This window comes from Pelophylax lessonae (assembly GCF_965119305.1).
Source record: "Pelophylax lessonae genome assembly, chromosome: 5".
Lineage (NCBI taxonomy): Eukaryota > Metazoa > Chordata > Amphibia > Anura > Ranidae > Pelophylax > Pelophylax lessonae.
In genome coordinates this window covers 346037908-346326265 of record NC_138772.1, presented here as the reverse complement: position 1 = coordinate 346326265, position 288358 = coordinate 346037908, and the positions used below count along the sequence as shown (strand labels likewise).

The 288358-nt window shown below is 43.3% G+C and overlaps 1 protein-coding gene across 2 annotated transcripts; it reads left to right on the top strand.

Moving 5' to 3' along the window:
- The first annotated feature begins 52904 nt into the window (after positions 1 to 52904).
- On the top strand, positions 52905 to 170427 carry MBOAT1 (membrane bound glycerophospholipid O-acyltransferase 1). Of its 2 annotated transcripts, XM_082259317.1 has the most exons (13): positions 52905 to 53105; positions 104264 to 104409; positions 111853 to 111930; positions 115105 to 115200; positions 115428 to 115483; positions 123687 to 123741; positions 132610 to 132787; positions 144918 to 145110; positions 150694 to 150797; positions 152724 to 152788; positions 160913 to 161045; positions 163246 to 163397; positions 169595 to 170427. In XM_082259317.1, the coding sequence occupies exons 1-13, from the start codon at positions 53022 to 53024 to the stop codon at positions 169761 to 169763; spliced, it is 1509 nt and encodes a 502-aa protein (XP_082115443.1). In that variant the 5' UTR covers positions 52905 to 53021; the 3' UTR covers positions 169764 to 170427. The 2 variants fall into 2 exon arrangements, with proteins under 2 accessions (XP_082115443.1, XP_082115444.1); XM_082259318.1 differs by lacking the exon at positions 104264 to 104409 and having other exon boundaries at positions 52906 to 53105.
- Positions 170428 to 288358: the final 117931 nt, after the last annotated feature.

Sequence of the window (288358 nt, the reverse complement as noted above, 5' to 3'; positions counted from 1 at the left end):
TGATCCGGTGTCTCTTACTCAGCCCGCTGATCCCGTGCCAGCTGATCCCGTGCCCGCTGTTCTGGTGACCACTACTGTGCCTGCTGATCCTGTGCCTGCTGATCCTGTGCCTGCTGATCCTGTGCCTGCTGATCTTGTGCCTGCTGTTCCAGTGCCCGCTGACCCAGTGCTTGCTGTTCCAGTGCCCGCTGACCCAGTGCTTGCTGTTCCGGTGCCTGCTGACCCAGTGTTTGCTGATCCAGTGCCTGCTGAGCCACGGTCTGCCGCCCTGTTTGATGTGCCACTGTCTGTTGCCCAGCCTGGTTTGCCACTGCCGGATATCCTGCATGCAGCTGGCGCTCCCCTGCTTGATGTCCAGCTTGCCTTCAGTCCCAGTGTTGGGACATGTGTTGCAATGAGGGCAGGTGTATCCCTAATGTTACGCCTCTTCAGGAACTTGACCTGTGGGGTGCCAAGACGGCTTCCAGACCCTGGTGGTGGGGCACATGATCAATTGCTGGACTCTGGTGGCACGCCTTCCGGCAAGTTAAAGGACTTTGGCCTAGAGAGTGCTAGAAGACCCGCAGACATGGAGGGGAGACCTTTTTGGACTTTCGGGGTAGAAGCACAATGGAGCGTCCGGAGGCCGCTCCTTAAAGGGGGGGAACTGTCAGGATCTGTGTCATTACGTGGGTCACCTGCTGGTGGCACTGTTGTTCCTGGAACTGAGGGGCGCAGTTCCAGGGCCCACCAGCGGGTGTCTCCCAGCAGCTGGACTGTTCTTTTAATTAAGCTGCACCTGAGGAGGACTGCTGAGGGAATATAAGCCCGCCCTTCACTGAGGCTCAGTGCTTCAGTATTTTCTCTGCTAGCCGTGTCCCTGTATCCTGAAACCTGTATCCTGAAACCTGTATCCTGATCCTGAGTCCTGTTCCCTGCATCCTGCTTCCTTTACCTGGCTCCCTGCTTTCCTTGTCTCCTGTCCCTGTCCTGTCCTGCTATTGTTTGCTCCATCCCTTTGTATATAGTTTGTTAGGTTCTATTGGGGTTTTGTACTGTTATCATTTATATTTTGTTTACTTGTTTATGGTCACTGGTGTTGGTATTGGAGTGTGTCATTTTGCTTAATAAACTTATTTACATCTTTATCCATCTGGGTCCTGATTCCTTGGTGCAGCCAACTGATCTGATCACTCTTGCTGGATGCCTGCATGTGGTATCCCTGACACCATCCCAGCCATGCCTGCAAATGTCTCAGTAGCTGTGATTGGCCGTCTGAAGCATGTGACCAAGTCTTTATAAGTTCGAGGCAGCCGCAGCGGCGTCATTATGCTGCTTAGATCAGGGACAGAGCACACATCAACGTGCTGGCTGCTGATTAGGGAAAGATAGGCAGGAAAAAACCATTTGTGTCCGGATAGAATTGAGGGACAGGTCGGAGTGTTTAGGCAGGGCGAGTTGTAGGCATTTTAGGGATAGAGTCTGCTGAATTATAGGGTCAGTGTGTTCTACAAACTACAATCGATATTGCTGTGTGGGGTGGGGTCTGCACTTAGTTCTCCTGATCTACGATCTCTTCTCAATCCTGTTAGGGACAGAGTCTGCTGAATTTTAGGGAAAGTGTGTTCTACAAACTACAATCGATATTGCTGTGTGGTGTGGGATAGGAGATAGGCAGGTGTCAGTGATCCACATCCATTTTTCTGTGTGTGGGCTGCAGTGAACACAATCTTTTTGGGGTGCAGTGAACACAATCCTTTTGGAGTGCAGTGAACACAATCTTTGTGGGGTGCAGTGAAGACAATCCTTGTGGGGTGCAGTGAAGACAATCCTTGTGGGGTGCAGTGAACAAAATCTTTGGGGGGTACAGTGAACACAATCTTTGTGGGGTGCAGAGAAGACAATCCTTGTGGGGTGCAGTGAACAAAATCTTTGGGGGGGTACAGTGAACACAATCTTTGTGGGGTGCAGTGAACAAAACCTTTGTGGGGTGCAGTGAACACAATCTTTGTGGGGTGCAGTGAAGACAATCCTTGTGGGGTGCAGTGAAGACAATCCTTGTGGGGTGCAGTGAACAAAATCTTTGGGGGGTACAGTGAACACAATCTTTGTGGGGTGCAGTGAACAAAACCTTTGTGGGGTACAGTGAACACAATCTTTGTGGGGTGCAGTGAACAAAACCTTTGTGGGGTACAGTGAACACAATCTTTGTGGGGTGCAGTGAAGACAATCCTTTTGGAGTGCAGTGAACACAATCTTTGTGGGGTACAGTGAACACAATCTTTGTGGGGTGCAGTGAACAAAACCTTTGTGGGGTACAGTGAACACAATCTTTGTGGGGTGCAGTGAACACAATCTTTGTGGGGTGCAGTGAACAAAACCTTTTTGGGGTGCAGTGAACACAACCTTTGTGGGGTACAGTGAACACAATCTTTGTGGGGTGCAGTGAACAAAACCTTTGTGGGGTACAGTGAACACAATCTTTGTGGGGTACAGTGAACACAATCTTTGTGGGGTGCAGTGAACAAAACCTTTGTGGGGTACAGTGAACACAATCTTTGTGGGGTGCAGTGAACAAAACCTTTGTGGGGTACAGTGAACACAATCTTTGTGGGGTGCAGTGAAGACAATCCTTTTGGAGTGCAGTGAACAAAATCTTTGTGGGGTACAGTGAACACAATCTTTGTGGGGTGCAGGGAACAAAATCTTTGTGGGGTACAGTGAACACAATCTTTGTGGGGTGCAGTGAAGACAATCCTTGTGGGGTGCAGTGAAGACAATCCTTGTGGGGTGCAGTGAACAAAATCTTTGGGGGGTACAGTGAACACAATCTTTGTGAGGTGCAGTGAACACAATCTTTGTGGGGTGCAGTGAACACAATCTTTGTGGGGTGCAGTGAACACAATCTTTGTGGGGTGCAGTGAAGACAATCCTTTTGGAGTGCAGTGAACACAATCTTTGTGGGGTACAGTGAACACAATCTTTGTGGGGTGCAGTGAACAAAACCTTTGTGGGGTACAGTGAACACAATCTTTGTGGGGTGCAGTGAACAAAACCTTTGTGGGGTACAGTGAACACAATCTTTGTGGGGTGCAGTGAAGACAATCCTTTTGGAGTGCAGTGAACACAATCTTTGTGGGGTACAGTGAACAAAACCTTTGTGGGGTACAGTGAACACAATCGTTGTGGGGTGCAGAGAAGACAATCCTTTTGGGGTGCAGTGAACACAATCTTTGTGGGGTACAGTGAACACAATCTTTGTGGGGTGCAGTGAACAAAACCTTTGTGGGGTACAGTGAACACAATCTTTGTGGGGTGCAGTGAACAAAACCTTTGTGGGGTACAGTGAACACAATCTTTGTGGGGTACAGTGAACACAATCTTTGTGGGGTACAGTGAACACAATCTCATACTTCTGAAGCTTTGAGGGTGCTGCCTGTTCTATACTCCTCCTCCTCCTCCTCATCCATCCTTTTAGGTGTACAAACAATAGTAATTGGGGCCTAGTGTGCTTCTGTACGTGTGAAAAACATACACTTTTTTTGATCATATTTCCTATTCCGTTATTCAATAAAAACCTTTGGGGCTCAATTAAATTGCGGAATAGTCTGTGTCGGTACGTGTGAGATCCACCTTTCCAAGTTTTTGGGGTTCATCTCATACTTCTGAAGCTTTGAGGGTGCTGCCTGTTCTATACTCCTCCTCCTCCTCTTCCTCATCCATCCTTTTAGGTGAACAAACAATAGTAATTGGGGCCTAGTGTGCTTCTGTACGTGTGAAAAACATACACTTTTTTTTGATCATATTTCCTATTCCGCTATTCAATAAAAACCTTTGGGGCTCAATTAAATTGCGGAATAGTCTGTGTCGGTACATGTGAGATCCACCTTTCCAAGTTTTTGGGGTTCATCTCATACTTCTGAAGCTTTGAGGGTGCTGCCTGTTCTATACTCCTCCTCCTCCTCTTCCTCATCCATCCTTTTAGGTGAACAAACAATAGTAATTGGGGCCTAGTGTGCTTCTGTACGTGTGAAAAACATACACTTTTTTTTGATCATATTTCCTATTCCGCTATTCAATAAAAACCTTTGGGGCTCAATTAAATTGCGGAATAGTCTGTGTCGGTACGTGTGAGATCCACCTTTCCAAGTTTTTGGGGTTCATCTCATACTTCTGAAGATTTGAGGGTGCTGCCTGTTCCATACTCCTCTTCCTCATCCTCCCTTTAGGGTAGGAAAAAATTTAATCGGGCCTAGTCTGTGTTTGTACGTGTGAGATACACAGTTTTTTATCCTATTCCGCTATTCAATACACACCCTTTTGGTGTAAAAAACATTAAATTGCGGCATAGTTTGCATATTTGACTGTGAGATACACCCGTGCGATACTGTTGTTCTTTTGTTCCGCTATTCAATAAAGACCTTTCTAGGGCAAGATCTTAAATTTCAGAAATATGAGGAGAGCGTCAAATAGGGGCCGTGGCCTGGGTCGTGGTGGTGCTGCTGCTAGAGCTCCTGTTGCAAGGAGAGGACGTGGTCGATCTGTGCCAGCTACACGCACAAGTGAAACACCTTCCTCAAGTGTGAGTAGGCGACAGAACCTGCATCAGTATTTGGTAGGGCATCATACGCCCCTAGAAGTGATGAGGCCAGAACAAGTGGAGGCGATAGTAGATTGGTTTGCTGCTGACAGTGCCTCCAGTTCCTTCACATTGTCTCCCACCCAGTCTACTGCAGAAAGGTCACAGTTGGCACCTGCAGCCGATGTTCAACCGTCTTTCACCTCACCCCCTTGCAAATCAGGCAAGCAGTCTGAGCCCCAAGCCATACAGCAGTCTCTTCTTCTTTTTGATGACTCTGTCAGCAGGGTTTCCCAGGGCCATCCACCTAGCCCTGCCCCAGAAGTGGAAGAGATTGAGTGCAGCGATGCCCAACCACTTATTTCTCAAGATGAGTACATGCAAGGATCATCGCAGCACGTCTCCGATGATGACGAAACGCAGGTGCCAACTGCTGCGGCGTTCAGCATTGTGGAGACCGACAAGGAGGGCAGGGGTGAAGACTGGGTGGAAGATGATGTGGAGGACGATGAGGTGCTCGACCCCACATGGAATGAACGTCATGCAGGTGACCTGAGTAGTTTGGAGGAAGAGGCGGTGGTCGCACAGAGCCACCAGCACAGCAGAAGAGGGAGCAGGGTGCAGAAGCGGAGCGGCCGTGCCCTAGACACTACGCCCGCTACTGCCCAACGCAGCAAGGGAACGAGCGCACCAAAGTCAGCTCAAAGGAGTTCTCTAGCGTGGAAGTTCTTTAGAAAATGTGCTGATGACAGGACGCGAGTGGTTTGCACCCTGTGCAATCAGAGCTTGAAGCGAGGCATAAACCTTCTCAACCTGAGCACAACCTGCATGATCAGGCATCTAAGTGCAAAGCACGAGCTGCAGTGGAGTACACACCTTCAAAACCAAGAAACGTCTCTGGCTCATCCTGCTTCCTCTTCTGCTGCAGTCTCGGCCGCTCCAGCCACATCTGTAGTGATACCAGCACCTGCCACCCCGCAAACAGACGATCTGTCAGCAACACCACCACCTGGGTCACCAACAACCATCTCCACAATGTCCCATGGAAGTGTTCAGCTTTCCATCTCCCAAACACTTGAGAGAAAGAGGAAGTACCCCCCTACCCACCCGCGATCCCTGGCCCTGAATGCCAGCATTTCACAATTATTGGCTTTTGAAATGCTGTCATTCCGTCTGGTGGAGACGCACAGTTTTAAAAACCTTATGTCGGTGGCTGTCCCACAGTACGTCGTGCCCAGCCGCCACTACTTTTCCAGGCAAGCCATCCCTTCCCTGCACAACCAAGTGGGGGAAAAAATCAGGTGTGCACTGCGCAACGCCATCTGTGCCAAGGTCCACCTAACTACCGATACGTGGACCAGTAAGCACGGTCAGGGGCGTTATATCTCCCTAACGGCACACTGGGTAAATGCAGTGGCGGATGGGCCTGAGGCGGATAGCAATTTGGCGCATGTCCTTCCACCACCGAGGATTGCAGGGCGCTTCAGTTTGCCTCCTGTTCCTAACTCCTCCTACTCTGCTTCCTCATCCTCTACCGCCTCCTCATCCGGACAGCGTAACACCTTCACCACCAACTTCAGCACGGCCAGGGGTAAACGACAGCAGGCAGTTTTACAACTTGCCTGTTTGGGGGACAAACCACACACCGCGCAGGAGTTGTGGAGAAGCATGGAACAGCAGACAAATGAGTGGTTGCTGCCAGCGAGCCTCAAGCCCGGCCTGGTGGTGTGCGATAACGGGAGAAATCTCATAGCAGCTCTGGGCCTAGCCGGTTTGACGCACATCCCTTGCCTGGCGCATGTGCTGAATTTGGTGGTGCAGAGGTTCCTTAAAAACTACCCCGATATGTCAGAGCTGCTGCAGAAAGTGCGGGCCGTTTGTGCGCACTTTCGGCGTTCTCACCCTGCTGCTGCTCGCCTGGCAGCGCTGCAGCGTAACTTCGGCCTTCCCGCTCACCGCCTCATATGTGACGTGCCCACAAGGTGGAACTCCACCTTGCACATGCTGGAAAGACTGTGCGAGCAGCAGCAGGCCATAGTGGAGTTTCAGCTGCAGCACGCACGCGTGAGTCGCTCTGCGGAACAGCACCACTTCACCACCAATAACTGGGCCTCCATGCGAGACCTGTGTGCCTTGTTGCGCTGTTTTGAGTACTCCACCAACATGGCCAGTGGCAATGACGCCGTTCTCAGCTTAACTATCCCACTTCTATGCCTCCTTGAAAAAACAATTCGGGCGATGATGGAAGAGGATGTGGCACAGGATGAGGAGGAGGATGAAGAGGTAACATTTCCAAGGCTTTCAGGGCAGTCATTCGCAAGGGGCTCCGAGGGTGGGTTCCTGCACACACAAACGCCAGGGACACAATTGTCCAGCAGGGGCACAGTTCTGGAGGATGAGGAGGATGAGTAGGAGGAGGAGCTGGAGGAGGAGATGGAACCATGTTCACAGCAGGGTGGCACCCAGGCCAGCTCATGGCCATCACTGGTGCGTGGCTGGGGGGATACAGAGGACACGGACGATACACCTCCCACAGAGGACAGCCTTTCGTCGCCTCTGGGCAGCCTGGCACACATGAGCGATTACATGCTGCAGTGTCTCCACAACGACCGCCGAGTTGCCCACATTCTAACTTGTGCTGATTACTGGGTGGCCACGCTGCTGGATCCCCGTTACAAGGACAACATACCGTCCTTAATTCACTCACTGGAGCGCGATCGCAAGATGCGCGAGTACAAGCGCACGCTGGTAGACGCGATGCTGCTGGCATTCCCATCTGACAGCGGGGCCACAGTGGAAGCACAAGGCAGAGGAGGAGGAGGAGGAGGTCGCCAACTCAACCAGGGCACCGCCAGCACCTCAGAAGGCAGGGTTAGCATGGCCGAAATGTGGAAAAGCTTTGTCAGCACGCCACAACAAACAGCAGCACCAGCAGCTCAGATGGAACGTCTTAGCAGGAGGCAGCATTTTACCAACATGGTGGAGCAGTATGTGTGCACACGCCTACATGTAGTGAATGAGGGGTCTGCCCCCTTCAACTTCTGGGTCTCCAAATTGGGCACATGGCCTGAGCTTGCCCTTTACGCCTTGGAGGTGCTGGCGTGCCCTGCAGCCAGTGTATTATCTGAACGGGTATTTAGCACGGCTGGGGGTGTTATAACAGACAAGCGCAGCCGCCTGTCCAGAGACAATGTGGACAAGCTCACGTTCATTAAAATGAACCAGGCATGGATCCCACGGGACTTTTCCATACCTTGTGCAGAATAGCAATGGATACCGACCTTACCCAGCCATTGTTCCATTTTTGCTCTTTCTCACTCTTTTGGGGTGTACCCTCATTTAAAATTTGTGAAAAGAAGCAATGTTGGCTACCTCGTCCTCCTCCTCAGGGCCAGATTAACGTAGGGGCTATTGGAGCTGCAGCTCCATGCAGGCCCCTACCTTTTATATAGGCCCCCGGGTTGGCCATATTCACTGTGACCGCTCTTCTGTCACTTGTAAACACAGAAGTCTGGCTTCTATGCTCGCTTCCCCAGGCAGCACCCTCAGAACTTCCCCACACAGCGCGAAGGCCGGACAAGGAGGGACAGTTGCCGATGCATGGATGTGTTTATGGGCTTCAGAGACAGCATCCCATGTTGAATTAGGCATGCATGGCTGCACCCTTCCTCCTCTGGGTGCATGCCAAGGCACGGCCCTTAAGGCCCTTCAAAATCCTCAGCACCAAGACCATTATGCTCTTAATCCGGCCCTGGTCCTCCTCCACCGCCGCTTCCACCTACACCGCCCATAGGTGTGCGCAGCCTATTGCATTAGGGTGTGCACCCCAAAGTTGAAATACACATGCATGTGTTTGCCTACATGTACATGGCCCCGATACATTACTCTCCCTGCTGGCAAAGAGAAATAGAGCAGAGCAGGTGCGAGGGAGATCTTTCCCATCTCCTCACTGGCAAACAGAGCGATAATGCTATGTGCCCTAGGTGATTAGGGTGTGCCCAGGTACACCAGGCACACCCTGTGCGCACGCCTATGACACCGCCACATCCACCACCACCTCAACCTCCCTCCTACTCCATATGGGCCTCGTCCTTCAGAGATGAAGAACATTGTTTTATTTTTCTGTTTTTTTTTGTTGTTTTAAGTTATTTCCCTATCCACATTTGTTTGCAGAGCACTTGCCATGCTCTTAACTACGTTTTGCTGCCATTTGCAGCACTCTAGCCCTTTCCATTGGTGTTTTAGAGCCATTTTAGTGCCTTAAAGTTCGTGTCCCCATTGACTTCAATGGGGTTCGGTGTCCGGGAAAAGTTCGGTAAAAGTCCGGGACACGGACCCGGACTTTTTTTTAAAGTTCGGCCGAACCCGTCGAACACGGACATCTAGGTGTCCGCTCAACCCTACTTATAACGCAGCTCTAGCATTAACTCAACACACACACACACAGTGTGTGTGTGTGTTGAGTTGATGCTGAGGCTGCGTATAAGCTTTTGAGTTGTCACGAGTCACGAAACACACACACTGTGTTTAGTTGACTGGCAATGGCAGGGGCAAACACAATCGCAGTGAACCTGGAACATTTTATATTTTTTACAGCTTTTCTGGCACTGGAGAGATGGAGAATGGCTTGTTTTCAAAATTGGTCCATTCACATAAGTGAATTGATATTTAAGCTTAAGCTTAAATTTGTATAACTCCCCTCTAGCAGCCATCAACTCACTTCACTTGAGTTGACTGGCAGTTGGAGGGGGAAACAAACATCACGGTGAACATGGAAGTTATGCAGCAGTGCACTATTGCCAGGTTCCCCTTTGATATTTGCTACTAGTCAGGAAGTGCTCTGTTTTGTAGAGGACAGGTTATGGCACACACCTGGAATTTATTGCAACGCATGTCTGTCTGCTGGTGTCTGTTGTACTCTGTAGCAAGTGTAAGGGGTTCCCTCAACCAAACAAATACTAAAGGTAAAAGTGTATCTAGACAACTGAAGGCAAGCCAGCCACGGTACAGGAAAGGACATCCTTGAAAGATTAAATCAATCATACATTGAAGCGTAAAACCTTGATTAAATCTTTACTGGATCACAAATACACACAAACCTGACCTAACCTATGCCTTGAGTTGTACCAGTGTGCCAATGCCAAACCTTTCTTCAGTTCTCATGATTCTGATGCAGACTGTTGTGTGTTTTTTTGTGATCCCATGAAGATTTACTCAAGGTTTAAGCTTCAGTTGATGATTTACTCTGTCAAGGGTTTTCCTTCCTCTAATGGTGGCTTGGCTTGGCTTCAGTTGGGTTTAATCGTGTTAGAGAGAGAGACTGTCTGCAGGACAGGTAACGTTTTCTGTAAAGTAAGTGACATAAAAGTGACATAAGTGAATTGATAAGCTTAAAGCTTATATTTGTAACTCCCCTCTAGCAGCCATCAACTCACTTGAGTTGACTGCCAGTTGCAGAGGGAAACAAACATCATGGTGAACATGGAAGTTATGCAGCAGTGCACTATTGCCAGGTTCACCCTTGATGCTTGCTACTAGTCAGGAAGTGCTCTGTTTTGTAGAGGACAGGTTATGGCACACCTGGAATTTATTGCAATGCATATATTCACATAAAAGGATTTATATATAATGTTTTGTGGGAATTTATGATGACCATTTTCACAAGAATATTAGCTTGGCTGGCTGGCTTCTTCTATCTTGGCTTGCCTTTAAAGTACAACTATAGGCAAAACTTTATCCAAAATCAAAAAAGTTTTGCCTTTAGTTGTACTTTAAATGGTGGTAGACCTGGCTTATATTAATATTTTCTTTTATGAAGCAGTAAACTGCACTACTACAGTTTTTTACTAATTTTACTGTTACTTCTAGTAAAATACTAGTGTTGTTGTCTGTCTCTGCTATGCTATTTGCATTTTCAGACCTTCCTATATGTTTGCAGTGCAAGTGCACTAAAGTATTCAGGGCTTGCAGGCCATGACAGGGTCCAGGAAAGTGTCCTTTTAAGCAAATGAAAATAAAAAGGATTCTTTTATTTGTGACTGCTTGATTGTTTGTTTTTTTTTTGATAAAGTTTTGAAAACCATTGGGCAGTGGGCTGGGCATGGGCATTGGGCAGTAATCGTGATGCATCGTGATGCATCGCGGAATCGAATCGTATCGAATCGTGAGGTAAGTGAAGATGCGCAGCCCTAGTCCATAGTCACATTGCAGGAGGCGAGCAACCAGGCTTCTCCAATGCCCAGTGGCGAGATTGGTCTCGTCACATTTCTCCCCTTTTCCAAACAGACTAACAGGGTATCTGACCTTCTGCCGGTCAGTGCCCTTGTTAGTCCAGCAGCCCACCCACAAAACAGAAACAGCAGTACAGCCCACCCAAAATAACTGGTTACTACACCTGGGTAGAAGAGAAATTTGTCCATGTCCAGGTGCCTCACCTTGGCTGTGTGGGGGACTGGTAGACTGCCTTGGTGGGTTGCTGAGTGGGCAGAGACCAGCGGTACTCTGCCCTGTTGCAAGCGCTACCACCGAAGTTGCCTGGTTGGAGCCTGGTTGTTGGAGGGGGAGACTGACTGTCTCCCCTTTAGATACACCACCATACTGCGGTAGGGAGAGACCGACTGTCTCCCCTTTAGATAACCCACCATGCTGCTGTGGGGGAAGACCGACTGTCTCCCCTTTGGCTAAAAAGCCCTGTTGCTGTGGGATGGAGACTGGGCTCCCATTCCCAATGAAATATTCTGCCGCTGTGGAATGGAGACTGGGCTCCCAATTCCCAATGAATCCATCTGCTGCTGGGGGACAGGACCAACTGTGTCTGCCCCCTGTAACTCAGCCTGCCGCTGGGGAATGGAGACTGGGCTCCCAATTCCCTGCACTTCACTCGGCTGCTGTGGGATGGAGACTGGGCTCCCAATTCCCAACAAATCAAACTGTCCATGGGGAGAGGGGGTAACAAGCTCCTCTCCCAAATATACTTCCAGCCCCTGGGGAGGGAGACCGACTGTCTCTGCCCTCAATACAGTGTCCTGTTGCTGGGGAAAGGAGACTAGGCTCTCTGTTTCCTGCAGGACACTCTGCTGCTGTGGGATGGAGACTGGGCTCCCAATTCCCAACAAATCAATCTGCTGCTGGGCGACAGGACCGACTGTCTTTGCCCCCTGTAACTCAGCCTGCCGCTGGAGAATGGAGACTGGGCTCCCAATTCCCAATAAATCAGGCTTCCGCTGGGGAATGGAGACTGGGTTCTCCTCTTCCCTCAACTGTACCTGCCGCTGGAGTTCCTCCCAATGTGCTAGCTGGCCCTCTCTCTCTCTGCCCTGTCTAGCAGAGACATAAACACTAAGTTCCTCACGAACCGCTTGGATCTCTCCAGTGGATTGGGTCCGAAGAAGCTCAGCCGTAACCACACCATACGGTCATATTCTTTCAGAGAATATCTGTACTCCACTGCTGGTTCCATCCTGTTGCTTTAAGGGTTGCTGTACTGAGACATGCGTTACCCCCAACTTGTAAATCCACAGAATGGTGTCTCCTGTAGCTGTCCTTCTGGCTGTGGGAACGATCCCGCCGCTTGCCACCAATTGTAACGAACCTCAGCGTAAAAAGGAATGAAACCGCCGTTTAGTGGATGTACCACCTTTGCAGCATGTACGAATTACCCCTGTAGCACACCAGCATACGAATAATCATCCAAAGAGAGCCCCAAACAATCGAACGGCTTTCTGTATAATAAATCCCCCTCCAAAAACGAGACAAAGCTCCGAGTTGAGGGTAAAACAGGAACAACATTTATTGGAAGAACACAGCACACTTTTATACAGAATCTGGAACATCCTTCCCCCAACAACCGCTTTCCCATTGGTCAATTGCACAGTACCTGCAGTTCCCCATAAGGTCCTCTCCAGCCATGCAAATGAGGGCTTGAAAATGAGTCAGCAGTGATTGGTCAGATAGCTTGACCAGAAGGACTGCCATGTGCAAGGAGACAGAAGCCCCCAGGGGGCAATCAATGTACACAATAGCCAGAAACAGAACAATGGTTCCCTAATGAGCCCTCAATACACATTACTCTGAGTGTCAATACATCTCTTAGCAGACAGCAGGCAAGTTCATTAGCACACCCGACAATAGGTGAATGGAGAGCCACCTCAGACAGTCCGTCTCCTCATTGGACTTCCTGGAATGACCATATTAGGAGTACACTTACTGTGCCTTACAGTTTACAGGAATAAGGTTTAGCTTCCAGGATAGAGGCAAGACTCCATTAGCCACATGGTTAAAGAAACACAAAAAGACACAAAAATGCATAACTCCCAGTCTACTGAACAGAACCCCCACATTCAACCCATCCCCAGATAGCCTGGATCTGAGCGCTCAACATATCCAAACAGCGCTCAGATGCCACAAACACAGTCCAATCGCCATGGGGTTTACGTTTAGCATGGGCTGATGAGAGGGTCCATAGTCACATTGCAGGAGGCGAGCAACCAGGCTTCTCCAATGCCCAGTGGCGAGATTGGTCTCGTCACAATGGTCTTTAGGATGTCATTTTCTATACACATGAGTGAAAGCCAGTTCAAATGGTGCTGCCCCATTGTGCTGCGAAGCTCATTTTTTTTTTACACAGCCCCCCCACCTCCATGGACCCCTTTACATTACACAGCCCCACCATGGACCCCTTTACATTACACAGCCCCACCATGGACCCCTTTACATTACACTGCTCCCCACCCCACACCTCCTGGACCCCTTTAAATTACACAGCCTCTCCCATGGACTCCTTTACATTACACAGCTCCTCCCAGCTCTCCCCCTTCCTACCTTATTTGGGCATGCTGCATGGAGAGCTGGAGACACAGGAGAGCAGGGCAGGGAGCAGGAGGCACTAAGGCAGAACCAACCTGCAGCCCCGATTAGACAGCGCGAGCTGCCGGAGTTAACTTTCCAAATTAACAGCAGATGATTGGTTGCTAGGGGGTACTAGCAACCAATCACCTGCTTGTTAACTTAGAAAGTTAAGTCCGGCAGCTCCTGCTGTCTATTAAGCGCTGCTGTTTCTCTCTCTCCGGTTCTGCCTCAGTGCCTCCTGCTCCGCTCTCCTGTGTTAGTGAGCGGCAGAGGCAGTCTTGCGGCCGGCCCTGGGTGTCACCCCTTCAGACGGGACATGGCTATTGGGACTAATGCTTGGCTGGGGCTGGGTCGCTGGGCAAGTGGGGCCCCTCAAGCAAGTGGGGCCCCCAGGCAACTGCCCAGCATGCCCAATGCGGTGAGACGGCCCTGCTGTTAATGAGGGGATAATGGGTGCTGCTGAATCTGGGGGCAGCCAATTCAGGTTTGCAAGTACCTCCGGAAGGCTATTTTGGGCTCTACGGGCCTGTGCCCTAATTCTTGGTGGCTGCGGGATGCTACTAGTGCTAGCCACCTCTCCAGCTTGTACTGCACTTATGGTGCTCGCCATTTCACCCTGAAATACTGAAGTGCTGGTGTATAAAAGGCCAGGATGTACTAGGCCGCTGGTGCTTGCCAGATCACCAAAAGGTAGTGCAATGCTAGTACTGGCATTTTGCTGCATATGAGCATAACTATGCGTTTCTAGCACCTCAGGAACGCGGGGTCCTGTACACCTGACTTTAGCAGGGACCTGTTCTCCATTGTCTGTGCTAGCTATCAGGGTGCCGCTGCTTTCTACAGGTTCGTATTCTGAGCCAGATTCTGACAGTGAGGACTACCTCATTACTCATCTGTAATGTTCAGAATCCTGTAGGTCTCTTCACTAGAGCAATTTTTTTGGGACATTTTGGGCGCTAAATTTACAAGTACCTAGTGCAACTATGGGAAAAAGAGCTCCTGGCTGTCAGGGACTGCTTGCGTGCTAGAAATAAAATTAACTGCTAGTGCTAGGGGAGATCAAGACTGTTGCTAACACAGCGGTTTTGTGTACAATGTATCAGAGGTGGCAGTAATAAGAAAAATTATACTGACACTGCCCTTGTTTTGGGGGGCAGGGGCTTAATGCTAGTGCTGGCATGTATCAGTGCTGATCTTGCTAACGCTTTGTTTTTGGGTTTGCTACCAATGGGGACACAGGTATAGTTCAGACCGTGATGAAAATACTGATTTGTTCAGAAACAATGCTAGCAATTGCAGTAATTAGTGACTTACAGTATAGTGTGCAGGCAATTTAGCGCTAACTGACCCTAGTTGGGAGGGACGCTAATGGACTCTGTCCCTATCTGATGCCACAAGTGACACTAATTCAGTGATAAATGCTGTACGCTGACACTGTACAAATAACACTGGCTGAGTGACAGGGATGATCCAAGGGTTAATGAAGGGTGATCAGGGGGTTTAAATGTGCCTACAAAGTGTGTGTGGGTGCAAATGTTCTGCTTTTACTTGCTTTTGGAATGGAGAAGGGCTCAGGAAGAGAAGAACCCAGAACATCCTGTGTCTATGTTTAAAATTACACAGGAACAGCAAGCTCTTGTGTTGTAGCCACGGGCCAGCCAGGGGCGCACACATGCATGCCTGAAAACCCAGGAGTCCCAGCCCATGTACTGGTATATGATTTGGTGAAGCAGTGCCGCTCACCCGCAGTATAACTACTGTGGGTGGGCGGCAAGTGGTAAAAATAAAAACTTTGCAAGTCTCTTCTGTCAAAAATCAACTTTACGTGTTCGCTAGCAATTTTTTAAATTGTTCAGTACCTGCAGCACACACAGTGTATACTCTATAAGATGCTGAGAGTTCAGAAAAGTACTTGAATAATATAATTCCAGCACCAAAGGTGCAGATTCAGAAAAAAACATCTAAGAAAATTGCAGACACAGAGAGTGTGGGCCTTCTCATATTTGGAGGACCAAAATATCCATGTAATAAAAAGGACTTTGAATATATATCTAATGGTTTTACAAACAAAGAATATGTAGAGTCTGTGGAGAGCATTAGGTGTGGGTCAGCGCGTTTCACACCTAATGGTCTCCGGGGACTCTACAACTAAAGTGTTACTAAACCCAGGACCCTGCATTCATTATATCTGGTCTACCACAGTACACAGAACATGGAATTGCAATTATTTTAGTACATATCAACTGCTACCTCTGACTGTCCTATAAGGCTGCATGACCTCTGACCCTTTGTCTGGACAGTGCTGATTGGCCCTATGCTGCTCACATGCACCCTCCCAAACAAAAAAAAAATATTTCTAGCAATACACACCAAACTGAGTATGTGCAGAGTGCCCCCAAAGCTATGTACTGTCAGGAGATGGATTGTGAAAGAAGGGGAGGATCAGGGAAGACAGGATCAAACAGCCTTTTTACACAATGCAGAGGTTTAACCTCCTGGGTTCCACAGAGAGTATAACAAGCATGCTTTACTGCATATACAGACTGATTTTACTGTTGTGGGTTTAGTAACACTTTAAGCTTCCATGTACACTGGCTTAAAAATCGCTGCTTCTACAGGAGTTTTGTGTTTTACCCTTAGAAGCTTAGAAGCAGCTCAGTGCTATCCTATGTGTCCATGCACATTAGGAAGATTGTAGGCATATTTTGAGCTCAGCGTTTAGAGGCAGACAAAAACCCTTCTGGTTTGGATTTCTGATTGGAGCTTTCTGGCAGAAAAATGCTAAACTCTCCTAAACTCGCCTAAACTGTGTCCAAAAACGCTCTATATGAACGTTTTTTTCTGCCAAGAGAACTGGCGTTTTTTTTTAAGCCCATTGTGTATGGAGGCTTAAATCCCTACACTACATACAATCTAACTGGTGTCAAATTCACATTTTTTAAGATTTGATATATTTTTAATATGTATGAATAAAGATGTATAATTACTTTTAATGATGTTTAATCGTTGTTTGTAAAACCATTGGAGATATATTTAAAGTCGCTTTTTTTTCGGTCTTGCAATTTATTAGGGACGATATTCTCCAATGGGTTTACGCATTATATTGCACCTGAGCCGAGCCAACAGCCAGCAAGTCCGCCGGCTTTGAAGAAAAACATTTTGAAGAAAAAAAGGGGGTTTACCTGCGCTTAGGAATATAATGCGTATAATGTATAGTGAAGTCCGCCGGTGTTCCGTAAGAATAACCTAGAGAAATGCCTACCCTAGTCACTTCCTGTGAGGAACAGCTGAGCAGCGTAGCAGTGCGCATGCTCACAGCCCCGGATACGTAATGGAACAGCTGAGGAGCTGACTAGTGCGCATGCACGGAGGGTATGAAATGATCACGGCAGTGTGTGTAACGCGGCGGTTACATTAAAACAGCTGTGCTGCAATATGAGTCATCTCCGCTCCTGTCCCTGTCACTACCCTGATCTTGGCTAGTAAATATAAAAGCGGCTCTCGGCTCCGTGATTTATCTTTTCATACACCCGCCGCCGCTTTTATATTTACTAGCCCAGATCAGGGAAGTGACAGGGATAGGAGTGGAGATGACTCATATTTCAGCCGAGCTGTTCTAATGTAACTGCCGCGTTACACACACTGCCGTGCACCGGAAGTGACGAGGGTAGGCATTTCTCACGGGTAGGTTTTTTTCACGGAACACCGGCTGGCCGAAAACCCAAACAAAGTCGAATTCAGCTCTGATTGGATCTCCGATGTAAAACCCCAGAAGCAATGTCATGTCTTGGCGTTTTGAATGCTTTTAAGTGCCAGACCTTTTAGACCCCAGATACCTCCATAAAGAGCACCTGTCCTGCCTATTATTGTCACAAGGGATTTTTACATTCCTTGTGACAGCAATAAAAGTGATTTTTTTTTAAATAAATAGTGTAAAAAATAAAAAAATAAATAAAATAATTAAGAAAAAAACATTAACATTTTTTAAAGCGTTGCCTATGGAGATTTTTAAGTACGGAAGTCTGTGGCTATTCCATAAGTGTGAGCAATTTTAAAGCATGACATATTAGGTATCTATTTACCCAGCGTAACATCATCTTTCACATTATACAAAAAAAAAATGGGCTAACTATACAGTTTATTTTATATCTCATGAAAGTGTATTTCTTCCCACAAAATTGCATTTGAAAGACTGCTGCGCAAATACCGTGTGACATAAAACATTGCAACAGTCGCCATTTTATTCTCTTGAGTCTCTGCTAAAAATAAATATATATATATATATATATATATATATATATATATATATATATATATATATATAATATTTTGTTTTGGGGTTCTAAGTAATTTTCTAGCAAAAAATACTGATTTTAACTTGTAAGGAACATATGTCAGAAAAAGGCTTAGGCTCCAAGGGGTTAAGGTACTCAGAATAGAAAAAAATGCCATTCAACATCTGTATGGTATGCAAATAATCACAACAGACATTTACTAAACACACTTATTTAGAGAAATCAACTGGATGCTGATGCTTTGTATGACTGTTTATCAGTGTTGCATGGGTCTGTTAGTTTAACACAAAAGTAATCCTTTTGGAAAAAGAGCATGAGTAGAAAGATTTAGACAGAGTTTTCAAATATAAACACAATAAATAATCAGCACAATATTTATTAAACCTAGCATGAGAAATCTATGTATAAACTACTACTTATTATATCAAAATCAGTATGTGGTCAACACAATAAAATAATTATGCACAAACAATATAAACCACTCATTAGATAAACAAAATTGCAAATTGTGATTGCTGCCAACACTTATCAAAGTGTGTCCTACTGTGACTTTAAATCAACAACAATATAACAAATCCAGTGTAGCACAATCAATTATATTAGTCCCATTTCCTATATAAAAAAATTATACCGTTGTGCGATTCTAAATAAAAAATAAATCATATAATCCAGTGACTTCAGTGACCACCACCTCTAGCTGGCATGTCTGCACACCTCCAAGCAATGACCCAGTCACAATAGACTGTTAATATGTCTCTATGGATACCACTGGGATGCTCCTCCACAAGATGCTCCTGGACCAGACTTTACTCTTCTAGGAATCTCAATCATTCATGTATGGCCAAAAAACATTAAGGAAAAAGCATAGTGCTTTCTGCTTAGAATGATTTATTATAACTATACACAGGGATAAAAATACAATGTGATACACAAGCATATCATCAGCTCTCCCAGCTGATACATCCATGAAAAAACATCCTGAATAGCAGCTCCTTCCACCTGAAGGCGTTACGCTCCTTAGTGAGCTTCTTCAGCAAGTCTTATGATATGCTTGTGTATCACATTGTTATGTGAGTATTTTTATCCCTCTGTAAAGTTTTAATAAATCATTCTAAGCAGAGAGCACTATGGTTTCTCTTTAATATTTTTTGGCCATATATGAATGATTGAGATTCCTAGAAGAGTCCAGTCTGGTCCAGGAACATCATAGGAGCATCCCAGTGGTATCCAGAAAGACATATTAACAGGCGATTGTGACTCTGTTGTGGGGTTATTGCTTGGAGGTGAGCAGACATGCCAGCTAGAGGTGGTGGTCACTGAAGTCACTGGATTATATGATTTTTTGAACACTATTTAGAATCAAACAACAGTGGAATTGTTTTATATAGAAATTGGGACTTATAATATTGATTGCGCTACACTGGATTTGTTACAGTTTTCAAATAAGTTATAAAACTAGTGGGAAGTTTTTTAGGCAACAGTGAATGTTGGTGTAAATATATTACATAAGATGAATGACTGCTGAAATGGGGAGAGTTAAATATTAATAAAATTATTAAGCAGATTTCACACTAATTGATTAAATCATTAATTAATTATTTAATTCAAAGAACTGGAGAAAAAAGGAAGATGCCAAAAAAAAAGCTGAGTTATGCCCATATTGGCTATCGTGTCGTTTTATGGTAGATAAAATGCCACTTTGCCAATATAAGACAAAGTGACAGTGACTTAGTAAAGGATCTACAGTCCCACATTGCCAGCATTATTTCTCCATTTCTACCTGTGACACATCCAAACAGGACAGGGGCTTTTAAAGGAGACTACAGGGTAGGCTCTTGCTTACTGACTATGGGCCCTGACATTTGAGGAAGCTACAAGCATTCGGGAAGATGCCCTGCTACATAATGCAAGATAAAAGGTTATTACCACATTTTACAGTCAAGGAACCTATGATAGTCTTTGCCAACTTGAAACTCAGTGAGAAGAAGGATGTGAAAAAGACAGCTGAAAAAGGAAATCTGTTGTCGGACTGTCAGGGGTGTGTACTCCCTGACTAATCGAGGCTTGTCTTGGGGCCTAGCTGTTGATTAGATTACTGTTAATTGGATCACTGTTTAAGTAGATTAATGATAGCTGCTAGCTGTTCATTAGATGTACCATTAGATGACATTACTGTTTAAAGTGTTCATTGTTTAGGATAATGTGATCAAGCTCTTATCTGGGTTTTGTGTGGTATACATACTGTGGGTATTTACAATAAATGTACACAAGGAAATGATTCTGGATGGCTGCACTTCCAAAAATCCTTTTATTAAAGCTTCATAAGACAAGTAGTTGACAGATGGAGCAGGGGACAAATAGGTAGATGCATTTTGCGCAAATGTTAGCGTTCAGTCATTACCACATCACCTGGTAATGATTAAGCGCTAACATTTGTGTTAAACGTGTCTACCCATTTGTCCCCTGCTGTATCTGTCAACCACTTGTCATATGAAGCTTTAATAAAAGTATTTTTGGAAGTGCAGCCGTCCGGAATAATTTCCTTATGTTACACAGCATGCGAGCTGCGCTAGCACCTGACTAGTGTGTGTGGAGATTAACTGGAGACTCATTTACCCGGAACATCTTTTTTTGTTTCATTACAATAAAGTTAGTTCCAATTTGCATCTAAGCTAGTGTCGTCTAGTTCTTGTTCCTGGCTCCGGAGTGGAGGAAGCTGTATCTTGGCGGAAGCACCCAGACAAGGTGCCAGGCGGTCCATCACACTACCTATGCTGCAGCCTACACCGAGCTTCAAGGGTTTTTATTGGTGTCAGAAAGTAAGGGAAGCAGTGACATCACTCACTTGGTCATGGTCATGTGGTTTAGCGACTGGCTGCTAGACACGAGCTCTGTCACAAAGGAGAAGATCACATTGTCACATTGTCCACCATACAGCACGGGTTACTGTCATCAGACACCAAATGGGAGCAGTGAGAAAGCACTAGTAAGGTGAGCATTGTAACATTGCACTGAATTCTAGTTGGTTGCTTTCAGCAACGATTCAGATTTTGAATTCATTTTCTTTTCTCCAGTATTATTAATCAACACCATGTAAAAAAATATATTGTGTTTTTTTTTAGCAGTTGTGTGTTTTGTTCCTTATTTTATTAATGTAGCCCACCCCCAAGGACCTGCTGGCGAATCTATTTTTTTTCCCAGTTAAAGTGCACACAGCCAGGCAAACAGCATTTTCTCTGCTTTACCTCTGGCTTGAAGGAACAGTCTATGGGTGTCTTTTAAGGGTTTTATTATAATGGTGAACTTGAATGGAGTGAAGGGAATATGGGATACCCCTAAACTAGTGGACTGAACTCTTAGAGGACTCCTCCCTATCTTGCTGAATAACACAAAATGTCCCGCAGGACCTCTAATGCCAATGGGTGACTATGACGTCTCCCAGAAGCTGCTTAAAGTCACTAACTTTCAGCACTGCGGTCTTTACTGACAAGGCCACCAATTCAATCAATGCCTCCTTCCGATATGACACTGTTCAGTGAAGGAGACAGACTCACACCACTTTAGGACAGCTGGACAATTTGCCTCCAAGCTCCTTTTAGCAGTCTCCAGTTAGCTTCTCCAGACCCAATCCGATTCCAGGACTAATCTCTACAAATAGCCCCCCCCCCCCCCCAGCTAAAGCTTTAGCTGGGACCTTAATGTCTCGTAGATGGCACCTCCAATAATCCTGCCCCAGGGGCAGAACCCCTGCACAGGTTTTTTCTCCAGCAGGGCAGGACCCAGCAACTTCTCACCCTGCCCCAGACCCCATACTATTTATGGACTTCCCAGTCACCTACTGGGCTTACCTCCCCAGGAATTGGCTGAATGCCCTACAATAATTATCAGGCTAACCAATCTGTTTTTCTTCCCTTTATGATTCTAGAATCTCCTAGAATTTAGGGAAAAGTAATCAGAGCAGCAACCTGTGAAACACTGAACAGTCTAGAACAATCAACCCCAGCTCCACCGATTACAGGGAAGGCAGTACTTAATAAACCTGCACTGACTAGGAGGATGCAACAATTTGAATGCATAGTGCAAAGAAAATGTGTTAATTTGTGAATGCGTTGAATGCGTATGTTGAATGACTTGAATGGCAATTTTTTTTAGGTATATTCATGATGTCATGATTAGGACACATGATTGATGAATTGTTCATGGATGCTCTTTATCCCGTGGGTACCTTCAGAAGAAACTTGGAAAACATTCTCCTCAGCCCTACCTAGTTTTACATTGGATAATCACGGTTTAAGTGTGAGATGGTTTAATCTGTTATGAAATGTTGTGGTTTCCTGTTGCTACAGAAGTTCAGTTTTATGACAGGGTGTTTCTTTTTCGGTGTATGACACTAATACCTAAATGATTGTTAAGCCAAAATCTGCAGACAAAAGGGTAAAATATAGACAGCTTTTTACTGTACTGTGCTACAGATGTGTAGCACTAAGAAGAGCTGATGGGTGGGTATTCGAACAGGAGTTACTGTAAATACCCACCAGTCATAGGTGTGTACAATGTTCATTTGATAATTATACAACTGACGCAATACTTATTAGCTCCAAAAAAAAAATAAAAAAAATCTTGCTTTAGCTTTGTGATGATATCATTTCTATAATAACTTTAAAGATTCTTATTGCAGTACAATATAACTATCTTTATTGATTCCTGGACATCCAATCCACAAGTGGGGACATGAACATGAACTTTTGCTAAATGTACCTACATAATTCCGAAAAGAGAAAGGGAGGGGGAACAAAAGATATCTGAAGTTATATTCTGTTATCTTCCAGGCAATAACTGTGATTGGAACAGGTTTTGTAATCTGCCCCATCCCCGCCAATCAGAAAAAAACACTTGTATTCATGAAAAATGCAGCAGAGAAGTTACTTGTACCAGTGCAGGAAGACAACAGCACTTACTGTATGTAGCACAAGTTACTACAGTCTGTGACAGCATCCCCAGCAGCCAAGCAAATAATTAGTTTGAGCAAAACTGGCTAAAACTATTTAAAGCGGAGTTCCACCCAAATGGGGAACTTCCGCTAGTTTGCTTCCTCCTCCCCTCCGGTGCCAAATTTGGCACCTTTCAGGGGGGAGGGGGGAACGGGTACCTTTTTTTTGACAGGTACCCTTCCCCGCTTCCTGGAAACGGCGCAGTGGCGAAGTTTGGTCTCCTCCTCCTACCCCCCGCCGCCGAGCCAATCCTAATGCGCATTGCGATTCGCGCATGCGCAGTAGGGACCCGCTCGTGAAGCCACAAGGCTTCACTCCAGGGTTCCCTCACCGCCGATGGCGGCGGCAGCACCTGACAGCCAATGGAAACATCGGCTGCGGTGCCGACATCGCTGGACTCCAGGACAGGCAAGTGTCCTAATATTAAAAGTCAGCAGCTACAGTATGTGTAGCTGCTGACTTTTAATTTTTGGAGGGGGGGGGGGACTCTGCTTTAAGGTAAAAGGAAACCTGGAGTTCTGGTGTGAAGTCACTGGGATGAGTGGGTCTCCATCCCATCTTTTCATTTCGACAAACAAAAACTTGATAAATCCTGACTATATATAGAGACAGAGTGGGAGAAAGAAACCAGCTTTATATGCATTTTGGGACTTTTAGGCTCCATTCACATTTAGGCGTTTTTGGGCGATTTTCTGCTCTAAGCTTCAGCTCTAATAACGCCCAACAAGACAAATGCCATTCATTTCATTGGCCCCTGTTCACATCTAAGCATTCTGTCGTCTTAAGCAAAATGCCTGTCCCTCAAAAAATTACATGAGATTCTTTTTTTGGCAGATTACAGCCATTTTATTTATTTTTCATTGGTTCATTGCAAAAATGCCTGTAAAACGCCTGTAAAAATAGCAGCGCCTAGATGTGAATGTAGCCTTAGTTTTTGCCAAATCTGGGTAACCCAGTATACAGACTTTAAGGGGCACTTGCCGCGCTTGCATGCGGTGCAAATTCACATCAAATTACCTGCGGATATGGCACCGCATCTAAATCGCAACCCATCCATGTGAACTGATTGGGGAGTTTATGTTAAGTTAATGATACCCCGCAGTCTGTATATAAAAAAACTGTGCGATTTGCAGAATCGGGTCGTATGGGTGTGAACATGTGTTCCGATTCCAGTGCAGAAAAAAAAGGGCCCTGCACCAGCTTTTTGTGAATATGGTGCGATTGAGCCATACAAATCCATGGCTCAAATCACACCCCCGAGACACTGCATGTAAATTGCTCAGGAATGTGCTGCAATTCCTGTGCACTTGAATACTTTGCATCACTGACCTGGAGCAAATACTTAAATAATGACAATTCCCTGACTTTTCTGATTGTATACTAGTTCCTAGTGGCTCAGACAGTATTGGACTCAGTGAGTCAGCAAGACTGCCAGGCAGCAAACATTTTTAGTAGTTTGTCAGCAATGGCAGCCACCATATTTTTGACACTACTTATTTTAGAGGTATATTATTATTATTATACATGTAGCGCCCTACAAGGTAGGTGCTAGGTAAAAGCATAATGGGCTTTGGCTGCCTAACAGCAGGGCCATGATTTTCAGCTGGACTGTAATGTCTCCCAGGTGTGGCTGCTGAGAGGGGAGTCTCCCCACTGGCTCATTGGGTAACCCAATCAGTGGCCCATTCAGGCCTGTATCTACCCCAGAAGGCAGATTCTGCCACAGAGGATTCTGGGAGTGGGTATAAGTTTGAGGGGAACGTATGACGCAGCATTTTTGGCGGGAAGCAGAGTCCCAGGAGGTGGAGTACAGCTGTCTCCCCTCCTGTCAGAAGGATCGGGCGTCTCGGGTGGCTGCCTGAGAATCCAGAAGGGAGAGCTAAGCGGAGCTGCAGAGAGGATCAGTGTGACGAGGACCAGTGGAGGAAGAGGTGTTCAGTTCCAGGAAAGCCTCCCAAGGTCGTGAGTACTGTGAACTGCCCCAGGGGGTCTGCCTAGTGTAGAGGGGACCACTACCGGTAAAGGTCCCAGGGATCCTGGAGCCTGCAAGTGTCAAGGGGGTTGCCTAGTGAAAGGACCCTGAAGTTTTAAGGGGGTTGCCTAGTGAAAGGACTCTGAAGTGTTAAGGGGGTTGCCTAGTGAGAAGACCCTGGAAGTGTAGAGAGGGTGCCAGTGGTTGGTCCCTGAAGAGTCAAGTGTGCAGTGTTAGGAGTTGCAGCAGCACAAGCAGTTATGAAAAGCTACCTCAGTCAGTGAAGGGCTGGAGGGAGTCATACGCAGGAATTTTGAGCCAGACAGAGTGTCAAGAGTCAAGGATTATTACAGTCCTGGATCTTCAGAGTTAACCAAGGAGCTAAAGTCGAAGTTTCAGCACTTTCAGCAGAACAGTATTTCAAGCGCCAGGAAGCGTTGGTCGGCATTCAGCTGGCGTCAGGACAGCGCTAACAGGCATCTTTTCTACAAAGTATCCCAGTTACACCTAGTTGAGCCAGAAGAGTATCCCACTCATTCCCTTCTCCCATTCCCATTATAAAATAAAAAAAAAAAAACAAAGATGCCGGAATGGTCATTGTCTCAGCTCTCACACTTGGGTTTTCAACTTCAAGGTATTGGAAGTGTTTCCGGTAACAATGGCAGCCCAATGCCTGTAAATATTGCTACATACAGGATTTATATAGTGCTGACAGTTTGCGCAGCGCTTTAGGTATATAGGTATATACCATTTTCAAAGAGTCTTCATCTTCTGTTACTATATAAGGTACATACAGACTCTTGAGTTGTTATACAGACTATTGATTGTTGAGTCATGCAACTTCCTGTTTTATACAACATGCCCTACAATGCCTAGGCAAATGTTCACAAAATACATGGAAAAATCTTGCTAAGCTCTTGTCAGCGCTCAGCCATGCTCAGGTTAAAGGACCACTATCTTGGAACAATATATTATAATAACTTTATGCTGTAGTGTAAAGCATGTGTCAGGAGTTGGCTCACCTGATGGTGGCACTGTGGCTCCCAGACCTATAGGCTTTAGTTCCGGTGTCCACCAGTGGGTGTCTCTCAGCAGCCAGAAGCTCATAATAGATAGTCATCACCTGATGCTCGTTGCCGAAAGAGTATTTAGTCTTTACTGTGCTACTTCCCCTTCCTTGGTGTTCTGCCCATGTGCCCCTGATCTACATATGTGTACCCAGACCCTGTTCCTAGTCCTCTGCCTGCCTCCCTGCTCCTGTTCTCATGTACCCTCTTCTTGTTTGTTCATTCACTATTTAGATTATCTGGCTTTGGTTTATGTGGTTCTGGTATATTGGAGGTGCGTTTATATTTTTATTACCTTTATTGTCAATAAATTACATTATTTTATATCATATTTTTACCTGGTGTTTTCCGTGCAAGTCCACACATTTCTGGTTACGCCTGTTTCACAGAATACCAGCACTCAGTAATCCTGACATAACACCAAGGCCAGAAAGGACCAGAAATAGCTACACAGGGAATCCATCTTGGCTCTGCTGTTGTTTGCTGCAAGATGCATCCTGAGGAGGTTAAAACTATGCTTTGCAAGTGACAGAGGAAAGAGAATATTGCCGCCAAATACTGAAGCAGTGGGCAAGAGATCAGCTGTTTCCCTAGTTGAACAAGGTAGGTTGCTGTTGCCCTTGATTCAAATTTGTGCAGAGTTAGCTTTGTCTAGTATTCATAAGGGTAGTGATGACTAGAGCCAGGCTGGGCATTTGATGGCCACTTCAGGTAGTCAGAGATCCCGTTGCTTGTCAGATTAGAAACTAGTAGGTAGGGACCAAAGAGCAGAGTAGACACACCGACTCTGTGTTCCAGTGCTACTCCCCAGTTTCTGCGTGTGAAAAGCTGCGTTTCAGGCTGTTTGGACAATGGCTATGTAAATGGGTAAATACGCTGTACACGCATGGGTGGGCAAATGCTATTCAGAAACGATTATCATTTACATGGCTACCACCACATACAGCCATTCACTTGTAATGGCGGCTGCATGCTGCACCTGTGGTGTTAGGACTTTAGTGCTGAAAAATCTTGGTGTGCATGGGGCCTTATAATTTGTCCCAAATCATATAATTTCTACTTTTGTTGGACAGCTTTGTCTGCATAAAAATGAAGTCACTCAGGCAAGAACCTTTGCCAGAACTGGATTTCAAAGAGAAGGAGTTTCTTTTGCCTCAAAAAGGTAAGTTATTCATTTTCTTATTCACCTTTCCCTATAAGTGTTACTAAACAAAAAACGAAAAAATGACTAAATTGCTGCTTACCAATTCTTAGATGTGGGGGCTATAGTGTTTGTTTTTTTTAGGCTTTTTTCTTTATTTTCCCCTGGTGATGTGGCCAGTAAGTCTGTTACTTTTCATCTTACTTTAACAGACCAATCTGTCCAGATAAAGTAGCAGTTATAATCTCTGGGCAAGTGCTATACCACTGATTACATTTTAAATCACCCGATTTACTAACGTTGCTGCTCACACATCAAACCATATACATATATCAAATAGTGCCATAAATAAAAAAACATTAAGGATAAACAAATATGAAATATTAGCATGATACTAATAACCAGAGGCTTCATTGTGTAATAAATCAAGCCAAAATAGTAATAAATATAATAATAAGTTATGCAAAAAAAAAAAAAACAACAAAAGTCCATAAATGAAAACAGTTTAAAATGCTGTTATATCATATGCAAAATAAATGTATAATGGCAAGCAAGTGCGCCTACCAATTGCCCTACCCCAATCGGGGTCATAGGTGGTGAACCTCCACAATCATATACCCATACCGGGTGAACCCCCAAAATCATGTCCTGTACCTACTTGTGACCATACATCCTCACATAGGTACATGTTCAGACCCTGGTAGCATCACCCACTTATTGCCATACACCTCACACTCATAACCCCATTGCTAGGATATGCACTGTCCCAGGTGCACCTTGGCACATTACCCTTATAAGTTCAAGTATTTTCTTTTTTTCTTTTTTCCTCTCTTGTAATATGATATTCTGTGTTTCCCCACCGTTGTATTCATGTATATGCTTTTTATATGGACTTATCATGGCTCTTGTCATGCCTCCAGGGAATTTCCCTGTTAAACCTAATGCAGAGTTTATGTTTGAAGCCACACTAGCACCTCGGCCCGCCTCTTTTGGGACCCACCCTCTCCAGACTTATGCTCCAATGAGCTACTTATCAACAGGGTTTATATTCCCTGTCCCTAATAAGCCATCCCCCACTGCCTAATTAAGGCGCACGGATGCTCCGAAAGCTAGCAACGCCCATCTTTCCCTCCGCCTCACAGGAAGTGATGTCAGGCTGACAGGAAGTAGGAAGTGGAGCCCCACTGAGAGTCCTCCACCAAAACAGCACCATCAGACAGGCTGCCAGACAACAGCCTCCACGCACCACCGACACCCCGCACCCCTCCTTTCTGCAACGGTATCCAGGACAAGAAGATGGATGATCCCATTCACCTATCGTACCGGCCTTTACTTACCTAAGAGTAAGTCACTATGTGTTTTTTGTATTAATAAACCTTATGCTTCACTAAGCTGGCGCTGCTTTCTTTTTGTTCAAAGTAAGAGAGTCACTTAACCTCCTCCTCCCCAGTAGGATTGCCACCTTTTTTTTTTAAATATTGCCAATTCTATGGCCTCTTTCCTATTAATAACATTATCATAATGCCCCATTTTTATCAGTCATGTAACTAGTTGGCCACCCTACTCCCTACACCACAGCGAGGTGGCAACCCCAGTAGCACATACTCATCTTTCCACACTCCATTCTTGACCACAAAAAGAAGCCCTATATAAACTCCAAACCAACTTATCAGAGCTTAAAAGAGAAGTATGGGGTTTCCTTTTTTTCCCTCGTTTATACTTACCTAGGTGGATGCAGCATTGATCCGATGCTGCATCTGTCCCCCGGCGCCTCTGCACTGAGAACTGAGCGATTGAACACAGCTGATCACTCGATTCTGACAGCTCTCTGCTCTGCCCTCTCCTCGCTAATTGAAGAACTGAGCTGTGGAGGGGCAGGGAGCTGAAAGGCTGAGCCGGATGTCGTTCCAGGCACCTAGAGGATCCTGACTCCGTGTTCGTGATGATGCGGTGCCTGGACATACATCTGTGTCTTCAGCAGAGAGCCGACTTCAGACCGCTCTCTGCTGAAAACGGGTCACAGGAGTGCAGAACGGACTGCCCTCCTGTGATCCATAGGAGATGTACAGCCAAACGAGCTTTGGCTGTACATCTCCTTTAAACACAGCTATGCTCTCAGGATTTAGGCTTTTTATCATCCCCATCTAGATAAATTACGAGCATTAGCACTTTCACCTAGGACAGGGGAAGTGATTCAAATGGACATCTACCTGGAATTGCTTTTGTTCCAACTGCTGTACAGAATGGTGGGGGAGTAAAGGAAGATTAGTATAGTGCTGGGAAGGGGTAGCAAAACAAGTCTTTTTGCCCTGCCTTGGAAAATGAAAACATCTCTTTAATCGCGGCTTGCAAACGACTTCTCTAATAGAAGTCAATGCAAGTCGCTCCGCCCCAAAGTAGTGCAGGAACCTTTTTCTAAGTTGAAGCGACTTGAGTCGCTCTGATTAGAGCGGTTCCATTGCACAGAATGGAGCGCTACTTGTCAGGCGACGAAGTCGCCTGACAAGTCGTGGCAGTGTGAACCGTCTCTAACTAAGCACAATATCTGACTGTATTAGAATTTAATTTGATTAGTGAAAGCGTTTGTAACCCCAACACTTCATATTCCTGCTATGTACCTGCTGCACCATGTACTTGTAAGAAAAAGTATCCTGTTCTCTTTGATTTTCTTTCTTTATGTGAAATCCCTGAGGTTTTTGTTAGTCTCTTTGCTTTTCTATTAAAAACTGACCACACCAAGCAGGAGAGCACATCATGGTCAGTTCTCTAAGTATGTTGGGAACTTAGCCTGCTCTCCTCCAATGACCAGACTTTTCCTGATACATCTCTGCTGCACAGCCATTCACTGGCAAGCTTGGTGTGCTGCTGCTTCTCCTCCCCCCAAACCTTATGCTGCTGATAACAGATAAAGAAAGGTCTAATGCTTACAGCAGTGCCATCTAGGAAAGGCTCTACATTCTAGAGCACCTTCGGAGTTTCCCGGGAGCAGAATGAACATGTGCAGCAGAACTATACAGAGTTCCCCTGTGAGATGTTCTGTCTGATGACATTACACACTTGTAACTGATGTATGTGAAGGTGCTCTAGGATGTAGAGTCGGGGGCTGCCTTCATGTTTGATTCTTCACAGGACAGAAGCCTCTGTCTGATCCCTGGCATTAGTGAGCATTCCTTCGGGCAAGGTTTCACCCTACATGCAATAGACCCTGCCCACATCTGCACACCACAACCTGTACTCTGTATAGCACCCTTGCATGCCCAATCTCAACATTCATATAAATGCAAAGTATATATGTATGCGTGTACTGTATATATAGATTTCTTTGTACAAGCAGTATTTATTAGTCAAGCATGTTGGGCAGTATACTTTTTGCTGCTGTCTCATCTAACTGTGCACGCAGTTGTTGGCAGATGCAGTTAGCTTGCCTGCCACTAAATGGCTCTATTCCCATTATAGCATTATAAAGGGAAAGTTGTAGTTAGGCGTACATTACCCTTTTAGAAAAGCCTCTCCTTAGTGATGTCATGGGTGAAGTTGGTGCCCGTATAAATGCTTTTGTGGGAGGGGCTCAGGTTAGATGGGAAATGGGGGTGAGATACCCCAGAGCTGCTAAGATGTAGACTCCGAGTCCTACAGAGCTGATCTAAAAAGCCCTTTGCAGTGCTGAATTCCCAAGTGAGGTGGTACAGAACATGGGAGGAATAGCTGTAGTCATCCTGTCTCTCTTCACCTTCTTCTGCAGGTCCTGCAGCGATGTGCCATCTGCCATGCTGTGAACTTAGTATACACGGGGAAGTGGCACCAACTCTGTGGTGCTCCCAGGGAGAAGGATGGGGGTGTAAAGGGAAAATAGTCTACAAGAGGTGCACTAGCGCTCTGTGCTGAAATTACTGCTAAAGAATGTCTAACCTTGCATGTGGCATTTGATGCCGAAGATTTTGTTAGTATGTCAATGTAAATGTCACAGAAAATTTACAGTAAATTGCAAGACATGCATTTATGTGTGGAAATTCCAATGTTCACAAATATTAAGGCCTCAGGCCAAGGACAACGTGAGCCTCACCCCAGTATTATGACACAAGGCGGTTTAGTTTTCTACAACAGGTGGGTGGCAGTCTTATTCATGAAGAAGCAGGGCAGAGACTTTTACAGTTTGGCACCGGTGGCAATGTGCAATCCTGGGTAAAAAATTATCTCCATATTTGGAGGCAGAGTAGATTTTTCCCCCCTTTGAGACATAATTGGCCAGAACTGTGTCCAGAGTTTTCTTCTCCTTCGTGTGGACCCACAGAGCAGGGAATAATGAGTACCCAACGCAACCTCACATACTATAGAAATAGTCTAAATGATTAGACTTATTGTGACTCCCCAAAGGTTAAAGTAGGAGTTTGGAGGCAGAGTAGATTTTTCCCCCTTTGAGACATAATTGGCCAGAACTGTGTCCAGAGTTTTCTTCTCCTTTCTGTGGACCCACAGAGCAGGGAATAATAAGGAGTACCCAAAGCAACCTCACATACTATAGAAATAGTCTAAATGATTAGACTTATTGTGACTCCCCAAAGGTTTAAGTGGGAGTTTTGTTAATTATTACAATTGTTTTATAAATTGATTTAAAGTGTAACTCCAGCCAAAACTGTGCAGTTTAGCAAGAGCTGACAATTTATGTAGGGAGATCTAGTTGCTATACTGTACAATATGCTGCTATAATGAGCAACCTTACTGTGCATTTTATTGTTGTTAGCTACATATTCTTGTCTATTCACAGTTCAGGGACCCAACAGTCCTTTTTACAACTAAAGTAGAAACCAGCATATGTAAATTTTAAAAGACTCTTGGACATACATCTCCAAGACCAAAACATTCAGGGGTATGGGAAAGGAATCCGTCCACACACACCTACACAGGTTGAACTGGACGGACTATTGTCTTTATTCAACCTCAACTACTATGTAACTATGTAAATATAGGGTATTCGAGGGTATAACCAATCAGTATAAACAGAAATTTTATGTATAAAATACTAATTTATTATATCATCATAAAAATATCTCATTCATAAATAGTTACACATAATCCAAAATGTATAAAATTTACATTGCAGACCCAATGGTTTACACCACTTGATGAGTCTATGTGTTTCGTGGTCACACTGCTTCAGGACTGAATTTCAAGTGTAATAGATATTACACATGTGAATATTTCAATCTATAAATCAGAAAAATCAACAATGAATAACACAGGTACATATAACTATAGCATGAGAAGTCTATCCAGGGAGGAGAAAGGGAGAAAAGATGAGAGAGGGGAAAAAAATAAAAATAAAAAGAGGGGGTAAAAAAAACAAAAACAAAAACAAAAAACAAATCACACATTGAAAACCAACACCCATACAGAGTGAATACTAATACTAAAATAAAAAAAAATTAAAAAAAATAAATAAATAGTTGCATCCATCCAGGCTGCGGGGAGGCAAAAGGACAACCAAAATGGGTACTAAAATGGGGGACTTAAAGAGTCCTGAAGATCAGACCACACTATCTTTTAACTTCCAAAGTTAACCAAAGTTTCCCACTGTCTGAAACAAAAAAGAAAGAACACCTAATTATTTGAATAGAAATAAAGTATATCTCAAAAAATGCACTGTCCTTTTGCTTACTTGGAAGACCAAAACTCAGTCACATGTTATTATGTCCATATAATAGGGAAGAGCAACCTCAAAAGGAAAAAATAAAACGAACAGGAAATGTTTATCACAGGTACAGTATCTGCCCCACCGACGGTTAACGAGTTTCAGTTGGGGCTCTCCCACTACAAAAGGACAGCAACCAGTTTCAGTCCATTCAGAGAATGTCCACAAAGAGAAAAAATACCTATTCCAGCTGACAGAGTCCTTAAGTGTCATTCCTGTCAATACAGCATGAAAGCTAAAAGATCATCATTCTAGCAAAACTCAATGCAAAACTTCCTAAAATAGTCCCTCTCCCTCCTAGGGACACTCCCCCAAAAGTCCACATAGATACACCTACAGGTAAATCCAATAGAATGATATAGAACCAGCAGGAGCGGAGAGGGTCCCCTGCCCTTCTGCAAGTAACAAACAAGGCTGCCCACTAGCTGGAAAGACCTCCACGGCTTCCACCATATAAGGGAAACACCATGGAGGTTGCCTGGAAGATGGAATAAGGGAGAAGGATGGCACAACCTTTTTAGAACTACATTTTATGTCTTATTGGGAGTTTTATATTTTATTTTATTTCACCTCTATCCATGTTTTTATGCTAGATTAAAGGCATGCTTAATGATTTTAAGGTTTATATTTTGGGGGAAGGTATATTTCATTTTATTTTCTATTGCTGGAGCCTTTTTTAAATTTATCTGAGGATAAGGATACACCATGTCAAGCAAGAAAGAGGGTTATAGGTCCATGCTGATGGGGGTAAAGTGAAAGCTGGAGACTCTACGGCTTTCTCTCACACCACACCACCATCTCCAGCAGCATCCTTCCCAATGCAGGTGTCTCTTCTGCAGCAGAAGAGAAGAAATGTCCCTAAAACACCTTCATGCCCATCATCTTCATGCAAACTTGGCAAAACTGCTGGCTTGGCAGGTGCTCCCATTGCGGTTTGTGGAATTATCCCCCTTCCGTAAGTTTATGGCCAGTGCTACACAACTGTGGCAGATACCCAGCTGCCTTTATTTTGCTCAGAAGGCCATTCCTGCCCTCCACCAGCATGTGGAACATAATGTGTCTGTATTGATGGACCCTGCTGTCAGCAGCAGGGTACATATGACCATGGAGATGTGGTCCAGTAGTAAATATGGTCAGGGATGCTATATATCTTTTACCCATGACCAAAGGTAAAGGGATAGCCCCTGTCCTCCTGTGCTGGGCTGGGGCCAGCAGTGGGGCCCAGGCAGCAAGGGAATCAGATGTGGGCAGGAGCGGGGGTGATCAGTGTGGATGTGGAGGTGGGGTGGCAATTGCAGGAACCGATCTCCATGTGACTCTTCCTGCAACAGCAGAAAGCCGACATCTCCTCCTCTCCATCCCGCCAGCTTTCAGCTGCTGCAGGGAGAAACAAACAGGGGTTTGCTTCCTGTATTTGCCCCCCCCCCCCCACCACACTGATCACCCTCCCTGTGCTTTATCCTTTTCCCCCTGCTGCCTGGGCCCCCCTGTGTTACCCCCCCCCCCTCCACAGCGCTGCTGACTTCCCTCCTCTCCCACCAGCTGCACACAGGGGACCTATTTTAAGAGTGCGGGGGGGGGGGGATGGGGTTGGTAAATCTGTTTGTTATATTTACTGGTGCCAGGGGTGTAACTACAGGGGTTGCAGGGGTTGTAATTGCAACCGGGCCCCATGCTCCAGGGGGCCTGTGCGGCTCCCATGTACACCTGAATATGAGGGGGACGGGGCAGCATATAGAGAAATCACTGTCCTCCTTTTTCCTCCTATAGCTGCAGGAGGAAAATGGAGAAGATTGGTTCCTCTGTATGCTGTCCCCACCACTCCTCCTATCCAGTTCACTTGTGTTCTGCTGTCTCTGGGCCCTTGCATTCTCCCCTGGTCCCCCCTCCTACTGTGTTGCCCCCCCCCCCCACTGTGCCCCCCCCTCCTGCCGGCTGCTGCAGGGGATGTGTCACAATAGAGAACCAGGAAGGGGTCGGTAAATATGTAATTTATCAGCTCCTTCCTTTTCTGAATGGACAGAGTCATAGTCAGTCACATTGTAAAAAAATAAAATAAAATGATAAAAAATAATACAATTAAAATACCAAAAAATAAAAACTACTGACACCAGTGGGGGAACTTCCAGGATGGCAAAGGTCACACTTGCGATGGGGCCCTGGCATTTTACCACCGTGGGGAGGCCCCAAGATGGCAGGAAGGGGGCCCACTGCAGAACTTGTGAAAGGGTCCCGCTGCGGGACCGTAATAAAGGGCCCAGCAATGAGAGTAAAGGACCCCAGGATCAGTGGGAAGAGCCTCAGGCTTAAAGGGAAGGGGTCCGGGGGGCCCATGATGGTTTCTTGCACCGGGCCCCTGAAGGTTCTAGTTACGCCTCTGACTGGTGCCTTTCTTTCCTGAATGAACACAATGAGTGATCAGTACTGATCACTCACTGTGTTCATTCATAAATGAAGCTTAGTAAACTGTATTTGCTATGCTTTAGTTTGTGAATGAACAGGAGCCTCTGTGCAGAGTTCTTTGTCTCATGTTTGTTCTATGTTTATACCCCTGTTATTTCACCAAAGCCCCCCTCCCCCTTCCCATCAACAACATTGTGAAAAAAATAAATAAATGAAAAATATTATAGAAGTTGTAAAAAATATTTTAAAAATTGTAAAAAAAAAATTAAACATGTAAAAAATAATTAAAAAGGGGCTCATTCACATGTGTTCTCTGGCTCATACAGTGCGAATGATCAGTTTGTTTGTGCAGCTGTTACGCCTGTTACTCTATAACGATGCAGCGACTGTGTGAACACAGCTGCAGGTCATAATTTGACAGGTGTACAAGTGTGGGTGAGTGGCTCTGAATACAATGTCTGTGATCAGAGCCGTAGACCTGTATCCACATGCCTGTTGATGTGTTTGTACAACCACTGAGTCCATAGCGTAACTTAGCCTGCTTACATACAGCTCCAGCCAGATAAAAAAAACAAAGGCCCCTTTCACACGAATGATCTGATCAGATCCGCCTGTCAGTTTTTTAGGAGGATCAGATCCTCCATGCATCCCTATGGGGCATCAGATGTCAGTGGTGACATGTCCGCTGACACCCGCTGCCATCAGCATCCGATCCTGAAATCCGGACGGATGGAAACCCTGACAGTCCCTCACGGCCATTTTGGAAATTGGCATATCTGCCATTCTTGATCAAGTTCTTCCCTGACACTCTGCCACATCAGCTAATAGTGTGCAACAGCTGATTCTGAGTCACAGGAGTGCAAAAGTAAGTGTACTCCTGTGACACACAGGAGACATATGGCCAAAAAAGGTTTGGTCATACTTTTCTTGAAAATAAAAAAGACTTGCATACCCTTTTATTTATGAAATAAAGTGTGTGGGGTTGCTCAAAAGGGGACAAAATAGGATGGAGTGTTTAACTTGGGCTTTAAAGTAAACCTATTGGTTTTCCCTACATGGGGATATTATTAGGTTATTAACCACTTGCCGACCGCTCGCTGAGCTGGTACTGCGGCAAAGTGGCTCGATTCCGTCCAGCGACGTAGACCTACGTCACTGGACTCCTTCCCTTGTGGGCGCCGCGCGAGCCCCGCCGGAGGCTTGCTCAGGCTGTATTCAGTCACAGCGGGAGTCGGGCCAGGGGAGAAGCGGTGGTGATCACCGCCGCTCTTCCCCGATCGTCGGGGATCGAGTGTGGAGATCCGCCCGCTTGTGTAAACAAAGCGGGCGGATCTCCTAAGTGACAGGCAGGGACAGATTGCAGGATTCAACATAGCTGAACCTGCGATCTGTGCCTGTGTCACACAGTCCCCTCCCCCCACACACGTCAGTAAGCACCAGGCATACATTAACCCCTTGATCACCAATAAAAGTTAACCCCTTCCCTGCCAGTGTCATTTTTGCAGTAACAGTGCATATTTATAGCGCTGATTATTGTAGTAATGTCACTGGTACCCCCAAAAGTATCAAAAATGTCAGTCAAGGGTCCGATCTGTCCGCCGCAATGTCGCAGTCCCACAAAAAAATCGCAGATCGCCACCAGATTGCCGCCATTACTAGTTAAAAAAAAACCAATAAAAATGACATCAATTTCCCGTAGTTAGTAGTTGCGATAACTTTTGCGCAAACCAATCAAAATACGCTTATTGCGATTTTTTTTTACCAAAAATATGTAGCAGAAAACAAATTGGCATAGAATTTTAAAAAATTTTGATTTTTACATTTTTTGGGGGAATTTCATATAAAAAAATGTGAAAAATATTGTTATTTTTTCAAAATTGTCGCTCTTTTTTTGTATATAGCGCAAAAAGTAAAAATCGCACAGGTGCTCAAATACCACCAAAAGAAAGCTCTATTTGTAGGGAAAAAAAGAATAATTTAATTTGGGTACAGCATTGCATGACCGCGCAACTGTCCTTTAAAGTAACGCAGTGCCGAATCGCAAAATATGGCCTGGTCAGGAATGGGGTAAAATCTTCCGGTCTTAAAGCGGTTAAAGTAAATGCAAACCCCATTCATGAAATTTGACTTGGGCACATCTATCTGTAGAGTTTACTTATCTCTCTTCAAAGCCCTGAGTCCCGTTATTTTCTTCTGCTCCGTTCATCTGTTGTCAGCATAACTTCTGACAAGCTCTCCGTCAACTGAGAAAAAAACAGGCTCAATTTTGTGTTGGGGTGTATGCTATAAATAGATTACCAGAGAGCTGGTCTATTTACAGCACAGCTCTTCATGTTTCTGCCTATGTGGAAAATGGAAAATTGATTTCAAATACTTACCGTAATTTTCCTTTCCTGATGGACTCTATGGCAGCATACGTTTGGGTAGGTCCCGCCTCCTCTCCTACCCTATAGGACCCCACTCCCATAAATCTTTGCTCCCTTTCAGCATCCATGTTCTGTAACTAGCCTACTCATGAATTGGGAGGGAACTCCTGCTGACATGGAATCCATCAGCAAAGGAAAATTACGGTAAGTATTTGAAAACAATTTTCCATTTTCCTGACAGACTCCATGGCAGCATACGTTTGGGAAATAACTCGCAATACACTCCCGGGTGGGAAGATGCTTTAATTGGTACCATCAAGCGATAGCACTTGAATACCAAAATTAACAGATAAGGCAGCTGGTTCAACACAACTCCAAAGACATGTTGGTAGGTTAATTGGATCCTGTATAAAAACAAAAAATTGGCCCTACTATGTATGTATGAATGTGAGTTAGGGACCTTAGATTGTAAGCTCCTTGAGGGCAGGGACTGATGTGAATGGTCAACGTATATGTAAAGCGCTGCGTAAATTGTCAGTGCTATATAAGAACCTGAAAAAAATAAAATAAAATAAATAATAGTGAGTCATAAAAGTGTTGATAGAAGACCAGGACGCTGCCCTGCAAACTACTTCGGGAGCGACATGTCTGGAGGCTGCCCAAGACGTCGAAACACTTCGGGTTGAGTGTGCTGTTACCACTTCTGGAGGATCCAAGCCCCTAGATTTGTATGCCCACTGGATGGCCTGAACGATCCATGCAGCAATAGGTCTAGAAGAAGCCTGCATTCCTTTTTTCTTCCCATGAAGAAGGACAAAGAGAAAGTCCGTTTGACGAAAAGCAGCTGTAGTTGATAAATATTGCTGTAGGGTATTACCTACATCAAGAGGATGAAGTCGAGAGTCTTCGTCTGTCCTAAAGGTGGGAAGGACAATTTCCTGTATTTCGTGAAACACTGAAGTTACCTTAGGGGTTGATCCTAGCATAGGTATCAGGACCACTCTGTCCGGAAAAAAGGTTAGAAATGGTTCTTTGACCCCAAGACTTTGGATCTCGGAGACACGTCTAACTGAAGTAATTGCCACCAGGAACACGGTTTTAAGAGTAAGTTCCCTAATTGATAGAGGTCTACTTGAAGATGATTCAAGCGATTAAAAGAAATCCAAAACTAAGGAAAGATCCCATTTTGGAAATCTCGGCTTCCTCTGGGGCTTAAGTCTCATAGCACCCTTGAAGAATTGACAAATCAGTGCATGTCTTGCCCAAGAAACTCATGTGAAGGCTGAGATGGCTGAAACCTGAACCTGTAATGAACTGACAGATAAAGACAGATCCAGGCCTGACTGTAGGAAACCTAGAACATCCTGTATTGTAGGAGTCACATCAGGATCGCCTCTAGGAGATAAATAAATAGAGAATTTTGCCCAGATTCTTTCGTAAACCCTCTTGGTGCTACTTCGTCTAGCACTCAGAAGGGTAGGAATAGCCTCTGCTGGACATCCTAGGGCCTACGGTCTCCCCCTCTCAAGAACCAAACCTTGAGGTGCAGACGTGCTGGGGGGGATGAAGAGTAGGGCCTTGAGACAGAAGATCCGGTCTGAGAGGTAGAGAGACAGGAGCCCGGTAACTGAGCAGTGTCAACAGGGGAAACCATGGCCTGTTGGGCCAGTATGGGATCACTGCTAAGATTTCCACCACCTCCATCCTGAGTCTCCGTAGGAACTGGAGAATAATCAGAACCGGGGAAAGGTGTAGGCTCTGTGAAACTTCCAGCAGTCCGTGAGATCGTCTACCCCAACGGATCAGGGGTCTCTGAATCTTGTGTAGTATTTTGCAAGCTTCTTGTTGCCTGGAGCTGCAAACGGATTGACCTCCAGAAGAAAGTCTAGGGACTGAATCCACCTGAAGACTCCTACGTTGAGAGACCACTCGTTGTTGTCGAGTGTGACCCGGGAAAGAAAGTCCGCCTGCAGGTTCTGTATCCCCGGATCATATGTCGCTGACAGGTTGGACAGATTCTTCTGGGCCCAGAGCATAATCGACTTTACCTCCCGAAGCAAGGACCAGCTGCGTGTTCCGCCCTGCCTCTTCACATAGGCTACTGCTGTAGTGTTGTCTAACCTGAGGATTACAGATGACCCCTGAATCAGATGGCGGAAAGCCTGAAGTGCCTTGAAGGCCGCCCTGAGTTCCAGAATATTGGAGACTATTCCGAGGGTAGAGAAGCCCCACCTGCCTTTTGCTGTCTTGGACAGACAGTGAGCTCCCCAACCTGCGCTGCTGGCATCTGATGTCACCGTAACCCAGGAGATGGAAGCTATGGAGTGAAAATTCAAAAGGTTTTCCCATAACCACCACTAAGAAGACACATTTTCATGGCTGCCGTCAGTGAAATGCGTTGAGCCAGATCGTCTGACTCCCATTGCTGGAGAAAGCCTCTCTGGAACGGCCGTAGCTTCCAAAGAGCCCATTTCACCATGGGGACTGTCGTTACTAGAGACCCAACTATCTTCAGGCACTGACGAGCAGTGAGATGAGAGGAGGAGAGGGCCAGAGAAACCCTGTCCCTGATTGCTGGGATCTTTTCCACTGGAAGAGAAATGGTGCCCTCTGCTGTGTTGAACAGGGCTCCTAGGAAGACGCGATCTCTGTGTCTGAGGAGCTGCGACTTGTCTTGGGACAGGAGAAGTAGGTCGTCCAAATAATGGCGTAACCTGATACCCTCTACTCTGATCAACGCCACCACTGCCAACAAGACTTTTGAGAATGCGCGAGGTGACGTGGAGAGTCCAAAGGGAAGACAGACAAACTGGAATTGACTGCCTCCTATAGCGAAGCGAAGGAACTGCTGAAGATTTTCTGCGACAGGAACGTGAAAGTAGGCGTCTTTCAGGTCTACAGATATTAGCCAGTCTCCTGGCTGAACTGAGTGTTGAATCGTCTGGAGAGACTCCATCTTGAATCTTTCTTTGAGAATAAAACAATTTAAGTGTGTTAGATCTCCAGGAACCGTTCTTCTTTCCAACCATAAAAAGGGGAGAGTAAATACTCTGACCTTTTTCGATGTCTGTAACAGGAACCACTGCGCCCTGAAGTAGCAGGGAGTCTATATAGGTGAGAAGGACCCATCTTTTCTCTTCTGATCCGGTAATGGAAGTCGGGACAAATCTGAGTCTTGGGGTGCGGTCGAAGGTCCAGGAGTGACCGTCCGAGACCGCATTGACAATCCAGGTGTCTCGGATTGAGGCCGCCCAGACATGTCGAAAGTGGAAAAGACGAGCCCCCACCTGACATGTCTGAGCAGGCCCAACCTCAAAATGACTTAGTGGCCTCTCGATCCTCGAACGAATCTCCTTTGGATAATTTTTGAAAGGACGACTGCCTGGACTTCCAGCCCCTACCATAGTTCTTGCCTGGCTTGTAGCTGTGTGCTTCTCTGGATTGACCAGCGTTTTGCTTCCTAGGGGGAATTCTTTTGAAGCCAGCTGGGCGTCTATCCTGAGGGAGGAACCCTGACCTACCGCTAGTGGTCTTAGAGATGGCACTCTCCAATTTGTTCCCAAAGAGGGAAGAACCCTCAAATGGGATCCGACACCACACTTGTTTGGAAGCGGAGTCAGCTACCCAAGGCCAAAGCCAAAGCCCCTGTTTGGCGGTCACAGAAGAAAGCATCACTCGGGCCAAAAGACGGAGGATGTCAATAGAGGCCTCCCCCCAGGAAAGCAGGTGCCATTTTCAGCTCCTGAATTGGGGAGCTCCTGGCAACTTCTTCAGAGACACCTTTAAGAGTCTCCTCAATATCTTCAGACAAAATTTCCATTGCCTTGGATGTTGCGGCCAAGGCCGACTTGCAGGCCATACCCGCTGTAAGATAGACTCGTTTTAAATCAGAGTCAATTCTTCTCTTCAATGGATCCTTAAAGGAGGCTGTATCCTCCAGAGGGAGAGTCACATGTTTGACGAGCCTCATTACTGCTTCGTCAACCAGTGGAGGGGATTCAAGATGTTTAACTTCCTTCTGCTTAAAAGTTTTGCCATTTTAGAGAGCATGGAATTTTTTCTCTCTTCCTTATTCCACTCTTCGGTGATAATTTCCCCTAGTTCGCCTAGGAATGGAAAGTTGAGACGTTCTTTGCTCAGTTGTTTAAAAAAATGTTTCTGCTGAGGAGGAGAGACCGTTGGCTCCTCCCACTCTAGGGCCTCCCTTACTGCCTTCACCAAAGGGGGAACAAGCCCAAAATCAAAGCCCACACAAGGATTGCCTGTCTCCGAATTACTCTCTGATTAGAGGAGGGAAGGACGACTTGGCTGAGAAGAATCTAAGCAGTCTTGACCCTGCGATTCTATTTCCGGGGAGAGAGGCTGTATATAAGTCGCTCTTTGGTGAGAGACCCCTAGATCTGCCAGAGAGTCCTTCAGGACATGTTTCACTACAGACTCTAGATGCTGGTCTGAGTTTTGTCTTTCCCCTGCGGCTTGAGCATAGCAACAGTCGCAGAGAGATTTTACTTCTGGGACCTGCAGGCCACACCCCCAGCATTTATTCTCGGGGGTTTGACCCGAGCGACCGTGGACCCTAGGAGGAGAGGACCGGTCTTCACCACGGTGCCTAGTGCTGGAAGAGGATTCACGCCTTGATTTAGAAGAGGAATGCCGGTGCTGCGACTTTGAGTAGCGATCCTCTTTGCGGGCAATATGCTGCGGATCAGACCTTGAAAAGCTATAAGACATAAAGGATAGAGAGAGATAGCACGGGAAATACAGGAACTGTCACCTCCCACCAATCACTGCCCCCAAATACCTGCAATGAGAGGGCTGACCACCTAGGGGCGGAGATGACTCCATGCTGGCTGAAGCGATTCGCTAAAGACAGAGGAGACAGAAAATAAGTATTGTGCTAAAAAGCTGCCAGGAAGGGGCGGGGTGTGGGAGAGTCCACACCAGTGTCACTAACCTGTTGTATAGGAATCTGGAACCTGGGGAAGCCTGCTGCAGACCAAAATGACATTCCCATTTTTGCAATGGCAACTTCCCTTTTTAAATTTGGCGCCAGGAGACGTCAGCGCCAGCCACGGCAACTGCGAATGCGCAATATGGCTGCCAAACGCGGAACTGCGCATGTGCTAACCAAGCCTCGCTTTTGGACCCGGTCGTGCATGCGCAGAAGACCAGAATACCCTGACCGAGACACAGAAAGACTGGCAACCGGAGAGAGAAGACACCCGCCCCCCACCGCAGCACAAAATGAGAGCGCAGAAATACCAGGGAGGACAGAGACACGAGTAAGCATAAAACAACACTAGAATCCAGGAAAATGAATATAAATATAGCATTGATATCAAGAAGGTACTTGCGGTTTTAGCTCAGACACGGTCAACGCAGTACACCGGGCTTCGGGCAACACAGGGCCATCCGCAGCAGCTGGGCTTTTTGGCCACTAGATGAGTCTTCAGTTGCCCCCTCCATATCTGGCTAATAGCAAGGTTTTATCGGAGGAAGGACCATGCTGAACCAAATCCACATCCTCTAACGTCCATTCGAAGGTAGGAACGCACCGATATGTGCAACCTGAGGAGGACAAAAAAGGAACATGGATGCTGAAAGGGAGCAAAGATTTATGGGAGTGGGGTCCTATAGGGTAGGAGAGGAGGCGGGACCTACCCAAAGGTATGCTGCCATGGAGTCTGTCAGCAAAGGGGGTTTATGCCTTTCCTCCAATTAGCTGTCCCACAGTGTATGGCAAGAATCCACACCCACAGGTGAATCAGGAAGAGAAAATACTAACTGGACGTGCACTTTCTAAACAGTAGAGAAAGCTGAAAAAAGCAGATATAAATGTAAAACTTATGTAGGGAGATTTATTTCATCTCTGTGTATCATCTGAGGCTGTTAACTTCACTGGATATATGTGAGGGTTTACATCTACTTTAACCACTTTAATACAAAGCACTTTCACCCCCTTCCTGCCCAGATCAATTTTCAGCTTTCAGTGCTGTCACGCTTTAAATGATAATTACCCAGTCATGCAACACTGTACCCAATCAAATTTTTTATGTTTTTTTTTTTTTACACAAATAGAGCTTTCTTTTGGTGGTATTTAATCACCACTGAGTTTTTATTTTTTGTGATATAAGTGAAAAAAGAGCGAACATTTTGGGAAAAAAACATTTTGTTTTAGTTTCTATTATAAAATTTTGCAAGTAGGCATTTTTTTTTTATGAACTCGGGCGAAAATTTATACTACTACATATCTTTGGTTAAAATAACCCAAATTAGTCGATATTATTTAGTCTGTGCGAAAGTTATAGAGTCTACCAGCTATGGTGCCAATCATTAAAAATGTATCACATCTGATGTACCAACAGCCTATCTCATTTCTTGAGGCCCTGAAATGCCAGGACAGTGCAAATACCCCCCAAATGACCCATTTTTTTAAAAGTAGACATTCCAGTGTATTTAGTAAGAGGCATGGTGAGTTTTTTGAAGTTGTTATTTTTTCCCACAGTTCTTGAGAAAATGAAGAAATCCATTTTTTTTTAATACAAAATTGACATAACAAGTTATTTCTCACAGACAGCATATGCATACCTGCAATTACACCCCAAAATACATTCTGCTACTACTCCTGAGTATGGCGATACCACATGTGTGAGACTTTTACACAGCCTGGCCACACACAGAGGCCCAACATGCAAGGAGCGCCGTCAGGTGTTCTACGAGCATAAATTACACATATAATTTTCTAACCTATCACACAATTTTCTAACCTATCAGTTATTTCTCACACACAGCATATGCATACCTGCAATTACACCCCAAAATACATTCTGCTACTACTCCTGAGTATGGCGATACCACATGTGTGAGACTTTTACACAGCCTGGCCACACACAGAGGCCCAACATGCAAGGAGCGCCGTCAGGTGTTCTACGAGCATAAATTACACATATAATTTTCTAACCTATCACACTTTTGAAGGCCCTGGAGCACCAGGACAAAAGAATTAATCACAAAATGACCCCATTTTGGAAAGCAAACGCCCCAACGTATATTCTATGAGGCATAATGAGTCTTTTGAACATGTCATTTTTTTCCACAAATTTTTGGAAAATGTGGAAAGAAAATAAAAAACTTTTTTTTTTTACACAAAGTTGTCAATTTATAGGATATTTCTAACACATAGCATGTACATAGCAAAAATGACACCCCAAAAGACATTCTGCTACTCCTCCTGAGTATGGCGATACCACATGTGTAAGACTTTTGCACAGCCTGGCCACATACAGAGGCCCAATATCCAAGTAGCACCTTCAGGCGTTCTAGGAGCATAAATTACACATCTAATTTCATTACAACCTGTCATGCTTTTAAAGGCCCTGGAGCACCAGGACAATTGAAAGGCCCCCAAAATGACACCATTTTGGAAAGCAAACACCCCAATGTACAAACCCGATTCCAAAAAAGTTGGGACACTGTACAAATTGTGAATAAAAACAGAATGCAATGACGTGGAAGTTTCAAAGTTCAATATTTTATTCAAAATACAACAACATTGATGACATATCAAATGTTTAAACTGAGAAAATGTATAAGTTTAAGGGAAAAATAAATTGATTTTAAATTTCATGGCATCAACACATCTCAAAAAAGTTGGGACAAGGCCATGTTTACCACTGTGTGGCATCCCCTCTTCTTTTTATAAAAGTCTGCAAACGTCTGGGGACTGAGGATACAAGTTGCTCAATTTTAGGAAAATGAATGTTGTCCAATTCTTGTCTAATACAGGCTTCTAGGTGCTCAACTGTCTTAGGTCTTCTTTGTCGCATCTTCCTCTATATGATGCGCCAAATGTTTTCTATAGGTGAACGATCTGGACTGCAGGCTGGCCATTTCAGTACCCGGATCCTTCTTCTATGCAGCCATGATGTTGTAATTGATGCAGTATATGGTCTGGCATTGTCATGTTGGAAAATGCAAGGTCTTCCCTGAAAGAGACGACGTCTGGATGGGAGCATATGTTGTTCTAGAACTTGGATATACCTTTCAGCATTGATGGTGCCTTTCCAGATGTGTAAGCTGCCCATGCCACACGCACTCATGCAACCCCATACCATCAGAGATGCAGGCTTCTGAACTGAGTGCTGATAACAACTTGGGTTGTCCTTGTCCTCTTTAGTCCGGATGACATGGCGTCCCAGTTTTCCAAAAAGAACTTCAAACTTTGATTCGTCTGACCACAGAACAGTTTTCCACTTTGCCACAGTCTATTTTAAATGAGCCTTGGCCCAGAGAAAACACCTGCACTTCTGGATCATGTTTAGATATGGCTTCTTTTTTGGCCTATAGAGTTTTAGCTGGGATTGTGTTCACCGACAATGTTTTCTAGAAGTATCCCTGTGTTGTGATTTCAATTACAGTAGCATTCCTGTATGTGATGCAGTGCCGTCTAAGGGCCCGAAGATCACGGGCATCCAGTATGGTTTTCCGGGCCTTGACCCTTATGCACAGAGATTGTTCCAGATCCTCTGAATCTTTGGATGATCGTATGCACTGTAGATGATGATAACTTCAAACTCTTTGCAATTTTTCTCTCTCCTTTCTGATATTGCTACACTATTTTTTGCCACAGTATTGGGGGAATTGGTGATCCTCTGCCCATCTTGACTTCTGAGAGACACTGCCACTCTGAGAGGCTCCTTTTATACCCAATCATATTGCCAATTGATCCAATAAGTTGCAAATTGGTCCTCCAGCTGTTCCTTATATGTACATTTAACTTTTCCGGCCTCTTATTGCTACGTGTCCCAACTTTTTTGGAACGTGTAGCTCTCTGAAATCCAAAATGAGCCAATATTTGGCATGACATTTCAAAATGTCTCACTTTCAACATTTGATTTGTTATATATATATTATATTGAGAATAAAATATAAGTTTATGAGATTTGTAAATCAGTCCATTCCTTTTTTACTCACAATTTGCACAGTGTCCCAACTTTTTTGGAATTGAGTTTGTATAATCTATGAGGCATGGGCTGCAGATATGTACTCAGGTACTCTGATGAGCTGCAGATAGGTACTCAGGTACTCTGATGGGCTGCAGACAGGTACTTGGGTACACTGACCGGCTTCAGAAAGGTACTCAGGTACTCTCTCTGATAGACTGCAGAGAGGTACTTGGGTACTCTGATGTGCTAGAGACAGGTACTCGGGTAATCTGATGGGCTGCATATAGGTACTGGGGCACTCTGGGCTGGAGACAGGTACTCGAGTACTCTGGGCTGGAGACAGGTACTCGGGTACTCTGCTGGTCTGCAGATAGCTACTCGGGTACTCTGGGCTGCAGATAGGTACTCTGGTACTCTGATGAGCTACAGGGGAGATAGGTACTCTGATGGGCACCAGATAGGTATTCAGGTACTCTGATGGGCTGGATACAGGTACTCGTGTACTTTGATGGGCTGGAGACAGGTACTCGGGTACTTTATTGGGCTGCAGATATGTACTCAGGTACCCTGATGGGCTGGAGACAGGTACTCAGGTACTCTGATGGGCTGAAGATAGGTACTCAAGTAGTCTGAAGGGCTGGAGACAGGTACTCAGATGACAGGTACTTGGGTACTCTGATGTGCTAGAGACAGGTCCTCGGGTAATCTGATGGGCTGCATATAGGTACTGGGGCACTCTGGGCTGGAGACAGGTACTCGAGTACTCTGGGCTGGAGACAGGTACTCGGGTACTCTGCTGGTCTGCAGATAGCTACTCGGGTACTCTGGGCTGCAGATAGGTACTCTGGTACTCTGATGGGCTGCAGGGTGATAGGTACTCTGATGGGCACCAGATAGGTATTCAGGTACTCTGATGGGCTGGAGACAGGTACTCGTGTACTTTTATGGGCTGGAGACAGGTACTCGGGTACTTTATTGGGCTGCAGATATGTACTCAGGTACCCTGATGGGCTGGAGACAGGTACTCAGGTACTCTGATGGGCTGAAGATAGGTACTCAGGTACTCTGAAGGGCTGGAGACAGGTACTCAGGTGACAGGTACTCGGGTACTCTGATGGGCTGGTGACCTGTGTTCCTAAAAAAGAGGAACACAGGATCCCTGTGTTCATAACTGACAGAATAGTGGTCTGCCATGTTTACAACAGCAGACTGCAAATACACACTGATTGCCCACCAATAAAGAGGACCTGTCACCAGCCCATCAAAGTACCTGTCACCATCCCGCCCATCAAAGTACCTGTCACCAGCCCATCAAAGTACCTGTCACCAGCCCGCCCATCAAAGTACCTGTCATGTCACCAGCCCATCAAAATACCAGTAACCAGCCCGCCCATCAAAGTACCTGTCACCAGCCCATCAAAGTACCTGTGACCAGCCCACCCATCAAAGTACCTGTCACCAGCCCGCCCATCAAAGTACCTGTCACCAGCCCATCAAAGTATATGTAGGGCGGTTCGCGGGAGTGATTCTAGGAGCGCGCCCCTATTCGCCAGCAGGGAAACTGATTCATGGGGCCGGTGGCACGATTGCGGCCGGGCACCTGCGATTACTCCCGTGGAGAGAGAACGGGGGTCTGCTGTTGTAAAAACAGCAGACCGGTGTTCTTTCAGGAATCAATACAGGGCTCCTGTGTTCCTCTTATTTAGGAACACAGGTTTCTGTGTTGATTCCACAAGCCCATCCCCCTCACAGTTAGAAACCCCCCCCCAGCCATACATTTAATCCTTGGTTCGCCCTTGGGCTCACATTTAACCCTTTGATCACCCCTAGGTTAAACCCTTCCCTGCCAGTGTCATTAACACAGTAACAGTGCATATTTTTAGTGTCACTGGTCCCCCAGTCAGTTAGGGGTCCGATCTGTCTGCCTCAATGTCGCAGGCCCGCTAAAAATCACTGATCGCGGCCATTACTATTAAAATAAATTTTAAAAAATGACATAAATCTTTCCCCTAATTTGTAGACACGAAAACTTTTGCATAAACCAATCAAAGTACGCTTATTATTTTACCAAAAATATGTAGCAGAATACAAATTGGCCTAAAATTATGAAAAAATTTGATTTTTAAATTTTGTTTTTATTGGGAATGTTATATAGCAGAAAGTGAAAAAGTTTTTTTTTCAGTGTTGTCACTCTTTTTTTGTTTATAGCACAAAAAAAAAAAATTGCAGAGGTGATCAAATACCACCAAAAGAAAATCTCTCTTTGTGGGAAAAAAGGATATCAATTTTATTTGGGTACATCATCGCACAACCGCGCAATTGTCAGGTAAAGTAACGAAGGCCCGAATCACAAAAAATGGCCTGGTCATTAAGAGGGTAAAACCTTCCGGGCTAGAAGTGGGTAAACAAAAATTGTTATGGTATCGTACGGGAAAAATGTTCCCTTTGCCTCTCGTGTGAGCTCTCGAAAAGAGCAGTATACTAACGATCAGATTATTGGACGATTGCTCCGAAAGCGGTAGTTTTCCGTCCCATCTTCTGATCGTGTGTATTAGGCTGGCCATAAATGTTCAATATTCTTATACAATTTTCCTTTGGATTTACCAAAAGCCATATAATAGCAGGTCAAAACTAAACAACTTTCAATTGTATCAAATTAGGCAGGCCCTTGCACTACATAGTTTTATGCCTGGTACACACGATCAGATAATCGGACTTATCCTTCGCATTTTGTTGCATGACACTACTATCGAATTCAACAATGTGTACTAAACATATGATTTTTTTCGTATGATTCTGGAAAAGCTTCCTGGTTGCGTAGCTACTCATCAGATAGTGCAAACAAAAACAATGGCAGCCAGGCTTTTTCCAGGTTATTTTTGTGTTTCTGATCATGCGCGGTCTTTGTCTATCTATTTTTAGTGGACGCATACTGTACTGATTAATCGGATCCGGACCGCCCACCGCCGATTTACTGCGGCAGGGCGGCCCTCCTACGCGAAACGATGTAGGTCTACGTCAGTCATGCGCGCGCCTGCAGCGGGGACTCCAATGCACAGGGCAGGCAGCTCCGATTGCCTCCTGACACCCGTGATCGCTCCCCGCTGAGAGAGAAGAACGGTCAGCTGTTGTAAACACTGCTGACCGTTCTTCTCTCTGAAATGATCACAGAGCTCCTGTGATCCTTCTATATAGGATCACAGGTCTCTGTGATCATTTCACAAACCCAACCCCCATACAGTTAGAAACACGCCCCTAGGTACACATTTAACCCCTTAATCACCCACAGTTAACCCCTTACCTGCCAGTGTCATTATTATAGTAACAGTGTATATTTTTAGCACTGATTACTGTAGCAATGTCACTGGTCCCCCAAAAAGTGTCAAAAATGTCAGTTAGGGGTCCGATCTGTCCGCCACAATGTCACAGTCCCGCTAAAAATCGCGGATCGCCGCCATTACTAGAAAAAAATAAAATAATAAAAATGACATAAATTTTTCCCGTAGTTAGTAGACGCGATAACCTTTGCGCGAACCAATCAAAATACGCTTATTGCGATTTTTTTTTTACCAAAAATTTGTAGCAGAAAACAAATTGGCCTAAAATGCTAAATAATTTAGATTTTTTTATTTTTATTTTGGAAATGTTATATAGCAGAAAGTGAAAAGGACGCAATTTCCGGTTTACGGTCATCGGCACGTCACTTCCATTACGGTGGAACGCACACCGGGACCAAGCGGCCATCCCGAGCGCACACCATGGCCAGGAAGACCACAGACTTGCCATATTGTGTATCTGCCTGATTTTATACATCTAAATGTGAGTTTAAATCTTTTACCTATACTTATTAAAAGTTATATCGGAGTTACACTATTGTGAGCTTCTTTTCTCCACCTATGTACATCGGGTCATTGAGAGTTACTGAAAGCCACAGTTACCTTATCCTTAAGGATTTCTACATCAGGTTCCTTACTGGGACACAAGCTTTGGTGACCCTTTTAGCTATACAGCTTAGGGGTCATCTTAGTCCGGTAAGTTGAACATACAAAGGGGGAGGACCGGCACTACTCACAGCACTGGATTGATTACATGATTTTGCACTTTCCGATTGGCACTCAAGCACTTTTGGGACTTCTTTGGACTTTTTTGTAATTTTTATTTATTGGACTATCACTACATAAGTTTGCATATATTAGACTGGCACTATTTATCTTTCACGTAATCATTTATGCAACCCCGTAGTGGGGGATACCACAGAATATTATTTGTACACGAATTGCACGTTGCACTTTAATATTATTTATCAATTAGTGGTATTTATTATTTATTATTGATTACCTCTTTGCGCTGGAATTTGGCACTGTAGAAAGTGAAAAATATTGTTTTTTTCCAGAATTGTTGCTCTTTTTTGTTTATAGCGCAAAAAATAAAAATCTCAGAGGTGATCAAATACCACCAAAAGAAAGCTCTATTTGTGGGGAAAAAAATACATAAATTTTTGTTTGGGTACAGCGTTGCACGACCTTGCAATTGTCTGTTAAAATAACGCAGTGCCGAATTACAAAATATGGCCTGGTCATTAAAAGTGGAACGCCGCTGATCTGCTCCCCCTCCCCATTTGGCACCTTTCAGGGGGAGGGGGGAACGGGTACCTGTTTTTGACAAGTACCCTTCCCCACTTCCTGGGAGACAGTGCTGCAGCGCTGTCCCTCGGAAGTTCGGCCCCCACCTTTTTCCTCCGCCGCTGGGCCAATTACAAAGCGCAGCGCGCGCTTTGCGCATGCGCAGTAGGGAACCAGCAGTGAAGCCGAAAAGGCTTCACTGCCGGGTTCCCTTACCCTGGATAGCGGCGGCGGCACCCGGGAGCCGATACATAAATTGGCTTCGGGTGCCGACATCGCGGGCTCCCTGGACAGGTAAGTTCTAATATTTAAAAGTCAGCAGCTACAGTATTTGTACCTGCTGACTTTTAATTTTTTAAGGGGGGTGGAACTCCGCTTTAAGGGGGAAAATATTCCGGTCCAGAAGTGGTTAAACGATTGTCGTTCGCTAGGCTATCGTACAACTAAAGTTTTCGTGTTTGTCCCTTCGGATTTTATTGGACGAAATGTCATGATCGTCTGTTGAAAGCTGTGTACTAACGATCAGATTATCATGCGATTAATTCGAAAGCTACTTTTTTCGCGCGATTATCTGATCGTGTGTATGAGGCATACGGTGAATCTAAAGGAAAATTGTACATGTATGGCCACCCTTAACCACTTGCCGACTGCCTAACGACTATTTACGTTGGCAGTCAGCCCCTCACATGCAAAGCGACGTAGGTATACGTTGCTAGCCTGTGAGGCTCTAGAGAGCGAGCGCGCGCCGCCGGAGGCGCTCTCCCGCTCGCTCACAGCCCCCCCCGCGCGTGTGAGCGGCGGACTTGCGATCGTTGGTTACACCGGGAGAAAGGCAGGCGGCTAGTGTAAACAAAGCCGCCTGTCATTCTCCCCTGTGTAACAGCAGAGATCATACGGTCCTGCTATGTAGGACCGTAGATCTCTGCTGTTACATGAAAAGCCACATCCAATCACAGTAAGAAGCACGCCTCTAGGGACACACTTAACCCCTCCTTCTCAAATAAAGTTAACCCCTTCCCTGCCAGTGTCATTTTTACAGTAACAGTGCATATGTATAGCACTGATTACTGTAGTAATGTCACTGGTAACCCCAAAAGTGTCAAAAATGTCAGTCAAGGGTCTGATCTGTCCGCCGCAATGTCGCAGTCCGGCAAAAAAATCGCAGATCGGCGCCATTACTCGTTAAAAAAAAAAACCAATAAAAATTACAAAAATCTTTCCCTTAGATAGTAAACGCGATAACTTTTGCGCAAACCAATCAAAATACGCTTTTTGCGATTTTTTTTTTTTACCAAACATATGTAGCAGAAAACAAATTGGCCTAAAATGTTAAAAAAATTTAGATTTTTACATTTTTTTGGGGGGAATTGCATATAAAAAAATGTGAAAAATATTGTTATTTTTGCAAACTTGTCGCTCTTTTTTTGTTTATAGCGCATGATCAAAAAATCGCACAGGTGATCAAATACCACCAAAAGAAAGCTCTGTTTGTGGGGAAAAAAGGACGTCAAATTCGTTTAGGTACAGCGTCGCACGACCGCGCAATTGTCCGTTAAAATCACGCAGTGCCGAATCGCAAACTAGGCCCTGGTCAGGAAGGGGGTAAAATCTTCCGGGGCTTAGTGGATACACACTATACAATTTTCTTTACATTTTTTCCTTTAGATTTACCAAAACCATATAATATGAGGTCAAACCCAAACACTTTCAATGTGTATAGTGTGTATCCAGCTTTAGGCATCAGTCCTGCTTTATTTTATTCAGCATGCACACAGGGTAAATCAGCCCCATATGTTCTATGCATTATGGGAAATACTTTGGTTCCTTCTTCTATAGTATGTGGCTATTTTTATGTTCCATCATTACACTGAAAAACCAGCTCATCCAGCTCCCCCACTCACAGACCTCTCACCCTGCTCTGCCATCACCCTGACACCGCCCAGCGGACACACCCAAACCACTTTAGCTAGTTGTGATTGGTGAGCCGTAGTGAGTGGGCGGGGCGGTGTGCTGCCAGAGATACGATGTGTTTGGTTTCCTGGGTGTGTGGCTGTGTACACATGTACCGGCTCTAGTCCGGCCGTTCCCTGTGTTATCTGTCACAGGGATGCTGCATGGGTGACCGATGGCGGCTACCATGTTCCCCCGACCTACAGGGTCCACCCTACTACTGCCTGTCAGCGATCGGCTCCACATGCCTCTGGAACAGGTGAGTGCACTGATGATGGACACACTACTTCCTCACTCTCCTCTACTGTTACTGTACATGGGATCGGTGCCTGCTCACTGCACTTCCCATTTACTGTGCTTTACATTGCATCTGTCTGTAGCCAATGAATGACAAGGCATGGGCGCCTTCATCAAAATTACTTAACGATCGTTTAGCCCTGCGTTCGCTTTGAAATCGTGCGGTTTCACGTGAAATCGCACAATTTCAAAGCTGCATCTCAGTGCGACTTTGAAGACATCTGCGCGGCTTCATGCACAGCAGCACAGCTGTCTATTGGAGTCGCACCCAAAATAGCCAAAAGTAGCGATTTTACTACTTTTTTTTAAATCGACGCAGCAACGTGAAGTCGGCGTCGTATCAGTTTGAACACTGCCGTTGCTGGCAATAGAATGCGACTTGTCATGCGACAATTGTTATGGATGATATGTTTCTTTAAATGCAACTCTATGGTGCATCTCTGTTGTACTACTTCCTGTGTTGTGTTTCCTTTTCCTGTTGGTTTACTTCAGTAAAGCATGGCTTCTGTACAGTAATGGCTTGTGCTGTCTCCTTCCATATATCACATCAAACATGGTGTCAGAAGATTTCTGGATCCATACTCCTTCTACACATTTGATGCTGAGAGCCTGCTAGCCTTGATGTGAGTGTTCTTAGACCTGATTGTGCTTTCTAACACTTGCAGTCCTGTCCTGGATACTGAGTATTTGCAGCAAGGAGAACAGCATCATGGCAGCTAACAGCATTCCACTGCCTGAGACAATGAGGGTGAGTGGAGATGTCAGCAGTAACTGGGACAATTTCAGGGCTGAATTTGAGGACTACTCCCTAGCCACAGGGATGAATGAGAAGCCTGCAGCAGTGCAAGCAGCCACACTGAGGAGGGTGATGGGCAGTGAATGCCTCCATGTGTACAAGCATAATCTGAACCTCACAGAGGAGGAAAAGAGTGACACCAAAACCATTCTGAATGCATTGGAAGCTTTCTTCAGACCCTCTAGAAATGTAATTTATGAAAGATATATATTTGGCTGCTGTGAGCAAGAAGACTGTGAATCAATAGACAGGTTTGTCACACGGCTAAGAGAAAAAGCTGCAAGCTGTGAGTATGGCTCTCTGAGAGATGAACTTATTCGTGATAAAATAGTTTTGGGTATCACCAGTGAAAGCACACGTCGCCACCTGCTGAGGAAACATGATTTAGATCTACATACAGCAATTGAGATATGTCGCACTGCAGAAATTACTGACAAACATATGAAAGCTATGGAGCAGGATAAACTGGTTGACAATATCCATGCAGCCTCTAAACAACAGCAAAACTTCAGAAACCACCAGCATAAGTTTCAGCACAAGGGTCACCTACACAACTCACCTGGGAGGAAGCCTGCATCATGCAAGTATTGCGGCAATGTGCATGTACAAAAGAAAGAAAAGTGTCCTGCATATGGGAAAATTTGTACTGCATGTGGTAAACCAAATCACTTTGCAAGGGTGTGTCTCTCCAGTAAAATGGAAGCAAGGAAGCTGCACATAATTGAGCAAATATCCGATCCGGAGGACGCACACCTGCTTAGCACTGATATGGTTTACTCCTCAGAATGCATTGGTGCTGTAAACACAAAGGGCAAAAAATGGTTTGTAAACCTCAGATTAAACAATATAATCCAACCATGCCAGCTGGACTCGGGTGCAACGTGTGATGTCATGAGTATAAAGGACAAAATGAAACTGGCACCCAGAACACCCCTTCAGCCTAGTAGCACCAAACTAAAATTGTATTCAGGGGAACTAATGGAATCATTGGGGCTATTCCAAACAGAATGCAGCATACGTGATTGTATACACAAACTGAACTTTGAGATTGTAGACGCGGATCAGCAACCTCTATTATCGGGTTCAACATGTGAGCGCCTTGGACTGATGCTGTTCACCATTCCTGCTGAGCTACATAATGTGGATAAGCAGCCTGCAAAATCTCTGACTAGGCCACTGACAAAACAGCAAATTCTTCACGCCTACAGTGATGTGTTTGAGGGCCCGATAGTCTCTGTTCCAGGAGAGGTTCGTTTTGAACTGGATCCTACCATTCAACCTGTACAATGTGCCCCTCGCAATGTGCCTATCGCCATTAAGCCACAGGTTAAAGCTCAACTAGATAAATATGAAGCTGAAGGACATCTAACTTCAGTATCAGAGCCTACAGATTGGATCAGTAACATGGTCGTTATCAGAAAGCCTGAGAAGATCAGAATATGCATTGATCCCAAGTTTCTGAATATGGCCCTGAAACGGTCACACTACTTAATGCCAACGCTCGATGATATTTTGCACAAACTTCCTAAAGCGCGTGTCTTCACACTTGTTGATGCTAGAGATGCCTTTTTGCAGTGCAAACTGGATGAAAGGAGTAGCTACATGACCACGTTCTGGACTCCTTGGGGCAGAAAGAGATGGCTCAAACTACCATTTGGAGTCTCTGTAGCACCTGAGGTATACCAGCGAAAGCAGCATGAACTATTAGGTGGTCTTCATGGAATTGAGCCAATAGCTGATGACATTCTTATAGTTGGCTGCGGTAATACTGATAAGGAGGCTGAGCATGACCATGATGAAAAGTTAATAGCGCTACTGGATCGTTGTCGGCAGGTGATGCTGAGGCTTAGTGTAAAGAAATTGCAGTTCAAGGTGGGAGAAGTTCGTTTCCATGGACATATCCTGTCTTCACAAGGCTTAAAAGCTGACCCGGATAAGATTAAAGCCATTGTGGACATGCCACTGCCTGCTGATGCCAAAGCGGTACAGAGATTTATTGGCTTTGTTACATACCTGGCAAAATTCCTCCCACACTTATCTGAGGTGTGTGAGCCATTACGACGACTTCTGGACAAAGATGCAGTTTGGCACTGGCTTCCCAAGCATGACCAGGCAGTAGAGGACATAAAACGCTTGGTCACCTCTGCCCCAGTGTTAAAATACTATGATGTCACAAAGCCTGTTACGATACAAAGTGACTCCAGTAAAAATGGTCTAGGTTGTTGCCTTTTGCAGAAAGGTCAACCAGTTGCATATGCATCCAGAGCTCTTTCATCAGCTGAGCAAAATTATGCTCAAATTGAGAAGGAATGTTTAAGCATTGTATTTGCTTGCCAGCGTTTCCATCATTATCTTTATGGAAGGGATTCAATTACAGCTGAAACTGATCACAAACCTCTGATAACCATATTCAAAAAGCCCCTTTTGTGTGCTCCCAAGCGTTTGCAGAGCATGATGCTTACATTGCAGCATTACAACCTCAATGTTGTCTACAAGCCAGGATGTGATATGTATATCAGCGATACCCTGAGCAGAGCTACGTCAGATGATGTGGCACCTGGAGGTGAGCATGAGCATCGTACAATTTGTCTGCTGCAACGGGAACAAAATTTCTTTGCTGATATCAATCAAGCGGACTATCTTAATGTCACAGATCAGCGATTACATCAACTCATACAGCACACTGACAGTGATGCAACTTTACAAGCTTTGAAGTCTATTGTTTTGAGTGGGTGGCCGGATGTAAAAGAGGCAGTACCTGGAATTGTAAGGGAATATTGGTCCTTTAGAGATGAGATCAGCATACAAAATGGTATCTTGTACAAAGGTCCAAGAGTCATCGTGCCAAAGTCACTGAGAGCAGAAATGTTATTGCGCATACACTCCAGCCATATTGGTGGTGAAGCATGCTATCGACAAGCTCGTGATACCCTTTACTGGCCCAACATGCATGGTGAGATCAAAGACTTTGTCAGTAATTGTCCCACCTGCAATGAATATGCCCACTTACAACAAAAAGAAACCATGATGTCACATGAGATACCTACACGTCCGTGGCAGATTATCAGTATGGACTTATTCAACTACGCAGGCAAGGAATACCTGCTATTAGTTGATCATTATTCAGACTTCTGGGAAATAGACCTTCTTCCCGACTTATCCACGGAATCTACAATTAAGAGGTGCAAGGCACAGTTTGCACGTCATGGCCAACCAGATACAGTGATCTCCGACAATGGCCCTCAATTTGCAAGCCTACAATTCAGAAAATTTGCTACTGAATGGGAGTTTGAGCATGTTACCTCCTCACCCCGTCATCCACAGGCTAATGGCAAAGCAGAATCAGCTGTAAAGATTGTTAAAAATTTATGCAAGAAAGCACAAAGTGATGGTAAAGACCCATGGAAAGCCATTTTACATTGGAGAAACACTCCAACTGAAGGCATGGATAGTAGTCCGGCACAAAGACTTATGTCAAGGAGATTGAAGACCTCCTTACCAGTAGCAAATAGGCTGCTTGAACCCGCTGTCATACAAGGTGTCCCAGAAAAATTAAGGATTAAGAGACAAGTGTCTAAGGCACGATATGACACGTCGGCCAGAGATTTGCCAGAATTGAATCTGGGGGAACGAATCCGTATGAAGCCATTGCCTGGCGATCGTACAGGCCGTTGGAGAATAGGTACTTGTCTGCAAAAGGTGGCACCACGCTCCTATCTTGTGGACGTTGACGGTACTCGTTATCGCCGCAATCGAGTGGATTTGAGAGTGGCAGAGCAGCCTGAATCTCAGTATCCCGTTGGTAGTTCAGACTCACCCATTGACAGTGAGGAGTGTACAGAGGCACAGCCTCATACCAGCGGCAATGACAGTTCTGGGCAAGCAAGTATGCCTGACGACCGTCAAGCGCAGAGCATACCAGTACCTGATGAGAGAAGCCCAGTAAATTCAGAGAGGGCTAAAGGAATCCTTGCACAAGGGCCAGTCTTCACCCGTAGTGGTAGATGTTCAAAACCACCTATGAGACTTAACCTATAGAATGTGTTATTACTGTGTCTCTATCGAATTTCACATGTTCATTTATTAATACTAAAAGGGGGAGATGTTATGGATGATATGTTTCTTTAAATGCAACTCTATGGTGCATCTCTGTTGTACTACTTCCTGTGTTGTGTTTCCTTTTCCTGTTGGTTTACTTCAGTAAAGCATGGCTTCTGTACAGTAATGGCTTGTGCTGTCTCCTTCCATATATCACATCAAACAACAATGTGAACGGGAGCTTATGCTAAATACAGCAATCGGCTGCACCCAATCAATTACCTGGCAATTTGACAAAAGTGACAGGTGATTGGTCACCATACTACGATTGATTTAAGTGATCTTAGCAATTTTAGCTTGAAAGTTTAGTTTTATTCAGGACTTTTTTTGCAGGGGAGTGCAGTTCCAGCAATGAATATGCCGGGGGGGTGTCTATCTATTGATGCTGGGGAAGGGTATTACTGCTGGTGGGGGGTCTATTGTTTCTGGGGGGTCCAGTTTTGATGGGAGAGATCTACTGTTCAGGGAGGGGCTAGCGTTGCTAGCTGCTGAAGAGAGACTGTAGATGCTGGAGACTGAGAGATCTATTGTTGCTGGGGGTATTTTCTTGTGGGGTGATCAGTTGTTGCTGGGGGCATTTTCTTGTGGGGTGATCAGTTGTTGCTGGGGGATTTATAGTTGCTGTGAGGGATCAGTTGTTGCTGGGGGATCTATAGTTGCTGTGAGGGATCTAGAGTTGCTGGGGAGATCTGTTGTTGCTAATGGGAATCTATAGTTGCTGAGGAGATCTATACTGTAGTTGATGTGAGGGATCCAGGGCTTTTTTTCAGGTGGAACTCAGTTCCACCACCTTTGACTCAGGCCCTCTGTACTCTGGGTGTAGCGCATCTGTACTCTGCGCTCGGTGTGTAGCGCATCTGTACTCTGCGCTCGGTGTGTAGCGCATCTGAACTCTGCGCTCGGTGTGTAGCGCATCTGAACTCTGCGCTCGGTGTGTAGCGCATCTGAACTCTGCGCTCGGTGTGTAGCGCATCTGAACTCTGCGCTCGGTGTGTAGCGCATCTGAACTCTGCGCTCTGTGTGTAGCGCATCTGAACTCTGCGCTCTGTGTGTAGCGCATCTGAACTCTGCGCTCTGTGTGTAGCGCATCTGTACTCTGCGCTCTGTGTGTAGCGCATCTGAACTCTGCGCTCGGTGTGTAGCGCATCTGAACTCTGCGCTCGGTGTGTAGCGCATCTGTACTCTGCGCTCGGTGTGTAGCGCATCTGAACTCTGCGCTCGGTGTGTAGCGCATCTGAACTCTGCGCTCTGTGTGTAGCGCATCTGAACTCTGCGCTCGGTGTGTAGCGCATCTGTACTCTGCGCTCTGTGTGTAGCGCATCTGAACTCTGCGCTCTGTGTGTAGCGCATCTGAACTCTGCGCTCGGTGTGTAGCGCATCTGTACTCTGCGCTCGGTGTGTAGCGCATCTGAACTCTGCGCTCGGTGTGTAGCGCATCTGAACTCTGCGCTCGGTATGCAGCACGCCCCCAAACTCTGTGTGTAACCTCCCCCAAACTCTGCAATCTGTACATAATGCACTCCTGGTATTAAATGCTCCTTTGAGACCATTCCTCTGTTAGTGAAATTTGGCCACACCCACTGTTTGATAGTTTGGAGGGTGCGTGTGTGTGTGTGGGGGGGAGGATTTTGTGGGGTCGTGGTTGAGTTCCTGTACCAATTTTCACAGGAAAAAAATCCCTGGAGGATCTATAGTTGCTGTGGTGGATCTATAGTTGCTGTGATGGATCTATAGTTGCTGGGGAGGTTTATTGTTGCTGGAGGGATCAATTGTTTCTAAAGGGAATCTATAGCTGATGTGAGGGATCTATTGTTGCGGATGGGGGTCTATTGTTGCTGGCTGCAGGGGACCTATTTTACTGCCTTTCATTAGCAAATTCCATACAGACTACTTACAACCAAAAAACAATACTTTTCTGTAGTCTCTAGGTAAAGTGTAGAACCAAGCAACGGTGCTTAGAGGTGGCTAGGGGGCAGAGACTCAGAAAGGGGAAGTACTTGCCCCTTTTCTCTGGTTTTAATTATTACAGATACTTGTATAGCGCCAACAATCTTACACAGCATTTTACACATATACAGTCACTGGCCCCTTTATTAAGTACACCTTGCCAGTACTGGGTTGGACCCATTTCGCCTTCAGAAATGCCTTAAAGGGGTTGTTAGGGCAGTGCTCCCAATCACTGCCAGCCTCTCTGCTACCATGTAGTATACACTGTATGCCATTTTGTAAAATTCATCTTCTAAATACCTTATTTCTTCTTCTCGATCAGCAGTCACATGACTGCCCACCGGTCTCTTTCTCCGATGTATGTACTTGGGAGGGAGGGGCCGGGATCTCCCTCTGACATTTGCCCGGTGGTCACGTGACCTCCCTCTGTAGTTGTACATCAGAGGAAGAGACCGGCGGGCGATCACATGACCTCCCTCTGTAGCCGTACATTGGAGGAAGAGAGCGGCGGGCGGTCACGTGACCTCCCTCTGTAGTCGTACTTCGGAGGAAGAGACCAGCGGACGGTCATGTGACTGCTGAACGGGGAGAAGAAATAATGTACAGTAAAACCTTGGATTGCGAGCATAATTCGTTCCGGAAACATGCTTGTAATCCAAAGCACTCTTATATCAAAGCGAATTTCATCATAAGAAATAATGGAAACTCAGATGATTCGTTCCACAACCATTTATTCATAAATCCTTCAATTTATAGTCCATATAAAAAGATTATAGCATTGCGATAGGTTGTGTAACCATAAAATGTCCATCCACAAATAGCCGCTTCCATAAGGGGATTAGAAGCAAAATCCAGCAGGAGCTACAGGGTATCAAAGAGAAGAGAGGCGCCTCTAAGTGTAGCAATATGGTTCCATTTAATGAAGGTACAACATTTAGCAACTCACATGGTTGATGAATAAAACAGTCACATCTAAGTATGCAGGCATCCGGGGTAAAGCTGTCCACATAGACTATTTTCTGCACCGCCGGCTGCCAGTCTGTAATCCTGACCGGGAAGACCACCCTGCAGTAAAGCGATCTGAAAGCGAGGGGCATCATGGAAGGGATGACATAGATGTCGGTGCGGAAGATGGTCTATGTGGACAGCTTTACCCCGGATGCCTGCATACTTAGATGTGCCTGTTCCAATCATCAACCATGTGAGTTGCTAAATGTTGTACCTTCATTAAATTTAACCATATTGCTACACTTAGAGGCGCCTCTCTTCTCTTTTATACTCAGCTGTGACTTGAGGCTACTTGCATATCAAGACATCGCAAGTCAAAATTTATTAGAAAATTTTGCAAAGCGCTCTTAAACCAAGTTACTCTCAAACCAAGGTTTTACTGTATTTAGAAGATGAATTTTACAAAACGGCACACAGTGTATACTACATGGGATCCTAGCAGAGGGGCTGGTAGTGATTGGAAACCGTAATGTTTGCACTGCTCGGAACAGTGCTAGAAGGGGAGGGGGCGTCTCACACACAGAGCATACAGGCAGGGAGGGGAGAGGAGGACAGAGCAGGGCTACAGCTGACGGGGGCATGTTCACTGACCACGGTGTCAGGGCTCGTCACCCATGATAAACCGTGGTCAGTGAACAGAGTGGAGGGGGCGTCTCAGACACAGGGCGTACAGGCAGGGAGGGGAGAGGACAGAGCAGGGCTATGGCTGACGGGGGCACGTACACTGACCATCATCAGACCAGGTAACGTTTTTCCAATCTTCTATTGTACAATTTTGGTGAGCCTGTGCGAATTGTAGCCTCAGTTTCCCGATCTTAGCTGACAGGAGTGCCATCCAATGTCGTCTTCTGCTGCTGTAGCCCACCTGCTTTAAGGTTCGATGAATTGTGCATGTAGAGATGGTATTCTGCATACCTTGGTTGTAACAAGTGGTGTTTTAAGTTACTGTTGCCTTTCTATTATCTCAAATCAGTCTGCCCATTCTCCTCTGACATCAACAAGGCACTTTCCCCTAGTGATGGTTGTGTGTGAAAATCCCTGTAGATCAGCAGTTTTTGAAATACTCAGACCAGCCTGTTTGCCACCAACAACCATGCCATGCTCAAAGTCGCTTAAATCCCCTTTCTTCCCCATTCTGATGCTCGGTTTGAACTTCAGCAAGTTGTCTTCACCACATCTAGATGCCTAAATGCACTGAGTTGCTGCCATGTGATTGGCTGATTAGCAATTTGTGTTACCAAGCAATTAAACAAGTGTACCTATTAATAAAGTGGCCGGTAAGTGTATATTATACATTCACATCAGTCCCTGTCCTCAAGGAACTTGCAATCTAAGGTCCTTATCTCACATTCATACATACACTTATTAGGGCCAAATTAGACAGGAGCCAATTATCCTACCAGCATGTCTTTGGAGCACCCAGAGGAAACCCAGGAGCAAAAACTCCTAAGGGTCGTGTGAAAGGTCCGCTGCGGGACTTTTTTTTTTTTTTTCCATGGAGCGGATGACATGTGCCTGCATATCATCCCATCCGTTTGCGGATAATGTAAGTCTATGGCACTGCTGATGTCAGCGGATGACACCGCTGACATCCGATTTTTCTTCCTTTCCGTTTTTTACACGGAAGGAAAAATAGGGTTCTGTTCCATTCGTAAAAACGGAACAGAACTGAAAGGAGGAAAATCGGATGTCAGCGGATGGTATTCCGCTGACACCCGCAGTGCCATTCACGTACATTATGTCCGTAAATCATCCGCAAACGGATTGGATGATTTGCGGACACACGGAGCGGCCGTGTGAAAGGACCCTTAGGCTTCATTTACACAGCCATAAAAATATATTACACATGTGCTTTTTAGGAGAAAAGTTCCTGTGCAATGATCGGTAAAATACGTGCATAAAGATGAAATTGCAGATGTGTATGCAGACATAATGATTAGAGGTAAACCAAATGGAAATTTTGGTCCAAAAATGCAGAATGCACTTGGCCGAAAACCGAAAATGACAGTTTTTAAAAAATATTTCTATATTATTTTTGGTTTAATTGTATTATATTCAACTTTTTTATAATTAATCAATTTAAATGAATATAATTTTTTTATCGTCAGCCCTTATTGGCACATTTAGCGCAAGAAATGCTCAAGAGAAATGTATCCCTTTTAAATTCTATATAACGGTATGTTTTCACACTGATCTGCTGCGCTTCCATTGTGGGTTTAAAAATCCCACTTGCCGCATTTTTGGTCAGTTAAAAAAAAAAAACCACACCTCCCTGTTGAGTTGCATTAAAAAAGTCGTGGCAAAATCACTGTGAATTTGAGGTAAAATCGTGGCACAATCGCCGCAAAATCACGTGCGTTTTCAGTGCCATTACCGGCACCTTTTTCTCATCGGCCAAATGTCGATAACACCATTTTCGGCCAGTATGTTTCGGTGGCTGAAATTTCGGTGCATCTCTAATAAAAATACTTTATTTTCCCCCCTTAGACTTATTTCAACACTAAGAGTCGGTTCACACTGGGGCGACTTGACTCTGCACGACTTTGGGAGGCGACTTGTCAGTCCCGTGCATTACGACTTCGGAGCGACTTCACATAATGGAAGTCTATGCAAGTCGCTCCGAGGTCGCCCAGAAGTAGTACAGGACCCTTTTTCTAAGTCGGAGCGACTTGTGTCGCTCCTATTAGAACGGGTCCTGTAGCGGTCAATGGACCGCGAGGGAGCGCGACTTGTCAGACTGACAAGTCGCGCTAATGTGAACCGAGTCTTACAAACGCGTATACATATGTTTATATGTGTAAGCAAGTAAAGCGCATGTTCTTATATGCAGATTTTTGGAGTCTGTGTGTTGGATCAGAATGCAGTGCATGTTTACGCACCTGTGTGAATAGCTGCATTATTTTCAAGTTCAGATCTATCATTAAAAATCATTTGTATATGCGTTTTTTTTTTTTTTTCTAATGTGTGAATGAAGTCTTATGCCGGCCATACACATGTTGCATTCTGAATGATTTTTCGCTTGAAAATCGCACCTTTTGAATAGATGTTCAATTTTGGACCATTAGTGGGGGCCACAGCAATGTGCAATTTTTGTGCAACTTTAGAATTTGTGTCACCGGGCATGTTGGACATTGTTTGAAAAATGAACTAATTTCTAATGGATGGGAAAATCGTGTGAAAGATTTGTAATCAAACAAGAAATGCGCATAAGGTGTGACCTGGAAAGCAATGATTCCCAGCCATGTTTTTTATTTTCCGTAACAACATGAGTGAAATTGAAAGCTTGGTTGGTCGAATTTCGAAATCAGTGGTGGCATCATCGGATTACAAAACGCAGGAATTTTTGTTTTTCGATCGACAAATGGTTTGGAATTCAACCCATGTATGGCCTGTCTTAATGGGGACTGAAGAGCGGTGCGACCATATGATGACAGTTTTTCACAAAATCAATTAAATTTATTGGATAGATTGGATAGAGGATTAAAAATCTGTTACCTGTTTTGCTGACAATCAAACTTTGAAACATATGTACTGTACATTTTTCTAAGGCTCCATTCACTCTTGTGTGACTTGTCATGTGACTTTGGACATCAAAGTCGCATGACAGGTCGCACCCCTTTTTTTCCAATCGGTACCATTCATATTTGCAGTATGTGACTTAATGCACTATTTGGGTCCAACTTTCATGCGACTAGAGGGCCAGAGACTTCAATGTAAATGAATGTAGTGAAAGTAGGTGTGGCGCTGTTTATTTAGTTTTTAAAACGCCTAAACATTAAGTAACTAAATATAACGTGGGGATTTCTGTGATATAATGTGAACTCACAAACTTACAAAAAATAATACAACCAAGTATATGCTTACTCCATTCATAAAAACTGTGCAATAAGTCCAAAAAAATAAAAATAAATAGAGAGTGTGTGTGTGTGTGTGTGTGTGTGTGTGTATGTATGTATGTATGTATGTATGTATGTATGTATGTATGTGTGTGTATGTATGTATGTGTATATAACATACATACATACATACATACATACATACATACATACATACATACATACATACATACATACATACTCACAGCGCTATTGTGGCTGTACACATGCTCCAGATCCAGGGTTATCCTCCCCTTTGCTCGTCTGCCCCTCCAGATCTCTCACATGCGGAGATAACAACAACAACAACAACAACAGGCATGCCCCATAGTTTGAGATATCGTTTTAAGTCTTTTATTCAAATCGCATATATTGTGGAGAAAAAACACTCCGCATTTAAAATTCGGAAGTCTGGGACCGTGTCTGCGCTCCACGGCTTCACACCGGACATGACGCAATGACGCTGGAAGCTCCACCCTACGTGTTTCGTCACACTGCCGTCATCACATAGACTTCAATGTTAACCCTCAAAAGTCACATGAAAGTTGCACCTGAATGTTTATATGCAACAGTTGTCCATTATCATTGGTCAAAAGATCAGACTGTTTCTACCATGCAGTCCCAATATCCGATCAGTCAAATTACGATTGGATTCAGAAACAAAGCATCTCAGTGCTGCTGATCAATAGAAAATGATCAGTAATTTCCTACCCTGGCTGATTGACTCAGTTTGGTCAAATCTGATCTAAATTGATCATAAGGGAAGTTATGGTCATTTTGATTATTTGCCAATTTGAGTGATTTGTACACTGACAATAAGGCTCCTTTCGCACACTCCGTCTGTTGAACGGAGTCCGCTTTTCTCAGCGGGGGATCGAGCCGCCGATCCCCCGCTGCGCAGCAGGAGGACAGCTGTGTCTCCGTGCTGTTTGCGGAGACACAGCTGTCAGTTCCCCATGCATCTCTATGGGGGAAATCGGATGGGAACGGACCCATATATGAAATAGGGTTTCCATCCGTCCAGATTTGACAGATCGGATCGGGTCGGATGTCAGCAGACATGTCTCCGCTGACATCCGATGCCCCATAGGAATGCATGGGGGGACTATTCAGATCCGCCAAAAAAAACGGACAGGCGGATCTGAACGGTCCGCCTGTGTGAAAGGGGCCTTAGGCTCCATTCACACCTGAGCGTATCGTTTTCAGGTGTTTTTTTAGGCTTTTTTCCAGGAGTTTTTTTGTAGGTGTTTGGAGGAAGGCATTGACGTCTAACAAAAACGCTTGTAATCAGCAAAAAAAGAAGCTCATGTACTTTTTTGAGCTTCATGGGTTTTTCTCCTGGAGACCAAACGCTCAGATGTGAACAGGGGCCGTTGAAATGAATGGGATTTTGCTTGTTGGGCGTTTTGAGACTTCAGAGTTGAGCGTTTTAGGAGCTGAAATACGCTCAGGTGTGAACAGGGCCTAACATGTGGCATGTATCTGCACCATAAGGGCTTGTTCACACCATATTTATTGATCTGTGTTCAGCAATGCGGCTTAACGCAAGGACACATCGAAAACCATGGTTTTCTATGTGCCGGTTTCACACCATACAGGTGCGATGCATAAAAATGCTACATTTCTGCAATTTTATTTAAGACCATGCACAAAAACGCACGTCAATGCAACATATCTGTCATAATACAAAAATGATTAAGGCCCCTTTCACACTTGTGCAAATTGTAATGCGATTTGGGACTGCAAAATTGCATGACAAGTCGTTCTCCATTATTTCCAATGAGTACCATTCATATCTGTGCGACTTGAAGTCGCACCGACTTCAAAGTAGTCCCTGCACTACTTTGGCACGATTAAGATGCATTTTGAGGTCCAAAGATGTTCAAGCCCAGTCAAACTCCCATTAAAATCGCGGCAACAAAGTCATGGCAAAATCACTGTAAAATTGTGCGACTTTGAAGTCGCACAAGTGTGAAAGGGGCCTAAAGGTTTGACCTGGATGTGGCAAGTACAGAAAAACAAAACTTGTGTAAAAATGGAGTTAAACAATGCGCAGTAAAACGCAATGTGTTACAAAAGCGCAAGTAGATGTGTGTTAACATTTTCTGTGCATCACGCTGTAAAGTGCTGAACAAATGGCACTATATAAATACTGTATAATAATAATAATAATAATGTTGTGGCGTGAGTGAACCCCAATTTGTGATTGCTCTCTTACAAATTTTGCATGCCTGGCCTGCATTATAGTGTTCATATTATCTACTACATCTATGTATTTACAGTGGGTACGGAAAGTATTCAGACCCCCTTAAATGTTTCACTCTTTGTTATATTGCAGCCATTTGCTAAAATCATTTAAGTTCATTCTTCTTCCTCATGAATGTACACATAGCACCCCATACTGCCAGAAAAACACAGAATTGTTGACATTGTTGCAGATTTATTAAAAAAGAAAAACTGAAATATCACATGGTCCTAAGTATTCAGACCCTCTGCTGTGACACTCATATATTTAACTCAGGTGCTTTCCATTTCTTCTGATCATCCTTGAGATGGTTCTACACCTTCATTTGAGTCCAGCTGTGTTTGATTATACTGATTGGACTTGATTAGGAAAGCCACACACCTGTCTATATAAGACCTTCCAGATCACAATGCATGTCAGAGCAAATGAGAATCATGAGGTCAAAGGAACTGCCTGAAAAGCTCAGAGACAGAATTGTGGCAAGGCACAGATCTGGCCAAGGTTACAAAAAGATTTCTGCTGCACTTAAGGTTCCTAAGAGCACAGTGGCCTCCATAATCCTCAAATGGAAGACGTTTGGGACGACCAGAACCCTTCCTAGAGCTGGCCGTCCGGCCAAACTGAGCTATCGGGGGAGAAGAGCCTTGGTGAGAGAGTTAAAGAAGAACCCAAAGATCACTGTGGCTGAGCTCCAGAGATGCAGTCAGGAGATGGGAGAAAGTTGTAGAAAGTCAACCATCACTGCAGCCCTCCACCAGTCGGGGCTTTATGGCAGAGTGGCCCGACGGAAGCCTTTCCTCAGTGTAAGACACATGAAAGCCCACATGGAGTTTGCTAAAAAAACACCTGAAGGACTCCAAGATGGTGAGAAATAAGATTCTCTGGTCTGATGAGACCAAAATAGAACTTTTTGGCCTTAATTCTAAGCGGTATGTGTGGAGAAAACCAGGCACTGCTCATCACCTGTCCAATACAGTCCCAACAGTGAAGCATGGTGGTGGCAGCATCATGCTGTGGGGGTGTTTTTCAGCTGCAGGGACAGGACGACTGGTTGCAATTGAGGGAAAGATGAATGCGGCCAAGTACAGGGATATCCTGGACAAAAACCTTCTCCAGAGTGCTCTGGACCTCAGACTGGGCCGAAGGTTTACCTTCCAACAAGACAATGACCCTAAGCACACAGCTAAAATAACGAAGGAGTGGCTTCACAACAACTCCTTGACTGTTCTTGAATGGCCCAGCCAGACCCCTGACTTAAACCCAATTGAGCGTCTCTGGAGAGACCTAAAAATGGCTGTCCACCAACGTTTACCATCCAACCTGACAGAACTGGAGAGGATCTGCAAGGAGGAATGGCAGAGGATCCCCAAATCCAGGTGTGAAAGACTTGTTGCATCTTTCCCAAAAAGACTCCTGGCTGTATTAGATCAAAAGGGGGCTTCTACTAAATACTGAGCAAAGGGTCTGAATACTTAGGACCATGTGATATTTCAGTTTTTCTTTTTTAATAAATCTGTAACAATGTCAACAATTCTGTGTTTTTCTGTCAGTATGGGGTGCTATGTGTACATTCATGAGGAAGAAGAATGAACCTAAATGATTTTAGCAAATGGCTGCAATATAACAAAGAGTGAAAAATTTAAGGGGGTCTGAATACTTTCCGTACCCACTGTATCTGTCTAAGCCTAGGTTCACCCTGCGAACCGCATATGAATCGCACAGGAATCGCAAAACATTCCTGGGCAAATCACATGTGATTCTGTGCGGTGCCATTTGAGCCCATTCATTTTTGATAAAAGGCAAAAAAACTCGCCCAAGCTCTTTTGCTGTATGTAAAGAGTATGTGAGCAGAGTGCCAGTGTCTGGCTGTAGTGTTCACTGTAGATCCATAATAGACATGAGCCAGCAACTCGATAACTTCTTCATTTAAAAGGCTGTTGCACAACAGCATTTGCAGGATACATAAAAATGCTAACGCGTTTCAGCCGAAGCTTTCCTCATAATATCTACCCAGTTGCCAGCTCATGTCTACTATTGATCTACATATTAATTTTTGCCGCACTGGAATCAGATCTCATAGGTGCTTATACCCACGCAATCGTACTGCCTTTACGACCTGCTTTTGGGGTGTCGTTAACTTATATTTGACACCTGCAGCAGATCGCAGAACACAGTGCAATTGCGGGGTGGGAAACGCGCAGGAATCACTGCGTTTTCCTTACTGCATCAGTGTGAACTGGGGCTTAGTGAATAGTAGAAGGAATCCTTTATTCTTCTTTCTATAATGAGGTGGCAGCATGTCAAGCACTGTTCACTCGCGTGCTCTCTCCAGATGTTGCTGGTCTGTGGTTTTCATGGGACCTCCAGCGTGCTCACATGCTAACCATAGACAAGTAGAGGTTTATGATAACCGATCTTCTGTTTTGCTTAGTATGAAGCCAGCTTGAGCAGTTTTTAACCTCCAGGTGTTTTTTTCCTTGTACAGTGATTTTTATTTAGTTATTTTATTATTTATAACATTTTTAGAGCTCATTCACACTGATCCAACTTGGACAGCGACTTGCCAGCCTGACAAGTCGCGGTCCGTCGCGCTCCCATTGTTCGGTACAGAAACCGTTCTAATAGGAGCGACACAAGTCACTCCGACTTAGAAAAAGGGTCCTGTACAACTTCGTGGGCGACCTGGATCTACTTGCATAGACATTAATTTTATGAAGTCCGTGCAAGTCGCACTGAAGTCGCGTTGCACGTGACTTCACAGGTCGCCCCCGAAGTCTTGCCGCTGCAGTGTGAACCGGCACTTAAACAAATGTTTGTATAAACATTTGTATGAAAATTCTGAGTACATTTGATAACTTAATGACTTTGTCATTCGAAAGTATTCCAAAAAAAAAATTTCTGCTTCTAAAGGATAAGTTCATTGTCAGACTGTACTGTACATAGTATGGCCAGACAGTTTCACACTGACAGGGGGACTTGCCAGAGTGCTCAAAAACGCCACTGTAGTTCATTGAAAACTACAAGTTGACAGCCGCAAAAGATGTTGGGACTTGTAATTAATTATACACAGAACTCTGTGAATAAATGACGCGGCCGTGTGGGTGGAGCCCTATGCGGCTGCGCTAATTTCAAAGAGTGACAGCGGGTACGGGGAGCTTCTCCCCCCTACTGCTGTCATGGGGAGGTCGCAGTGAGGAGCGGCTGCAGCACTGGGGACATGTTACGTGTTCCACCCTAAAAACAGGGGCAACATGTAACATGTTCCCAAAGGTTTACTCATCCTTTAACATTTAATGTGGAATGAATGAACTTTCCCAAACGAACACTATATACTCTTAGAATTTTCCCTATCCTGCTCCTTCAAATTTTCTCATTATTGCAGATGGAAAAAAAATATACCTATTTGACCCCACTAACAATTGAATGAAAATTTAATGAATGAATGTTCCTAAAAGGAAAAAAACTACTAGTGTATGGCCAGGCTTGAAGTTTGGTTTGGCTGCTTGGCTGACCCCGAGGTCATTGACAGTTTTGGAGGCCTCAGACTGAGTACAGTAATGGTATAGATTGAGTAATGGTATACATCCTCATTGTTAAAAGATGTTGATAGACATAGGAGAGTGTAGATGACCCAACTGCCGTGCAGCGAGATCTGAGTATATCACAAACAGGAACAATCTTCTTGGCTGCAGTTCCTGGTCATGTCAATGGAAAGGGGAAGAAGTGAGAGGCACAAGCAGGCACTGTTAGCACCCATTATCATATGGAGGAGGATTCATGATCTGGACTGACCGTGAAGGGGGTCACACTGGCGATTTAGGCTGCTGCGATTTGTATCGGCATTGGCTCTGAGTGGCTAGGTGAGGCTACCAGCTCTATTCACTAGAACGACAGGTTACTGGCAGCTGCAGCTATTCGCAGCTGTCTTCACAGCCAGCTATTACTAGCGGTGATCACTGCTGGATGCAGTGCGTTTAGGTGCGATCACTGCAGGTAGGTCTTATCTTAGGCTTACCTGTAGTTAAAAATCACAAAGCTGGCCTTACTACTGCTTTTAAGGTAAAAAAACGTTCTGTGCGGCAGGAGCCCCCCCCCCTTTAATACTTACCTGAGTCCGATCTGATCCAGCGATGTGCACCAGAGCAGCGGCTCCCGCCGCTGTCTCCTTCTTCATTGGGCAGATTGATAGCCTGTGGTGAGGGGGCGGGCCAAGACGCCCGGTCTGTGTCAATAAACGCAGATTGGGCGGCTCAGGAGTGAGAAAATGTCTTTCCCTGGGGGCTCTCGTCAAAGAGGAGGGGCCTGGGGACCCCAGAAAAGGAGGCTGCTCTGTGTAACCAGCAGGTAAGTATAATATGTTTGTTATTTTAGTTAAACCCCCCGAAGGTTTACTATCACTTTAACCCTTATCTGCATATTCTGCTTCAAGTTATAGTCACAAACTGACAAATAGCCAGTAGCATACTTAACTGCAGCTGTAAATCTCTTTTAAGTTTCCTATTCAGGCATCTAATGCCAGAGGCAAGCTTAAGCAAGCACTCCACCCAAAAGGTAACAATAGTTATTAGGCAGAGCTTACAAAGCTATTACTATTTAAATCACGGTAGATAATTTTAGTCCTTTTTAAGAAGAAGCAATCTAGAGCGTCTTTACACATTGCGGCTTTTCACCACGTATTAAGCTCTCAGAAGAGAAAATGTATGACAGAGAAGAGATGTGAATGGAATATGTGGTGAATGGTAGCAATCGGTAGTGTATATGAGATCATAGGCTCAAATGATACACAGTGAAAATCATAAAAAATAAATAAATGCAAGAAAATTACAGCATAAAAGACCTAAGGAGATGCAGCATTCATTAATAATTGTATCACATATTTGTATTTCTGAGTGTATTTATGGCCATACAAGTAACAAAAATATCGATATAAATGAAAACACAATTATTCATGAATGGTCCCCCTCCTGTTGGTCTTTATTTAACCTGTATTACTCTTATAATGGCGCTTTTCCACTGCATAGAACCGAACGGTTCGGCTCGCTTTTGTGCTTTTCCACTGCTGGTACCGCATGGTATAGTGTAGGAACGGTTCGGTTCGGTACGGTATGGCGGCGCTTTTCCACTGCATGGAACCGAACGGTATGGCTCTCAAAAACAGTACCTACTCGATTGTGGTTCCAAGAGGTACCATAACCGGTACCATATCCCACAATCCTTTGCATGCAGTCACTACTAGCCACTGATTGGTCAGAGAATCCCACCCACCCCCTTGTTATCCCACCCACTTAACTTTAGTACTACTTTAGTGGAAAAGCAAACCATACCGTACCGTACCGAACCGTTCCAACACCGTACCATGCGGTACCAGCAGTGGAAAAGCAAGCAGGGCCGAGTAGAGCCGAGGCGGTACTTGCAGTGGAAAAAGTGCCATAATTAATGCCTTCATTTATAAGGCCTCTTTCACACGGGCGTTCCGTATGTCCATATATCACCCCATCCGTTTGCGGGTGATATACGGACATGTCAATGGGATTGCGGATATCAGCGGATGACCATCCGCTGATATCCGATTTGCGTCCTTTCAGTTCTGTTCCCTTTTTTGGAACGGAACAGAACCCTATTTTTTCTTCCGTTTAAAAAACGGAAAGGACGCAAAATCAGATGTCAGCGGTGTCATCTGCTGACATCCGCAATCCCATAGACATACATTATGTCCGTATATCATCCGCAAACGGATGGGATGATATGCGGACATACAGACCGGATGACACAAGTGTCATCCGTGTCCATGAAAAAAAAAAAGTGCCGGAGCGGATCGCAACATGATCCCTCGGCGTCTCTTCCGGGTTCGGCGGCTCAGGCGCTCTGAGTGGCGATGACGTCACTCCCGCGCATGCGTGCGGAAGTCATTTTCCGGCAAGCTCCCGGCAAGGAAAGCTGAAGGTCCGCCGGACCTTCAGAGCGCATGTGCCGCTCGCGTGAGCGGCTGCATGCAGTGCAAATATCTCCTAAACCGTGCCGGTTTAGGAGATATTAATTGTACCTACAGGTAAGTCTTATTATAGGCTTACCTGTAGTTAAAAGTGGAAAAAAGCGGTATACTACCGCTTTAACACCAAAGCAGCTGAAACGGATTAACAACCCCCTCCACTACTTAACTGGCCAGATCAATATCCCAGGAGTTTAATTGACTTGATGCTTTACTCTGATTAAAAAGTATTCCTTAAATTTTTTTGCGAAGTGTATATATCCTGCTCTAACTTTTACTTGGGCTATTAATATACAGTATATGGAATTCTGCATTTTTTTTTTTTTTCCTCTGATAATTTTTTAAATTGAGTGTAGGTATATTCTCCTCCTCCTCTTCTTAGTTTGTCCCCTATAGCAAGCCATTTGTGTCCGCTCGCTCCTGAGCTGTATGTGTGTCTATGGAGCGCATTGATGACTTAGTCCCCCACCCCCCCCCCCCACTTCCTCCTCATTGCCTTTTGAGCCACCTTCACACAGGGGAGGGGGAGGACTGAGGAATAGAAAATGTTTTTTACCTTAATGCAAGGAATGCATAAGCAATTTTAGCTTTAGTATCACTTTAAGTGTTAAAGAAATACTATAATTTTGTATTCTTTATTTTAGCCTCACCCCCCCCCCCTTCTCCCCCCTCAGGCAGGGTGCTTAAAGAGGTTGTAAACTCGTTTTAAAAAATTTTTTTTTTTTTACAACCTGCAAGAGAAAGACATAATGAGCTAGTATGCATCGCATACTAGCTCATTATGAAATACTTACCTTAGAACGAGCCCCCGCCGTGCCGCTCTCTTACCTGTATGACGGGCGACATGACATGTCGCCCGTCTTCCGGGATCGCGGCATCCGGCCATCTGATTGGCCGGAGCCGCGGTGACGTCGTGCGCGGGAGCCGACGGTCACGGCATGGGGCTCTGAAGGAACGGCACGATCAGCCGTTCCTTCAGAGCGCATGCGCCAGTGACGTCACTGGCTCCATTAAAGGTAAATATCTCCTAAACGGTGCAAGTTTAGGAGATATTTACAGTACCTATAGGTAAGCCTTAATATAGGCTTACCTATAGGTACAACTTCCTGAGGAGGGTTTACTTCCTCTTTAATAAAATTGATGGGCCCAGGACCTGTGTGAATCTCCCTTTGTACAGAGTGGTGTGGTAAGGGCTATGTAATGCAGGGGTGGACAAATGAATATGGAATTCTGGAGCCACTCTGTCTAATTTGGAGGATCAATTCAGCAGGCTTTTCGACTTTGACCACAACTATTGATAACCTGAAAAGTTAGGTGCCAGCTGTAATTTTTAAGCGCATTGGCTGCCATTGTTTCTGGGATTTGGCCCAGCCTTTAGTGGTCAGTGTGGGGGGGGGGGGGGGGGTGGCTGATATATGCAGTACCTAGCTGAAACTGGAAGAATACCCAGCATCTGTGTGGAACAATCGCCCTTCTTCTCTAATGCCTCGTACACACGCAACGATTGTTGGCCGACCGATCGGCCGTCTTTTGTCCAGTGTTGTTGTGTTGGTTGAAATGTGCTCTAGACTGCACACAAATTTTCTTGGCCAACAACAACCAACTTCAGAAGTGATGTCATGTGCTGGTTTACTTTCCGTGTGTTTTTTCTTCTCTGAGCATGCCCAGTCTTGCTCATCAGATTTTTGCCTGCCGAAATCTGTACTGACTGATGGAAAATCGGCCGTTCTGTTGACGGCCAGCAAAAATTTTATAGCATGCACACCAGATTTTGTTCGGCCGAAAAGTCGCAGTCGTTTGTCGAAAGCATCATACTAACAAGCCGAAAATCGGCCGATCGGACGTTGGCCGAAAATTCACGGCCAACTATCGTTGGGTGTGTACGAGGCATAAGCAATAGTGTTCAAACAGAAGGAATCCCCTTATGCCACCTGGTCACTAGTTTTGAACCCCCCCCCCCCCGTCCTTTCCCCAGCATTAGTAGTCACTGTTGTATGGTTATATTACCCCCCCCCCATTTACCCAGCATTGGTGGCCATTGGTTTTTAAAAAAAAAAAGAAAAAAAATTTCCCAGCATTTCCAACACCTTCCCCTTCTTTTTTCAGCATTGATGGTTAGTTTGCAAGAGCTTTGTGTAAGCAGACCAGAGCTGGGTGCCTAAATGAATGTTCCAGTACCTTTATATTGGAACACTGAGCAGATCCCTGGGACTGGTGCAATGGTAGGACTCACCAGGCTTAGGAGACAGGATCGGAGACGTTGGCTTAGGGCAGCGATGGTGAACCTTGGCACTCCAGATATTTTGGAACTACCGTTTCCATGTTGCTCAACTACACTGCAGAGTGCATGAGCATCATTGCAAAAATAGTTCCAAATCATCTGGGGTGCCAAGGTTCGCCATCACTGGCCTAGGGTGATGGTGGGGAGCCTGGAGTGATGGGTCAGCAGCTCTCTGTTTTGCCTGTAATATTAGGGTGGTCCTGCCCCCCAACACTCCGTAAATGTCTTATACTTACCTCACCATGCTTTTGCTAGAAACACATCGTGTGATCTGAAAGATGCAAGAACAGGTTGATGGCGCTGCCAGTATATACCTGCTAATACGTTCGCTTTCTAATGATGCTAAAATAAATGTTAGGTATAGAATTGATAAAGTGTCTTGTGCTTCATAAATAAATATTGAATATGAAATAAAGTGTCAGGTGCTTCATACTAATGAAAAAAATCTGGGGTTAAGTGCAAGAAATAGGTGATCCAATTCTGTGAAAAATGTACAATCGTACTGGTGCAAGTTCCAAATATAAATAAATAAATTGGTTCCTAAGTGAGTGAACCTTAAAAATGAGTAAGCCAACCTAAAAAGGATTGATAAAAATATATTGAATCAACCTAAAATCATATATTATTACATACGTGAACTGTGAAATCTTTAAAAAGTGAAAACCCTGGAGGGGCGTGACCGGATGTAGAGCGGACCAGACGTGCCTGCCTGGAGCTCCGGGGACCCTGACTAATCCTTCGTTTCACACATCCTTCACCCCGCTTCTGCCTGCCGTTACCGGACCTGTGGAGGGTCGGGACACCCGTGGGCTACGTCCGACATGCCCGGGAAGGGCAAATCCGCGGCCGCCGCTGCGAAACAGGAGCCGGCCTCCCCGCCGGCGGTGCCTCCGGACGCCATCTTGGAAGGCCTGCGTGCTCTACTTACCAACATGGAGCTCCCGGCGGAATCTGTTGCTGCTCCATCTGCATCCATCCCGGTCCAGGCAAGTGACACTGTCATGATTTTATCTGCCATTGAGCAGAGTAAGACTTCCTTATTGGCCAGGATCGATTATTTGGCGGAGGAGTGCAATCTTATCCGGGCTGACTTGGACAAGATTAGGGGGAGGCTTACGGACACTGAACAGCGTATCTCCTCGGCTGAGGACCTCACTACCCAGCATTCTGCCTCCCTTTCCTCCCTTCAGCACACAGTTCAGATGCTATTAGCCAAGGCAGATGATGCCGAAAACCGCCAGCGGTGGAATAATGTGCGGGTGCTGGGACTGCCTGAAGGGGCTGAGGGGGATAGGCCTGCTGATTTTGCCGAACGTTTTTTCAAGGACCTCCTGCACCTTACTGACCTGGCTCCCACCTACGTCGTTGAGAGGGCACATAGAGTCCCTACGGGCCGTGTGATCCCTGGGGCCCCCCCTCGCCCCTTCTTGGTCCGCTTCCTGAACTATCGTGACAGGGACCGTATACTGAGTGAGGCCCGCAAGCATGACACTTTGCCTTACGAAAACGCTGCAGTTCATCTCTACCCTGATTTCTCTGCAGAGCTTCAGAAAAAGAGGAAGACCTTTAATGATGTGCGGCGGAGGCTCCGTGAAAAAGAAATCAAGTATTCCATGCTCTATCCCAGCCGACTCCGTGTGCAACATGCTGGCTCTGTCAAGTTTTTTGATTCTCCTGATGACGCGGACGCTTGGTTGCTCAGCTTGCGGTGAGCTTCCTTGTCCCTACTCTGTTGGCCTTGCTGGCTGGACTCCCTGTTCCCCCCTCCGTCCCCCCTTTTTGAGTTGTCTTGTTGGACTGTAACTGGAGGGGACCCCCTCTCCCCGGATGATCTCTGACTCTCCACATCAATGCCCCTGAGTAGTTTTATTTTTTGCCCTTATTTTTTGCTATTTTCCCCCTTTTCTACATATGTGTCCCTGGAGCTGGGGCTGGTGACGGCCTCTATTGGACTTTTCCCACAGGATTGCTGTTCCTGGTCCTTGGGACTGTTGGGACCGTCGGCCGGCCTTGCCTCTGGTTAGCCCTCCGGCTACTCCCCTCCTGGCCTAGCGCCAGATGACTATTGGCTGGGCATTTTCCTAGTCGATAGTGTGTTGTTTTTTCTTCTAGGTTTTTGGGATGAAGTTGGCCTGTAGCACTGTTGCTCTCTGGCTGACAGGGGTTTATATGTGTTTTTGTTTATTGTCTTTTCTTTTTTTTCTTTTTTGGTTTTTGGCTGCATACCCGTACTGTGTTTTACTATTCATTGTGCAATGTGCTATTTCACTGTGTGTCGCTGACTCCTTGTGGGTCGCAGTCCGAGCTGCTTGCTTCCCTGCACTAGATACTGAGGGGTGGCGTGGTTGGTCTCTCATCTGGCCCCTGGCTCCCCCGCCGCTGTTCCTATTTCTCCTGCCCCATTTTCTCTCCCAATGCTATGGCTGACCGCATTAAGGTGCTATCTTGGAACGTGCGGGGCCTTAATAGCAAGTTCAAGCGTGCTTTGCTATTCAAATATCTCCAATCCTCTAAACCACATGTGGTCTTCCTCCAGGAGACTCACCTGACGGGGAGTGCTGTATTGGCACTACGCAGGCGCTGGGTGAGTCATACCTTCCACGCCACCTACTCCACTTACGCCAGGGGGACCTCCGTTTTGGTGCATAGGGCCCTGCCCTGTCGTGTTGAGAGGGTTATAACGGATCCCAAGGGTCAATATGTTATCCTAGCTCTTGAGATTGCGGGTAAACTGTTTATTTTTGTCAACGTGTATGTCCCCCCACCTTTTTCTAGTGCTGTGTTGTACCACATTTATGATCGCTTGGCCGAATTCTCGACCCAGCGCATCTTTGTGGCTGGGGATTTTAACAACATCCTGGATGGTGACTTGGACACCTCGAATGCGAATCGCCAATCCTGCTCTGAGCTGTGCACCTGGGCCTCGACCTTGCAGCTCACAGAACTGTGGAGGTGGAAACACCCGCAAGATCGGTTCTATTCTCACGTGTCCTCGTCACACCACTCCGGCTCCCGTATAGATCTTCCATTCTGCTCTCCCTCAGTCCTGCCATTTGTGCTGTCGGCCGGCTACCTGCCCGCCGGTCTCTCGGATCACTCCCCGCTTGAGATTCAGCTGCGGCTGGGTGATCCGGGGGAGCGGGGCGGCTGGAGGCTGGGCTGTGGGTGGCTTCAGAATCAACGGGTGGTGGAGGGGGTGTCTGGTAAAATTGCCCAGTACTGGGAGGTTAATGACCTCACCACATCCGCCTTGGTGTGTTGGGATGCTTTCAAGGCCACTATTCGTGGCGACTATATCTCCGCTATTAAGGCTGCGCGGGTGGGGTGCGCCTCGGCGAGGACGGATTTGGAGGCAGTGGTTAAGGAGTCCGAGGCTGCGTTTGCCTTGGATCCCTCCCCTGAGGCGTACTCCTCCCTGGCCCAGGCTCGGAGGGCGTTGCACCTACATGTGTCATCGGCCGCTGAGGCGGAGGTGGGGTCGCTGCGGGCCAGGATATTCGAGTCCGGGGACAAGAATGGCAGGCTTTTGGCTAACTTGTCCGCGGACTCTAGGTTCCAGACGGTGGTTCCAGTCATACAATCTACAGATGGCAGTGTCCTTCAGGATCCTGCTGATATTCTCCTGGAATTTTCGTAATTTCTATGAACGTGTGTACCGGGCGGACCCCCCCCCGCCGGGGGGGTCGGGACTTGGGGTCTCTCGGGGAGTTGGCGCTGCCCACTCTGGCCCCGGAGGACGTGGCTCTCCTGGAGGCGGACTTTACATTGGAGGAGGTCGAGCTGGCTATTCGCTCCCTCCCCCCTGGGAAGACCCCTGGTCCTGATGGCCTGCCGGGGGATTGGTACAAGATGTATATCTCTGAACTAGCTCCTAGGCTCTTGAAGACCTATGCATCTTGCCTTGACTTGGGAGCTCTCCCGGAGTCCTTTGGCGCACATAGTCTTAAATCATAAACCGGGGAAGGATCCTACTCTGTGCTCGGCCTACAGGCCCATTTCTCTTTTGAATTATGACCTGAAGATACTTACCAAACTGCTTGCTACCAGATTGATGAAGGTCCTTCCCTACTTGGTCAACATGGACCAGACTGGCTTCATGCCAGGCAAATCCACTGATATTAACATACGCAGAGTGTTCACTCATTTGCAGGTCCCAGCGGAGGCTCAGAGTACACGTGTGATGGTGGCGCTTGATTTAGAAAAGGCATTTGATTCGGTGGACTGGTCCTATATGATGTTAGTTCTGGAAAGGTTTGGTTTTGGCCCTGTTTTTTGTAAGTGGGTTGCCATGCTTTATGCTCACCCCAGTGCTCAGATTAAGTTGGGGGGGAGGCTATCTTGTCCCTTTTCGATCGCGCGGGGCACTCGCCAGGGGTGCCCTCTCTCGCCTGCCTTGTTTTCCTTGGCTGTTGAGCCTCTGGCGGCGGCTGTTCGTGGTTCCGGGGCGGTCGGGGGGATCCGGGTGGGGTCCTTGGAGGAAAAGTTGGCGCTTTATGCTGACGATATTATCCTTTTCCTCCGGGACCCCGGCCGGTCGCTCCGTTCGGCCCTGGATCTGTTGGCAGTCTTCACCACCTTGTCTGGTCTGCGAGTGAACTGGGACAAGTCGCTTATCCTTCCGGTGGACGCGGGGGCCCGTGCCCACGCGGACCCGTCCTTGCCCCTGTGTTGGACTGACAGGCTCAAATATCTGGGCATAGTGATATCCCCTGACATTCGAGACTTTTGTGACCTTAATTTATCTCCCTTGCTGTTGAAATTCGGGACCAAGCTGCGCTCCTGGGCTAATCTCCCCTTGACCCTGATTGGCCGCATTAACCTGGTCAAAATGAAGCTGTTGCCCCCTCTCCTATATGTGCTTCGTCACTCCCCAGTCTGGATACCGAAGGCCGTTTTTCGTCGGCTCCACTCTCGCATCCTTACTTTTATCTGGAGTTCTCGCCCTCCTAGGCTTCGACTGACGATCCTACAGCGACCCTGGACTCGGGGGGGACTGGCGTGTCCGGATTTTTTCCGTTACTTCGTGGCGGGACTTTTGACGCATGCACACAACTGGCTGATCTCGGATGCCTCCAATGCTGCGGTGGCCCTGGAGGCGGGCCTGCTGGGCTCCTATGAGGCTTTACGTAACTTGTTGCTGCGTGGACCGAGGGCCCCGTACCCTGTCACTGTCTCGATGCTGGCAGTGATTAGGGCATGGAAGTTGCAATCGCCCTACGTTCGGTTGGGACCTGGTCGGCGTTCCCCGAATTCCCCCCTATGGATGAATCCGGAGTTACCGGAGTTTTTCTCCATCCCGGATCCCTCCGTGTGGGCCTCCAAGGGCATTCTGTCTCTCTCTCACATCTGTCGGGGGGAGGAGCTTGCGTCGTTCGACCAACTGAAGGCCGATTTTTCCCTACCCAATTCCCACTTTTTCAGGTACCTACAGCTCCGCCATGCCTTCCACAAACAGTTCGGTAATTTTTCTTGCGACTTCACGCTAGCTGACTTAGAGGCCATTCTCCGAAACGAGACTTTAAAAAAACCGCTCTCCACTATCTATAGTACCCTGCTCCCCAGTGTGCACTCGGGGCTGGAGGTTCTGCAGGCCTTCTGGGTGGCAGAGGCTCCCGGCCTTGATGCGGAGGACTGGGAGGACGTCTGGGATTACCCATTCCGTCACCTGGTGGCCGCCAGGGACCGCCTTGTGCAGTTTAAAATCCTTCATCGGTTTCATCTAACCCCGACTCGACTGCACAGGGCCTTCCCTGATACGCCTGCGGTCTGCTGGCGCTGCGGAGCGCCGGACGCTGCGTATACACACATGGTTTGGCATTGCCCACCCCTGGTGGAGTACTGGACCCGGATTCTGGACTTTGTTGCTCGAGTGACCACCATCCGCGTGCCTCTAAAGCTGGAGTATTGTATTCTGGGGCTTGTGAATGATCTGGCCCACTCTGTAGCGTCTCGCACTCTTTTAGGACTTCTGTTGTTCTACGCTAGGAAAATGGTGGTTCTCCACTGGCGGAAGCCTGCTGCACCCACCGTTTCCTTGTGGAAATCTCTTGTGAACTCAGTAATCCCACTTTACAAAGCAACCTATGCTAACAGGGGTTGCCCGCAAAAATTCTCAAGGGTGTGGGACATTTGGTTAGAGTCTGATGATACTACCAATGATGCGGGGGGCCCTGCTGTGTCGACTTAGGACCCCTAATTGTAATTGCTATTGCTAATTATTTCCCCTACATGCAGTGGACTCTGTTCAGATTTTCTTCTCCATTGGACTGTTGGATCTTCACGCAGTGAACGGATTGCTCCTGTCACCGGGATCCTTGTGCGTTGAACACCCTTATGAAGTAGCAGTTGGGTGCAGCCTTGTCTGGGGTTGTTTTTGCCTTTTGTTGCTGTGTATTTTATTTTATTTTATTTTGTTCTTTTTTGTTTTGTTGTTGAGCCAGGGAATGCCCAATGGCTATGTTTTTGTATGTTGTTCTTTTTGAAACAAATAAAAAGAATTTTCAAAAAAAAAAAAAAAAGTGAAAACCCTAAAAAGTGCAAGCTCTACAATAAGAAGCATCAAATATTAAAACGCAGGTATATAAATAAGACGCTAAAAATGTAACATCAAAACTACAGGTACTGGTAAGTCCGTAATGGCTAAAAGTCCTAGAAGAGAGGTGAGTCCCACTATGGTGAAACACTCCCTAGATTAGGGGTGCACAAAGTGACTGGTGCAGGTGCTCTGGCAGAAATTATGGTGATGCTCGAGTGCCGGTGACCATTCAGTGCTCCCCGCACCCCTTGGACCGCACTCACCAGATTTGATCACCCCTGCAGGGGTATCAAGCCTTGGATAAATAATCCTGGGGGTCCCCTTATTACTGTATCGCTAGTATGGTCCAATGTCCTGCCCGAGTCCTCCGTATCGGGGTCCTTACAGTTAGGGTCCACGGGTATATATGTGGGGGAAGAAGGCTTCACATAGAGTAGTACCGTTTTTGTCAAAAGGCTTTATTACATCAAAAAATGGGTACTTACAAAGGTGATGGGTAAATAGGCAGGTAAAAACAATAGTCGTTGCGGACTTCCGGGACGCCGTTCTATAGGGTGCGAAAGAGCTGCTTCTGAAAACTCACCAACCTGGTCCCTTGCTTCTTCTGCTCATGTACAAAGTTCTGCTCATTCCTACAGAAAGGCCATCTGTCATGATGTCTGGACATATTGCAGTTGATTTACTAAATTTGGGGAGAAATGTGGTGCAACTGTGCATGGTAGTTAATCAGCTTCTAACATCAGCTTGGTTAGTTAAAGCAGAGTTCCACCCAAAAGTGGAACTTCCCCTTTAAGTACTCTTGATCCCCTGACATGCCACATTTGGCATGTCATTTTTTTTTTGGGGGGGGGGGGGGGGGGGTGCGGGTACCTAGTTTTTAAAGGTACCTGCTCCCACTACCGCTCGGAGCGCAACGGCTCCCCGAGTGGAAGTTCTCCTCTCCCCCTCCCTCCCTGCAATCTTCTGGGACATGTCAGAGGTCCCAGAAGATTGCCCTGCAAATCAGAATGCGCAGCGCGACTTGCGTTTGCGCAATGCGCACCTGGCTGTAAAGCTGTCACAGCTGGGTGCTCACACTAGTGATGCCGGCGCCGCCGAGAGGAGAGGGAAAGGATTTAGACCCCGTTCGCCGTAGGTCGCCTGCCATAGAGAAGCTGTGGACCCGTTCTAATAGGAGCGACACAAGTCGCTCCGACTTAGAAAAAGGGTCCGGAGCTTCTTTGGGGTGACCTGCATTGACTTCAATGATATGAAGTCCGTGCCGGCCGCTCCGAGGTCGCGGTGCGAGCTGCGCACTGCGACCTGTGAGGTCGCCCCGGCAAGTAGCGTCGCCCCAGTGTAAACGGGGTCTGAGGCTTCGGTTGACCACAATGCTGGGACAGGTGAGTGTGTGTTTTTATTAAAAGTCAGCAGCTACACTTTTTTTGTAGCTGCTGACTTATTATAAACACAAAAGAGGCTGGAACTCCGCTTTTAGGCTTTGACAAAAAAAAAAAATCTGGAAGCTGATTGGCTACCATGCACAGCTGCACTAGATTTTGCCTTCTAGCTTAAAGATCGTACGCACTATAAGAAAATTGGGGTAAGAATCGTATAGTGTGTACACAACTTTCGACAGCCGATTCCGACTTTTCATATGAAAATTCCTGAAGGAACAAATTTTTCTTGTATGGAAACGGAACAAACTATTTTTTTTTAATGTGTACAGTTTTCGTACGCTTTTCGTACAAGAAAAATAAGAAAAGAAAGACTGCACATGATCAGAAACAATAAAAAACAAAAAGCCTTCGTTGTACGAGAATTTTCGTACAAATTTTTGTTCATCGGTTTCGATTTGCGGTGAAACAAGAAAAATCGGACGATCATTCGCCCGATTTTTCTTATAGTGTGTACCCCACTAAAAGAGGTTGTAAACCTCCAAAAAATAAAAACCTGAAAGACAAAGGCATATTGAGCTAGTATTCCTCCGCAGCGCCGCCTGCTCACTGCTGACACGGCCAATATGTTCACATGTCTTCCTTCTGGGTTCGCGTTCTTTGGCCATCTGATTGGCCAGAGCCATGATGACGTCATGGCACAGGGCTCTGAAGGAACGGCACGGGCAGCCGTTCCTTCAGAGCGCATGCGCCAGTGATGTTACCTCCTAAACGGTGCATGTTTAGGAGATATTTACAGTACCTATAGGTAAGCCTTATCATAGGCTTACCTATAGGTACAAGTTACAGAGGAAGCTTTGCTTCCTCTTTAAGGCTCAGTTCACACTGTCGCGACCTGAGATCCGGCTTGTGAGACCAAATGTCGCGTGATATGTGAAATCCCATGTTAGTCAATGAGAGCTGTCTTAATCCGCACTACTGAAGTCGCTCCAACTTTAGAAAAAGTTCCTGTACTACTTTAAGGTGACTTTGATCCGACTTGTGCCCATAGACTTTAATGGAAGTTGCCTCTAATTCGGATCCCTATCTTAATTGATGTGATTTGGACCCAACCATTACAGGAAAATTACCTAGGCATTTCCTGAAGATGCTTCAAGTCGCATCGTAAGTCACGCATCTATAAGGTCGTGGCATTGTGAGCGGAGCCTTATGGCACTTTTCCACTGCAAGTACCGGCTCGGCCCTGCTTGGCCCGGTTTGCTTTTCCACTGCTGGTACCTCATGGTACGGTGTTGGAACGGTTCGGTTCGGTTCGGTAGGGTACGGTATGGTTTGCTTTTCCACTAAAGTAGTACTAAAGTTAAGAGGGTGGGATAACAACGGGGTGGGTGGGATTCTCTGACCAATCAGTGGCTAGTAGTGACTGCATGCTTTTCCACTGCTGGTACCGCATGGTACGGTGTTGGAACGGTTTGGTACGGTACGGTATGGTTTGCTTTTCCACTAAAGTAGTACTAAAGTTAAGAGGGTGGGATAACAACGGGGTGGGTGGGATTCTCTGACCAATCAGTGGCTAGTAGTGACTGCATGCAAAGGATTGTGGGATATGGTACCGGGTATGGTACCTGTTGGAACCACAATCGAGTAGGTACTGTTTTTGAGAGCCGTACCGTTCGGTTCCATGCAGTGGAAAAGCGCCGCCGTACCGTACCGAACCGTTCCTACACTATACCATCCGGTAACAGCAGTGAAAAAGCACAAAATCCAGCCGAACCGTTCGGTTCCATGCAGTGGAAAAGCTCCATTAGTATGTCAACCCCTATTAATCCTATTTGCATCCACATAGACTTCACATTTCAGGTGCCTCACTTTTGGGTGTATTTACTGCTTAACATTGACTTTCAAAATCTAAAAGCACATAAGTACTACCGTAATAATTCTTTAGGCAGTATAATATTTTCTTTCCACCCAATAATGTAATGGTGTCACCATGTACCTGTAGCATGCTCGTACTGCCTGGCACTGGGAATAAAGTAGGCTTATAAGAAGCAGTTGGTTACCTCTGCACCTGGCCAGCACTGACTTAAACCTCTTGGAATGTAGAGGAAAGGCCTCCTGTATATAATCTGAAGTTACTGTTTGGTTTAAGAAAAGACTACAGTGTATATCTAAATAAACCTTATTAGTCATACTCTGGGCTGCATTTGCACTTTCCATGTTTTTTAGCACTCTTTCATTGCTGAATAACTCGGGAAACATTTCTGCTGTGGTATTTCTTTCATTTGTATTAGTGTAACTGTAATTTATATAATTATTTCCAGCCAGAACTAAAGATTTTGGGCAAACAGCTAAGCACACAGTTTGGATAATTGTATTTTTGCTGTAAACATCTTGAATGTATATTTTCCCGTGTTTTATCTCTTTAATCTTTTGGTATGGGCTCCCGCTGGCCCTCTAAGGCAGGGGTCTTCAAATTATGGCCCTCCAGTTGTTCAGGAACTACAATTCCCATCATGCCTAGTCCTGTCTGTGAATGTCAGAGTTTTACAATGCCTCATGGGATGTGTAGTGGTGTTCCGTGAAAAAACCATACCCATAAAAATTCCATATCCTCGTCACTTCTGGTGCACCTACGTCAGTGAACAGCTGAGGAGCTTACTAGTGCGCATGCTCGTAGGGTATGGAATGTTCACGGTAGTATGTTATAACGTTACACCGCATCAGCTGTTGCGGCAGTTACATTAAAACCTCTCCGCTGCAACATGAATCATCTCCGCTCCTACCCCTGTCACTTCCCTGATCTTGGCTACTAAATGTAAAAGCGGATCACGGAGCCGAGTTCTCTGTCATTTAGATTTCATACACCCGCCGCCACTTTTACATTTATTAGCCAAGATCAGGGAAGTGACAGGAGTAGGATCGGAGATGATTCATGTTGCAGCCGAGCTGTTTTAATGTAACAGCTGAGGCGGTGTAACGTTACACACACTACTGTGAAAATTCCATACCCTCCGAGCATGCGCACTGCTACGCTGCTCAGCTGTTCCATTAGGTTTCTGACAGGAAGTGACGTGGGTATGGAATTTTCACGAGGTATGGTTTTCTCACGTTACACACACTACTGTGAAAATTCCATACCCTCCGAGCATGCGCACTAGTGAGCTCCTCAGCTGTTCCATTAAGTTTCTGACAGGAAGTGACGTGGGTATGGAATTTTCACGAGGTATGGTTTTCTCACGTTACAACGTTACACACACTACTGTGAAAATTCCATACCCTCCGAGCATGCGCACTAGTGAGCTCCTCAGCTGTTCCATTACGTTTCTGACAGGAAGTGACGTGGGTATGGAATTTTCACGAGGTATGGTTTTCTCACGTTACAACGTTACACACACTACTGTGAAAATTCCATACCCTCCGAGCATGCGCACTAGTGAGCTCCTCAGCTGTTCCATTACGTTTCTGACAGGAAGTGACGTGGGTATGGAATTTTCACGAGGTATGGTTTTCTCACGTTACAACGTTACACACACTACTGTGAAAATTCCATACCCTCCGAGCATGCGCACTAGTGAGCTCCTCAGCTGTTCCATTACGTTTCTGACAGGAAGTGACGTGGGTATGGAATTTTCACGAGGTATGGTTTTCTCACGTTACAACGTTACACACACTACTGTGAAAATTCCATACCCTCCGAGCATGCGCACTAGTGAGCTCCTCAGCTGTTCCATTACGTTTCTGACAGGAAGTGACGTGGGTATGGAATTTTCACGAGGTATGGTTTTCTCACGTTACACCGCAACAGCTGGAGATCCGTAGTTTGAGGTTCCCTGCTCTAAGGGTTTTGAAAGATGGTAGACGGCGGGGGAGTTCAAGCTCTATTTTACTGGGTTTGTTATCTTAAGGTGTTATTGTTGGTGTAAATGAACTGTTTCCTGGGCAGGCAGCTTCAACACCCCAGAGGATCTCCACAGTCTCCTTGGCTTGTCGTGTAATGTAAGAAGGGTTGAAATTTAGGCGCCACGCCACTGCTAGGAGGTCCACATACAACTTTATTCCATTAAGGTGTATATTTATTAAACTGAAAATTTTTCTCTCAGTTCACTTCTCGGCAGTTCTCAGAGGAAAATTATCTCCTCTGGCACCCGGTTTATGAAGCCGAGAACTTCCTTTCTCACAGGGAGAACAGAGGAGCAGTTTTTCCTCTGAAAACAGCCGATATCCATGTAAAATTGGGTGGACTGCCTACATCTCACAAGATATTATGAGATTACAGTGTCGTCCAGTTTTAAAAGTGAAACCAAAGTTTAATAGAACATGTAATGATGCACGTGATAACTAACTAAATATATCTATCTCTCTATCTCTCTATCTCTATATCTTATCTCTTATCTCTTTTTATATTACATTTTAACCCACTGGTGCTGATATATAGGAAGAAAGAAGTTTTCTTCCTCTAATCGCACCAGTTTCTCTCCCTGATTCTCCACCTCTGAGCTGGAGAATCTGGAATGGAGATATTTCAGAGTAACAGCTGTGAGATCTTCAGATCTCGCTTTCAAAAACTGTCCGTTTGTGACAGAACAGTCATGTACTGTGATGAGAAGTGAAGAACATGTTCTCTGCTCTTCATCTCAGCTACATAAACCGGTATTCACCAGAGATCAGTCGTGAGCCTGAGGATCACGGCTTTTCTCTGTTTCATAAATGGACACCTGAAGGTCTGGAGATCAGATCAAGAAATAGCCAACACGTTTCGGGTGTCTACGTTTCTCCTTTATCAGGGCTAGAAAGAACATAAGAAGATTCTAATCGGGTGAAATAACCCCCCTTCCCAAAACCCAGCGCTCTTGTAGCAAGGAAAAAAAATGTTCAATAGTATTCCAATGATGATGGTTCTTGTCCACCTCTAGCTGCTGCTATATTATTACAATTTACAATTGAAACAAAATAATGTTTCAAATCATACAAAATAATCAAAACACTTAGGCCCCGTTCACACTGGGGCGATCCGACTTCCCGGGGCGACCTCCGAGGTCGCGGTGCGAGCAGCGCGCCGCGACCTCGGAGCGGCCGGCACGGACTTCATAACATTGAAGTCTATGACGGTCGCTCCGGGTCGCCCCAAAGAAGCTCCGGACCCTTTTTCTAAGTCGGAGCGACTTGTGTCGCTCCTATTAGAACGGGTCCGCAGCTTCTCTATGAAAGGCGACCTGTGAGGCGACCAGGACGCCTCTCAGGTCGCCCCAGTGTGAACGGGGACTTAGCAGTGCTCCTTTGATATGATAGAAAAACACCACGTGTCTTCCTATAAGTGAATGTAGAAGATCTCACAAAAGTGAGTACACCCCTCACATTTTTTGTAAATATTTTATATCTTTTCATGTGACAACACTAAATAAATGACACTTTGCTACAATATAAAGTAGTGAGTGTTCAGCTTGTACAACAGTGTAAATTTGCTGTCCCCTCAAAAAAACTCAACACACAGCCATTAACCACTTGCCGACCGCTCACATGGAGCGTACTGCGGCAAAGTGGTTTGTTATCGTCCAGCGACGTAGGTCTGGACTCCTCCCCTTGTGGGCGGCGCGCTCCCGCTGTATTCAGTCACAGCGGGAGTCGGGCCATCGGAGGAGCGGCGGTAATTTCCGACGCTCTTCCCCGTTCGTCGGGGATCGAGTGAGGAGATCCGCCCGCTTGTGGATCTCCTAAGTGACAGGCAGCGACAGATTACAGGATTCGGCATAGCTGAACCTGCGATCTGTGCCTGTGTCACACAGTCCCCTCCCCCCACACACGTCAGTAAGCACCAGGCATACATTAACCCCTTGATCACCAATAAAAGTTAACCCCTTCCCTGCCAGTGTCATTTTTACAGTAACAGTGCATATTTATAGCACTGATTACTGTAGTAATGTCACTGGTACCCCCAAAAGTGTCAAATGTCAGTCAAGGGTCCGATCTGTCCGCCGCAATGTTGCAGTCCCGCAAAAAAAAATCGCAGAGCGCCGCCATTACTAGTTAAAAATAGAAATGACATAAATTTCCCGTAGTTAGTAGCTGTGATAACTTTTGTGCAAACCAATCAAAATACGCTTATTGTGTTTTTTTTTTTTTTTTTTTTTTTTACCAAAAATATGTAGCAGAAAACAAATTGGCCTAAAATGTTAAAACATTTTGATTTTTACTTTTTTTTTTTTTTGGGGAATTTCATATAAAAAATTTGAAAAATATTATTTTTTCAAAATTGTCGCTCTTTTTTTGTTTACAGCGCAAAAAGTAAAAATCACACAGGTGATCAAATACCACCAAAAGAAAGCTCTATTCGTGGGGAAAAAAGCGACATACATTTAATTTGGGACCAGCATCGCACTACCGCGCAATTGTCCGTTAAAATAACGCAGTGCCGAAACGCAAAATATGGCCTGGTCAGGAATGGGGTAAAATCTTCCAGTCTTAAAGTGGTTAAAAATACGCTCATTGAGAATTTTTTTGTCAAAGACATGTAGCTAAATACATTTTGGCTTAAATATATGACAAAAATTGAATATATTGGATATTTTTTAACTGTCAAATTAGAAAAATATTGTTAATTTTTCAAAATTGTCGCCATTTTTTTTATTAATATCGCAAAAAATGAAAAGCGCAGAGGTGAGCAAATGCCACCAAAAGAAAGCTCTGTTTGTGGGAAAAAAAGGACGTAAATTTTTGGGTACGGCGTTGCATGACCGCGCAATTGTCAGTTAAAGTCGCACAGTGCCGAATCGCAAAAAGTGGCCTGGACGTAAAGCAGGAAAATCCTCTGGTCCTAAAGTGGTTAATGTCTAAACTGCTGGCAACAAAAGTGAGTACACCCCTAAGTGATATGTCCAAATTGAGCCCATGTTCCCTCCCCGGTGTCATGTGACATGTTAGTGTTACAAGATCTCAGGTGTGAATAGGGAGCAGGTGTGGTACAATATTTGAGAGAAATCGGCCTTTTGTGTACATAGAAAAAGTCTTTGAGATCTTTGAGTTCAGCTCATGAAAAAATGGGGGCAAAAACAAAAGTGTTCCGTTTTTTATAATTTTGTTCAGTGTAGATCTCTAAACCTGCTTTTATTACTAGCGCCCTAAACCTGCTTTGCAGGGATGAGAACCTGCCAGATCGCTCCCTCGCTACAGAGCTCTATATTGTTTACCAACACAGAGCTCTGGGCAGAGAGTGCACATAGCCGATCAACAGGTCCTGGCCATGAATCATTGGCTGGGATTTACTGACAGGCTCCCTCTAAGCACTTTTACAGCGGGTGCTGGGCGGGGAGCGTGCATGCGCATGCCCTAAACCTGGAAGTAGGTAGGGACTTACGGGTACTTCCCTTTGCCTACAGCAGCCACTCAGTGTACTGTAGGAGGTCGGCAAGTGGTCCAAACTGTGTGTTTTTGCTGAATTATAAATTATTAGATCTAGAAAACACATTTATTGGTATAAATATGGCTAAAGCCATAAGAACAGTTAAACTGGCACATAAAAATAACAGTGCTACACAAAAGGAAAGGCTTGTAATAGGAAACTTTCTGGGTAAAATCTAAAGAAATATACAACCAATATTTACCATTGGCCTTCTCCTGCCTGTCTCAATTGGTTATTGTGGCTATCAATCACAGGGATCAGCCAATAGCAAGCTGCAGGAGGTCAGAGTGTGCAGGCCTGTACTTCACTTTACAGAAAGAAAACTCACAATAAAAAGGTGCTTAGGGCTGCTGGGATGGGTAAAATTGTAGGCTGCTCTAGGTACCCATATTTTATTCTTGGAACCAGTTATACCAGTTTGTAAGACAAGTGTATCTTACAATTTACCGAAAGCCAAACCTTTTCTCTTTCTACTTTGGCTAGAATGTGGAAATGTTGAAACTCCTGTTTTTATTGTTGTCTGCCTGCTGGGGAGATTTACCCTCTCTTACATAACCTGATAACCATTGTCACCGGGACAGAAAGTGACTGGAAACACATGCTACAGTTGTCACCAGAACAAGAATAGATGGGAAATGTTGCAACGAGTACTGCTTGGTGACAGTTGTCTATGAAAGGATTTCCTCTCACGTGTCTTCAGATCAGGAAGCGTAGAGAAATATCCCTAATGGGTCAAAAATAAAAAATTAATACAGAGTTTAACCATTAAAACTAGAACAAAAAGTGTGGGCTTTAAATAAACTTAAGAGATGTATGTGTTTCTTTTTTTAAATCCTACTTACCTAGGTGGATGCAGCATCATTCGAAAGCTGAATCTGTCCCCTGGCGCCTCTACACTGAGAACCGAGCGATCAAACGTCGCCGATCGCCCGGTTCCCACAGCTCCCCGAGCAGTCAGCAGCTCTCTGCCCCCCCCCCCCCCTACGCTCACTGGAGCGCTGGGCTGTGGAGGGGGCGGGATCGGCCGGCTCAAGCTGAGCCGGGTGCCTTTCCAGGCATGTGGGCGGATCCCGCCTCCGTGGTCGTGAGGACACCCGAGCCTGGACCAACTCTGTAACGTCAGCATAGAGCAGACTTTAGACCGCTCCCTGCTGAAAACGGGTCACAGGAGTGCAAAACAAACTGTACTCCTCTGATCCACAGGAGGGGTACAGCCAAACAAGCTTTACTGCCAGCATTGCTGCAGAGGTTGAAGGGGTGAGGGGTCAGCTTGTCAGTGCTCAGACCGTTCGCCGCACACTGCATCAAATTGGTCTGCATGGCTGTCGTGCCAAAGGGAAGCCTCTTCTAAAGATGATGCAAAAGAAAGTTCGCAAACAGTTTACTGAAGACAAGCAGACTAAGGGCATGGATTACTGGAACCATGTCCTGTGGTCTGATGAGACCAAGATAAACTTAATCGGTTCAGATGGTATCAATCGTGTGTGGCGGCAACCAGGTGAGGAGTACAAAGACAAGTGTGGATTGCCTAAAGTCAAGCATGGTGGTGGTAGAGTCATGGTCTGGGGCTGCATGAGTGCTGCCGGCACTGGGGAGCTACAGTTCATTGGGGGAACCATGAATGCCATCATGTACTGTGACATACTGAAGCAGAGCATGATCCCCTCCCTTCAGAGACTGGGCAGTATTTCAACATGATAACCCCAAACACACCTCCAAGATGACCACTGCCTTGCTAAAGAAGATGAGGGTAAAGGTGATGGACTGGCCAAGCTTGTCTCCAGACCTAAACCCTATTGAGCATCTGTGGGGCATCCTCAAAAGGAAGGTGGAGAGCACAAGGTCTCTAACATCCCACCAGCTCCGTAATGTCGTCATGGAGGAGTGGAAGAGGACTCCAGTGGCAACCTGTGAAGCTCTGGTGAACTCCATGCCCAAGAGGGTTAAGACAGTGCTGAGAAAAATAATGGTGGCCAGACAAAACATTGACACTTTGGGCTCAATTAGGACATTTCCACTTAGGGGTGTACTTACTTTTGTTGCCAGCGATTTAGATATTATAGGCTGTGTGTTGAGTTATTTTGAGGGGACAGAAAATGTACATGGTTATACAAGCTGTACACTCACTACTTTACATTGTAGCAAAGTGTCATTTCTTCAGTGTTGTCACATGAAAACATATAATAAAATATTTACAAAAATGTGAGAGTTGTACAGTTCCACATTGAATAGTAAGCTCATAACCTGCTCGTCCTGCACAATTTCAGTCACCTATCCCACATGGGTTGAGAGCGGTGATTCCCGTGTGTCACGTCTACGTGACACCCAACACTACCAGCTGTTCATCTCTACCCGGGGATCACCATTCCATTTGGGATAGGTGACTGAGATTGTGCAGGACGAGCAGGTTCTGAGCTTACTATTTAATGTAGAACAATGTGGATGAGGTGTGGTGACGGAACACTCATATTGATTGTTCAAGGACTATAAGGACTGGCTGTCTGGATCAACACCATGTCCAGATAGGACTTTGCATTTACATTCACTTATAGGAAGACACGTGGTGTTTTTCTGTCGTATCGAAGGAGCATTGCTAAGTGTTTTGATTGTACGATCTGAAACATTATTTTTTTTTTAACATAAGAAGATTATTAGAAGATTAAAGGAGATGTACAGCCAAAGCTCCTCTGACTCTATGTCACCTATGGATCACAGGAGTGTGATTTGTTCCGTTCTCCTGTGACCCGTTTTCAGCAGAGAGCGGGCTAAAGTCCACTTTCTACTGACGTCACAGAAGTCGGTCCTGTGAAGTCGCGGTGCACAGCGTCGCGCTAGTCTGAATGGGGTCTTAAAGTTGTCTCTCCTGGAGTTGTCAAATATTATAGCAAGTTCAAAGACACATTACAAGTGAGTAAACAAATTATATAGGGAAAGAAAAAAAATTGCAAGTTTGCATTTAGTTAACTTGATTTTTTTTAAGTGGATCACCCTTTCAAATAAGTTTGCTGCTCTAGATCCCACTTTTCCTCCGCTATACAAATAAGTCTTTTTTTTTTTTGGTTACTTTATTATATTCCTTTAGTTATATTTAAAAAAAAGGTTTTGGATAGAGTGGAGATGGATTAGAACACCTATTTGGTTTTTCTAATAGTCTTTTCTTCGAAACCCATCACTCTATCCAGCTTGGTTCTCCCTGGCTTCATTTTCAGTTTGGTCAAGAGATGGCCTGATCCGGCCCATCAATTCTTTGCAGCCACTTCATTCAATACCTTCTCGACACTGTGAGACCTCAAATGGTTACTTTATTATATTCCATTAGTTATATTTAAAAAAAAAAAAAAAAAGTTTTGGATAGAGTGGAGATGGATTAGAACACCTATTTGGTTTTTCTAATAGTCTTTTCTTCGAAACACATCACTCTATCCAGCTTGGTTCTCCCTGGCTTCATTTTCATTTGGTTAAGAGATGGCCTGATCCGGCCCATCAATTCTTTGCAGCCACTTCCTTCAATTCCTTCTCGACACTATGAGACCTCAAATCTTCCCTCCTCTGAACTCTTCGGATACCTGCAAATTAAACATTTTCTTACTTCATGTAGCCAGGCTTTACACTCCTTTGAATGGGTGTGAAAATCGGCCATTCATAGATGAGGGCTAATCTCTGAGCTTTATACCCATCTTCTAACCCCCAGAAACTGCAAAACCCCCAGGTTATGTTAGCAAATGGGAAAGAGATTTTACCTTACTCTCGACAATGCTGATTGGTCATTTTATCTGGCAGGCGACTAAATCTTCCTCTGCAAACATTGCTGCCTTAGAAAAAAAACTACAAGGTGCTCATCAGGTGGTACCTGGTCCCATCCAGGATTAATAAATTCCTTCCGCAATACCAGCCACACTGCTTCCGTGGATGTAGCGGGGCATACATTTCGTGGGATTGCCCCATAGTGCAAACTTTTTTGTCAGAGATTTTTGTAATCTTATCTAAACTTTTTGCCACACCCCTATTACCAGACCCAACTGTAGCTCTCCTGAACAACAAACCCATGTCTTTGTCCCACTGCCAATTCTCCTCCATGTCACTACTGCTGCCAAGCAGACCATAGCTAAAGCCTGGAAATCCACTTCCTTGTGTGTACTCGTGACAAAACACAGAAATACCCAAGCAATGATTCACGCTAAACTGGAAGCTGTGCTATTAGATAAAGTTCATAAATTCGAGAAGCTCTCGAACCCCTGGGTGATCCATTTCCTATCCCCTGATTTTGATAAAACCCTATTGCTCCCATGTCTTTAGCCAACTTTATTTATCCTGCCCTTGAGTCTGCCACCACTTCCCTATTCTTCCCTAGGTGGGTTCCTTAGCCTACCATCCCCTTTCCCCTTCCCCTACCCCCCTTCCCTTTGTTTTACTCTCTCCTGCTCCCTTTACTCACTCATCCCCTGTCCTTCCCTCTTCCTTTCAGCCTCTATCCCTTTTTAGTGTATTCCAGCAGCCTTCCTACCCCTAGTTTGGGTTTCTATCCAGGCCTACCCCCAAGCATGCCCTTCTCACCCATTCTGGCCTATGCTGGCCATACACAATACAGAAAATTGGCCAAAATTCGGTCATTTGGACAGTTTTTTTTTTTTTTTTTTCGTCTTTCGGCCAGTTAATGGGCACAAATCGGTGATCGGTTGTGACGTTTTTGAGCCAAAAATTGGACAAGTTTGGAAATTTTCTGCTGATCGAACGATAAATTGAAAGGTTAATGTGTTTCTCATCCAAACTGTTTGCACTAGGTAAATGTGGAAAAAAAAAAAACTAATTTATGTACGTTGAACGATTTATTAAGCATTACATGATGGCAGGATCGTTTGCTCTCACGACCGAATGTTCGTTTTTCGAAAAGGAGTTTGAACGATTTTTCGTATAGTGTATGGCCAGAATTAGTCTCCCAGTACACTTGTGATCAATATTACCTGAACCTTTGTACTTCCTTTTTGTTTCTTTCAATAAAATGTTTGAACACAAACACCTATTTGGTTTTTATTGCTGTCTGTGCCCCAGTTATGGAGATTCACCCTCTCTATTTGTCCTGCATACCATTATCATTGAAAGTACAAAGAAAATTACACATTTTGGGTTGTCCCTAGAAATTTAATAGAGGGGAAATCCTTTTTTATTGGGGACAATAGCTCTGGTGACCTGGGGGACCCCAAGGAGTTCCCTTAATTTGATTTTCTCTCACTGCCTGCTTTGGCTATGGGACAGGAAGTGAAGGTAAATCTCTCCAATGGGATACAGATGGCGAAAAAAATGACAGGGGCTATAACCCTCCTTTACTCTATCCATAATTAAAAAAAAAAAAAAAAATTTGCCTATAGTTCTACTTTAGGGAAAAGGTTTCGGCCCGCTCTCCCTCCTCCATCATTCGCCTAGGTGAACAACGTCCGTTTCCCCAGTGCATTCTGGGATATGCATGTCACTCTCTGCAGGACAATGCTGGATCCACTAGGCTATGCATGTAACTCTCAGCAGGAAAATGCTGGATCCACTGGGTGGATGAGTATCTGAACCGTGCACATTCCAGCACTTGCTGTTTCCCAATCTTTAGGAATGGCCTAACCAGCAGGAACTGACCAAACTTCAATCCATATATTGTCGTCCCTGATCAACAGAAGTTGATTGTTGGGTTGACTTCTTTTGAACAGGAATGTTGAAAAACCCTTTAGATCAGCACTGCAGCCCACTTTCAGAATACAATGTCTCAGTGGGAAGGATTCCTCTATCCAGTAGACTTGTAGAATCTATTTTTTTTTTTCTTTGTCATTTTAACTCTATGGCCACTTTAATAGTGCAATGCAAACAGCCCTTCTGTTCTTGGGGGGGGGGGGGGGGGGAATAGTTGGCTGAGTTTGATGTTGTTAGCTGAATGGCTTTTTTTAAAATGATGTTCACCTCCATAGTGTCTGCTTACTGTATAAGCATGCACCCACATAAATATGAAATGATTGTTTTGTTTAGAGCAGGGGTCTCCAAACTGCAGCCTGGGGGCTGGATGCGGCCCGTAGCTTTCCCTTTGGGCACTATTCCTTTCCCTTACACCAAAGACTGGGTTCTATTCCTCCAGCTGACATTAATGATGGGGCATTATTCCTCCCACTGAAACAAACAATCGGGTACTATTCCTCCCAATGACACAAATGACGGAGCATTATTCTTCCCACTGATACCAACAATGGGGTACTACTCCTCCCACTGACACCAGAGATGGGGAACTATTTCATCCACTGACACCAATGATGGGGGGACTATTCCTCTTACTGATAAAAAAATTAAATTTTTAAAATTTTTAAGACCTCCAAGCCTATGTGATTGTTTACTCCTACTGATGCCAGGGAAGTTTCTACTCCCACTGGCCCCAGTCCGGCCCCCCTAATATTTAATGGGCAGTACGTTTTGAGACCCCCGGTTTAGAGGGCAAGGAATAAGCAGATATACTTAACCACTTTACCTCCGCTCACATGGAGGCTACTGCGGCAAAGTGCCGCGATCCCGTCCAGCGACGTAGACCTACGTCGCTGGACTTCGCCCGTTGTGGGCGGCGCTCGCGCGCCGCCGGAGGCTCGCTCCCACTGTGTTCATTCACAGCGGGAGTCGGGCCAGGGGAGGAGCAGCGGCGATTGCCGCTGCTCTGCCCCGATCGTCGGGGATCGAGTCTGGAGATCCACCCGCTGTGTGTAAACACAGCGGGCGGATCTCCATAGTGGCAGGGACTGACAGATCGGAGTGTTCAGCATAGCTGGACATCCGATCTGTCCTTCTGTCACTCAGTCACCTCCCCCCCCCCACACGTCAAATGCACATCACTGTGCATGCAAAAGTGTCACTGAACGCGCAGTTTTTGGTGTGAATGGTCCCAAATGGTTTAATAGTAGGTGTTAGTCCAGAACACACTTACAGTCTTGTTATAGTCTCTGTGAGCAGGTTAGAGGGATAGAAGAAATGCATGGCAAAAATAATACTACAGGTGGTCCCTGGGTTACAAACATCCGACTTACTACTTACCGACTCCTACTTACGAACAGAGAGAGACCACAGGAAGTGAGAAGAAATCTGTACAGATAACTGTATACATCTCCATATGGTCCAAGTCAAATATTACTGGCCTTTAAAATAAGGTTTCAAATCGCCAATCGGGTGCAAAACATATAGGCTTTTATAATCCATTAATATGTGCAGAGGGAAACTAGGCACATGTTGGTGTAATTTCTCCTTATATTTTGCACATTTTTTTGCATTGCTCTTTAAAACATTGCAAGCCAACTACAGGCAACATTTCATAGAGAATTATTCTGAGGAACAACGATGAAAAGCAGTTGTTCACCAATTTGTATAAATAGATCTTTGTCTTCTAGAAAAATATGTACTGTGTGGAATGCAGTTCTTGTAGAGCCCCCTTAAAGATCATTCCTCTATACTGCTGTACTATATCAAGCATGTGAATAGCTTGTTGGGATAGATACAGCAAAACTGTATATGTAAAATGTGACGCACTACCTGTCATCTAGTGATCATGTATTTATTGTGAAGTATAGTACAGTCAAATTTTTGAAATGACAATTTTTTACTTTTGTAGATATGCATTAGTATATATCAAAGTGGACCTGAACTGAAGTGGAAAGAAATGGCCCTCGGCAAACAGGATACAGCACTAAAACTGTAGTTAAAAGTTGGCAGTGCCTTCACCCAGGACAGGGCCTTTGTAAACTGAGGGGATTCCCTTCCTGGGAAATTAACGAGTAATCCTGTGAAACTAATTAGAAGCAAATGAGCTATTGCAACCAACGTATAACTTTAACCATAATTAAATAATTACGCACTAGTTTAGGAATGATACAAGCTATAATAAAAGATTAATGCTAGTACATACATCCAAGGTACAAACCGGTATTCTCATTGAGGGCCTGATAGGAGTCCTGTGATGAGGAACTTCTCTAACCCTTGTCCTACCAGCCTTGAACGGAGCTTCTCACTAGTCAAAACCACAGTATGATACTAGAACTTAGAGTACCCCTATCTACACTGTATATTGGACCCTAGCAGTCTCTAATTTGCCATGCAACTTGACCGATAACTATCAAGTGGCTGTTGGATAATTAACCTAGTTCTAGTCGGTGCCAGTTATTGAGCCCTTAGCTAAAACTAGTTATTGAATTCCAGACCAGAAGGGACAGGGTTTACTGGAATAACAGGAGTTGAATGTAAACTCTATTACAATAAACAGGTTTACGTACTAACATACAGCAAAGTAAACACTACACATGCACACTTTGTTACTGACCAAACTACCGGTAATTGGTATAGTGCATGCGAGATGACAACCAGTCACCAGCCTATAAATACGGTATATACAAAAGCTATGGGCAGCAATAGCAAACTATTAGACCCCGTTCACACTGGGGCGACGCTACTTGCCGGTGCGACCTCACAGGTCGCGGTGCGCAGCTCGCACCGCGACCTCGGAGCGGCCGGCACGTACTTCATATCATTGAAGTCAATGCAGGTCGCTCCGGGTCACCCCAAAGAAGCTCCGGACCCTTTTTCTAAGTCGGAGCGACTTGTGTCGCTCCTATTAGAACGGGTCCACAGCTTCTCTATGGCAGGCGACCTGTCAGGCGACCAGGTCGCCTGACAGGTCGCCCCAGTGTGAACAGGGTCTTAAAGGAGAAGTTCACCTTTTTGTAACATGTTACATTTTATGACAAACAAACACAAGGGCGCACTGGCCTAGTGCATTATCCTTTAAAAGATTTATTGAGAATAAAAGGTATAAAAATACTCACAAACGAGTTCTTGATAAAAGCATATCAAACAAGGTACATAGTCCTCAGCATCGAGATCTAAGGAAACACAGTCCCCTGAAGCTGTAAAGGCTTACGTGTTTCGAAGGCTTAGCCTCTTCCTCAGAGCCTAACAAAATTATTTAAGTAATTTTTTTAGCAAAAAAAGCTAATGGTGTGTGTGGAAAAAAAAAATGCCCCAGAAAGCAAGTGGTAAAATAACACCAAAAGAAAGCTCTTTTTCAAAAACGGTGTAGTAATTGTCAGTCAAACTATCCGAGCACTGAAAATTGAAAAAAGGCTTGATAATGAAAGGGTACGCAGGTGGTTTATAAATCTCCACTATGCTACGACTTCCCTCCCTTCTGTATTTGTGACTTTTTTGCTGCTTAAAATAAATGAAACCGCACACCTTCTTCCCTGTTGGATCTTTTTATTTTTCATTTCATATAAAGAAAAACAGATTGAACATTTTTTGTTACCGATTTCCAGAAACCACAAGCAGACTACCACGAGGAAATGGCATAACTGCTTTCCCCATCCTGTTAAACGGGACCTTTATGTGGCTTCACATCTGCCATTTGTTCGGTTGAGCAATGAACAGCATGATTAGTTGCTAGGGAGTGGGCTGTGTAGAATCCTACTGTAATTCTTGGAGAGAAGGAGTGCAGGCATCTGCCAAGCATGCTGGAGTTTAACCCGCAGCATGTGAAAAAAGAAAAGGTGATCTCTCTCTTTCACTATAATTATAGCTGCTGACTGCTGTGTCTACCAATTTTCCAAGGAAACTAAAATTGTATAGCTGATGTCTTTGTTTTTTTTTTTTTTTTTTCTCTAAATACAAATCCAAAACGTAATTGCAAAAACCTAGTGATTTTGTTCATTATCACAAACAAGAAAATTAAACTTCATGTAATATTTAAATTTTAGCTTATTTATTTTACCCCTTCAATACCGGGCACTTTTACCTCCTTCCTGCCAAGGCCTATTTTTAGCTTTCAGCGCTGTCACAGTTTGAATGACAATTGCGCGGTTATGCAACACTTTACCCACAAGAAATGTTTTCTCTTTTTTTCACACAAATATATTTTTCTTCTGGTGGTATTTAATCACCACTGGCTTTTTTATTTTTTGCTGAATAAACGAAAAAAGGCTGACAATTTTGAAAGAAAAAAAATAAATAAAAAACGTGTCCACAAACCATTCTTGAGGCCTGAAAATTCCAGGACAGTACACCTGATAACCCCTTTTTTTGGAACGAAGACAGTCCGAGGTATTTAGTAAGTGACGTCATTTTTTTTTTCTTTTAAAGAGGAAGTAAACCCTCTGCAAGTTGTACCTATAGGTGCGCCTATAATAAGGCTTTCCTATAGGTACTGTAAATATCTCCTAAACATGTACCGTTTAGGAGATATTTACCTTAAATGCAGCCAGTGACCTCACTGGCGCATGCGCTCTGAAGGAACGGCTGCTGGTGCCGTTCCTTCAGAGCCCTGTGCCGTGACCGTCGGCTCCCGCGCTCATGCGCGGGAGTGACGTAATCGTGGGTCCAGCCAATCACATGGCCGGATGCCGCGAACCCGGAAGAAGAGTGACAGAACACGTCACCCATGGGAGAGGTGAGCGGTCGGCGCTTCGGGGCTTCATTCTAAGGTAAGTATATCATTAATGAGCTAGTATGCGATGAATACTACCTTATTATGTGTTTGTCTTTCAGGTGTAATTTAAAAAAAATAATAATTCTGAGGTTTACAACCTTTTTAACATTCTGTGATTAGAGCAATACTGTGTTAGCATAATAACACTGTACTACTCTGGGGAAATAATCAGGTTTTTTTTTTTTACACATTATAATTGCTTATAGCAGTGAGTTTCATTGGTATACGCAACCATTTTTACTGAATGAAACTGATTCATTCATTGTCTTTGTTGTGATTAGCTGGGATTGGCCAAAGCTAATCACATGGTACAGATGGTCTGTGATCTGCCCTGTCTGTACCATGTGATCACTGTGACCAATCACAGCTATTAACACAATTGTATACAATGGATGGCATGAAAGAAGCCATTTATTGTTTACAATTGGCATTTGATCGGCTGTGATTGGTCACAGCAATCCTAGGATACCGGCAGCTTGCCAGTATAGTGATCATATGTACAATGTTTTGCTGCGCTTAATTAAAAAATATTAATACTGATTAAAATAGCAGCCAGCACAAAAAGCTGTTGAATTACAACTAATAGACAAAATGATACATAGTGTGCAACGCTAAATGATATATAAATAAATATAAACTAAAATGACAGAGTCCCAAAACTACTAATAAAGTGCATATGGATGCAATCCCATGCAGTAATGAGGTTCCCCAGGGGCATAAATAAGAGACAGTCACCAAGGTGGATCCCCTGAGTAATCAATCCAATAAATGGATGGATGGATGATAACAGATAAACCGGTAAGTGACACTGCATAAAAGAGCCTCCACCAGTCACCCAAATGTGCAGCAGCTCACCAAAAGGTGTAGATCCCCATAACAGAGATCCACACTAACTCCAATGACCCCAGGCGTGGTTCCCCACAACGTAAATGGTCTCCATTCCTATTAGGCATAATCACCATCCAGATTAGAGAACCATGAAAAAGTGTATCTCTTGTAAAGCTCGATAGTAGAAGCAATCACCGCCAACCAATAGTAGATCCTCCGGCTCCAAGGGTTTCCTCCTATAGAAGGATTAGTCAAGATATTCCTAAGCTGCTCAGCCTCTCTGGCTTTCTGTTGGCCATCTTGGTTTTAAGAAATTATAGTTGCATTTACAAGGCTGACCAGTGGATGGCAGAGTATGGGATGGCGTCCTCCTACTGATGAAGCACGTTTTTACTGACCACAAGGTACATGCAGTGTGTATGTCTTCAGAAGAGATTGCTTCATGACTAATTATGGATGACCTGGATCCTATCCAAATCCGTATTCAAAAGCCATAGAAGAACAAACAGATTTTACTTCAGTTCTTGGTCTTCATTGAACAGAAAGCGGTGACTGTTAGCTCTCTGCTCTGCCCCTCCTCCAGTGGTCACTGGGGTGTCGGGCTAGGTAGGGGGAGGGAGCGACTGGCTCCGGCTCTCAGTGGCACACTAAGAGGCTGAGCTGGCTGCCGGCCATGCATCTGGGTGGATCCTCCGACATTATTGTCAGAATCCCGGCAATGCCTAGACCAGCTCTGCAGCGTCAGCCAACAATGGGATTTAGCCCACTTTCGGGGTCACAGGAGAACAGAAAAGTGCACTCCTGTGACCCACGAGAAGTATGTCCAAAAAAGCTTTGGCCATACTTCTCCTTTAAATGTTACTGCATAATCCTGATTTGCCTATACCTTCAGTTGTCTATACCTCTGGTCTACAGATGATTTTGATAATCTTGTAGTCAGGCAGCAGAGTGAATCCCAACAATATTGTAGGGATCCTTCCCAAGCCTAGCACAGCTCTGCCCTGTCAGCAGCATGCAATAGCCTGCCCACTCTGGGTTACAGGAGTACAAAAGTAAATGGACTCCTGAGACCCAAATAAATATAGCCAAAAAGTTTTGCCTATACTTAACTTTTAATTTGCTACCTTTCATACAGTATTTATCTAAAAAATGTTTTTTTAATGTATTTTGTTATGACCATATTAACCACTTGCAAATTGCTCGCCTGCATTGTACGGTGTATGTCACTGCCTGCTTGTGGGTTTTGCATGTGAATGCTAAGATTCATGGTTGTGTTGCGCGCGTGTCCAATGATTCACGGCCGGGACCTGCTGATCAACTGTGCACGATCACAGCCCAGGGCTCTGTGTTGATTGTAAGAGGGAACGATTCCTCTGATGGGAAACATAGAGATTTATTAGTAAAAGCAACACACATTACACATAGTTAGCCACAAATTTAACCCCTTGATTGCCAATATGTTAACTCCTTCCCAGCCAGTGTTAGTACAATGACAGTTTATAATATCACTGTAGTGTCACTGGTGATGTCAGTGCCAGTTAGTTTGTTCCCCCCCAGCGACAGTTAGTGTCAGATTTCTTGCCACACTATCACAGTCCCATTATAAGACACTAATCACCGTCATTAGTAGTATAAAAAAAAATTTCAGTATATATAACATAGTTTCTTAAAGACCTGCAGCAGAATACATTTTGACCAAAATTTATGAAGAATTTAGTCGTTTGATTTATTTATTTATTTTTATTGGATATTTTATTTATTTACTTTTTTTATTTATTGGATATGTTTTGTAGCAGAAAGTAAAAAATATTGGTGATTTTTTTTTTTTTTTTTTCCAAAAATGTCGGTCGCCAAAAAAAAAAAAAAATCCAGTGGTGATCAAATGCCACCAAAAGAAAGCTCTATTTGTGGATTTGTAGGGGGGGGAAAATTATACGAATTTCATTTGGGGAAAATTCTTGCATGACCGTGCAATTACCGGTTAAAATAGTACAGTGCTAAATAGCAAAAAATGGCCTGGTCATGTAGGTGGTAAAATCTTCCGGAGGTAAAGTGGTTAAATGATGTAAACATTCACTATAAAAGTCCTTCCTGAAATGTAAGTCAATTACTTTACCCAACATGGGTAAAGTGCAAGCTCACGTTAACTTTACAGCAGCTACTTCAAGTTCACCACCAAATGTTCTATGTGGTTAGTTAATAAAGTTAATAAGTCTATAAGCTTCCTGAAGAAAAAATGAATGTGCTTTTTGTGCTTTTGCAGGTCAACTTTGTGGCATGTCAGTTGTTTGCTCTTGGCGTCGCCGTTTGGTTCCGTACCTACCTGAGCGCAAGCCATGCACACGCTACTGTGCGCCATGCTTTTGCCACCATCATTGGTGCTTACCTTGCAGTGTTTTGCTTTGGATGGTAAGTAATATAGAACTTGTTATGATGTACTATTCTGTCGGCATGCACCTATAGGGCTCATGCACACTGCAGCTCAAAAAAAAAAAAAAAAGCTGCTTTTATAGGTATTTGAGCTTTTATTTCTCTACCAAAGGGCTCATGCACACTGCAGCTCAAACAGGCGGCTTTTTTTTTTTTTTCTGCCTGTAAACTCCCCTCTGTTAGACAACGTGTCCATGCACACTATGGCTTTTTCCGGGGGTTCTCAGGCTCCTACAGGCAGAAAAAAAAAATCCACCAAACTCGTGTTTTTGAGAGGAGATAGTGCCCCAAAGCGGTCAAAGCAGCTTGAAAATGTGCGAAAAAGTTTATTCCAGCTTTTAGCTTTATTTATACAGTGGTTAAGAAAATACTATAAAGGAGGGTTTTTGAAAAAAAAAAAAAACGCTTATGCTCAAAGGAGCTTGAAGAAGCTAAAAAAAAAAAAAAAAACATGGACAAGCTGCTTCAAGCTGAAATAGAAGCTCAAATATCTGTAAAAGCAGCCTTTTTTTTATTGAGCTACAGTGTGCATGAGATTGAAGAATCTTGTGTTTTTTTATGCTCTTTTGCACGCTTTTATTTAGCTTCTTTGAGCTCTTTTGAGTTTTTTTTGAGCATAAGCAGTTTTTTTTTTTTTTTCACAAACCCTCCCCTCAGCTCCCTTTTTTTTCTTTTTGTGTGCTTTTCTATAAGCTTTTTTGTGCATTTTAGGGCACTTAGGCATCTCTTCTGCTCGAAAACTCCTCTCAAAAACGTGAGTTTGGTGGGGTTTTTTTCTGCCTGTAAGAGCATGTGCCTGGTAAAGTCCTGAAAAAGCCATAGTGTGCATGGACACATTGGCTAACATGGAGGAGAGTTTCCAGGCAGAAAAAAAGGAGAGCTCAAACTCAAACGAGGCCTCATGCACACTGGCTGTTATCAAAACGCCAGTAGAAAGCTGTAGCTGTAGAAGGAGTTTTAAAGCTTTTTGACAGTAGCGTTTTTTAGCTTTTTTTCAGCTGTAGCGTTTTTTTTTTTTTTTTTTTTTTAAGCAAAACTATACTCCACAAAAGCTTACGGTTTAAAAATGTTGATAAACCCCCAAATGCTGGGTGTTTTTGTGTTTTTTTTTTTTTTTTCGTTTTTTGTCGTTTTCCAGTGTTTTTACGCTTTTATCAGAGTTAGAGCGTTTTTATACAGCTGAAAATCTCCTCTCAAAACCCACTAGTTTTGGGGGTTTTTTTCCAGCCAGAAAATACCCCTGCCAAAAAATGCTAATAACAGCCTATCTGTGCATGGACACATAGGATAACATGCTGGGGAGTTTACTGGCTGTAAAAAAAAATAAAAAACGTCTGACACTGAAAACAGCAGCTGTAAAAACGTCCAGTGTGCAAGAGGCTTATTAGTGACACGTGAAGTGTGAATGGGATCAAAGTTTGCCAAGATTAAGAAAATTTTTTTGCAGAAAAGTGCATCAGTTTCGGAAATGTGCTTCTTTTCATTGAGTCAAATGTAACAGAAAACAATGAGTGGCATTCAGTTTGGAATTCATGACCGATTCCCTTTCTGCTGCTGGTAGCCCACCTACATAATTTCCTGTCAGATTGTTTGTGCTGGTCTGTATCAGCTTCATCTGATAACCCTAAAACTTTTTGTTATGATCTCTTTGTCATTGGGCAGACACATAGGTGAGATTTACTAAAACTAGAGAGTGAAAAATCTGGTGCAGCTGTGCATAGAAAACCAATCCGCTTCCAGGTTTTGTTTTTTTGTCAAAGCTTAATTAAACACGCTGGAGTTAGAAGTTGATTGGCTACCATGCAGAGGTGCAGATTCTGTGAGTGCTCTAGTTTTTAGTAAATCTCCCCCATCATGTTCTGTATAAATAATAATTTTTACCATGAATGATGAGGGTTAACTCTTTATGTTGTTCATTTGTACCTGGTTAAACCGTTTTATGCATATAAAAGAAGAAAAAAAAAAATTCAAAGGATAAGTTCACCTTTTGTACAAAAAATTATAAATGCACATTGTTTTTGCTGTACATTAATATTTTTTTTGCAGGAGCCTTGAAAGCATTGCACCAGGGATCAGGAGATCTCTGATGACATGCAGGTGTCCTGTAAATTGTCAGTGTATGGGCTTTACTGTACGGGTAAGCTGATACTCGCTGACAGGAAGACTCAATGAACTATCATGGCGCTCCACAGCGCCATGGCAGTTCCTTGAGAACTATAGAATAGAGGGGACATGATAGCAATTTATAAATACCTCAATGGTGATCTCAGCATAGAAAAAAAGCTATTCAGTCGAAAGGATTGCATGAGGACTCGAGGGCATACAATGCAATTAGAGGAGAAGCGTTTTAACCTCAGGCAATGCAGGGGGTTCTTTACTGTTAAGGCTACACGATTGTGGAATTCTCTACCACAAGAGGTGGTTTCTGCGGGAAGTATGGTTACTTTCAAAAGATTTTTGGACGTACATCTCAAGGATCAGAACATTCAGGGGTATTAGAGGTGATTAGAGTCACACACCCCTACACAGGTTAAACTGGATGGACTATTGTCTTTATTCAACCTCAACAACAACTATGTAACAAGCCTACAGCCACTAAGGATGTCAGGGCTTGTGGTTCATTCATACACAGAGAGTCTAGAGGACACTTATCTAAACAGGGCAGGGTGTTAATAGGCCAACATCCCCAATTGTGAAAAACAAAAGAGAACCCCCCTAAGGGAATGGGACTTTAAAGGCCAAAAGTAACACCACAAATATAAAAATTATAAATTTTAATATGACACATTAAAAGTCACAGTGATACATAGAAAATATTATATTAAGGTATCCTAATAATAGTAAAGATGATGAAGCATTGGTTTCCAGTAGACACATTACACGTTACGGGAAGTACCCTTTTGTCAGGTGTGTGAATATGGGAACTCATATGGATGAATCGTTTGTCATAGGTAGATTAGCTGACCATGTCAGGGTGGGGTATGGATCCAAAAGGTTAAAACGTGAAAGAACAGACCAGGATGGAACATCAAATGTAAGTGTGGAGAGGTGGTCCAAAAGTGTCTCCAACACAGGTCCCTGTATGAGATGCCCGCCTGTATTTCTTGAATAGATGACAATCACAGGCAAGTGTCTAAATATGGTCCTTAGGGTAACCAGCATAAACAAAGCACTGGTAGATCATGACTTGCACTGAATAATAGTGGCAATCCAAGCCTGTAGACCAGGAGCCCTGATGACTTGTGGATGCAAATAAGCAAAAAAACCGTCTGGGTTCTATATGTATCTCTGTGACTTTTAATGTGTCATATTTAAAATTTATAATTTTTATATTTGTGGTGTTACTTTTGGCCTTTAAAGTCCCTATCCCTTAGGGGGGTTCTCTTTTGTTATTCATACACAGAGCTCTGTGCATGAATGACGTGGCTGTGCTTCTTTCAAAAACTGGCAGCTAGTAATCGGAACTTCTCCCCGTACTGCTGTCACAGGTAGGGAGGCAGCAGGCGGTGGCTGCAACACTGCGATCATGTTCCATGTTCCACCCCAAAATCTAGTGAAACATGTAACCTGTTCCCAAAAGAGAACTTCTCCTTAAAAAAAAAAATAAATTAAAGTTTGTTTGTTTATTTATTTTTTTAAGGTGTCACTACTGCAAACTGTAGCGATGAGACCCCGTTCACACTGGGGCGACGCTACTTGCCGGGGCGACCTCACAGGGCGCGGTGCGCAGCTCGTACCGCGACCTCAGAGCGGCCGGCACGGACTTCATATCATTGAAGTCAATGCAGGTCGCCCCAAAGAACCTCCGGACCCTTTTTCTAAGTCGGAGCGACTTGTGTCGCTCCTATTAGAACGTGTCCACAGCTTCTCTATGGCAGGCGACCTACGGCGACCTGTCAGGCGACCAGGTCGCCTGACAGGTCGCCCCAGTGTGAACGGGCTCTGACAGTCAAGGTTCTTGTGATTGCCAGATCTAGCATTGTTTTTAGATTCATCATGCTTCAGATAGAATTATGAATAAAAGTGGGTAGGCCCCTTTCACACAGGCTTTCTGATCCAATCCGCCTGTCAGTTTTTTAGGCGGACCGGATCGGATGCTCCTTGCAGCCCTATGGAGCGGCGGATGTCCGCGTAGACCTCTCCGCTGTCACCCGCTGCTATACGATCCTGTCCGTGAAATACGGACGGATGGAAACCCTATTTTCCATCCCTCTGGAGGATTGGATCAGATGAGAAAAGACAGGCGGGGTTCATTCCCATCCGATATCCCCATAGAGGACAGCAGAGATCTGACAGCTCAGTCTCTGCACACAGAGCGGAGACGGAGCTGTCATCCACCTGCTCAGCGGGGATTGGGGGATCGATCCCCCGCTGAGCAGAACGGACTCCGTCGGGCGCACAGCCTGCGTGAAAGGAGCCTCAATCAAGTTTTTCAGGCCACAGTAAATATGGAACTGTTCTCTTCTTCAATGCATTGTTATGTATTTGTTGCAGTATCTGTGCAGAAAATAAATATAAGGCTAACCATACACACTTAGATTTCTCCATCAATGCTAAACTGCGTGGTTGGACGAATATCTCCTTTGGGCTATTGTATTCTGACAGCCGCTGCTCCTGTGACTGGCAGAATACCCCAACAGGGACTGCGTTTGTTTGGCAGCCATCAGTGATCCGCTAAATATTTACCACCCGGCTCCTTTTGATTTTTAGATCAAAATTTTGTCACACCATGTGGTGCTAACTGTGCCACCCACGTCTCAGAATTAAAGCCATATATAACTAGCATAGATGTAGTCATGTATGGCTAGCATTAGGCTGATGGTAAACTAACAGAAATCTCCCTAAAAACATGAGCAGTTATCTACCATAGTGAAATAAACGTGAGGTGGTTTTATATCTCCTCTATTTATTATAAACATGTATTCTCTTGTCTATTCCTATGATGGTCTATCAAAGCTCTAATAAGGTAATGGAGGGTACAATAACAATGCTAGCTATAAAAATAAACACACTGCTTTAATAAGCAAGGATCTAATTTATTAGAAAGTAGAAATGCTAACATAAAACACTAAAAGGTCACTACAGAGCATATAAGACAAAACAAGCACAGATAATACTTTACATATGGGCATCCTCGGAATTCGGTATCTTTCAGCTGTGCTCAAGAGGCAAAAGAGACAGAATTCTATCTGGCGATTGCTTTTAAATTCCACTCAGACACCACCCACATAAAAACCCACTGTCTGCTTGTCCAATGACAATTCATAAGAGGCCGTCCTTCCTAATCAACAGGACGTATCTCATCTTTCCAGGAAGCATGTTATATCACTGTTTTTTAAACCGGGGCATCTTTCAGTAACAGCTAGCCTCTGATGTTGGTATAACCTCACCAGGAGGTCTTATCTGAGGCTCCTCTACCCCCATACCTCACAACAGACCTATGCGAGAACATCCTGTGAGGATATGAATTCCCATTTATGACTCCTTGTCGCAAACCCCCTGCTGGGTAAACTTGCTCCGCTTGCATTCAAGGCCAGGTGTAACCAGGTTTCAACCATCCAGAAACATCTGATATTAGAACAGGAAAAACACATGCTGCCTCCAACACATAGGTTTCACTAGTTGTAAGGGAGAAAGAACATGTCATGAGCTTTCAGCCTTTCCCTCTTGCAGTTCAGCAACAGCCTGATAATCCCAAGTAATGCCTGAAACTGGGAGTATTGTTTGCCGTCATCAGTCACCAATAATCCAAGATGTAAAGATAGATTTGTGAAAGTCCTGAAACACAAAATTCGTAAGCCCAGAAATGCAAGTTCTCATTTTTTTTAAATGTTGGACTATAGTCTGTAGAAGTTTGTTTTCCCCAGCACCAATGGCATTACATGCTGTGATCTTACTAAGGCCAATTAACCCACTGCTGTGGTACATCCATTAGACATTTAAGCATTGTTCTTGTAAAATAATACTTCTAAAGAGGGGTCTGGAAGATCAGAAGTGGAAGGAAATTACCTTATGGACAATAGTGGTCTCCAAACTGCGGCCCGAGGCCCCGATGTAGCCCTTTGCTAGTCTTAATCCAGCCCTTGGCTTAATCCAGTCATTCCTCCTGCTGACACTAACAACGGGGCCCTGTTTCTTCCACTGACACCAAGAGTGGGGCATCATTTCTGCCACAGACACTGATAGGGCAATATTTCTCCCACTAATATCAAGGATGGAACACTATTCCTCCCACAGACACAAACCATGGGGTACTGTTCCTTCCACTGACACCAACCATAAGGCACTGTTCCTTCCACTGACACCACCCATGGGTCACCGTTCCTCCCCCTGACCTCAACCATGGGTCACCGTTCCTCCCCCTGACCCCAACCATGGGTCACCGTTCCTCCCCCTGACACCAACCATGGGTCACCGTTCCTCCCCCTGACACCAACCATGGGTCACCGTTCCTCCCCCTGACACCAACCATGGGTCACCGTTCCTCCCCCTGACACCAACCATGGGGCACCGTTCCTCCCCCTGACACCAACCATGGGGCACCGTTCCTCCCCCTGACACCAACCATGGGGCACCGTTCCTCCTCCTCCCCCTGACACCAACCATGGGGCACCGTTCCTCCTCCTCCCCCTGACACCAACCATGGGGCACCCTTCCTCCTCCTCCCCCTGACACCAACCACGGGCACCCTTCCTCCTCCTCCCCCTGACACTAACCACGGGGCACCGTTCCTCCTCCTCCCACTGACACCAACCATAAGGCACTGTTCCTCCCACTGACACCAACCATAAGGCACTGTTCCTCCCACTGACACCAACCGTGGGGCACTGTTCGCCCCACTGACACCAACCATGGGGCACTGTTCGCCCCACTGACACCAACCATGGGATCCTGTTTCATAAATGGATACTAATACTGATACTATTCGATACAGTAGATGCTGGTACTATTCCTTCCACTAATACCAATGACGGGGTACAACTTGCCATGTTTATTCTCACTGATAATGGGCTTGGGACATTTTCTACCCCCACTGAAGACAATCCGGCCCCCCTAAAGTCTGATGAACAGTGACCTGACCCTTTGTTTGAAAACTTTGGAGGCCCCTGATCTACAATTTATGCTGATGGGCCTTCAATCTTAGAAACTGCACCAGATCACAGGAAGTATGGCTGTCCCCTACAACCTTAGTCACTGTGGTCACTATCCGTTTACACCAGATACTGTGGGTTCAGCAGTAGTACTTTCTTACCATTTATGGTTTCTGCTAATGATATGCTGTTCTTCATGTATGCCTTGATATATAGTCTTCAGTTATATTACCTAGACTTAGTATAAATCTCTGTAATGCCAGACTTACTGCTATCAAAAAGCTTTTATGGAAATGAAATAGTAAATGTATGTTGTGTTTTTAAATGCCAGGTACTCTTTGCACATATTTGCCTTGGTGCTTGTATGCTACTTAATCATGATGAATGCAAGTCAAGAAAGAGTTCACAGGTAAGGTCTATGGATTTTGTATTCTTCACATAACCTATTGTACGTTCTACATATCATAAGAATGAATATATGAAGGGAAAGGGTAGATACTGCTTGCTAAAGGGATAAGCACATGCACTGCTATGCTTGGTGTCGGTGCTTTTTATGGCTACTACTTTGAAAATACTACTTTTTCCTAGTTAGTATAAACAGAATTTCCTAGTGGCTGTGTTCAAAAATGGACAGAAGTTTTTAAAGCGGAACTTTACCCATAACAATTTGATAAAAAAAATATGTTCTTTAGCAAGAAACATAAATTTCACAATAATATTCATGCTACCAAAATTAGTGTGTGCTGTAAATTGCCTCTAGTATTGGTCCTGTTTTTTGTTGCTGGAGGCTGCCATTTTGTTGAAGCTAAAAATTTTGAGCAGGATTAAATCTTTAGGCTGTCAGCAGATAGGCCTCTACAAATTTGGCACAGTGTCTAAAAATGGAGAGCAACTGAGCATATGCAGAGCAGGGTGATCCATTGTATTTCTGGATTTTAACCATTTACGGACCGCCCGTCGCAGTTTTACGTTGTTACTTTGACATTAAATACCTGGGTTATGGCAGCAGATAGCTGCCATAACCCAGGTATATTTTTAAACGGTGGGCGGTGCCCCCTCCTCACCGCTTCCTGGTAGTTTTCCCACTTACCGAAGCCGTTGGTAGCGGGGTAAACGGTCCGGTCCGATGGAGTCCTAGGCAGGAAGTCAAGTGAGGACAAGATGGCCCCCACTCGACTCCATGGCCTTGGAGGACCGGAGCGACAGCATACGTTGCTTCCTCCCAATGGCCTTAAAGGGCCCATTTTTTTTTTTCCTGCAAAAAAAAAAAAAAAAATACTTTTTTTTTTTAAGTTATAGATGTGAGATCTGAGGTCTTTTTGACCCCAGATCTCACATTAAAGAGGACCTGTTCTGCTTATTTCTATTACAAGAGATGTTTACATTCTTTGTAATAAGAATAAAAGTGATACAAAATTATTTTTTTTTGTGTAAAAAATTAAAAAGTAAAATAAGAAAAAAAAAAAAAAGATTTAAAGCGCCCGTCCCTCTGAGCTCGCGCACAGAAGCGAATGCATTCGCAAGTACTTCCCACATATGTAAACGGTGTTCAGGTGTTCAAACCACATGTGAGGTATCACCGCGATCAATGGCGCCAGAACAATAATTCTAGCCCTAGACATTCTCTGTAACTCTAAACTGGTAACCTGTAGAAATTTTTAAAGCGTTGCCTATGGAGATTTTGAATTACCAAAGTTTGTCGCCATTCCACGAGCCTGTGCAATTTTGAAGCATGACATGTTAGGTATCAATTTACTCAGTGTAATATTCTCTTTCACATTATAGAAAAAAATTGGGCTAACGTTGCTGTTGTCTTTTTTATTCAAAATGTGTATTTTCTTCCAAACAAATTGCGTTTGTAAGACCACTGCGTAAATACAGTTTGACATAAAGTATTGCAACGATCTCCATTTTATTGTCTAGGGTCTCTGCTAAAAAAAAAAAAATATATAAAATGTTTGGGGGTTCTTGTAAATTTTCTAGCAAAAATACTGATTTCAACTTGTAAACAGCAAGTGTCAGAAAAAGGCCTGGTCCATAAGTGATTAAACAGTATAGACACTTGGTTTTAATATTTTGCATAGATATATCTAAAAAAGTGGCCACCCTTAAGTGATCTAGCAGGACTTAGTTTTATGACTAAAGTTCCACAGGAGAAGTACAGCCAAAGCTCGATTTTGTGACCCGTTTTCAGCATAGAGCTGTTTTGAAGTCTGCTCTCTGCTGACGTCACAGAGCTGGTCCAGGCTCGTGTGTCCTCACGACCACAGAGTCGGGATCCACCCACATGCCCAGACCGACACACGGCTCAGCCTTTTAGTGAGCCGTTAAGAGCCTGAGCTGCCCGCTCCCGCCCCCCTCCACAGCTCAGCGCTCCATTGAGCGTGGGGGGCTAGAGCAGAGAGCTGCTGACTGACAGCAGCTCTCTGCTCGGGGAGCTGTGGGAAACAAGTGATCGGCGGTGTTTGATCGCTCGGTTCTCAGTGTAGAGGCGCCAGGGGACAGATGCAGCTTCGGAATGATGCTGCATCCACCTAGGTAGGTATGATTCTAATATAGAAAAAAAAAACATACATCTCTTTTAGTTTATCTAAAGCTCACACTTTTTGTTCTAGTTTTTGATAGTGGAGAATGGTTAAATTTCCTATTCATTTTTTTATTTTTGACCTATTGGGGATCTTTCTCTACGCTTCCTGATCTGAAGACACGTGAGAGGAAATCCTTTCATAGACAACTGTCACCAAGCAGTACACGTTGGAAGATTTCCCATCTATTCTTGTTCTGGGGACAACTGTAACATGTGTTTCCAGTCACTTTCTGTCTCGGTGACAATGGTTATCAGGTTATGTAGGAGAGGGTAAATCTCCCCAAGCAGACAGACAACAACAATAAAAACAGGAGTTTCAACATTTCCCCATTCTAGCCAAAGTAGAAAGAGAAAAGTTTTGGCTTTCGGTAAATTGTAAGATACTTGTCTTACAAACTGGTATAACTGGTTCCATGAATAAAATTTGGGTACCTAGAGCAGCCTACAATTTTACCCATCCCAGCAGCCCTAAGCACATTTCTATTGTGACTTTTCTTTCTGTAAATTGAAGTACAGGCCTGCACACTCTGACCTCCTGCAGCTTGCTATTATTGGCTGATCCCTGTGATTGATAGCCACAATAACCAATTGAGACAGGCAGGAGAAGGCTAATAATGGTAAATATTGGTTGTATATTTCTACAACTTTTACCCAGAAGGTTTCCTATTACTGTACAAGCCTTTCCTTTTGTGTAGCACTGTTATTTTTATGTGCCAGCTTAACTGTTCTATGTTTTGTAGCAGAAAGAAAAAAATATTTTGTGTTTTGATGATATAAATTTAGTTTGGGTACAGAGTTGCATGACCACGTAATTACGTTAAAGTAGTGCAGTGTTGAATAGAAAAATAGGTAAAATCTACCTCAAGTGGTTAAGATAGTGATTTAGCTGTTTATATTCATCCTGAATAATGTTGGAATGAATTTATCTTTGGATGCAGCTAAGCGAGACAAAATGTGTATTTTACATTTACTTGTTTATTTTTTTTTTTTTTACAGGTACTCTTTTGTAACCGCCATGAGTTATCTAACATTGTGCCAGATTAACAGAGTGTACATATTTAACTATGGCATCCTGACTACGGACTTCTCTGGGTAGGTGCACACAGTAAGCACCTAACAGGAAATAACCTGAGAAATGTGTGTAAACTAACTGTTACGCACAACTGTCAGTTACACAGAATAGAAAATGTTGTTGCTAAGCACTATTTGTTAAAGTGGCTTGTCTTAACAAGTAGGCAGTATATATTGCACTATTAGGTGCATGTATATACTTGTAATGTTTAGTGATATTGTGATGGTATATTTTTTTTCTCTTCTAGACCATTGATGATTGTCACTCAGAAAATCACAACACTGGCCTTCCAGTTACATGATGGTATGTATGGACATTTAGGCAGACCAGTCATTTAAAAAAAAAAAATCACCTCCCTTCCTGTCCTTGTGACAGAAGTACACGCTGTAAATAAAACCAGATGACAAAAACAGTAATAATAACCTGACAAAGGTACTAACCTTTTTTATTCTTACACTGAACAAAATTATAAACGCAACACTTTTTTGTTTTTGCCCCCATTTTTCATGAGCTGAACTCAAAGATCTAAGACTTGTACACAAAAGGCATATTTCTCTTAAATATTGTTCACAAATCTGTGTAAATCTGTGTTAGTGAGCACTTCTCCTTTGCTGAGATAATCCAACCACCTCACAGGTGTAGCATATGAAGATGCTGATTAGACAGCATGATTATTGCACACAGCTGTGCCTTAGGCTGGCCACAATAAAAGGTCACTCTAAAATGTGCAGTTTTACTGTATTGGGGGGGTCCTAAAACCAGTCAGTATCTGGTGTGACCACCATTTGCCTCACGCAGTGCAACATAGTTGATCAGGTTGTTGACTGTGGCCTGGGGAATGTTGGTCCACTCCTCTTCAATGGCTGTGCGAAGTTGCTGAATATTGGCAGGACCTGGAACACGCTGTCATATATGCTGATCCAGAGCATCCCAAACATGCTCAATGGGTGACATTTCTGGTGAGTATGCTGGTCATGCAAGAACTGGGATGTTTTCAGCTTCCAGGAATTGTGTACAGATCCTTGCAACATGGGGCTGTGCATTATCATGCTTCAACATGAGGTGATGGTCCTGGATGAATGGCACAACAATGGGCCTCAAGATCTCGTCACAGTATCTCTGCGCATTCAAAATGCCCTTAATAAAATGCACCTGTGTTGGTTGTTCATAACATACGCCTGCCCATACCATAACCCCACTGCCACCATGGGCCACTCGATCCACAACGTTGACATCAGCAAACCGCTTACCCACACGACGCCACACACGCTGTCTGCCCTGTACAGTGAAAACTGGGATTCATCCATGAAGAGAACACCTTTCCAAAGTGCCGGTAGCCATCGAATGTGAGCATTTGCCAACTCAAGTTGGTTACGATGACGAACTGCAGTCAGGTCGAGACTCCAATGAGGACGACAAGCATGCAGATGAGCTTCCCTGAGATGGTTTCTGACAGTTTGTGCAGAAATTCTTTGGTTATGCAAACCGATTGTTGCAGCAGCTGTCCAGGTGGCTGGTCTCAGACGATCTTGGAGGTGAAGATGCTGGATGTGGAGGTCCTGAGCTGGTGTGGTTACATGTGGTCTGCGGTTGTGAGGCTGGTTGGATGTACTGCCAAATTCTCTGAAACACCTTTTGGAGACGGCATATGGTAGAGAAATGAACATTCAATTCACGGGCAACAGCTCTGGTGGACTTTCCTGCAGTCAGCATGCTGATTGCACGCTCCCTCAAAACTTGTAGCATTGCGCTGTGTGATAAAACTGCACATTTTAGAGTGGCCTTTTATTGTGACCAGCCTAAGGCACACCTGTGCAATAATCATGCTGTCTAATCAGCATCTTGATATGTCACACCTGTGAGGTGGATGGAATATCTCAGCAAAGGAGAAGTGCTCACTAACACAGATTTGCGAACAATATTTGAGAAAAATAGGCCTTTTGTGTACGTAGAAAAACATTTTGGCTGTCGATGGCGCTAGTTTTTGACATACCAGGTGATTCTGTAGCAAATTCAGCTGCAAGAAAATATTGCAGACTAGTTGCGAAGTGGATAGTCTCTTTTTAGATTCTCTTCACATGGTTGTCACATCAAACTTCACATGCCTGTTCCTAATGGTATGTTAGCATGTTTTCAATGGATCATTAAAAAGTTTTCCTTATTGCATGATTTCCCCTACAGTGAGGGGAAAAAAGTATTCGATTCCCTGCTGATTTTGTATGTTTGCCCATTGACAATTCTCATTATATAATTTTAATGGTAGGTTTATTTTAACAGTGAGAGACAGAACAACAAAAATATCCAGAAAAACCCATTTAAAAAAGTTATAAATTGATTTGCATTTCGAGTGAAATAAGTATTTGATCATCTATCAATCAGCAGGATTTCTGGCTTCCAGTTATCTTCTATACAGGTAATGAGCTGAGATTAGGAGCACTCTGTCCACAGAAGCAGTCAATCAATAAGATTACAATCTCTCCACCATGGCCAAAACCAAAGAGCTGTCCAAGGATGTCAGGGACAAGATTGTATACCTACACAAGGCTGGAATGGACTATGAAACCATCGCCAAGCAACTTGGTGAGAGAGTGACATCAGTTGGTGCGATAATTCGCAAAAAGAAGAAACCCAAAATAACATTCAATCTTCCTTGGTCTGGGCTCCATGCAAGATCTCACCTTGTGGAGTTTCAATGATCATGAGAATGGTGAGGAATCAGCCCAGAACTACACGGGAGAATCTTGTACATGATCTCAAGGCAGCTGGGACCATGGTCACTAGGAAAAAAATTGGTAAGACGCTATGCTGCCAAGGACTGAAATCCTGCAGCATCCACAAGATCCACCTGCTCAAGAAAGCACATGTACAGGCCCGTCTGAAGTTTGCTAATGAACATCTGTATAGTTCAGAGGAGAACTGGGTGAAAGTGTTGTGGTCAGATGAGACCAAAGTTGAGCTCTTTGGCATCAACTCAACTCACCGTGTTTGGAGGAGGAGGAATACTGACTATGACAACAAGAACATCCTCACCATCAAACATAGAGGAGGAAACATTATGCTTTGGTGTTTTTTTTTCTGCTGAGGGGACAGGGCAACTTCAAAGGGATAATGGACGGGGCCATGTACAGTCAAATCTTGGCTGAGAACTTCCTTCCCTCAGCCAGGGCATTGGAAATGGATCGTGGATGAATATTCCAATGTGACAGTGACTCAAAGTACGGAGCCAAGGCAACAAAGGAGTGGCTCAAGAACAAGCACATTAAGGCCCTGGAGTGGCCTAGCCAGTCTCCAGACCTTAAAGAGGAAGTAAAGTCATTTAAAAAAAATGAGAAAAAAAAGTCCTGTAAAGAGAAAGGCATAATGAGCTAGTATGCATCGCATACTAGCTAATTATGAAGTACTTACCTCAAAATGAAGCCCCCGCCATGCCGCCCCCTCAGCGACAGGACTGCCGACATGTCCAGCCATCCTGGTTCGCGTCCTCCTGCCATTTGATTGGCCGGAGGCGCGATTACATCACTCCCGTGCGTGCGCGCGCGCGGGAGCCGCCGTTTACGGCACTGGGCTCTGAAGGATCGGCACGGGTGGCCGTTAATTCAGAGCGCATGCGCCGATGACGTCATCAGCAGCATGCACTGTAAATATCTCCTTAACGCTGCAAGTTTAGGAGATATTTTTTAGCACCTATAGGTAAACCTTAATATAGGCTTACCTATAGGTCAAAGTTTGTGAAGTGGGTTTACAACCTCTTTAATCACATAGAAAATATGTGGAGGAAGCTGAATGTTCGAGTTACCAATCGGTAGCCTTGAAGCCTTAATGACTTGGAGAGGATCTGCAAAGGGGCATGGGACAAAATCCCTCCTGAGATGTTTGCAAACCTGGTGGCCCACTACAAGAAATGTCTGACCTCTGTGATTGCCAACACGAGTTTTACCACCAAGTACGAAGTTATGTTTTGCAAAGGGGTCAAATTCTTATTTCGCTTATTAAAATGCAAACCAATTTAAAAGTTTTTTGGAATGCATTTTTTCTGGATTTTTTTGTTGTTCTTCTGTCTCTTACTGTTAACCACTTGCCGACTGCCTAACGCCGATCTACGTCGGCAGTCAGCCCCTCACAGGCAAAGTGACGTAGGGCTACGTCACTAGCTTGTGAGGGTCTAGGGAGCGAGCGCGCGCCCCCGGAGGCGCGCTCCCGCTCCCGTGTGGTCACGGACCCCCCCGCGCGTGTGACCAGCGGACCCGATGTCCGCCGGTCACTCGGCGATCGGCGGGGGAGAGGGAGAATGTCAGGCAGCTTGTGTAAACAAGCTGCCTGTCATTCTCCTCGCTGTAAAGACACTGATAAAACGGATCTAGTATGTAGATCCGTTGATCAGTGTCCTTACAGCTCAAGCCACAGCCAATCACAGTAGAAAGCACGCCCCTAGGGATACACACAGCCCCTTTCTTCCAAATAAAGTTAACCCCTTCACAACCAGTGTATTTTTACAGTAACAGTGCATATGTATAGCACTGATTACTGTAGAAATGTCACTGGTAACCCCAAAAGTGTCACAAATGTCAGTCAAGGGTCCGATCTGTCCACCCCAATGTCGCAGTACCGCAAAAAAAATCGCAGATCGCCGCCATTACGCGTTAAAAAAAAAAACAACAAAAATGACAAAAATCTTTCCCTTTGTTAGTAAACGCGATAACTTTTGCGCAAACCAATCAAAATACGCTTTTTGCGATTTTTTTTTTTACCAAACATATGTAGCATAAAACAAATTGGCCGAAAATTTTAAAAAATTTTGATTTTTACTTTTTTTTGGGGGGGAATTTCATATAAAAAAAATGTGAAAAATATTGTTCTTTTTGCAAAATTGTCGCTCTTTTTTTGTTTATAGCGCGTGATCAAAAAATCGCACAGGTGATCAAATACCACCAAAAGAAAGCTCTGTTTGTGGGAAAAAAAGGACGTCAAATTCGTTTAGGTACAGCGTCGCACGACCGCGCAATTGTCCGTTAAAGTCACGCAGTGCCGAATCGCAAAATACCCCCTGGTCAGGAAGGGGGTAAAATCTTCCGGGGCTTAAGTGGTTAAAATAAACCCACCATTAAAATTATAGACTGATAATTTCTTTGTCAGTGGGCAAACGTACCAAATCAGCAGGGGATAAAATACTTTTTTCCCCTCACTGTATATTCCTGTTCACTCCTGTCCTGAACATGCAAGTAATGAGTTTTTCTGCCTGTAAATTTCTGTGTGCAACGACACAAAGGCTAACATAGAGGGGCATTTAGAGGCAGAAAAAAAAAAAAAAAGTCAAACGCCCCCAACAGCCTTGTTTTTTACACCTCGTGTGAATGAGGCCTTTGAGTTAAGAATACATACTTAAATAGATTTTATTTTTAAACCAGAGTTTATTGTCCCTTCAAATCAGAAGGCTCCATAAAGGGAGTGACAGCAATCTCATTCTGGCATACAGCATTCTGGCAGCCACCTACTGCTACTGCTGTTGGCTTTATAGGCGTCTTTTACCCAGATAGTCACTTTAATCTTAGTTTGCAGAAAGTGCATATAGATAATAGTCGTTAATAAAGAAATGGTCAGTAGGTTTTCTTTGTGTTTAATACTGTATATACACTATATTGTCAACCGTATTTGGATGCCTCCCTTTACACGCACATGAAATTTTTTTTTTTTTTTTTAACTTTTTATTGAAGGAGATAAGACATTTGGTACAGTAAACAAAGCGCTCAAAATGAGCGCATAAAATAGTAAGGTACAATACATTACAAAATAAATTTCAAAGCAGCAATATGTGCATTCCACATCATTACAGAGCTATTATATATGCAAAGCAACAGATTCATAGTCATGAATGCCAAAGTGTAACAAAGCCATCAGACCTATAGTCTGCCAAGCTCGAAACCCTTCTTAGTAAGATATCTAGTGCGCTCAGTGATTTCTTCAGGCACTGGATACGGTGAGGGCAGAGGAGCACCAGACGTCCCAGACCTTATTGTACTTAGCCAGGCACCCTCTATGTTCAAATACAAGTTTTTCATTAGGTAACAGTTGATTTGCTAATTGCAACCACATGCACACAGAGGGAGGGTTAGGCTGGATCCACCTAAGCGCTATAGCCCTTCGGGCCAGGCATAGTGTCTCCATTAACATAGTTCTAGAATGTCTCTGCCACTGTACTTCATTCAAAACCCCCAAGAAACAAATCAATGGGGGCGCATGGAACCGGGACAGATGGGACCGCAGACAATATACCGGTCACCCATTGCCAGTACCTTGCTGTGACCGGGCACAGCCAGATGACATGGGCAAAGTCTGCGCGTGGACAGGTACATCTAGAGCATGTAGGGGCTGCCAATTGGTGCATTGCTTGCAGTCTAACCGGGGTCAAATAGGATTGATGTCACATGAACTTTAATGGGATTCCAGTCTTAGTCCATAGGGTTCAATATTGAGTTGGCCCATTGTTTGCAGCTATAATAGCTTCAGCTCTTCTGGGAAGGCTGTCCACAAAGTTTCAGAGTGTGTCTATGGGAATTTTTGACCATTCCTCCAGAAGCGTGTTTGTGAGGTGCGGCACTGATGTGGATGAGAAGGCCTGGCTCACAGTCTCCGTTCTAATTCATCCCAAAGGCGTTCTATGGGGTTGAGGTCAGGCCAGTCGAACTCCTCCACCCCAAACTCGCTCATACATGTCTTTATGGACCTTGCTTTGTACACTGGTGCGCAGTCATGTTGGAACAGGAAGAGCCATCCCCAAACTGTTCCCAGAAAGTTGGCAGCATGAAATTGTCCAAAATGCCTTGGTATGCTGACGCCTTAAGAGTTCCCTTCACTGGAACTAAGGGGTCAATCCCAACCCCTGAAAAACAACCCCAAACCATAATTCCCCTTCAACCAAATGATTTGGACCAATGCACAACGCAAGGTCTATAAAGACATGGATGAGCGAGTTTGGGAAGGGGGAACTTGACTGGCCTGCACAGAGTCCTGACCTCAACACAACAGAACACCTTTGAGATGAATTAGAGCAGAGACTGCGAGCCTTCTTGTCCACATCAGCGCCTGACCTCACAGGTCAAACATTCCCATAGACACACTCCTAAACCTTGTGGACAGCCTTCCCAGAAGAGCTGAAGCTATTATAACTGCAAAGGGTGGGCCAACCCAATATTAACCACTTCCCGTCCGCCCTATAGCAGATTGACGGCGGGAATGTGGTTGTATTATCCTGACCTGACGTCATATGACGGCGGCAGGATACTACAGCTCTGCGCGCCCCCCCGGGGATGCGCAGAGCGGCGATCGGTGATGCGAGGTGTCAGCCTGACACCCTGCATCTCCAATCTCGGTAAAGAGCCTCTGACGTAGGCTCTTTACCATGTGACCAGCCATGTCCAATCACGGCTGGTCACATAGTAAACAGGAACAGCTGTTGATCGGCTTTCCTTAGTTCGTGCCTGACAGGCACGAGTAAAGGAGCGCCGATCGGCGGCTCCCCTGACAGGGGGGGGGGGGGGGTCGGCACTGGTAATCAGATCATTGATTACCGGTGCAGACCCTTGGGGGGGGGGGGGGTGCCACTAGAACCACCAGGGATGCCCACCCATGACCCCAGGGATGCCCACTATGGCCACCAGGGATGGCAATCAGAGCTCAGGGAGCCCCCCATTGCCCTCCCCACTAGTGCTGCCCGCCAGTGCCCTCCCTATCAGTGCTGCCCACCAGTGCCCATCATTGCCATCTTTCAGTGTCGCCCACCAGTGCCCATTATTGCCCACCAGTGCTGCCTATCAGTGCCCGCCAGTGCCCATTAGTGCCCGTCAGTGCCACCTATCATTGCCCATCAGTGCCACCTATCAGTGCCCATCAATGCCGCCTATCAGTGCCCAGCAGTGACGCCTATCAGTGCCCACCAATGCTGCATATCTGTGCTACCTATCAGTGCTGCCTATCAGTGCAACCCCATCAGTGCCACTCCATCAGTGCCTCCTCATCAGTGCCTGTCAGTGCAGTCTCATCAGTGCTCATCAGTGAAGGAAAAAACATATTTATTTACAAAATTGTATAACATAAACAAAAAAACTTTTTTTTTTTTTTTCAAACTTTTCGGTCTTTTTTTTATTTGTTTAGCAAAAAGGAAAAAACCCAGAGGTGATCAAATACCACCAAAAGAAAGCTCTATTTGTGGGGGGAAAATGACATAAATTTGGTGTAGGTACAGTGTTGCATGACTGTGCAATTGTCATTCAAAATGCAACAGCGCTAAAAGGGGAAAATTGGCCTGGGCAGGAAGGGGGTGAAAGTGCCCTGTATTGAAGTGGTTAAACCCTACGGACTAAGACTGGGTTGCCATTTAAGTTCATGTGCATGTAAAGGCAGGCGTCCCAATAGTTTTGAGAATATAGTGTATGTCCATATTAGCTGAAATTTTCCTTTTACCCTTTTAATCCTCAGCCGTTATTTTTATGTTTTACTTCTCCTTTTAAAGGGATGAGTCACAATGCTGAATCACTCACAAAGCAGCAACTCCAAAACTGCGTTAAGTAAGAGATTTCATATGAATGTTTTTTATTGATGAATGTGTTTGAAATAAGAACATAGGGGTGATGGTAAAATGCATGTACCAATTCTAGAGATCCGTGCATAGATCTCTAGAATTGGCACATCAAATAAGAAATATATGTGAGCTTTAACCCCATCTTGGCTGTGTGTTCTCTTGTTAAAACAAAGTGGACATATCATAATTCTGTTTACAAGGCACTCTGCAGATCAGTGAGAATGCCTGCTAAAATAGATGTTACTTTGCATGACTGCTACATGGTCCATACAATCGAGAAGCAGAGTTTTCTAAAGCCCTTCCTTAGTCAAAACTTTTTTTCACTTTGGATAGAGTGGGGAAAGGTTATATTCCCTGTCAGGATTTCAGTGATGTGTGTGTCCCCATTCAGGAGAGTTCCCCTACTTCTTCTGTTTGATATCAGTCACTTGGACAGGAAGTGAGGGAAATTTTTACTAGGTGCAAACACATAAAAATGACAGAGATTCCAATTTTTTTTTTTTTAGAAAAAAACATTTTGGAGCTTTTCCCCTTGCATCCTAATCTGTCTCACACCAATCAGATACACAGGACGTTTGGCAATATTGGCCAAATAGTTCCTAAAAGTAGAAGGTACTGTGGGTACAGTATTTTTAAAAGATTTTTGTCATTACTGTATGATTTTTCATATGTAGCACATACAGTTTAGAGACAGCCATCCAGTTCATGTTCTAATCATAAGCTTTGTCTAAAGTTCCTACAGCAAAAAGGGAAAGTTTTAGGGCTCATTCACACCAGTGCGATGTGGTAACGCACATTAACTTCTTGCCGCCTGCGCTATAGCCGAAAGACTGTTACAGCGCGGGCTCTAATTTTCGGGAGGCCGTCTTTATACGGCCTCCCAGAAACAGGCTCCCCGCGCGCTCCCGCGAGCGCGCATCGGGGAAAATCTGTGTCGGCCGTGTCCCTTGGACACAGCCAATCACAGATCGTGGTAAATGGCCAATCACAGCGGCCATTTACCACGTGATCGGACCATGCAATGAGAGATGATCTCATATGTAATCATATGAGATCATCTCTCATCGCCAGCTCTCCTTCCTCACACAGAGACTGCGTGTGAGGAAGAGGTGAGCTGCTCAGCGACACAGAGAAATGTAATCAGGGAACTGATCACCAGTGCCCTGATTACACAAGAGGAAATAAATGCCATAACTGCCCACCATCAGTGCCCACAGTGCCCGCCATCAGTACCCACAATCGGTGCCCATAGTGCTGCCAGTCAGTGCCCATCAGTGCCTGCTCATATGGGCACTGACTAGCAGCACTATGGGTACTGAGTGTGGGCACTGATGGTGCTGCCCATCAGTGCTCATCAGTGCCGCCCATCAGTGCTCATCAGTGCCACCCGTCGGTGTCCTTCAGTGCCACCCATCAGTGTTCAGCAGTGCCGCCTCTCAGTGCCCATCAGTGCTGCCCGTCAGTGCCGCCTCTCAGTGCTCATCAGTGCCGCATATCAGCGCTCATCTGTGCCGCCTATCAGTGCTCATCAGTGCGGCATATTAGTACCTCCTCATCAGTGCCACCTCATCAGTGCCCATAAGTGCCACCTCATCAGTGCCCATAAGTGCCACCTCATCAGTGGCCATCAGTGCAGCCTATCAGTGCCGCCTCATCAGCGCACATCAGTGAAAGAGAAAAATGTATTTATTTTCAAAATTTACTCGCAGAAAATAAGAAAAACATTTTTTTTCAAAATTTTCTGTCTTCTTTCTTTTTTTTGTAAGAAAGAAAAAACCCAGAGATGATTAAATACCACCAAAAGAAAGCTCTATTTGTGTGAAAAAAATGATAAAAATTTCATATGGGTATAATGTAGCATGACCGCGCAATTGTCATTCAAAGCGTGAGAGCACTGAAAGCTGAAAATTGGCCTGGGCAGGAAGGAGGTGAAAGTGCCCGGTAGGCAAGTGGTTAATGCATTGTGGTGCCACTCATTCAACGCACCTCCTGACACACCTGCTTTGCAATGCACTATAACACGCAGTATTGCACTACCGCACTGTACTGCGCTAGGGAAAGTTACGTAGGACTGATATTCGGTCCACTGTGGAGCACTAGGCAGGCAGCCCATTTAAATAAACACCATGCTACTGTATTGTATCTATGAAGGAATACAGTTGTAACCTATGGCAGGATGTGTGTTAGGACTGCAGAACACCTCTCTTTCCTTATCTCCGTGACATAGGGGAAGGAGTTCTGTAATTCACAAAGAAAATTTAGGGAGATTTTAGTGCAGCCTTGTTGGATCACTACAAGAACCCGACTTAAAGTGTAACTACAGGCAAAACTATTTTTCTGTTTTGTTCATTGACGGACACAGCTCCATATCTTCCTTGATCCTTGGGTTATGCTGCTCTCCTTAGGAGTAGGGCATTAAGTGGAAAATAATTGACTACGCCTATAGGGCAGTCCCAGGGGGTATACTCCCACTTCCTGCTATAGTACTTCAGTTTTTTTCTGCCTAGTCAGTAGACTCCTGTTGGCCACGAATTCCTTGATTCACAAATTTGTGCAGGGGTTCGCCATTTGGCTCCTCCAGTAAGGTCCCCGGTGCCTCCGTGGGATCTTAATCTGGTACTGTCGGTTCTTCAAAAACCGCCTTTAGAAAATATTTGTTAACTTCCTCTGCTTACTCTGTCACAGAAGGTGGCTTTCTTGGTAGCTATTACTTCTGCAGGCAGGGTCTCAGAACTGGCTGTGTTGTCCTGTTAGTCACCTTACCTGGTGGTTCACAGGGACAAAGTGGTACTACGTCCTGGTCAGTCGTTCCTTCCTAAGGTCTTCTCGGGGTTCCACTTAAATGAAGACATTGTGTTGCCTTCTGTCCTAAGCCGAAATATCCAAAAGAATGTAGGTAAAAACAAGACCTGTGCGCTAAAACGGGGTAAACGACACCCTAAATCACAAAGACAATCGTGGAACACCACAGAGAAAGCTGCTGATTTGGCAGTGTCACCACATATCCAAGTATTATTCAAAAAGTAGAAATCAGCGCTCTCCTCTTAAAGTGAGCCACTCTAATTATTTAAATGACGGTAATACAACTGAAGATTCTCAAAAAAACTGCTGATGCATAAACAACGTAAATGAATCTAAAATCAATATCCTTGAAACCCAGCTCACTAATGGAGACAATAGAGATAAAATAATTCTTCTATTCTAATAAGTCACAAAGCACGGAGGTGTTGCAGATACAATGGGACGAAATTCCCAATAAAATTATTATTTGAAAACAAATGTGAAACTAAGTGAGTGAAGTGAATGAGAAAAAGTTGATGTCAAAAAGTGCGTAAAGGTAGTTGACTGATATTAAATAAAATAAAAAAATTGATCAATGACCCTGTGGAACATAAATAAGTAGGCAAATCAGAATATAAATATTCAAAAAAAATCAATACAGTTTAACCAATTAATATTAAGATGAATTCAAAGTGCAATGGTGCTAAATAAGGTGCATAATGTCCATCATTCCTTCTAAGAAAAAAGTTTTTGTGATGAAAAGTGCAAAGTGCTCAGGAAATTCAAAACAAGAAGAAGAAATCCAAGTGAATAATCAAGGTGCATTCAGACTTCAAATTATAGTAGGTAAATGTGCATTCAGACTTCCAATTCAGGCCAGGTAAATGTGCACAGGTGAGCATGCAATCCGACACCGAATGCAATGGCCGCTCACCTCAAACACACTCGGAGCGAGCGTTTATACGATGTATTACTTAGACTCCTCTCCAGCCTCTTAATCTTCAGTATATAATTCGGTATATCTCCACTATTACAAATTCAGTATTGTAAACGGCAATAAAATGATCCCGGCTTGCCAATCACTCCATGCATCTGTCAGGTGCTCAAGGAATGGAAACTCTCATAGTGTAGCATTTCAGGGTATAAATTTATTGGTAAATAAGTACTAAACACTTACTAGACAGTAGATGATATGTCAGCGAGAAGCAAACAAAGTACAGCAGCCGTCGATGCGGCGAGTTCCGATGCTTCCGGTCTCGGCCGAAGACCGGAAGTGACGTAGGCACGGCTTGTCCCTGACGCGTTGCGCTACAACAGCCCGTAGCTTTTTCAAAGCTTTTTCACTTCACTCACTTAGTTTCACATTTGTTTTCAAATAATAATTTTATTGGGAATTTCGTCCCATTGTATCTGCAACACCTCCGTGCTTTGTGACTTATTAGAATAGAAGAATTATTTCATCTCTATTGTCTCCATTAGTGAGCTGGGTTTCAAGGATATTGATTTTAGATTCATTTACGTTGTTTATGCATCAGCAGTTTTTTTGAGAATCTTCAGTTGTATTACCGTCATTTAAATAATTAGAGTGGCTCACTTTAAGAGGAGAGCGCTGATTTCTACTTTTTGAATAATCCAAAAGAATGTGCCTTGCATTCCTTGGATGTGCTTCGGGCCATCATGGTGTACTTGGCGGCGACTGAGTCGATTCGCAAATCAGATTCCTTGTTTGTTCTTACAGATGGTTCTTGTAAGGGGCAGGCTGCATCTGCTGCGATCATTTTCAGATGGATCAGGCAGACTGTGGTGCAGGCCTATTCTATCAAAGGTCAGGTTCCTCCTTTCCTTGTTAAGGCGCATTCTACAAGGGCGCTTAGTGCCTCCTGGGCCTTCCATCATCAAGCGTCAGTGGTACAGGTTTGCAAGGCGGCCACATAGTCGTCTACACACATTCACAAAAATTTGCAATGTGGATGTTCTAGCATCTACGGAGGCTGCGTTCGGCTGCAAAGTTTCGCAGGCTGCTGTTGCAGTGGCTCCTGCCTCTTGAAGGTGTATTTTTCTTAGTAGGTGAGCTCCAGTTGTTCCTAATTGAGCTCCTGGTTTACCTGGTTGGCTACATTTGGCCCTTTTGGGAAATATATTTATTGCTGTGTTTTTCCCACTCCTTATGTTGACACTGCTTTGGGACGTCCCAAGGGTCAAAGAAGATATGGAGCTGTGTCCGTCCATGAATGAAAGAGAAAACTGGATTTTTGTCTTACCGTAACATCCTTTTCTCTGATGTTCATTGACCAACACAGCACCCATCCCTCTGTTGAGCTAGGTTATGTATTCTGACACTGCTTGTTACAAAACTGAAGTCCTATAGCAGGAATTAGGAGTATACTCCCTGGGACTGCCCTATAGGTGTAGTCAATTATTTTCCGCCTAGTGTCCTACTCCTAAGGAGAGCAGCATAATCCAAGGGTCAAAAAAGATATGGAGCTGTGTCTGTCAATGAAAAGAATTTTACGGTAAGACAAAAATCCCTTTCTTTTTTTTAGATAGAATTGGGGGGGTTATAACCCCTGACAGTTGTTTTTGCCACCTGTGTCCTGTTGGGGAGATTTCCCTTCAAGTCCTGTCCAGTTGCCAAAACAGGAAGTGAGAGGAAATCCCTCCAAAATGGGTGAATCCCAGTGTGTCACTAGAACTGTTGTCCCTATTGGACAATTACCCCTCTTTTAGTGTTCTGATGTCAACCAAAATGTAGGATTTCCTTTTACTTTCACTTTCAATGATAATGTTAAACAGGACAAATAGAGAGGGTAAATCTCGGGGGCACCGACTGCAATAAAAACTGACAAGTGTTCTAATCCTGCTCCACTCTTCCAGAAAACATAAAAAGTTTTGCCTTTTAGTTAAAAAACAAAACAGTGAATTGCATTTAAAGCTGACCAATACATGTAGGATTGTGTTGGGTTACTGTTGGTTGTACTTTCACTTACGCTTGCTTATTGTATTAGGAGAAAGATTGTTTTGCATTAAAGGATAAGGATAAATGCATACGGAATTCTTTACAGGGCTAGATAGGTTAGTGTTAGATTGTGGAGATCTATAGATGCAGGGATTTCAGTTTCAGTTTTAGGGTGGACTTATCCTTTAAGGGCCGGTTCACACCACAATTTCTGCATTCCGGATGCATTTCTCCATGCATGTTTTTGATATGTTCTGGTGTGTTTTTCCCCTCCTTTTTTTTTTTTTTGTCTTCTTCTCAATTGAGTACATGCATTCTGGTACATTTCTGATGTTATGCCGAATTCCAAACAGAAAAAATGCAGCATGTTCTACTTTTGTTGACTGCACTGGAATGCACTGCACTAGTGTTAGCTAGGGCCATTGAAATCCATGCTAAACACTGTCTGTGTTCTTGATCCAGAATAAAAATACACTGCATTTGGTGTTATCCACCCCTTAGTACATGTACACTATAATACCAAAAGTATTGGTACTGGGACGCCTGGCTATACACACACATGAATTTTAATGGCATCCCATTCTTAGTTCGTAGGGTTCAATACTGAGTTGGCCCACCCTGTTGAGCTATAACAGCTTCAACTTTTCTAGGAAGGATGTCCACAAGGTTTAGGAGTGTGTCTATGGGAATGTTTGACCATTCTTTCAGACGCGCACTTGTGAGGTCAGGCACTAATGTTGGACAAGAAGGCATGGCTCCCAGTTTCCGCTCTAATTTATCCCAAAGTGCAGGAAAGTCAAGTTCCTCCACACTCGCTCATCCATGTCTTTATGGACCTTGCTTTTTTACACTGGTCCAAATCATTTGGTGGAGAGGGATTATGGTGTGGGGTTATTTTTCAGGGTTTGGGCTTGGCCCCTTAGTTCCAGTGAAAAGAACTCTTAAGGCATCAGCATACCAAGATGTCTTGGACAATTTCATGCCCCCAACTTTGTGGGAACAGTTTGGGGTCGGCCCCTACCTGTTCCAACATGACTGCGCACCAGTGCACAAAGCAAGGTCTATAAAGATATTAGTGAGCGAGTTTGGGGTGGGGGAACTTGACTGGCCTGTACAGAGTCCTGACCTCAACCTGATATAACACCTTTGGGATGAATTGGAGCGGAGACTGTGAGCCAGGCCTTCTTGTCCAACAACCGTGCTGGACCTCACAAATGCGCTTCTGGAAGAATGGTCAAACATTCCCATACACACTCCTAATCCTTGTGGACAGCCTTCCCACAAGAGTTGAAGCTGTTACAGTGTCCTGAAAAAGAATTCACACCCCTTAAAATTTCCCACATATTGTTATGTTACAACCAAAAAGGTAAATGTATTTTATTGGGATTGTTTGTGACAGACCAACACAAAGTGGCACATAATTGTGAAGTGGAAGGAAAATGTTGAATGGTTTTTCACATTTTTTACAAATAAATGTCTGAAAAGTGTGGTGTGTATTTGTATTCAGCCCCCTTTTATTCTGATACCCCTAACTAAAATCCAGTGGAACCAATTGCCTTCAGAAGTCACCTAATTAGTAAATAGAGTCCACCTGTGTGTCATTTAATCTCAGTATAAATACAGCTGTTCTGTGAAGCTATCTGTGAAGGTTTGTTAGAGAACTTTAGTGAACAAAGAGCATCAAGAAGGCCAAGGAACACACCAGACAGATCAGGGATAAAGTTGTGGAGAATGTGAAAGCAGGGTTGGGTGATAAAAAATATCCCAAGCTTTGAACATCTCACAGAGCACTGTTCAATCCATTACCTGGAAATGGAAAGAGTATGGCACAACTGCACACCTACCAAGACATGGCCGTCCACCTAAACTGACAGGCCAGGCAAGGAGATCATTATTCAGAGAAGCAGCAAAGAGGCCCATGGTAACTCTGGAGGAGCTGCAGAGATCCACAGCTCAGGTGACAGAATCTGTCCACAGGACAACTATAAGTCATGCACTCCACAAATCTGGCCTTTATGGAGTGGTGGCAAGAAGAAAGCCGTTGTTGAAATAAAGCCATAAGAAGTCATCTTTGCAGTCTGCGAGAAGCCATGTGGAAGAAGGTGCTCTGGTCAGATGAGATTAAATTTGAACTTTTTTCCCCTAAAAGCAAAATGCTATGTGTGGTGAAAAACTAACACTGCACATCACCCTGAACACACCATACCCATTGTAAAACATGGTGGTGGCAGCATTATTTTGTGGGGATGCTTTTCATTAGCAGGTGAAGGAAAGCTGGTCAGAGATGATGGGGAGATGGTTGGAGCTAAATACAGGGCAATTTCAGAAGAATACCTGCTAGTCTGGAAAAGACTTGAGACTGGGGCAGAGATTCACCTTCTAGCAAAACAACCACCCTAAACATACAGCCAGAATAATGGATGGTTTCGATCAAAGCATATTCTCGTGTTAGAATGGCCCAGCCAAAGTCCAGACCTAAATCCTATTGAGAATCTGTGGCAAGACTTGTAAATTTCTGTTCAGTCATTCTCCATCCAACCTGACAGCTATTTTGCAAAGAATGAACAAAATTTTCACACTCTGGTAGAGCTGGTAGAGACATAACCAAAAAGACTTGCAGCTGTAATTGCAGCACAAGGTGGTTCTACAAAGTATTGGCTCAGGAGGGGCTGAATACAAATGCACGCCACACTTTCCACATATTTATTTGTAAAAAATGTGGAAAACCATTTATCATTTTCCTTGACCATTATTTCCCTACAATGATGTGCCACTTTGTGTTGGTCTATCACCTAAAATCCCAATAAAATACATTTACAATTTTGGTTGTAACATGACAAAATGTGGAAAATTTCAAGGGGTATGAATACTTGTTCAAGGCACTGTATAGCTGCAAAGGGTGAGCCAACTCAATATTGAACTCTACATACTAAGACTGGGATGGGATGCCATTAAAGTTCACGTGTGTGTAAAGGCAGGCGTCCCAATACTTTTGGTAATATAGTGGTATGTGTTTTTTCTTTTTAAACTGAACAGTACCCAGAAATAGACAGATAAGGTACAATAATTTAGATCACACATATATATACAAAGAATTGAAATTTATATTATCTGCAGGAAAAGACCAACTCTTTTGGAGTACCTTAGCTACCACCTGAATTTTATGAGTGTCCTTGCTGGGCCCTGCAGCAATTTCCAGGACTACATTGCTTTCATTGAAGGAAGTCACATACGATCAAAGTTAAAGGAAGTCAGCTTGAAAGAAAAACGACATGTGTCAGATCCTTCCCCAAATGTGAGTACTAAAGGTATTCAGCTTCCTTTTCTCACCTTTTTTATAGCCAGCTTTTGCTCTTTATCTTGGGTCTTGGCTAAATAGAAATGGTCAGAATGAAAAGTTTACTGTATTTTTTACCTTCGTGCCCATAGATGATAGCTGCACTTGGCATTTTCTCTCGTTTTTACCATCTATTGCCCATGATTAAAGCTGAGCTCCAGAAAAAAAAAAAAAAAAAAAAAAAAGAAAGGCACAAATGAGCATAATACACATGCAGCTATATTTTCTTTGATTTCAATAAAACATTCATTACATTTATTTTCAATTGCAACATGTGCAAGTAGTTCTCCAATTTGACTTGGTATCAGCCTCTTCAATTCTTTGTATAGCAGCACTAAGGCTATGTTCACATGTGGGCGTAGCGGATCACGGGCAGAATCACCGCGATTCTGCCCGCGATCCGGAATCATTGCAAATCGCGGGACGCCTGTGCGATACCAGTGATTTGCAATGGCACTCCAAACGCTGTGCGATGTTGCCGCGATTTCTGCCTGCCGAATCGCGGTAACATCGCGCAAACAGAATCACGGGACGCATGACACACAAAAGAAGCTCCTGTACCTTTTTGAGCGTCATGCGTCCCGTGATTCTGTTTGCGCGATGTCACCGCAATTCGGCAGGCGGAAATCATGGTAACATCGCACAGCATTTGGGGTGTCATTGCAAATCACGGGCATTGCACAGGTGTCCCCGCGATTTGCAATGATTCCGGATCGCGGGCAGAATCGCGGTGATTCTGCCCGCGGTCCGCTACGCCCACATGCGAAGGTAGCCTAAAGTTGGCTATACATGGTTAGTGTATAACTGATTTCTCCATCCACAGAAACAAGGTGGGTGGAAGAATCCACTCCTGCCAGGACTTTGTAATCTCACAATGGGACCAGCAGCTGCCAGAATACACTGATCATCTGCTAATAGAGGAAACCTTTTCCAACATGTTCCTTCGGGAGAATTTTTTCAAATGATCAATGTCTGTTGAACGGGGACGAAAAAACACTGATCAGAATTTTTATCAGTGTATGGCCAGCTTAATGTGGAACTACACTGAATCTGAGCACCACAGATACATTTTTAATATTTCAAAGCAAACTCCTATCCATCCATGTCTCCATGTTTGAAAAACGCCTCCCTAGCATTTCTAACCGTGGCTATCTTGAATAAGGGCAGATGATTCCTATAGCATTTACTTCCTGGAATCCATCTACCCATAGCTCCGGCATGCAGACAGGAGGGTGTGCTTAACTTAGAAATCCCCTCCCCTCCTAAAGACTCCTGGGATGTGTGACACAATTTTCCTAGGCCTATAAGCCTGGAAGAAATGTAAAAATAAGTTTAAAACTAGTAAATACAATACACCTGCCTATCTATTTACTAATGCTAGCAGCATAAGGATTTAAAATAGTCCGTGTTTATTGAGAGAGTAAAATTCTGCTTTATGACTGGGAGAGGAGGGGGCAGTACTATGAGCCAATCATGAGTGCAGCGTGCCAGTGTGCGGAGAAGGGAAAAGCTAACCGGAGGAAAGTGGAGAGCTAAGTGATCCGAGAGATGAATTTATTAGTCTGCTAGCTCCTCCTTTATATTAGAATCAGCAGGTTGGGTGCAGAGAGATGAAACTACTGTCCTCCTTCAATGAAAGAGAGAAAGTGATGTCATCCTTCAGGCTGTCCTGTGTTAGTCAAGACTGGATGGACAGCTGTACAAATTCTTTGTTGGGTAAAATAGAATAATAAAGTAGAAACAAGTTTTTTTTTTTTTTTTTGACCTTTACTGATGAAATTATTTACAATAAAGGGGAACTCCAGGCAGATAAAAACACCAATTTACACGGGTATGGTTTCATACTGAATAAGTGTATTTAAAAAAACAAATCTAGTATAAGAACCTCAATTTGACCTGACATCAGCCTTTTGCAATCCCCTGTACAGTAGAGCTCAGACTGGGAGGTTGAAAAGCTGCATAAGTAGCACATGAGCACTGCAGCACACCTTATTGGCTAACAAGGAGCATGCTGATAGGAGGAGAGAGACAGTATGCTGCTTCTCTTTCACTGCCCAATCAGACTGGGACAGGGATGCGATTTAGTTGCATTACTTTATTGCAGCAGAGAAAAGTCAGGTGACCATTAATTTCTGAGATTTACACAGCACACCCAGCCTGAACATATGAAAAAATATATATGTGTAGCACAAATGTGCCCTCTACTGGTGATACAAATATATCCCCTGCGCACAAGTGACCTCAAAACAAGTCTTAAACAGACAATACCGCAGCTACTTTAAGAAAGAAAATGTGTAGAAGTATACTCCAATATATATCGTCCCTTGGAACATATACAATGGTATAGGTAGCGCAGGTATAATTGAGGAGAAATGACGTAGTTAAACCCGTCACATCTTATTATAGTCCTTAAACGTCCATCAGTGGCAAAATTTCAAAACAAGGGGTTAACTCCTCCAGCAATAGTCCAATCCACCAAGTGAGAAACACCACCAAGTGTTGGGGTCACCACTGTTCTACACCTCCACCGATGTGATAATGGGGGGAATGGCAACTCACCAGAAGCTGTGGCCCACCTATTTGCATAGGACAGGCAAACAAGCTGTTGTAACACAAATCCCACTCAGGAGCGATTACTGCTGCTATTACTGGATTTCAATCTCGGGTAGTCACGTGTCTCCCTTCTCCTCCCGATAATTGCTCAAATGGTGAACATAGGGGGAAAGAAGGAACCGCACTAGTGTGATATTGTTTCACCCATCAGATAATTTATTCAAAAAGACCCCAATACAAATGTACTCACAAACGCATTAAAATCATATGCCTTCAATATCCTAGTAGATATCAGTGCTACGGGTACCGTGGTATGCTGTGTCGATCCTGCTCACCCTCTCCACGCTGGTGTCTCGGATCTCCAAAGCTGCCGCTCGTGTCCCCCGTGCACTTCCGGTCGCCGTAAGGTTCATGCCCTGACGCGTTTCGTCATTTCCGACTTTTTCAAAGGGCGTGAACCTTACGGCACGGCGTCCGATTATATAGGAGTGTCTGCTGACGGTTTTGACGAGGATCTAATGACCCGCCCTCATATGTAAATTGGGCCGCTCCATGACAGCGAGCACTTCCGCCCACATCGGACCGCTGAAAAGGTCCTACATCCTGCTTGTTATCATAATTGTATTACATTAATCTACGGTGTCCCTTTGATTAGAATGATATACATTTTAGGTGGTCTTGTGAATACAAGACATACCCATATACCCCAGTGAGTAATAATTCTAACACCTCTGTGAATAATGGGAACCAGGGATCAATGTTGAATAGTGGTTTAAAAAACAAATCCACCATGAACCCTCAAGTGAACAACAATCACTGTGTGGAAGTCTTTAAAAATTCAGTTCTGGAAGACTTGCAGGAGTTAAATCCCAACACTAAGAAAATTCAGAATAGCATGCGGCATATTACAGAAGGTCTCGAATCCTTGGAAAAAAGGAAAGAGATCATTATTAGACCAGCGGACAAGGGAGGGGGAGTGGTAATACTTGATAAAAGCTTTTACCACCATCAATTGTCTAGTATGCTTAATGACGAGAAAACTTATATCAAGCTGTCCGCCGATCCGACATCCAGGTTTGATGAGGAACTGAAAAACCTGGTTGAGTTTGGTTATAGGACATATGCCTTAACAAAAAAGGAGAAAAGATATCTGACCCCTAGCGTGTGTAGGATACCCACAATATACACGCTTCCCAAAATTCATAAGGACGTGGAATGTCCTCCAGCCCGTCCTATTGTTAATGGGATTGGGTCCGTCACCGCTAGGTTGGGCCAATATCTTGACAAATTTCTCCAACCCAGTGTGTTGACTACGAGAGCCTTCTTGAAGGACACTAAAGACTTGTTGTTAACGCTGGATGATGTGTTGTTGGGCGAGGACTCATCGGCCTTCCTAGTGATGGCCGATGTGTCCTCGCTGTACACCATCATCCAGCATGATGATGCTCTGTTGGCCCTTAATTGGGCTTTGAGTAAGAGGGATGAGATTCCCTTTGAACAAAAGAGATTCATCCATAAAGCGTTGGATTTCTGTCTCTCGCATAATTATTTTTGGTTTCAGGATTATTTTTTCAGTCAGAAGACAGGTGTCGCCATGGGAGCCAAATTTGCTCCCAGCTTGGCGAACATCTTTATGGCTGAATGGGAGGACAAATTTGTATTTAACCAACAAAAAAACGAATTACGTTATTACAAACGGTTCATCGACGATATCCTGTTCATATGGGAAGGCTCGGAGGAGTCTCTGTTACTATTTATGTCCCATCTAAATTCCAATCCCAATAATATCAAGTTGGAATTTCACTGGGACAGGACAAGTATACAATTTTTAGATGTGACCATTTTTAGACATTTTACAGGGTTTGCAACAAAGGTCTTTTTTAAAAAAACAGATCGTAACAGTTACCTTTCCATCATGAGTGGCCACCACCCTACGTGGTTGAAGAACATTCCCAGGGGCCAACTCATGAGGGTGAAGCGTAACTGTACGTTTGATGATGATTTCATGACACAATCAGCTGTTATCAAAGAGAGGTTCATTCAAAAAGGATACGAGGAAGATAAGTTGGATTTAGAGATTAAAAAGATTCTCGAGTTGCCTAGATCTGAGGTTTTAAAAAACAAAACCAAGTCTGTAGATAATGGGAAGGAATGGAGTTTCCTCTCGGACTTTTCAAGTGACTACAGAAATGTTGAGGCAATTTTTGAAAAGCACTGGCCTATGCTCTTAAAAGATAGGGTACTAGGCCCAGTTCTTCCAACTAACCCCTCCTTTATATACCGTAAAGCCCCCAATTTTGGGGACAGAGTGGTAAAAAAGGTTTTGGACCCTCCAAACGTTACTTTCTTCCCTGATAGAAAAGGCTTCCACAAATGTGGGCGTTGTCGGGCGTGCTCATTCACTAAAAATAATTTGAGGAAAAGGGAAGTGTTTGAGGTCCCAGCTATAGGGAAACAGTTTAAAATTCAAAGTTTAATAACTTGTGACACCACACACTTAGTATATGCCTTAATGTGTCCGTGTAATTTAATTTACATTGGTAGAACAAAAAGGACCGTTAAGAAACGTGTAGGTGAACACATCACAAACATTATAAATGGCTTTAAGGACCACAGCGTATCGGAGCATTTTAGGAGGCATCATAACCAGGACCCCACTGATTTACAGTTTTGGGGTGTAGAGAGGGTGACTCCATCCTGGAGGGGATCTAACTGGGTTCGAGAACTATCCAAATGCGAAACCAGATGGATTTTTCTCACCCAGGCCCTGGTCCCCAAAGGGTTAAACATAGATTTGGACCTGAACTGTTTCATCAGTGATCTTTGATGGACAGTACATAGGGGGAGTATGCACCTTTGTTGTAGTTTACAGTTCTAATTGTATTTTTTAACCCGTAAAGATCTTTTTAGAAAATGGGATTGTAGTGTGAGGATCAAGTTTTGAGACCATCTAATAAGTGTTTTAATTTTAAATTTTAAAATTTTAACTTTAAATTTTAGACCTTTTATATATAATATAATTTAATTGCTTTGTGTGGATTCCTATTGGATCCCACTATTATCCATATCGACTTCTGATGTGTTGCATTGGTTGGCATCTTTTGGGAAATCATTCGTGACCACACATGTGGTATTGGACATTGAGTGTTGCACAATTTTATTTTCAATTTTATTTTCAATTTCATTTTTAATTTTATGGAATTTTATAAAATATTTTTTAATTTATTGTTACTTACACTGTCTGTTATGGGGAGTGTAGTAGATATTGTGAATGTGATTTTTATGTAATTTTCTATGTAATTTTCGATATGCACATTATTATGAGGTGTATAGGGATAATTAGCCTGTATTTCAGTGTATATTTATTATTACATGAATATGGGAGGAGCATGCTGACGGTATATGGGTATGTCTTGTATTCACAAGACCACCTAAAATGTATATCATTCTAATCAAAGGGACACCGTAGATTAATGTAATACAATTATGATAACGGCGGCTGTATACTGTATTTGGTACGACCGCCCACTGCACATAGTATGACTAATGGGAAACCAGATAATCGTGTAGTGTAGCCTTACGGGAATAGGACCGAAGTATGGGCAAGACAAGCAGGATGTAGGACCTTTTCAGCGGTCCGATGTGGGCGGAAGTGCTCGCTGTCATGGAGCGGCCCAATTTACATATGAGGGCGGGTCATTAGATCCTCGTCAAAAACGTCAGCAGACACTCCTATATAATCGGACGCCGTGCCGTAAGGTTCACGCCCTTTGAAAAAGTCGGAAATGACGAAACGCGTCAGGGCATGAACCTTACGGCGACCGGAAGTGCACGGGGGACACGAGCGGCAGCTTTGGAGATCCGAGACACCAGCGTGGAGAGGGTGAGCAGGATCGACACAGCATACTACGGTACCCGTAGCACTGATATCTACTAGGATATTGAAGGCATATGATTTTAATGCGTTTGTGAGTACATTTGTATTGGGGTCTTTTTGAATAAATTATCTGATGGGTGAAACAATATCACACTAGTGCGGTTCCTTCTTTCCCCCTATGTTCACCATTTGAGCAATTATCGGGAGGAGAAGGGAGACACGTGACTACCCGAGATTGAAATCCAGTAATAGCAGCAGTAATCGCTCCTGAGTGGGATTTGTGTTACAACAGCTTGTTTGCCTGTCCTATGCAAATAGATGGGCCACAGCTTCTGGTGAGTTGCCATTCCCCCCATTATCACATCGGTGGAGGTGTAGAACAGTGGTGACCCCAACACTTGGTGGTGTTTCTCACTTGGTGGATTGGACTATTGCTGGAGGAATTAACCCCTTGTTTTGAAATTTTGCCACTGATGGACGTTTAAGGACTATAATAAGATGTGACGGGTTTAACTACGTCATTTCTCCTCAATTATACCTGCACAGCCTGAACACATGTACATATTTGGCAGGTAGAACCACTCCCTTATATGTATTTAATCTGTGTTTTGAGCAGTTTGCCTGGAGTTCAACTAAATCTACCTCAAAGTAAAGGATCAAACAAAGTGCATTTATTTTTTTTGCCCCTTTTCACTGTCCTAACTAATCCCACCCTCTCCCTCCAGAGAGTATACTTTACTGAGATCCAAGGGCCGCAGTTTTAACTGTTTACATCCTTTTCTAGCTACTCCTGTACATTACAGCCCCATAGACATCTATGGAACTGATTTTCCTCTGTCTCCTGGCCTCGAATTTCAGTAAAGCTGGCTATTGAAGAGTCAAAAACAGAATGTTCTATCAAAGCCTAAATATGGTAGAAAACACATGTTGTAATTCCCCGAGGTGGTGAGCAGCAGGTGCACTGGCTTGTAGTGTCTTTCTAGCATTCAAGCAAACCTATAGATGAAAGAAAGTCAGCAGCTGGATCTTCTGCAATGAATGAGTTTATTAATCAAAGTGTACCAGGTGGACTGGGTCATAAATTTAATTTGGGTTACAAAAAACACATTAGGGCTTATTTTCAGGGAGTATCTTATTTATTTACGCTATGTACATGATACTGTTTGTAATAATGGTATGTAAAAAAGTCCCTGTGTCCCCTGTCTTCTCTCCTCTCCCTCCCTGTACGTTCAGGAGTCAGCATTACAAAAAATCTTGTAATCTCAAAAATAAACCCTAGTTAAAGTCCTTTTAAAAATGATGTAATCCACGCTGTACAAGGATTATATAATGTCCGGTGTGTCTTTGTGTAACATTATTGTGGAAAATACCTTATTTACAGCGCTGCTGGGTGCTCACGTGATCGGCCAGAGTCTCCTTCCCTGCTTTGAGCACTGCAAAGTGAGGGGCCGAGATCCCTGCTGAAGTTAGCCGCTACCCGTGGATGAGAGCTCCGGCGGGTCACGTGAGCGCCCAACGGCGCTGTAAATAAGGTATTTTCCTCAATAATGTTACATAAAGACACACACTGGACATTATATAATCCTTTTACAGTGTGGAATACATGATTTTACAAGGACTTTTAACTAGGGCTTCTTTTCGTAGGGATTATATTGCAGCCATCCTAGAAAATCGCGATAGGTTTTATTTTCAGGTTAGGTCTTATTTTCGGGGAAATACGCTAGTACAAAATAATACAGGGCTTGTATGTTTTCGCGTGTAGCTATGATTAAGGCTACATGCTGAAATGCGTGAGCCCTGTAATATTTGGTACTACGCCTGGATTAATAAACTAATTGCAGAAGATCAAGCTGCCAGCTTTCTTTCACCTATAAAAACATTCTAAACTAAAATTGTGCCGCCATCTGAAAATAAATCCAGCATGTTGGATCAGGCACTTTCAATTGCAGAATGAAAATTGCATGTCGCAGCTGTCATACTAATGATGTGAAAAATGAACGACCAGACGATCGACAAGAATTTTTGTTCGGTTTTCGACTGGTCTATGGCCTTCTTAAGCATACACGTAGGAAGGGGGAGAATGGGATTGTTTAGGCCAGGGTAATGGGGTAAAAAAAAAAGTATACTTTCTTCATTAATTTTTATTCCCATCAAGTTTTCTATGCAGAGACCCCAAACATTGCAATGAATAGATTTTTCTTCGTTTGCTTCTGTATTCAGTTGCTTGAAGTCACACTGTTATGCCACATTGTATATGTTGATTAAAATAGTTTAAAAAGGTCAACATCTTCTTCTGCACTTGCCCAGTTTGTCACATTGGAAATATTTAGATTGTTCTGTGAAAGTACCATTTGTTCTGCACCAGTGGCTTGTCAAAGACTTCATTCATGTAATCCACCGTACAATACAATTTACATTAATAATGGTGACATCTATGCAAAGAACCATTCAAGCGTCATCAAAAACCTTTTGTTTTATGACCTAGTCACTTTGCCAAATAGCTGGCTACTTGTCTGTTACCAAATCCCATGCTGATATTATTGGCAAAATCATACTAGAGTCCATCTGATAGGTCCCTGGATAGTTGGTGCATTTAATAAATATCCATTCTTTAAAAATTACTACAATGAATTCCCTAACTTTAGTACTACTGCCATACTTGTGACAAATCATGGCATCCTGCTGCTGATCTCCATTTTTAAAAGCTTAAAGATTACCTCCAAGCAGTTATAAAAACACCAGTTAATGCACTTCTACAATACTGTGGAAAGGTTTTAGGATGGTGTGAAAAAAATGCTATAAATTAAGAATGTAAATTTATGAAGAAAAATAAGTAGTAATAGTTTATTTTTATCTATTAGCAAAATGAAAAATAAATGGACGAGAAATCCAAATCAAATCAATGTTTGGTGTGACCACCCTTTGCCTTCAAACCAGCATCAATTCTTCTAGATACACTTGCACACAGTTGCACAGCACTTGCAGAACTCAGCAGGTAGGTTGTTTCAAACATCTTGGAGAACTAACCACAGATCTTTTGTGGATGTAGGCTGCCTCAAATCTTTCTGTGTCTTGTGTAAGACAGACAGCCTCAATGATGTTGAGATCAGGGCTCTGTGGGTGACAAATCATCACCTCCAGGACTCCTTGTTCTTCTTTATGCTCAAGATAGTCCTTAAGGACATTGGCTGTTTTGTCTGGGGTCATTGTCCTGCTGCAGAATACATTTGGGGCCAATCGCACACCTCCCTGATGGTGTGGCATTTCTCAGCATTGAGGACACCATTGACCCTTACAAAATCTCCAACTTTATTTGCAGAATTGCAACCCCAAACTTGGAAGGAACCTCCACCATGCTTCACTATTGCCTGCAGACACTCATTATTGTACCGCTCTTCAGCCTTTTGAGGAACAAACTGCCTCCTGCTAAAGCCAAAAACTCGTCAGTCCACAGCATCATTTTTCTGCACCCCAGTTCCTATGTTTTCATGCATAGTTGAGTCCCTTGGCCTCGTTTCCATGTCGGAGATATGGCATTTTGGCCAAAGTTCTTCCACGAAGAACACTTCCTTTCAGAGTTTGCTGGACAGTAGATAGGTGTACCTGAGTCCCACTGGTTTCTGCCAGTTCTTTGCTGATGGCACTGCTGTACATCTTTCAATGTTAAAGGGCAGTAAACCTGATGTGTCTGCTGCATTAAGTTTCCTTGGCCGACCACTGCGTCTACAATCCTCAACGTTGCCAGTTTCTTTGTGCTTCCTCAAAAGGGCTTGAACAGCCCATCTTGAAACCCCAGTCTGCTTTGAAATATTTGTTTGGGAGAGACCTTGCTGATGCAGTACAGGCATACCCCACTTTTAAGTACACAATGGGACCAGAGCATGTTTGTAAAATGAAAATGTACTTAAAGTGAAGCAATACATTATTTTACTTAATGCATGTAAATACACTAGCTCTATAGGAAATCTTGGTGAGCTTACTCCCAAACCATAAGTGACGAGGACACCAAACTTGGGGAGCATATTAAGGGGACCCAGGACCATGACATGGTAGATTACCTAGGCAAGCTGGCTGGCCACAAAATAGGATATGTTGTAGTCCTGGGTTCCCTCTCGGTGCTCCTGGTATCCCTGTCACTTATGGTTTCGGAACAGTGCCATGTCAAGCTGGCCAAGATTTCCCATAGACGCCAATGTTAGATAGGGGGCAGTGCCATGTCAAGCTGACCAAGATTTGACCGTAGACACCAATGTTAAGACGGGGAGCAGTGCCATGTCAAGCGGACCAAGATTTCCTATAGAAGCCAATGTTAAAAACCAGGAGTAGTGCCATGCCAAGCTAACCAAGCTGTGTCCATACTCGTGAGTATGTAAAGTGAGTGTACGTAAAACGGGGTATGCCTGTATAACTACTTTGTGTTTTGTTGCTGTGCTCAGTCTTGCCATGGTGTATGACCTGTGGCGTGAAACTGTCTACTACAACCTTAGTTGCGGAGTTTGGCTGTTCCGCACCTAGTTTTCTGTTTCAATGAATGACTGACTGTGTTTTAACCTACATATGAAATTTTTGATCATTGGCACCTGCTTGGTATAATTGGTTGATCATACACCTGACTCTAACTTTCTAAAATCCCTGACTTTGTGCAAGAGTTGATGCTGGTTTAAAGCCAAAGGGTAGTTGCACCAAATATGGATTTCATTTAAATTTTTCTTCTATTCGCTTACTTTAACTTTACATTTTGTAAATTAATAAAAATACATAATTATAAATAAATAATAAATATATATAAATATATATATAAAAACATTCTTACCTTACAGCATTTCTTCCCACTTGTAGCATGCAAAAATCCAGGTATCTTTGTTGAAGCATTAAAATCACATCACAGGTATGACAGGTACATAAAAGGTAACATAGTTTGTTCTAAAGTCAGTGCTTACTCAAACCTCTTCACACCTACCTAAGTCTTTTGCATAGTACTGTATTTTTATTAAAGACAAATAAAGGAGAAGTATGGCTAAAACTCCTTTGGCCATATTTCACCTGTGGGTCACGGGAGTGCATTTAGTTCTGCATTCCTGTGACTCCGATTCAGCTGACAGTGGACTAAAGCCTGCTGTCTACTGACTTCACAGTCAGTCTTGGCTCCGCCCCCTCCACAGCCTGGTGCTCCAGTGAGTGCTGGAGGGGATGAGCACAGACTGACAGTCACTGCTCTGTGCTCAGAGCAAACCCAAGAACTGAGTTATCAGAGATCATTGCTTCCTCCTCGCTGTGCTACTTCTTCATTATTGGGTTATGAGACTGTTCCTCCAAGCTGTGCTGTTGCTGTACCAGAGTACAAAGATCTGGCTATTCTGTATAGCTGAATCCCAAGACTGGCCGAACTGAATTGCCAAACCGCTGACAAGTAATACTATTCTCATATATGCATTTTGCATTTAGCTACTGTACTTGCTGGAGTTCAGTTTTAAATTTGGAAGGGATTTGCAAAATGAAGCCCCAACATCAGAACCGTGTATGAACCTTGCAAATGTCACATCTGTGATTTTTGTATTCTTTTTTTTTTTTATGTGTGACCTCACATAGCGATACACTGCACCAGTATGACGATAGTAGAAAAATTCTTTACTGTGTAAATATTTTTTTTTCTTTTAGAAAGCGGTTTTTCACAAGATTTGCATATGTGTGGTATCACTTATTCTTTTCCTGACCATAAGTAAGGCTTTCCCCATTGCCCGTATTGTGGATGATACTTTCATTAATGAATATTCGTTTGTGACAAGACTAGTCTACCTTTACATTGCTGCAATGGCTAACAAACCTAAGTACTATTTTGCATGGACTCTGGGTAAGTGAATATAGAGTAGACTATTATAGAGTAGAATCATTTTTCTATAAACATGTTTATGTATTCTAAATTCATGAGGCTGAACATAAGGTTTGGAATCCTATTTTAATATGATTAGGTGTCTATTGAATACTTTTTGGCCTGGCTAATTTGAGCCATTTCATCCTGTACTCTATATGCATTAGTGCAGTGATGGCGAACCTTGGCACCCCAGATGTTTTGGAACCACATTTCCCATGATGCTCATGTACTCTGCAGGGTAGCGGAGCATTATGGGAAATGTAGTTCCAAAAGATCTGGGGTGCCAAGGTTCGCCATCACTGCATTAGTGTCTACTGCTCTTAAAGCTATATTAACCCCAAAACCAAACATGTAATATATTGCTGTGTACCAATCCTTACATGTGGTAGCTGCATTTGTTTTCTATTTTTAGTTCCCCCTCCCCGTGTTTTTCTTTGGCAATCTGGCCATTGACACACTTTCTGTGTTAGAGTGCCAACACTGTGGCTGAAGGAGCATAGAGGGAACATTTGGACAGCAGCATTGTTATTCTGGGGGGAATGGAGTGTTATATGTGCTATCGGATTTAAATACACTAACAAATTGAAAACAAACTCCAGCTAATACTTTATAATCAGTTAGGCCCCTTTCACACTTATGCGACGCGATTTAACCGTGATTTTGCGACAGGATTTTGACGAGACTTTGCCGTGATTTTGACAGCAATTGCTATGGCTATATAACTCAAAACGCATTAAAATCGTGCCAAAGTAGTGCAGGAACTACTTTGAAGTCGGTGCGACTTCAAAACGCACTGATACGAATGGGGCTCATTGAAAATAATGGAAAACTACTTGTCATGCGATTTTGCGGTCCAAAATCGCGGGACAAGTCGCACTAGTGTGAAAGGGGCCTTACAATGAGCCTTTGTTTTTCCTTTTGGGATAAAGGTTTTACATAAATATAAGCTGATCACTGTAGTAGTAAATGGTTTGTCTCATCCCTGTAACTGATACATCTGCAAGAGAGCTTGTTCTTTTAAAAAACAAAGTTATTGGCTGGATCACTAGACAAAAATATAAGAAAGAAAGCCTAAAACGGAAAATGAATGCAGCTTTGATTTCTAAGGATTGGTAAACTGCAATATAATGTTTTCTTTCAGGTTTAGCACTGCTTTAGGCTGGCCATATACAGATCGAATTTTCTCCTTTTCTTGTGGCATCAGACAAAATTTGATCTGTGGGTGGCTCTGCTGGCACCGCCTGGCTCAACAAACTTGGATCTGAAGATCGAATGAGCCAGGCAAAAACATTGTCAGCCAAACAGTGACTGCAGGCAATCCGCTGCAGTAACTATTGCACCAGTTGTCAGATTTTAATAGCCATCTGTTTAGCATAGATGGGGCATTCTGTTTGATTTCTTCTGTTCGGCCAACAGGCTGAATGGAATAAATCTCTGCGTGTATGGCCAGCTTTCCTCACTAGGAATGACCCAATCTAGAGAAACCACTGTGTGTAATATCCCTGTGTGAGAGTCCTAGGTTTCTGTAAGCGTCATTTATCTGATTTTTGAACTCTGCAGCTTTAAAGTCCTAGAAAGTTCTCTATGGGAAGTATTTGGGCTCCCTGCATTAATTTAACCCCTTGGTATGTGCGTAAATAGAGGGATCAATGAGTGAAAATGTGAGATTGTGGGTCACAGTGGGGTTATTTACTAAAACTGGAGTGTGCAAAATCTGGTGCAACTCTGCATACCAATCCATTTCCAGGTTTTATTGCTAAACCTTAAAGAGTATTTCCACTTTTTTTTTTTTTAGAATAACACATTCGCCTCTGGGTGATACTATGTATATTACAAGGATTTTACCAAACTTTTTTTCACATTCCTACCTTTTGATATTCTGAAGAAATCCCTGTGTGTTTGTCTGTGGCCATGTGCAAAGTGAGTCTAATGGGAGTGTTTTTATAATGGTTTTATAACTGTCAATCAGCTGCTGCATCTGCAGGGCTCTAATGAGGTAAATTGCAGGGTCGGCAGTCTGCACAATTAGTCTTTGTATAACCTTGATTCAACCCTCCTCCTGATCCTAATCTGGCATTTCCACGATTCATTTCAAACAAGTGCAGTGCCTTTGTCTGCTCAGAGCCATCAAAAAAAAAAAGCAGCTAGGAAAGTTTATCACAACATTGCTCATCGCTGAGATAAAAATAAACATTGTATTTGGTTCTTTTAGATCCAAGGGACGAACTTCGGTCTGCAAAGGAGGTCAGTTTAACCACTTAAAGACTAAGGCTCCATTCACTCCTGAGCGTATTGTTTTCAGGCATTTCTTTGGGACTTTTTCAGGCGTTTTTTTGCATTTTTTTGGAGGAAGGCATTGACCTCTAACAGAAACGCTTGTAATCTGCCAAAAAAAAAAGCTCATGTACTTTTTTGAGCTTCAGGCGACAAAACGCTCATGTGAACAAGGGGCCATTGAGATGAATAGGATTTTGCTTGTTGGGCATTTTGAGACTTTAGAGATGAGCGTTTTACGAGCTGAAAAACGCTCAGGTGTGAACAGGCCTAAGCCTTTTTCAGACAGTTGTTGCTTACAAATTAAAATCAGGATTTTTCTGCTAGAAAACTACTTGGAACCCCCAAACATTTTATTTATATATATATATATATATATATATATATATATATATATATATATATATATATATGTTACACACCGTATATATAATATATTTTAGCAGAGACCCTAGAAAATAAGGCAGTTGATCCAATATTTTATGTCATACTGTATTTGCGCAGCGGTCTTTTGAAAAGCAATTTTATGGGAAAAAATACACTTCACTGAATTAAAAAAAAAAAAAAAAAGCTAAAACGGTAAAGTTAGCCCAATTTGTTTGCATAATGTGAAAGATAATATGCTGAGAATCGTGAGAGATTGATGATCTTTAGCCTAAACAAAATAATTGGGATTCTCATTTTATCCAGAACTGTGCAGCTCTAGTCTGCATCCCTTTTAAACGTAATTTCCTATTGGGAGTATCTCACCAAAAATGACATTTTTGTTGTAGGGGATGCCTGATATCTGACTTGTATCTTAGTGCAGACTTCTAGGAAAATCGATGAGCCAATCACACAAGCAGGAAATTGTTTCCGGGGTGTGGTCAGTACACATTCTATGTACAGCTTCAGGTAGCCATATTGCATTGCATTTTACAGAACATTACAATGGCTGCAGATTGAAAAGGAAAGGTCATTTTTAACAACATTCAATTGTGACTTGTGTCACAACTGTATATGCTAGTGTTTCTCAACCTTTTTTCAGTCAAGGCATCCTTTAAAATTATGGACAGTCTCGAGGCACCCCGTTCTAAAATTTAAAAAACTATTCTAATTATTTTAGGTGCTGCAGCAACATCAATACACACCAACAGGACACCCAACATTAGAAGGGATTTATTCTTCCAAAGCAAATACACTTTTGCACACTGGTAATGACTAGTATTCCAATGTTTCTCTTCTCCCTCAATTTCTCTCCATCTGTCAGCTAATGTCCCCCAGTGATGAGGGAGAGGGCACAGGAGGGTCAAACAAGAATGCTGTGGAGGCAACATACATCCTTCTTATTAACTTATGATGTAATTAGTTGTTGGGATGCCAGCGTCTAGAAGGTCTTAATAGTGCATAATAAAAACCCATAGCTTTGTGTAACCAAAAGGCAGGCTTGATCCACAAGCTGGCTTGTATACAATTTTTGATAAACTTTTAGTAGTGATCAACCGATATCGGTTTTTCGTTGCTGATACCGATATTTTGGCCATTGAATATCGGTATCGGGCGATATTTTCATACATTTAAAAAATATATATATATTTTTCTATGTTTAGCACTTGACAGGTACTGTTTTGGAGGGATCTGGGGGGTCTAAAAGACCCCAAGCCCCTCCTTTGCACTTAAAAGCATTCAAAACGCCAAGTTTGGCTGTTTTGAATGCTGTCCTTTTTTTAAATCTGGCGCCGAGTATGACATCACTTCTGGGTTTTTTCGTGGAGACCCGATCAGAGCCGAATGCGGCATTGATTGGGTCTATGGCGGCCGTGTAGGCTGGTCGCCCGGGTGTCCTGGTGGGACAGGAGACCCAGGCGAGCCGCAGAAGATGGCGGGGGGGGGGGACATCCCCTCCCCCCCCTCCCGCTCCTTGTAATGACAGCCGAGCGGCTTCTCAGCTGCATCGGTTGTCATTACAAGACAGCTGACCGTCGGCTATGGACGCCGGTACCGGGGTGATGCCTCTAGCTGCAGGCATACCTCCGGTACAGCACTTTCCTGAAATATGGGCAATATCAGTAACCTCCGGGGCCAATTCAGGTATATCGGGGAAAGTACATATCGGCCCTCAATATATCGGCTTTGCCGATAATCGGTCAATCCCTAATTTTTAGCACATTTTGCCAAGGCACCCCTGGTTGATAAAGACTGGCATATTGTATATAATTTTTTTTTTTATTTGCTATTTTTTCCCCCCACAAAAGTGGAGTTACCTTTTAACTGAACAAGCTGAACTTAGAAGCTGAGTGCACCAGTTTTAGTAAACTTACCCCAGCGTGTGTATGCATCTACAAGAATGTGTTCATTTATGAATGTGTGAGTATATTCATTTGTAAGAGTGTACAGAATATGTCTGTATGTGGGTCTGATTCACTTACTCAAACCCATTTTATGATCTCCACCACTTCCATCCATGCTTGTGTTAACCTACACTTTTGCTAAAAAGTGTTTATCTGAGGGCCATGAGTTTCCATTATTTTACTAGACCCAAAAAAGTATATCTCAGACCCCAAAGCAAGGCACGTGCTCTGCTTGCCAGTAAAGAGGTACAAGTGATGATTACAGATCGACATGGCTAATATCTGAATTCCTGTAACCTGAATACACTATATTACCAAAAGTATTGGGACACCTGCCTTTACACGCACATGAACTTTTAATGGCATTCCACTCTTAGTCCGTAGGGTTCAATAATAAGTTGGCCCACTCTTTGAGCGGAGACTGCGAGCGAGGCGTTCTCGTCCACATCAGTGCCTGACCTCACGAATGGGCTTCTGGAAAAATGATCAAACATTCCCATAGACGCATTACTAAACCTTTTTGACAGCCTTTCCAGAAGAGTTGACGTTGTTATAGCTGCAAAGGGTGGGCCAACTCAATATTGAACGCTACAGACTAAGACTGGGATGCCATTAAAGTTCATGTGTGTGTAAAAGCAGGTGTCCCAATATTTTTGGTAATATAGTGTAGCTTTCCTGGCGGCCCCCTTAGGCCCCTACATGCACATCATTAATATGTAGATGCATTGTACTCATTGTTATCACCTCAATATTGGTCTATAGCTAATTTATGGGATTACTGAGTTTTTCTTACCAGGCTTGCGTTTTAAAAAGTTATTGCAAGGTTGTACTTCCTTTATTAACCAGTAAGGTAGATGTAACTAATTTGTAAACAAACATCTGATTGGTAAGGTTATAATATCATATTGAATCATCTCTGTAGATTTTATCTTTTAACTGTTTTTTTTTTGTTTTCTAGCTGATGCAGTGAACAATGCTGCGGGATATGGTTTCAGTGGGGTAGATGAGAAAGGCAATCCCCAGTGGGATTTAATAAATAATCTCAACATATGGAACATTGAGGTGAGCTTAAAGGACAAGTCAAGTATTGATGACAATTAATATAACATGCCCATCCCCCAACCCTGCTGCCCTAGGCACTGAAACAGCCTAACTTTGATAAAAATTGATATACACTCACCGCCCACCTTATTAAGTACACCTGTTCAATTTCTTATGCTTGGTAACACAATTTGCTAATCAGGCAATCAAATGGCAGTAGCTCAATGTATTTAGGCATCTAGACATTGTGAAGACAACTTGCTAAAGTTCAAACCGAGCATTAGAATGGGAAAGAAAGAGGATGTAAGTGACTTTGAACGTGGCATGGTTGTTGGTGCCAGATGGGCTGGTCTAAGTATTTCAAAAACTGCTGATCTACTGGAATTTTTATGTACAACCATCTCTAGGGTTTACAGAGAGTGGTCCAAAAAAGAGAAAATATACAGTGAGTGGCAGTTGTGTGGACAAGGTCAGAGGAGAATGGGCAGACTAGTTCAATAGGATAGAAAGGCAACAGTAACTCAAATAACCACTCCTTACAACCAAGGTATGCGGAATACCATCTCTGAACGCACAACACATCAAACCTTAAAGCAGATGGGCTACAGCACATTTCCAGTGCGGAGAAGAGAAAGCTTCCTGTACCTTTTTCGTTCAAATCCAATGCAAGTTTAGCCATGCAACTGTATGGCTGAATTCACATTGCACAGACATCGCATGTGATCTGCACAGGAGTTAAGTGCGAATCACATGCAATGTCTGACATCCCAGTAGTGTGAACCCAGGCTAAAGCAACCCTTTCCCTTACCCGACTCAGTTAAACTGATAGTATCCTACCTGAGAAGAGTATGAATACACACTTTTTGGCAGGTGTCTTATTGAATTTTCCCTCTTTTATAGTTATCTGAGCACAGCTCCACTGCTACCTAAGGCATCCCATAGATACACCTGTTTTTTTATTTTTTGTTCAAACAGCGTGTTGAGTTAAAAACATTTGCCCTTTCACACGCTCAATGTACTCAAGGTATTGTATTCTAACAGTGGGGAGACTTCCCCCACAGTCGGCATGCACTGATCAACTTTGCAGACTATAGCCTGCAGCGCCGATTGAGCAGGGTAAATCCAACAGGGCGGTTATACAGAAGTCGATCGATAGATCCACAGTAACCATAAATGGATCAAAATTTGTGTTCTATTTGCTGAACCGGCCAAATTTCAAGCCATTTATGGCTAGCTTAACACTTCTGGATTTACCGGATAGTGTGTCTTCCCCCCTACTGGGCATTGTGGTTCCTCTCACCTATCCCTGTTACTACAGAAGACTGTCGCAATCTAGGAGTTAAAAGGAGGAACCACAGCAGAACCTGTATCCTCTAACAGTGGTCCTCAACCCTGGTCCTCAGGGCCCACTAACAGGCCAGGTTTGCAAGATAACTGAAATCCATCCCAGGTGATATAATTTGCTGCTCAGTGATTGCAGTATTCTAGTCTGCATCTCCCCAAGGTAATACTTAAAATCTGGCCTGTTAGTGGGCCCTGAGGACCGGAGTTGAGGACCACTGCTTTATAAGACCAAGATCCAAAACACAGCTCGCCAGAAAGAAGAGTGTTCCTCCTCTTCCCTTGCAGGGTGTTGCATAATGATTCATCAGAACATGTTGAATGGCAAACTTTGTTTGCTGACTTTGAAAGTAGTGTGCCCATTTTTTTCAGCACTTCAGAACATTTCCTTTTCTAGTACTTTAAATATTTAACATGGTTATTGGAGCAAGAACACTAGTCCTTATTTATATGACCCAATGTCAAAGATAACAGATATGTAGACATTTAAATAGTTTGATATACATGTGCTCTCTACCTTAGGGCATTGTTGAATGGTAAAAACAGTGCTTCTTAGATTTTTAAATGAAATCAATGTTCTAATTCTTCTTTCCCTTTTTCTTGCAGATGGCTTCAAGTTTTAAAATGTACATAGACAACTGGAATATCCAGACAGCAGCTTGGTTGAAAAGGTAATCTAAACATAAGTAAAATAGACTGTAAACTGTATTGGATAAAACTACAATAGAGGGGGGCAAGTGGGACTTTAACGGTGCTAAATGATGGAGAAAAATCTGAATTCTCAAAAATTGTACATTTTATTACACATAGAAAGTGAGGACAAGACAATACATCAATATAAAATGATAAAATCAAGAAAATGCACTTGAAAATATCAACTCTACATGTTTCGCCATATTCATAATAGCTTCTTCAGGAGTTTTCATAGACATTTCTCGAGAGTTAACATTTCTAGGTAACAAAGGGAAAAGACATAAAAAACATGACATGTGTATGTATATAGGGCTTATCTCAATGGTCCTAATATTGAGTGCCCAATTAATTTACATAATTATAAAGACAATGATACCAATAAAGTACCTTCAGATGACCTGAGCCCTTTCTTATGCCGAAGGTGGAGGTAATAGAGGTGACACCACCAAAGCAAGCACAGAGGGGGAGGGGAGCCTAGACCCTCAGACTCCTAGAGTTGACCCATAGAGAGGGTGACAGCCAGGCTAGAAATGATAGGTAGAGATAATAAAACCAGAGCATAGAAATACATTTCAACCCAAAATTGCTATCTCTCCAATTGGTATGAGGCTAAATATCAGGTAGAAAAAGTTACCAAGATAGTCACCTGATTATGAATAAATGTGCAGTTGATTCCCTAGGTACCTCAGTGTAACAAAGACAGGAAGGGAAAATGAAGTCCCCTTAATATCCCCCAAATGGGAGGTATCCCTTGAAACAAAAGGAAATGGAATTTGTTGAAGATAGTAATAAATATAATAAGGGTCTGTCAAGTTTTGAGGGTATAAATACTTACCCAAAATTGACAAGATTCAGCACCTAAATTGTCATGCAGTATTCAAAAGTTCACCGCCATTTCAATTCAACAAGTTTTCAATAGTACACAAAAATGAAGGAGACTGCACGGGAAGAAAAAGAAAAAGGCATGGAAGAACATCATCAGCGTTGGAATCTACCAAAAATATATGGAGAGAAGCAGGGTTTAAAAGATTTCATTTACCGCAAATGGTCTCAAAGATCATGTATCGTTCCCCGGTGGTCTAGTGTAATACTGACCATGTGGCGCCGGCATTTATACACCCCCTCCACTCCCTCGGCGTCTGATGTCACCGAGGGAGTGAGAGCGAGGTACGCCCAGTGGTCCAATGGAGGCCGAGAAGGAAGTGCGTCATTAAGACGCGACCGCATCACGTGATTCCGCCGGAACCGGAAGGTCGGGGATGACAACATCCGGTCCGGACATGAATGTAAGCAGAGGAGGTAACAGGTTGCCGAGAGGCAATCTAAAAAGGGATCCAAAATGAAACTGACAGCATCGCCGAAGACCGGATTTCAAGGAAATATATCCGCAATGCCTATAATATGGGGAGAGAATCCAAAGACACAAAAGGGTCATAAAAAAGAGAAAATTACCCCATCTAATAGATAAATCAGTATAGTGATACAGATGACAATTAAATAGAAAAGAGATGTTAGTGAAAACTCCATAAAAGGACAACTGGGCGTTTTAAAGCGGTGCTGCTACTAACCAGGTTGGACCATTTTTCCTGGAAAATAAATGTAGGGCACCACGGGTGCCCATATGGGCAACCATAATGGAGGCTGAAAATAGGCTCGAATCCAAAAAGGTCCCCCAATGTGCCTGCCCCGGGGTGTGCCACCTACAATCGCATCCACGTAACGGCGGGGGTCAGGAAAAAATATATGATGAACAATTCACAGAATATTCTTGTTCTTTAAACGGTAATTAAACCACATCCACAGAAATAAACACATGTAGGCAATTTTGCCAAAATATATAGGATGTGCCAATAAAGGCACCTAAAAGGAGAGGACTTTGTAGCCAAAGTACAAGATCCAAAATGCTGACCAGCTACAGAGATCCTGTGTTGAATCAGCAATGAATACAAATGACATTATCTAGCCTAAACCTAGGGTTTGAAACTAATGGATTCATTTATACCTGGATACTGAGTAGCTGAAAGGTTAAATATCCACTTGGTTTCACGTTGCAATAGGTTTCTATCTACACTTCCACCTCTTTCATTCAGTGGGATGTGTTCCAAGGCAAAAAAAGTCATCATCCTATCATCAAAGCCATGGTATAAACCCATGTGTCGGCTAATGGGACTTACGAACTTTTTGTTTTTGACAAGTTTGACATGGTCACGAATTCGATTAAAGAAAGGCCTTTTTGTTTTGCCTATATAAAAGGCTTTACAACTACAATACATTATATAGACAATTCCTACTGTTTGACAATTCGCATAGAAATTCGGTCTATACAGTTTTCCATTAGGGAGAATGATTTCACTTACATTAGGTAGATATCTGCAGAAATTACATTTTCTGCAGGAATATGTACCTGTGAGTGTTTTTTTGGATTTGTTTGAAGGAGCATAATGACTATGAACCAATTGGTCCCTTAAAGAACGAGACCTTTTAAACGTTATCTGGGGGCGGACATCAATAAATTTCGATACCTTTTCATCTGCCTCTAGAAGGTACCAAAATTTTTTAAGAATTGACCGTACCTGGTCATGTTGACCAGAATATCGTGTAATTAGACGTACCCCGTCAGTATTAGTTTTGTTCTTCTTTTTGCCAAAAATCAAATCAGTCCTGTTCCATTTTTTTGCTCTATGGTAAGATTTTTTCAAACAAGCCCTACTGTAGCCTCTTCCCAAGAGTCTCCTCTGTAAGCTCTTAGCTTCTCTCTCGAAATCTTTAGATTTCGTACAATTACGTCGCAATCTTAAATACTGGCTGTATGGTATACTAGATACTAAAGGTTGAGGGTGGGAGCTGTCTGCCCTCAATATAGTGTTGCCTGCAGTGGTTTTGCGGAAGAGGGTGGAGCCCAAAATGCCATCTTCATCTACATAAATGGTAATATCCAAAAAGTCCAAAGACCTTTGGCTATAAGTGTGGGTAAATATTGTATTGGATAAAAGCCTAATAAAGTAAGGTGACCAGATTTTTAAAATGAAATCCAGGTACGCTTTTTTTTTTTTTACTACTAATGGCGGCAATCAGCAACTTATAGTGGGATGGCGATATTGTGGCGGACAAATCGGACACTAAGTGACACTTTATGGGAACCAGTGACACTAATACAGTGATCAGTGCTAAAGATATGCACTGTCACTGTACCTATGATACTAGCTAGGAAGGGGTTAACATCTGGGACAATCAAAGGGTTAAATGTGTGCCTAACACGTGTTTTCTCACTGTGGAGGTGCTTTTCCTAAGGGAAGGCATAGATCCCTGTCCCTGAATCATTGATGCAGTTATGAAGACTGTTGTTAGAATAGAAAAGCATTTTAACTCCTAACTGCAATGTACTTCATCATTCCTAAAGTGGAAATAATTCCTCTTATCCTTTTCAGCAAAGGAAGCTACCCCCTTAGCCTCTGCTGGATTTGCACTTGCCAGCCATTTAATGGTTTAACAGTTTAATTGAGGACACAAGCAAATGTGACTGTTAGCAATCCCAGCATTCCAGGAATGTAACTGTTTTTTGAGGCCGGTAAATCAATGGGTTTAGTTCCGCTTTATGATTTACTTCTGCTCTGGGACTCTGGGCTTTGGCAAAATGTCAGCCTCCCTCAAGAAGAACCGGGAGCGATGCTGGAGGCAATTTACAGCACACAATCATTTTGCTAGCGTAATTATAAATGTGGAATGTTTTTGCTTCTTGCTAAACAACATTATTTTTTTTATTAAGTTGTTATGGGTAAAGTTTCACTTTACCGGTTTAAAAAAGTTACATTCCTGAAATGTCGGGATTGCTGTCACATTTGCTTATGTCCTCAACCAAACTGTCAAACCCCTTAAATGGTTGGTGTCATAAATGATCACATGTACAGCACCATGACAGTTGTACATATCTTTTCATGTGACAACACTGAAGAATTGATACTTTGCTACAATGTAAAGTAGTAGGTGTACAGCTTGTATAACAGTGTAAATTTGATGTCCCCTCAAAATAAATCAACACACAGCCAATCTGTATAGGTGTGTGATTATTGCGCTATCACGGGTAGACAATAAATTATACACCCCTGATTCCGCAAGTACAGTACTGTTACCTTCACAGTTTAAAAGATCATAGATAAGGGGGTTTTGTACTGCGCTTCAAGGCATTAAAATATTCAATATTACATCACGGAATAATTTACAAGGTACTCATACATATTTAACCATTATAGGTATCAAATAAGTGAATTATTCACAAAAGATGCTCATGTGCTGAATATAAGATTATGCAAAAACCTAAAAATTTAATTAATGTGCAAAATGAATAAATACTCACAAATATATCACTGCAAATGTAGATTAAAGTGCACAAAAAATGACCAATGGGGCTGTGATGTAAAAATAAATAAAGTGCTAGTGCATTCCAACAGTGCTAGTGTGGATTTATACACTTAGTGCAAATATTATTGGTGCATTTAGACTCAATATTTCATTGTGTATGCCTATAAACAATAAGCAGTATTCAATATAGTGCTAGAGTGTCCATATACGTGGTGTTTTCTCTTTAAATATTCCTTAAAAGTCCTTATTTCAGCCAAAGGTTTCCTCCACCAGTGCTCAGTGGTGCTCTCCGGTGGTCACACGTGCAGATGTGCTAACTGCTTACCTTATTACCTCTTTGTATACGCTTCTAATATGTATGCCTGGATGGCTGCCTTTCCTCCACTCCTCTTATAGCTGCCGGCTTTCAGGGGGGGTTCTGGCTCCTTTTGATTGTGTGTTATATAGCGGGGTACTCCTCCTTTTATGGCTCAATGAAAGATAGGGGCCATCATGGTGTAGTATTTAAGAATATTTATTTTTAAAATATGCAGTAACTTACAGTTAAAATCGTAATCTTTAGCCTTAGATCTCGCTGCGGGTTACTGAGTCTACGTCTACATACGTCTATTTCCCAAAGACAACCTCTGGATATGATGCTGAGCACGTGCACTCAACTCCTTTGGTCGACCATGATGAGGCCTGTTCTGAGTGGAACCTGTCCTGTTAAACATCTGTATGGTCTTAGCCACTGTCCGGCAGCTCAGTTTCAAGGTCTTAGTAATCTTCTTATAGCCCTAGGCCATCTTTATTTATTTTTTTCTTTATTTATCCTTAGAGAGTTCTGTGCCTTGAGGTGCCATGTTGAACTTCCAGTGACCAGTATGAGAGCGATAACACCAAATTTAACACACCTGCTCCCCATTCACACCTGAGACCCTGCAACACTAATGAGTCACATGACACCGCAGAGGGAAAATGACATTTTCACTTAGGGGTGTACTCGTTTTTGTTGCCAGCGGTTTAGACATTAAAAGCTGTGTGTTGACTTGTTTTGAGGGGACAGCAAGTTTACACTGCTGTCCCCTCAAGTTTACACTGCTATACAAGCTGCACACTCACTACTTTACATTGTAGCAAAGTGTCATTTCTTCAGTGTTGTCACATGAAAAGATATAATAAAATATTTACAAAAATGTGAGGGGTGTACTCACTTTTGTGAGATAGTGTGTGTATGTGTAGATAGATAGATACACACAGTAAATGATAAAAAAAAAAAAAAAAAAAATTAAGCAGAGGCCCTAGTGAACAAAATGGTGGGTTTTGCGCTCTCTCTCTCTCTCTCTCTCTCTCTCTCTCTCTCTCTCTCTCTATAATGTTTGGGTTTGCTAGTTAATTTTCTAGCAAAAATTTAGATTTTTAATTTTACAAAAAGTGTCAGAAAAGGCTTGTTCTTTAAATGGGTAAAGGATCTGCACTTTTTTTTTTATTGGGAACCTACATCAGCAGATCATGGGTGCTGTGCAGGGCTCTTGCAGACTCTGCGTGTAAGCTGTGTGCTTGTAAGTCGTACAAGTATTCTGTTACACACTGACATTAACTTTCAATCAACTAACCACAGTGCTCAACACCACAATGGCAGTTCATTGAGAACTATAACCTGACAGCCGCAAAGGCTGTTTGTAGTTGTTGTTTCCCATTCACAGAATGCTATGAATGAGTGACTCAGCCGGGTGGGTGGAGCCCCGCATGGCTGCAGCTTTTTTGAATTGTGGCAGCAGACACGGGGAAAAGATTCTGGTCTGTTGTCACAGCGGGGATTAGGGGGGGCACAGGGGCAGCTGCAGCACTAACATGTTACACCATTAATATGGGTGTAACATGTTAGAAAAGGTGGACTTATCCTTTAAGGGCCATACACACTATAAGATTTTCTGAAGACTTTTTCCTTCAGACTTACCAAAACCATATAATATGAGGTGAAACCTAAACACTTTCAATTTGTATGCAATCTGGCAGGCCCTGCACTACATAGAAAAGGTAAATCTGAAGGAAATCTAACCACAAAAGTTGGATAGTGTGTATCCAGCTTTAAACAGTTTAAGCATCTATTTTTAATGTTTTACATAGCTATACCTGCAAATGGGGGCCAGCCTGAAGTGATCTAGCAGGACTTAATTTTCTGATCAAAGTTCCACTTCAGGCACTGGTGGCATGTTACAGGTTAAAGTTAATCTGTAGTAAACCTGTGTAATGCTGTGATGTAATCCAATGTTATGATGAAGCAATACAAAAGTTATAATTTAGGGAAAACAGCATGTCAACACAACTTGTAGGTTCAGCAAGTTTATAAGCAAATCTCAATGTTTGCTGTAAAAGTATAACTTGGCCCCAACCCTCCTGCTTCTTGAGCCACCCTTCTTTTCTCTTAATACTATGGGTGGTTTGACTGAGTAATAGGGAGGCAGAAGGGAGCTGGGTTTAAAGTCAACTTTTACAGGAGAAATCAGTATTTGCATATAACTATTTCTTCAATGATTTGTTTGATATGTGATATTTCACTAAAGTAACCCTTGCCTATGTGCTCAGGCTGAACTAGCTCTGGACTTGTTGCTAAACAGCGCCATAATATTGTGTCGATCCTTGCCATAACATTTGAGTTGCCCAACATGCCAAAAGCATAAGTGCCCGTTCACATACGAGCGACGCTACTTTCGCACCGCGACCTCCGAGGTCGCGGTGTGAGCAGCGCGCCGCGACCTCGGAGCGGCTGCCACGGACTTCATAACATTGAAGTCTATGGCGGTCGCCTCCGGGTCGCCCCAAAGAAGCTTCGGACCCTTTTTCTAAGTCGGAGCGACTTGTGTCGCTCCTATTAGAATGGGTCCACAGCTTCCCTATGGGAGGCGACCTGTGAGGCGACCAGGTCGCCTCACAGGTCGCCTTAGTGTGAACGGGGGCTAAATGGCTCATGCAGGCAGTGAATAGGCACCAGTAACTACTTGCTGCATGATCCTGGGACAAGGCTATTAGGTGACAACCTAACAATGGGGTGACATGGTCTGGGCCAGGCCTGGTATCCTTTTCTGACACTATTTTAAAAAACAGACCAGAAAAAAAAAAAAAGTTCCTAGAGCACAAATCTTTAACAAGAAAACTATGCAAAAGATCTCTAAATAATTGCAGAATAAAAATTGAAATATATCCAATATTCTGAGGGCTTGTATGACCATTTAGTTACTTATGAACTTAAGGCTAGTTGAAAGGTTTCAGGTATAATGTGATATACTCCATTTATAATTTCTTATTCAGTGAATGTGATTATAGGGTGCACTTGGAACAGTGGGACGTTCTTGTTTCCCCTCTGCACACTGAACAAAGAGGGTCCCTTGCTCAGCATCGCTGAAAAGTGGGGGGTGGCTGTCACATTATGACCAGCGGCCGTGTCATTGCAGCTGCTGCATCATAAAAGACTTCAATGGACTGCTTGCATGCAGCTCCTGGAAGCTGAGACTCAGCAAACAACGACCTCTGCATGCTATATGGAGTCATCACCCTTGTGAATGAGGCCCTACCTGTGTGTGGCAGAGCTGTGTAAATCCTAGGACGGAATGACAAAAATATAAATCCTTTACCATTAAAAAAACGCTTCCACATTTGTATTTTATCTGTGCTATAGGTTGATTGGCCTGATTTAATTTTTAAAGTTTTGCCAGTACTAATATTTAACATTTTAAAATAACCTGGTTATTGTGTTTCTACAGCGTCTGCTATGACCGAGCTCCAAAGTATCGTACAGTTTTAACATTTCTCCTCTCTGCACTGTGGCATGGAGTTTATCCTGGTTACTATTTCACCTTCATTACTGGTATTCCTGTGATGTTGGCTGCAAGAGCAGTGAGTATTGTGCTACGAATAATAAAAATGATGGCAGTAAACAATAGCAATGTCTATACACATGGGTGAGGGGTTGCGTTTACAGGTGAGGGGCTGCGTCCACAGCTTTGCACCTGCTGCCTCCTTCAGCTCTGATGAGCATTGCTCCATGTAGGACAGCACTCCTTTCCCACTGTGGTGGATGGAAGCTCTCATGCTCCGTGCAAAACACTTCAGTGGACACAATCTATGTAAGCATTGAAGTGTATTATACTGTTGATTCAAGCTCAACCTGACTGGTCATGATACTAGATGTAGTGAAAGATGAAAATTTGCTTTAGTTTAGATGGTAGCTATTGAGCGGTGTTCATAGGCTTGATGCTCCACCATAGCTGGGTTAATCTGTAACTCTACCAGACTGAACAGCTAGACAATCTGTCCATATTTGTTAAACACACGAATGGATTCAAATATTCAGATATTTATTTTAGCTATGCCCCAATTTGATGAAGATTACTATTAAAGCAGTATTAAACCCAAGAACAAACATTTATTATATTGCAGCTTACCAATTCTTAGATGTGGTGACTATCAGCTTTTTCTTTTTTTAGGCTTATCTTTTCCTTATTTTTACCTGGTGATTCAGCCAGTAAGTTTTTTTGTTTTTTTTTTTAAACTTCAACAGATCCATTTCTATTAAGGTTGGCCTGATACTTACCTTTAGGCAAAACTCCAGGCAAAACCTTTTATTTTGAATCCCACCCCACATCATTCAACTGCGGTTACTTGCAGGCATTGCACAATGCTGCATGTTAGCACAAAAATATCCAAAGCTGGGTACCAACTGTGAGGTTTTTTTTTTTTTTTTTTTTTTTTAAACTTACATTCAGCCAGTGGGCTGAACTGAAAAAGAAAAAAAAAAAAAAAAACTCAGATTCCTGCATGCACTCAAGCAATGTGGTTGCAGGGATCTCTCCTGCTGCACTATTGTATTCTGACAGCGGAGATCACCCCCCCCCCCGGCCCCAACCTATCACCATGCACTGATCAGGGCTTCAGCGGTTGATGGAATGTTGGTTTTCCAGCAGGACTGTTTGGCAGAATCCGGTCCAATGATCGCTACACACGGATCGAAATTTGTCTGGTTATTGCGGAATTGGATGTGTGTGCCAAGTTTTAGAAACATTAAAGACCAGGCATCACTAAATGGCAAACCATAGTCCAGACTGAGTCAATGTCTTATCCGGATCGCCACGGTACTGCCATTTAGGAACCGTTCTGCCCAGAGCTGTCCCTGCCGCCGATGTCATTCTCACAAAGCCGACAGCGGGAGGCAGGGTAGCTCTGGATGGAAGGCAGGGGCTGCCTGGGTTAACAAGCAGGTGAGTGGTTGCTAGGATCCAGGGCAGTGACTGTTATGTGAAAGGGGGATTGAGGATGCTGATGTAATAACAGGATTTTGATATGCGGCTCGGGTAGGGCAGCCCATTTTCATGTTAATGGGCTGCTCTACCCGTGAGAAATGGAGGGAACGAAGTCCCAACACTTTTTTTTTTTTTGCACCACATCAAGCTGTATGGTGCTACAGCACCACCATGTGGTTTGGTGCACTCGAGAATGTGCTGTAGGTGCGAATGCGCGGGGGTGCCATTAAGAATTATTGGCACTCCCATGCATCTAATAAAGTGCAGTGTATTTTCCTGTGGGTCGGGAATGCATACGAATTCGCACATGTTCCCCAGCCACAGAGATGTGAACCTAGCCTAAGTACAGAGGGGGCTGTGATGTGAAGGATCTGAGTAATCGCACAAACAGGTGGTTCAGACCTCTGCTGGAAGAAAATTTTACTGAGTGGACCTCCTTGAATTTTAATTCATTACCCCGATTTTAGACCAAGAAATGGTTGGTTCACTTTAAGGCAATCTAGGCTTACCTTTTATAAAAAGCATTTCGAGTTTTGTTGTTTCTTTGTGTCCATTGCACACCACACCAAACAGAAACAGACGCAGTTCTGCCTTTTTCTAATGTGATATTATCAGTGCCTATTACTGGAAGGCATGCTCTACCACATTAACATTCTTGAGATAACCTATTTTGTACACATTCTAGACCGAGTGCACTGACTAAACTTGTTCAAAGCAGTTCTTTTGGGTTTGGAATAACAGTTTTGTCCTACAGGGAAAAAGCATTAAACTTCATATAAACTGTGTTCAAATTTTAGGTAAGAAATAATTTCCGCCAGTACTTCATTATTTCAAGAGTGCGTAAACTTGGGTATGACATCATCACGTGGATTGTGACTCAGCTGGCCATCTCCTACACTTGTGCCCCTTTTTTCTTGCTGGCTGTGGAGCCTACCCTTAAGTTGTACAAGTATGTATCCATGTAAATATGCTTGTATTGTTTAGAATGACTCATTTCTGTGTGTAAATTATCATTCAGTATAAGTGATATGCATGAGTACATTTACATCTCATCAGTTTTTTCTATTGGAAGTTGTTATTTGGATTCTTGGTGCTAAACTCTATACTGGTACAACAGATAGGAGGTCTAAAATACATTTTCTGTTATGTCACACAGGTAGACTTTTTGCTTTCTCTTTTTAATAGCACTGCAGTCTTCCTCCCCAACACTTTACTATTGCACCATTGAATCTATACAGATATAGTGACCTGCCGACAAACAGGATTACAATGATGTGGACAGACTAAAGCCTGGTACACACTACGTTTTTTTTTTTTTTTTTTTTTCTTTTTTCTTTTTTTAGTTCAACCCAGCGGGGTGAAAGTAAACAAAAAAACTGACTGATAGCTGTACTACTACTAACACAAGTGATGTTAGTACAGTGATCTCCCCTGCTGTGCTATTGTTTACTGACAGGGGGATCCCGCCCCCTGCCAAGCTGAACTGATCAGCACTCACAGCCATTAAAATGGGCGTATTGCTGCTCTAATCTTAATAACAATCACTAAAAAGTGACAATAATCACTTAAAAAAACTGAAGCAGCTGACACAAAAAGATCCTGAATGAAAATCTTAAAAAAACAATAAAAGTGAAGGTGCAGCGCTAGTCCATAAAATGGACAATCAAATCCCTGGAACATACAGCAAAAGAGTCCACGTGAGTAGTTCAATCCACACCAGCCAGCCTTATAGTGCAGGGAGATAGAGGTCCACCACCAGGTATTAATCTATATACTCTTACTGGATGGCCAGACCTACACAGGTCATATATCGCAGATACCAGGTCACAGAAACCAGGACACTGATGCTCACAGGATAACTCCCCCAGCTTAGCAGATACAGCGGCCGGTGTCACTCCAGAAACTGTGGACCCCCTAGCAGTACTGCATATGGGTCAAAAGGGCTCAGACTGGTAAGTGTAGGCACTCCATAGGACTCCTCTTGAAATGTCACGCAGGGCAGGATAGATGTTAGTGGTCTCTATGGTCCCTCTCTATATTTCACTCAGGGCAAGGAAGATGAAAAAACCATAGCGTGGTACGTTCCAATATTTATTTAATATTTAAGAGCAGAATGGCAACTCACAAGGCATCAGGTTTATAATCGCTTCTCATAAATATCAGGCCAGTACAGAGTGTTCAAACTATCCGTGTCCCGTGATAATGCTGTGTTAGAATACTTCCTTGTTTGCATTCCACGCTGGATCGGAAGTGACGTTCTGACGTTACTGACCAGCCGGAAATTGCGTCTACGTGTTTCGCCCCTCTCAGTGCGCGTTTTCACAGATGGATCACAGCCATTGGATTGCCAGCTCTGATTGGATGCTGGTTTTCCAGTATGCCTGTTCTGACAGAAGTCGATCATGAGACCCGATTCTGTCGGAATGGAAACTGTACACATAGGCCGATAGTTGGCCTGGTTCCTGCTGAACCAACCACTTTTTGGCGTAAAGTTCTGTATACACAGGCATGAAGACAATGGGGGAAATGTATTAATTTTGTTGCACAGCCAGGCACTGCTAGGCAGGAACAGTGGGACAGATTTATTTTATTAGGCAGCTGCATTCATAAATTTCCCTTCAACTGCTCTATATAATAGCCCTGCAACAGAATAAAACCTGCTCCAACCACTTAATTGTGCATCTATACAAGTTAAAATCTGTCTCCTCTTCAGTGTAAATTTATCGCAAACCTGTGCTAAGCTGTCTATTTGCTGCCCAGAATTACAAGTGAAGGGCTCCCAAAAACAGAATAAAACAAGCAGCCTGATTTTGTATTTTAATTTTTAGCTAATTTACTGGATCAATATATCTCAATGAGCTCAGCACAAGGTAATCATTCCTGCTAATTGTTACCCAGGTGGAAAAAGTACATTGAGGCGTAGCTTCTGACCACATTGACAGTGCAGCCCTCCTTCACAAGGATCTGCCAAATAGACCCTCTACTTAGCGACTGCTGTAAAGCATTTCTACGGCTGACATTACAGGTTAGTGCATTGTGGTGCAATTCATTTTCAGTGCCACCCCAAAGCACTAAAGCTCACTATACACATTACAATCTGGTTATACAATATGCTTTTAGATCTACCAACAACTGTGCAGTGCAGGGGGCTTGCCTGATTGGATATGGATTAATTGGATAGTTTCTGTATGTGCTCGTATTACATAGTTTGGGTAAATCTAAAATTTTGATTGTATGTCAAGTTTGTAACATGTATGGTGACCCTAATACAAAGCATCTGCTTTACAATCAACACAAGTCACAGAAATGCATCACTAATATATTGTAGTGCATTGACATCCCATTAGAAAGAATGGGCTGCCTTAAAGGACAAGTTCACCTTTTGACAAAATATAATAATTGCACTTTTTTTTTTTTTTTTTACAGCTAAAAAAATTAGCATTTATTATTTTTGTTGCAAGAGCCTGTAAAGCATTCCACCAGCAGATCACTGATGCCATGCAGGACTCCTGCAGGCTTGTCAGTGTATCTGCTTGCTCGTACGAGCAAGCAGATACACTCAGATAGGAAGAATCAAGCTCACAGCGCTGTGGTAGTTCATTGAGATCTACAAGCTGATAGCCGCTAAGGCTTTCAGGACTTGTAGATTTCCATTAATAGAACACTGCTCCGACTGCTTTTTAAATTGTGACCGCTAGCAGGGGAGAAGATACCTCGCTAGCTGTCAAAGCGATGGAGTGGGGGCCAGTCCTTTCATAACATGTTACATGTTATACCCTGAATATGGGTGTAAGGTTATGAAAGGTGAACTTATCCTTTAACATGATGCACATTAATGCGCAAGATAATGGACATTAACACAATTCACTAGAGAAATAGGTGTGAAGAGTACTTGCAGACATTAGAGAACATTTGCCCAATCTAGCCATTGGTGGCTTGATGGGGATTATGATTGTGTGTCTATTGGCTCTCCCCAACATTACCTGGTCAAAGGGAATGAATTGAACTCCCCAGACAAGTGTAATCATTATTAATAATATTCTACAGGATTTATATAGCGCACCGCTTAACAAAATTAAGGCAGACATTACAGTTCCAATACAATTTGGTACTAAAGGAATCAGAGGACCCTGCTCGTTAGAGCTTACAATCTAAAAGTAAGGGTCAATTGATACAAAAGGTAATAGCTGTGGGGGATGAGCTGATGGAGAAAGTGAAACAGTGTATTAGTAAAAGACATATAGGCTACTTTATAGTAAAGTAAAGGGTTTTCAGAGATTGTCTGAAGATTGATAGATTAGGGGACAGTCGGACAGATTGGGGGAGAGTTCCAAAGGATGGGAGAAATTCTGGAGATATCCTGGAGGCAAGCATCGGAGGAGGTGACAAGGGAGCTAGAGAGCAGGAGGTCTTGGGAGGACCGAAGAGAGCGGCTTGGTTGATATTTTGAGATTAGGTTAGTGATGTACCTGGGGGCAGAGTTGTGGATGGCTTTGTAAACTATTGTTCGTGCTTTGAATTTTATTCGTTGGGTGAGTGGAAGCCAGTCGAGGGATTGGCAGAGAGGGGTGGAGGAGAGTGAACGGTTGGTAAGGTGGATGAGTCTTGCAGCAGCATTAATTATGGAATGAAGGGGGGATAGTCTATGTAAAGATAATCCAATGAGGAGGGAGTTGCAGTAGTCGAGGCGAGAGATAACCAGGGAGTGAATTAGTAGCTTGGTGGTGTCCTTGGTTAAAAAGGGGCGTATTCAAGAGATGTTGCAGAGTTTTTAAGGTGGCATGATTTGGACAGGGATTGGATGTGGGTCTGAAAGGACAGTGCAAAGTTCAGGGTTACCCCTAGCACCCTGGCATGTGTGGAAGGACTGATAGTTGTTCCATTGATCTTGACAGAGAATTTAGGGGAAGGGGCACGTGGGGGAGGAAATATTATGAGCTCGGTTTTAAATAGATTTAGTTTGAGGAAGTGGTGTGGCATCCAGGCTGATATGTCTATTAGTAAATCAGTGATGCGGGAGGAGACTGATGGGGTGAGCTGAGGGGTAGAGAGATAGATAGATTTGGTGTCATCAGCATAGAAATGGTAGTGGAAGTAATAGGAGGCTATTAGCTGACCCAGGGAGGAGGTGTAGATTGAGAATATTAGAAGTTCAAGGACAGAACCTTGGGGGACCCCAACAGTAAGGGCTCTTTCACAAGGTCCACCTCCGTAGGCGGATCCGTGTTGCTCAGCGGGGATCGATCCGCGATCCCCGCTGAGCCGGCGGATGACAGCTCCGTCTCCGCTTGCAGTGCGGAGAGGGAGATGTCACAGCCCCCGCTGCCCTCTATGGGGGATCGGATGAGAGCGAACCGCCTGTCCGCTCTCATCCGATCCGATCACTGAACGGATGGAAAAATAGGGTTTCCATCCGTCCAGATTTCACGGACAGGATCGGATACGGATGGCAGAGGGTGTCAGCGGAGGTGTCTCCGCTGACACCCGCTGCCCCATAGAGCTGCATGGAGGATCCGATCGGATCGCCCGTGTGAAAGGGCCCTAAGAGGAGTTGCAGAGGAGTAAGTGGAGTTGTTAGTGACACTGAAGGTGCAGTGAGATAGGTAAGATTCGAACCAATGGAGAGCGTAGCCACTGAGACCAAGCAAATTGAGTTTTTTGATGAGGAGGGGGTAGTGAATTGTATCAAAGGCAGCGGAGAGGTCCAAGAGTAAGAGTACAGAGTAGTAACCGTTGGTTTTAGCTGTTAGTAAGTCATTTGTGAGTTTTAGGAGAGAAGTTTCTGTGGAGAGCTGCCGGTGAAATCCAGACTGAAGGTGATCAAGAGTGTTATTCTCGATGAGATGCGGTTGTAGACTAGACGTTCAAGGAGTTTAGAGGCAAAAGGGAGTAAAGGCCAGTACACACGAGTCGAAATTCGGCCGGGAATTTTCGTCCGACGACCGATCTGCCGATTTTCGGCTTGTTAGTATGGTGCTCTCGACAACCGACTCCGACTTTTCGGCCGAAAAAATTCTGGTGAGCAGGCTATAAAATTTTTGTCCACTGTCAAAACAGGTCCCATTTTCGTGCAGTCAGTATAGATTTCGACAGGGAAAAATCTTATGAGCAAGACTGGGCATGCTCAGAGATGAAAGAACACAAAGAAAGCAATCCAACACATGACATCACTTCTGAAGTATAATTCTGTCGGATGACAAAATTAGTGCGCAGTCTAGAGCACATTCCAACCAACAGACACCACTCTGGACAAAAGACGGACGACCGGCCGGCGGAAATTCGTTGCGTATGTACGAGGCTTAAGCTGGATACACACTATCCAACTTTTGTTGTTAGATTTCCTTCAGATTTACCTTTTCTATGTAGTGCAAGAGCCTGCCAGATTGCATACAAATTGAAAGTGTTTAGGTTTGACCTCATATTATATGGTTTTAGTAAGTCTTAAAGAAAAAGGCTTTAAAAAAATCTTATAGTGTGTATGGCCCATAAAGGAGATGAGTCTTAGGTTGTTAAGATTGGTGGGATCTAGTGAGGCTTTCTTTGGTATGGGAGTGTTTAGTGCATGTTTTAGAGGGTTGGGGAAGATGCCAGTGGAGAGGGAGAGGTTGAAGATATTAGTTAAAGAGTGTAGGATAGAGCCATAGGGTGACCGTCGCATTTGAGAAGGAACAGGGTCCAGGGGGGCAGGAAGTTTGGTGGGCGTTCAAAAAAGTGATATTAAGAATTAACGCTGCACATATTGTTGTATCATTTTACACACATTTTGTCCTTTGTGGTGCTGGCTGCCTAAGATTCTTATAAGCGTGGGGAATACTGCGCTAGTATCCAGCCAGCACCACAAAGGACAAAATGTGTGTAAAATGATATAACAATATGTGCAGAGCTAATTCTTAATATCACTTGTGTTTTAAGTGATGTGATCTAAATGAAATCACAATAGTTGAACAACTCCTATGAAAACTGCCAACTCTTAAATTGCTGTTTTTTTTTTCTTTTAAAGTTTCCTTTATTACATGGTAAATCTTAGGTTGTGCAATCAGTTTGCATAGTGTATGGTCAGCCTTAAGCCATGTCCACAATGAAAATGTTCAGGTCATCTCAAACATAGCATTTTTGTGAAATTAAACATAATTTCTTTTTGCCTAGGTCATTCTTTTTTTACCTCCATATTACTGTCGTCATTGTTCTTTTTATTCTGCCCAACAAGCCATCAAAGGACAAACAGCGATATTACTCTAAAAAGACTCCTTTATCCACAACCAATCATTTGGAAGAAAAGGAACCCTTCAAGCACATGAACAATAACTCCAGATGAGTGACAGATGGACAATGGACTTTATACACAATACATGTTTGCTCACACCAAAGACTGAGAATACTGGACGGCCCAGTATCCCAGTGTTAGATCCTCTTTTTTTTATTATTTTATTTGTGTTTTTTCTTTTTTTTTTTGTATTTATGGGACTTAAACATTCCAAATTTTAATACTAAACATTTCAGTTATGTGAATGGTGTCCTGGAGTAAGCCAACCGTGTCATTCACTATGGATCATCCACTGTAACAAAGTACTTAAAGGTCATCTGCACACCACTGTAATAATGATCAATTTGGCAACATTTCACTTAAAGGGAAGGTATAGTTCTATCCGTTTTTTATAAATTTACTTGTAAAAAAGAGCAGGTGGATGTAAATAATCTTTTCAATATATTTCAATATTTTAAAAACTGTTTCTGTGTATAATTTATAATTATTTAGTTATGTGTCCATTTTCGCCTCCTACTTTACAGTGCTACACAATGGTCGTGTTTTATTGCTTCTTCCTCTCAAAACATAAGTCTTTGACTTGTCTGACACATTGAAAATAATGTACCCTCTGTGTAAATAATATTTCAACACGTGTTAAGGAGAGTAATTGTTACAGATAATCTAAAAATTGCTACATTAAAGTATAACTCCACTCTAGTTGAGAAAAAAAAACATTCCCTTTTGGCTGAGCACGCACATGTACATTGTAAGGATTTTAACAAACGTTGTTGCAGATCTCTACCTTTTATTATTCTGAAGAAATCACTGTTTGTTCCTCTGTGCTGAGTGGGTCTAATGGGAGTGGTTTCATAATTATGAATCAGCTGCAGCAGCTGCAGGGTACTAATGAGGAAAGCTGCTGTGCCTGCATCCCTTTAGACGTGTCCTATTGGGAGTATCTCACCAAAAATAACATTTCTCTTTCGTTCATTGATGAACGCATCTCCTGATCTGCATGATCATTGGGCTATACTGCCCCCTGGAGGAGTAGAACACTTGGCAGAAAATTAATCTGGCTTTGCCTATGGGCAGTCCCAGGGGATATACTTCCTCTCTCTGCTATAGTTACTCAGTTATTTTTCTGCCTAGTCAGGAGTAAGGACCTAGTTCCTTGCTGGGATCTCCTGGTCCTGGCAATGTTTTCTTTTTTAGATAGAAATTTTTCTCCTTGATTTTTTTCCTGTGAGATCTGCAATCGATCCAGTGGTCACCCTAGTCTGGCTGGCCAGCGAGCGGCGTGCAGATCTCAGCTCCGCACTAGGTCGGTCGCGACATAGCCCCACCGGAAGGGGGCTGGCCTGCAAGTTAAATGCCTCGCAAGGTTGCATACGACTGGGTCTTGGCCTGAGTCACAGCGTTCCTCCTGGCTGACAGCCCCAATTTCGATGGAGAGGAGGTTCTGTCTGAAGCAATGCCCGCTCACCTCTATAGTCTGTCTCTTAACTTCCTCCAACATCAGCTAATATGTCCCATTCATATGTGGAAGATTAGGAAGGTGCTTTGTCAGATTCTGAGGACTCCAGACAGGAAGAGAATCCGATAATTAAAAAAATGAGAACATTTTGGTCTTAATTGACACAGCGCACACTGTCTTGACTTAAAGCTGCCAGAGTTGACCATGCCATGCAATCTGCTGTTGCAACAATGTCCATCTGATCCAAGGTCATGTCTTGGGACCATGGTTCTATAATTAAAGATCCTTCTGTCCTGCAGAACTTGGAGTTCCTACCTGTGGCCTTTGGCTACTGTGTAGATAGATTAGCAGTTACAATATCCCATATTTCTAGGATGGACCTTCTTTAGGTGCATTAACAAAGGACCACTTAGCTTAAATGTTGGTCTGGCCAGCTTCTGTACAAGAAGCCCCAGCGGGGGATGCCCTTCACCGTGGAATTCCTTTTTAGTGAATCCACCCTTATAAGAATTGACAGGACAGAGAGAGTAACCTTTTGCCTCAGAAAAATAAGGAAACATCTTCGAGGGGCTACCTGATCTTGAAACTAAAAAGAGCTCCTTTCATTTTTTTTTTCAGGTTTCCAAGGCTAAGCCTTCAAACCAACCATAAGCCCTGGATTCCCAAAGTCGGGTGACAATTATTTCTCAAAATTAGGAGTGGAAAAACTTAAAAAGGTGGGGGATGTCTTTTGTGGCCATATGGTCACAGGACCTTTCAGATGCTTAAGTTTGGAATCTTGTCTCCAGGGGCTACAAATTGGAATTTCAGTTCCTGCCTCCACTCTGCTTCATGTTGTCAAATTTTGTTGTCAAGATCTCTGCAAGGGTTGGTAGACCACCATGCTGCTCTGGATCAGCCCCTGTCCCAAGGCAACAAATCCACGGTGCTCTGGAAGAAAGGTTTCAAGGTATCTATTCCAACCTGTTCTCACTCCTCAAAGCGAAGGGATGTATCTGCCCAATACTTGACCAAAAGATTCTCAGTTGTAAAAGTTCTGTAGGGAATCTGCCTGGTCAGTCATTACTACTTTCCACCCAAGAGGTGGCCTGTGTGGATATCAAGAATGTGTACTTACACATTCTCCTTTTCCCAGCACATCAATGGGTCCTGTGCTTTGCTGTGGGCATACAATATTCCAATTTGAGGCCCTTCTGTCAAGGTCTTACCTTGCCTTCCTGTTGGCAGCCATCTTGGACAAGTGCAGACTGCTGGCTCTTATAAATTCTGTTTGCATCATCACTTGTCTGCTGCCTGGGTGTCGCTCAGTGATGACGTTGCACACCTGACTATATATATCACCTGATGGCTTTCAGACCTTGCCCTTGTGTTTGTGCTCCAAGGTGCATTACTGCTAGCAGTCCTCTGGTCTCTGTGGTTTCTCCGTGGATGACTTGGCTTGGCTGACGACCTTCCTGACTCTGGATTCCGCATCGGCAGACGACCTCGCATCAGACGACGACCCGGCTTCGGCAGACTACCTGCTTCTGGACTCTATCTCGGCTTGGATGTCTACCTAATAATATAAACAAGTCGCGCTATGTGATAAAAAGTATATACAAATGAAATATATAAAGTGTAACTTAATATGAAAAATGTACAATAAGTGAATAAAAGTTCTTAAATTCCGATGAGTGAGATGTGAATCAATCAAGTTGTTAGGCAGGGGAATCCACAACTGATGGATGTTCTGCTTACCAGAAATAGGAGGATAATGTGCATAAATATTGGTCGCTCTCCGCCAAGTGTGGTGAACCCGTGAATGATCCAAATACCATGAAAATAAAAAATAAAAAGATTCACTCACAAAAAATACAAAAGGAACACCTTCACAAACAATGTGAAAAGGTAAAAAAAAAAAAAAACACCACTGTGCTTGTATCACAACCTGTGTAAATGCTTCTTACCAAAAAAAAGGGGCAAGAATGTGCACTGTAATCATCCAGCATGAGAGAGAAATGTTTTTTTTTTTTCTTTTTTTTTTAGGGTCACAAAATGAATGTAATGATTAATACATTTCGACATTTGTTTCTATGAAATCCTTTTTTTAAAAAAGAATACAATTACTGTTATAATTAAATTTAAATGTGTACATTAAGTAAATGTTTTAATGAATAAACTGTTTGGTAGAAACAAAACTCTTTGGATGAAAGACTGTATAGTTAATACATTGTATCTCCTAGCCTTTCAGGAATCGCCTGAGGAAGCGATTAAGCGAAACGCGTCGCGATTTCACACCTACCACAAGTGAACCCTACATTTTTATGATCATTCATCATGATTTATCATGATCTGCAACATATCCATATGAACTGCCTTGGATTATGAGGCATCAGGGTTCCAGTGATATAGGAGTATGTCTTACTATTTAATTGCATGTTTATACCATGTTTTACTGAACACATGTCTATTTTTGATAGAAAACGGTAATATCCGCGCTATGGAGAAATTGTTTTCTTGAAAAGGCTGCTGCCTACCCCTAAAATATAGACTATAAAGTCAATATTTAAAATTAGAAGAGCAATTGAGGTAGTTGGCGCTGCCTAAAATTGTGTATAAAATAGGATAAAACAATAATACCAATAAATAGTATGTAGAGGATACTCAGATAAAATATGAAACAGCAATTCAATATGTGGGGAATCTCCCCAGATATAAATAGATATAAATGCAAAGCAATAAAATAATACAATCACAAATCGATATATGATTTAAAACATATAAAGTGCAAATGGTGCAAAAAGTGCGCAAAACCCCAATAAAATTAATTGGAGTAAATTTAGCCAGTGGGGTATCTGACCAGTGAATTAGAAAAAGTAGATATTAAGTTTAACCTGTGAAAAAAGATAACTGTGCAACAATATCATAGAAACTATATAGATATAATAGGTGAATGGGTGCAATAAATATAATAAATGACAGAATAAAGTGCAATTAGTCAAAGGTATTCTATGTTGGTAGTGAATGGTGTTGAAGTGCTAATTAGTGAAAAATAATTACATTTTTAGAAATGTTGTTTACAAAAAAAACTCATATCAAAATTTTTTTTAAAAAATGAATCTGTGGGTCTGTGCAAAAAATAAATAAATAATTCAATCGGTCAAATCAATTGGTAAAAAAGTCCTTCAAAGTTCATTAAGGGGTTAGCTGTGGCAATGTTCTATTCCGTGGGTGGGTGTTTTAAAGTGCTCCAGAAGTATAGGTGCCGGGTGTGGGGACAGTGCACCCCTCTTGTTCCCAATTTGTCCCGCACTCACCAGATGATTGCACCCCTACAGGGGTATCCAGCATATATTTATATCTGGGGAGATTCCCCACATATTGAATTGCTGTTTCATATTTTATCTGAGCATCCTCCTACATACTATTTATTGGTATTATTGTTTTATCCTATTTTATACACAATTTTAGGCAGCGCCAAATACCTCAATTGCTCTTATAACATGTCTATTTTTGCATTTTTGAATGCTCGTGTCAAATAAATGTTATTTTTATTAAGTGATTGTTATGTTCATTCCCACTGAGTTCAGCATGTGCTAGATGCCTACAAAGTCCCAAATTATTTGAGGGGCCGACAGACCCCACTGATCCGTGAGGTTCTCTCATCCCCCCCTCTTCTCTTCTGTATACCAGAATAAGATCCCGTATTCTAAGAAAACGATTTTACAAGCAAGACAAAAATCTTTTTTCTCTTTCATTTATCGATGGACCCAGCGCTCCATAAATCATAATTACTAGATTATATTGCCTCCTCCAGGAGTGGGACTAGGCAGAACAAAAAAACGCTTGGTATATAACCCCCCCTTTCTGCTCTAGGTAATCAGTTTTATTTGTCTAGTCCGGAGTAAGGAGCTAGGCACCCGGCTGGGATCTCTGGTCCTAGCAATTTGTTTTTTGTTCTCCCTTACATCTTTTTTTGTTTTTTCTCTCGGGAGATCTACAATCAACTGCTGGGCTGGGTGAGGGGCTAGATAGTCTAGATTCAGTGGTCCCCTCAGCTAAGAAGCGCGTGCAGACCGCAGCTACGCACTTGGTCGACCGTAACAAAGCCTCATGGACAGAGGCTGGCCCGCGAGGTTAACGTCTAGCAGGGTCGCATACGACCGGGCTTGGGTCTGAGTTGCATCAGTCTCTTGGCTGACAGCTCCCCTACTTTGGTGGCAAATATTCTATCTGGAGCGTTACCCGCATCATGGAAGGGTAAGTACAGTCATTACTCCCCTCTTTTGGCGTTTTTTTGGGGTGGACGTGGGTAACCTCCAGGGACAGTCGGACCTGCCTGAAGGTTCCCTCCTCCCATCCTTAAATCCCTCAGTTAGCTGGGCTTCCCCCCACTCCCTTTTCCCCCCTGTCTGAACCTGGAGTCTGGTGGGGGTCCCAGGGCAGAGGATGCAGCAGAGACCCCTGGGGTCTCCCCTGCTATCCCCACCCTGTAAGGGTCCTGGGATTGTGTGTGTCCTGCTCTGGTAGTCTGGAGGGGTCCCAGTGTAGGAGACCCCTAGGTGCATGCCCTACTGTTTGCAGTGTGGGTATAGTGCAGGGGGGTCCCAGTGCAGAGTGCGCAGCGGAGTTTCCCCTAAAAGTGTGTCCTACCTTCAGGGGGGTCCCCTTGCAGAGGGTGCAGGGTTTCAGAGGGCACAGGGAAGATCCTGGCAGCTTGCTGTAGCTGATGGCATGATGTCACATAGGTCATTTTACCATAGTCTGGCTGGTCTCCAGTTGGCTGCTATGTTTGTGTAGCCCGATGATGTCACGGGGGCCATTTTCCCTTAGTCCTGGAGACGACCAAAGCCTCCTGGGGATGTCTAAGCTCCTCCTCTTCCTTTTCCTCCTCAGTTTCCTCTTCCTGTGCCCGGGACATATGAAAAGGGATGGCGTCCATGATAATGCTAAATTTGAATTCTCAACGCTCCTCCGGGTCTGTAGAGTGAGTCCTTGCGGGCCATTATCTGATGGGTGCCTTGAGGGGATCCTTTAGTGGTGCCAAAAGATTGTTTTTGTACTGCAAGGTCTTCCTTTCCTTATGGAGTCTCAGGGTCACATATCCCCCACTGACCCCCTCATGGAAGTGGCAAGTCCCTTGGAACCCCAGCTTCCCATGGTTTCACTGAAGGTGGTCCTGCAGTCCTGGGTGAAAGTGGCGTATGGGCAAAGGCACATGAAGAAGCGTCCCCCCGCCTTTCCCTGCTCAGTCTGTCTCATCTGATTCTGAGCCGGATGCCGCCGTGGACGCGGCTCATTCAAGGGGGCTTATTATATCACCCCCAGATCCATCCGATGGTGAGGATGATTCATCCATGGTCGCAGCATCGAAGAAAAAAAGCACTGGTAGACGCACTTATCACTGTAGTGTGTGAGACTTTAAAAATGGAGGATGCGGCTGATGTAGCCACAGACGTGGCTGTGTCGTTTGGTGCGCACAAGTCGAATCGTACTCCAAAGGTGTTTCCTTATGTGCCTTATTTTGACAGGTTTTACTGTAAGGAATGGGAACAACCAAAATTACTGTTTGTGGTCCCCAAACATTTTGCTGTACGTTACCCTTTTGAGGAGTCACTTAAAAAAGTGGACTAGTCCACCAGTGGTTACCCCTCCTGTTTCCAGGTTGAATAAAGCAACCATGATCCTAGTAGAGGAATCCCCATCCTTTAAGGACCCGGCTGACAGGAAAGCAGAGGCTGTGGCACGCAGCATGTTTACTATGGCTTGTTCGGCATTGCGGCCAGTCTTTGCCTCAGCTCTGGTGTCTTAGGCTCTAACTGAGTAGGCAAAGCTTTTGCGCCAGGGCCTGGGGGGTGAGAAGGGCCCCACTGCTTGTTGATTTAGCAGACCAGTTGGTCCATGGGCTGCAGTTTATTTGTGATGCAGCTTTGGATACAGCTCCTGTGCTGTCCAAACTTTCTGTTTCAGCGGTGGTAGTTTAAGCGCGTGCTGTGGCTTCAGAATTGGTCCGCAGACCAAGCCTCCAAGAAAGCTCTCATTAAACTGCCCTTTTAAAGCGATCGCCTGTTTGGGGCTACCCTGGATGACATCATTAAGGGTCTCTTAGGGGGGAAGAGTACCTTCCTGCCACAGTCAATGAAAAGGAAGGAGCCTCATCGCAGATGGGGGCCCATAGAAAATAATTTTGTGTTCTTGGGATGGAGAATAGGGGAAAAAGATCTTTCAAATCTTCCCCAGGAGGTTCCAAGCAGCCTTGGTCTGGTAAGCTTCCTAGAGCTAGCTTCCCTGGACCCGCAGACAAGACCCCTTTAGCATGAAGGTCTGCCCTCACCCATTATTGGGGTGGGAGGACATCTTCGCTGGTTTCCAGCCCCGTGGACTTCTTTCGAGGAGAGATCCCCAAAATGTTGCTTTTGGGTGGGAACCCAGAAAGGTGGGCAAAGTTGGTTCTTTTCAGTTTTTTTGAGGTCCTGAGTCTCCTTGTGCGGATTTAATTCCTGCAAAGGTTCAGATAATGTCTGAAGTACCTAAGGTCCCCCCTAGGGAATTGAATTACCTAGGTCTGATTTAAATTCTGACCAGGTTGGTCCTTCCTGTGGACAAATTTCAGGAACCACAGGCCGCGATTCACCGGTTGCTGTCACACAGATAATTCTCTCTCCCGATTTGCATACAGGTTCTGAGTCTGGTGGTATCCACCTTCAAGACAGTTCTGTTTGCACAGTCCTACATGCAGCTCCTTTAGCAGGTTCAGCTTCACAGGAGAATACCGAAGTTCATGGTGAGATCACGGGTTCCTCTGGCAGACGCCACAGGCGTTAAAGGGCCATGGTAAGGCCAGTATCATCCTCGGCTTAGGCCTTTTTGGCAGTTTTGTGCGAGGAATCAAGAGCGAGGATCTTTCAATCATCCTGGTGGCCGTAAACGTCCCTTGGGGGCTTCTTCTTAGAGAAGACTAGTGGTCCCAAGGGCTAATCTACCATTCTGCTTTACAGTTACTGGTTTTAATGGCCTAGAGATTGAAAGCCAGGTACTGAGGGTTAGAATTTTGTCTGGATCAGCAATCCCTACTATGGTGATGGTGAGGAAGTAGTCTTCCAGCAAGATACACCAATAAATGTACACTTTCCATGTCAATTGGCTCCCATCCTCAATCCTTTTCTGTGACTCGGATCTACCTTGGCAATCTTCTTTCAGCAACCCCTAGCCACACACTCTTTAGTTCGTACCTTCTTTCAGGGGGTTCGACATGTGGCTCCACCTGTATGGTCTCTTTTTCCACCATGGGATTTAAATTTAGTGCTTTAGTTTCTCCAGAAACCTTCATTTGAGAATATTCAGGAGATTCCCTTGTCTACGTTATCACAGAAGGTGACATTCTTGGTGGCTATTACCTTGGCCAGCAGGGTATCGGAATTGGCGGCATTTTCCTGTCGCAGTCCCTATTTGGTGGTCGGTAGGGATAAAGTGGTTCTTCATCCCTGTTCATCATTCCAGCCCAAAGTTGTCTCTGACTTCTATTTGAATGAGGACATTGTGTATCCTTCCTTGTGTCCCAGGCTGGCTCATCCCAAGGATTATGCTTTGCATACCTTGGATGTGGTTTGTGTGATTCGGGTGTATCTGGCAGCTTTTCAGAGGTCAGACTCGTTTTTTTGTGGTTACGGACAGACCAATAAAAGGGCTGCCTGCTTCTTTGGTTACATCTCCAGATGGATCAGACAGACGGTGACTCAGGCCTATTCCACCTTTCCCTGTAACGGCGCATTCTACTTGGGCGCTGGTCGCTTCTTGGGCCTTCCGTCATCAGGCATCAATATCACAAGTTTGCAAGGCGGCCACTTGGTCTTCGGTGCATACCTTCACATAATTCTGTAAGGTGGATACTTTGGCATCTGCAGATGCTTCTTTTGACCGCAAAGTTTTGCAGGCTGCTGTTTGAGGGGCTCTTCCTTCCTAAGGGGTGTTTTTTCTTTAAACTTTTAATTTTTCAGACGGGGCTCCTGTGACCCAGTTAAGGCTCATGTGTCCTGGTTAAGGGCACTTATGTTTAGCCTTGGGTTATTTTCCTCACCCCTCATTTTCCTTTTGACACTGCTATTAGACGTCCCAGTAGTTAGGATTTATGGAGCGCTGTGTCCGTCGATGAACTCAGAGAAAACAGGATTTTTTGTATTTACTGTAAAATCCATTTCTCTGAGTTCATTGACGGACACAGCACCCACCCATCTATGGAGTTCTGATACTTCTAATACTGCTTGCTACTAAACTGATTACCTAGAGCAGAGAGGGGGGTTATATACTAAGCCAAGGATGGCCCACGAGCATAGCCAGGTGTGTTTTGATCTGCTTAGTTCTACTAAGGAGGCAATATAACCCGGTAGTTATGATTTATGGAGCGCTGTGCCTGTCAATGAACTCAGAGAAATGGATTTTACGGTAAGTACAAAAATCCCATTAGGAGAGTAGCTAATAAAATGTTGTCAAACTGTGTCTATTCCTAAATCCTCCAATTCCCCCCATCTACACTTCATCATGCTAATCTAAATTAAACATTCCAGGCAAAACTAGTTAATTCTTTCACACCATGTTCCAATTGAAGAGACTTTTTTTCATTTTCTGACCCAGTGAACACCTGACTGCTAAACAGGAAATAAAATCTGCCATATACAGAAAGCAATAAAACAGAAACTCTAAAATTTCTAAATATTTTTCAAAGCTAAAGACAAGGGAGCTTTGGTCCCTTTTGCTGAGAGTTGCTAACTGTCTGTAAATTCACGGACACTTTGTAAAAATTCATACTTTTTACAGCTGTGCACGAATTTCTGTAAGAAAAGTAAACTGTCTATAAATATGCTGACTTCTGTCACTCGGACATTAGAATCATCAGGAAGGAATCGGCCTGAAACTGTATAGAAACAGCCAGCCAGCATTACTAGGAGGTAGAAAGTGACGGGTTAACTAAAACCACAGCACATCCGTCTCCTACTGCCTACTGAGCTAATGGGCGCTGCCGTAACTCCTTAACTTGCCTCCTTCCTAAGGCTACCAACTTTGACTGAGAAGAGAATATCAGAAGTGGGCGGAAGGATCCAAGCTGCCAGAGAGAAAGTTGGGAAGGCAGAGCTTGATTTAGGAGAAGGTTATCTTGATAATGTGCACAGGCTAGAAATTTTTACTGCGAGGGCCCCTCTTTCTCTTTTCCCCACTCTTTCTCTCGTCCCCCCTCTCTTTCTTCCCACCGCCTCTCGCTCCTCCTTTTTTCCCTCTCTCTTTCTCCCTCTCCCCCCCTGTCCTCTCTCTCTTCCCCACCTCTTTCATCTCTCCCTCCCATCTTCCTCTCATGCCTCTACTCTTTTCCTCCCCTCTCTTCTTTCTTCCCACTCTTTTATCTGCCCTCTCTATTTCCTCCCTCTCTTCCCTTCCCCTCTCATCTCATCTCTCTCCTCTCTCTACCGCCCCTCTCTCTTCTCTTTCTCTGCACTCTCTCCCCCCTCTCCTGCTCTCTCCTCTCCACCCCCTTCTCTCTTCCCCCTCCCCCTCTTCCCCTCTCCCTCCCCTCCCTCAGTCTACACAATTTATTTAAATAAACTTAAGTGGCATGACCAAATACATTTTAACATTACCAAAGCAGATAGGTTTGTAGGTGTTTAGATGGGAAGGAGGGGTGGTGCTCTAGGGCAGTTTTTTGGGGTAAGGGATAATTTAAAGGGGATGGGGATGAATCCATATAAATTATTTATTAGTCTACAGGTTTTCATGTCCCTTTTAGTCTGTGACATGTCACATATTGTGCAGATATTTTCACCATTGGCTCCTTTTTTCCAGTAGAATTTGAAGTTTCCTCTTCACTTCGCCATCCTAATTCGATTTCCAGGCACTCAGGGTCAGTCTATCTTTTGGGGTTTTGTAGCACATCCAGGTATGGAGCCAGTTTATAGTCTGTAGTGACTGGTAAACAGTTTATTTTAGTTTCTGCATTCTCCCAACATATTTCTCTTTGGAGTCGTTCTTGTTTTTTATTTGAGATTTTGTCAGGCTGAATTGTTAGGAGTTTAGGAGGGAGACTGAGTTGTTGCAGGCCGCACAACCTGGGCTAATCCCAATTGGTTAGTAAGGCTTTATGGTGGTATGAGCTGGAACTGTTGTTTTGGATGTGGTCCCAGTATTATAGCACCCTCTTCTGTCCTGCGAGAAGGGAAATCTGCCCAGCTCAAACCAGTAAGCACTGTTTAGGGCCATACACACTATAGGATTTTCTGAAGACTTTTTCCTTTAGATTTACCTTTTCTATGTAGTGCAAGGGCCTGCCAGATTGCATACGAATTGAAAGTGTTTAGGTTTGACCTCATATTATATGGTTTTGGTAAGTCTAAAGGAAAAAGTCTTCAGAAAATCTTATAGTGTGTATGGTATAGAGGTGGCCCAATGCACTTGGAGGAATTGCTTGCAGAACTCTAGATGAGGAAAACTAAGTAAAAGCAAACTGGATTTGTATACTACAACCACCCAATCCAAATAAAAAAATCACTGGAGTAGAAATAATTCATTTATTGGAAAAAGAAAAAACTCATAAAAATCTCAAAAAATTCTGGCATGATGAAAAGAGCCACACCCAACTACAAGACAAAACAACACATACAGGACACACATGGATAAAATCAATCAAACATCATCATTCCCCCTCTATTCCTATATCATATAAATCATTTGTCAAAAGGTCAAGAAAATATCAAAATAGTGTGTGTGTGTGTGTGTGTGTGTATATATATATATATATATATATATATATACATAGACCACGAAGTAACAAAGGGATGAGAGGCTAGTTTGTAGTGTGCAGTATAACTCTTGATAAATAAAGCACATAGCCTGGTGATAGGTGAAAGATTCCAAATCTCAAAACTGCATTTAATCTGATGGATACTCAAACAAGGATTCAATCCACATCATTGGGATAAAGCACTTTAAGTGCGCTGGAACAAACAAAACAGCATGTGGCGATCACCCATAGAGGCAAAAGATGGGGCTGCTGTGTGTATGTGGTCCAGAGGAGGCTCATTCAAAAATCACCTGAAGACAGACTGAGCATATAAGTCACTAGATCTATGTAGATATACCTCCCTCGCACATCACAGAGAAGAAAATGGCAGCAAATTTCATAGGAGTAGTCCTCATATCCAAAATAAATAACATGGAATGATTGAAGTTGTATACTCATCCATTGCTGGAGATCGGGTAGTTGTCCAGCAATGAGATTCAGGAGAAAACAAAGCTTGAAATCTTGATTGATCCCAGATAGAGTCCACCCTCCAGCCACAGGAAAGTAGAGTGAAACAACTCAGTAACTTTCAAACTGCCAAAAATCCCATGAAGGAAAGAGGGGGAAGATATGGGCAAGCAAACATGCTGGTGCCTGACCGGTTTCGCCGGACAAGCCGGCTGCTTCAGAGGCAATGCTGGATCCTTATCTTAATTATGATATAAGAACATCCTTGAGTGCCCATCATTTAGTTTTTCAGAGCTCTAGATGACATTCCCAATTCTCTCCCCCCCCTTTTCTCTCTCTCCCCCTTTTATTCTCTCTCTCCCTTTCTTTCTCTCTCCCCCTCTCTTTCTCCCTCTCTCCCCTCTTTCCCCCCCTCTCTCTCTCCCGCTCTCCCCCCTCTCTCTCTCCCCCTTCTCTCTCTCTTTCGCCACCTTTCTCTCTCTCCTCTCTCTCTCTCTCTAGCCACCTCCTCTCTCCCCCTTTCTCTCTGCCCCCTCTCTCCCCCCTTCCCTCTCTCTAGCCACCTCTCTCTCCCCCTTTCTCTCTGCCCCCTCTCTCCCCCCTTCCCTCTCTCCCCCCATCCCTCTCTCCCCCCATCCCTCTCCCCCCTTCCCTCTCCCCCCTTCTCTCTCCCCCCTTCTCTCTCTCCCCCCTTCTCTCTCCCCCCTCTTTCTATCTCCCCCCTCTTTCTCTCTCCCCCTTCTCTCTCTCTCTCCCCACTTTTTCTCTCTCTCCCCTCTCTTCATTTTCTCTCCCCATCTCTCTTCCCCCCCCGTTCCTCTCTCTCCTCCCATTCGCTCTCTTTTCTCTCTCCTCCCATTCACTCTGTCTTTTTTCTCTCTCTCTCCTCCCTCACTCTCTCTCCCCCCTCACTCTATCTCCCCTCCCCCCTCTCTAGTTTTCCCTTTTTGCCATACCTACTGTTTGGCGGTCTGTATATTCTGTCCCAAGGTCTTCATACACCTAGTCATTTTGACATTTTTTTGCACTGTTTGGCTTGTTAAGCTGGCCAGATAACTTGTTTTGGGATAATAATAATATTTCCATAGTATTTATATTGTTTAACTATTGCCTGGTTTAGTTTCTAAAGGGGAGTTTTCACCATATTTTAGAATGTATCAGTAAAAAAATGTACTGCGTCTGTAAATTTTCCCTATTTTGTGATTAACCTCTTCCAGACTGCCCCACGCATATATCCTGTGGTAATGCGGCCCTCCTGAGCGAAATCATGTACCTGTAAAGGCCCGTGCACACGATAAGAAAATCTGTAGGGAAATTTCGTCCGACGACCGATCTGCTGATTTTCGGATTGTTAGTATGGTGCTTTCGACAGCCGACTCCGACTTTTCGGCTAACAAAATCCTGATGTGCAGGCTATAAAATGTTTGTTGTCCATAATACAACATCCGATTTTCATCTCATTAGTACAGATTTCGACGGAAAAAAAACTTAAGAGCAAGACTAGGCATGTTCAGAGACGAAAGAACACATACAAAACAATCAAACACATGACATCACTTCTGAAGTAGAATTCTGTCGTACGGGAAAATTCATATGAAAATAACCTCTTCACTTTCCACATCAGACTAGCATGCCACAAAAAACGGAGGACAGATCTTTCGATAATCTGATAGTGTATACGGGGCTTTAGTGGTTTCTAGTTTCGGGTCTGGAGCCCCCACTCCCACTGTGATTGGACACAGTGGGAGCCAATCAGCGAGTCCAGCAGACCCGATGTTCGCCTGCACCTTTGGATCGTACCAGAGAGAGGCAGAACAGTGGTCTGCCTATGTAAACAAGGCAGATTGCCATTCTGTGAGAGGGGAAGATGGAGATCCTGTGCTTCTGCTATGCAGAAACATGGATCTCTGTCTTCCCCCAGTCAAAGCACCCCCCACACAGAAAGCACTCCCAGGGAACACGTTTATCCCTTTGATCGCCCCTGATGTTAATCTCTTCCTTGCCAGTGTCAGTACAGTGACAGTGCATTTTTTAGCACTGTCACTGTGCTTTATTGGTGTCACTGGTCCCCAAAAAGTGTCACTTAGTGTCAGATTTGTCCGCCGCAATGTCGCAGTCCCGCTAAAAATCGCTGATCGCCGCCATTACTAGTAAAAAAAAAAAATTCAATGAATCTATCCTATAGTTTGTAGACGCTATAACTTTTGCGCAAACCAATCAATATATGCTTATTGGGATTTTTTTTACCAAAAATATGTAGCAGAATATATATTGGCCTAAATTGATAAAGATATTCGATTTTTACATTTTTTATATTGAATATGTTTTATAGCATAAAATAAAAAGTACTGTTTTTTTTTTTCAAAATTGTCAGTCTTTCCTTGTTTATAGCGCAAAATCAAATACCACCAAAAGAAAAGCTCTATTTGTGTGAAAAAAGGCATTCATTTTATTAGGTACAGTGTTGCACTATCGCGCAATTGTCAGTTAAAGTAACACAGTGCCGTATTGCAAAAAATGGCCTGGTTCTGAAGGGGGAGGGGGGGGGGGTAAAGCTTCTGGGGCTGAAGTGGTTAAAAAAAATATCTGTGGTGGTTTGCAACCCTGCTTTTGCTGGGCAGTACATAACTACAGGACACAAAAGTGACTTTGGCAGCATGTAGGTGAGACTACAGCATGCAGCGCAGGACACACTGTGCAACACACCCTAATGTGTCAGATAACATAGGAGGTTCTTTGAGGAAACAAAACTCTAAAATGCTGCTTGCCAGAAAGGCAAGTATTAAAACTGAAAGTGATTGTAAAGTCTTGTGTTTTTTTTTTTTTTTTTTTATACTTATGTTATACTTACCTCCTCTGTGCAGTTGGTTTTGCTCAGAGTGGCCTGGATCCTCCTCTTCTCGGATCCCTCTTTGTTGCTCCTGGCCCCTTCCTCCTGTGGAGTGCCCCCACATCATGCAGCTTTCTTTGGGGGCACCCGAGCTGAGCTGAAGCTCCGTGTGTCCATTCAGTCATGGAGTTGCTGTTCGGTCCTGTCCCCTCTCTCTCCTGATTGGCTAATGGACTTCAAATGACAGCAGCGGGAGTCAATGGCACAGCTGCTGTGTCTCAGCTAGTCTGGAGGGAGAGTCTCGGACAGCCGAGGGACTCATGGACATCTCTGGAGGGAGACGGGGCTCAGGTAGGTATTAGGGGGTGCTGGGGCAGCTGCTACACACAGAAGGCTTTTTATCTTAATGCATAGAATGAGAATAGGATTAAAAAAACCTTCTGCCTTTAACTTCTGAGAAAAAAAAATTGCCATTGCAGTGGATCCCCCTCCTCAATTCTTGCCTTAACTGCTCTTTTTGCCTAGGGGATGATAACTAAGTTAATATATTTACTTTATTCCTCGCTCCCGCAGGCTTCCTTCTCTTTATTGCTATTAAAGGGTGCCTTTTTGTTTTTATTAAAAAAAATTCTGAGGTAACAGTTGCTTTAAGGCAATTTATAGTTTTATATACAAAGCAAACAGATGGTAGCTGGAACAAAGCAGACTTAAAACAACTATGGCACTGCCGTTAATTCGTTAATTCAGATTTATCTGTTTGTGGGAATGTTCTGGATGATATTTATTGTAACACTTACATGTTCTATGATCTGTATGCCCAGTGTATACATTATTGGATATGTTCTATTTCATGTTTAATCCATATTCAGTATTACTTAGGAAATATTTGTTTGGGTTATTCAGTTTTATTTCTTAAAACAAACAGATGGAGACATGATAACCCCAAGGAATTACATGCTAATCAGTATAATCCCATGATACTGCAGGAGCCAGGCACAACAGACATGTAACCTAAGAGAAACTTTTATATGGATGAAATGTATTATGGAGCAGCTATTATATGCTTTTCTAGAATTCCTGATCACAGTTCTTGCTTTCTTACATTTTCATTTTTATTGATTTAGTTTGTTCTTCTATTACTGAGACTAAAAAGTTCATACCCTTTTTTTTTTCCCCAGACAGAAACACATTCTAGTTCAGTTTACTCATACTGTCCCTGGCAGTTCGGGACAGATCACATGGCTTATAATTGCAAACATGTTCAGTTAATTTTCTTGGACATTTTGCAGCTGAAACAGTATACTTAGGCTAGTTATTTGTGCATGTACTCACGCACACTTTCTCATTCCCAGTCTCTTGTGGTTGCCAACAGAATGCATCTTTCAGATGATGGTACCTTTGAGAAATCATGGACATTTTCAGGAACAAACATTTTGAAGAATAACCCAGAACTGCCCCATTGCGAATTACAGACAGTTGACAATTAATGACCCATTGCATGCCGCCCTTGCTTCTGTACATTGCCTGCTCATAACAAAAGAGCACAAATACATTACATTGGGAAAAAAAAACTAAAATCTGTGAGTATTATAGCTGATCATACACTACTCAAAAAAAAAATTAAAGTTACTCATTTTATTCAGAGTAGAGCATCAAGTCAAGTAAACACCTGAGATATTGATCTGGTCAGTTAAGTAGCAGAGGGGGTTGTTAATCATTTCTAGCTGCTTTGGTGTTAATGAAATTAACCACAGGTGCACTAGCTGGGCTAAAATGAGACTACCTCCAAAACAGGAATGGTTTTATAGTTGGAGGCCACTGACATTTTTTCTCCCTACTCATCTTTTCCAACAGTTTTTCTCTAGTTTTGCATTTGGCTAGGGTCAGTGTCACTACTGGTAGTATAAGACGATACCTGGACCCCATAGTGGTTGCACAGACAGTCCAACTCCTCCATGATGGCCTATCAAGACGTGCCATTGCCAAAAGGTTTGCTGTGTCTCCCAGCACAATCTCATGCAGTTACTCTAGGAGAGCTGGACAGGGCTGTAGAAGGTCCTTAACCCATCAGCAGGACCGGTGTCTACTCTTTTGTGCAAGGAGGTACAGGATGAGCACCGCCAGAGCCCTAAAAAATGACCTCCAGCAGGCCTCTACAGGCTGGACAATGGCACCATGACTGCCATTCGGTATCAGGATGAAATCCTTGGACCCATTATCAGACCCTACGCTGGTGCAGTGGGTCCTCGGTTTCTCCTGGCGCACGACACTGCCCGCCCTCATGTGGCGAGAGTATGTAGCCAGTTCCTGGAGGATGAAGGAATTGATACCATTAAATGCTAAACTGATGACCTATAGGGGGCTTTTAAAGTGTCACCCATGGAAAATATAGGGTACTAAATGTTGTTGCCATTTCACAGGGGCACGCATATTTACAGCTGCAAGAAAAAGTATGTGAACCCTTTGAAATGATATGGATTTCTGCACAAATTGGTCATAAAATGTGATCTGATCATCATCAAAGTCACAACAATAGACAATCACAGTCTGCTTATACTAATAACACACAAAGAATGAAATTTTGCCATGTTTTTATTGAACACACCATGTAAACATTCACGTTGCAGGTGGAAAAAGTATGTGAACCCCTAGACTAATGACATCTCCAAGAGCTAATTGGAGTGAGATGCCAGCCAACTGGAGTCCAATCAATGAGGTGAGATTGGAGGTGTTGGTTACAGCTGCCCTGCCCTATAAAAAACACACACCAGGTCTGGGTTTGCTTTTCACAAGAAGCATTGCCTGATGTGAATGATGCCTCGCACAAAAGAGCTCTCAGAAGACCTACGATTAAGAATGGTTGACTTGCATAAAGCTGGAAAGGGTTATAAAAGTATCTCCAAGAGCCTTGCTGTTCATCAGTGCACGGTAAGACAAATTGTCTATGAATGGAGAAAGTTCAGCACTGCTGCTACTCTCCCTAGGAGTGGCCATCCTGTAAAGATGACTGCAAGAGCACAGCGCAGACTGCTCAATGAGGTGAAGAAGAATCCTAGAGTGTCAGCTAAAGACTTACAAAAGTCACTGGCAAATGCTAACATCCCTGTTAGCGAATCTACAATACGTAAAACACTAAACAAGAATGGATTTCATGGGAGGATACCACAGAGGAAGCCACTGCTGTCCAAACAAAACATTGCTGCATGTTTACAGTTTGAAGTTGGATGTTCCACAGCAGTACTGGCAAAAATATTCTGTGGACAGATGAAACCAAAGTTGAGTTGTTTGGAAGAAACACACAACACTGTGGCAAAAAAGAGGCACAGCACACCAACATCAAAACCTTATTCCAACTGTGAAGTATGGTGGTGGGGGCATCATAGTTTGGGGCTGCTTTGCTGTGTCAGGGCCTGGGCGGATTGCTATCATCGAAGGAAAAATGAATTCCAAAGTTTATCAAGATATTTTGCAGGAGAACTTAAGGCCATCTGTCTACCAGCTGAAGCTCAACAGAAGATGGGTGTTGCAACAGGACAATGACCCAAAACGTAGAAGTAAATCAACAACAGAATGGCTTAAACAGAAGAAAATACGCCTTCTGAAGTGGCCAAGTAAGAGTCCTGACCTCAAGTCCTGACTTAGGTAAAAGATTGAGGAAAAGGACCTCCAAGGTGGTTTTCTCTGAAATACTGCCTGTACCTCGAGCCACACAAGAGAGGCAGAAGGAGATTAGGGAACTTAACAAGTGGCTGAGGAATTGGTGTAGGAAGGAGGGGTTTGGGTTCCTGGAGAACTGGGCTGACTTCTCAGTCGGCTACCGCCTCTTTAGTAAGGATGGGCTGCACCTTAATGGGGGCGGTACAGCTCTTTTGGGGAGAAAGATGGCCACAAAGTTGGAGGAGCTTTTAAACTAGGAGACAGGGGGGAGGGCTCAGAAGTAGAGTCGGTAAGGAGGGAGAAGAGGACTGAAGGCAGTGGTAGGGTCAGCAGCGACAGTAGGTTCACAACGTCAATTGGTAGGTCTGTGCGGGAGAACCGCAGACCAAACAGGAATAAACATAACCACCAATCACGTTTAACTTCCGTAAAACTAAGAGGGGTATATGCTAATGCCAGGAGCCTAGCTAATAAAATGGATGAGTTGGAAATGTTAGTACATGAGGAGGACATAGACCTTGTGGGAATAACGGAGACTTGGTTCGACCCCTCACATGACTGGCTGGCAAATATCCAAGGGTATTCAGTGTACCGGAAGGACAGGGTAGGAAAAAGAGGGGGAGGGGTATGTCTCTACGTCAAGAATAATGTAAAGGTGATTGAGAGGAGTGACATTACGGAAGGGATGAGTATGGAGTTAGAATCCGTATGGGTAGAACTCCATAGGGAAGGAGAAAAGGGAAAAGTACTTGTGGGGGTTTGCTATAGGCCACCTAAACAAGGGGAGGAGGTAGAGCAGGAATTTTTAGCACTTTTGGGTAAAGTGGCAAAGCTAGGATCAGTCATCATATTGGGGGACTTCAATTATCCCGACATTGACTGGGAAGAGGGGACTACACACTCACAGAAGGCCCGTCTATTCACTGAAACCTTACAGGATAATTACATGTCACAGTTGGTGGACTCTCCTACTAGAGAAAACGCAACCCTGGATCTATTGATCACTAATGATCCAGACCTAATATCGGAGGTAGGGGTTCAGGACAACCTGGGCTCTAGCGATCGCAGGATGATCACATTTAGTGTAAATAACAATATAATAAGGCAAGTGGGGAACATAAGAACCCTTAACTTCAGAAGGGCAGACTTTCCAAAATTGTACTCGTTGATGGAAAGGGTAAACTGGGACCAAACCTTGGGATCACTGACCACAGTGGAAAAATGGGAATGCTTTAGGAATATATTAAACAAAGGCATCTTGCAGTGCATTCCTATGGGAAATAAATTTAGAAGAGACAAAGCCAAACCTGGCTGGCTAAACCCTAGTGTGAAAAAACTTATTAGGGGAAAAAAATTGGCCTTCGGGAAATATAAATCAGAGGGCACAGTATTGGCTTTCGACCAATACAAGGAGGAAAATAAGAAGTGTAAACACGAAATCAAGATGGCTAAAATAGACTTTGAGAGACAAATAGCGGAGGATAGTAAAAAAAAAACAAAGAAATTCTTTAAGTATATCAACAGCAAAAAAACTAGGGCAGAGCATATTGCACACATAATTAACGATGATGGGAGGATGGTTACAGAGGACACTGAAAAAGCAACCGTGCTGAATGCTTTTTTCTCGTCAGTCTTTACACAGGAAACGGAGGGGTACACTGACCATGACTGTATGGTTAGTAGTAATACACAGGACTTGCCACTATGGCTAACAGAGGGTGAAATCAGGGAAAGGCTGGATAAACTTAACACAAACAAATCACCAGGCCCGGATGGCGTACATCCGAGAGTACTCAAGGAACTCAGTAAGGTTATATCCAGACCACTGTTCCTGATCTTTGCGGACAGTATTAGGACAGGAGATGTACCAGGGGAGTGGAGGAAAGCTAACGTAATTCCGATATTCAAAAAGGGTCAGAGGCATATACCGGGAAATTATAGGCCTGTCAGTCTGACATCAGTAGTATGTAAACTTCTGGAGGGGATGATAAGGGACTATATCGTAGAGTTTGCGAAGGACAACAGCATCATCAGTAGTAACCAGCACGGGTTTACTAATGGGCGTTCTTGTCAAACCAATCTCTTAACATTCTACGAGGAGGTGAGCTGTGAGCTAGATAGGGGCAGACCAGTGGATGTGGTGTACCTAGATTTTGCTAAGGCGTTTGATACAGTTCCCCATAAGCGCTTAATTTATAAAATAAGGTCTGCAGGTATCGACAGCAGGGTTTGCTCTTGGATACGGAACTGGCTAAAAGGGCGTGTCCAAAGGGTGGTAATAAACAGCGCATACTCAGACTGGTCTGAGGTAGTAAGCGGGGTCCCCCAAGGCTCAGTCCTAGGACCAACCTTGTTTAAATATACTCATAAACAGCATTGAGGACGGGATCAGTAGTTCAATATCAGTTTTTGCAGATGACACAAAATTAGGCAGGGCAATAACAGCACAGTATGAAGCAGATATCCTACAGAATGACCTGGACAAAATAACGGAGTGGGCAACGACTTGGCAAATGAGGTTTAACGTGGAGAAGTGTAAGGTTTTGCACTTGGGGACTAGCAACATAAAAGCACAATACACGTTAGGAGGGGAACCCCTGGGAGAATCAAAAATGGAGAAAGATCTGGGTGTCTTGGTGGATGATAGACTAGGCAACAGCATGCAATGTCAAGCGGCAGCTGCCAAGGCTAGCAGAATATTAGCATGCATAAAGAAAGGGATGTTTTCCAGGGATAAGTCTATAATCCTTCCACTTTATAAAACTCTGGTCCGACCGCATCTGGAGTATTCTGTCCAGTTCTGGTCACCAGTCCTCAGAAGAGATGTGTTGGAGCTGGAGAGGGTCCAGAGAAGGGCAACTAAACTAATTAGGGGATTGGAGGACCTTGATTACGAGGAGCGTCTGCAATTGCTTGATTTATTCTCCCTGGAGAAGAGACGCCTGAGGGGGGACATGATAGCAATTTTTAAATATCTCAATGGGGATCTAGGCTTAGAAAAAAGCTGTTCAGTCGCAGGGATTGCATGAGGACTCGGGGGCATACAATGCGATTAGAGGAGAAGCGTTTTAACCTTAGGCAACGTGGGGGGTTCTTTACTGTTAGGGCTACAAGATTGTGGAATTCTTTACCACAAGAGGTGGTTTCTGCAGGTAGTATGGTGGCTTTCAAAAGACTACTAGACGTACATCTCAAAGATCAGAACATTCAGGGGTATGCGAGATGATTACAGCCACACACACCTACACAGGTTGAACTGGATGGACTGTTGTCTTTATTCGACCTCACCTACTATGTAACCCAGTTGAGATGCTGTGGCATGACCTCAAGAAAGCGTTTCACACCAGACATCCCAAGAATATTGCTGAACTGAAACAGTTCTGTAAAGAGGAATGGTCAAGAATTACTCCTGACCGTTGTGCACGTCTGATCTGCAACTACAGGAAACGTTTAGTTGAAGTTATTGCTGCCAAAGGAGGTTCAACCAGTTATTAAATCCAAGGGTTCACATACTTTTTCCACCTGCACTGTGAATGTTTACATGGTGTGTTCAATAAAAACATGGCAACATTTCATTCTTTGTGTGTTATTAGTTTAAGCAAACTGTGATTGTCTATTGTGACTTAGATGATGATCAGATCACATTTTATGACCAATTTGTGCAGAAATCCATATCATTCCAAAGGGTTCACATACTTTTTCTTGCAGCTGTAAGGTTTGACATGTTGGGTATCTATTAATTCAGTGCAACCTTGTCTATTTTACCCCAACAAGTTTTTGTGCCCTAAAGCTAACTTTAGTGTAAATGAAAAACTTATGAAATTCATAAAAAAAATTTATGAAAATGTATAGGAAAAATCTATATGAAATTTTGCAGTAATATCGTGTGACTGGGAAATTGGAACTACCAGTATTTTTTTCTCTAGGGCGTCTGCTTTCATAAAATATATTCTGTTTTGGGGGTTTTATGTAATCTTCAGGGCTAAAATGATTTTTTAGGTATGGGTGTAAAAAAAAAGAAAAAAAAAGCACAAACGGCTCTGGCAGCGAAAGTTTTAACCACTTTTGGACTGCCCTCCGCATATACACTGCAGCAGGGCGGCCCGGCTGCGCAAAATCACGTACATATACAGGATGTTGTGCAGGGGTTTTCGGGGGTGTGACTCGCGGTTCATTCTGCAGAACGACAGAATGGCTGTCCGTCTATGTAAACAAGGCAGACCTCTGTTCTGTCATAGAGGAAGACAGCGATCCTGTGTTTCAGCTAAGCTGAAACACAGATCTCTCTTTTCCTCTAGTAAATCCAGTCTCCCTACAGTTAGAAAGCACCCCTTGATAACCCCTAGTGCTATTCCCTTCCCTGCCAGTGTCATTTATACAGTAACAGTGCATATTTTTTAGCACTGATCACTGTATTGGTGTCACTGGTCCCCAAAAAGTGTCAGATTTGTCCACCGCAATGTCACAGTCCCGCTAAAAATCACTCATCGCCACCAGTACTAGTAAGAACAATAAAAAGAAAATAAAAAGTCCATAAATGTATTCCATAGTTTGTAGACGCTATAACTTTTGTGCAAACCAATCAATATACACTTTTTGTGTATATTGATATATTGTGGATTTTTTTTTTACCAAAAATATGTAGCAGAGTACATATAAATAAATATAAATAATTTTTTTTATTGGGAATGTTTTATTATATTTATCATTATTATTATAAAAAATATTGTTTTATTTTTCAAATGGTTATTTTTTTGTTTATATTGCAAAAAATAAAAACTGCAAAGGTGATGAAATACCACCAAAAGAAAGCTCTATTTGTGGGGAAAAAAATACATCAATTTTATTTAGGTACGGTGTTGCACGACCACGCAGTTGTCAGTTAAAACAACGCTGTGCCGTATCGCAAAAATTGGCCTGGTCATTAGGGGGGGGGGGGGTAAAACCTTCCGGAGCTGAAGGGGTTAAACAGTTAATAATAATGTTTTAACATTAATGAGTGGGTTTGAGCCAGGGAGGGGTGTGAGGGGACATACTGGTATAAGGAAGGGATTCCATAGCTGCTCCCAAGCCTGAATGGTGGTGTACATGGAAGGAGTAAGAGGATGAGGAGACCTCGATCCCCTAAATAGAAGGTGCTGTAGGGTCTCCAGGGATTGTACTATTGCCGTCTCCAGAACTATCGAGGGGTTAGTTAGATCAGGCTGCAGCCACCAGTGGGCTGTAACAAGCTGCGTTGCCAAGAAATATTTGAAGCAGTCGGGCAGGGCCAAACCCCCCCTGTCAACTGGTCTAGTACGGGTAGTGTATTTGTACCTAGGTGCTTGAGGTTTGATAGAAATGCCCAAAAAAAAGACTTTTTAGTGAGTCAAAGAAAGTATGTTGGAGCCATTGTGGGGAGTTCCTAAAAATGTATCTGAGTTTAGGAAGTACTTTCATTTTGAGGAGATTGATGCGTCCAATTAAGGAGAGTGGAAGGTTACTCCATGCCTTTAGCTTAGTTCTAATTTTAACCAATACCTGATCCAAGTTGTTTTTTATGAAGTCTTTACTTTGTCTAGATACCACAATCCCCAGGTAAGTAAATCGTTAGACCCATTGGAGCGGGTGTGCAGGAGAGGAGGTGGACCTTGTCCCCTCATCAGTTGGAAATAGAAGTGACTTATGCCAATTGGCTCCTAAGCCTTTAAAGTTCAAGAAGCTGTTTATGACTTGAAGAGCTCCCTGTAGAGAGGTACCGGCATCTTTAAGAAACAACAATAAATCTTCGGCATATAATGCCACCCTCTCCTCCAACCATCCCAACCTAAGACGGATTGTAAAAAGGCTGTTTGATCCTGTCTTCTCTGATCCTCCCCTTCTTCCACAGTCCCCAATCCTTCTCCTGATAGTACAGAGCCTTGGAGGCACTGTGCACGTGCTTAGTTTGGTGTGTATTGCTAGAGAGTTTTTTTTTTGTGGAGAGTGCATGTGATCAGCACAGGGCCAATCAGCACTGTCCAGACAGAGGGTCCTGCAGCCTCATAGGACAGTCAGAGGAGAATAAAAACTTCTCCTACAAGCTTTAACCAGTGCTTGGCCAGACACTGATAGAAGTCACAAGACTGCTATATACTGCTGATGAGAAAAGGTATTTAACAGTTTATATTTACTAAAATAATTGCATTTCCATGTTCTGTGTACTGTGGGAGACCAGATATAGTGAATGCAGGCTCCTGGGTTTAGTAACACTTTAAACTTTAATCACTAAATTCAACAATATTCTACAGTATATGCTCAATATTTAACATTGTCCTCTTTATCATTTTACATTTATCAGTTTGTGTGCTATATATGTTTTATTAACATCTCTGTTCACCATAAAATATGTTTTAAAGACTTTTTCACATGTATTTATATCACTTGCCATCACTGCCTATAATTATTTCTGTTCATAAATAAAGAACATAATAAAAGTGTCATAATAGGTTTCCTTATATGATGTAATCATTGCCAAACTAATCTACTAGACCTATGGGGCCAGGAAAATTCCCATTTGGGAGTAATACTTGTGTATGAAGGAAACATTGAATCATAACTACAGTATGTAAGTGTTATGATAATGCCAAACAGTGACATCTAGTGATCAGAGATTGACAGAACAAATCTAACTAATCTGCGCTATCCATACTGCTTCTCATCAAATATATTCAGTTGTATGAAGATGCATTTGCCCCCCTTGATTGCTAATATTTTTGATACAAAATAATCCCAGATCTGAAATGAAAATCTAATATGAGCTAAAGGACATTAGCTAAATTTTTAAAAGGAAAACCTCACCTTAAAAAAAAATACACAAGTCATTTTCAATCCGACTTTTATAACTCAAATTTAATAAACAAATATCGCTTCTTTAAACTGCCCCATGCATTTATACTGCGGCAGGGCAGCCCTTCTGTGCGAAATCACGTACCTGTAAGTCTTCTTTTTTTTCCGGGTCTGGGGCGCACACACCTGGACCGGGGTCTGTGCGCCCCAGTTCTGCAAAACTGTCAGCAAAGGTCTCTTTAGGAATCATTTGCAGAACTGCTGTCACACATTCTTGGATGATGCTTTGCGATCAACATTTTCCTGACCTTGGACTCTTTTTGGGTCTCGGGGAAGATGGTGAACCCCATTCCATCGATTGCCTCTTTGAATCCGGATCGTGCTGGTAACACCAGGTATCACCCGCTGTGACAATGGTTCGCAATCCTGGTCACAAATGGTAATGAAATCTCCAGAGGATTCCATCCATTTTGCTTACTGTGTGACACAAATCGTAAACAGATCTTCCGCTTATCCAAACCTTCGCTGACGATGGTGCGCACCGTGTCCTTGCTAACTTTAGCCTTTGATAACCCCCTGTGGGAGGGGCGAAATGCGTCAGTTGACCGTGAGTGGTGACCTAATTTCTGGCAGGTGAGATGCATGCTGATGTGAACTTCCAGTTCAGCATTTTGCTTGCATTTCCTCATATAAAAGTGAATGTAATTGTTTTTATTTGTTATATATTTAATAAACAGTAATACACTATTGGGATCTCTGCTTATGAGTAAAAGCATGATGCCATAGCTTACTATAACCAGTATGGAGGACTACAAGTTCCAGCATATCCAGGACCACTATTAGGTGCTTATGACTCCTATAATATAGGGGTCCACACCAGTCGGTGAGTGAGTGGGCACACTGAAGCTTTTCAATTTTTCAATTTTTTCAACCCCTTCCCGCCTGCGCTATGGCCAGATGACGGCTACATAGTTACATAGTTAGTGAGGTTGAAAAAAGACATCAGTCCATCCAGTTCAACCTATGATGTGTGTGTGTGTTTGCTGTTAACCGTACATTGTATACCCCTGTATGTTGTGGTCTTTAAGGTGCCCATCTAATAGTTTTTTGAAACTATCGATGCTCCCTGCTGATACGACAGTTTGCGGAAGAGAATTCCACATCCTTACTATTCTTACATTGAAGAACCCCCTGCGTATTTTAAGGTTAAACCGCCTTTCCTTTAGTTTTAGTGAGTGGCCACGTGTCTTATTGTATTCCCTTTTTCTGAATAGGTTTTTCCATATGCTAGGGTTGCCAGTACAGTATTTGTACATTGATATAATATCCCCCCTCAAGCGTCTCTTGTCCAGAGAGAATAAGTTCAGTGCTTGTAGTCTTTCCTCATAGCTGATGTCCTCTATTCCTCTAATTATTTTTGTTGCCCTTCTCTGGACTTTCTCCAGTTCCAGCACATCCTTCCTGAGGACCGGTGCCCAGAACTGGACAGCATACTCCAGATGTGGCCGGACCAGAGTCTTGTAGAGTGGGAGAATAATCTCTTTATTTCTGGAGTGAATCCCCTTTTTTTATACATCCCAGTATTCTGTTGGCTTTGCTTGCAGCGGCTTGGCATTGCATGCCACTGCCAAGTCTGTTGTCTACCAGTACCCCCAGGTCCTTTTCCATCCTAGACTCACCCAGAGGTTCCCCCCCTAGTGAGTAGCTTGCTTTCTGGTTTCTGGCACCCAAGTGCATTACTTTACATTTTTCAACATTAAACCTCATCTGCCATGTAGTTGCCCACCCCATTATTCTGTTCAGGTCCGCTTGTAAGGTTTCCACATCCTGCATAGAAGATATTGGCATGCTCAGTTTAGTATCATCCACAAATACTGAGATTTTACTCGATATCCCCTCCTCAAGATCATTTATGAATAAATTAAACAGGATTGGCCCCAGGACAGAACCCTGGGGGACCCCGCTTTCCACACCCGCCCAATCTGAGTATTCCCCCTTTATCACCACCCTTTGCAACCTCCCCTGGAGCCAGTTCTCTATCCAGGTACTCACCTTATGATCCATACCTACCTTCCTTAGTTTGAACAGTAAGCGTTTGTGGGGAACGGTGTCAAAGGCCTTTGCAAAGTCCAGGTACACCACATCCACAGGCTTTCCTTTATCTAGGTGGCAGCTCACTTCATCATAGAAGGTTAAGATAGATTGATTGGTTTGGCAAGAATGATTTTTCATGAATCCATGCTGATTACTACGAATAATACCATTTTCATTACTAAAGTCTTGTATGTGGTCCCTTAACATCCCCTCCAAAATCTTGCAGACTACTGATGTTAGGTTGACCGGCCTATAGTTACACGGGATATATCTCAGCCCCTTTTTAAATATTGGTACCACGTTGGCTTTTTTCCAATCAGGTGGCACCATACCCGTCTGTAAACTATCCTTAAAGATCAAGAATAATGGTCTGGCAATCACCTGGCTGAGCTCTTTAAGAACCCTCGGGTGCAAGCCATCCGTTCCCGGTGATTTATTTATGTTAAGTTTCTCTAGTTTAGTTCTAAGTCTATCTTCTGTTAGCCATGGCGGTACTTCCTGAGGTGTGTTATTTAGCTTGGCCTTACAAGCTGGGTTAGTGTAGCCCCCAATTCTTTTGTGAAGACTGAAGAGAAGAAATTATTTAACACTACCGCCTTTTTCCTGTCCTCTGTGGCCAAAACTCCCTTATCATCTTTTATGGGGCCAATGTGTTCTGGCCTCGCTTTCTTACTGTTTCTATACTTAAAGAATTTCTTGGGGTTCTTTTTACTCTCTTTCGCTATATGTTTCTCGTTTTCTATTTTAGCCACCCTGATTTCGTCTTTACATTTCTTATTACACTCTTTGTAATGCTTGAATGCTGCCAATGACCCCTCAGCCTTGTATTTTTTGAAGGCCTTTCCTTTAGCATTAATATGCATTTTTATGTTGGAGTTTACCCACCCAGGGTTTAGTTTTGCTCTTTTAAATGTATTTCCCTTTGGAATGCACTGGTCAATCCCTTTGTTAAGTATGCTTTTGAAGCACTCCCATTTCTCCTCCGTGTTCTTTGTTCCCAGGGTTCTATCCCATTTGATATTTTCTAGCAGGGAGCGCAGTTTTGGGAAATTGGCTCTTTTGAATTTCAGTGTCCTTATATTGCCCTTGTGTTTCCTATTACTATAATTAATACTGAGACTAATTGACCTATGGTCACTGTTTCCTAAGTTGCCCGTATTTCTATATCCGTGAGCAGGTCTGTATTGTTGGTAATCAGTAGGTCAAGTACTGCATTGTTTCTTGTCGGTGCATTCACCATCTGACCCATGAAATTGTCCTGCAAAACATTTAGGAACTGCCAAGCCTTGGCTGAATGCGCAGTTCCTTCTGCCCAGTCTATATCTGGATAAATAAAGTCCCCCATTATAATGACATTTCCCATCCTTGCTGCCAATCCTATCTGTAAAAGGAGGTCCGCCTCCCCCTCCTCCCTCTGGTTGGGGGGCCTATAGCATACGCCCAATATTACCTTCCCCTCAGTGCCTTCCCTTTGAAGTTCTATCCATAGGGATTCTGCCTCGTCCATAGCTCCATTATTAATATCATCCCTCATATTTACCTGTACACTGTTCTTAATATACAGACATACCCCACCCCCTTTTTTACCTTCTCTATCTCTGCGATAAAGGGAATACCCCTGAATGGTCGCCATCCAATCATGAGAGCTGTCAAACCAAGTCTCTGTTATCTCCACAAAATCTAAGTCCTCCTCAAACATCAGCAGCTCCAGCTCTCCCATCTTGTTAGCCAGGCTTCTGGCGTTGGTATACAAGCCTCGTAATTTTGACCGGATACATATATCCTCATTTGATGTTTTTAGGCTGCTCTCTTGATTTTTCCCCATACCCACCCTGGGTTTAGAAGCTCTGAACACCCTACCGCTAATAACCCCCTTTCTACCCTCTGAATCTTGCTTTCCACTGGCTAATTCTACATCTGTACCCTCCCCCCCATCACCTAGTTTAAAAGCCCCTCTAACTTTTCGGCCATCTTCTCACCCAGTGCGGCTGCACCCTCCCCATTTAGGTGCAATCCGTCCCTATCAAAGAGCCGGTGGCCAACTGAGAAGTCGGCCCAGTTCTCCAGGAACCCGAAACCCTCCTTACTACACCAGCTCCTCAGCCACTTGTTAACTTCCCTAATCTCCCGCTGCCTCTCTGGTGTGGCTCGAAGCACAGGTAGTATTTCTGAAAATACTACCTTGGAGGTCCTAGTCCTCAACTTAGCTCCTAAGTCCCTGAAATCGTTTAGGACTCTCCATTTTCCTCTGCCTATGTCATTGGTACCCACGTGTACTATGACAGCTGGGTCTTCCCCAGCCCCACCCAGTAATCTGTCCACCCGATCCGCAATGTGCCGAACCCGAGCGCCCGGTAAACAGACTGTTCGGCGCTCATGGTCTTTGTGACACTTTGCACTGTCTGTCCTTCTAAAAATTGAGTCCCCTACCACCAGCACCTGTCTTTCCTTCCCCTTTCTCCCGGCCTCACTGGAGGAGTTCTTCCCCTGGCAGCTAGGGGCGTCACTCTGCTCCAGCAATGCTGGTCCCTGACTTATTTCCCCAACATCATGCAACGGGGCATATTTATTGGGGGTGCTCCAGCCCAGGACCAGCCTCCTTGCCTTGTCCCCTTCTACCCCTCCTAACTGTCACCCCTCTACTCTGCTCTGATGCCTGCACCTCCAATACTCTGCTCACCTCTGTGCAGGCCCCTGCCTGCGCCTGACTGGTACGATCCCAGCTCTCCTTCGGTATGGACATTTGGCTCAGTGTTGCCAGCTGCCACCCTAGATTCAGGACTTGAGCTTCCAGGGAAGCAACGTGCTTACATTTTGCGCATTTGTATTCGCCTTTGATCGCATGATCGAGGAACGCATACATATACCACAAGATGTACACTGAGTCGCATCTCCACACCCGCCGGGCATTGTACCTACTAATCTAACCTAATGGGGATTTAGTAATTAAAGTCTGTCCTATGTGGCTGTCTCCTGGCTTCCTAACTCTACCTTCTCACCCTCTGGTACTCCGCTACACTCACTTGACAGTCGCACAACACTCACAATCGCACAACCCGGTCAGACGCACAACACTCTCAGTCGCACAGCCCGGTCAGACGCACAACACTCTCAGTCGCATAACACTCTCAGTCGCACAACACTCTCAGTCGCACAGCCCGGTCAGATGCACAACACTCTCAGTCGCACAGCCTGGTCAGTCGCACAACACTCTCAGTCGCACAACAATCTCAGTTGCACAACACTCTCGGTCACACAGCCTGGTCAGTCGCACAACACTCTCAGTCGCACAACACTCTCAGTCGCACAACACTCTCAGTCGCACAACACTCTCAGTTGCACAGCCCGGTCAGAATCACAACACTCTCCGTCGCACAGCCCGGTCAGAAGCACAACACTCTCAGTCGCACAGCCCGGTCAGATGCACAACACTCTCAGTCGCACAACACTCTCAGTCGCACAGCCCGGTCAGACGCACAACACTTTCAGTCGCACAACACTCACAATCGCACAACCCGGTCAGACGCACAACACTCTCAGTCGCACAGCCCGGTCAGACGCACAACACTCTCAGTCGCATAACACTCTCAGTCGCATAACACTCTCAGTCGCACAACACTCTCAGTCGCACAGCCCGGTCAGATGCACAACACTCTCAGTCGCACAACACTCTCAGTCGCACAGCCTGGTCAGTCGCACAACACTCTCAGTCGCACAACAATCTCAGTTGCACAACACTCTCGGTCACACAGCCTGGTCAGTCGCACAACACTCTCAGTCGCACAACACTCTCAGTCGCACAACACTCTCAGTCGCACAACACTCTCAGTTGCACAGCCCGGTCAGAATCACAACACTCTCCGTCGCACAGCCCGGTCAGATGCACAACACTCTCAGTCGCACAACACTCTCAGTCGCATAACACTCTCAGTCGCACAACACTCTCAGTCGCACAGCCCGGTCAGATGCACAACACTCTCAGTCGCACAACACTCTCAGTCGCATAACACTCTCAGTCGCATAACACTCTCAGTCGCACAACACTCTCAGTCGCACAGCCCGGTCAGATGCACAACACTCTCAGTCGCACAACACTCTCAGTCGCACAGCCTGGTCAGTCGCACAACACTCTCAGTCGCACAACAATCTCAGTTGCACAACACTCTCGGTCACACAGCCTGGTCAGTCGCACAACACTCTCAGTCGCACAACACTCTCAGTCGCACAACACTCTCAGTCGCACAACACTCTCAGTTGCACAACCCGGTCAGTCGCACAACCCGGTCAGTCGCAGTCGTAGAGCACAGTCGCACAACACCCACAGTCGCCCAGCCCGGTCAGTCGCAGAGCAGTCAGTCGCCTACAGTCCCTAGCTATTCCCCTCTGGTCCCCCCCCACCAGCTGCCAAACAGCTGATCGGTCACCTACTCACGTGCTACTGTTCCGGGTCACCAGCTCACTCCCAGACCTTCAGCCCCCCTGGCCGTCCTCTGCCGCTGCCAGCGCTCGGTGGTCCCAGGTACTTGCAGGTATCAAGGTACTGTCAGATCTACTACAGCGTGTGCTTACTTTGTCAGGAAGGTGTCTATTGATGTCCCTCCACGATCGCGCTGCCAGTGCCCCCAGCGGCACGCAGGCAGCACGCTCTGTGATCGCCGAGTCCGTCGGACTCGATTGATCACAGATCAGGGTAAAGGGCCATTTACAGCAGCCCTTTACCACGTGGTAAGCTGTCAGTCAATGACAGCTGATCACAGAATGTAAACATAAGCCAGTTATTGGCTTTTCTCTCCCCATGCTGACAGCGTGAGGAGAGAAGAAGAAAGCCAATATCCAGCTTCTGTTACAAGGACATTGGTCCCAACAGTGCCCACCAGTGCTGCCAATCATTGTCCATCAGTGCCACATAATCAGTGTCACCTATCCGTGCCACCTCTCAGTGCAGCCTCATCAGTGCAGCCTCATCAATGCACATCAGTGAAGGAGAAAAATTACCTGTTTGCAAAATTGTATAACAAACTATAAAAACATATCGGCCTCACAACCGCAGACCACGTGTAACCACACCAGCCCAGGACCTCCACATCCAGCATCTTCACCTCCAAGATCATCTGAGACCAGCCAGTCGGACAGCTGCTGCAACAATCGGTTTGCATAACCAAAGAATTTCTGCACAAACTGTCAGGAAACCGTCTCAGGGAAACTCATCTGCATGCTCGTTGTCCTCATCGGGGTCTCAACCTGACTGCAGTTTGTCGTCATAACCGACTCGAGTGGGCAAATGCTCACATTCAATGGGTTCTGGCACTTCGGAGAGGTGTTCTCTTCATGGATGAATCCCGGTTTTCACTGTACAGGGCAGATGGCAGACAGCGTATATAGCATTGTGTGGGTGAGCGGTTTGCTGATGTCAACGTTGTGGATACGAGTGGTCCATGGTTGGCGGGGGGGTTATGGTATTGGCAGGCGTACAGCATGTTATGGACAACGAACACAGGTGCATTTTATTGATGGCATTTTGAATGCAGACAGATACCATGATGAGATCCTGAGGCCCATTGTCGTGTCATTCATCCACGACCATCACCTCATGTTGCAGCATGATAATACACGGCCCCATGTTGCAAGGATCTGTACACAATTCCTGGAAGCTGAAAAGATCCCAGTTCTTGCATGGCCAGAATACTCACCGGACATGTCTCCCATTGAGCATGTTTGAGATGCTCTGGATTGGCGTGTACGACAGCGTGTTCCAAGTCCCGCCAATATTCAGCAACTTTGCACAGCCATTGAAGAGAAGTGGACCAACATTCCACAGGCCGCAATCAACAAACTGATCAACTCTATGCGAAGGAGATGTGTTGCACTGCGTGAGGCAAATGGTGGTTACACCAGATACTGACTGGTTTTCGAACCCCCCCAATACAGTAATTAAACTGCACATTTTAGAGTGGCCTTTATTGTGGCCAGCCTAAGGCACAACTGTGCAATAATCATGCTGTCTAATCAGCATCTTGATATGCCACACCTGTGAGGTGGATGGATTATCTCGGCAAAGGAGAAGTGCTCACTAACATAGATTTAGACAGATTTGTGAACAATATTTGAGAGAAATAGGCCTTCTGTATACATAGAAAAAGTCTTCGATCTTTGAGTTCAGCTCATGGAAAATGGGGGCAAAAAGAAAAGTGTTGCATTTATAATTTTGTTCAGTGTATTAAAGGAAGTCGAAAAATTACAGACTTGAGCCTTGTTTACTCTAGCGAAGCTTTCTGAAGAGCGATCCATGTTCAACAGCAGATTCTGTAAATGGTGAAAATTTCCTTTAAAAACATGTAGTGACGGTTACTGTATTTCTATATGCAGGATTAACTGCTCATTTAACTTACCCCAGTGACGATCACTATGAGTAATACTTAGATTGGTATCCCGCGAGCTGTGAAATCTCTTTGCCATGTGAGGCTTAGTGTGTAATTGTCACACTGGCATTCTTCCCTCCTCCACCTCTGTAAATGTAATATTGTAAATAAGGTGACATGGGCGAGTCATTCACAAACAGGGAAAGCTTAAAAGAGGTATTTTTTTCTGTGACACAATTATTGTAGTGTACCGGTTAAAAGTTGTTCTAAACCATTTTGTACCTTAACCACTTCATGCCCACGCTATAGCCTAAAGACGGCTACAATGTGGGTTTAAATTGCTGGGAGAGCATACATAGACGTTTTCCCGTTCTCGCGCTGCCTGCGCCATGCTCTGTGATCACCTCAGTGTTGCGTTTATAATTGTGTCCAGTGTATCTTCAGCTTGTTCAGTTAAGCTTTAGAAATGAAGCTATGAGCTGACTGGTTGCGCAATGCACAGCTGCTCCAGATTCTGGCTGCTCTAGTTTTGATAACTTCCCCAAGTGGGCTCATTCAGGCAGGCGCCGAGACAGGTCCTCTGTATTAAGCCCCTTTTTGCTGCATTTGCATCCACCTCAGAGCTTCACCCTGGAAGACCATAGAAGCGGGTGCACAGATCCAAATGCAGCCACTGTGCATTTGGATTCATGCACCCCTTCTTGCCGCATGTCAAAAGTTGACATGCGACTATGTCCATGCAGGTGCTGCGTCCCAATTGACTTTGATTGGACTGCCCACACAGATTCACAGAACACCTGTGCATCCCCATGCGGTACACGGCCATCACACTGGGCATGGATGCATACACTATGTGTGAATGAGGCCCTATAATCATGGGTCAGGTAGCAGGAAAGAGGAGATGCCAGGTATTTAACAAATCTGTCACACAACCTGGCTTCTCTTTGGCATTACTTGTGACAATTGATAAAAATCCCTATTTATGTTGTGAACTCCCTGACTTCAGGCTCACCCTCCAGGGCCCAGGCAGGCTCTTCCTCAGCTCAGCTTTTAGATCCAGGCTCCTTCTCCGTGAATCTGGCAGGCCCTTCAGGCTCCCTCTTTCCTAGTCCAGGGCCTCCATGCTCTCCTCTCCTAGTCCAGAACCTCTGTACACCCGCTGTCTTGGTCAAGGGCTTCCAGATACCCCCTCTCCTAGTCTGGGATGTCCAGGGACCCCCTCACCTAGTCCAGTGTCTCCTTTTTGTACCCCCCAATCCAACACCAACTCCCTTTTCCAAGTGCAGGACCTTTTCTGCACCCCTTCCCTCACCAGTCCTGGGCCTCCTCTGCAGCCCCCAAGTCCAGGGCCTCTTCTGCACCCCACCCTCCTATTCCAGGTCCTTTGTCACACAGACCCCCCCTTATAAAAGTTCAGGACCTCCTCTGCAATTTCCTCCTAGTCCATGGCCTCCTCTGCCCCTCTCCTAGTCCCTCTGCAGCCCCTCCAGTCCATGGCCTCCTCTGCACCCCCCCCCCCCCAGTCCAGAGCCTCCTCGGCAGCCTCCCTCCCAAGTTTATGGCCTCCTATGCACCCTGACCTCATAATCAAGGTCCTTTGTCACACCAACCCAACCTTTTCTAGTCCAGGGTCTCCACTGAACCCCCCCAGTCTAGACCTCCTCTCCTCTGCACCTCCCAATTCCAAGACCTCCTCTTCAACCCCCCCCCAGTCCAGGGCCTCCTCTGCACCCCCACCCCAGTCCAGGACATCCTCTGAACTCCCTCCAGTCCAGAGTCTCCTCTGTACCCCCTTCCTAATCCAGGTCCAACCCCCTTTTCTAGTCCATGGCCTCCTCTGCACCCCCCCCCATTCTGGTTCCTTCTCTGCACCCCCCCCCACCTTCAAAATCTGGCTCCTTCAGCACACAAACCCCCTCTCCTAATAAATGCCTTTCAAATTTAGGCAGGCTCTCCCGTATAAATTTGTACTGCAGCTCTGACACAAAAGGTTTGAGCTGTTTTGGCACTGGGCAGGACTTGTGCAGAAGGAAGAAGACCTCACAGCACCCAAATGCTGAATCACTCCACTCACCTCACCGTTGGGGGTGCCGCTGCTCTAAGGGTGTCACTGGGGCCCAATAAAGTCTAATGGATAGGCAGAAGCCGCTGCATAATCAGGTATATACTGGAGAAATAAACAGAACAAGGGAAGCTGCACAGTGCACAAGCGCTGCCTGAATCACTCCGCTCCTCCCGCTGCCCCTTAGCAACATAGCAACAGCAGCTGAAGCGTTGCTCAGTAAAGTGGAGTAATTCACCCCCTCTTGATGCGGGGCTCTGTGGAAAATACCACCCCCCCTGCCCCCACCTAGTTTCGGCCCTGCCCTAACTTCCTGCTTACATAATTTCCTGTAGTGAGCTTAATTCATAAACACAGCGATTTCTGCTCCGTGGTCATGGACATTCCCTGACATGGGCTTTCAATGACAAAAAAAAAAAAAAAAGGATAAAAATTGACAATTATAATATGCATTTAACAGCATAAGTGGGCATTAAAACTAGCTACAGCACAGCTTTGTACAGTATCTAGAACTAGTTCACATTACAGGCTAGGGTGGAGAGAAATGACCAGTTAAAAAATACATTTGTTTTGCCAGGTCTCCTCTATGCTCCCTAATCACTCTTTGCAGTTTATGGACACTCATTTTCAGATGAAATCACAACCACAATTATCGGTCAAAACTGCTTTAAAGAAAAAAGAGAAACATGCATATTGAATTTTTTTTGTCACTGAAAATGCTAGTTGCTTGATGATCAAATTAATTAATTGGGTCAGAAAAACTTTTAGGGTCGGTCCACACCATGAATGAGCTGTATGATTCACAAATGCGATCCAGGTGAAGTGCAATTTCAGCCCATTCACTTGAATGGGCTGAAATTGTGTCAGACTGCACCAAAAGTAGAGCATGCACGGTTTTATAAAACGCACAGGCACCGGATTGCATGGTACTACTGTGCAATGTGATCAGCTGCAGATTGCAAGTGCAGTATGTTTTGAAAGCCGTGCCGGAAAAGCGCAAGGAACACAGGTTTTCACACTGCGTTCTGGTGTGAGCTGGCCCTAATGGGCCATACACACTATGCAATTGTCTTCAGATTTTTTCCTTTAGATTTACCAAAACCATATAATATGAGGTCAAACCTAAACACTTTCAATTTGTATGCAATCAGGCAGGCCCTTGCACTATATAGTTGAAGATAAATCTAAAGGAAATCTAACAACAAAAGTTGTATAGTGTGTATCCAGCTTAAGTCTCTCACATTTTCTCTGCAGGTAAGACACTCTAACTTTTCTACTGCTTTATTGTTATTAGGACGTTTGAGTTTCATTATGGATTTACCACAGTAAAAACATAATAATTCATACAACCCTTTCTGCATTCACTAGGTACTCCTAAAACATTGCTATCAGCCTTAAATAATTACCATGTAACCCCTCAAAGTTGTTGTTTTTTTTTTTATTATGCTAATAGGAATAATCTGTGCAACACTTTTACAAAGCACAAGTAAAATAGTGTTTTGTTACTTACTGGAAAAGGGGAAGAACAGATATTTAAATGATTTATCCTATATTAAATCTTTAGTGAGTAGGGCAGCACAATGGTGTAGTGGTTAGCACTTGCTAAGTACATTGGTTCGAATCCCAACCTCGACACTACCTGCCTGGAGTTTGCATGTTCTCCCTGTGCCTGCGTGGGTTTCCTCCGGGTACTCCGGTTTCCTCCCACACTCCAACGACATGCTGGTAAGTTAATTGGATCCTGTATAAATTGGCCCTAGTATGTGTATGAATGTGAGTTAGGGACCTTAGATTGTAAGCTCCTTGAGGGTAGGGACTGATGTGAATGTACAATGTATATGTAAAGCGCTGCGTAAATTGATGGTGCTATATACAGGCGGCCCCGGGTTACAAACAAGCTAGGGTCGGTAGGTATGTTCTTAAGTTGAATTTGCTTGTAAGTCGGAACAAGTACATTTTTTAAGTTTAGCTCCAGCCAAAAGAATAATTTTTAAGTTTTTTGGATAGCATAGGGAAGGGTTAACAACCCTGTACTATTTTGCTTGCTGTCTGTACCCCTGTACAGAAGATTTCACCTCACCTTCTGTCCCTATGACAACTGGATTTTGAAAATTTTGGGTTGTTTTGGAATCAAGGATTAGTGATAAAGCTTCAGTGGAGACACCTTTTTCCCATGAGAACTCTTACAGGAGTGAATTTCCCTCCCACTTCCTGTTGTCTCCCTCCATTTGTAAGTAGGAGTCGTTTGTAAGTCAGGTGTTTGTAACCCGGGAACGGGCGGTAAGTACTTGAAATAAAAAATAAAATACTTTCAATAAGTGAATCTTCAGTAAAAGTTGATTTATTGTGCAAGAATGTATTAGCCCACTAGATGGCGCCCAGGAACTGCCAGTGGAGGCAAAGTGAGAAAACGAGAACAATTGCTCAAAAATATATGTATTTTTCTTATGCTCTTTTCATTTTGTATACACATACACCTAATTTCTGTTAATGAAACCGCAACCTTACCATGATTCTTACACTGGTTTTTATACTTTTAGAAATTAGGTGTGTATATATATATATATATATATATATATATACACCTACTTTCTGTTAATGGAACCGCAACCTTACCATGATTCTTACACTGGTTGTTATTCTTTTAGAAATTAGGTGTGTGTGTATATTATATATATATATATACATATACACCTAATTATTTTTTAATGAAACCGCAACCTTACCATGATTCTTACACTGGTTTTTATTCTTTTAGAAATTAGGTCTATATATATATTCCAACAAGGAGTGTGATAAACACTGGTAGTCAGTATGTGCATACCCTAGAAAACCTGTCATTGCTGACCTCCCTAATTCTAGTTGCCTGGATGTCATTTTATTTCTTTTTATTTGTCACTTTTTGAGTGACTTACGCAGTGACTTTTTTGTCACTGACCGGGAACCAGCATGCAGCAAGAGAAGTCAGAACTGCTGATCTTAGATTGTAAGCTCTAATGTAAGCTCTGATTCCTGTATTGTATCTGTATTTCTTACCCTCAAGTTGTAAAGCGCTGCGTAAACTGTCATATACACTGACGCTGGGTAAACTGCATAAACTGCTTAACTGATATATAAATCCTGTATAATAATCTACATGTTTTCAAGGTCAGTGACAACTGAAGTCAGATTATCGGCATAACAGCCAACAAACTAGCATTTTTAGAATAGAGGTCAGAAATTGTATCCTACCTATTGTTCTTATAAATACATTGTTCAGATTAGAATTTATTCCTGCCTGGTAATATTTAAGAGCTCTGAACTCTTTTGCCTCCATATTCATAATTCTTGTCAAACCTCCACCACTAACATTTGATAGCCCCCCATGTCTATAAGGATTGGTAACCTTCTCCCTTCTCAGTTGTGTGAAATATGTTAGCCCTTACACCTCTGCTCACCTGTGTAAACTTACATCTGTATGACATTTGGCAGAACTCACATGAGAAAATATTTGACAGATCGCCCACTGCTGCATGTGAAAAAACTGGCATCCACCAGGCAGCTTCTCTTTATGAAATGTGGCATTTTAACCTTTGTGGATTTCATCAACCCTGTTAAGGGGAGGACATTATGTGCAGGTTGTTGGCATACCTTAAAGAAATAGGAGTTTTGGTCCCCCTAAACATCAGTATATAAATACATTCACCTCTTTTCTACCTAAAGTATCCAAAAGGGCTTCCAAAAGGGCTTACATTTAAAATTGTATTGTTACACCAAAGAAACTCATCATCAACTAGACAAATCATTAGACACATTTAAATGTTTACAGCTAACAAAAAAAATAAGTTCTGTGTGAATTGAAGATATAATACTGTATACAAATAATTTAACCACTTGACCACTGGAAGATTTACCCCCCTTCCTGACCAGGCAATTTACGGCACTGCTTTATATTAACTGACAATTGCGCGGTCGTGCGATGCAATACACAAATAAACTTGATGTCCTTTTTTTCCAGAAATAAAGCTTTCTTTTGGTGGTATTTGATTACCACTGCATTTTTTTTTTATTTTTCTTTGCGCTGTAAACAAAAAAAAGAACAACGATTTTGAAAGAAAAAAAAAACAATATTTTTTACTTTCTGCTCTAAAACGTATCCAATAAAAAAATGTAAAAAAAATCGAATTTTTTCATCAATTTAGGCCAATATGTATTCTAATAAAGAAAAATATTCAGCGCTGGACTCTTGTACACACCACTAATAAATGGACCAGCAGCTAAGCACTCAAGGGCAATATCTCCAAAACACCTTCTGAATACATAATAGAAAAATAGTGCAGCGCAATCCTAGTGGTAAATTAATAAATCATATAATCATGCAGAGTCCCAATGTTAATAGGTGTCCATATAAACAGATAAAAGTCTCCAGTGTAAAGTGGTCCTAGGGCAATTACATAAGGTGCTTGTCTCCACGAGTGCTCATGCAATCCCACCACCTGTTCATACTGCCGCTCACCTTAACAAAGAGACCCTACAGGGTCAACCAGCATTTCATCTCAAAATCAAAGCATCCTCACACTTTCTTCCTTAAGCGTAGTAAATGATTACACCTCCGATGCACTGTCAGCTTCTCAAACAATGTTATCAATATGTGTAGGAGAAAAGAAAGAACGATTTAATGCTCTATGTATGCAATCAAGCACTCTTTAATCCATATAAGTAGACAACTCACATTTTTGAAGAAAATAACAGCGCATATCTGCAGAGTTTGCAAGCAGGCGTGCATCATTTGCAAGCAGGCGTCCCCCGTACGCGTTGCGTCCGTAAAAGTAGGCAGGACTTCTTCAGCGAGGGTCACGTACCATACTGCGGACCCGTCTTTTATGACAATATGATCCGCCCACCTCCTGTCTTCAATCAGCTAATCAGTATGATTCCAACAGGAAACAGGAAGTGATGTAAACAGGAAGTGATGTAAACAGGAAACAGGAAGTGATGTAAACTAAGGGCGGAAGTAGACACTGCATGGCCCTTAAGCCAGGACCAGCCTGTATTCTTATATGCAGTGTGTGCGGGCAATTTAAAAACTTTCCACAAGGACCAGCTTGGGGAATTACATTAAATACAATTTAATAAATATACTATGCCCAAATTTAAAAATAAGTATTAAACATAATTAATACATCTTCCCATAATCCAAAGGATTCAATGGGTGGTAATCGTCATTGTGACTCCGGCTAAATCTCAACTCTCCACTAGATGGCATATCTGAGCATTGCCTGATCATAAATGTGAACAATAAGTGACATATACACAATATTACACATAAAATTATTAAAATTACTAAATATAAACCGCAATGTGAATACTATAAAGGACAAAGAACAAAGCAATAAATACATTCCCTATAAAATATAAAATATAAGAATAAAGGAACAATTAAAAGGCAAAAAAATATAAGGCAAAAAATATCTCATCGGTCAGAAATAAAACAGTTGAGATCAAACTCAACATTGAGTCTTAATGGCGTTAAAACTTTACATTCAAAAATCCAATAAGACTCCCGTTGACTCAACTGTCTAATATAATTCCCACCTCTCCAGTGTGGGTGGACTCTCTCTATTCCCCAGAATTGCAACCCACTGGGATTTTTTTGATGGAATTTTTTAAAATGTCTTGAGACACTATGCGTTTCTAAACCTTTACAGATATTAGTGATATGCTCGCCCACTCTAACGTGTATTCTGCTACATATTTTTGGTTAAAAAAAATCTCAATTAGTGTGTATTAATTGGTTTGTATATAGCGTCTACAAACTATGGGATATATTAATGGAATTTTTATTTATTTTTACTAGTAATGACGGTGATCAGCGACTTTTAGTGGGACTGCGATATTGGGGCGGACAAATCGGATACTTAACTGACACTTTTGACACTTTTTTGGGAACCAGTGATACTAATACAGTGATCAGTGCTAAAAATATGCACTGTCACTGTACTAATGACACTGGCTGGGAAGGGGTTAACATCAGGGGAGATCAAAGAGTTAAATGTGTGCTTAGCTGGTGATTGAGTGTAGAGTACAAGGTGTTTACTAGTGGAAGGCATGGACTGCTGTACAGGACCACAGGATCCATGGCTTCTGTACTGAAAGAACGGCACTCTGCCTTGTGTACATAGGCAGACTGCGATTCTGCCTGTGTATAGAACAATCAGCGGGTGCCGGCAGATATTGTGTCCAGCTGATCAGCTCCGGCTGTGTAAATTCACAGTGGAAGCGAGGCGCCCGCGGTGTGCACTCGCGTCTGATTCCCGGAAGTGCAGGATCACGTAAGCGGTTAAGATAAACCTATCAAAAACCCGAGCAAACCAAACAAAAAACGTTGTTAAAAATATATTGGGTACACCTGTTCAATTTCTTTGTAACACAAATTGCTAATCAGCCAATCACATGGTAGCAACTCAATGCATTTAGACATTTAGACGTGGTGAAGATGACTTGCTGAAGTTCAAACCGAGCATCAGAATGGGGATGAAAGAGGATTTAGGTGAATTTGAACATGGCATGGTTGTTGGTGCCAGACAGGCTGGTCTGTGTATTTCAAAAACTGCAAATGTACTGGAATTTTCACACACAACCATCTCTAGGGTTTACAAAGAGTGGTCCAAAAAAGAGAAAATATCCAGTTGTTTGGACAACAATGCCTTAATGTCAGAGGCTGGAAGAGAATGGGCAGACTGGTTCGAGATGGTAGAAAGGCAACAGTAACTCAAATAGCCACTCATTACAACCAAGGAATGCAGAATACCATCTCGGAATGCACAACATCGAACCTTAAAGTAGATGGGCTACAGCAGCAGAAGACTACACCGGGTGCCACTTCTGTCATCTAAGGAAAGGAAACTGAGGCTACAATTCACACAGGCTCACCAAAATTGGACAATAAAAGATTGAAAAAACGTTGCCTGGTCTGATGAGTTTTGATTTTTGCTGTGACATTCAGATGGTAGGGTCAGAATTTGGCATAAACAACATGAAAGCGGAAATCCATCCTGCCTTATATCAATGGTTCAGGCTTGTGGAGGTGGTGCAGCTACGTGGGGGGATTTTTTTTTGGCACACTCTGGGCCTCTTAGTACCAATTGAGCATCGTTTAAAAAACAACACGGTCTACCTGAGTATTGTTGCGAACCATATCCATTCCTTTATGACTACAGTGTACCCATCTTCTGATGGCTCCTTCCAGCAGGATAATTCACCATGACACAAAGCTCAAATCATCTCAAACTGGTTTCTTGAACATGTCAATGAGGTCACTGTACTCCAATGGCCTCCACAGTCACCAGATCTCAATTCAATAGAGCACCTTTGGGATGTGGTGGAACGGGAAATTGACATCATGGATGTGCAGCCGACAAATCTGCTATCATGTCAATATGGACCAAAACCTCTGAGAAATGTCTCCAACACCTTGTTGAATCTATGCCACTAAGAATTAATGCAGATTTGAAGGCAAAAGGGGGTCCAACCCGGTACTAGCACCTAATAAAGTGGCCGGTGAGTGTATATATAAATAAATAAATATTTGCATAGCTGCCCATTCTTTTAAACTGCATGTAAATTTGTTCCATGTGAATAGGCAGTGGCGGCTGGTACTCAACATTTTTTGGGGGGGGGGGGCGCAAACCAACGCCACCCCAAACCCCTCACCCCGTGGATGATGGACAGGATGGCGGCATTCAGAGGCCTCCTTACCTTAGAAGGCAAATGACAAGGATACGGGGTAGGGTTGTTGTTCCCCGCTCCAGGTACTCCTTGCTACGGGGCCTTTGCTTCTCCTCCCAGGCGAACAGGAAGTGGGCCCTGAGACCCGATTGGCCGAGAGTCCTAAGACTTCCAGGCCAATCGGGCCTCAGGACCCGCTTCCTGATTGGCCAGGAGGAGAATCAGGGAGACAATAGCGAATATTAATTTGCTATTGTCACACAACTGGGTGGGCTCAGGGCGCAGTGCTCTGCGCCTGAGCCCAAGCCCACCCTTTTTTTGAAGCCAATAAGAGCCTCAGGCTTTAATCATGTGCTTAAAAAAAAAACCATTGAAATCCATGCATCCGGCACCCTGCATGTAGATTAGGGGGCGATAATATTACCTTCTTTGTCTGATTATTGGTTGGCATAAATGTTTTTATTACATTGGTACTCAAGGACAGAAGGGTCTTGTAACAATGGGGTTCAGTGAAGTATCCCCAAGCATATTTAGTGGGAGAAGTATCAATGGGAAAAGCCCCCCCCCCCCATTTATCAGTGGTCATTGGTTACTTTTACAAAAACAGGGGCTCTTCTGGACATACTGGTTCCACCACACTTTGTGGGTGGGAGCAGCCCCTAACTATAATGAGCCCCAGGACCTTAAATGCCCTTGTGGGCCTGCCCAGGCTGCACAGCTGATAAGATCACCACTGTTCCTGCCCCCTCACATCTCCCAGTCATTTGTAATTTATTTATTTTTGGTGGCCTCATTGACTATGTGGGGTGGAGCCAAGCTTGACTTTTAAAGGAAGAAGTGAGATTTGTGTGTAGCTTCATCTGACTGTATCTCAGAATCTACTGATGATTTTTTGTCTGATTTTTACCAAAAGGAAACTCTGCCTTTGTATTAATTTTATTAATAAAAGTAAGACTAAATTATTGTGCACACTACTATGTAGGAAGCAGCTGCCCACACACAGGGCTCCACTACAGATATCCTATACAGTATGTACAGTCTTTACTGTGACAGAAGCTCTTTAGAAGCTAGTTTGGCTATCAAAGAGTGTGGTGTGTAGCTGAGAACTATGGACCAATCAAGGACAGTTCTGCCTGTCAGGAACGTACTGGTCACAATACTGCAGTAACCCAGAGACGCACAGGAGGGCACAGGCACAGACTTGCTGGTACCCATTCAGCTGTGAATAGACATGCGCCAGTGCGCATGCACGTGCACAGAAGCGCGCACACGCGATTGAATGCAGATGTGCGCATACACATGCGGAAACCATTTACATTGGCTCCTAGTGGCCTATATAAGTGCAGCATCTGCACTAGTCTTTTGCTGTTTGATCTGCAACTGTTCCCTTATCCTTGCATTTGAACCGGTTGATTCCTGTATTTGACCCGGCCTGTCCCTGACTTCAATTGATCGCTACCTGCCCTGACTTTGGCTTGCTCTGGACTTTGCTTCGCCTCCTGATATCTGCCTGATCCTGTGTTGCCGACCTCTGTCTGTATTCTGGGTATCCCTTGCCTGCTGTCTGTACCTGCATCTGCCCCTTTGTTACCGACCCCGCTTGTCCGACCACACATTCAGTCGCTACTGCTGCTGTTGCTACCACCAATCTGGTATCTGCTGTCTGCTGACCTCAGTTCCAGCTTACCATCCAGCTCTGGTGATGGATCTGCCATTCACCTCTTCACCCAGCAAAGAGATCCCACGGGCACCTGTACCTCACTGCACTTCTGCGACCACTGTCACAACATTCGTGGTTCTCAAGTTGGGGATGTACGAGAGGCCTCCTTCTGCACTTCAGACTCAGCCACCAGGTAATTGACACTGCCAATGCTGTGATTATTCTTGAGAGCAGAAGAAACCTTTACAGATTTGATTAACTCCCTAAAAACTGGCAAATCTCCAAGAAGCAAGAGCATGTTGCACTACAGAGAGACAGGGTATAGTGGTAGATTTAACCGGTAAGAACTATAGTTTTGGGAATGTAGACACTGGGTTCCTTGACCTGCTAGAATGGGGTTTTGATTACTAGTAAAAATTAGTATTACTATGTAGCACCCTCTAATGTGCTAGATGTACATAGTTGTTAGTGTAGGAAAATTGAATCATGGTTAGGGCTCAATGACTCCAGGAGGCATCAGCATCTATGGTGACTCCCCCTGCTTTCTGGAACCTTGGAGAAGCTTCCAGACCTAGAGGGTGGAGTCTGAGAGGAGCTGCTTGTAGGATTAATGAGGGGCCCAGCCAATCCCCAGCAAAATGGGCTAACAAGGGGTAGGCCAGCTCATACGTACGCATGGGTCCTGCGAGCAGGGGCAGTCGGGTGGAAGATAGAGATGGAGTGCTGAGGAGGCTGTCGGTGTCTTTTGAGAGAGCCCCCTAGTTTGTGGGGGTGCTGGGGCTCGGGTGCTGGAGGGACCCTCTAGAATACATGGAGGAATCCTTCCTGGAGACACAGGAGCAGGTCAGCATGTCCAGGTGGTCTCCTGAGAAGACAGCCAGGTGGCCTGGTGAGTGATCAGTCTGGAAAGACTGAAGAATGAGTGAGTGTCAGTCTGGGAGGACTGTGGAGAAGTAGCCAGGAGGGCTAATGAAAGAGGCAGCTGCTATCAGGCAGGCTGGCAGTACCTGAAGAGGTGGCGCTGAGATCAGTAGCCACAGGGATGTATACTGCACACTGACTTTTTCTGCTACACACCAAGGGACCTTGGGTTCCTGTAATGTAATGGGCTGTTGCTCTAAATCTGACTGAGTGCTTTGTCAGATCTATAAACAGTGTGCCAGTTGGAGTTCTGCAAGCAAGTTTGCTGGAGGAAGTAGGGAGTGTATATAGACTGTATATAGGAGAAGTTGTCCCTGAAGATGTTTGAAGTCAAGTGGGCATCCTATAATTTCCCAATCTCAAATTTTAATCCCTAAAAAGAAAAAAAAAAAACAAGCACTGTAATGTTCTCTGACTCAAGTGTGCCTGTGAAGATTCGCTGTGCATGGTGGGGAATCCCATTTCATTTGCGGCTCCTTAGGGGGTGCGCTACAACTATATTTAGGTATCGCCAGACATGCTAGGATTTATTTATTTTTTGTTTATTTATTTATATATTTCTGTGAAGAAGCAGTTTATGTTGCATCTGACACCGAATATGACCAGTTTTAAACCAGAAACTGCTGAGTGGGCTTTCACCATCTGTACAAAACTTTCTACTTGAGGATGTCTACCTGAAGAGACGAGAAAAGCTGTCAATGAAATACATACAGAATTTTTTAAAATAAACATATCTTTATGCAAATATTTTTAAAACCAGCTTTTCACATAACCTGCATATCTAAAGTAACACTTAAGTTCTATAGATTCTCTAAAAACTGGGTTTGCAATGTGTATTGTTTAATATTTACACCTAATTTAAATAGTGACCAGCAGAGGGCTCTCTAAATCCATGAAATCCAAGTAGTAATTCTGCGTTAAAGAATATGTGTGTGGTCCTAAGCCGTACAATAAATCAGATTTCTGGAAATCAAATTTCCAGAAGTCTGGAAAGTCTAACAAATGCTGCTTGCACATAGGACCAAAGTGACTAAAGTTGCACTTACGCTATCAAAGTCGATGTCCCTCTCCTGTTGGAAAACTATTCTTGCTTGTTGTGTTCAACACATTATCACCTGCATCCAAATTGTTGCTATGAGTGATCAGTTACCTTATGAATAAGTTTATAGTTCATTTTTAATATTTTACAGCTGAATATGTTTATTACAAAAATGTCACAAATGGAAATATATTGAAAGCAGCTGTAGGATATCAAATAAATATGAAAAAATAAACATGATACAAATACATTTATAATACTTTCCTCTATTAGGAACACATTTAATATTTAAATAGTAAAATACAATAACAGCACATATTGGTAAGCCTAAAATCAATAAAAAAAAACAAAAAAGCCTTTAAATTCCAATTCTTGCTAAAACGTTAAGTACTACATGTCTATTCTGTAAATTTCTAAGTGTACATGTCTGTGTGCACATATACATTTAATCAGTACCAAATGCATATGATAAAAGCACATTTTTTTTTTTTTTTTTACAGTTTTATAACAAAGAAGTTAATCATACCTTTATTTTATAACTATGAATTGACACATAATTATAGTTTAAGTGAAGAAAGAGATACAGCACTCCACAGATTACACTGTGTATGAGTACAATTTATTTTCCAGATTCCAATGGTTACAGTCATAGCTACATAATGTTCAAAGCTTTATCAATAAATGGAAAGATATACATATTGTTATATATTTTATAGTTAAAATTTCAGAGATTTACAAAAACGAAATATAAGACAACAAACCTATGACTTTAATTGACTGAAATAACACATTTGTCGTCTAAAAGATTACAAACAATGGAAACTGTCCAATATTAGAATTACAGTAAAAACAATTTTACTAATACTAAAATACTTATTTTTATGTGCTATAACATCAAAAATGGAATGTTCCAACCACGTGAATAAGGGCCTGGTTGTGAATTTCCATTTATATGGTCCAAAGACTGATTTAAGCATGCATTTCATGTGCAATGGTTTGTGCATCCCTGCTGTACCCTTGAAGATCCACAGCAGGACAACCAAGCTTATGAACATAATAAATCGAGCCTTCTGTTTTCTTCATAAAAAAGAAAAAAAAACTGTTTTTTTTTTTTTTTAATAGCCTTAGTGACATTAGTGGATACATTCACAATGAGGATATGGCAACATCTCGAGCTGAACAAGTCATATTGCAATAATGTTGGATAAGATGAAAGCATGGAAACTGGATATTCATGTGCTAGTATCACAGAAAGTATATGTACTCTCAAAACAAGCTTTGCGTCCCACTAAGTAAGGCATATGTATGTGCATGAATAATTACCTGGATTATTACTGAGGAACGGGGAAAACAACTTTGAAGGAGAAGATGCAAGTGATAGGCAGGATCTAGAGGAGGAGAAGAAAAGTAGAAGAAACATGAAGGACTGAAAGGCGGTGGGGGGCAGCTTTACCAGACAGGAAGTCTTTTATTAGTGTACTGCCTGTATTACTTTTGGAGATTTACCCCCAATTATTGTTATGTGAAACTGAGTATCACCAGGCCAGAAAATAATAGTAGTAAAAACCCAACAGGGGTTTCAAACCACTTTTCAACCACTTTATCCAAAACAAATACAAAAGTTTTAGTTGGACACAAACTTTATTATCACAATATTTGTTTTCAAATGTTTAAGCTCATTTGACTTCCATTGGTAGGGGGACCTCTAAGTGTCAGGTCCTCTAATATGCATTGGTTTTATTTATGTGTTTATTTATATGCTGTCCTTAATTTTGGCTGCCCTCGTGGTTATAGAAGTAGATTCTGAGCTCTTCCACAGAATGGAAATACATGTTTATGCTATGTTAATAATATGCATCAGTACTGATTTCCTTCAGATCTTTCTCAAGAACTCATTGTTGGGCAGTAGGAAAAAGTAGGGAACAGTTGCAGTATGGAAATTTGTGAATTGTCATATCTCCCTCAACCCCTTCCAAAAACTCGTTAGTTTGAGGCATGTACAGAAGATCTTTGCATCTACTGCACAAAGTGCACATGCTTGATACTGAAGAGAAAAGGCACCGCTTAAAGTGTCTCTGTACATAGTCTGTACATAGTCTCTTCAACGACTCAAATTAACCACTTACAGTACCAGTACGTTCTCCCATTCTTGCAATTCGTACACAGTGATGCCATCTGTGATTGCACTCGGACAGAGCAGATCACAGATTGTGGAACTGGGCCAATTTAATTAGCCATATGCTGGTATAGCTAGTACAGCCAGCACTAGCTATACCAGCATAATTTATTTCCCTTGAAAGCCGGAAGGTGCTCCTTGGATTTTGAGCCTTTCTAGGGGGTTAGGCTCTGAAAAAGTCTCAAGCATTTGGTATTCCCATACTTGGGAGGAGTAGAAGAATGTATTTTGGAGTATAATTATAAATATGCCCATGCTATGTGTTAGAAATAGCTTGTTAATTGACAGCTTTGTGTAAAAAATGCATTTTCATTTTCTTTAAACATTTTCTTTAAACATTTTCCAAAAATTTGTGGCAAAGAAATTACAAAAGACTCACCATGCCTCTTCCAAAATATCTTCCAGTGTTTGCTTTTTAAAATGTGGTAATTTTGTGGATGCTTCTAATGTCCTGGCACTCCAGGGTCTCCAAAATGTGAACAAATGTGAAAAAATACAAGATCTCCAGCATGATGCTAGACAGATAGCAGAAAATCGATGGCCTAGGGAGCTTTGGAAACTGGTTTAGTGGTATATTTAGTTGGTTCAAACCGCTTGGTATGTTGTCTTTGTTGATCTTGTTGCTTATACTTGCTATTTACCTTGCTGTCATGTTTTTGATGTGCCTGATGTCCACAATGTGTATTTCCTTCGAGGAGTCCTCAGCAACCGTCCATGGACAACTTCTGAAAAAGATGAACCAGAGACTTATGTTTATTAGAGGCCTGCTTCTACTCACCCCAACCTGAGGGAACTGAATCCCTGATGAAGAAGACTGGAGGTTCCCGACCAGCTGAGAGACATCCAGTATCTCCCTACCTGTATATACCTTGGGCCATTATAAGAGACTTTTGTTTAAGAGTTTTAAATATGAGGATGATGATGATGGACACTAGCCTTCAGCATATTTTAGTCTAACTCTTGTTTCTTTTTTTCTTATTTTGGTAATATGGGATTTTGCTCAAGTTACATCCTGTTGATAAGGATCATTTTGAGCCCAAAAAAATTGTTTTGAGTTTAGTTAGTTTTTTTTTTTTATAATGTTGATTTCTCAATATATCTAATAACATATTAAATTATTGTTAAAGAATATGTAATCCCAACATTTCATTTTCTTGATATTGCTGTATTATTTCTTTGTATGAAAAAGTATCCTGTTCTCTTTGTATTGATTCCTTTGTGAGAAATACCTGGTGTTCCTGCCAGTCCCTTTGCTTTCCTATTAAAAACTTACCAAATGAGGCATGAGAGCACAGCGTGGTCAGCCTGCACGCCTCCAATATTCCAAAAAACATTCCAGCACTAAAACCAGGGGTATTCTTCTAATGCTTCTATCCACAATGTCGCTCAAGGGTGCAGCCCTCCACAGACCGAGAAGTCTTCAGAACATATTGCAAAAAACACACAGGAGGCCGCGAACCCTTCGTGCATTACCGTGAATAGGTTTATTCAAATTTAAAATGACAAAGTTGGACACAGTGAAACTCGTCCTAGGACCGATTTGGTCCTAGGACGAGTTTCACTGTGTCCAACTTTGTCATTTTAAATTTGAATAAACCTATTCACGGTAATGCACGAAGGGTTCGCGGCCTCCTGTGTGTTTTTTGGAGGTTCCCGACCAGCTGAGAGACATCCTATTATATTGGATATGTAAATCACAACTTTCTTTATAACAGTCAAGCCTGGTCTAATTCTGCATGCCTCCCAAGTGAATAATGTAATTTTGTACATACTGATCATTCCGATATGCACTTTTGACTGAGACGAATAAAACCTACTTTAGAATTTTATCCAATCAAACCCTCTGTATGAATTTTTCAGGTTTACTTTACCAACACAGCACAAGATGTTACAATGTTGCAGATTACAGAGAACATTTAGGCTACGTTCACATGTTGGCATAGTGGATCGCGGGCAGAATCACTGCGATTCTGCCCGCGATCCAGAAATCATTGCAAATCGCGGGGGACGCCTGTGCGTTGCCGTTGATTTGCAATGGCACCCTAAATGCTGTGCGATGTTGCCGCGATTTCCGCCTGCCGAATCGCTGTAACATCGCGCAAACAAAATCGCGCAAACGCACAGCGTTTGGGGTGCCATTGCAAATCAACGGCAACACACAGGCGTCCCGCAATTTGCAATGATTTCCGGATCACGGGCAGAATCGCGGTGATTCTGCCCGCGATCCACTACGCCAACATGTGAACGTAGCCTTAGGTAGCCAGGCGCTTTGGGCAATACAAGGATTGAATGGACAGAAATGCAAAGCCTTTTTTCAGAAAAAGGGGTCCCATTTCATCTCCCTATTTAGATGGTTGCCTGGAATTCAGCTGTAATATTTAATACATTTTACTATAGTTCATGCTTAGGCCTCAGAAAACAGCCATAGAAATAGAGTGAAAACCTCCAGGCCAGAACCTATTGTAAGATTCGGTAATAGTTTATGACTTGTCTTCCCCTCATGACTTTCAGTCAGGGTTTCTTTCACCTCCTGAAGAATATTAGCAAATTAATTCTGAGTGATTACAGGTTGTTGTACAGGTAAACACTGAAAGCTTTATAAATAAAAATATAGAACGACCTGCATAATAGATTTTAAATGCAGTATTAGGCAACCAAAGAAAACATTTCAATTTGCTTGTAATGTCTTTGGCTCATAAATGTCATAAACAACATAACTCACAATATGTTTCTATGATTATTGTAGAAAATATTCTGGGTTTACAAAACAGATTTATGATATTAAAAACAAAAACTTTTTTTATGCGTATAGTGATTGAATATGTGTTCAAAAATACACACATACACAAGTAGAAAGGGATTTGTTTTGCAACACTGCAATTTAGGGCCCCAGTGCAAGAAAACATGAAGGGCCCCCCTGGCCCCAATCATCCTGGGGCCCTTTACTCCCATCGTGGAACCATTTATTACAGTCCCGTAGTGGGCCACAATCCTGCCATCATGGGGCCCCCCATGGGGGCAGAACGCCAGACCCTAGTCACAAGTGTGGCTTTTGTGACCCTGGTAGTTGCACCACTGGTGTTGGTAGTTTTTTTATTTTTGCTGTTTTATTCTTTATTGATGTAGCACCCTCCTAGGTAGGTGCTAGGAAAACGCATTTGGTGGCTCTTTTCTGCTTCTCAGGAGAGCCTGATCTGTTGGTTTAACCTGTCCCATGTTTCCAGGTGTGATTTATTGGGTCTAAGGGAGTCTCCCCACTGTATCCAATAAGGGAGCTAGTTGGACAGTGGAGGAAACCTAACCAGTAGCACACCAGGGTTTATGGCTGTCTCAGTGGGTGGGCATTGCTGCAATGCATTCTGGGATTGGCTATAAATCCGAGGGGAGCATGTGACAGGGTGTCTTTTGGTGGGAGCAAAGTCCCAGGAGGAGGTAAATGGCTGTCTCTCCTCCTGCAGGTGTGAGGAAGGTGGTTCAGGCTGTCTACCTAGTGAGAAAAAGCAAAAAATAGTATTCTATAAAGGGCTCAAGGGGGTCCACTGAACTATAGTGGACACCACATCAATAATAGATAACAGACCTCAATGGGTTACCCTGATCTGAATGGTGACCGTTGGCATATAAGCATAAGTATCAAAACAAGAAGGACAAGAGGTTGGGAGACCATGAGAATACAGATGAGAGCTGTTACTCACTATCCCAACCGCCAACTAAGGGCACCACAGACGTATATTATTGTTAAAAGGTATAAATTTATTAGGCACGTATGCCTTAGAATGCAAATTCAAGACAGAAACAGACAAAAAGGTTGTGAACCATGGTGCTACAAAACAACAGAAAATTAAAATCAACAATAAGGCACCCATGCATGTTATAACATACCATACAATCATGAACACTTGGACCCTGCGAATACAAGCATACCTTGTAGGCTGGATAATTCGCAAGGTACAGTGTGAGGACCTCAGATGTTATGGAGTACCCCTCTAACGATCATAATGAACGGACCTGGCTGGAATTCACCAAAATTGTAGACTCAATGTAATAAGATATTTCCTGAGGGGAATATTGATGGTGTAAAAGAATTCCAATCTTCCAACCTGCAATTAACTGCCGACAAGATTGTCCAAAATAAATTCGTTGACTGCGGTGGGTGACCCCACAAACATTAAAGGTGTTGAAAGATGTAAACTTGATGGTCTACGAAGAATTTCAAGATTAAATCATCAAAGCAAGGAAAGTCCTTGATATTGGGAACAAATGGGAACCGCAGACATAATTTGATGGAATTCAAGGTGGGTCTCAAATAGCCAGTCAATATAAATGGGGTAGATCGTTAATGCAGATGAAAACACACTGTCCGTGTAGGCGAGATCAACGGGTCATAGAGTTACCTTAACATGAACTTCTTTGTATGCCAGTGTGTTGATCATATAGAGAGGGAGGATGAGTAGCGGTATTTTTGCGGCACGGTCCCCCAGGTCCAGTTAGCCTGTGGTTGTCACTCAGACCCGTCGGCGTTCTACCCCTCCATGTGGCTTAACCGGCGGCTGCGGAGATTGACTTCCGGGTCAAAGGTATCCTCCCGGTCGTCACTTCCTGTAGAGCCGATCAGCCAGACGCCTTCACGGGGAACAGCCTGGGGAGCGATGGGTATAGGATCCTGTACAGGGGACTCGATTGTCGCTAGTGCATGGGTGCTCAATGCACAATGCTGGACGCTGACGTGTTTCACCAACCAAGTTGGTTTCCTCAGAGCTACTGAATGTACTCAAGATGCATCGATATATATTGCCCCTAATTGGCAATAATTAATTAATCATTCACTGATATGCGGGACTAAAGGGAAATGCATTACCACACACTTCCACAAGATGTCCTCACTCTTTAATAACAATGCGGAGTACTACTTTGATGCACCTTGCCATTCTGCCAGCAAAGTTAATGGCACTATCTCCATGTACATCACCATGGAGACAGTGCCAAATCTTTGAAATAAATAAAGTGAACATGTGGTTACAAGTGCTTAAAAATTACACAGCATACTAGAAATCAGAAGATGTAAATAACTAATAAGATCTGCATTCTTCAATATGGAAAACCATAATTGGATTTAGTATGGATTATTAGAGAGTTGGGGATAAAGACAGTAGGGAAGGGGGGAAGAACCTCCAAATTCACTCTATATTAGTTTCCAATTTGGACCTCGCTCCTAACTTGTTATTGATGTTGTTATTGAATTCATTGAGGTTCAATAAGAGTAGAAGACATGATTATCATTGACATAATGACTATCCATCTACCTTCATGGTCCATATTAAAAGGGACATTTTTCCCCCCCATTCTCTATCATCCTCAAAGTTTAATATTCTATCCCCCATTTTACAAATATATAATGTCAGGGACCTTTGACAGGAAAAAATATACTCCCAGGAAAAGTTGATACTTGGAACCTCATGCAGGTAGCGATGTTTATGCTAAATATATGGCAAGACATGATTGATTCCGTGGGAGGGAAGCCAGATAACCTCACGATGCCAGTCACAGGGAGCCAAGGGTTCAGGGGTTCAAGAAGGGCTGTAAACTGAACTCCACATTAAGTCCCACTGGTGATAGGGATCCCATCATAAAGATCCACATCTTCTCCTTCTGGAGGAGGATCTTGTCAAAGTCTCCCCTCCTTGCAGGCAATTTAAGGGCATAAATCTCCCTGACCCTTAGCCCCTCGGGATTGGCATCATGGTGTTCTATGAAGTGGAGGGGTATCGTCCTCTTATCTATTTTCTTTTTAATATCAGCAACATGTTCAAGAATGCGTGTTTTGAGTTGACGTTTAGTCTTGCCAATATATGATTTTTGACATGGACATATAATTTCATATATGACTCTCTCTGTTTGGCAATTAATAAAGTCATTGATGGTAAAACTATTTTGCCCATTGCAGCTTGTAAAGGTTTTTGACTTTATAACCAACTTGCACATCTGGCAGTGGCCACACGGGAACATTCCTTTTACACGTGGTAGAGAAGTTAACCAATTATCGTTACTACGTGACCTGACAAATTCTGAATGGCAGAGTGTATCTTTTAGATTTCTTGCCCTTTTAGCTGTAAGTAGGGGCTTAGGGCCTACCAGTTTTTCAATGAGAGGGGATACCGTGAGGACCTGCCAGTGTTTAGTTAGAATTGTCCTAACTTCTTCCCATTGTGTGCCGTACTGGGTGATAATACGAGGGTATTTGTCACCAACAGTCATCACACGCGGGGTACCTGCTTGTTGGTCACCAAGTAAAGTGGATCTTGGTCTTAACGCTGCTCTTTTCCGTGCTCTCTTGATTGTACTATGAGAGTATCCCCTCTCCCTGAATCTTTGGTGCAGCTGCCTTGCCTCTTCCTGGTAATCAGCCGGTTTCGAACAGTTCCTTTTATGGCGTAAGAACTGCCCGACCGGTATACTGTTAACCAGGTGTTTGGGATGATGACTACTTGCGGCCAAAAGAGTATTGGCCGCAGTGTCTTTCCGATAGGTTTTGGTCCTAATTTCCCCATTATCCACAGAGATAAGGAGATCAAGGGAAGGGAGACTATTAGTACTTGCCGTGTATGTTAACCGTATATTGCGGTCATTCTGATTTAGGTCACCCATGAATCGGTCCAATTCAGCAGAGGTACCCTTCCAGAGGAGCAGGACATCATCAATGTACCTCAGCCACATGTGTGAGTGGCTGAGGTACATTGAGGATGGATAGATAACCTGCTCCTCCCAGAGGCCAAGGTGGAGGCACGCGTAGGCCGGAGCCCACGGTGCCCCCATCGAAGTGCCCCTGATCTGCTGGTAGTACCCACTCATGAATTGAAAGAAATTATGGCCCAGGAGGAATTCCAGGAGTTCGGCGACAAATTCGTTGTGAGCGCCGAGCTCAGGGAATTTACCCTCCAAGAAGTGTGTGACTGCCCTCAGACCCCATTCATGTGGGATGGAGGTATATAAACTCTCGACATCAATACCCACCAGAAGTATATCCGGGGGGGCAGAGGTCAGAGAGAGTTTACGAAGTACATCCCTTGTATCCTGTACAAAGGATGGGAGGGCAGTCACTAACTCCTTAATAAGGGCATCGACAAACTTGCCAGTTCTTTCTAGTGGGCCACCCACTGCTGAGACAATGGGTCGCCCTGGGGGATGGTCGAGCGATTTGTGCAACTTGGGTATAATGTAAAACGTAGGGATGTTATACGTTTTAACATGAAGGTATTCTGCTTCCTTTTTAGAGATGAGGCCTTCTTCTTTAGCAATAGAGAGTTTATGGTTAAGGGCAGAGACAAGGGAGGGAAAGGGACTGGCGTGAAGTTTTGAATAAGTGGTAGTGTCGCTCAATTGTCTTTGGACCTCCTGAATGTAATAATCCTCACTTAACAGTACCACATTGCCTCCCTTGTCGCTGCCCTTAATTACCACATTAGATGCCTCCGTACGTTCTTTGAGAGCTGTTCTCTCTTCACTACTTAGATTATCAGATCTACCCCTTTGCCAATTTACCCTACCAAGGTCTTCCTTGACCAAATCAAGAAAGACCCTGATATTTCGATGTTTTGTGAGTGAGGGCATTTTAGTCGATTTAATCGGCAGGTGCGCATCTCGTCTTATCGCTTCCGCTGAAAATGTATCGTCCTCAGGGCCTTGTCCCTCATCTAATAGGGATGTAAGGATCTCAATTAGTACCGTATCATCATCAGTGAGGGGTGTCTCTGCTTTAATGCCGTCAGTCCCCCTGTCATGCCAAATCTTAAAGATAACCTTCCTGAGATATAATGCTATATCCTTAAAAACTTCAAACTCCGTCATTGCAGATACGGGGGCAAAAGATAGACCTTTGCTAAGCAAACTGACATGCCTTCGCTGAAGATCAAAACTAGAGAGATTAACGACCTTGAGGTCACCGCGAAGTGAGTTTACCAATGGTTTTTGCGGCTGCTGGACCTCGTAGCCCTCTGTGAACCACCCTTGAACTGGCCCTCTTTGTTCTTGATTTTGGGGTTTCCCTTTTCTCTTAGTGACCCGCGTGGGGCTTCTGACTGTTGGGGGTAAGTGTCCTCGGATGGGGGGTCCAAGTCCGGGACTAAAAAAGACACGGACTTGTCCCCCGCATCCGATTCACTTCCAGATGACCAACCCCAATTTCTGTTCCTCCTACCTCTACCCCTTGACCTGCTCCTACTTCTGTTAATGGTGGGATTAAACAATTCCTCATTTGCGCAGTCCTGGAGATTTTGTTTAAATTTATTCTGTTTATTACTTTTAAGATTTTTTTGGGTTTTTTCTACCTCCCTTTTTAAGGTCTCATTTAATTTCTGAAACTCTTCCCTTTCTTTATATTGTTCGAGGGTGTTAGAGCTTGCTTCAATTTCTACTTGTAGATCCTGAAGCTGTAGCTTTTCCTCCTCGATAATGAGGTTCATGACCTGAATGCCTCTGTCGATACAATTCTTCTTCCACACCTCCAGAAATCTGGGGGTGTGTAGATGTTGGGCAGGGATCACCCTCTCTCGTAACCCTCTTGGAATAATCTGATGTTTAATATGGGACTGTAGTGAGGCAATGTCCCATTTCCTATTTAGGGACTTCAGAATTAATTTTTTGTGTTGTTTAAAAAGTTCTCCTATGGGTTCTTGAGTAGAGGAATCAGAGTCATTTTGATTATAAAAAGCGACCTCTATCTCCTGGTCTATATTTGCATCTATGCAATAGGCCATAGTGGAGGGTAGAGAACTTGACCTTAATCCCCAATTTGAAAATGCAGATACTTATCGTATATACCTCTAATACAGGTTAAATTATAAAAATGCTGTGTAATATCAGCTGTATTGGTATCACCTAGGATCTCCACCACGGCTGTTTCTGTCAAGAATGAGATAATATATCGAAATTTGTTTGGCCCAGAACACTAGAGGATCATAAGAAAATCCAATTTGAACATATATAAGAAAAAGCAAAAAATAGTGTTCTATAAAGGGCTCAAGGGGGTCCACTGAACTATAGTGGACACCACATCAATAATAGATAACAGACCTCAATGGGTTACCCTGATCTGAATGGTGACCGTTGGCATATAAGCATAAGTATCAAAACAAGAAGGACAAGAGGTTGGGAGACCATGAGAATACAGATGAGAGCTGTTACTCACTATCCCAACCGCCAACTAAGGGCACCACAGACGTATATTATTGTTAAAAGGTATAAATTTATTAGGCACGTATGCCTTAGAATGCAAATTCAAGACAGAAACAGACAAAAAGGTTGTGAACCATGGTGCTACAAAACAACAGAAAATTAAAATCAACAATAAGGCACCCATGCATGTTATAACATACCATACAATCATGAACACTTGGACCCTGCGAATACCAGCATACCTTGTAGGCTGGATAATTCGCAAGGTACAGTGTGAGGACCTCAGATGTTATGGAGTACCCCTCTAACGATCATAATGAACGGACCTGGCTGGAATTCACCAAAATTGTAGACTCAATGTAATAAGATATTTCCTGAGGGGAATATTGATGGTGTAAAAGAATTCCAACCTTCCAATCTGCAATTAACTGCCGACAAGATTGTCCAAAATAAATTCGTTGACTGCGGTGGGTGACCCCACAAACATTAAAGGTGTTGAAAGATGTAAACTTGATGGTCTACGAAGAATTTCAAGATTAAATCATCAAAGCAAGGAAAGTCCTTGATATTGGGAACAAATGGGAACCGCAGACATAATTTGATGGAATTCAAGGTGGGTCTCAAATAGCCAGTCAATATAAATGGGGTAGATCGTTAATGCAGATGAAAACACACTGTCCGTGTAGGCGAGATCAACGAGTCATAGAGTTACCTTAACATGAACTTCTTTGTATGCCAGTGTGTTGATCATATAGAGAGGGAGGATGAGTAGCGGTATTTTTGCGGCACGGTCCCCCAGGTCCAGTTAGCCTGTGGTTGTCACTCAGACCCGTCGGCGTTCTACCCCTCCATGTGGCTTAACCGGCGGCTGCGGAGATTGACTTCCGGGTCAAAGGTATCCTCCCGGTCGTCACTTCCTGTAGAGCCGATCAGCCGGATGCCTTCACGGGGAACAGCCTGGGGAGCGATGGGTATAGGATCCTGTACAGGGGACTCGATTGTCGCTAGTGCATGGGTGCTCAATGCACAATGCTGGATGCTGACGCGTTTCACCAACCAAGTTGGTTTCCTCAGAGCTACTGAATGTACTCAAGATGCATCGATATATATTGCCCCTAATTGGCAATAATTAATTAATCATTCACTGATATGCGGGACTAAAGGGAAATGCATTACCACACACTTCCACAAGATGTCCTCACTCTTTAATAACAATGCGGAGTACTACTTTGATGCACCTTGCCATTCTGCCAGCAAAGTTAATGGCACTATCTCCATGTACATCACCATGGAGACAGTGCCAAATCTTTGAAATAAATAAAGTGAACATGTGGTTACAAGTGATTAAAAATTACACAGCATACTAGAAATCAGAAGATGTAAATAACTAATAAGATCTGCATTCTTCAATATGGAAAACCATAATTGGATTTAGTATGGATTATTAGAGAGTTGGGGATAAAGACAGTAGGGAAGGGGGGAAGAACCTCCAAATTCACTCTATATTAGTTTCCAATTTGGACCTCAACTTGTTATTGATGTTGTTATTGAATTCATTGAGGTTCAATAAGAGTAGAAGACATGATTATCATTGACATAATGACTATCCATCTACCTTCATGGTCCATATTAAAAGGGACATTTTCCCCCCATTCTCTATCATCCTCAAAGTTTAATATTCTATCCCCCATTTTACAAATATATAATGTCAGGGACCTTTGACAGGAAAAAATATACTCCCAGGAAAAGTTGATACTTGGAACCTCATGCAGGTAGCGATGTTTATGCTAAATATATGGCAAGACATGATTGATTCCGTGGGAGGGAAGCCAGATAACATCACGATGCCAGTCACAGGGAGCCAAGGGTTCAGGGGTTCAAGAAGGGCTGTAAACTGAACTCCACATTAAGTCCCACTGGTGATAGGGATCCCATCTTAAAGATCCACATCTTCTCCTTCTGGAGGAGGATCTTGTCAAAGTCTCCCCTCCTTGCAGGCAATTTAAGGGCATAAATCCCCCTGACCCTTAGCCCCTCGGGATTGGCATCATGGTGTTCTATGAAGTGGAGGGGTATCGTCCTCTTATCTATTTTCTTTTTAATATCAGCAACATGTTCAAGAATGCGTGTTTTGAGTTGACGTTTAGTCTTGCCAATATATGATTTTTGACATGGACATATAATTTCATATATGACTCTCTCTGTTTGGCAATTAATAAAGTCATTGATGGTAAAACTATTTTGCCCATTGCAGCTTGTAAAGGTTTTTGACTTTATAACCAACTTGCACATCTGGCAGTGGCCACACGGGAACATTCCTTTTACACGTGGTAGAGAAGTTAACCAATTATCGTTACTACGTGACCTGACAAATTCTGAATGGCAGAGTGTATCTTTTAGATTTCTTGCCCTTTTAGCTGTAAGTAGGGGCTTAGGGCCTACCAGTTTTTCAATGAGAGGGGATACCGTGAGGACCTGCCAGTGTTTAGTTAGAATTGTCCTAACTTCTTCCCATTGTGTGCCGTACTGGGTGATAATACGAGGGTATTTGTCACCAACAGTCGTCACACGCGGGGTACCTGCTTGTTGGTCACCAAGTAAAGTGGATCTTGGTCTTAACGCTGCTCTTTTCTGTGCTCTCTTGATTGTACTATGAGAGTATCCCCTCTCCCTGAATCTTTGGTGCAGCTGCCTTGCCTCTTCCTGGTAATCAGCCGGTTTCGAACAGTTCCTTTTATGGCGTAAGAACTGCCCGACCGGTATACTGTTAACCAGGTGTTTGGGATGATGACTACTTGCGGCCAAAAGAGTATTGGCCGCAGTGTCTTTCCGATAGGTTTTGGTCCTAATTTCCCCATTATCCACAGAGATAAGGAGATCAAGGAAAGGGAGACTATTAGTACTTGGAGGCACGCGTAAAAAAAAGGAAGCAGAATACCTTCATGTTAAAACGTATAACATCCCTACGTTTTACATTATACCCAAGTTGCACAAATCGCTCGACCATCCCCCAGGGCGACCCATTGTCTCGGCAGTGGGTGGCCCACTAGAAAGAACTGGCAAGTTTGTCGATGCCCTTATTAAGGAGTTAGTGACTGCCCTCCCATCCTTTGTACAGGATACAAGGGATGTACTTCGTAAACTCTCTCTGACCTCTGCCCCCCCGGATATACTTCTGGTGGGTATTGATGTCGAGAGTTTATATACCTCCATCCCACATGAATGGGGTCTGAGGGCAGTCACACACTTCTTGGAGGGTAAATTCCCTGAGCTCGGCGCTCACAACGAATTTGTCGCCGAACTCCTGGAATTCCTCCTGGGCCATAATTTCTTTCAATTCATGAGTGGGTACTACCAGCAGATCAGGGGCACTTCGATGGGGGCACCGTGGGCTCCGGCCTACGCGTGCCTCCACCTTGGCCTCTGGGAGGAGCAGGTTATCTATCCATCCTCAATGTACCTCAGCCACTCACACATGTGGCTGAGGTACATTGATGATGTCCTGCTCCTCTGGAAGGGCACCTCTGCTGAATTGGACCGATTCATGGGCGACCTAAATCAGAATGACCGCAATATACGGTTAACATACACGGCAAGTACTAATAGTCTCCCTTCCCTTGATCTCCTTATCTCTGTGGATAATGGGAAAATTAGGACCAAAACCTATCGGAAAGACACTGCGGCCAATACTCTTTTGGCCGCAAGTAGTCATCATCCCAAACACCTGGTTAACAGTATACCTGTCGGGCAGTTCTTACGCCATAAAAGGAACTGTTCGAAACCGGCTGATTACCAGGAAGAGGCAAGGCAGCTGCACCAAAGATTCAGGGAGAGGGGATACTCTCATAGTACAATCAAGAGAGCACGGAAAAGAGCAGCGTTAAGACCAAGATCCACTTTACTTGGTGACCAACAAGCAGGTACCCCGCGTGTGACGACTGTTGGTGACAAATACCCTCGTATTATCACCCAGTACGGCACACAATGGGAAGAAGTTAGGACAATTCTAACTAAACACTGGCAGGTCCTCACGATATCCCCTCTCATTGAAAAACTGGTAGGCCCTAAGCCCCTACTTACAGCTAAAAGGGCAAGAAATCTAAAAGATACACTCTGCCATTCAGAATTTGTCAGGTCACGTAGTAACGATAATTGGTTAACTTCTCTACCACGTGTAAAAGGAATGTTCCCGTGTGGCCACTGCCAGATGTGCAAGTTGGTTATAAAGTCAAAAACCTTTACAAGCTGCAATGGGCAAAATAGTTTTACCATCAATGACTTTATTAATTGCCAAACAGAGAGAGTCATATATGAAATTATATGTCCATGTCAAAAATCATATATTGGCAAGACTAAACGTCAACTCAAAACACGCATTCTTGAACATGTTGCTGATATTAAAAAGAAAATAGATAAGAGGACGATACCCCTCCACTTCATAGAACACCATGATGCCAATCCCGAGGGGCTAAGGGTCAGGGGGATTTATGCCCTTAAATTGCCTGCAAGAAGGGGAGACTTTGACAAGATCCTCCTCCAGAAGGAGAAGATGTGGATCTTTAAGATGGGATCCCTATCACCAGTGGGACTTAATGTGGAGTTCAGTTTACAGCCCTTCTTGAACCCCTGAACCCTTGGCTCCCTGTGACTGGCATCGTGATGTTATCTGGCTTCCCTCCCACGGAATCAATCATGTCTTGCCATATATTTAGCATAAACATCGCTACCTGCATGAGGTTCCAAGTATCAACTTTTCCTGGGAGTATATTTTTTCCTGTCAAAGGTCCCTGACATTATATATTTGTAAAATGGGGGATAGAATATTAAACTTTGAGGATGATAGAGAATGGGGGGAAAAATGTCCCTTTTAATATGGACCATGAAGGTAGATGGATAGTCATTATGTCAATGATAATCATGTCTTCTACTCTTATTGAACCTCAATGAATTCAATAACAAAATCAATAACAAGTTAGGAGCGAGGTCCAAATTGGAAACTAATATAGAGTGAATTTGGAGGTTCTTCCCCCCTTCCCTACTGTCTTTATCCCCAACTCTCTAATAATCCATACTAAATCCAATTATGGTTTTCCATATTGAAGAATGCAGATCTTATTAGTTATTTACATCTTCTGATTTCTAGTATGCTGTGTAATTTTTAAGCACTTGTAACCACATGTTCACTTTATTTATTTCAAAGATTTGGCACTGTCTCCATGGTGATGTACATGGAGATAGTGCCATTAACTTTGCTGGCAGAATGGCAAGGTGCATCAAAGTAGTACTCCGCATTGTTATTAAAGAGTGAGGACATCTTGTGGAAGTGTGTGGTAATGCATTTCCCTTTAGTCCCGCATATCAGTGAATGATTAATTAATTATTGCCAATTAGGGGCGGTATATATCGATGCATCTTGAGTACATTCAGTAGCTCTGAGGAAACCAACTTGGTTGGTGAAACGCGTCAGCGTCCAGCATTGTGCATTGAGCACCCATGCACTAGCGACAATCGAGTCCCCTGTACAGGATCCTATACCCATCGCTCCCCAGGCTGTTCCCCGTGAAGGCGTCCGGCTGATCAGCTCTACAGGAAGTGACGACCGGGAGGATACCTTTGACCCGGAAGTCAATCTCCGCAGCCGCCGGTTAAGCCACATGGAGGGGTAGAACGCCGACGGGTCTGAGTGACAACCACAGGCTAACTGGACCTGGGGGACCGTGCCGCAAAAATACCGCTACTCATCCTCCCTCTCTATATGATCAACACACTGGCATACAAAGAAGTTCATGTTAAGGTAACTCTATGACCCGTTGATCTCGCCTACACGGACAGTGTGTTTTCATCTGCATTAACGATCTACCCTTACATTTATATTGACTGGCTATTTGAGACCCACCTTGAATTCCATCAAATGATGTCTGCGGTTCCCATTTGTTCCCAATATCAAGGACTTTCCTTGCTTTGATGATTTAATCTTGAAATTCTTCGTAGACCATCAAGTTTACATCTTTCAACACCTTTAATGTTTGTGGGGTCACCCACCGCAGTCAACGAATTTATTTTGGACAATCTTGTCGGCAGTTAATTGCAGGTTGGAAGGTTGGAATTCTTTTACACCATCAATATTCCCCTCAGGAAATATCTTATTACATTGAGTCTACAATTTTGGTGAATTCCAGCCAGGTCCGTTCATTATGATCGTTAGAGGGGTACTCCATAACATCTGAGGTCCTCACACTGTACCTTGCGAATTATCCAGCCTACAAGGTATGCTTGTATTCGCAGGGTCCAAGTGTTCATGATTGTATGGTATGTTATAACATGCATGGGTGCCTTATTGTTGATTTTAATTTTCTGTTGTTTTGTAGCACCATGGTTCACAACCTTTTTGTCTGTTTCTGTCTTGAATTTGCATTCTAAGGCATACGTGCCTAATAAATTTATACCTTTTAACAATAATATACGTCTGTGGTGCCCTTAGTTGGCGGTTGGGATAGTGAGTAACAGCTCTCATCTGTATTCTCATGGTCTCCCAACCTCTTGTCCTTCTTGTTTTGATACTTATGGTCTACCTAGTGAACCAGGTGTGGAGCTTAGCTGCAGAGGATCCAGAGTGCTGACAAGTGGAACTGCTGGCAGAATCATCTTGGGAAAAACAGTATCGTGAGTACCAGGAGATCTGCCTACGGGTCTGCCTAGGAGAGGGGACCACTCCAGAGAGGTCAGGGGATGAAGGAGCTATATAAGTAAAGGGGGTGCCATGTAGTTGACCCTGAAGATTAGGAAAAAGGGGGTGCCAGGAAGGTCCCTGAAGTTGTTCTGCAGTACAGTCCAGTTTACCTCAGGATACAGTTTACCTCAGAAAGCTCTTTCAATCATACTTCACAGCTAAGGGCAAAATGAAGCAGTGGCCTAGCCTTGACTAGTGTTACTCAGCGTTACTCAGCATTTTCAAGTCATCCCAGCCTATTGTGCATAATGTATAAAGTTGAAGTATCCCACTCATTCCCTTCTCCTATCCAAGTTCCAAATAAAAACACAAAAACCAAAGCTACCAGGCTGTTTCCTGACTGAGCAAAACACTTGGGAAAAATGTCAAACTGTCAAAGCAAGAAGAGTGGATTCGTGTCTGGCGAGGGACATGGTCCGCTTTGCAGTAACTTCCATGTCGGCTGAGATGAGAGAGCGGCATTAGAGGGGTTACTGCACCACGCGGGAAAGCCCACACTGAAAAGTTCTGCCTAGAAGGAGGAGCCACCGTCAAACAAGGAATGTGGGTGGAGACATCGTTTGTGCCCAGCCAATCAGGAGTGACTGGAGTTCTGCTATACACTAATAAGGAACTGATACCAAGATAGAAATTTAATTCTGCATTACATTATTCTTTATCAATGCTTCTTCTTCTGCTTATTACAGGTGTGCTTGTGTTTTCTTTTAACTGAAGAAGTTGTTTTCTTTATGTTCCCCCCCAAAAATGGCTATTGTAATCCACCATCCATGCTGGGATATTTAGATGTATAGGGTGCCATCAATGCCTTTCAGAGGCTGGCTGACTCCAGAGTATGTCATTATGATTTCTACTGTGGAAGAGTGGGAAGATATTTTAGGTAGTTGTTTTAACAGTATAGTATTTTAAAATATAATTTCAAATTTGTACTTTTCCAACAAGTCCCACGATTTCACTCTCTTTTTTTTTTCTCAGTTTCCTGAGTAACACTTTAGAAGACACACCACTAGGCTTTGCAAAAACAATAAAAAATGTGACAATATCCATCACTAGCTTTATGTATAAGGCATACATACAGTATATATAGGATTCTTAATAGCTGAGCACCCCTTGTGGACAAATTACTCATTAGCAGCACATTCAAATCAATGTGTTCAATGTGTTTTAACCACTTGAAGACCAGGCTTTTTCTGGCACTTTTTGTTTACAAATTTAAATCAGTATTTTTCGCTAGAAAATTACTTATAACCCCCAAACATTATACATTTTCTTTAGCAGAGACCCTAGGGAATAAAATGGCAATCATTGCAATTTTTTATGTCAAACAGTGCCATCTGAAAAACACAATACCGGCTTTTGGCTGATATCCTCAGCCGTAATCACGATAAACCACTTGCAAGTCGCAGCATCGGCAAGTGGTTACCTGCTTGCCGACAGTATAACTTACAGTGGCAAGGCGGCGCTGATGCACAGGATCACGTACCTAGTACGTGGTCCTGCACTCCTGGGTCTGAGGCGCACATGCCCTCTGCCGGGCAGCCTGCTCCCTCTGTGATTATACAAAGTGGGAGCTGATCTGCGGGTACCGTGGACTGGATTCCCACCAGCACCTACTGATCACTCAGCACAGAGCCAAAACTGAGAGTTCTGTCAGTAGGGAAGGCATGGATCCTGTGTTCCTGCAAAACAGGAACATGGATGAATGCCTTCCCCTAGTAAAAGCACCTCCCCCACAGTGCACAAACACTGGCAAGGCACAAAGTTAAACCTTTGATCACCCCTGATGTTATTTTCTTCCCAAGCCAGTTTCATTAGTACAGTGACAGTGCATTGTTTTTAGCACCGATCACTGTATTACTGTCACTGGTCCCCAAAAAGTGTCAAAAGTGTCAGTCAGTGTCCGATTTGTCCACCACAATATCACAGTTCCACTATAAGTTGCTGATCACTGCCATTACTAGCAAAATAAATAAATAAATAAATCCCATAGTTTGTTGATGCTATAACTTTTGCGCAAACCAATCAATATACGCTTATTGTGATTTTTTTTACCAAAAATATGTAGCAGACTACATATTGGCCTAAATTGATGAAGAAATTAGATTTTTTACATTTTGTATTTGATATGTTTTATTGCAGAAACTAAAACATTTTTTTTTTAAATTTTCGATATTTTTTTGTTTATAGCGCAACAAATAAAAAACATAGAGGTGATCAAATACCACCAAATGAAAGGTCTCTTTGGGGGAAAAAAGGACATACATATTATTTGGGTACAGCATTGCATGACTGCACAATTATCATTTAAAGTAACACAATGCCGTATTACAATAAATTAGCTGGTCATTAAGGGGGGTAAGGCACGATTCACACTAGTGCCACGTAAAAGTAGTGCGACTGTCGATCGGACTTTGCCCTGCGACTTTGGTCCAACATTGATCCAACTTCCATGCGACTATTAATGAACTGCATCCAATTTTGATCCAACTGTGAGATGAGTGCAACTTGGGTCTGGTATAGATTTTGAGGAGAAACTCCATTCTAAATTTAAAAGAAAAATGGTTTTGGGGTCCCCCCCAGAATCCAGGCAAGCCCCTTATCCAAGCATGCTGCCTGTTAGCAAGCACTCCCCCCCAGAACCATACCAGAACACATGCCCTCAACATGGGGGGGGGTGCTTTGGGGCAGGGGGCTCTGCCCCCCCCACAACAAAGTACTTGTCCCCATGTTGATGGGGACAAGGGCCTCTTCCTGGGCTGTGGTTTTGGGGCACAGGGCTTATCTGGGGGCACAGGGCTTATCAGAATCTTGAAGCCCTCTTTAAGAAAGGGGGCCCTCAGACCTGCCCCCCAATGTGAATGAGTATAAGGTACATAGTACCCCTATCCATTCACCCAAACAAAAAAAAAACTGTGTAGTGTAAGAAAAAAAAGGAGGCAGTTTTTACCAAATCCTTTATTAAAAATTAATAATGTCCCCTGTGGTAGCTCCAACGTCAATCATGATGGCTGATGTGGTGTCCAGAGGGCAGTGCGCATTCGCCAGTAATGTCCTTGGCTGCTATACGTCTGTAAATCTCCAAAACGGTGCACATTTAGGAGGTGTTCACTGTACCTACAGGTAAGCCTTAATAAAAGCGAAGTTTATCTTCACTTTAATCAACCTGTGATGGATGACATAACTGTGAAATTAAAGTAAACTAGGTAGATATTCTGAGTTGAGCACAGTTAGCTTTACCAACAGTAGGTCACCAATGGAATTAATTTGTTTTGTGATTTTGTCCTTTAGCAGGGGCGTAACTACAGGGGTTTCAGGGGTTGCAATTGCAACCGGGCCCCATGCTCCACGGGGCCCATGCAGCTCCACTGTATACCTGGATAGGAGGGGTGGCGGGGGCAGCATGTAGAGAAATCACTGTCCTCCTTTTTCCTCCTGTAGCTGCAAGAGGCCCTCTGGTTCCTCTGTATCCTGCCCCCGCCACTCCTCCTATCCAGTTCACTTATGTTCTGCTGTCTCTGGGCCCCTGTGTGCTCCCCTGGGGGGCCCTGCATGTTTTCTTGCACCGGGGCCCCGAAGGTTCTAGTTACACCTCTGTCCTTTAGACTTATTTTTTATTTGTATATTTTTTTTCTCTCTTAAAGACTCATCAAGGGGGAGCAGTTGATGAAATTCTTGATGAAAGTCTTTAGATCAAGCAAATAGTTCTTAAGTATGTATCATGTACCACGCTTCTGATTTTGATAAGCTATGTGTTGATTATTTTGCACACTGGAAGGCACTTACAGATCTTTAGACACATGTACTATGTACTAGTGTGATAGAAAAATGTTACTTTAATGTGGTAAAAATAACTCTAAATTTGAAAAGAACCAATGTGATGAATGTAGATTTTTTTCTTTTGCAAACTTTTGATCATATTCATCTGAAGGATTACATAAAATGTGTTTTCTATATTTCTATAGTTGAAGTGTGGGGGTGTATAATAATTCTCATACTGCTACACATCCAAAGTTACAATAGTTTAATGGTGTATAAAATGCATGTCAAACACAGTTCAAGTGCAGTCAGAGCTTTCAGTGACATAGAAGCCTATTATCTTGTAAAGGTATATAGCAAGATTGTTATAATAATAGGTTTATTTATCTCGAACAGAATAAAAATGCAGAACTTTTGTTTCACTGATCACGGTTGCCGCCATAATGAGCCCAGGTGCTGGAAATAAGCTCTGTTATACTTGCAAGAGATGGAAACAATAGCATCTATACAATAAAATTCTGAGCAATTATTATTTTTTCTTTAGATAGTATCCAATCATGGAGCAGAGCAAGCATAAAAAAAAAAAAAAGAGAAAAACATAAATCAAAAGATTACCTTCACATTTTTAAGTAATCATAGGGAGTGCACCTGTTTGATTGCTAAGATGCAATCTATTAAAAAGGGTGTGATAATGATATGACTGATATATCATCAGTACACATACAGTAGATCTTTATTTGCTTATCTAGGAACTAGAATGCTGTGTTTGCAGTGAGGGGTTAGGCATTTATATTGTTTTCATTCAAGTATTTCTGAAAAGTAAAAAGGGCAATCACTGGGTTCAATGTAAAACGAGAAAAAAAGGAAAGGTCAACATAGGCCAGGGTTGTCACCTGTCCAGGATTCACCCGGACAGTCCGGGTTTGGAATCATGTGTCCAGGTTTCAGTCCATCTTAAACCTGGAAATATTACTCAGATAGGAATGTGGCTTAGAACAGGGCTTGACAGGAGGGTGAGGGAGCACTATGTGCGCCACATTACTATACTCCATAGAGTGCCCATAGGTGTCCCAGGTCTGTTACAATCCTATAGTGCATACTACAAAAAAAAAAAAAAATTGTATTGTGCACCGCTAAACTGTTCAGGTTTGGCTTGAAGGAAAAGCGGCAACCCTAACATAGTCAGGGCAATATACAAAACAATATCCCAAATTCCCCAGCACACTTTCCACCTAGACAGCACAAAAAAATGACCTCAACAGTATTACTTCACTGCTCTGTAAGACACTGATTGTCTGCAGCCATGCATTGAATAATGAAAAATTTTCCAACATGTCAATTCGATAAAGGTCATACTGATTAAAATTTAGCCAGTCTCCGCTGAACATGCCTAGTTTCATTCAGTAAATAGCCAGCTTTAGGGACCACACTTTGAAGAGGTGTTTTGATCAGGCAGCGTGGCTTCATGTGTACTGTATCTGGACTTTGCAAAGGCATTTGACACCGTTCCCCACAAATGCTTAATGTACAAACTAAGGTACGTAGGTATGGACCATAGGGTGAGTACCTGGATAGAGAACTGGCTCCAGGGGAGAGTCCAGAGGGTGGTGATAAATAGGGAGAACTCGGATTGGGCGGGTGTGGAAAGTGGGGTCCCCCAAGGTTCTGTCCTGGGGCCAATCCTGTTTAATTTATTCATAAACGATCTAGAGGAGGGGATATCCAGCACAATCTCTGTATTTGCGGATGATACTAAACTAAGCATGCCAATATCTTCTATGCAGGATGTGGAAACCTTACAAGCGGACCTGAACAAAATAATGGGGTGGGCAACTAAATAGCAGATGTGGTTTAATGTTGAAAAATGTAAAGTAATGCACTTGGGAGCCAGAAACCAGAAAGCAAGCTACTCACTAGGGGGGGAACCTCTGGGTGAATCTAAGAAGGAAAAGGACCTAGGGGTACTAGTTGGCAACAGGCTTGACAGTGGCAAGCAATGCCAAGCCGCTGCAAGCAAAAGCCAACAAAATACTGGCATATATAAAAAAGGGGATTCACGCCAGAAATAAAGAGATTATTCTCCCACTCTGCAAGACTCTGGTCTGGCCACATCTGGCGTATTCTGTCCAGTTCTGGGCACCGGTCCTCTGAAAGGATGTGCTGGAACTGGAGAGAGTCCAGAGAAGAGCAACAAAAATAATTAGGGGAATGGAGGACATCAGCTATGAGGAAAGACTACAAGCATTGAACTTATTCTCTCTGGAGAAGAGACGCTTGAGAGGGGATATGATATAAATGTACAAATACTGTACTGGTGAGGACCCTAGCATAAGGAACACATTTTTCAGAGAAAGGGACTACAATAAGACACGTGGCCACTCACTAAAACTAGAGGAAAAAGGGTTTAACCTTAAAATACGTAGGGGGTTCTTTACTGTCAGAGCAGTAAGGATGTGGAATTCTCTTCCACAAGCAGTGGTATCAGCAGGGAGCATCGATAGTTTAAAAAAACTATTAGATGGGTACCTTAAAGACCACAACATAATGGGGTATACAATGTACGGTTAACAGCAAACACACACATCATAGGTTGAACTGGATGGACTGATGTCTTTTTTCAACCTCACAAACTATGTAACTATGTAACTGGTAGATATATATGACAAAATGTTTTTACTCACGCAAGCATGACAACACACATGGGGGTGGCTCTGTCCCCCGGCCATTTATAAGATTAAATATCTACCACAAGGTGGCATTCTCCTTTTCCTCACTAAGCAGCTGGAGTGGATATGCAGTTGTTCAATAGAGTTTTTTTTACCTTTACCTTGCTGGGTCCTTCTGGCCAGCCATGCAGGTTTACCCTCTCCTTTGGTGATGTTCCTTCTGTACAGTCTGCAAATCTCCTATATGAAGGAAGACTCCTCCATATCCAGGATCCCTGGGGTTGTAGGATTCTGGTCTCTAAGGATGGCACAAGTGCCCCCTTCATGACTCCATATTTGGCTATTCATTGGAATTCCTGCTGGCTATAAGGCGATCATGTGGTAAGGCGCATCACTTGGTGCACAAGGCAATAGTACTCTAATCTGTTATACTCTGTTAAGAGTTACCTGCAGGTATATGCAGGTATAGAAGCAGGTATCACAAATGTGAATCCTTGCTTGTTGTTTTGTCCAGTTAGGTCTGTCTTGTCTAGCCTCACAGGTAAACAGGGTGGCTAGCAGGGTTAGCCAAAGACATTGTCACATTGTCATTGTCTTGGACATTGGGTCCAAGAATCAAATGCTGCCCCCACCCCTCCCAAAAAAAAAAAAAAAAAAAAAGATGCCCACCAAAATGCCTCAACATCTATTATTTTATGTAATATTAATTAAAACTATCAGGAAGTCAGATTTACATGCACCAGCACCTTGGCTATATGCAAAAATGATATGCCATACAATTATGTTAAATTCCAAACCACAAACTCCATATCACAGACTCCCCTCACCACAGACCATCCCATCACAGACCCCTCTCCATCACAGATCCCCCCTTATCACAGACCCCCCATCAAAGACCCCTCTCCATCACAGATCCCCCCTATCCCAGACCCTTCTCCATCACAAACCCCGCATCACAGACTACTCCCCATTCTCCCTATCATAGACCCCTCTCCATTACAGATCTCCCCCTATCACTGACTCCTCCCCATTCTCCCTATCACAGACCCCTCTCTATCACAGATCTCCCATCACAGACTCCCCTTATCACAGACCCCAATTACAGACCCCTCTCTATCACAGCTCTCCCCCCATCACAGACTCTTCTCCATCACAGATCCCTACTCTTACAGATCCCACCATCACAGACCCCTCTATATCACAGATCCCCCTCTAATAGACTCCTATCCTTCACAGATCCCCCCCTATCACAGATCAATCAAATGCTGCCCCCACCCCTCCCAAAAAAAAAAAAATGATGCCCACCAAAATGCCTCAACATCTATTATTTTATGTAATATTAATTAAAACTATCAGGAAGTCAGATTTACATACACCAGCACCTTGGCTATATGCAAAATTATATGCCATACAATTATGTTAAATTGCAAACCACAAACTCCATATCACAGACTCCCCTCACCACAGACCATCCTATCACAGACCCCTCTCCATCACAGATCCCCCCATAACAGACCATCCCATCATTGACCCCTCGCCACCACAGATCCCCACTCTATCACAGACTCCTCCCCATTCTCCCTATCACTGATCCCTCTCCATCACATATCCCCCATCACAGACAATCCCATTACAGATCAGCCCCCCTCCCCATCACAGACTCCCCTAATCATAGATGCCCCCCCATCACAGACTCCTCTCATCGCAGATACCCCCTCATCACAGACTCCCCTCATCACAGATACACCCCCATCACAGATCCCTCTCCATCACAGTTCTCCCCATAACAGACCATCCCATCACAGACCCCCCATCACAGACTCCCCTCATCACAGATATCCCTCCCACCACTGACTCCCCTCAAAACAGATCTCTCCCCTATCACAGACTCCTTTCCATCACAGATCCCTCTCCATCACAGATCCCCCTTATAACAGATCCGTCTCCATGACAGATCTTCCCATAACAGACTCCCCTCATCACAGACCCCCCTCCCCCTATCACAGATCATCACTGTGATCGGTGGCAGTGCGAGGGGGGGGGGTTGATGGGATCAGTGACAGTGGTGGTGGGGGGATGGGATGGGATCAGGGGCAGTGGAGGGGTGGGGGCAGGTGGCATCAGTGGCAGCTATGGTGGTGGGGATTGGGTTCAGTGGCAGTGGTGGGTGCTAGGATCAGTGACACTTACTTTTTGTCAGTTTCCACTCCTTTTCCCTTAAAAACATTGTCTCTCGGGTTCCTCCGCTCCACAGACACCTATTAGGAGATGGGGCCTTCTCACACAGCATCTGCGACCCTTTTCAGCTCATCCCTTATTACTGTATTGGGTCAACTGATTTGCGATCCATCCCATGCGGTTCCCCTCTATAGGCCCACAACTTACTGGGCAAGGAGAGGCACCTGCCCGCCCTCCAAGCTGAGCCCTAGCCCTTTCCAAGTTTCTGACAGGGAAGAGAGGGCTGCCAGTTCCCTGCAAGCCACTGGCACTAATGGTGCTGGTTCCCGGCTCTCCACAGCTCACAGACCCTCTGCCCGCAGCCCCTGGGTTTCATCCCGGCTGGTTCATTAATCTAGTGAGACCAGACTGTCCCCAGTGAATTCCCACTCTAGGAGTCCCAGGGTCTCTCATTGCTGCCAGACCTGGTACCTAGACATTTGACAGGATCGAGTTGCCCCCTGCAGTTGTTCTGGGCAGCCTTGGCCTGTTCTCTCCCCTGTCCTTCCCATTGTAGATGGAGCTGTCAGCGACATTTCCCGGCTCCTCATGCCCTGCAGGGCTCCTCCTCAATCTGCTCCCTCTTTACTGTACCGGGTCTGAATGCAGGTGAAAAATGTAATATGCGGACCTGGCAGAGAGGCTGTGTGAGCGGTCTTCTGTACGGTGCAATTAATGTATCCCTGTCCCAGCCCTAACTAACTTGGGGCCGTGTTCACTGCACACATGAATAATATGCTACTGCTTATTGGGTGTCAAATTGCTGCCCCTCTTAAAGTTCTGCCTGGGTCCGATGGACCCAGTGGGACCCATGGTAGGGCTGGCCCTGGTGGCTAGTATCTGCAATACTGGCAATGCATGAACTAATTTTGCAGGTGTCTATTGTTTGATGCAGAGCTGGGCCTTCCCTTTTGTATATTACCTCTGCAATGCCTGGACTGCTGTGTCTCAACTTTGCAATGCCTGGCCTATTGTGAATTAATTCTGAAATGCCTGACCTGAACAAACAGACTGTGAAGATCTCCTGTCGATACTTAGCCTAGTCAACCACCAATACCTTAGAAGCAGTTGGCCAAGGAATCTTCAACAGAAAGGCCAGATATGTCAGCCTGGGATTGTGGATAGCTAGCTTTCCTGGCCAGATGTTATGTCAAATTTGTATGGCAGAGGCAGCAGCGGACAAGAAGGCAAAGAAAGCAGATATTTTGACTCTGATCAAAACTGACTGAAGATCTTTAGTCAATTATTGTCAGATACTAAGCCTGATCAAACAGGGAAATGGTCTGTTTAAAGTCCATCTTTGCCTGTTATATGTTATCCCATAAATGGATAACACAATATCCTATCTGCTCAAAGTCCACTTTTACCTCAGAAGCAGTTGGCCAAGGAGTCTTCATCAGACTAGCCAGATGTATCATCCTACCAACGGGTGATGCAATATACTTTGCAGATACCTTGGAACAGCAGAATGGTTATGGAAATGAAGAATGTTTATACTACCTTAGTTAGTTTTTTTTATGGTATGCATGGGAGCTCACTTCAGTAGCCAAGGTTATTTGTATCTGGATAAAGGTGAAAGCAGAACATTGGCCAGCAAAGGAAGTATTTGTGATCTACGGTCTTTCAGTGACATTAAGATGGCTAAGATGGCTACTATTACTGCAATATGTTGTTACTCTAAAGCAGGGGTGGGGAACCTATGGCCGGGGGGCCGTATGCGGCCCTCAATGTCATTTGGTCTGGCCCCCCATGCAGCTGAGTCTGTGTCTCTCAGCTGATTTGTCAGAATGGAGCCAATGCTTCCTGTATAGTTTTGACTCCGTTCTGATAGTCTGAGTGAGTCACAGGAGGAGTGATATCAAATGCACTCCGCCTGTGACCAATACAGGAAACATCACCTCTTCCTTGAGTGAGGCGCCGCTGCTAGCCAGCATTTCCCGCCAGCAGCACACACAGCAGTACCAGCCAGAGCCAGCAGTACCCACCAGCAGTACCAGCCAGCTGTACCCACCAGCAGTACCAGCCAGCTGTACCCACCAGCAGTACCAGCCAGCTTTACCCACCAGCAGTACCAGCCAGCAGTTCTTTTCTAAACTTACCACCACAAAGAGTCGACTGCGCTCCAGACTAACCGACGCAAACCTGGAAAACCAGTTGCGAGTAGCAACATCAATACCAGCTAACATCACACACCTCACCAAGGAGAAGCAGTTGCAGCCATCACATTAGCGACAAGTTAATTAAATGTTTGACCAAATATAACAGGCACATTTTTAAGTTGATAATTTTGTACGGCCCCCAAATGATTTTATAAATACCCAAATGGCCCTTGGCAGAAAAAAGGTTCCCCACCCCTGCTCTAGAGCCATGTCATATTCTGTTATGGTCAGATGAGCCCTTTGGCTTAAGTCAGATACTAAAGACATATCTTGGTGGCTGTTTGGTTACAAGATGGAGTCAGCAGTGCAGTTTATCCCTCATGTTAGTTGCCAAAGCCCAGTAGGCCCTATGGCCTTGCAGGCAGTGGTATCCTCAAATGCAGTCCCTGGCCCTGGAACCCCCTATTGACCTTCCTGAGATTTTAGACCTTGTACAGCAGGTTCACGTACTTCATCTGAATCCAACCAATTACATCTAGCAGCTGGGAGATCGAAAGGCAAAGAATGATTCACCTGAGATTCTAACCTTCAGAATTTGAAACCCTGCCAAAGCCAGGGCACCTATTACAAACCTTGTGTGTGGGAGAATTTTCAGAATTCTTTAGGATTTAATCTTCTGTTCCCTGCTGTAAAAAATATTATGAATTTTCTGCAAGTAGGTCTCGATATGGGAATAAGAGTTAGGTAAGTCTCGGTCATGTCCTCATTCTCTGGGATACAGGGATCGTCGCATATCCTACAATTCCTAAAGGTCTGTGCAATCATTCACCCTTCAGGAAGATTGTTCTTTCCCCTTAGGATTTACTTATAGTACTTGACATACTGTCTCACCCTCCATTTCTTATTTATCTAGATCAGACTTACTGAGTATGGCCATTAAAATTCAAAAAGATTGACAATGTGAGGCGCCGGATCTAAAATACGTTCTATTAATTTAAGTGAAAATAAATTAAATTACATAAAATGTCAAGGAGCAACACGGATAGATGTTGGCATTGCTTGGTTGAAGAAGGCACATTAATACATATCTTTTGGTCTTGTCCTAAATTAACAAATTTTTGGAATACAGTTAGGGAGGTTATGCAAAAATTCTCAGAAACAAAGATACCAGAGGACCCAGCTTTTTTTCTTTTACAACTAAGTAAGATACCAGTAAAAAGATACAGAGGATCTATAATATGCCACTTAGCAAACGCAACTAGAGCCTGTATTCCAATTAATTGGAAAAAACAATCACCACCAACAATAGAAGGCTGGATACACAAAGTAGAAGACATAAACAAAATGGAGGACTTAGTTCTGACAGCCCAACATAAAAGAGAAAATTATACAAAAACATGGAGTACATGGAATTCGTTTATGTTCTTGAACCAAGGGAGAATCCCACTAGAAGAAGATAGGTTGGACCCCTAAGCAATAAAGGCTCGGCAGTAAGGGAGGAGATATTTTCCTATATTCTATTTCTTTTTTTCTTTTGTCAGCTTTTTTTTTTTTTTTTTTTCTCTCTTTCTTTCTCTTTCTTCTTTTTTGTTCGGGGTTGTTTTGTTTTATAGAAATAGTGAAGTAGAGGTGAGAAGAAATTAGGGGAATACATTTTGAATGATGGAAAAGTTAATGTAAGAATAGAATTGAATATGATATGAGATGTATTTTGATTTTGTATTGTATGATCTCACCTTGAAACTTCAATATAATTTATAATTGAAAAGAAAATAAATTAAATATATAAATGTGTTTAAATAAATACATTTTCATGAACATCAATATTAAATACCGTGCAATAGTGTGAATCAACTACATATAGAAAATTATATTTTGGATCTAAAAATATAAATACAAATAACATCCAGCTCTTAACTTCATAAAGTGCAACAACAATTATCTCCGTGCCAAAAAAAACACCATACAAAGTGTCATAAGTTGCTGAATAAATCCTTTAAAAAAAAGTGCTGGTGCTTTTTTAGTTTGGGGGTGACACACCATAAATTCCAGGGCCTCCAGGGCCCAGTTAGCTCTGAATGATTTAGGTCAGATTCCTTGGATATGCAGTGAACACTTTCCCTTGATTCACCCTGCATTGCCTTCAGTTATCCTCTCACATATCCTCCCATTCAGGATATCAATGCCGTTTCCCAAGAAAAGAATAAAGCATAGAATAGTGCTAGTAATGTTTGCAAAAGGTTTATTTAAATGTAAAAGACAAATACACTCTCATGTAATTGTGCCATCTGGCACATCCAAAGAGCAGAGAGCAGTATAATGTGTGTGAACGCCGCTCGGTATAATGCGTTCCAAAAAGCGGGCGGAAGTGACGAACAGGAAGCGATCACCGAGCTGGACCAACCTCAATGCATTTTACGAAGCCGCATCATCAGGAACCCTGAATGGGAGGATATGTGAGAGGATAACTGAAGGCAATCCAGGGTGAATCAAGGGAAAGTGTTCACTGCATATCCAAGGAATCAGAGCTAACTGGGCCCTGGAGGCCCTGGGATTTCTGGTGAGTCACCCGCACACTATTGGGGGAAAGATTATCTCAAGCACCAGCACTTTTTTGAAAGGATTTATTCAGCACCTTATGACACTTTGTATGGTGTTTTTTATTTTTTGGCACGGAGATAATTGTTTTTGCACTTTATGAATTTAAGGACTGGATGTTTTTTGTAATTATATTTTAGATCCAAAATATAATTTTTTATATGTAGTTGATTTACAATATTGCATGGTATTTAATATTGATGTTCATGTAAATGTATTTATTAAAAAACACATTTATATATTTAATTTATTTTCACGTAAATTAATAGCAAGTATTTTAGATCCGGTGCCTCACATTGTCAATCTTTATCTTTTTGGTTATAGAAAATTGATGGCAGCCGCATCTATATTATTATTCACATAATACACACATGTTGCACATACCATACGGAGGCACCATTTTTTTAGGTTTCTCAAATAAAATTGAAAGTATTTCTTACGTCTATTATGTCCAGGAGAAGGATCTCGAATATCCAAGCGCCAGACTGTAAACTACGTTTTTGCTACCATTTTCCAAGCAGGATCTGCAAATCTCTCCATTTGAGTCAGGACATAGTTCTTTCAGCATATCCAAAATGAAATGTCAAGATCACCACAAGCACTGGATGTGGGCACGATGTTAAAGAGATACATGGAGGTTGCCCCTGCTTTCCGAAGGTCAGACAATGGGTTCTTGAGGCCTGGCAGTGTCAGATAAGGACTTTCACTGTCTACTTGGATAAATGCATGGTAGCTGGTCAAGGTAGTCTGATGGGCTGCTATGGCAAATATGAATCCATCAATTGATCGCAGAGGCCATTTTACCAGACATATTAAAATATGGGTATAGTTGCGCTAAAAAACTTAAAAGGTAAGCGATTGAACGCACAATAAAATAATTAACAAAGCAGCTACACTCAAATCATACACTGAGCATGTGTATATAACAAAAAAGAAATAAAATATGTAGCGCTAAAACATTATGAACAAAGTCCATAAATAAAGTCCATTTCCACCAGTGATATTGCACGGCACCAATTTGCAGTAAAGTGAAAGGAATCCACCACCAAAAGGAGTGTTCAAAACACGCTTACCAGATAGTTATATGCATTGGGCCTTGAACTATCATAGAACTGCAACACACTCGGTGACGAATTGGACCGGACCTCTTCACAAAGATGAATCCCAGAATTGATACCTTGACAGTAGACCTTAAGGGAGCCACTCAAAAGAAGGAAATAAAACCCCTCATAGTGCAGTAATTTCCATAAACTTTATTGGATGTAAAGCAAAGATATATAGCACTCACATTTGAGAAGGGTATAGTGTGCGAATCACACGCCGACCTGCGTGGTTCCAAATCGGTTAGCAAGGTAGCAGCCAATGTCCTCTATTGCATGTAGGCGTCCAGCAAGGGCGGATTCATCTTTGTGAAGAGGTCCGGTCCAATTCGTCACCGAGTGTGTTGCAGTTCTATTATAGTTCAAGGCCCAATGCATATAACTATCTGGTAAGCGTGTTTTGAACACTCCTTTTGGTGGTGGATTCCTTTCACTTTACTGCAAATTGGTGCCGTGCAATATCACTGGTGGAAATGGACTTTATTTATGGACTTTGTTCATAATGTTTTAGCGCTACATATTTTATTTCTTTTTTACCAGACATATTGCCTACTCATGGGCAGAATTCAGAGGTCCACAATTGTTCTGCAGGGTAGCAGCCTGTCCATGTATGGCACATTTCTAGCCTATTACAAACAATTTGTAGCCTGTTACAAAGATGATCAATAGGCATTGACTACTTAGTAGTTTTATTCATTTCAACATATCTAATGATATGTTGAATAAAACACATCAGCATTACCATTCAGCATTATTTTTCAGCATTGTTTGTTTTTTGCATGCTACATCTAATGTGTGTATGTTACGAGAATGCCACCTTGTTTTTTTTTCTATTTCATTTGATAGTATAACTGGTCCTCTGATTGGGCAGGGGGGGGGGGGGGTGTGAGTATGGAGCCATACCCTTGGGTGTATGCTGTAATGCCTAAGCATCAGGAAAGGAGAATTACCATCAGGTGATGACACCTACTGACTGCAGTCAGGAACAGAATAAAACACTAAAATCATTGGAAAACCAAGTGAAAAGCTACAAATTAGACTGGGAAGATTAACCACTTGTCAAAACCAAATTTGGATAGTCGACTCTGCTTATGGCAGCGTGGCTATACTTTCTTCTAAATTGAATGCCTCTGTACACAAACTGTAGTCCTCCAGGAATTTACTATAAAGATGAAAATATAATACAGATGAAAGAAGGTCTGACTGGCTGTGAGCATAACTGCAGTAATACATTTTATTCTAAAAGATTTAAAACAATTTGGAGCATAGCATCCATGTGCAGCCAGGTGCTTGGCTATAGGGGGAGAGCACATTATGACACTGTGCTGCAGTATCTCTCTGTGTTCTTACTGGACTATCCTGCTGAATTTAGTAACATTGCCTTCTGCCTCCTATCTGACTACAAGCATAAGGAACTCAAGAGACTCTAGTGTAGACCGCTCTGGACTGTAGGAAATGTAGTTTGGAGGAAGAACCCTGCTACGAAAGTCAATAGACCAGTGGATTACAAACCCCAAAGAGATACTCTAAGGGGTAGATAAAAGAAGTGTTTTTTTCCCAGGCTGTAGACCACATGACTTTCTCTTGATGAGACTGAGGAGTGCACATTGCTATTTCTGTGTGCACCCCTGCATTCTACAACCTGGCAGCCTGAGAAAGAAAACTGTAGCACTGATATCCTGCAAGCTGAGAACCAGGATCACCTGGGTGCAGAGCCAGAAGGAACCAACACCTGAGTGCCTGGAGCGATGTTTGGTGTATCATTGGGACTGGTGAATGGCCGTTGCCGCAACTCATTTAACTCTGATAGCAGAGTGTATAGGGACTGACCATTCTACCTAGTAGCTTCTTTCACTGCATGCATACTTTGAAGAGACTGTACTTATGTGCACCACCTTAAAGAATGGGCCCCTGCACCAGTTGACTGAAGGTTTAGAGCGAAGAACTGCCTACCAACCAACTACTTCATCAGAACATTGCCCTGATTGCCCATAGTCAGAGGTACCTATTTAGGCAGCTTCATATACCATCATTGCTAATCATATAGAGTGCACTCTGAAGGGGGTATAGATTACTGGTTACAGAGGATTTTCTGTGGGACTAATTATTATTGTTATTATCGTTAATTGCTATGTTGACTGCTGATTTGGTGCAGTGTTCTATCCTAAGTGGCTATAGCCTGGAAATCCCTTTGATTACCGTACTGTGAGTAAAATTGATTCTTCTTAAACTGTGACAATACATCTTCTCTGTTTACCGTTAACCATTGTGGTGCTTGTTTCATGGTTCTGGAACATAGTCGTGTGCAGGATATTGATATTTGTGTTCCCATAATTGCTTGCAATAACAGAGTCGAGATTGTTCACAGAGTCGAGGCAAAAAATGAGAACCCAATGTACCAAGCACTTCCTGCGGGGAGAGCACTTCACATATGTTGTATACATTTTATATAGTGCATAGTAGGTTACATGAATCTAACAAAATTTTCAAATCTGTACAATCTCAAACTCAATAAATTCAAATTGTTATAAAATTGGGCTCCTCACCTGGAGAATTTGTTGAAGAAAAAAATAGATATAATGCAATCAAAGTACCTACAGTTAATAGTGTATCAAAGTTTATCTGAATGTATTCTTTTTGGTATTGTAACATACCTGTAACAAAAATGCAAATTAACATCCCTAGGCTCTATGCACACTAGCATTTTTTTAAGCTTCTAGAAGCTGTTTTAAGTCTCCATGCACACTAACATTTTTATTAAGTTTAAAAAAAGATGGAAGAAATACTTGATTAAAAAACGTTGGTAATAGATTTTTGTAGTAGCGTTTTAGGACTGTTTAGGAGCGTTAACCTTTTATTAGCGTTTTTGCAGTTCCTTTAAAAAAAGGAGAAAAAAGGCTCAAAAAACGCTATTAGTAGCGTTTCTGCTGGAAAAATGCTCCAAGAATCTCTACAAAAACATTTTTTTTCTGCTCCTAGATGCTGAAGCTCAAAAAATTCTATTAGTCTAAAGTAGTTTGCATGGACATATAGGATAACACTATTTAGCTTCTAGGAGCAGAAAAAAAAGAATGCTAATAACAGCTTCAAGGAGCTTAAAAAAATGCTAGTGTGCATGAAGCCTTATTTTTTTTTCTGCTACTAGAAACTGAATAGTGTTACCCTATGTGTCCATGCACACTACTTTAGGCTATTAGTGTTTTTTTGTGCTTCAGCATCTAGGAGCAAAACAAAAATTATTGTTTTTCCGGCAGAAATTCTCCTAAATGCTGCTAAACGCTACTAAACACTCCTAAACGAGACTAATGGCATTCCCCCCCCCCCTTTTTTTACCTTTTTTTTTTAGAAAAAGGAACTGCAAAAATGATAATAAAATGCTAACACTCCTAAACGCTACTAAAGCGCTACTAGAAAAAGGTAGTACCAGCGTTTTTTCTTATCCAGGGTTTTTATAACTTAAAAAAATGCTAGTGTGCATGGAGCCTTATAATTGCCTAAAATTTTCCCCTGCGGGGCTAGTATTCATTCATATAAAGTGTTCATAGTGGGAAACATCATCAGATAGTAATATGCAGTCCAGACATGTTGCTCCATATCAGTGGCGGTTCTACATTAATTTGCTCCCCGGGCAAGACTCCCTCCCGGCGCCCCCCCCCCCCAAAAAAAAAAAAATAACATGACAACATAACAATAAATGCAGAGTGCCACAGCATTGCCCCCAATAAATGCAGAGTGCCACAGCATTGCCCCCAATAAATGCAGAGTGCCACAGCAATGCCCCCAATAAATGCAGAATGCCACAGCAATGCCCCCAATAAATGCAGAGTGCCACAGCAATGCCCCCAATAAATGCAGAATGCCACAGCAATGCCCCCAATAAATGCAGAGTGCCACAGCAATGCCCCCAATAAATGCAGAGTGCCACAGCAATGCCCCCAATAAATGCAGAGTGCCACAGCATTGTCCTCTTTCAATGCAGAGCACCACAGCATTGCCCCCTTTCAATACAGAGCGCCACAGCATTGCCCCCTTTCAATGCAGGGTGCCACAGCATTGCCCCCTTTCAATGCAGAGTGCCACAGCAATGCCCCCAATAAATGCAGAGTGCCACAGCAATGCCCCCAATAAATGCAGAGTGCCACAGCATTGTTGCCCCCAATAAATGCAGAGTGCCACAGCATTGCCCCCAATAAATGCAGAGTGCCACAGCAATGCCCCCAATAAATGCAGATTGCCACAGCAATGCCCCCAATAAATGCAGAGTACCACAGCATTGTTGCCCCCAATAAATGCCGAGTGCCACAGAAATGCCCCCAATAAATGCAGAGTGCGACAGCAATGCCCCCAATAAATGCAGGGTGCCACAGCATTGCCCCCAATAAATGCAGAGTGCCACAGCAATGCCCCCTTTCAATGCAGAGTGCCACAGCATTGCCCCCTTTCAATGCAGAGTGCCACAGCATTGCCCCCTTTCAATGCAGAGTGCCACAGCATTGCCCCCTTTCAATGCAGAGCGCCACAGCATTGCCCCCTTTCAATGCAGAGCGCCATAGCATTGCCCCCTTTCAATACAGAGTGCCACAGCAATGCCCCCTTTCAATGCAGAGCGCCACAGCAATGCCCCCTTTCAATGCAGAGCGCCACAACAATGCCCCCTTTCAATGCAGAGCGCCACAGCAATGCCCCCTTTCAATGCAGAGCGCCACAGCAATGCCCCCTTTCAATGCAGAGCGCCAGCGTTCCCCCCGCGAGACCCGTCCGCGCACTTACCTCACTTCTCTACCGTTCAGTCCCCGGATTCCTCGCATCTCCTCAGTCCTCCCGCGGCGCCTCCTCCTCGGCCAATGGCGTGGGGTTTGCCTTTTGGCCAATCAGGAAGCGGGGGAGGAGGATCAGTGTGACAATAGCGAATTTTCATTCGCTATTGTCACACAATGGGCGGGCTCGGGGGGGGGGGGGGAGCAATGCTCTGCGCCTCGGCTCGGCTGCGGCAGTGGCGGTTTTAGGCATGTGCGAACGGGGCTTGGGCGGCCCGGTACCATTTGATCCACGGACCGGTACCGGTCCACGGCCCGGGCATGCCGCCCCCCACGTGTCATGAAAAAATGCCGCCCCGGCTGCCCCATTCGCCCATGCCTAAAACCGCCACTGCTCCATATGGTCATTTACCTTTTTATCCAGCCCTGAACATGAGCCGTGAAAACAATCAGATGTACCAATGTAACTAGCAAAAGCCACAAGTTGAATCAAAATGTTGAAGGGGGGCACAACCCTTTATTTTTTCATTGCTGGTTATTTGGGCACACTGCCCCTTTAGGGATTCCTCAATTTTTCCAGGTGATGTTTTTCAGCCAATGGGAACACCTGGAATGCTCTGGAAAGCAGGTGTGAGGCTATTTAAGGATGGCTAGACCAAATCCGATCCTCTCTGGACCTTCTAGCTAAAGAGCTCCCTCTCTCCTGGGGTCGCAGTATTTTATGTGGTTTTCTGCTGCCCGGGATCCATGGTGGGCGTTGTTACTGTATATCTCACTAATATGCTTAAGTTCTTATAACTGAGCAAGAATGGTGGTGAATCTGGTTGTACTCATTGTTTATTTGAATAAATGTTTTCTTGCCATTATCATTATTTGTATGTATTTGGTAAACCCATAAAGTGCAGTGTCCATTTCACGCCATTGGTTGTTGTCCTGTGTCTTTTAAAGATGTTACATATTTACAGGTTGGTTGGGATTGCGGCCTGCGGTCCTATGTATAAGTTCATCAAATGTAGGATCCACCTCTTTGCCAGCCATTGAGAAATGGTTTATTTGATTTTGGCTCACAGTAAAGTAGAGTGAGCAGCAAAAAAAGTAGTTGTATGTTATATAAATATATAGCTCTCTGTTAACAACTACAAAGTAAGGAACAAAAGGATTTTATACCCAGCCTGAGATTTAGGATTAGTACCAGGTATAGTATAAGGCACGCCTAGGTAGACGCAGTCACTGCTAGATATCGTTTGGCTGACAGTTAAACTAATTGGCTGGTCTGGGACACAGAGTCAGTGTAGAGAATGCCAGGTGACATAACCCTTTGTTTTAGTCTATAGCTTTATTAATATTCTGTCCTGTTTTTGGATGTGCCTCCCTTTATGGTTTTCTGGGTGGAGAACTAGAAGAAGAGTGTCTAGCTGCTCACACCCAAGCTCTTGGACCGCAGAGACCCACAGGAGATAACTTGCTGATGCACACATGTACAATTATCAGGAATACTTTTTATTGGAAAGTATCTGCTGTAGTATAAAGAAAGGACTAGAGTTATGTCCTTTTGGGAAGCTTAATGTGTCTATGATTCAGAAGCTGTGCTTTGTGTTGGTCACAGACACATGCAGGGTGCCTCAGCCCTGCCCTGCCCCCTCCTTTCAGGCTGTGATTGACAGCAGTCACACATAAGAGAGAGGAAAAAAACGCTCAGGTGATGAGTCGCCCCAACAATCAAAACAGGGTGCTGGTAAGATCCGCAATCCTGGCAGCTGTACTTGAGTAGAGAGAAACAACCGCACTCCAGTTTGAAGGTATGAAGTATTAAAATCCGTTTATTGAAAATCCAAACAATAAAAGCAGTCTATAGTGACAATCAGAGACAGGGGAGGGAGACACAGTTAATGCGTTTCACGAAATTACATTCGCTTAGTCGTAACCCCTCATTGGCTCATGCTGCTGACTGACAGCAGCATGAGCCAATGGCTCCCAAAGCTGTCCCCATGTCCAGTGAGTAGAGAGAGAGTGGAGAGAGCTGCTGCTCTCAGGCACAGCGCTGGTTTGTGATGGTGCTCAGGTACGTATTTGGGGGGGGGGGGGGGGGGTTGGGTGGTGCTGTATCCTGTTCATCAGGTTTTTTTTAACCTGAAGACCTGGTTCACACCAGTGCAGCTTTGAAATCTTGCTACTTCAGAGAGATTTAGAAGCCGCCGATCAGTGCGATTTTGATGTGCGATTTCATTGCAGCTTGCAAATTCATTTAACAGAAGTCAATGCAAGTCACAATGAAATCCCAGCAAAACAGTGCAGGAACCTTTTTCAAAGTCACAATAATTTGAAGGATTTCATTGTCACAAATGGGGTGCGATATGTCATGCAAATTTTCAGATGACAAATCAGATTGGTGTGAACCAGCGCTAATGCAGAGAATGCATTAAGGTACCCATTTTTAACCACTTTAATTGCATTTTGTACATATCTGTATCACCCTGTCAAAATAGAAATGTTTTGCAGCCGTTCTCTGATCAGCTGAGAATGCTAATCCACAAATGGGTGTTTGCTATTTCTGTAACTTTTAATCTTTTCAATAAAAATGATTAAACAGAAAACAGACTACTCCAAAGCTGCCTTCTTGTTTTAACGTTGAATGATTTTTAATTAGTTTTTACATTTAAGTCTGAATAAACATGGAAATACTGTGGTGGACTCTGAAACAAGAGATAACTGTAACATCACTATCTCTGTGTAATACATTACTTACAGTAGCATTGTAACAGGATACTTATTTGTAAGAAAGGAAAGGATGAGACTCTTATTTAATGTTTTACGCCTAAAAGACTGACCTAGAAGTCATTTGATATTGCTTCTGATAGTTAACAGTAGGGACAATAAAGGACAGTGCAGCACATAGTGGCAGGAATATTAAACTCCTTTGCTCTTTATCAGATATGTCCCACTGTCCTTCTTTGATTCCTGATTCTCTCTTATTGCTCTCCAAAACACAAGGCCCACAGTCATCTTCTTCTGTCGTGCACCTCTTATATTTTTTCTTATCTGGCATTCACAATTTCTCATCCACATTTTCTCATCCACAATGGCACCCTGTCTATCTGACAACAATATCCCCCAGGTTGCTCTAGCTTTGTCCTAACTAGAAATGTGTGGTACATTTCATTCCGAATTGAAATTCAGACACAATTTTCGTTATTCAGAAATCTGGATGTATTTGAATTTCCAAATTACAATAGTAATGAATTTAAATGAATCCGAAACAATGAAACAAAATTTCGGAAGAAATTTAAATAGTTTTTTAATCGATTTCGAATTTCCATCAGAATAAAATAGAATAGGAAAAGTATAGAAAAGAATAGAAAATAAAAGAACAAAATAAAATATAATAGAACATAAAAAATAGGATAGGATAGAATATAAAGGAATAGAATAAAAAATAGAATAGAATAAAACAGAAAGAATAAAACCATCTTCTGAAAATCAAATTTTAAATAGAATAAATTTGAATACATTGGAAAATAAATTAACAGAAAAGAATAGAATAGAAAATAAAAAAAATAGAATATAATTAAAAATTGAATAGAATAGAAAGAATATAACCATTTCCCAAAATTCAAACAGATTAAATTTGAATTTTATTAGAATAGAAAAGAATAAATTAGAATAGAATAGAAAAAACAATAGAATAGAAAGAATATAACCATCATCCAAAATTTGAATTTTGAATAGAATACATTTAAATAGAAAATAATGGAATAGAAAAGAATATAATAGCATAGAATAGAATAGAAGAGAAAAGAATAGAACATAAAAAAATAGAAAATATTAGATTAAAATAGAACAATAGAAAAGAATAGAATAGAATAGAAAGAATATACCATAACCATTTTCCAAAATTTGAATTTGGAATAGAACAAATTCAAATTCTAATAGAATAAATAGGAAAATAAAATAATAGAAAATAGAAGAATAGAATAGAAAAAACAATAGAATAGAATGGACTAGAAAGATTATAACCTTCTTCCAAAACTCAAATTTCGAGTAGAATACATTTTAAATTGAATAGAATAGATTTTGAATAGAATTTGATTCAAATGCAATTAGAATGGAATTCAATTCAAATTTGAATGAAATTCGAATGGAATTCTAATCAATTAAAATTTTCCGATTTTGAATCGATTTCAATTTTCTGAATGAATTCCAAAAACAAATTAAATGAATTAAACTCATTTATGTAAATAATGAATCTAAACAAAACAAAACCAATTTTTTAGTTCATGTCTAGTCCTAACGATCTTCCACCCCCTTTTTCCAAATGACTCCAATACACATTTTCACTGCACCTACAGCAGAGTGCCCATTTACACATCATGCTCAAATGCAGGCACAGGCCCATTTACCTTCTTTTCCCACAACTACCTAGGTTTGTGGACATGCCTAGGAAAGATACATTTTTCTGCTTCATTCGCTCAGCATTTCAAATAGCTGAAAAAGTTATCTTCAGCCAGTTGAGAAGCCCTATACTGTTAGAACCAGCATGCAGGCAGGGATGCCAGAGCCTAATAGCACCCAGTTTCTCCAAACGAACCAATCTACTGTGGGGAGCACCTCCTTGAATGAACCACTTCAGCCTTGGAAGGTTTTACCCTCTTAATGACCAGGCCATTTTTTGCGATACGGCACTGCGTTATTGTAACTGACAATTGTGCGGCCGTGTGACGCTGTGCCCAAATAAAATTGATGCCCCTTTTTCCCACAAATAGGTGGTCTGACTGGAAGAAGAAAGAGATCAATGTTCTTGTTTAGCATCATCTCCATCTTCTTCCTTGACAAAATGGCAGTCTGCCTTGATTCCAAAGGCAGACCGCCGTTCTGCTTTTCTCCAGGAACGATCAGCGGGTCCCCGGCGGACACAACTGCCCAGCTCATTTGTACATATCCAATCTGCCTAGCTCATGTGTACATTGTTTGAGTTAAATGACTCCAAATATTTAATAGTTGCATTGTAGAACAAAACTGCTGTAATGTCAACTTGTGGGGCCAATGGAAAGAGTTAAAGAACTGCAGTGAAGTATAGAGAGCCCTCATCTGGACTGACAATTTACCTTATAGGCCATTACTAATATTTTAATCATCCTCTACTGCACTTTGAGAGCATGACTGCTATGATTTGCTACTGAGCTACTTTCTGGCAATCATATCAGTGGCGTATCATCCAGCATGTAAGTGTGTGTAGGGCACTATGCCCTGAAGGAAGGGGGGCTCACTGTGTCCTGTCACACACTGCACACTGGTCAATCCATTGGATCTCCTGAATCACCGCTGATCCCCCCCCCCCTCGGATAATGGCCAACTCACTGATTCCACGGGTCCCTCCCTACAAAGCTGCTGGCCAGCTTCTCCTTCCGCCGGCTTCTGCTGGGGTAGAAGATCAGTATTAGGATGGAGACCGTTGGGGGGGGGGGTGCTGGTAAACATGATTGCATTTTGTGCTCATTCATCACTATAGCATAGTAAACTTCTTATCTACTCCTTACCTACTCTTCTGAAGGTCCCCACCCCCCCCCCCCCCAGCGCTGTCCTCTCCTCTTCTTCTCTGTGTGCCCCCATAGCAAGCCACTTACTATGGGGGCTCACCTGCCAATGTGCTCTCAAGCTGGGCTGTTTGTATCCATAAACACACACAGAGCAGCTTGCCCCCCACTCCCTCCTGACTCTCTCCTCGCCAATGGCTCCAGCTACTATAAATCTGTCCTGTGAGACCAGGAGCAGAGATCAACCCTGCGACAGACAGACACAACGCTGGATCAATACCACACTCAGATAAGTATTTAGGAGGGCAAGCAAACAACTGGTGAAGTTTTTTTTTTTTTACTGTAATGCATTGAGGTAAAACACCTTGTGACTTCAGAACCACGTTACCTGTTGAACAGCATAGGCTATATACACAAATGCATCTGCATTGCCCATATAACTGCTGAAGGCAGCCCAGTAAGGCCTCATATACACTGGACGTTATTAAAACATCAGTAGAACGCTGCAGCCTTAGAAGGAGTTTTTCAGCTTTTTTGCAGTAGCGTTTTTAGCTTTTTTTCAGCTGTAGCGTTTTTTAGCTTCTTTTTTAGCAAAACTATACTCCCACAAAAGCTTATGGCTCAAAAACGTTGGTAGATGCCAAATAGCCACGTTAATCTGCGTTTTTCAGCTTTTTTAAGCTTTTATCAGAGTTAGAGCGTTTTTCCAGCTGAAAAACTCCTCTCAAAACCCACTTCTTCTGGGGGTTTTTTTCCAGACAGAAAACGCCCCTGCCAAAAACTGCTGATAACATCCTATGTGTGCATGGACACATAGAATAACATCTATCTATCTATCTATCTATCGATCGATCGATCGATAGATAGATAGATAGATAGATAGATAGATAGATAGATAGATAGATAGATAGATAGATAGATAGAAAGATAGATAGATACAATAGTATAATACGCCCAATTTTTCAGTTTTTTATTTTTTAACAAAGTTTGAAATATCCAATAAATTTCATTCCACTTCATGATTGTGTCCCACTTGTTGTTGATTCTTCACAAAAAATTACAGTTTTATATCTTTATGTTTGAAGCCTGAAATGTGGCCGCAAAGTTCAAGGGTGCCGAATACTTTCGCAAGGCACTGTATATGAACCATGTGCAGTAACCAGCTACCTCTATCTCTATGGCCGAAGCTACTCATTATAGCTCCTAGGGTGGGGCCATAAATGGTCCGACTGTTGCATATCAGCTTTCCCCATTAAAATATCTCCCTTATGTTTGGAATAGAGAATCCTTGCAAGAGGATTTATGGAAGGAGGGGAAAAATGAAAAGCCTAAGGTGATACATTGGTGACAGTGAGCCTGAATGTGCTAATAAGGGCAAAAACCAGGGCAATGGCATTTTGTGGAGCTAAATAGTACTGGTGTAGTGATAATAAAACAGCATCAGCAAGTTTATAGATTGTAGACGAAGCCTACAGATGATATATGTGTAACACATACGGTGTATTCTTTATGGTTTGTATATATTCAAGACCTGATTTCCTACTAGGGTATTCCATTTGTTGTGAACCTAGAAAAGAAGACAAAAACAACATTTGATTTTAGTGACTAATGGACTTCCAATTGGCCATTACCGGGGAGCAGAGGGGCTTTGTTTATGAAATGCCACATGCTGACAAGTGTCACACTTACACGTTCTCCGCTGATGGCTGCTTTAATTAGCCTTCTCTTTGAGAGGGTCACTCAATGGGACAATTACAGCTATGAATCTATTTGCAGGCAGCTCAATGAGAAAAAAAAAATCTCTCGAAAGCCACTGTGTCAAGCTCAAGCCTAATTAATTAACCATATTTTTTTTTTTCTAAAAGAAACCAGCTACAGAAATTTAACCCAGGCCTTGCTACTGTACATGTTGTGGTCCCTTAGAAGGTAACCCCCCCCCCCCCCCCCAGTTATATATATCTTTAAATAGCCAATCCTTTTTATACATGAGATGGGAATGAAAAAAAAATTAGATTTTCATTTTTATTCTTCATTTCTCATTTGGTTAACATTTATAAAATGTAATAGCACATCCAGCTACGGCAGGATTCAATTAATTGCATATGAAATATTTATAGCAAGGCTCTGTATTTATACCCAACTCGTATGCAAGAGACCTTCTCATTAGCTTGTGTGGAAAGTGGAAGCTGATTTTTATGCTGTCGCAGTCATTCTGAATTAAAATCCAATTAGTCCAATAATCCTGTGAATGTTATGAAATTACTAAAAACACCCCATTAAGGTGATAGCATGCAATCTAAACCAAAAGCAAGGATACAATCAGTCACCGGTGTTTATATATGTCCATTCAGCCACATGATCACTCCATGTATACAGCCGATCAGAGAACGGAAATATCTCTGCTGCTAATAGCAACTAGTCAAGATTTCATTTACTGAAAAGGTCAGCTGGAATCTGGTTATTTTGAATGACATTTCTAATTTTCTTTTTTCCAGTGTTTACAAATCACTCTCAGTATTTTAAGTTAGCACTGGTACTGAATTTTTCAGATGAAGTGCTCAAGGATGGACAATTTTTCAAATGCAAGTTACTTGAAGGAAAAACAGCAAGTTAAAGTTGTACCAGCAAGCTCTACAAACATGTATTAAAGAGACTCTGTAACCAAAACATTGCTGGTAAAAGCACAGAAAAATTCAGCACTTACAATGCATACTTTGTTTTAGGTTGGGTACACACTAGTAGAAAATCTGCCAAAAATTCCCATCTGAGGTAAAATCGTACGATTTTCGGCTAGTGTGTACACATAGTTACATAGTTTGTGAGGTTGAAAAAAGACATCAGTCCATCCAGTTCAACCTATGATGTGTGTGTGTGTTTGCTGTTAATTGTACATTGAATACCCCTGAATGTTGTGGTCTTTAAGGTGCCCATCTAATAGTTTTTTGAAACTATCGATGCTCCCTGCTGATACCACTGCTTGTGGAAGAGAATTCCACATCCTTACTGCTCTGACAGTGAAGAACCCCTTACGTATTTTAAGGTTAAACCGTTTTTCCTCTAGTTTTAGTGAGTGGCCACAAGTCTTATTGTATTCCCTTTCTCTGAATAGTTTGTTCCTTATGCTAGGGTCGCCAGTACGGTATTTGTACATTGATATTATATCTTAATCGTCTCTTCTCCAGAGAAAATTATCTAGGTGGCAGCTCACTTCATTGTAGAAGGTTAATAGATTGGTTTGGCAAGAACGATTTTTCATGAATCCATGCTGATTACTACTAATAATACCATTTTAATTTCTAAAGTCTTGTATGTGGTCCCTTAACATCCCCTCCAAAATCTTGCAGACTACTGATGTTAGGCTGACCGGCCTATAGTTACCCAGAAAATATCTCGGCCCTTTTCTAAATATCGGTACCACGTTGGCTTTTTTCCAATCAGCAGGTACCATCTGTAGACTATCCTTATATATCAAGAATAATGGTCTGGCAATCACCTGGCTGAGCTCTTTAGGAACCCTCGGATGCAAGCCATCCGGTCCCGGTGATTTATTTATGTTAAGTTTCTCTAGTTTAGTTCTAAGTCTATCTTCTGTTAGCCATGGTGGTACTTCCTGAGGTGTATTATTTAGTTTAACATTACAAGCTGGGTTAGTGTAGCCCCCCGATTCTTTTGTGAAGACTGAAGAGAAGAAATTATTTAACACTTTCGCCTTTTCTCTGTCCTCTGTGACCAAATTTCCTTAGTCGTCTTTTATGGGGCCAATGTGTTCTGGCCTCGCTTTCTTACTGACTGTTTATATACTTAAAGAATTTCTTGGGGTTCTTTTTACTGTTACGTTTACACAACTTTCAGCAGCCAATGCCGACATTTTCAACTAAAAAATGGAGGGACAAACACCAAACTTTTTATCGTCCGTCCCCAGACGACCAATTTTCGTTTAATGTGCATGCAGTACGTCTGCGAAAAATCGGATTCGAACGAAAGACCACGCATGATCTGAAGTTGCTGACGACCCAGAAGTCTAGGAACAAATGTCCTGAAAAAAAGAAAAAAAAAAAAACGGACGAGAAATTTTGTGAACATTATGCACTGTCAACTAAAAACGGTTATGACTGCTGAGCAAGAGAGAGAAAAATCGGAGGATATTTCGTCTGATTTTCGCCAAGTGTGTACGAGCCTTTAATCTACCATAAATATTTAGTATGCAGCTGTCAGGGGAGGAGCAAAGGGGAATTCTATAGACTGCTTTGAGTGTGCTGGGGTTGCTGATATGACATCCAAGATGGTGGCTAGCAATAACTAAAAAAAAATGCAGCAATAGTACAAGTAGATAAAACTGGGACTTGGCAACACAGAACTGGACTTTAAATAAAGATACATAGTAATATAAATGCACACATAATCTTATGGAAAGCTTTATTTAGAAATAATTGGCCTGGCAGCTGGTTCTCTTAAGGGTCCATGCGCACTGGCTTGAAAATCGCTGCTACTTACAGGAGTTTTATGTTTTGCCTGTAGAAGCAACTCAATGCTATCTTATTTGTCCATGCACATTAGGACGATTAGAGGCATATTTTGAGCTTAACGTTTAGAGGCAGGAAAAAAACTTTTTTTTTTGCATTTTTGATTGGAGCATTCTGGCATAAAAAATGATAAATTCACCTAAACTCAAAAAATATATCTATATGAGCGTTTTTTCTGCCAAGGGAACTGGCATTATTTGAAAGCCCAGTGTGCATGGAGCCTTAAGGATTTGTAAAATTCGAGAATTAAAAAAGATAACTGTTCAGTTAAAGAGGAGTTCCACCTCCCCCCGCAAAGAAATGAAAAGTCTGCAGCTATAAATACTTTAGCTGCTGAATTTGAATATTAGGACACTTAGCTGTCCTGGTATCAAGCGATGTTGGCACCACAGCAGATGATTCCTTCGGCTCTCAGGTGCTGCCACCACCATTGCCTGCAAGGGAAACTGGTAGTGAATCCTTGGGGCTTCACAGCTTATTCCCTGCTGCGCTTTTTGAATGGCCGTATGGCAGGGAAATGAGGAGGGGGGCCGAACTTCCAGGGGACCTCGCCACATCTCGCCTCCTGGAAATGAGGACGGGTACCTTTCAAAACAGGTACCCATTACCCCCTCCCCCCCGAGAGGTGCCAAATGTTGCACCAGAGGGGGGGAGGAAGCAGATAAGCGGAGCTTCCACTTTTGAGTGAAACTCTGCTTTAATATCAATAGCATTTATACAAAGAAAATGCCACATTTAAGCTCTTGATGGCGTGAAACGCGTTAGGGAGAGGTAAAGTAGCAGGGGAAATGTGTATTAGTACTCAAATATACTAATACATTTTCATAGCAGGCTTTTTTGATGGAAAGCTGCTTCTTTATCCTTTTTGGAATGCTATGAATGAAGTGCAGGTCATGGACCGCTTGAAACCAGCACCTATTGGACGGTGGAGCAGGGGGGTATAGTGCCTTGAGCATATCCGCCAAGTTTGCCTGTTCAGTTAACACTCAAACAGTAGGGATAAAGACAAAATAAAAAAAGCCAAAGTAATTTAAGAAAACCCTTTTATTTACTGATTCTTAGAAAGAAAATTACAAAACGCTAACAAATGTACATAAATCTCTCAGTATAAGCCCCCTACACATAGCCACGCTCAGTTTACTAGATGGAGTGAAAGCTTTAGAGGCCAATATGAATAGGCTGCAGGGCAAGCATGCGGATATCAGAGGAGAACTACAAGCTGGGGTGTGTCCAAGATCAGGCTTTATGGTGCAATGAAGTCTGCACAGACCTCTTACAAAGTGAAGAATCTCACTTTGCTGTCTGGCAGGAGTGCCTGGATCACAAAACTGGCTGGAGAAAATTATAAATCATTTAACAGATGAAACAGTTATTGTATAGGATAAGCATTTTAGCATTTATCTGTTACACAGAAATTCTGAATTCATTAAAGACATCTGGGCATTATCACCACGCAAAGAATAAAATTGCCTGTAAAATACAGGATGACATTTTCTTGGGACACTAGGGAGCTTACATGTTGTTTTAAACTTACATTTTCATTACTAGCAAGTTGGCCCAGGCCAAAACATTTGTAAGCCTTTTTATTAGATAGACTTTGAGTGCAGCCATTAGCTTTATCATTCATCAAGGAGCCATCATACACATTCATAAAATTACACAATCAAACTAAATTTTAGCAAATTCATGGATAGATATGCAAAGGTTTCAGTAAAGGCAGTTTCAGAAGCAGTAACAGAAATCTCAGTAAGACCCCTTTTATATGAACAGACCAATTTGGTCTGCCTGTCAGTTTTTCAGGCGGACACAATTTAATCCTCCATTATCCCCTATAGAGCCGCGAATGTAAACGGACGTGTGTCCATTTACACCTGCCAAAATCCAATCTAAACCAATCCACTAAAAACAAACGAATGGGAATCTGTTCCCCATCTGTCTATCAGATCGGATGGCAGTCTGTTTACATCTGACCGCCCATAGAGGAAAGCGGTCTGTGTCTGTGTGAGCTCTGCTTAAATGGAGCGGACATGGACCAGCCATCTGCCTGTTCCGTTGGCTCGGCTGACAGATCCCCCACTAAGCAAGCAGACTGCTGGTGCAGTTAAGTCCGTGAGAAAGGGGCTTTATTTAGATGTATGTTTATTTCTGTATTTTACATTGTAATGTTATTATAAGCTATTTCACTCTATATGTTGCATATAACACATTTTCTTTTTTTAGTTACAGTGGTCCTAGCTTCATAACAGAATGAGAAAGAAACATTGGGGGGGGGGGGGGGATTTACTAAAACTGGAGCGTGCAAAATCTGGTGAAGCTCTGCAGAGAAACCAATCAGCTTCCAGGTTTTATTGTCAAAGCTTAATTTAACAAGCTTGTAACGGTAGGATGGTGGTTGTTTGTCATGTCCTCCATGTTTCCCTCCTCATTCAGGACCAAGCAAGGGTTACGTAAAAGGCATTCCCTGAATTGGGTTCTTCTGAGCTACGCTAGGCACCATGTACAGGGTCACTTTACTACACACATGGGGTACGTTTGCTTTGTGCCATCTTCATCAATGCCCTGGGACAAGGCTGAGGCTGGGAGAATACTCAACCTCAAGGAGGACCTCAAATCTTAGAGATGAACGTTCACCATGTACACTTGCACTACAAACTTTCTGTCTGTTCCATGTGACAATCTACCTCTTCTCTGTACTCTGCATTTAGGAGGGACATACTTAGTCAATGTCCACATCCACCTGCGCTTTCCACTACTAATCCCCAGTAGCGGAGTGGGCCCCACTGTGCACTCCACACGTGTACTTGAGCATCCATACCTCTGTACAGGATGGGAACCTCTGGGAACCTCTGCGGCACAAATCTGCTCCCATTGCTCTGGGAGACAGACCTTTGGTGGAAGGCGTGCTGACAACATCTCCCTTGCTGCTAGAGGATATATCACCTATAACAGGTACACTCTACCAACAGACTGCTTGTTACACTTATATTACTCTTGGCAGCTACTTATGTCTTCACAGTACTGGATTTCACACAAATGCCTTTATACTCCAATGTGCTAAGACCCACTTGACAACAATATGTGTGCCGGTGACTTGCGATACACCTCTTTAGTAACTTCAGACCAGGCAAGGACAACGGTTCAATACTTTAAAAGTGCAAAAATAAACATCTTACACTACAATCTACTACAATCTACTACAATCCAATGTACAAATGCAAAGTTATTCCTACAAAGTTATTCCTACTCCTAACTACAGGTTTGTGCTTCCCTGGCATACCTGCAAAGGTGAAGTCCAAGCAACAGTCCTTTAGAGGCACTCTCTTGCAGATGTAGGTCCTTTCGAGGCATGCTCCAGTGTTGGTGTCTTCAGGGTGAACCCCATGTTCTGAGGACTACTGCTCCTCACGGGTGTCATTCTCCATCTCACTCCCTTACAGGCACTCTTGTTAGGGATAAGCCCAAACTTTCCCAACTAATTCGCTGGGTTCTCTGGCCAGAACTCCCACCTTTGCCCTGGGCCACTGTCCCTTTTATATCACACATGACCAATGGGCCAAACCCAGAGAAGAACACGCCAAAAAGACCAAAGAACCAGGAAAGGCATTAACCCCTTCCCTCCCGGCCGGGACAGTCCCTAACTTACCATTTCAACCTGCCCACAAGCTGAAGTTAGAAGTTAATGTGCTACCATGCATAGCTGCATCAGATTCTGAGTACTCCAGTTTTAGTAAATACCCTACATTGTATTGTATATGCAATAAAGTTGCCCATTGGTATTATTGTGATGACAAAATTAAACAGTTTTGCCCTTCATCACATCCTATACTTTGTAAGTGTATAGATGTGAAGATGGATGGATGAATGGACAAAGACAAACATGAATGTAATCTGGCATTTGCTTGCATGTTGCTCCAGGTTTGTCAATTTTGTCCTCTAACATTTAGAATGTTTTGTGTTGTATTCTATGGCTATGGTAGCATGACTATATCTGTGTTTACTACTTATGAGAGTTTAACTAGAATTGGGTGAACGGTTTGGCCCGAGCATGAGTTCGGTCCAAATATTGGCTGTTCGCCCGTTCGACAAACACCCGAAGTATCGGGGAATTTGACCGTTTGTTCAGCCTGCTGAATGACCACAATGCACTGTGCCACCGCACAGTGGTTTGGAAGCACTGATTGGCTGAAGCAATAAAAGCTTTGCCCATGACTGGACACTGTGATAATGCCTCTATCCAATCATGGCTCATTGCTCTGACGTTCCACCCCACACTATAAAAATATTCTTCCCATTGCGGCCAATTGCAGTGTGATATTGGCGTGGAGAGAGATAGAACAGGGCTCTGTTCAGTGCTACTAGCGAGTTAGTGTGCTATAATGTACTATTGTGATTGTATTGAGTGTAGAGTGTCAGTTTAGTGTGAATCTAGTGATAGTGCAGTGTGAGTGTAGTTGGACCGTTCATTTGTATTTTAGTGTTTTTTTAGGGCAAGTTTCCTGCAGTATATTTCAGTACGTTACTGCACGTTTACCACAGTATATTCAACTGAGATGCGCTACCACTCTGGTATATGGCGTGGGAAAATGGTTGGTGCTAGATTATAATGTTGTAGAGGTCTAAAGAGACAAGAAATAATAGGATAAGGTCCTATGCGAAACGGGCAGCCAATTCTGTACTATCACAAGGTACTGACAGTAATCAAGGTAGAGGGGTTGAATCTGCGCTAGTTTCATAAAGTGCTTAAACAGATATATAAAGTTGGAATGGTGGAATTAAAACAACGTAGATTCCTAAAGCTGGATATAGCACACAATCACAAATAGTAGCGTGCAGAATCGCATAGGATCATAGAGATGATGTGTAAAAAACGCATAAAGTGACAAGTAGTAAATAATGCGCAAAGATGTATCAACAAAGCAAAAAGAAAGGGCAATGTGTGTCTAGATATGACTAAGATGACGTGTTTCCAGTCCCATAAAATGAAAAGATTGTGCAAAATCACAATGAATAAATGAAGAAAGCGTGCATCTAAACACAGAATAATAAGTGAAACGTGTGGCAATCCCCACACTTAAATGATAAATAGACGGTGAAACTAAGATATATGAATCACCACTAATGGGATAGTGTGCAAGACAAAAGGATGTGCAGAATAAACAATAGATGAGAACGCACAAATGTAGAGTGCTCAAAAGAACATTAGTGACATGATATAAAGATAACCATAAAACCAATAATGAGAATGATATGACAAAAAAACAAAAAATATATAGATAAAGTTCTTGTGCAACCAATGCTTCACAGTCTGTGACTAGTGGTGAATCTTCACAATTATTTAATGTCCATGTGCAATAATTGCTTAAAGCGGTAGTATACCGCTTTTTTCCACTTTTAACTACAGGTAAGCCTATAATAAGGCTTACCTGTAGGTACAATTAATATCTCCTAAACCGGTCCGGCGGACCTTCAGCTTTCCTTGCCTGGAACCTGCCGGAAAATGACTCCCGCGCGCAAGCGCGGGAGTGACGTCATCGCGGCTCCGGCCAAGCACAGCGCCGGAGCCGCCGAACCCGGAAGAGATGCCAAGGGATCATGCCAGCTCCCACAGCGGTGCCCGGGGGTCCATGTCGGGGCTTCGTTCTAAGGTAAGTAATTCATAATGAGCTAGTGTCCGATGCATACTAGCTCATTATGCCTTTTTCTTGCAGGGTTTTTTTTTTTTAGCTTTACAACAGCTTTAACCTCCCTGGCAGTATGATTCTTTCAGATTTTAGGTGCTGAAAGCGGTACCATTATTTTGCATGTAATTCTTAAGAATGAGCAGCCCAAACCAACTATTTACATATGATTTTTTTTTTTACTGTGCGTTCTTCTTTATAACATCTCCGGTATGATAAAGTTTGAAACACAAAATCATAAATTATAATATAATAAAAAACTATAAATAGGTTAAAGTATGAATGTATGTATACATTATATATATATATATATATATATATATATATATATATATATATATATATATATATATATACTGTGTATATACATACAATGCATTGCGAAAGTATTCGGCCCCCTTGAACTTTTCGACCTTTTGCCACATTTCAGGCTTCAAACATAAAGATATAAAACTGTAATTCTTTTTTGAAGAATCAACAACAAGTGGGACACAATCAAGAAGTGGAACGAAATTTATTGGATATTTCAAACTTTGTTAACAAATAAAAAACTGAAAAATTGGGTGTGCAAAATTATTCAGCCCCTTTACTTTCAGTGCAGCAAACTCTCTCCAGAAGTTCAGTGAGGATCTCTGAATGATCCAATGTTGACCTAAATGACTAATGATGAGAAAGAGAATCCACCTGTGTGTAATCAAGTCTCTGTATAAATGCACCTGCACTGTGATAGTCTCAGAGGTCCGTTTAAAGCGCGGAAAGCATCATGAAGAACAAGGAACACACCAGGCAGGTCTGAGATACTGCTGTGGAGAAGTTTAAAGCCGGATTTGGATACAAAAAGATTTCCCAAGCTTTAAACATCCTAAGGAGCACTGTGCAAGCGATAATATTGAAATGCAAGGAGTATCAGACCACTGAAAATCTACGAAGACCTGGCCGTCCCTCTAAACTTTCAGCTCATACAAGGAGAAGACTTATCAGAGATGCAGCCAAGAGGCCCATGATCACTCTGGATGAACTGCAGAGATCTACAGCTGAGGTGGGAGACTCTGTCCATAGGACAACAGTCAGCTGTATACTGCACAAATCTGGCCCTTATGGAAGAGCAGCAAGAAGAAAGCCATTTCTTAAAAATATCCATAAAAAGTGTCGTTTAAAGTTTGCCACAAGCCACCTGGGAGACACACCAAACATGTGGAAGAAGGTGCTCTGGTCAGATGAAACCAAAATCAAACTTTTTGGCAACAATGCAAAACATTATGTTTGGCGTAAAAGCAACACAGCTCATCACCCTGAACACACCATCCCCACTGTCAAACATGGTGGTGGCAGCATCATGGTTTGGGCCTGCTTTTCTTCAGCAGGGACAGGGAAGATGGTTAAAATTGATGGGAAGATGGATGGAGCCAAATACAGGACGATTCTGGAAGAAAACCTGATGGAGCCTGCAAAAGACCTGAGACTGGGACGGAGATTTGTCTTCCAACAAGACAATGAGCCAAAACATAAAGCAAAATCTACAATGGAATGGTTCACAAATAAACATATCCAGGTGTTAGAATGGCCAAGTCAAAGTCCAGACCTGAATCCAATCGAGAATCTGTGGAAAGAACTGAAAACTGCTGTTCACAAACGCTCTCCATCCAACCTCACTGAGCTCGAGCTGTTTTGCAAGGAGGAATGGGCAAAAATTTCACTCTCTTGATGTGCAAAACTGATAGAGACATACCCCAAGCGACTTACAGCTGTAATCGCAGCAAAAGGTGGCACTGTATATATGTATATATTTATATATATATATATATATATATATATAAACGTATATATATGTGTATATATATATACATATACACATATTATATATATATATATATATATATATACACTAGACATTACGCCCGTTAAATTAACGGGCGCTAGAACATATGTGGTCAGAGTCCCCTTTAATAGTGTGGTCAGAGTCCCCTTTAATAATGTGGTCAGAGTCCCCTTTAATAATGTGGTCAGAGTCCCCTTTAATAGTGTGGTCAGAGTCCCCTTTTAATAGTGTGGTCAGAGTCCCCTTTAATAGTGTGGTCAGAGTCCCCTTTAATAGTGTGGTCAGAGTCCCCTTTTAATAATGTGGTCAGAGTCCCCTTTAATAGTGTGGTCAGAGTACCCTTTTAATAGTGTGGTCAGAGTTCCCTTTTAATAGTGTGGTCAGAGTCCCCTTTAATAGTGTGGTCAGAGTCCCCTTTAATAGTGTGGTCAGAATCCCCTTTTAATAGTGTGGTCAGAGTCCCCTTTTAATAGTGTGGTCAGAGTCCCCCTTTAATAGTGTGGTCAGAGGCCCCTTTAAAAAAGTGTGGTCAGAGTCCCCTTTTAATAGTGTGGTCAGAGGTCCCCTTTAACCACTTTACCACCGGAGGATTTTGCTGTCTTCCGTCCAGGCCACTTTTTGCGATTCGGCGCTGTGCAACTTCAACTGACAATTGCGCGGTCGTGCGACACCATACCCAAACGAAATTTACGTCCTTTTTTTCCCACAAACAGAGCTTTCTTTTGGTGGTATTTGATCACCTGTGCGATTTTTACTTTTTGCGCTATAAACAAAAAAAGAGCGTTTATTTTGAAAAAATAACAATATTTTTAACATTTTTTTATATGAAATTCCCCCCAAAAAAGATGTAAAAACCAATTTTTTTAAAAATTTTTGGCCAATTTGTTTTATGCTACATATGTTTGGTAAAAAAAATCGCAATAAGCGTATTTTGATTGGTTTGCGCAAAAGTTATTGCGTTTACTAACAAAGGGAAAGATTTCTGTCATTTTTGGTGTTTTTTTTTTAACGCGTAATGGCGGCGATCTGCGATTTTTTTTGCGGGACTGCGACATTGCGGCGGACAGATCAGACCCTTGACTGACATTTTTGACACTTTTGGGGGTACCAGTGACATTACTGCAGTAATCAGTGCTATAAATATGCACTGTTACTGTAAAAATGACACTGGCAGGGAAGGGGTTAATTTTATTGGAGAGGGAGGGGTTAATGTATGCCTGGTGCTTACTGACGTGTAGGGGGGGAGGTGACTGTGTGAGTCATGGACAGATCGGATGTCCAGCTATGCTGAACAGTCCGATCTGTCACTCCCTGTCACTATGGAGATCCGCCCGCTGTGTTTACACACAGCGGGCGGATCTCCAGACTCGATCCCCGACGATCGGGTAAGAGCAGCGGCGATCGCCGCTGCTCCTACCCTGGCCCGACTCCCGCTGTGAATGAAAACAGCGGGAGCGTGCCTCCGGCGGCGCGCAAGCGCCGCCCAGAAGGGGGAGTGTCCAACGACGTTAATACTACGTCGCTGGACGATAACGAACCACTCTGCCGCAGTAGTATTACTGTGAGCGGTTGTAGAGTGGTTAATGTGCCCCGATAAGAGCTGTGTTTCTGTTCGCTATCAGACAATATTCCACCATTTCTCACATAAGAATACACTGCACTGTAACCCATCCGCCCCAATAGATGTGCAGAGAGCAGAGACTACGACCCGCCTCACTTCAGTCTGTTTTTTTTTTTTTTTTTTTTTAAAAGCCCGTGGTGTGTGAACACACTCGAAAAACTTACACCCAGTGCATAAAAAGTGCACACACGCAAACGTGAAGAACACAAAAACTGCACAGGGTGTGCGAAATGGTCTGGCCTCCGAAGAGGTTGGACCCTGACCTTGATCTCCCGGGGCGCAAGACGCCTGACAGGGCAAAACCCCGCTCTCTAGGGGGACTGCCGAAACAGCCCTCCCCAAGTACTAGGTGGGACTCCCCCGAAGGGAGACCCCATGAGAGAGGGAGAACTAAGCCAGAAGGCCATATCCGCCCTCTCCCAAGACTTTCAAGGCTGGGCCTGAGGACCCACACCCTACTCGTCGTGCAGGAAGAAAAAGGTGAAAGTGAAGTGACGCACAACAAAGAAAACCACACACAAACAAAAAAGTGGGGGAGGGGAAGTGGAGAAGTGCTAAGTGCCAATGTGCAATACAAAGGCAGGCCTTTTGGCCAAAAGGCCTGGCCCAAGAGGCAGGTGCCTCACTTCAGTCTGTTAGGGCAGGACTTCCCAAAGTGGGTCGCGGCTGTCTGTGGGGCACATGCACAGTAGTGCAATCCCACGGACACAGGGAATCTGGACGCAGAGACACTTGCATTTTATTAATATAGATATACATAAAAAGTACAGTAAAACTGCAGGAAAGGGCACTGGGGGGGGGGGGGGGGCAAACTAATGTGAATTTATTTTATTTTAAATAGTATCAGTGTGTTTGGTGTGTTTTACATTTGAATTTGCTGCCTGTTCCACCCCCCTGCGGGGAGACGGAAGCCTGGGCACACAGAGGATCGGGAGGAAGATCCGCTGCCACATACCGCCGGAATACATCGCTGAAACCCGGTGACAACGTAAGTAACCCGTCTACCAGGATCCAGCGATCTTCCTAGCGGTACCCCGAGTGTAGCTCGGGGTTACCGCTTTTGGTACTGAAATTTAACCCCGAGCCACACTCGAGAATACCGCTAGGAAGGTTAATAGTGATGTGACTAATAGTGATTCTTTACAAGTATTCAAGTGACTTTTGTGTGATTCCAGATCGTGTCACCAGGAGTGAGCAAAAATCCTAAAAATAGGTGCAATGGCCGCTCACCTCCAAAAGATTAGGATTTTTTCTCACTCCGTTTATCGCAGTATATTGCAGTGCGCCAGTGCAGTTTTGCTGCAGTATATTGTATTGTGTCAGTGGAGTGTGTCTGTGTAGTGAATACTCAAGGTAAGTGCACCAAATACCACTTTCCATTAATTAAAGTGTATCAACGTACACATTTCCCCATCTTTATTACATTTTGTTAATAAGCCCCCACATTATGTCTGGGAAGCCAACAAGGAGATGCAGATGTTCCCATGACACTGTGAGGGGGCCAGCAGTGTCTGTGTCCACAGGCAAAGGTGGACTTTCTTCGTCCTCAGACAGGGCATAATTTCTTCTGTTTAGTGATGTTGCCTGTGCTATCCAGCCACAGCATGCAGAGGAAGTGGTCGACTGACTTACTAAACCATCCTCATCCTCCTCATCCTCCATCACCCAAGCAGAGACTAGTGCACAGTCCATCGCAGCTGCCAGAGTGGCTTATTCTGCCTCTTTGTCCACCACAAAAACGCAAGGACCAATTTTCCGCCACTGTTTGACTGGGGCAAAACAATTTCAATTTGTGATAGCAATGCCAATTCTTGCTTTAAATAAGAGTTGTGTGAAGGCACCACCAACACCCAAAGCCCAATTTTTCCGCTCCTGTTATTTCTATCAAAAGTCTGCAAAAGAGACAACAGAATTTATCCAAAAATCTCTACTCTTGTTCTAAATGCACTAAATTGTGGCCTAATCATACAGACTGGCTCTCCAAGCCGTTGTTTGCAAAAAAAAAGAAAGCTTGCAGCTTTTTTGGCTTTTATAAATGTCATTAAATTCTATACACAGTACATGGTACAGATGTGCCACTTTACAGGCAGAAAAAGGGCATCCCCAGGCACTACATTTAACGGAATTTTCCATTTTTATTGTTTTTTCTCATTTTTATGGTTTCACTTTAAGCATCAGTAAATCAGTGCTCATTTAAAAATTATATTTTTACAAATTTTGTGTTCATTGATACATGTCCCCCGGGCAGTATCCGAACCACCATACGCTTTGTATGCCCAATTATTTGCATGTAAAACTTCAAAATGGGCACTTTTGACTTTTCCAGTTTGGGTCCCATAGACTTCAATTGGGTTCGTTATTCTGTTTGTGATGTTGGTTTGTTCTGCCCAACCATCGAACAAGTTTAACTGATTAATCATTTATTTTGTATTTTATTTTATAGGTCAGTTCTTGAACAGTATTGCTAATGTAGCAATGACCCCTGAAGTTGCTAATGGATTTTCCATATTTTCCCACTGGTGACTTGACCTGTAACTGAAACCAACCGCTCACTTGTTGCAATTTATTGGCTCAAATGACTAAGGAGAGAGGGGACTAGGGAGAAGAATTTCCCTTCCCTTAGAAGTATCTTCTAAAGTATTTTGACCTCTGCCAAAAAAAATAAGAAATCCATGGACCAGATGGGAAGCTACCTTTGAGTACTTGTGGTCTCTGCCAGAGATCAGGTTAGGACTCTTCAATCCCCTTTCACAGGACAGTGGTGAACCTTTACTATCTGAACATAACTTGAGCTACAGCTTCAACTACAGCTCTTTGCAACTTCACCTTCACCTTCACCTTCCCCAGATGGGAAGAACTGGATGCTACTAAACATATACCCTCACCAGGCAAAGCCTGGTAGACAATGGCCCTGCTACTCACACATCCTCTCCAAACAGAACCTGGGAGGCAAGGGGCTTTCTAGGTCTAACCAAATACTGTATATATTGTGTTCCCCAGCTCACATCCCTGGCATAAACTTCTCAGTGATGGTTCAGGGCAAAATAAATATTCATAAACTGATATACTTATCACTCTGTCTACTGGATAACATTCTCCAGAAGCAGGCAGAGGCAAACTATGCTCTTTGGCTTAGTAGAAACCTTATGATCTCACATACAGTAACATAAGCAAAGCTCAAGGTGACTATAGACTACATCAGTCTTTCTCAACCTTTTCAACACAGAAGAACCCTTGAAATAGATTTTCCATCTCAGGGAACCCCTGCTGAAAATTGCTATATCTACAACTCATGATACAATAGTGTGATGGTCAGTGGGAAGAATGCTGCTTACACCTGTGGTCATTGGGAAGAATAACCTTTTTACAGAGAGCTAGAAAGATCATTGGTGTCTATGGGAACCTATCTGAGAGGAAGAAATGGCTCACTGCTCATGGAACCCCTAGCAACCTTTGAAGGAACCCTTGGAAGCCCTGGTTGAGAAACCCTGGCCTAGATGCAAATTTCAAAAATAAGCTAGCCATACACAGGTTGAATTTAAACTGATTCCCACTGAATCGTCTGAAATTCAAATTGAGGGTGGCTCTGTCAACTTTTCAATTCACTTTTCCAATTCAATTCACCTTTGTTAAAGGAGCTTGGTGGACAGTTCTCATCTGAACAGCAGAACTGAGTTCTGTGGGCTGAATGAGGGAAATATTAATCAGTATGGACCCACTGTAGACTAAGTACACTCTAGTTTAAGACAGGTCCCTACTAATATTATAACATTAATATGACCAAATATGGCAAGTATTTGATCAGCATTGGAACAAAATGCCAGTAGCAAATTTTACACAAACCTTTCGTGATTGGAAAAGACTTGCTGGTTAAATAATGGATTTTGTTTGTTCACAAAACAGACCTTAGGCAAATTGTCATTAATCAATATGCTAAGAGATGTCTCATAGAGAAACTCTTCATTCACTCAGATGAAAAAATAGAATGCGGGGATTACCTCAGGGAAATTTCAATTTAATTAATCATTTCATCTAAATAAAGGACAAATCTTTGTTTTTTATGTACAACACAAACTTCATGTGACAAAACGTCATTATTTGTATACGCCTCACATGAATGTCACATACATTTTTTTCAACAGTTGAACAATGATTACAAGATGACTTTTTTTTTTTTTTTTACAAAGAACAAAATGCTGCAAAGTATGTTGATGTTAGTTGTTTGTTAAATGAAATACAGTATGTGTGTTACATATTGGACCATATGGTTACTATGGTATAACCTTTATTTCAGGGTTGCTTTATTTTTCTTGGTATAACTGGGACAATATTTTAATGCTGCTGACAATTTGAGCGCTTAGAGATGTGAAAGCCAGGCTGTCCATGGAAATCATAGGGAGTGTTTAAGCTCATAACGTTAAACTATAAGCAACCAGTTATGCTTCAATCTGGCACTTTTACAAACTTTTTCATCTGACACTGTCATATTGCCAAAACTACAAAGCAATTAAATAGCTGTATGGGAGGCACCCACTGGTGTCACATCTTTAGTGTCGAGGTACCCCCCTCCAATTTACCCATATCTGCCCTATACCTAATTCTAGGTATAGGGCAGATATGCTCATTCTGTACTCGATCCTACATTACAGTGTTGGTTGCGTATGTCAGACCTGAGTGTTGTTATGTGGGGCATGCCTGGCCATACGAACATATACAGTGAAATGCATTTACTGTATACAGTAAATAATTTTAGAAGCGTTGGCATTAGTATAGAATCTTTGGAGTGGAACTATCTTTTACACTAATTCCCATTTGTCTAATTTGTGCAGTAGGCAAAGGAAAAGACCCAGTAGTATATTAGTGTATTTACTAAACAAGAATGCTGCATATAGAAACTATTTACAGTTACCGAAATAGAATAAAAGGCATACAGAGTGCTATACACTGATCAGCCATAACTTTATGACCACTGACAGGTTAAGTGAATAACATGTTAATCCATGTATAGCCAGCTTAACTTTTCTTGGCCTAAGGCAAGCCGTACATGGATTGAAATTCAGCTGGTTCAGCAGGGACCGGCCGACTTTTTGATCCATGTATGAATAGGATGGTTGTACACAAGTTTTCCCCGATCGATCAGTGCGGTAGGCTATAGCCAGCAACACTGATCCCTTTATTCCTGCTGTCAAAATACAAAAGATCAGCGGGTTGCCTTCCCCCATCCAAATTGAAAGTGTTGATAGGGGAATCAGTTAATTTTTTTGTTTAACCAAAGAAAAAATGAATAATGTATGGCCAGCATTACTCATGGCCTTTAACTTGCTAACTACCCAAGACAGCCATACTTGCATTAATATGCAGTTGCACTTTTTAAGGATTTTCTTTACATAAACCTGTAAAACTACTACTACTTTTACTGTATACTAGTTGCCAGTGGATATCATTAGGTCTTGTGGTTTTGATGGTAAAAACACAAGGTTGGGCAGCATTTTTACTATTTAAGCTTCCTCCTAAGCTGCAAAGGCAGCAAGTGGGGGTGACAACATGCTGTGGCTGCAAAGCTTTGCTTCAGGGCAAAAATTATCTGGCTGTCACATTCATTGTGCACAAAACACCCTCCTTCTCTCTCATCATTCTTTTTTTTTTTTTTTTTTTTTTAAGATATGTTTATTGAGTTTTTTGTAAGACACACATACAAAAAAAACGGACAGAAAAAAAAAAAAAAAAACAACACAGTATACAATAAAAAAAAAAAAAGTGTACAAAATCAAGCTACAAGTAATAAACATTCTTTGTTCAACCAGCTCACATTTCTCCTGTAATCATTGACCATTAAAAAATATAAAGTCTCACAGATAATATGATATAAGTGAACAGAAGAACTGCCAGAGCGAGGAATATAGTTGACAGAAAAAGAAGAAGTCACAGCTCATCATAACAATATAGGTGTCAGAGTTAAAGAACTAGTTATCCATTTGCCCCAGGTTTTTTGAAAAGTTTTGACTCTTTTACGGAGCTCAAGGGTAAGTCTATACAGATGTAAGGAGTCATTAACTAATTTTAGCCAATGTGATCATGTAGGTGGCCTTGATCCCTTCCAGGGCAATAAAAGGGACTTTTTCGCATAAAAATATAGGATGCAAAGCAGTCTCTTGGCATGGGATAAAATAGACAGGTCACCAAAAATGCCCGAGAGGCAGTTTTTGGGTTTTATTATATTCAGCAGACCTGATGCTGAGAAAAATAAAGGCATTTATGTCCACCCAGAAATCCTTAACCACAGGGCAGGTCCAGGAACTATGCAGAACATCAGTGACCTGGAGCACAAAGCTGAGGGTAAGATGGGAATGATGTAATATCTTAAGTTGAATAATGTGGTTTTTGGATGAGATAACAGATGTATCACTAAACTCAGTCCAGTCTGCTTCTGTGAAGGGTATATCTAGGGATGTCCATTTTCTTTGAGCAGTGCGGAACCAGGGGTTAGAATCTGGCATAAACTCAGAATAGCGGAGATAAGTTTAGTAGGGTCTGAACGTCTCATAAATTTCTCCAAAGGTGGTACCTGAATAGAGTTATCTAGTGAGCCATTGCATGGGTATAGCACGGCGAAGTTGGTAGTTATAAAAAAAGTAAGTACGTGGCAGATCTAAATCCATGCGCAAATAATAGAAGGACTTAAAATCCTGTGCAGTAAAAAGGTGGCAGAAGTACTTAACCCCTTTGGTAGACCACCTTGTGGATCTGGCAAAGAATATAGTTCAGTTAAAGTGAGGTTAAATCACAAAGGATTATTGGAAACTTTGGTCCTCATAAGTTTAAATAGGGAGAGGGCAGTACGCAGAATCAACGTGTCTGGACGGGCCCTTATAAATGAGATTATGGAGTCTTTAAAGAAGAGGCAATGGCCGCTTCTGTAGTGGTACAAGCATTAGTAGAGATTAGATGTAACCAGTTGAGAGGCTAAATAGTATAAATAAAAATTTGGGAACGCCAGTCCCACCATAAACTCTAGGGGGACAGCCGTTCTATAGGAGCGCAAAGCAAATGGTATCAATACGCTTTCAAATCAACGTCAAAAATAAATATATAAAGTGTGAAATCACCCTGTGTAAAATAACTAAAAACATATATACCAATGTCCAATGGGCAACAAAGTCCATATACCTATAAACAAAAAGTCCAGTACACAGAACCACTCCTTAAACCAATATGAAATCTTCACACCACACCAATAGTACAAAACTCGCCTCTCTCTATTAGGTGTAAACTCACTGAAGTTAATTGCCTTACACTCTCGTGTTTGGCAGTGAAGTGCTTTACCCATAGGGGGTTACTGGATCCAAACAAGCGATCTCCATCTCTGCTATTTCAAGTGTGATCAGCTCTTATACATAGGGGACAAAGGAAGGCTCCACTGCTCTGCCCTGGTATAATCCTCCTGCTATAGCAGACAGTTCCTTATTCCTTTGCTGTGCTCTACCACCTGCTGAATGGGTGGGTATATGATGACAAGGGCAGTTGGTCTTTAATACCTAGATATCTAAATAAGGAGACAATCTGTAGTCTGTAATCCGGGTGGATCACAGGGACAGCTGACTGGTCTAAAGGAAAAATGGTGAACTTGTCCCAAATCACCCAGAAGCCAGAATAGTCACTGAATGTATTCATTTCAACTAGAAGTATTTTTAGGGATTCACAAGGGTCAACCAAGTAAACTAAAGTCTCATCTGTGTAACGTGAAATATGTCCCTCAATGGTACCGACAGGGAGGCCTCTAAATAAAGGGGAAGTACAGATACATATAGCAAGGGGTTCCATAGCCAAGGCAAAATGGAGGGATGACAAAGGACACCCCTGCCTATGTATTGGAAAGGCATCATTAACATGGGAGTAAACTCTAATATGGACGCTGGGGCAGTAAAGAGGAGGCGTATTCATGCCACAATGCGAGGGCCAAAGCCATAGAGCTGCAGAATTTAGAATAGGTAGGGCCACTCAACACTATAGAAAGCTTTACAAGTCTCCAAAGATACAAAGACACGGGTAGGGGGCAGTCATGTGGATTTTGCAGGTGGTGGAACAGCCTACGAATATTCATCCTGGCGGATCGACCAGGTATAAAACTTACTTAGTCACTATGCACAATTTCGCAACTACCGTATTTAGATGATTGGCCAGCACTTTGGCTAGGATCTTAACATCCACATTGATCAGGGATACCAGGTGGTAAGAGTCACATTTAAGGAGGTCTTTATGAGGTTTCAATACCAGCATAATCAGTACTTCATGAATAGTAGGAAGAAGGATTCCAGCCTCCAAGGCCTTGTTGAATGTATGTAGAAGGAACGGACATACTAAGTGACAAAAGTGGGCATACCATTCAGCCGGGAAACCATCTGGGCCCAGAATCTTATGTGTTCGCAGCTATGAAATGGCTAGAGTGAGTCCTCAACAGATGGAGGCGCATTCAGCTCCTCTTGCGTTTGAGTCGAAAGGGAGGGGAAAGTCACCTAGGCCAGGTAGTCACATAATTGTCCCTCTGAATATTGGACTCTGGTAGCAGAAAGATCTCTGTCGGAGGATAAGAAGGTCTCAACTATGTCTTCCATTGTATATACAGGTTAGTGACAGGCGTCACTAACATGTCCTTGAGGTGTCAGAATCTGAGGAATAGATAAAGGTATATGGTCAGGTCTAGGTAAATAAGCAAGGAGATGACTAGCCTTGTCACCATGTTCAAATGTTATCTGAGCGATATAAAACATGTCAGTAGTGCCCAAATTCACATTTCAGTAGATTACAATACCCTGTCTACACTCCCCCTGTACTTCCTTGTCTTCCAACCACATAGAGTTCAGTCGCCACATAACAGAACTCGAACATAGAAGAAGGAGGAGGTGAACAGAAAGAGGTGCATGATTAGATATCCCTCTTGGCAAATAAGATATATCAAAAAAGAAAGGAAGTGTAATGTCTGAAGCAAATGCCATATCTATGCGAGACATGGTGTGGAAGGAATCAGAGTGACAGGCATATTGGCAGACATCCAGGTCCTTCCACCGCAGTAGCTAAGTGAGACCATACACATGTACCCAATCAATAAGTGAGGGAGAGGGTCTACCACCATCCCCAAGTAGTCAACAACAGGGTCTAAAGCAGAATTGAAGTCCCCTACATAAAGTAGGGGGCCATCAGACCTAGATAGAAGCAGAAGGGATAATTTAGCTAGTAAATCCGAGGAGAATGGGGGGGCATAGACGTTCACCAGCGTAAATGACACTGAGGCAACCCGCATGACAAGAATAATAAATTACCCTTCTGGATCAGTCCTAACCTTCAGAACTTCTACCAGAAGGGACTTGGCTAATAAAATAGAAATTCTTTAGGAGTAGGAGGTATGGGTGCCATGAAATGATTTGGCCAGCCAGGGAGGTTTAAGAGCTATTCATTTTGTACCAACAAGGTGTGTTTCTTGAAGACAAATTATATGGAGCCTAAATTTGTCCAGGTAAGGAAAAGGCCAAGGACCGCTTCTGGGGTGAGTTCAACTCCCTGGTATTCCACAAGATAATTTTTTAGTGACCTAGACATATTAAATAAGTCAATACGTAAGAAACCCCCATAAGGATACTGAATATGAACGAAATAGTATATGCAATACCACTCATGACATATAGACTTGAGAGCATGTGAGACAGAAAATAAAAAAGAACTAAAACAGCAAAAAAAGAAAAAAACAAGAAAAACAACAAAAAAAAAAGTCCCAAACTCGAGACATTCTCAATGAGAGAGGCAAAAAATAGGCAAAATAGAAGAACCCCCAACCCAACCCACCCTGCTTGGCCATCCCAATTACAGCGAGCCTTAGATCCCAAAACAAAATAAAACCCCACAACCGAGGTTATGAGCACCCCATTACCTTGCCACAATCTGGTACGGGAGCTGTACTGAGGTCAGGAAGTTTCACTTTAGTGAAAAAAAATGGTCTTTGCAGAACAAAAGTTTCAGCTCCAGGAAAGGCACAACGTGCAATGGGCATAAGTTGTAACAGGATAGGTCCTAGAAAGAATAAAGGATAGAATGGAGCAGGGCCCATTCTCTGACTTAATGCAGTAGTGGCCCCCTAACGATGAGGGTGAGGAAGGGACATCTTCCATTGTATATACAGGTTATGCAGAGGTGTATGTAGAGTCTCTGACTAGGGCAACCTTCTCATGCAGATAGGAAGAGCCGCATGAGCAACTATGTGGGAACAAAAAGAAAGGAGTCTGTACAGCAGCATCAACCAGGATCACTTGCATCCGCCTCTGGGTGTCACTACAAAATGGTCATCTAGCCAAGCCATGGTGTCTTTCAGATTAGTGTAGAAGTGAGCTTTGGCACTGTGAATGATTCTCAGCTTAGCAGTTTCACAGCCGCAAAACAAGTGCACTGGCATTGGACTTCAGCTGAGAAGTCAGGGTAGATAGAGATAGTGTTGCCATTGTAGGGAAGTGGGCTTCTTTCCCTGGCAAGGCAAATAATAGTGACCTTGTCTTGGAATTAAGGCTACATTCACACCTGAGCGTAGCGTTTTTCGCGCGTTTTTACCGCGATTTTACAGCGATTTTTGCGGCGTTTTTTTACCGCGATTTTACCGCGATTTTTGTGCAGGCGTTTTTAGATTGAATAGAGATCAATGGAAAACGCCTGTAATCTGCCCAAAAAGAAGCTCATGTACTTTTTTGAGTGTTGGGCGTTTTGTATACAGCGTCAAAACGCTCAGATGTGAACAGGGGCCATTGAAATGAATAGGATTTGTCTTGTTGGGCGTTTTGAGAGCTGATCCTAGAGCAGAAAAACGCCCCAAAAACGCCCCAAAACGCCTAGATGTGAACGGAGCCTTAAGGATCTGTGCAATTAGGGGGCGTGGAGGGGCTCCCTAAGGGGAAGGACATAGGGGGTATGGTGTGCGCGTTCGAAGATGAAAACGCCTCAGCCACTAAGGTATCCCTCAGCCAGGAATAAAGGAACCCTTCCGGACGGAACCCCTCAGAAGGTTCAGGGAAACACACAAAAAGAAGATTGTTCCTGTGGAGAAGGCATGATGAGGCATGTGTAGGGGGGAGAGAGGGCTGCAGCGTGTCTGGAGGCATGGCTGGGGATCAGCGGCATCTTGTCCTCTGAAGCAAGCCAGCTGCTCCGCCGTGGATAGGGCCACTTATGGCCTGATTTTTACCATGATGCCAGTACCAGAGGATCTCTACCACTTTGAGGGAGGTCACAGTGCCATTTTTAGGGAGGTAGGATGCAGGATTCCCTATAGGATGGAAGAGAAACTTTGAAACTATCGGCAGTACACCGGAGCCGCGGGTCTAAGCAGCCGTCTGATTCCACATCAAGCCACACCCCCTCTCTCTCACTATTCTGCCAAACATATCCCCCCCACTGACTGTCCTGTCACTATTTCAACCCAACCTTGCCTGTTTTGGAAATATATACTGTTTATATATCTAAGAACCATCTAAAAGATGAAGAATTATCAAGTTACCATTAAGTCACCAAAAGCTATTTAACCTCCCCTTCTCTTCACCATGTTGATTTAAATAGTGCAGCTCCCAGGATACAAGAAACTACATGCTTCTGAAGCCCTGCTTTTTTAACATTCTAGGGGAGCTGGCATACTGTACATATTCACAAAGGAGAAAAAGGAGAAGAGATAGTGTAATAAAAGCAAAAGCAGTAAACACCAGTATCAGCACTTGGCGTAGTTATGAGTACTGTTGGTCCCGGGTGATGGAACTGCTGGAGCCCCAAAGACTGACTTCCACTACAGAAAAAAGAATGACTAAAATTTGAGAGGGATCATTGTAACAACAAGCATCTGATGGCCAATAGAAAAAAGGATGAATCACAGCTACACATAGGAAATACTATTAGATGCAGAAAAACCAAACAGTACAAAAAAGAGGAACTAACCACTACTACAGGTGGTCCCTGAGTTACAAACATCCGACTCATACTTACAAATGGAGGGAGACAACAGGAAGTGGGAGGAAATCTACCTCTAGTAAGGGAAATTTACTCCTGTAAGAGTTATTGTTGGAAACAGTGTCTCCATTGAAGCTTTATCACCAATCCTTGTTTCCAGGACAACCCACATTTTTCTAAATCTAATTGTCACAGGCACTCCTAACATTCAACATTAGGCTTTGAGACTGTTCATCTCTCCAGTCAGGGAGAGACTACAACAACAATAGAAAGAGAAAATTATTACTACAGCAAGCAAGCCAAGAAGCAACCATTAAAAGAGTCATGGAGTGATCTATGCTACAGCCAGGAAATAATCACCATATGAACACCACTATCTCTAGGGAATAAGCGCCATGTTAGCATTAATACAACGATGAAAGGGCTACAACTACAGACAGGTAATGATCCCCACATTTTAAATGATCACCACTTATTTAGTACTATAGCCAGGGAGTGGCCTAAACATTAACTACAATTGGGGAAAGAACGTCTCAATACAAACACTACAGCCACATTTAGGGAATGTCCACTTTGTGGTTTTTGTGTAATTTTTCTAATTTCCAGCTTTTAGAGCTGAATTATATATTGTGCAACTGTGAGTAAAAGATTGTGAACTCAAGGTATTATCTGGATTTCTGTGTAATTATCTCCTAAAAGTATTGGTATTAAAGTCACAATGTCCTAAAAAATAAATAATAAAACCCCTGTTACAAGTAAAAGAAGAGAGTGCATACTCGCCTTTTCTGGCACCCATGCTGCAAATAACACTTTATTCATGAGAAATTCTGCTGGGAAACCAACACTTCTGGGAGTGCTATTATCCCTAAAGGCAGATGCCTATGTGCAAGCTTGTATATACTTTGTAAAAATAAAAGTGTAATAGGATGAGGTGATAGAAATAAATAACACATACAAATATATACGTGCATATATGGGTAGACATAGTAATATACTGTACATATATGCAATACAAAATATGTCTATTATAGTAGGATACACTTTTGTTTGCAGCTGGAGCTTTCAATAAGACAAAGTGGAAATGCATTGTAGTAAGATGCTATTTACGTTGTCATTCTGTAAACGCTTCTACCATGACTGTCATATTGTATATGAATATGCAATGGAATCATATAAATCTCAGTATTTTCAAAACATGCAATTAATCAACTGGTGTAAATGTCATTGTATAGTTGGTAGTGTATAGACAAGGCTGTGTAATGGAAAGCACTACGATGTGAATATAGTTTGTTCTACTGTAAATGTATTGTAAACACCGAGCTCTGCTACATGTACAGTACTACTTATTATTATTCAGGAAAGCAAAGGTTGTAATAGACGCATACTTGAAAACTGGCACCTAGTGATAATTGTATACATAAAACACCCGCATATTGATAAATTCCAAAATATGATAGGTTTTAATGTTGTCTGTTTCACATGAAAGACAGTTCTGGTACAAGCAAAAGTTGACATGGAAAGAGATTCACTCTTGGGGGTAGAAGTAACAGGCTTCTGTTTTACTTTAGTATCCTTCTGTATGCAGAGCAAAGACTCCCTTTTTTGCACAATAAACAGATATCTCATGGACATTAATGCTCCATTGTAGGTTAAAGTGGTAGTAAACTCCACTTCATTTCTTTTATCTACAGGTAAGCCTATAATAAAGCTTAAGCAGGTAAAATGAACTTCTCCTAAATTTGCTCCGTTCGTATATTTTTCTGCCGGTGACGTCACGTGTGCATGCGCATTGTGCTCTGAATTGAGGGCACATTGCATTTACAGTCAATCTAGAACTGTGTGCCAGGGCGGTGACTCCCGTGTGCATGTGTAGGAGTGACATCATTGTTACTCGGCCATTCAAACAGCTGGAGCCTGAAACCATGGAAGGAAGACCATCATCAGGTATGGAAAGTGACGACAGTGACAATTCATTCATCGCTCCATTGGAAATTCTGGAGAATCATTTGATATGCTTCCCAAATTCCACAAGCTATGTGCCAGAAAGAGACCTCAGAATCGTCGCTGTCGTCACTTTCCTTACCTGATGACGAATTTTCCCACTAATCGCTATCACTCAGTTCTTCAAGTAACTCCGTTTCACTGTAGCTGTTTTCCAGTTCATCTAAAAGCACTTTTGCGCAAAAAGAACACTTTTTGGATGCCATGGTCGTTCTCTATTTTCCAGGCACAAAGAACTGGAAACACACAGGCAGGACACTGGAAAAGTCACCATGTGCAATCCTGTGGTGAAATGGCATGATACAGTGTAATCCGTTAGGATCCCAACTTTGTATCATGTCATTTAGTGTATTTACATTTTTGAAATTGCCACCGGTTTCACCCCCCTGCGTTGCCACACTCGCAGGGAAGGGACCCGGAAGTGAGGTT

What these genes read in the sequence shown, in the direction of transcription:
- MBOAT1 (XM_082259317.1), top strand. Translation starts at nt 53,022, where the DNA reads ATGGCGGCTACCATGTTCCCCCGACCTACAGGGTCCACCCTACTACTG. An exon ending in TGTCAGATCCTTCCCCAAAT is followed by an intron (nt 132,788 to 144,917) that starts GTGAGTACTAAA and finishes TTTTTCTTTTAG; the next exon opens with AAAGCGGTTTTTCACAAGAT. An exon ending in TCAACATATGGAACATTGAG is followed by an intron (nt 150,798 to 152,723) that starts GTGAGCTTAAAG and finishes TTTTTCTTGCAG; the next exon opens with ATGGCTTCAAGTTTTAAAAT.